The 235,927-nt window shown below is 33.5% G+C and overlaps 4 protein-coding genes across 14 annotated transcripts; 2 read left to right on the top strand and 2 right to left on the bottom strand.

The window, feature by feature from the left end:
• Positions 1-17,726: 17,726 nt before the first annotated feature.
• Positions 17,727-22,982, bottom strand: LOC143239012 (ER membrane protein complex subunit 6-like). Of its 5 annotated transcripts, none has more exons than XM_076479732.1 (2): positions 22,853-22,982; positions 17,727-18,347 (listed from the first exon to the last, which is right to left on the bottom strand). In XM_076479732.1, exons 1-2 carry the CDS (start codon positions 22,935-22,937, stop codon positions 17,986-17,988), a joined length of 447 nt encoding a protein of 148 aa, XP_076335847.1. In that variant the 5' UTR covers positions 22,938-22,982; the 3' UTR covers positions 17,727-17,985. The 5 variants fall into 5 exon arrangements, with proteins under 5 accessions (XP_076335847.1, XP_076335848.1, XP_076335849.1 ...); XM_076479733.1 differs by lacking the exon at positions 22,853-22,982 and adding an exon at positions 22,620-22,831; XM_076479734.1 differs by lacking the exon at positions 22,853-22,982 and adding an exon at positions 22,566-22,583.
• Positions 22,983-24,971: 1,989 nt separating this feature from the next.
• wuho (tRNA (guanine-N(7)-)-methyltransferase non-catalytic subunit wuho) lies at positions 24,972-48,075 on the bottom strand. Of its 5 annotated transcripts, XM_076479727.1 has the most exons (10): positions 47,808-48,071; positions 38,511-38,612; positions 36,687-36,848; positions 33,403-33,559; positions 32,014-32,126; positions 30,494-30,554; positions 29,276-29,523; positions 27,792-27,981; positions 26,306-26,387; positions 24,972-25,214 (listed from the first exon to the last, which is right to left on the bottom strand). In XM_076479727.1, exons 1-10 carry the CDS (start codon positions 47,888-47,890, stop codon positions 25,069-25,071), a joined length of 1,344 nt encoding a protein of 447 aa, XP_076335842.1. In that variant the 5' UTR covers positions 47,891-48,071; the 3' UTR covers positions 24,972-25,068. The 5 variants fall into 5 exon arrangements, with proteins under 5 accessions (XP_076335842.1, XP_076335845.1, XP_076335843.1 ...); XM_076479730.1 differs by lacking the exon at positions 36,687-36,848 and having other exon boundaries at positions 47,808-48,075; XM_076479728.1 differs by lacking the exon at positions 38,511-38,612 and having other exon boundaries at positions 47,808-48,073.
• A 1,232-nt stretch (positions 48,076-49,307) lies between these two features.
• Rtc1 (RNA terminal phosphate cyclase 1) lies at positions 49,308-67,138 on the top strand. 2 transcript variants are annotated; one of them, XM_076476334.1, is made up of 7 exons: positions 49,308-49,681; positions 53,470-53,541; positions 57,564-57,739; positions 60,637-60,962; positions 62,646-62,805; positions 64,593-64,696; positions 66,914-67,138. In XM_076476334.1, exons 1-7 carry the CDS (start codon positions 49,543-49,545, stop codon positions 67,074-67,076), a joined length of 1,140 nt encoding a protein of 379 aa, XP_076332449.1. In that variant the 5' UTR covers positions 49,308-49,542; the 3' UTR covers positions 67,077-67,138. The 2 variants fall into 2 exon arrangements, with proteins under 2 accessions (XP_076332449.1, XP_076332448.1); XM_076476333.1 differs by having other exon boundaries at positions 49,311-49,681; positions 66,890-67,138.
• A 16,760-nt stretch (positions 67,139-83,898) lies between these two features.
• Positions 83,899-233,820, top strand: LOC143238610 (gamma-aminobutyric acid type B receptor subunit 2-like). 2 transcript variants are annotated; one of them, XR_013020667.1, is made up of 20 exons: positions 83,899-84,617; positions 179,962-180,102; positions 191,580-191,747; positions 194,594-194,695; positions 200,490-200,555; positions 202,503-202,694; positions 203,845-204,078; positions 205,427-205,487; positions 208,739-208,822; positions 212,404-212,557; positions 213,336-213,468; positions 215,597-215,704; positions 216,438-216,560; positions 218,524-218,634; positions 218,940-219,164; positions 225,746-225,904; positions 226,745-226,883; positions 230,003-230,093; positions 231,581-231,953; positions 232,845-233,820. XR_013020667.1 is itself a non-coding variant. In XM_076478981.1 (19 exons), the coding sequence occupies exons 1-19, from the start codon at positions 84,438-84,440 to the stop codon at positions 231,660-231,662; spliced, it is 2,553 nt and encodes an 850-aa protein (XP_076335096.1). In that variant the 5' UTR covers positions 83,899-84,437; the 3' UTR covers positions 231,663-231,954. The 2 variants fall into 2 exon arrangements, 1 of the variants encoding a protein (XP_076335096.1); XM_076478981.1 differs by lacking the exon at positions 232,845-233,820 and having other exon boundaries at positions 231,581-231,954.
• The last annotated feature ends 2,107 nt before the right edge of the window (positions 233,821-235,927 follow it).

Genomic DNA, 235,927 nt, shown 5'->3' with positions numbered 1-235,927 from the left:
GCCAACTCTTGGGTTACTCTTTTACTAACGAATAGTGGGATTGACCGCACATTATAAAGTCCACACGGCTGAAAGGGCGAGCATGTTTGGTGCGACGGAGATTCGAACCCGCGACCCTCATATTACGAGTCGAACACTTTAATTCACCTGGCCATGCCGGGCCGTAAAGATTGGTCTCATGAATGATAAATGCTGGCGACTGTTACCCTTCTTTTCTGAACAATTTTAATTTAGTTGTAATTGTCTAGTTTACCAAGCTATTAGTCGCGTAAAGCGTCATCCAAGTTGAAAATACCAGATATAGTGAATCATTTATAAATCATATGTGTTTTATATACATTTTATAGTTCTTTAACTGTACAATAAAGACACAAACAACCTCTTTTTAGTGAAGAAATACTTCAATGATTTCAAAATTTTTAAACACGAATACTTTATATCTTAAAAATATTCGAATCATCGAGTTTTCTTTCATTACCAGTTTTCGTAAGAGATAATGGCAATAAAAGCTATGTTTACAGATTCGCCATTAAATAAAGACACGAATAAACAATTTCTGAGAATGCTTATTTTAAATATTGTGCCTAAATGTTCCACTATGTTAAAATGTGTTTATATTTCATCTTCATTAGGGAATACGCTTACTAAAACAAAACAAAATGGCCGTAGCTTGTACAACTTATACGTTTCTTAAGACATTCGTTAAGTATCTAATTTTAGGACATTGAAATATTTGTCATAGAATGGAGAAAATATCTTCAGTTACAAATCTGTTTTTTATGTGCATTATATTTGGTTGTATTAAAGCAAAGCCACATTGTATTATTTGTTATGTCCACCGCTGGAATCGAGTCCCAGATTTTATCGTTGAAAGTCTGTACTGTTCTACAAAGGACCATTTGCATTATCAAATGTACATAGTGATATTGTAATGTCTAGATTTCCGTGTTCAATTTGAATTGCTTGTTTTCACATAGAAGACTTATAAATAAATACAAAATCTTCCAGTGGCTGGCATTAAAAATCGGGTTTCAATATGTATCGCACAAAGAGCTTGTTGTATAGCTTTGGGTTTAATTATAAAATAATAATTTAGTTATAATGGACTCACTTTTTACCGTTACGCATGTGCAAAACGGTCATGGACACAATTATTTGTTTTCCCTTTAGTACCTCCCCAGTAACACAACCGTATGTCAGCAGATTCCCACCATTAGAAACCGGGTTTCCATACCCGTGGTAAGCAGAGCACAGACTGCCCAGCGTGTAGCTTTGTACTTAAATCCAAAACAATCAAAAATCGATCTTTTTAGTACAAAATGCTCTCTACGTTGTACCTATCTAAAGATCGAGCCTGAAAAGTTAACGTTATAAGACATTTAGCTTTCCGCTAAACCTACACGTGCAGAAGATTTCTTTATGCCATTTGTTTGTGCTAAAGTGTTTGTTGAGTAGTTTGGAGATATAAGAACTATTTTGAAGACAGACACTTTTCTTAAATATTTAACTACTCCCTGATGACGAGAAAACCCACTTGTAGAGAAAATTACATATTTAAAAACGGGTGGTATGGATGGAGAAAGCACTATGTAGAGGGGCGAACAACGTTTCGACCTTCTTCGGTCATCGTCAGGTTCACAAAGGAAAAAAGGGTTACTGACCGATAGCTGATCACATGTTTGAAGGCGGTTTGTAATTGAGTGCAGGAATGTAGAGGGCGTGATTAGATGTTCGATACATTTATTAATATAGGTATAAAGGTGTTCCTTTATATTGATTTATTTTGGGATCGAGTTATTGTATAAGTAAGGCTTCTTTAATTTTGCGTTTGTTTATGTTTGTTTCTTTATTTAGTATTTGAGTGTTTTCTCTGGTTATGTTGTGTATATTTGATTTGTAGTGTTCGAAAACGTGTGAAGATGATTTTTTTGTTCATTGAATCTGGTTTTAATTTTTCTACTTTCTTCTCCAATATAGAAGTCGTGGCAGTTATCACATTGTATTTTATAAATAATGTTGGTGTGGTGTTTGTCAGTGTAGTTTTTACGTAGTATAAACCTTAGTTTTGTGCCTGGTTTTTGAATAAATTTGGCATTAACTGCAATGTCATATTTTGTTACTAGGTTTTGCCAAATGTTGGTTATTTGTCTGCTGATGTTGGGAATATATGGTATGCAGCAGTATATGGTTTCGTGATTTTTTAAATCGTGGGATATATTTACTTTTGTTAGTTGATTTTGCTTTTTGTCTAGGTGTGTGCGTATAATGTTTTCTACGGTGTGTGAAGGAAACTTATTGATGTTGATGAAGTATTGTTTTATTTTGTCTAATTTGTCGTTAATTGTATCTGGTGAGCATAGTTTTGTGGCTGTGTTTATTTGGTTTCTTAGTATATTGAGTTTTTGTTTTGTTTCATGTGCTGAGTCCCAAGGAATGTATGGTCCATTATGGGTAATTTTTCTGTGGATTCCTGTTTTAAATTGTGTATCGGTTCTTGTAATTTTGAGATTAAGAAAGGATATTTGATTGCTTTCTTTCTGTTCACATGTGAAGTTAATGTTGGAATGTATAGAGTTAATGTGATTTCAAAAAATTAAGTGTGTGTTCTGTTGATGTGAATCCTGCAATCGTGTCGTCTTCATATCTGTACTATTATAGTAGTGGATGTAATGTTATGCTAATTGCTTGTGTTTCAACTTGTGTCATAAAAATGTTGGATAGAACTGGTGGTACTGGATTGCCCATGCTTAGGCCATTTGTTTGTATAAAGTTGTTTGCTCATCTACATAGTGTTTCTCTACCCATACCAGCCGTTTTTACATATATTATTTAACTACTCATCTAAAAACACCAGTGCTAGTGTGATGTTACCGTAATTATAAGTCAAATTTAGAAGACATGTAGGTATTGTATAATCAATAAAAATGTTAATAATTATATTGTTTCGGGTGTGAACTAGTAGTTAGTGTGTCCGGAGTGTAAAACCGAGAGTTTCTAGTATACGAAAACACGCTTCGATCAGAGTAGCTGGAGATTTGAGTGACTAACAGTAATTCCTTTAGTCTGTCGCTTCTAACAGCTTTTGTGTAGCTTTGCGTGAATATCCGAAACGAGAATATGTATACCCACACCGTATAATAATAATCTGTGGTACCGACTCAATTCGTTATATTTAAGAGGTCGGTGTTTGTGAATAGTTGATAGTTAAAACATTTGATGGAAATTTATTGAGCGACAGTTTTATAAATGTTGATTTTTTTATTTTTGTAGTGTTTTAAAGCTCGTAAATTACAATCAGATTATAAACTTGGATAATAATTTACTTCATGAATAGTTCATTGTATTAAACTAAAATGATTTTCTCTCTTATAAATATATATATTTATGTGTTACATATTCGTAGAGTTTGTTCGCCCGCATTTTACCTAATGCTAAAAATTTGGTGTTGTAATTAACAGTAAAAACAAACAAACTACATATCTTAATTACACAGTGCCAAGTGTAACAGTAACTATATAATTTGATTAAGTAAAATTGTATGTGCAATTTATATATTACATAGTTCATGATTACTCACAAAAATTACGTACTGACCAATCAGTTTACAGACATAAGTACTGTTTGAAAACTTACAATTTAATTGAAAATATATACATGATTTATAGGTCTGTCAAATATCAAGCATTCGGCCTTGGTCTCACGCTCTCTGTGACATGCACAGGTGGGTGGGTTAAGCGGGTTTAATCATCTACCTTCCCGTCCTTATATCCCAAAAGTGTCCTATTTTCAAAATCATAAAAACTGTAAACAACTATGAAAAGATGTACCTGATTTTACATCTAGCTTACTACGACTTTATTTTATTCAAATTAAATGAAACATTACGACTTGTAAAATTTTACACACACACACATATATATATATATACACACAATTGTAATTATGCGAATTATTCGTATAACTGTTATGAATTAGTAAGCAAGTTTAGTTTTAGATTATAAAAGTGGTTATAAGACAAAATTAGAAAATGAAATAGGATTCGTTAGCTTGTTATGGATTCCTGCCCTATGTGTATTACCATACTCTCTTCTAACCTCCTCTCTTTTCCACAAAAAAATGCTTGCCTTACAGTGCTTGAACAGTGTCCCTTTTTGTTAAAGAGCCCCTGTCCTTTTACTAACCTTTATACATTACTGCAGCTAGTAGCATATCGTATAAATTTTTATGATGGGTCAGAATTGTACACTCGAGTCCTTGAAAAGTCTCCGTTCCCAACGTTGTGTGAAAAAAAAACCAAACAACACTATCATTTAACATAATCTTACTTCTTCAGAATTTATAAACGTGGGAAATCTGGCAAGTTTTTTTTCCTATAGCGAAGCCTCATCGGGCTACCTGCTGTTTCCATTGAGGGAAATCGAACACCCGATTTGAGCGTTATAAATCCGAAAATTTTCCACTTTTCCACCGGAGGACAGATGACGTCATATATTGTTTATGAGAATTTACCTATGAGGTTTGTTAATTTTACAGTAAATATTTCATTTATGTACGTTTATATTTCAGTTTTCCTTTTCTGCTCAGAAAGATATATTATCTATTTATATAACGCTTTCGAACAGACCATAACTTAAATAATAAATCATTTTTTCAATTTAACCATATTTCAAACTCGTTTAATTTGCATATTTATTTTAAAATGGTCTCTTCTGACTTCAGTGTCATTTTTATTTTTATGATAATTTCTAAAACTATTTACTTTTATATTTACGGTAAAACTAGTAGTCTTTCCTAATATTAACTTGATGATCAAAAGGATGACAGCCAGTTAGTTGCAACTTCTCACCTATCATTCACGCTAAGGAATTTACTGTTACTCCAGTAACGTACATACAACTTAAAGTGAGTGGAAGTGGGCTCTCCAACTCCGAAATGTAGAGCTGTAGATTTGATACGACGACTTACATTGATATGAAATCCTTAGGTTACATAATGACCCATATGACACAGAAAACAGTCATTCCACGTGTCAGCTTCACTAAACATGGTGTATTGTTCCTAGCTTCAGGGTTGATATAGGAATGAAAGAGTCCATCACGGTTGTTCACTTCTTGATGATACAACCCATTAGCATTCCAGGCCTTCTGTTTAGAATGTCAAAGTGGATTACAAATGAAAGTTCCACCTTTTTTAAAACCACCATTTAACTCTACCATTAAATAGCTTTTATAAAAGTGATAATAATTACAATTCATTTGTTTAATCTGATTAACGACATAATAACCATTCTTCATGAAGATTGTTGATATTTATATATCGCACTTAGACTATTACTATGTCTGTCGTAACCCAGCTGCCATGATAAACCCTGGTATTGGGCCAAAGGTCATGTTAACATTAGATATTACAGATGTAGTGTAGTTTAGATATATCACTCGTAGATTATTAGAATTAACACAGTTTAATTTTCTCCCGCTGGCACTTTAATCATCTGACAACAACAAAAAATACTCAGATAACAAGAAACAAGGAGATAATAGGTCAGTGTTATTTTCCACCGTTAGCCCATTGCTGGCTGGTAACGTTGGCCCATTGTATTTTACTCAGTGTTCATATGTTAGCTCCACTGTTGGTTTGACACTAGACCATTATCATATCAAGTCGCCTGACTTATTGTAGGCCCAGCGTTGGTTTCACAAAGAGTCAAACACTCAAAACAAAATGAAATACTATTTCATCAAATATGGAAAAAATTACACATACAATTAAAAATGTCATTTATGTTATTCCACTGCTGATCCAAATAAGTTTCTTATCCTTTTTGGAATCGTTAAAATCATTAACAGAAATTAAGCGTTTTTCTGGTATATATGGTTGTTCGGGAAGCACTTTTCAACGTACATCTACCTGGCTTTTCTATAATTTGAAAGTTAAAACTAAAAGCATAAAGTTATCATGGATATATATTTTCATTTCATACGTTAAATTCACTGTAATTCCCATTCTACAAACAATATAATGCCATGAATATTCATTACCATAGCTTACATACCATAGAGTATCTAATGTATGAGGCACACTGCTGGCCAAAATCTTAAGGCCAATGAACATGAAGAAAAAATACGCATTTTGCGTTGTTAGACTCACACATTTATTTGAGTAGAGCTTCGAAAGATGACAATAAGAAAAGAGAAAATAAAAATAAAAAACGTTTTTAGCATTTAGTAGGGAAAACGTGAACACTATGAATTTAGTCTAAATTCTCGCTGGTCAAAAGTTTAAAACCATACCAAAAAGAAGTCCTAAACAGGGTAGGAAATGCCCAACAAGAGGTCTCAGTAGTGAGTTGCACGGCCGTCATTGCGAATAACTTCAAACATTCGCTTTGGCATGGTCAATGTAAGTGTTTGCAGAAGGCTGGCTGGAATGTTATTCCAAGTGGTGAAGATAGCTTCACGAAGATCATGCACTGTTTGGAATTGACATCCATTTCTATAGAATTCCCTTGCCATCCACCCCCAAACATTTTCAATGGGGTTCAGTTCGGGCGAACACGCTGGATGGTCAAAAAGAATCACGTTATTCTCCATGAAAAAGTCCTTTGTCCTGAAGGCATTACGAATTGCAGCGTTATCCTGTTAAAAGATCCAATCATTTCCACACAAGCGAGGACCTTCAGTCAATAAGGATGCTCTCTCCAACATGCCAATGTAGCCAGCTGCTGTTTGACGCCCCTGAATAACCTGAAGTTCCATTGTTCCATGGAAGGAGAAAGCACCCCAGATCATGATGGAACCTCCTCCACTGTGTCGTGTAAAAAATGTCTCTGGTGGGATATCTTTATCGTGCCAGTAACGTTGAAAGCTATTTGTACCATCCAGGTTAAATTTTTTCTCATAAGAGAACAAAACCTTTGCCCACTTTTCTACGTCCCATGTTTGGTGCTTCTCAGCGAAGTTTAACCGAGCTGTTTCGTGGTGTGGAAGGAGGCGTGTCCTTTGAAGACGTTTTACAGTTTTTAAAGCCTTTTTCTCGTAGATGTCGTCTTATTGTTTTTGAGCTGCATTCTGCGTCCGTAAGGGCCTTAATCTGGTTCGACGATCGGCTGGTGTCTTGCCGGACAACCCGTCGAATTCTCCTGCTCAATGCCGTCGAAAGTTTATTGAGCCGACTACTTGAAATTCTCGTTCCGTATCTCTCAGGATCGTTTAAGAACTTTGCAACAGCAGTTTTACTACGCCCAATCTCGTCAGTGATAGCACGTTGAGAGAGGCCTTGCTTTTGCAGCTCGACAAGTCTGCCACGTTCAAACTATGTCAACTTTTTAGCCTTTGCCATGTTTTTACCCAATGTAGCACAGAAAATGTCAATGGGAGATGTTGACAACGCTAATGCTTGAACACGAATGACTAAATTTCGTTACGTGTTTACCGATTAACACTTCGTTTCAGTATGGTCTTAAACTTTTGACCAGCTAGTGTTTAGGCTAATTTCATTGTGTTACATTTTCCCTATTAAATGCTAAAAAGATTTTATTTTCATTTTCCCTTTTCTTATTTTCATCTTTCAAGGCTTTACTCAAATAAGTGGTTGAGTCTAACAACGCAAAATGCATTTTTTTCTTTACGTTCATTGGCCTTAAGATTTTGGCCAGCATTGTATCTCACTGCTTTCCTGATGATCTAACCAACAATTATCATGGCTTATATATTAGTAAGTATATAGTGTATGAGGTATTTCACTTCGGTCCTGTTGATGTAACCATCAGTTGTGAAGAAGGAAACTGAAGTTTAAAAAAGCACAACGATCAAGTTGAAATTAATACTATTTCAGAGATACATCATTCTAATAAATTTATTTGTGCACGTCTGTTAAGATTAATAAACTACATCAAGTACATGTTTAACGTCCTGTCACATATATTGGCTGTTGACTCTTCAGCCTTCATATTAATGGACAAAACGTAGTAAAAGTTATCATATATCAGCCACTTATACTATATATAGAGTCGTGACCATACATCATATCGTATTGTAATTGTATCGTTAAATTATATAAAGATAGACTTACTTTACCGTAAATATACAGTCTATTTTGATAAAATAGCTATGAAAATATCGATTTGTATCCATGCAGATAACCTTTAAGTAAATATCAGACAGATGTAGTCTTGTTTCGTGAATCTTATCATGACGAAAGTTTATCGTCCTATTCCTACTCATATCATAGCAAATAGAGGAACATGTATTGTATAACTTCATACAACGGTATCAATAATTTCATTTAATTTATAGTAAATTACTAACTAGCCAACCCGAATGAGCAGCCTCCCGAGAGAGAAGAAGGTCTTAGCAAAAGAATCTTCCCAGGATATGACCAGAAAACTTCAAATGTTTGTATAGTTGTAGTCTTGTAGAAAAGTAGATCAAAGGTATGAAATTTACATGTGAAGCCCTCAAGACTGAAGAGAAAAATAGACGATTGTCAAAACAGAAAACGAAAAATTCCCCAAAGAAGAATGGTGTGGCCCACGTATTTCCTGCAATGCGAGTCCACAGGTGGACTAAAGCTGTGAAGTGGTTTAAAAAATTATTCATCACTGGAAGGAAAGGGCAGAACTGGTCCAAGTTGTCCATAAACAAAGCCGACTTAGCAAAAAACCATGAGACCTGGGTCAAAGATGAAAAAAGTGGTATAGAAGTAAACATTGGATGTACAACAGCAGAAACATTTATCACATGTCGAATAACTCCAGTCATCGCTGAAAGAAAATATGACAGCTCCTATAAAAGAGAGTCTTGACCTTGGGAGGTTTCAAAATCGTGAATATGAGAAAGTTAATTCAACAAGCTTAACGAAATAGTAAAAAGTAGTAACATTATGATGATTCCTTCATTGGATTCTGTTTGTTTGCTTTTCGGAATTTAGCGCAAAGCTACACTAGGGCTATCTGCGCTAGCCATTCCTAATTTAGCAGTATAAGACTAGAGGGAAGGCAGCTAGTCATCACCACCCACCGCCAACTCTTTTACCAACGAATAGTGGGATTGACCGTACCATTATAACATCCCTAGGGCTGAAAGGGTGAGCATGTTTGGTGCGACTGGGATTCAAACCCGCAAACCTCAGATTACGAATCGAACGCCTTAAACCACCTGGCCATGCCGGGCCTTACATTGGATTCTATTTTATATCAGTAGGCTTTAGTCATTTTTACATTGACAGGGTGAGATTAACAGATTTCATCAAACATTTTACTTAATGGTGATGAGAAATTTTCATGTCAAAGAAACTGAATCACAAGCACGTTTTTAAAAACTCACAGAATGATTAAAAGAAGAAATCAAAATAAAAATTCGCATCTGATTTCAATATTTATCTTTCTTCCTCAAACAATAAGGATGTTAAAGTTGAATAATAAAAGCACAGAAACCCCACAATTATTTCTGAAAATAAGAAGAAAACAAGGATTAGGACCATCCAAGACCTTTTGGACAGTGACGCAAAGTATTAGCTATCAGTTCTGTGTAGAGGCGCGTACATTCTACAGCTTTAAATTGATTATTGGATATGTATTAAATTATTATTTTGATTAATCAATTTTATTCCTGGGTATTTTTTAAATAATTATTTTGGTTGGTCACTTTCTTTCCAAAATCATTTCTTCTTGTCAAGACGGAAATTTGCATTTTGAGACCTGCACATTTATGTAAGACTCACTACTTCACAGTTTTACCTAATGTGGTTGTAATAAACCTTTAAACATACGAACTTGAGTGAACAGAAGAAGGTTTTTGAGACTTGATGTTATAGAATAAAATGTTTAACTTTCATTTATTTACTTTAACCTGTTACTAGATAATTATCATTATCTAGTTCATTATCACAGGAAAAAAAAATATTCATAAGCACCGTGATAGCGGGGGCATTTAGCTACAAAATATATATTTTGTTGGCATAGACCCAAAAATAAATTAAACACTACGTATATGTTGTATGGTACTCATCTAACAGCCATAGTATTATCGCAAACAAGTTTCCGTGAATTAACGTAATATCCTATGTACTGTGTAGTGTGGTCATATGATTTGAATAATAGCGAGGTTGGTGAAAAACCACTTCAAAAGGTACATACAGTCATGGATATTTATATTAGATAAATTGGTTTGAGATATTTGTGTTCATTCGTCAGTGTTGTGTTGTACTCACCCTGTGAACAACATCTATATGATCCCCTTAACAAGACAAGTGACATTAGAAGTCATTTATAAAATTAACCACTTTGCATTGGTTTAAATTTGTTTTGAATTTCACGCAAAGCCACTTGAGGGCTATCTGGGTTAACCGTCCCTAATTTAGTAGTATAAGACTAGAGGAAAGGCAACTAGACATCACCACCCACCGCCAACTGTTGGGTTACTTTTACCAACGAATAGTGGGATTGACTGTCACATTATAACGCCCCCACGGCTGAAAGGGCGAGCATGTTTGGTACGACAGGGATTCGAACTTGTAACCCTCAGATTATGAGTGGAGCGCCTAACCACCTGGTCATACAGGGCTTCTATGAAATTTGATGGCCAGAATTTCTCATATATAAGCAAATGTCATTGTTTGTGAAGCTATATTTATTATATTTTTAACTGTTCAGAAATAATATCCAGTTTCACCTACGTAACCATTTTCACAGCTTTACTTGTTATCTTCAGGTGTTATTCTATTCCAAGCTGTATTCGGATATTTGTCAACATGAATGGTGGTGCAAATTATAATTGTCTTTTCACTTTGATAAGTTAATTTTATATTCATCGTAGAGCTGACAAGTTATGAGTTAATTTTATGTGTATTGACTCTTTCATTTAGACCTAATTTGTCAACTTGATAATTTATGATATGGCAAATTCGGTACATCTGATAATTGAAATAACTAAAGTTTGCAGGTACTAGATAAAGTAGGTACGATTTTCCCTGTTGTTTTGACCTCCATCTTTCAAATCCCTGACATTTGTTGGCTTGCGGCCATCCCGTAATTTTTCGGAAAGGGTCGGTCACCTGTTTTAAACATTCACATCACAATACAGTCGTGTGATGTCTAGCCGATAATGGACTCTAAAATGACGTCACATACTGAAAGCTGAAGTTCAGTTTGTACTGTCGTGACGTAAGAAAACGTGTACATGCCATGAATCACGACAAGAATTATACTTTCTCTGGACTATAACACAGCGTAATATCTAAACTTGAACGCAAGAAATTAAAATATTTGTTTCTCTTAATTTTGGTTTTATTTACTCTTGAAACAATTATTTCGGGGACCCTTGTACTTCTTGTAACTGTTCAGTTTTGTGTAAGCAAAGATACTATAAACTGCTTCTTCATTGTTTCGATTACGAAGCAGTTGACAAATTTTATGCAACATTAGATCTATTTTTAAATGACATAATTTGATATTATAAAGTTAAATCAGTGGTGCATAAACCTTTTGAGTCAGGGGCCACAAAAAAGTGAAGATTAAAATCGTCCCACAGTTGTTTCACACAAGACGGACATCACATTTAAGAACACACAAATAACGATTACATCAAAGAGTTTGCACATTATTCTAAGAAATGTTATGATATGTCAACCGTCACAAAGTCTGTGCGATGGATGGTCTGCATGCCATCTACGAGTTTAGAAATGTTCGGTTTGATGTTTGACGTTGAAAGACGCAACTGTTTCCAGATGATCATCAGTCAGCTGATTGCGAGTGTTGTTTTTGTTCAGTTTCATATGCGAGAAAGCCTGTTCGCAGCAGTACATGCTGCCAAACATGCTGGTGTGGACAAGTGCATTCTCTTTCAGATTAGTAAATTTATCAGGTAACGTTTTGTAGAAGTCAAGCAAACTGCTTTCTCGGTAAATAGCACGCAATTCATCAGATGCCTGGATATTAGTAAGTTCGAGCTGATATTTTGTTGACAAGTCATCCACTGACACACTGAACGGATAAGCAAAAAGTTTCATGAACAATCTGCATTGGTCAAAGTCATGAAACCGTGAGTTGAAGGATTGAATCAAGGTATCTAGCTTTCCAACATAAACCTGTGTCAATGTTCTGATTCTTCTGTAGCTGTGATTGACAAGTGGGAAAGTGCACGAAGTTCCCTGATGCTGCTTGCCGCCGGAACAACTGCAACTTTGTCCTGAAAGTTGAGATGTGATTTGCAAGCTGATTTTTGCCTTGAAACTTCAAATTCAGATCATTCAAGTGTTGTGTCATGTCAACCAGAAAGGTTAAATCAGCTTGTCATGCTGGATCAGTCATGGAAATCACTTCTGTGTCTTTGTTCTTGCTTCTGAGGAATTCTATCACCTCATCAATCAACTCCCAGAATATTCTCTCGACTCAGTCAGCGTACTTCACAGTGATATATAAGGTCACCATAGTCTGAATCAATTTCTTCAAGAAGACTTTGAAACTGACGGTGATTGAGTCCTCGTGATTTGATGAAATTAACGGTTTTCGTCACTAATGCCATCAGTGCCTGAAAATCAAGTTCATTACTGCACAGGTTCTGTTGGTCAATAATACAGTGCAACTTCACCAACTGTCTGTTCTGCTTTCCTCGATGCTTCATCAACAGTGCTACCAGCTCGCTACTTTCTCCGGTCATGGCTGGTGCTCCATCAGTTGTCACACTTATCAGTTTAAGAAATCCAATGAAACACTACTACACAGTCGTACTGTCTCCTCGAATAGAGCAGACCCAGTTGTCTGACCCTTCTTGGAACCCATGCCGATTACTTCTTCAGTGATATCAAATGATGACGACACACAACAAAAACTAGTAGCTGTGCTGTTAAACTGATGTCAGTCGACTCGTCTGCTGCCAAAGAAAAGTAGACAAAGTTGGCTGCTTTATTTGTAAGCTGCTTTGTCACGTCTGCTGAGAGGTGTGAAATTCTTCGTTGAACTGTCATACAATTTAAAGCCACCGTCTGTAGCTTGCGAACTGCTGGTGATTCAGTGACCGCTGCAGAAATTCAATTCGAGCTGTTCGTTCATCACTGACAACGTTGTGGAAATCTTTATGCTTCGACTCATAATGACGCTTTATATTCAATACCTTCACCGCTGCTACTGTCAAATGACACAGCAGACAAATCACGTTCTTCTGTTGTTGAACAAAACAGTATTGCGCAGTCCAATCATCATGAAACTGCCGGTTTTCGTCGTCAACTTTTCTTTTACGATTGGCTGCCATTTTTGTTATGAAATAATATCAAAATAGGTCTCGTAAGTAAATCTCAAAGAATAATTGGAACGCGTGAGATTTCGTAATTAGGGAAATATTACGTCACTGCGCCAATGACTAAATGCCTATACATTAACGAGATTTGCTTATTAATTCTTTTTATTGCTCGACACAAATATGGAACCATCCAGTGTCTAATCTAATGCATATTCTTCTATAGCGCTAAATCTTCGCGCAGACGCGAACTCTCTATATTTGACTTTCCCGTCGGGGGCCGGATTAGGTCCGCAGGCCGGACTTTGTGCACCACTGAGCTAAATACTTCTATTTAAGAAAGCATTAAGACGACCAGATAGGCCAGGTGGTTGAGGCACTCTACTCGTAATCCGAGGGTCGCGGGTTCAAATCTCCGTCACACCAAACATGCTCTCCCTTTCAGCCGTGGGGGCGTTATAATGTTACGATCAATCCCACTATTCGTTGGTAAAACTGTTGCCCAAGAGTTGGAGGTGGATGGTGATGACTAGCTGTTTTCCCCCTAGTCTTATACTGCTAAATTAGGGGCAGCTAGCGCAAATAGTCCTCGTGTAGCTTTGCGAGAAAAATCAAAACCAAATCAAACGACTGGGTGACCGTATATGTTGAATTAATTTTGGTTGTCATTGCAAAAAATTGTCTTCAAATCTTCAACGATAACAGGGATAGAGGCGAGAAAAAAAATGTGTGCGTGTGTCAAGAAGGTACTTTCTTTTGTATGTGCTCTAGATACACTGTAGACTCCCTATTTTTTGTTACCCACTTATTTTCATTCCAGAGGAACAGAATGGTAAATCTGTTTGTAATGTCTTGTCATTATAAAGGATTTTTCTTTGGCTTTCCTTTCAAACTACTTCTACATAAAGCTATATACAAGTTATTATTACCATTAAGCCTATTTCAACACGAGTCTTTTTAGGCCGTTTGTTTTACAAATCATTATATCATGCTTTGTCTGTCCAAGTGATTGGCTTGTTTAACTGAACATAAGGTAACAGTTGACAGCCCACTTGCAAGAGTTTACACTTGGTATTAGAAATATACAATTTTAGGCACAGTAATCCCCCCTCCAATAACAAAATTGGGTCAGGCATGACTTGGTGGTTAATATCTCTGTCTGTGGGTCAAAATATCCAGGGTTGAAGACAGCAATATGTAATCCTGCTTAATGTTTCATTCAGCTGTAGGTGCATTATAAAAGTAACAGTCAATTCCCTTGTGGACATTGGGACTGCTGGCAAGTTGCCTTTTCTCTGGTCAGTAACTTACAACTCTGTACATTTATACCTAAACCTTATGATTATCTGAAATTACCATCTAGCTCACATATGGATAAGGTGGCATGTTGTTTGAAAGTTCTACCTCTTGAGAAAAATTCCATTTTATATGAAACAAAGAAAAATTTAACAATAATTTAAAACTCATATAGTATACTTTGCCACATCTATACATGCAATAATTTATTTGTAATTATATAAAATAACAGGTAATGCTTGTTTTCCATCAAGTAACTCATTGTTATTATTCCTAGATTGCTTACTTACTTTAAACTACTTAGAAAATAGCCTCATTTGTGGTGTACTTTGACTTACCAGAACTTAAAGAGATGGAGTGGATAAAAAATACAACATACATTGTACAGGTTTTCCCTCTTTATATCGACAAACATGACAGAATCCAAAGATTGTGTTTTAACATTTGTTACATGTAATAAAGTGTACAATTAATTACGAACAAAACTGAGATAACACTTAATTTTACGTTTGGGAAAAATCCCATAACAAATGAGAATACAATAGATGAGAGTTTCCCAAGTTCTTCACTAAAACTTTTAGGATTGTGGTATATGAACATACCACAGGATTTTATTTTCTTGAAGTACTGTAATATTTTTATTCTAAATTCATTTTTTGTACTGAATCTGTGCAGATATATAACAACCTGTAGCTGTTCTTGAAAGCAGGTAGTAACTGTTACTGCTTGCAAGGATATCAATATCATTGTTCTTAAATGATTATTACAGTCAGAGGTGATCAGACCATGGAACCCTCTTATTTCACTCCCTCTGTCTTGAAGCTGTAACTGTTAAAGCCTAGCTTAAATGAAAGTGACCAAGCTAATAACAGTATTGTTTAATGTAAAACTGCAAATACATATACAGAAATATTATCAACTGACTCATAATTTTAAATACATTTAAAGAAAGGAACTCCATTGTCTACTGGGGGAACCCCTAACAATTTTTCACAGAACCATGAGATGTTCCAGTGAACATAATGTGAAAAACACAAGTTTAGGTGATATTTAGAGGTTACAGCCTCACCTGTGTTGTATTGAGAATGACCATTATGGATAAATTAAGTTTGTTGTAAACTAAGGAATATTTCATTTAAATAGTTTGGTACATGGTTTTAGCTTGAATGGTTGGGAGAGAAGAGCCAGTCCTATGGAAGTAAACAAGTACAAACCACATTTATGTTTCATTCCAATAATAAACGATTGTTTAATACTCCATCTCAGTCTCTATTTCATTTTATATCATACCAAGCAGTAAGATGTGCAAGTATTACTATGTAATGAATACCTTGATCAAATCCTCCTTCTTGTGGGAGACATACCTGGTGTACCTCTGAATTTAATTGGATTTCTTTTCCAACCTTATCTCTCTACAGATACCTTAGAGTATGTCAACATAATCTCTCATGTACTTATTTATTTTTCTTAGTATGTCAGATCTTGAGGAAAATTTGATTTTGACTGAAACAGTATCTCTTCATTTTTCAGCTGGGACCTTTTCTTAATTAAGAAGTTTAATATAGAATACCAGTGTTAATTACCAATGAAACTAATAAGCCTGAAACTAGCTAAGGATAAAGATGGTTAAAAATTAACATTACTGATGCTGTGTTAAATAGTCATAGGAAATGTGTGTTTATTTTCTGTTTCTAATACTCACATAGAACACATACATGACCATAGAAGAATCAGAAGTCTGATTGAATTGCACCAAATACAGACTGTTACAGTAACATAAATTCTAGGGACTAAATTTAGGCTTAATGTTTGTTAAGCATTAAAAGATAAATCTAAACTATTGACATATTTAATAGTTTAAAAAAACATTTATTTTTAATATTACCATATATTTGAGTTCAGAAAATATCTGCTATAAGTTACCATAAATATATTAAAAAAAATCTAAATTACATGACATGACAGAAATATTAGTTGCCAATGTTTCAAAGAAGCATCTATTTTATTTGATCTGTGTATATCAGAAGTGTCTACTGTACTTTACTGTTTATTCAGTACAGTGAATATCAGGATTTGACAATCACCCTTATAACACATTCAGTGTGGAGTGGTTTTACAGATGGGTACCAGTCTTGAGATTCAAATTCTCTGTATACTAAACACTTGTCCCTGAACTTGTTTTTCTATAATGTCACTGCACACATCACAATTTAATTAGCATTGTCAGCATTATTATTACAAGCAGAAACTGCTATCCTATGGGTGGCTGTTTGTGCTAGTAATTACTAACTGTAGTATTAAACTGTATTGTTTTATATGTTAAAAGTGTTAAGTAATTACTTGTTTGTTTTTTTAATTTCGCACAAAGCTACTCGAGGGCTATCTGTGCTAGCTGTCCTTAATTTAGCAGCCTAAGACTAGAGGGAAGGCAGCTAGTCATCACCACCCATCCCCAACTCTTGGGCTACTCTTTTACCAATGAATAGTGGGATTGACCGTCATATTATAACGCCCCCACGGCTGAAAGGGCGAGCATGTTTGGCGCAAAGGGGATGCAAACCCACGACCCTCAGATTATGAGTCGCACGCCTTAACACGCTTGGCCATGTCGTGCCGAGTAATTACTAACTGTAGTATTAAACTGTATTGTTTTACTGTAGTATTAAACTGTATTGTTTTATATGTTGAAAGTGGTAAGTAATTCCTAACTGTAGTATTAAACTGTAATGTTTTATATGTTAAAAGTGGTAAGTAATTACTAACTGTAGTATTAAACTGTAATGTTTTATATGTTAAAAGTGGTACCACTTACTGGTAAATAGGTTTTAAAGAACTCCAATTTTTCAGTACTATGTTTAAAAAATTACATCAATAAAGACATAATTAAATCATGTATAGTCCAAGTGAAAGTTGTGTTCATCTTGAGACTAGAATAAATAATTTGATTTAAAATTGTGTTCTCTGATAAAATGGTTGTTTCAAACTGTCTGAATCTTGAATAACAAAAGGATGAAAGTATCAAGAATTTTTGTCTCTGTTAACATTCAACAGAAGGTACAGGAGTTTTCATTACATACATAGACAATGACATGCATGTCATGTCCATTATAGTATGATAAACATATTTGGTAATGAAAACAAACACCACAAAGTCACAGAATGAAGCACATGTAAAAATAATAACACAGTTTCCAGATATTAAATTACAACCATTTATTAACACGAAATTCTAAACCACCACAGGTACTTCCTTTGTATCTTCTTTCATTATCCACAATAACTATTACAAGATTATCAGACATTTCTTTGGTAATAACTCAAGTAATAACAACAATGCAATCTTACAACACTGCTTCCATTAAAGTCGAGCAAATGTACACGTACACAAATGATGGGCGTTTCTTTGCTTTGGGAAAACTAAAGCAAATATAGATATACTTTACAGGCTCTTTACCTTTCAGTACACATGAACCATTCCATATAAAAACGTCCAGAACAACACGTAAGTAAACAGGCCTCCAAAGAGTCCACTCGTCAGTAATGTAGTTCGATTTCTGAAGTACTTCTTCCAATCAGAACCCATTTTCATAATCAACATCACCCACAAAGCAAGTGCCATCATGAAGTAAAATGCAAATCCATATACAGCTGTCAGTCCAAGAAGTCCAGCAGTACTACCAGACAGAGCTGACATAGAAATACGACAATACTCTACAATTGCAGCGTTTTGCCGAACAGCTCCCTCACTGTAAGCAACTACTTCTCCACACTTTTCTTTCTTAGCCTTGGACTTCACACTTGTGGGTGAAATCATGATCACTTGAAAATAATATACAGGCATATATATATATATATACACACACACATAAAAGACACGTGGAGACTATACATCATGCTAATTTTAATATGTAGTCATTTTCAAAAATACACCACCACACTTTTATATTAAATTTAGATCACATCATGGATTAACTTGGGCATTTTTAAGGTACTGGTTTCTGTTTATTCTTAATACCAGCAAATTTTTAATATAATATTTTCAGTTGTTATACTAGTATCCTTGCAATAATTTAAGTACAATTACTGGTAACATCTTTCTATATATTAATTGGTGTTTATAGTACAATTACTGGTAATGTCTTTCTAGATATTAACTTATGTTTACAGTACAATTACTGGTAACATCTTTCTATATATTAATTGGTGTTTATAGTACAATTACTGGTAACATCTTTCTAGATATTAATTGGTGTTTACAGTCCAATTACTGGTAATGTCTTTCTAGATATTAAGTGGTGTTTACAGTACAATTACTGGTAACATCTTTCTAGATATTAATTGGTGTCTATAGTACAATTACTGGTAATTTCTTTCCAGATACTAACTGGTGTTTACAGTACAATTACTGGTAACTTCTTTCTAGATATTAACTGGTTTTTATCCTATATTTAGCTGCTATCTTCAGAAAAGCTCTAAAAAGACTGTTTTTACAGGGGAAGGTATATGATTTACTTTTTTAGGTTACTCTTTATCATTAGTGTTTACACAAACTAACACATTTTATTTCTTCCCACAAAGAGTACAATACTGATACTTGAATATTTGGATTTTAATTCATATAAACTGTATACACAATATATAATGAACCCTTAAAATAATAATTCATATTTGTTTTTGCATGTTTCTAACCATTCTTTCTGGTCAACAAATTCTGTATGGACATTATTATTTTTGTATATCAGGTGTTTTAAAATTCAGTATCTTAAGCAGTAGATTTAGCACTTTTAAAAATTGCAATAATCTTTTTGAAACCTAAGAACATTGACTGATTGTGTTGCAACTGTTCTAAAACTACAAAAATGCTCTATATGCTACCAAAATCTTGGGCTTAAGTTAGGAGAAATAACATCCCTATAAATATCATATATGTAAATCAAACTGAAACAGATCATAAATGTGTTACGACTTTACATTGTACTTTCAAAACATTTCTCTTTCCCATTTAGATACTTTTTACCTAAAGATGTGTGTACCAACAAAACATTTATGAAAATTATTCACACCAACAGTTTACTTTTATTATGAAAATTTAATACACTTTGTATGAGAATGTGGTGCATAATTACAGCTTGGATGTTTCTTTCCTAGATAAGAAGTCCCTGTATGGTCATGCTATGCAAATTACATTTGATTTATAGACCAGTGTTAAATATAGTAATTATTCTGTCAGAGTTTTATCTAAATGGATCAAATGCTCGGTTGTCCTCTTTTCCCAACTCTTCCTACAAAAGAACCAAATACCTGAATATAGTTCATTGTTTCTGCCTACACAATAATATCTGTTAACAGGCTATCAAAGGTTCTCTCTCAGAGGTGAGAGGTTTTATTTCATGATTGATGTGGGGCTTTTTCACATCAAAAATGTTAATTTACAGAAATAAAACACATTTGCAAGAAATCTAGAAAGAAGCTTTCCTATGCCCTATAAGAAAAACCCATACTGCTTACATTAGTTACTGAATGTGACATTTTTCATTATTGAATCAATTTGATGTAATTAAGACAAACACTACAAGGATAGTGAGTTACATAATGTTCAACAAATTTGTGTTGTTGAAAACCAAAATTCAATAAAATGCATCATCTACAAAAATCCTTAACTTAATAACAGTATTATAATAAAATCATTTGATATTTATTGTTCAGTATATTGAACGAAGAAACTAGATCACAAGTTATGACTCATGTAAGTACTACAACTCTCTTTTATACTTGAAAGATAAATGTAAACTCATAAATTACAATCTTCACTATCTAATGTGATAAATAATTTTTGACAATTTTCTCTTTTGAATTACAACATATGTACGTATTAATGTATTGATGTGTTATGCACTATGATATAACTTATAATTACACTCATAGTAACCATTAGTGGAAAATAACAAATTTATAATTCAGCATAGAATTTTGGTAGCAGTTGTTCTTAATACTGAAATACACAAAAAAAGCACTAAAATATATGAAATGATGCTGTTATCTAGTTGAAACCACTTGGAAGAGGTGGTCAAGCAAGACTACTTTATAAATACATATCAACTAAGTCTTGGTGCCACACAGGTATTGTTTTGGTAAACACAGTTTTGTTACTTAATTAGTGTATATATTTCCCAAACGTTATATTAAAAAAAGTTACTTTTGTTATTTAATCAATGCAAACATTTTGACTAATATCAAAATGTTAACTTTAATCCAGTCTTTTAACCCTGATAAATATATGCATTAAAGATTCGTCATCATATATAAAAATATCAGTAATGTATAATTAGAGTACAAATAACAACTGTATAATACAATTGTATACATGTTCACCAAATACAGAATTCATGTTGTAAATGCATAGTAAATGTTACACTAAAAACATGTAAAATAATATAGTTAACACAGAAGAGAAAATGTTATTCTATTAGGCACAAAATGTGTGTGTATAACTGCATAATACAGTGGTTTATGTGAGAGGCCCCAATACATGTTCAGATAAACACTGGTATCTTACCAGTGATATAGGTTAGGTTTAAGGCCTACTAAATAGTGGATAAAATAAAGGAATTACCAACTTATATTTATATATATTATACATTTTTACTGGATAAACATTGATTTCTCATATCAGAAAGTGTAATAAAAATGTATTTTATTGAAACTTCATTCTTTTCTGTGTCTCTGTTCATTCCATCTTTATTTTTATTCTTTGTCTGAGTTTCTTGCCAGTTTTCTGTAAGGTGATGTAAAGAATTTTGAATCATTCCTAATTGGTTTTTAGTAGTTTTTGAAATACTTTCTTTCTTTTCTCTTGAGTTCTATTTATCCAAATTTATAATAGACATTAGTGGTTTATATTCCTCTGTTAATATAAACTGTCTTCTATTACTTATCACCCTTTTAGTATCCTCTATACTGTGATTAAATGTATATATTACAATTTTATTTCCAATCTAACCAAAGGTAAAACTTAAAAACCACATTAATCCTTGTACTGTGCCTGTACACATTCAGAAAAAAATCTGATCATGTCCGATATCTTTGTTTCCATAGCACATTTTTAAGATGTAGTTGCTGCCTTGCAACTGTTACATACCCAGAATTAGACATCGCTTTCAATTTTATTTAGTTTAATGAGAGAAACAGTAGTTAAAATAATTTAAGTAGCTTGGAGAATTCTTCTCACACCACCTTTGAATTAGCTCTGTTTACTATGTTTAGAAGTTCAGGCGAAAATAAATCTGAATAAATGATGTTAGCAATGCAAGTCGATCTGTAACTTCTCGATTTCAGAGATAGGAGGGATGGTTCAAAATCAAAGTACCTATATTAAACCAAATCAGTATCATAATCATACTATACTGTTTGGTTTGACACAGATCCTGTACAATTCACACTAATGTATCATATTTTCTTAAAATCTTGCTCTTCCATAATATATTAAAAAATATTTTTAGGTAACGTATTTTGATAAAATTTGGGCAATATTTCAGTATTCAGATGGACTCGTAATTTGAGGGTCGCGGGTTCGAATTCCCGTCGCAACAAACATGCCCGCCCTTTCAGCCGTGGAGGCATTATAAAGTTTGATCAATCCTACTATTCGTTTGTAAAAAAGTAGCCCAAGAGTTAACAGTGGGTGGTGATGACTAGCTGCCTTCCCTTACTCTTACACTGTTAAATTAGGGATGGATTAGAGCAGATAACCTTCGTGTAGCTTTGCGCGAATTTCAAAATACAAATTTGCCGTGTAATGTAAAACTTGTGTCGTTAGGACTAATCAATATGCAATGAAAAGTAGGGCTACTAGAATTACTGTTAGAATTATGTCTACCTCTGTTATTCATTTTATAATTTATTGTAAAAATAATCACAACTCACCAGCAAATAAATAGTTATTTACACTTAGTTTACTACACTATTCAGTTAAGCATAGGTCTAGTAGTATTTAATAACATTCGCGAACCAAATGTTTCTTAACATTTCGATACATACTTCTATCTCAAACTCTTAACCTCATTTTACAAATGAACGATTTCGCTGACTTACTAGTACAAAATTTCGTAACAATTATTAATATTAATATTAGCATGCTTTGACTGAATATAAAGTGTCAGCAAATTTCACGCATATTTAAAATGTACAACAATATGAGCGTCGGATAGCGAATTATACTTTTATTGTTATGGGTTTGTTTCAGTTAATTTATTAACATTATTCCTTATATCATTAAGTTCAACTGCGAAGTTTTAGTTACACCTTACTTTAAGACACAAGCTCACCTTCTACGGTAAGTTGGAGCACGTTGATTTTGTGTATATTTGTAATATGAAACTGACACAAGCTTTCCCTAGCGGTGGCGCACATAATTTAATGTTTGGAGAAATGGTTTAATTTTGATTTTTTTTTTCATATTCTTTTCTATAACTCCTTTATTTATTTAAATTAATAACATTTGGTATTTATGTTGGGTTGTTTATTAACGTTTATATCAAGTCCTAACCAGGAGCTGGTTTATTGAACTTTTTTCGTGTGCAAGACGTAAAAACTTGTATTCTAGTTATTTGAATTTTTCCCATGGTTTTTCTTTTGTTCCATTTCAATAAACTGGCCTTAACCACCTGGCCATTTCAGGCCTACTTGGGTATGATAAAAACGTTTTTGTTTATAATAGCACGAAAGTTCTTTTGGTGAAAAAAATAACATTTTTCGGACGGAACTTTAAAATAATATAATCTGTTGTAGGAATATAGATGTTATTTTACTTCAAAATTGTAAGATCTGATATAACTGAAGCAAAAATGTGTTTTAATACAGTATTAGTAAGGAACAGTAAAATATAAATTTTTTTAATTGAATGATATGCTGAAGATCTCAATGTGTCAACAAAATGAAAAGTTATTTCTTCAGAATTTATTCTTATTAGTTCACTATTTTACCAGGATAGCTTCATCATGAACTATCGATAACCTAAAAATTAATTTTAATTTAGTGATAGTTACTGATGAAGCTGTAAGAACGAAATAGAAACCAGTACCAAAACACATTTTGGAAATATAAGTCGATATTGTATTTAAAGTAATAAAAATGTCTGGTAATAAACTTCAAATAGCGTTAAACAAAGGTAAGCACTGTACTTTCTTTGCTTCAATAAACAAGTTAATTACTCTTTTACCCCAGTCTCTTGGCTTTACAATCATCTTTAACTGAGTAATGATTTATTGCTAAACTTTCAAGATTTCACCTTATGTTTTTGGTTGTTACCTGCTAAAGCATCTTGAAGTCTACTTCAGTGTAAAATCTTGAAGATAAAATATCGCTGGAGTTACTAACAGCCAGCATCAGTCTTAACAACAAAGAACTATAGCAACAGGGTGTTTGAAGTCATACAAAACAGAAATATCATAACATTACTACATAAAGTAGGAATGTACTCATTATTTTAAGATATTTCACTTTGAGAGAGTAAATTTACTAATGCTTTTCAAATTTTCATTTTAACTCATAAGAGCAAAACTCCAAGGAGCTGTTAATTAAAGTATCGATGCATTTTATCTAAGTCTATATTTTAAACCGCTAGTGAGAGACTCCAAACAGTCATAGTTTTGCTTGTTTCTAAGGTGGACTCTGACTGTAGTTGTTTTGAAATAAGACTTGTGTTACATGTATGTCAGCCATTTTCATGCTGTTTGGTTTTATCTTTGTAAATTTTAATAAGATCTGTTCCTTCAACAAAGAGCTATCTCTTTAAGTTTGTGCCATCCTGATGGTCTTCCTGTAACAGGAAATTTAGTATGTTGGAATGTGACTTATATTTTATATGGTTAATTGTTATTTTCTGTGTTTAATATAAACTGATGGACTGCATGTCTGGACATGAATATCAGATATATAATAATGATATTCAAGTTTTTTTTATTATATAACAGGTTTTTGTTTCAGTTTTTTTGTATACAGCTATCTTTAAGTTTAAACTGATAGACAACAGGGAAGGCAGCCATTCAACAGCATCCACTGCCAACTCATTTGATCAAATAGTGGGACTTGACCACCAGTTACAGTACACTCATGACCCTACAGTTTGGAGCACGTTTTCGTGTTAACAGGCTACGAACCATGAACCTTTTAGGTGACTAATTTCAAGATATCAGAATCTCATCTTCCTAACAAGAGTTAATAATAAAGGCAGTTTCTCTTTTAAAAAGTGAGAATATTAAACTTCCAGCCTTTTTTTTTTAATATATAAAATTCATGTTCTGCCTGTAATAAAAACCATCATTGCTTTGTTTCTTTTTTCTTCTCCTTTGATAGAAATGAGACAAAATTAATTTCTGTGTTATGCTAAGACTCATTTCATTAAGCCTAATGAAACACAGTAAAATATTTATGTATACTACTGTTTGAGATGCAGCTATAGGTTTTTTAATTCTTTACTTTTCAATTATAATTTCAAAAAATATCCTTGTACATATATACATGGTCATACAGAAACAGAAAATTATTTAGTTTTGATGATTTTACATTCTGTGTCTTCCCGGTCTCCTTTCTGTAACAATCTATACTCTTTTTTTCTTTTGTATTCCTCCATATTATCATACCACTGTTTGTATAAGAATTGGTAGTTGGTTTTGGCAGAATCAGCAGCTGAAAAGAAAACAATAACATTTACTTTTATGATACTTTGTTTTATGAAAAAATGTAAATTTCACACTAGCCAACTGAATAAACATAAATACTTTGTTATATTTCACTTTCCTTAACTAATATATTATTGTTTTTGCTATAACTGTAAGTAAAGTACACAAACACTTTAAACTGTTAAATTTCAAATGCCAAACTGATGTTTACATAACCATGTAGTGATGTTAACCAATCAAGAGAATTTGAACGTTCACAAGCCAACTAATTCTAAACAACAACAAAACTTTTAACACTGTCTGATATAAGTGATCAATAAGCTACACTACTTATGTTTTTTTATGAACAATCTTATTACCTCTCACTAGTTTATCATAACATAAATGCAAGACTTTGACAACTAATGGGAGCTAAAAGTGTGTTGTGAAATTCATAAATGATATCAGAGTTTAATCCTGAACTGGAATTTTTGGTATCTATTTTGGTACAAGAGTAATTTCTTGCTAGATATGAAAGTAAAACACTAATACATAATGTTATGGTTTAATTATGACTTGCACTAATGTAACATTCAAATAGAGGAATAAAGTTTCCATAGTTTTCAAAACCTGCCACCTGAAAGTTCATTCAAATAATTACGCAGTTAGAATAATTAAATGCCTAGATAATAATACATAAGCCTGAAACACAGTTAAAGAATCAACTTTTCTTTACATATTCATCCTGTAACAACTGAAGACCATCTACCACAACTTAGTATGAAAGAGATACTATTACTCTCAGTACCAGAGATACATTAATGTAGCAAAGGTCAAGAAAGAATTATACCATACTATTCATCCACTTCAACAGTATATTTAAGACTGCCATGCAGAGAAAAATAATGTTTTATCACCAATACCCAAGGTACGTGTTATCATCACTGTCAACAGGATACTTCAGTACAGAGAAAGTCGATAACAAAAATATTACAAGTATTTAACACTGCATGTGAATATTGGTAACAATACTTACACTGTCATTACAGAATGATATACTGGTTAATACTGATACAAATCAAAGGATGATATACAAGTGTAAAAGAGTGAAGTTTTCACCTTTGAAAAATTCCCACTGGTTGTTCATTATCTCCATGACTTGGAAATACTGATGTTGTAATTCCTTTGTTACTTCCTGAATCTACATGGAGAAATAAGACTGCTTATACTGTTGTTTTTGTTCCTTTTATTCTTCAACTATACACTGTGGACCATAAACGAGTTCATAACAGGACCGAGATGTTATAAAAACTTGGACCTACATTCAATAAATAACCATTCATAATAATATTTAACAGAGAAACCTAACAAAATATTATCCCCATCCAAGTCAAAGTGTATGCCATAACTTTTTACAGTTTTATTTAAAATTTAATCAGTTTTATTATCAATGTATGTGTGTAAACTTGGTATCAAAATGTAGTTTATAATTTATATTTTAGTATTATACAAGTTTGATGTATTAGTTTTCAAAGGCAGTATTTAAATAAATTCTCAATTTTCAATTCTCTGGGTCACATAATGTGTTCAAGCACAAAATTCTCCTTTACACATTTTTTCTTTTTATGCATTCTAGGATGTCTGTAGAAAGCTACAGATGTTGGAAAACCTGAATATTAAATTTTCATTTCCTGTATTCTCAATATGTTGAGATATCAATAAATTTATCAAATCTACCAGTGAAACTCTTCCCATCTTATATTTATACTGAAAAGGCATATAAATTTTTATTTGGATATATAACTTAGTGAAATTAAGATGGGCTTAGCTTTACGTTTCTTTGAACGCTAATAATGTTTAGAGCTCTTGACAGCTGGCTAACTATTTACTACTTGTAACAAAAGGAAAATGATTCAAAGTACAGGAAATAAAACAATAAACAGAGAAGGAAGGGATAACAGCTGAAGGTAAGAAAACAGACTACCTTACACAATGATCCATGAACAGAAAAATAAATATATTTTTCATATCACTATATGTTGATTATTTTACCACAGTTAGTTAGGATGGAGAAAATAGCAAATAAAATACAGTTTTACTAAAATAAAATATTTTGATATTTACTTTGGAGGTTCTAGACATTATGCAATGGGAGAAAAAATGCATTCTATCTTGTCTTGTAACTATATACTTGAAAACATTACCAAAGAAAAAAATCCTATAGATTTGTTTCATGTGAATCCTGTAAAGCAGTGGTTTCCAACCTCTTTTATGCTAGGCACCCCTAAAAATTTTAATATGTTCTCGCACCCCTCATAGTAATTATTTATTTAAGAATAAAGGTGAAGGTGGCCAAAACAAATGTTATCTCGCACTCCCTGGAACGCTATCTCGCACCCCAGGTTGGGAACCACTGCTGTAAACTTTTAAACTAAGTACTAGGTTATTATATTTTTCATGTTGTAGCAAATGACTTGTATAAATATTGTTCAGTCCACTCTGGACTGAGTGGACCTCAGATGGACTAGATAAAGAAAGTTGTGTTAACAACTACAATAGTCTAAAACTAATGTCTTAATAGAAGTATAATTAATTTTAAACTAACCTGTTTGCTTTTGCTCTCAAAAACCCTAACAGTCTGTCCTTCTTCTGGAACAAGAAGCCAGAGATACTTGTTATCATCAATGCAACAATCCCATGGCTCAGCTGTACAAGTAATTATTTGGGTAAACTGACATGTTACAGATTCAGGTAAACCTTCTACAATTACTTGACATACAGCAACACCTGGTATTCTGCATATTAAGAAAACAAAGTAAAGAAACTCAACTACTGGATATATCTTGTTAACAATAAAGAGCATTTTGATAACACCAAATTATGAAATAATCACAAAATATAAAACCAAACTATAAGAAAAATAATTAAAATTCCTACTCCAGATTAAAAGAAGTAAATACATTAATTTTCATATCTTATATAAAAATATATGAAGACTACTAGACGTTTAGAAAAATGTGTTTCAGAATTTTTATTCAAAGAACAGAGGGCTACCTGCTCAATGCTATTATTATTTCAAACTGAAGGACTAGAGGGAAGGTAGCTAGACAGTGCTATCTATCACTAATCCTTGGACTACTCTTACCTGACCAAACAACAGAATTTGACCACCACTCTTACAGCTCATCCATATTTCTTAAGTTTCAGCAGCAACAGGCCACATACTATGTCCACTCAAACTTACAGTATTAGCATGCTAACGACCAGGTCAAACTCTTTTGTTTTCTAGATAAAAACTTTTAGGATACGAAGCACTATGGTATACTTACTAAGGTTTCCCATTAATATTTTACCATACAAATCAAAATCTTGGACATAGTAATGAAACACAAAACTCATAGGTTATCTTGGCATAGGCAAGTTAGTATATGATCTTCATGTGATAGTTTTACACAACCCTACTTCATGATTTAAAAAAAAAAAAAGTACCTGCAAATGTACATTTTCAGATACAATGGAGTACTACGAGACTGAGAAAGAACAAATTTGATCTTTTGAAGAAGACAATGCATACAATTTTCCTTTTTTTTAAAGCCAATTATACTTTATGGTTTCTGCAATAATTCACAAGGATGAATTATTTACAACACAGGAATTCTTCATGGTTTTCTCTCATTGCATCTGAAGAAATCATATATTATCTATAAAATTCAAATACTAGTAGATGTACCCATGTAATGTATGGCAAGAGGTTTAAGAAATTGAATAAATCATTTATATGATTCATTAATTGAAGTTCTATGACATATAATAACTATGTAGAATCAATGATTGAACCTGGTTTTCATTGTGGGTCTCTACACTTTATCATGTAAAACAATATTAGAAGTTCTCAAGTATATAACACCCATGTTGAATCAATGGCAAGATCTGGTTTCCTTCATGGGACTGCCAACACTGTAATATATACCAGAGTTCAACCAGTCAGCTTGGTTCAATTCAATTGAGATGAAACATTATAAGCTACCAATTCACATTGAAAGTTGCTCATCAAAAACTAGACACAGAAACAGAACCCACTGTACTTACCCATCAAGTAAAGCAATGATCTGGTCTCCACTGGAATGATTTAAACATTGTATTGAACGAATGATAGGATCTGGTTTTTCTCCCGAATCTCTCTGCAGATGTTTCACTGTTCCTTCATGAGAATTCTTGTCATCATAGTCCACAGACTGTTGATGATCAGACAACAACAGATGAGAAATATTGTCTGCATAGTTTAACTGAAAAACTTCTTCTCCATCGATGTACCTCCACAATCTCAATGTTTTATCCTGAAAAATGAAACTCAGAGTTGTAGATTATACACAGTAGTTACACATTACGTTACATAAGATAATGTATGTTCTCATGTTTACACAGATGCACAGTGTAGGAAGTTATTTTAACAATAAAACTAAAATGTCACTATCGATATTGAAAATAAACTTGATATGATAATAAAAAACAAATTAATAGTAACAACAATAAAATATTCTCTGATCAGGATTCACAGTTTCTAAATAAATATGCTATTTAAAAGTACCAAAACAAACTTTCAAAGCTAAGCAATACAGCACATGCACTGCTGTGCGAATTAATTTTTGTATTACATATAATTCATTTCTGGACCAAAATCCAATCAAAGTCCAGAGATTTTTCTGTACTTAAATCACTTTTCATTTTTAACTGCACTATATATTCCAACTTATATTTGATTTCATAAGTAAACTTTTCAGGTTATAAACATGCAAATTTTGTTGTTACTCTCAACCTAAGATTTTTTTTTTCAACATTTGGCTAACAGACTGGACTTCCCACAACAAGTTCAAAATAATTTACCAGGACATTTGACACTTTTGCATCACCTATCATGTCTATACCATCATCAAATCTTGTCCACATTTTTAAAAGTTTATTTAATTTACCATATTTTAATTTAGTTAGCTGTTCATGGAATTATTAACTGTTTTTAAACCAGATAATACATTTGATAAAGTCACAGTTATCCATGATCATCTGCAGGTTTAATATTAATTTTGAAAATTAACATTTTTGCAGGAATCCTGGATTAATCTTTAAGTTTATTTGCCAATGAAAATGGATGATATGTTTGAAAATAATAAATACACCATTTATTAAAATATATGAAATGTTCTTTTATGAAATGAAAACATAATGTCCGACATCTATAGAGAAACACAGTGCATGTAGGCCCTAAAAACCATTTTAAAAGGAAAAGTGATGCACCAAAATCATACATACTCCAGATGCTGAAACAAGGAACTCTGGATGGCTAGGCAAAATAGCAAGAGATGTGACAAACCTGAAAAAGACAATGGAAGATGATTTTGAAGAGTCTAAACAAAAGTAGAAAAACGCACCAAGCAATATATTTAAAAAGTGCACAAAGAGTGATCAGTGGTATACATGTATATGCTTTTTTGCTGTTTTGTTTATAGGTAAACACTCTTCCAGTGCAAGGTTTAGTTTTTAATTTACACAGAAACAGAAACAATTTTGTACATTGAAAGAAGTATTCAGTAAAATAATTATTCATTTCAAAATGTTTAACTAATATTCACTATTCATATTCTTAAAGTTACAAAATTGTTGATTTTATCGCATTACAAAATACTTAATATAATACTTTTCAAAGCTAAAACAAATACTGTACAAGGCAAATAAGCCTTTTTCAGTGCTCTGTAAAAATAAAGCAGAATGAAACAACCTGAACATAATTGTGATTCAGGAAAGCTTATAAAATATTCTTTCTTTTGGTTAACCACAGATGGCTGATTTATATACTTAATGCTTGTTATAGTTTCCTCTGCCACTAGGCCCAGCAGTGACAAAATAATATTTTAACTTTGTTGTTGTTCTTTCTACTGATGCTGATGTGTTCTACTAGTTTAAGAAACTGTTCAACTTAATACTGATCCTACATTACACAATTATACTCAGTACATTACTAGGTGTTAGATCAACTTAATACTCTTCGTACATTACATGATTATACTCAGTACATTACTAGGTGTTAGACCAACTTAATAGTCATCCTACATTACATGATTATACTCAGTACATTACTAGGTGTTAGATCAACTTAATACTCATTCTACATTACATGATTATACTCAGTACATTATTAGGTGTTAGATCAACTTAATACTCATTGTACATTACATGATTATACTCAGTACATTACTAGGTGTTAGACCAACTTAATAGTCATCCTACATTACATGATTATACTCAGTACATTTCTAGGTGTTAGATCAACTTAATACTCATTGTACATTACATGATTATACTCAGTACATTACTAGGTGTTAGACCAACTTAATAGTCATCCTACATTACATGATTATACTCAGTACATTACTAGGTGTTAGATCAACTTAATACTCATTGTACATTACATGATTATACTCAGTACATTACTAGGTGTTAGACCAACTTAATAGACATCCTACATTACATGATTATACTCAGTACATTACTAGGTGTTAGACCAACTTAATAGTCATCCTACATTACATGATTATACTCAGTACATTACTAGGTGTTAGACCAACTTAATAGTCATCCTACATTACATGATTATACTCAGTACATTACTAGGTGTTAGATCAATTTAATACTCATCTTACATTACATGATTATACTCAGTATATTATTAGGTGTCAGATCAACTTAATACTCATCCTACACAACATGATTATACACAGTACATTATTAGGTGTTAGATCAATTTAAAGAACATACAAATAAGGTCTACTTACTCTGTGTGTCCAAGACAATATGTATGAATGTTGTACGCATTTGGATAAGATGTTACTCTGATTTTTTCATCCCTATCACAAGTTATAATAAACCTTCCATCTGGTGTGATAACCTAAAAATTGAAGACTGTTAAAATGCAAAAAGGAAAAACAATGATATAATTATCTGTGACAATTACAGAATTTACAGATTTCAAAGGCAATAGTATTGATCCATTGTGAGTACTTTTGAATGGACTTAGTCTTAAGTAGAGACATTTTGGTATTCCTTTGTTTTTGGCCTCCATGAGTTAAAGGAGGCCTGTGATTGGACAGTGTTTATGGATGTTAAAAAGAATGAATAGCTCAATCTAATTGGATGACAAGTGCAATTTTGTTACAGAGCTATTTAGGTTTGATGATCAGAGGTGCCTAGAGAGTGTTAATGTCTGAGCCAAGACCTCAGTTTGTATCTTCGAAACAATAATTCTGAGTTTCATCTTGGCTCATAAAAATCTTTAGACACATGTAATCAACAGACCTACATAGCTCTTCCATAAGAATATAGTTATTGTCCAACCAGATAAAGCCATTCAGTCCTTTTCACAGCCATAAACACTGTCCAATCATATTACCAGATGAAGATAAATGCAAAAGTGCCTAAAAACTGCCAGGTCTTGTCCTTCCAAGACAAACATTCCATGTAGAATTACAAATTGCAGATCAAATTTTAATGTTAACATATTACTTTGTGATACTGAAGCCACACAAAAGGATGATTTTCTTGTATTATTAAGCAGTGTTTACCCAAATGTGTACATAAGAATTGTAATACTTACCGAAAGCTTGCCAAGTTTCTTAAAGACACATTTAATAATTTATAAGTTAATGGTCAGCTGGTAGTTTTAAGGATGATGAGAGTGAAAGAGCCTCTATCAGTAAAGTTTATTAACATACAAGGAAATGTTAGAGAGCAGTTGAATGTTTGAGCAATGATATTATTTAGAGTAAGTATTCAATTTTTAAAACCCAACAAAATTTAAGTAGATAAAAAGAAAAACATTTAAAATACTATTCTCAAAAATGGATTAAAAGTTTGCTCTAATGTTTCATTCTTTTAAGAAAGAAGTAAATAATTTTCTTTGTCTTCTAAATACCTTCTTCTATACAAGAACTATCTGGAACAATTCATCTTTTACTGGATGAAAAAGTCTTTCCTGAGGATAGTTAGATAGACAAAAGGTTTTAGATGAAAAAATATTAACTTAACACTTTACGTGCATTTCTTCAAAAAGCCAAAAAAAGTTTTCTTTCATCACATCCAAATTAAAACAAGAAATCAAACTGACAAACTATGATTATATATTTTGGCATGTATTTCTAAAACTGTCCCATGTAGGGTTTACTTACCATATCCAGTAATATAGAAAGATGACCCAGCACCAAGACAGCTTCTTGTAGAGTGTTACTAACAGAGAACTTGTAAACATCACCAGTTCTATCAGCTACAAGGATATCAACACCTTGTGGAGAAAACAAAAGGTGGGCAGCTTTCCTCACCAAATATCTTTTGAGTATATGGAAAAAATAAGACTATTTACCAGTAATATATCAAGTGGATTTTTCTATACTGTACTGTGGTTATCTTTTGTTGCATTTATGTTTATATTAAGGCATTTCTCTACGTACTAAATTGTAAACACTCTTGTAATATTAACAGCTTCATGATGTAGCATCTAGTAAATTAATGTTTGAAATATTTCTTTTTGTAATTAGAAAACTTTAAAATGTTCAGTATAATTAATTATCTATATGGATATCAAGTTAGTTTACACCTGTTATACCTGATGTAGCATTTTCAAAACTTACTAACTCTGTCTACTTATCAATTTACAAACAAAACTCTAAACATAATTTCAAAGGTTTTTTAGTACTTGATTATAAACACAAAAAATAATTTTGTAAAGCATTTCTGATCTTCTCAAAAGCAAATCTTTGAATCAACAAATGTTTATAGACAAGAAAATATGTAACAAGTGAAGGCTACATTTAAACATACACATGCAAAAAGAAAAAAAAAAACAACTTAAAATTGTGACAACCACAAACCTTTAAACATATGAATACATGTGTGTGTAGAAGACAATATATTCCTTTTATCTTTTCAAACCATATGAATGTAATGTGAAATTCCAATACTCCCTCTCCCCCTACTGAATTGTCAAAAAGTAGGAACTTGCACCAAGAGGTCAAAACTAATGACAATAAGATGAAAACACCATTATTTTGACATGCACAGTAAATTATCTATTTGTATAAAGCTAACAGGAAAAAACATATGTGCTAAAAAACTATGTTTCAAAGGAACACACTCTACCATTTTCACATACTTTTTGCATATATTTTTCTGCTGTTGGCTTTAAGCAAATAAATTATAATGTATGTCAAAACTTTGAAGCCATCATCTTATTTCTACTGAAATGCCACCTAAGAGCTGTTTGTCTGAGATACTGAATGTCAGAAATAATAAGAAACAACCCAAAATTCAAGTATTAAAATTTGAGGACTGGTATGAATGTTTTAGTAACATTCAGATATTAACCCTTAAATTAATAACTTCCATTTATACTGGCAGCATCCACATAAAGTACTTTTATGTTTTTGCCTAATACAATTACAGAGCTGACCAAACTAAATGGGTTAAATAATTAATTTTACACGTAGATTTCTGAGAATTAATTTATGAAATTAATTCAATACTGAAGGTACTTCTGTTTAAGTTTAGGTTTTATTATTAAGACCTACAAGCAATAAATGTGAATGAAGAAATAAATAGTTTAAAAAGCTGATGGAACCTCATTAATAATTCTAGAGTTAACCCTTTTGTTGTGGATCACTGGTCAAAGGTCATGTTATTGCATTTGTTGACCTGCATTCAAAGTTTTATTGAACTACATACTTTATGAATTGATGTCAATAAGTTTGGAATCAAATTGTAGATTATAATTCAAACTTTCATGTTATATACAAGTTAACTTCTTAATTTAAAAGTGGATATTAAAAGAACACACCTAAATATAGATTTTAGTGACACACTTGGTATGTTAAATGTAGTTTTGTATAAATTAGGAACTTGAATTGGCAATATTATTAAGCTACAATATAAAATAAGAATCTTGTATCTTTTTATTTTGCTAAGATATGGCTTATGTGCTTAATCAAACACAATGGCTCCATTTACCTCTTTCCATTTTCAAAACGGTCCTTTATGTACACTTACTTCAATATATTACACAAATAACCAATTGACAGCTTAAAATATTCCCAAAGTGCTTTTCTCAGCCATTTTAATCTTAGAAAAGGCTACCACATTCTTTCGGTTCATGATTTCAAGAAGGTAGGTTATATCTTTAGTCTGCTCAAAGTTTCATATTTTTTAAAATCTAAATACATCTTAGTTACTAAGCTTAATACATTATAGTGGAATTCTATTCTATCAGTGTAGTTATTTACAATTTTTTTTGTTATTGAACTGTTTATATGAAACCAAAAAAAATTTGTTTGATATCCTTCATGTGCAAAATTTTAAAAGGGTTAGCAACTTATGTCTAACAGCAACCAAGTACAAAGGTTGTAAGGATAAGAGATAATTGTTTGTTAACTTCTTGATTTATTGTCCTATATTTTAAGAAAACCAAGTGTAACAAGTTATTTCTGAATAGTAATAATCTATACACATATGTAATGTATAATAATTGAATGTGACTATATATTACAAAAAAGTACACAGGAAAGACTAAAGATCAATTTTATATTACTGAACATGTGACCTGAGTGCACATGTACCATGTTAATGCAAGTTATGTAATGTTACCTTGGCATGACAAGAAGGTCAATATAATAAAATAATAATTATATGTAAATGTATAGTGTTCTGAGACTTAAGCTACTTAAGAGTAAATATTTTTATTTTTGTGTCATAATATGTAGTCATTCTAGCATGGAAAATGCATAATTCTTTTAATGCTGGTTGCAAAGTTAGTCATGTGAGAGACCCCACATAGTTAATAGTATAGAAAATAATACATAATAGAAAGTCTTACTGAAAACAAGCATTTTAAATGTATTTAGCAGGTTCTAGAGATTATGAAATTAATATTTGAGAGTTTTGGGATGAAGGATAGTTTGTTTTTTTAATAATAACATGAAATCACTTTGCACTCAGACCAGTGATAAAAATACTATTTCCAAGAAATCTTTAGTAAAAAATGTTAATTAAAATATTTGATTTTTTGCATACAAAATACTTGTAATCTTTACTAAAAGTTTAACAAATTTTGTGAAGATACACAGGCTGTATCAAAAGTTATAATGCAAATACTTAATGTATGCAAATGTGTAGATAAACTTGTGTATATACCTAGCCAGTAGCAAAGGAATTAATTAATACAATTATTCTTGAACGTTGTGAAAATGGAGGAAAAAAGGGTTAATTGCATTCATTATTTCTCTACTAAAACATAATAGTATAGCATTTACATGCAAGATGATGATGTTAGGCTTGCAAAGCAGGGAAGATTATAATAACCTCCAGTGTAATGCATCTGCAATTTTCTTCTAAAGATCTACAATATTTGTCTAATTTGATTTCTAGTTTTTAGTTACAAAATAAACATGAATTCTAAGTAGTCTACCTTGTGTTAAATAAGTTCCATTTCTGGTCTTCTACTCCTATTTGCCATACTATAAGTTGTTTATTGTCATCTGCAACAGCAAAGTATTTCCCACATGGTGAAAATGTTCCACATAAAATCTTTGTTTCACATTTTGATTTCTTCTGCTTCTCTGTAAAAGTCCTGTGATAAATATTTCTCAGTAATATTTACACATTCTAAGTAATTGTCTTTAGATTCAGACCAAAATATTTTTTCTACTTAGTTACTTGTATATATATGAAACAAAAAAATAGGTCTGTTTGTCTGTTATCTAACTACTACTAGGTTGCTGGGTCCAAACTCAGCCAAGTCTTGTGGGATGATAGCTTGGAACAAGGGCCATGTTAATGAGTGGTTCACAAACCCTCTTCTCCCATTACTGAGTATTTATTATCCGTGATGCAAGGTAACATTTGCTATGTTTATAACAGCACCACTCCTTACACTAAAAACAAAAAACTATTAAATTTTCTCTAAAACAACACACACAGTGTGGTGAGAGGGCACACAAATGCCTTGTATATCTCAAAACTGCACGATCATTCTCAATGAAGAAATGTAATGAAATAAAATGGCTTCCATCACTAATCTAATATGACAAATTCCACTGAAGTTTCTGCTCTAACAGCTATCATATGACTGATGTGAAGAGCCATTTCTTGGGTTATACCCACTTCCTATTTTGATCTGTGATCTTTCAACTCTGGTCCCTGATACACTTTTTTCACCAATGACTGTTGACTAATTAATCATGTGAAACACTGTGGAAGGCCATTCAGAGCTGGGTGTTGAAAGCAGGTAAAAGAATTCACTCCAACTGTCACTACCTCTTCCTACAAAGTTACTCTGACCATTGCACATTGTAAACATAGAGTTCTTAAAGCTTATACTAAATGTTTAGCAAGGTTATTATGAATACTCTAATAATACATTATAAATAAACTGAGTAAAAGTTTGGATTCTTGTGTTATTTACCACATCATCTACCACATATTTTTTTCAGATCAAAACCTGGACAAAGGATGGATACTTCAAGTTGTTTAAAATAAATGACTTTCATTTATTCAATGACACAAATGTATAATAAGCCTACATAATGCAGTTATTTGGGCTAAATAATAGTTTAATATATCTGAAAAAATAACTAATACCTAAAATTATGAAACAAATCATGTTTAATTCCAGTTAAGTTGAAAGTAAAGGGTCTGTTGTTTAATGAGGACCATACCTGGACATTCTGGTTTTTACCAGTATCTTAACAATAACAGAGTTTATATTCAGGAAGATATGTCCTGGTATGTATAATACCATGTTTAGTGTGGAGATGATAAAAAAAAGATATGTACAAAATAGGATAAATTGATAAGTGTTAAATCACGATTTAGGTCTGTACAATGTGTTTACATCTTCGCAACAAATTCTTGATGCACTGTACAACAAATTAATCATTTTAGGAATATTTATTAGGAATGGAAATATAAGTGCTTTCAGTTGTTTACAAGGTCAAGTATTTTATCACAAAATAAGTCCAATCTTTCAGAACCTCTTAGAAAAACTGGAATATTGGAACATGTAGCAGAGAGTAGAAAGAAAAGTTTCATATCACTAACACTGTTCCTGCTTTAACTCTAATAAACTCAAACAGTAATTTACCTCAGAGTCTGAAAATTTTTACCAAAAATAATAAAGGATTGGTTTTGTATTTGTACTTGAGTTCAAAGTAGAAAATTTACAGTTAAATTCTCACTTTCTAAACCAAATAAATACACAATGAATAATGAAACAAAACAACTGACAACTTACTCTTTCTTCTCAGAACCTTCACAATCTTGTGTTTTTAAATCAGTTCTTGAGGAGGACTTAATAGGTTTTGGACAATCCACAAAATAAGTTTCTGGGATTTTGCTATAAATTTAAGAAGAGTTATAGTTTTTCTATACTGAATATGTATTTATAATAAGTACTTAACCCCTCTTACAAGATTAGCTATTCCCATTCAGTGCTGCCCTCTATATGAAAACTTGTTTTTTACATGTCACAAGCCTTGTGCTTCCCCTCGTTAGAATCATCATATTCGAACATGTACATCATGCAAATTGTTATGTGTCATCCATCAGCCAATAATGGAATAACATTCTCATGCAATGAATGTGACTCCCTTCACACTCCTTTACCAAAACATCACTTTAGGTACAGGACAATTATAACTTCTGATACAGTACTTACCCCTTCTCTTAAGATTAACTAGAATCCCATATTGAAAAAGAGTGCCAGTGTGAGTGAATAACAGAAGCACCCAAACAATCATCTGAAGGATACACCTGCCCATGAGAGAAAGAAATCCAGAGTACAGAGGAAGGGAACTGCCCCCTTTCTGAGCCAAGTATACTTTTTGTCTATATGTACAATCAGTAAAGCACAAGGGGAAAACATCATAAGGCACAGAGTTGGTAGGGTGTTTTGGTCCATGCTTGGCAAGTCAGTTACATCCAAAATCTCTACTGGGTACCCACATCCATGCAATGGTAGGAAGGGGATCATACTGTTTTCACCTCCAACCCATCGGTTAGAGATTAAAACCTAATCTGATTACTGCATGCTACACAAGGATGAACACCCTACATCAACTCAGGAATAGCCATCCTGAATCGAAAGAATGGATTCAGCTTGTGCAAGTACTTGCATTGATTCATTCACTCGAACCAAACACCTCAATGCAAGGAACCAATGTCAGCGTCATAGTAGGATGAGGGTTACAGCTGGTCTGGAATGACCAACAGGAAGCCATGTCAATTATTTCTGTGACAAATCAACTCTATGATACTGTAAATGGTACAAGGAGGCCATATCATCTAGTAAGGTGGCAAACCAACTCCTATGATTGTGTAAATAGCTTCAAAATGTCACTGTCCATTAGTGAGGGGACAGATCAACTCCTGTGGTGGCCACATCACATTTACACCAGTAGAACACCACTGCCCTATTCTCAACTGAATGGCTATAACTAATCTTTTTATGAAACCTTTTCAAGAAGGTGCCTCCATGGCCAACTGCTCCATGCAATCTATTGGGAGTACGATCTGAAAAGGATATGTTTATGAGCAGTTACTGCAAGGTAGATATGTTTCCAGCAATCTTGTGAAATGCCTCATCTCTACAGTAAGCATGCAGAGCCATGAATGACAGAGCACAAGTCTACATGGCTTATAGTGAAGACTTGAAATTAAGGAAAACCTGTTCAGGCATCACTTATCACAAAGTGCAGCTTGTGTGATAAAAGGGAAGAAAAAAAAAGGCTCCTTAAAAAGAGGAAAATGAACAAAAATAAAACTTACCACTTAAAGTTGCATCAAAGTCTTTTATACGGCCACAGGTCGAAGATGAAACCCTGATGCAGACAAAGTGCAATGCAAAGAAGATAGTGGGAAACAAACATACTGAACATGATCGATAGATCATCATGGAGAATCTCCTCCAACAGACAACAAAGACAAGAATGAGGGAAAATGTGAGAAGACAGAGTCAATGGGAGGGTACATGGAATATGGTCTGGGATGAAGAAGGTAGAACAGCTGAAATCATTCTTGATGACCTTGATGGCTCTTTGTTAACCTAAAGATGTCCTAGGAAGGTCGAAACATTGTTCTCTGCTTATCAATAAAATTGTTGTTAATACTCATGCCAACTGTTCTAAGCTGAAATCACTCACAGCTTGATATTATCAGGGACAAGAGCAAATACAATGAACTAATAAAAGGAGAAAGATACAAGACCCTGAAATATATAAAGAATAAAATCATTCAAGTCAAAACTTAATAATGGCAAAAAAACTCTCAGGATATCTGTGGAGATCCTCTGAAGGCTGATGTAAGGAAGAAAGATACCAGAGAATAGTATGTGTAAGACTAATAGTTGATTTGACATCTGCCACCCAGAGGTAAAAACCAAACAACTGCTAATCAAAAACAATATAACCAGCCTGATGGTAAGAAATAGGTGAAAGGCATGAAACAACACAAAGCTGAGATAGAAATTCCAAGAAGTTCAAATTAGACTTAGAAGAATCTCTGGGTTGAGAATGGAATGATTAGCAAACTCTAGAGACAAAAAAAGACAAAGTCCTCATCAACAGCAAATGCTCAGTAGTTTCATTTGAAGCCATGGCAAAGTCTGTGGAAAAAGCTGGACCATGTAAGTAGTAAGATGAACATAAAAATGGACTGCACCAAAAAGTTTCACAAAACTCAAGTGCAGGAATAAAGATGCAAATTAACTGATAAATATGAAAAAAAAAGAACCTGATTGAACAACTCAAATGAAGTTTAAAATGAACCATTTCATGAAGAGAAGTTGAACATGCAGCAATAATTAAATAAAAGCCCACTTAAACTAGAAAACTGACAAACAAGAAGTGAAGGTTCAGTAGAGAAGTGTAAATGATGACGAGAAACCCACTTGAAGTAAAAATGTATATCAAGACAGCTGGTATGCCTATTAAAACTTTTATTAAAGTAGAGAACAATGTTTTAAATGATGGAGGTTGAAACACCCATACCAGTCATCTTGAGATACAAGTGTAGGAGTCACACATTGGGATATCTAATTCCAAAATGGGATGCAAGGCATGTGGCATGTGTAAAGAAAGAGTTTGCATATATAGGGCAGCACTGAACAACAATAGCCAATCTTGTGAGAAAAGGTAAGTACCATATTAAAAAATACTTTAAGTTTTACTTACATTCAAGTAGAAGATAAAACAATTACTTTATTACCAGAAATACTACACCATCTAGTGCACTAATTTGTATGGACAACCAAAGTACATGTAAATAAAATGTAAGCACAAAGAACATTCAATTTATTTCGATTTTATGTATTGCTTGTCCTACTGCATCTATAAAAGATACGATTAGAAGTAATAACAATAAATTCTAATATAATTTACAGCCATATACCATTTGATATATTACTGAATTCTAAACTTTCATTAAATTATGTTAATAGAGTCAGGAATCTGTGCCGAGACCACTGAATTCTGAGATAACATTAACTGATGGTGGTTTAGCACAGTCAGAGATTTGTGCTAGGCCCACTGAATTCTGAAATTAACATTAAACAGTTTTGGTTTAACATAGTCAGGAATCTGTGATGGGACCACTGAAATTTGAAATTACATTATGTTGATTTAAGCACAGTCAGAAATATGGATAAACATGCAGATTCTTGGAGTAGTTGTTAATACACTGAACCCTTTTGCTTGAGGATAAATAAGAGAAAAATTTAGGGTAACCTGTGCAACTAGAAGGATAAAATAGCAAATTAGTAGTAGAAATCAAAGAAACAAGAGGTAATGGCAAATATACAGAGGGGGTTCATGGGACACTACATACAAACTTTGGACTGGAGAAGTACAAAAGGCCCCAGTGCAAAGCTGAAGCCCCTGATGGCAGATAAGATCCAGCATGTTTAGTGCTGAGGTTCTGGCAGAACCATAGACCCATAGTCAAGTTTGGATTGGATAAGGGCATGATAAATTTTAAGCACGGAGTATCGATCCACTCCCCAAGAGGTGGAAGAGAGAACATGGGGGATGTTCATTGCTCTTATGCATTTGACACGAAGTTACTTGATATGGGAAATAAAGTTTAATTTACGGTCAAATATAAGACCTAAGAACTTTGCCTCAGCAACAAGAGTAAGTACATCATTATCAAAACAAAGTTCTGGATCTGGATGAATACCCCTTTGGTCGCAGAAATGTTCACAAACAGTTTTAGAGAAAAAAGTTGAAACCTATTTACTATGGTCCACTTAAGTATATGATTGATTGATTGCAGTTTGTAGCTGTCATTCAATAAACTTCATGTTTGGTGATTAACATGAGATGTAAAAGTCATCAACGAAAAAAACCATTTGCAAATGTAAGGGATAGCTGTTCACTGATGGCATTAATCTTTATAATGATAAGTGTGACACTCAGAACACAGCCCTAAAGGACTCCAAGTTCCTATGGGAGAAAACGGGAAAGTGTTGAGCCCACACAGACCTGGAATTGGCAGTTCACTAAAAAAAATGGTTAATAAAAAGTGGCAAATTACCACGCAAACCATATGAGTGAAGGTCTAGCAAGATTTATTTCCATGTTGTATCATAATCTTTCTCTAAATAAAAAAAAAAGAAACAAGATGTTGTCACTTCAAAAAGGCTTCTCTAACTGATGTTTCAAGGCAAATTAATGGTCTATCGTGGAGTGTTGTCTTTGGAACCCGTGCTGAGTAGGTGAGAGAAGGTTGTTTGATTCAAGGGCCCAAACAAGACAAGCATTAATCATCCTCTTTAAGGTCTTACTGAGAAAACTTGTCAAAGCAATAGAATGGTAATTCAAAGGAATCTTTGGATCCTTCCCAGGTTTAAGAATAGGGAGTACAATAGCTTGGCACCAAGCATTAGGAAAGACATTCTCCTACCATATCCAGTTAAAGACAGCCAGGAGAATAGTAAGAGAGGCAAGAGAAAGGTGGCATAGTATCTCATAATGTATATAATCAGGTCCAACTGATGTATTGCCAGACCAATGAAATGCAAGTTTGAGTTCCACCAGTGTAAGAGGGCAATTGTAGTAATAGGGATGATCAGTCAAAAAGGAAAGAGGCAGATGTTCAATTAGTGTTTTAATAGCTAAGAAGGAAGGGGATGAGTTTGAAGAGCTAGACACATGAAACATTCACCAAAAATACTGGCAATGCTCTGAGCATCAGCAACTTCATGGACATTGAATATTAAGATAGAGGGAGGGGCAAAAGTATACTGTCAACTCACCTTCTGGATCTTGTCCCATATGACTTTTGAATTAGTGTTTGAAAAAATGCTGGAGTTATATTTAATCCAAGATTCCTTCTGGCTTTGACGTCTGACTCGCTGAGCCTGTGCAAAGGCTTGCTGAAATGCAATGCAGTTTGCAAGCATGGGATATCTACAAAATTTATCCCAAGCACGTTTCTGAACTTTTTTGTTATAGAACAAGTAGAATGTCACCAAGGGCAAGGATGCCATGGGAAAGATGTCGAGGTTTTGGATATGCACTGAGCAGCTGCTTGGACAATACAGTTAGTTACTGCTGCTACACATTCATCTATTGATCATTTACATAAGATGGCAGGATCAAGATCTGAGAGAGCAGTGAAAGAGAGCCAGTTGGCCTGGCCCAACTTCCACTGAGGCACACAAGTCAGGTGGCACTGACCACAGTCAATCTCTCTTAATATGATAGGAAAATGATCACTACCCCGTGGATTGATGTCAATCTCCCAAGAAAAGCAAGTTAAAAGTGAAGGGGAACAAATAAAGAGATCTATGGCAGTAAATGACTGACTGGGTGCATGAAAATATGCATAAAGCCAGTATTGAAGAAAGACAGGTTGTGATTCAGGAGCATATGCTCTATAGCACAACCCCTCACATCAATACCAGAACCACCTCAGAGGGGATTATGCCTATTAAAATCCCCCAAAATTAAAAAAGGGGTTGGCAGTTGCTCAATGAGGGAATCAAGGTCTGAGGGATGATAATTTTTTCCAGGGGTATGGTGCACAGAGCAAACAGTGATGGTATGACCCAAAGAAATACTGGTGGCTACAGCTTCCAAGGACATATTCAAATATAAGGATCAGGTGGGCACATATTGATCAACCAGCAGTGCTACTCCCCAACGTCCTTGTCCTACATGACCTGCCATTTCAGCATAAGCAGTATTGTCGAATTGTGACTGTATTAGTAGGTTTTAAAAATGTTTCCTGTAAAGAGAGGATGATAAAAAGTCAATCAAATCCTTGATGTCATTCACATTTGATTGAAAACCTTGACAATTCCATTGGATTAGCATGGCCATTTTTATTTATTTTGGAGGAGAATATGACATCAAGACCTTATGCTTGTGACAGCACTTTTTTTCTTTATTGGATGTGGGTCAGTCACTCTCTAGTGATCCTGCTCTGGATCGAGTAAGCAGGTCAGAGTTTGTAGACATATGTTCCAATGATTGAGGATGTGAACGAATGGGTTGTTTGATTTTTGGGGTGTCAAGAGAGGAAGACCCCATGAAAACACCTGGGCTTGAACAAGGTGAAGTTAGGCAATGACTGGAAGATGTGGTAGAGACAGAGATAGAAGTTGATAATGATTTGTTAACTTTGTTGATTTTGGAGGGTACTAGATTAAGATGTGCTGTTAAGGATTCTGTAGGAAACATTGAAAGGTCTGTCTGGACTCTTACTGTAGTAGTAGAATGGATTACAGCAGCAAAAGTCCAGGATGGAATTGGAAATAGTAATTTCCAAGCCTCTGAATAATTAATATTATGAAGTGTCTTGAGATGTTGTACTTCTTTCTCTTCCACCCATTTAGGGCAGGAAGTAAAATAGGAAGGATGTGGACCATTACAGTTAACACAATGCAGTTCTAGTTGGCATTCAAAAGCATCATGGTCTTTACCAGCATAACGGGCACATGTTAAGGAACCACAGCAAGATGTTTTCGAGTGACCAAATCGTTGAAAATGAAAACATCTAACAGGGTTAGGAATACAAGGCCATACCTCACAATTCAGATATCCTGCCTTGACTGTGGTAGGAGGACGTGATGTTGTAAATGTTAATATTAGAACATTTGTTAGCTCCATAATCCCATCTCTATGAGTGAAAAGAAACAAGAGATCAAATGGATGGTTAATGTAACAGCTGCTCGGAAACAGGATGTGTTGGGTTTATAAGAGTGCAGAGAAGTAAAAACCATTAGGGTTATAGAATAATATCAACCAACATGGATAAACTAGTAACTTATAGGTTTGAACTTTTTACTTCTTGTGTTGACAAAAGGAAATGAGGTTTACTCTCTTATTAAGTACACTTGTAATGTTGATTTCAGAGAACAGTAAAAAAGGAACTAGGACTGGAATTTGTTTGCCAGGTGCTAAGGAATGGAACATTATAATGAGTGATGACAGTTTAGATACTGGTACCAAGATGCATTCTATTTATTATTATAAATCAGAACAACTACTTAAATGGTACAGAAAGCTTCTTCAGAAGTGAAGACATGGCCCTTTTTAGAAACTTCTTCATGGGAAAGGTGAGACTGAAGCACTTAACTGGATCCAATGCATGAAATATTAGAGCTGCAGGTGGGCTGGTTAGATCTACAGGATTGATTTCAAGGTAAGAGTTAAATCGTATGCTAGAAATAAGTTATACTTGAGCAGGTTAGGTAGAAGGATATTTAGGGAACTTCTAAATGCATTTATTAAAGTAGCATAACTGTATTTTATGGTTCACCAATTTTTTTATATACTGATGATGGTGCAGTGTTAATTTCAGTATATTCTGGCATCTCATTAAGCAATGCAGTTGATTTATGACCATTAACAGGACTTTCTTAGCTGTGTAAGCTCTGGCATTTGCAAGATAAAAAAAAAGTATTTCAAAGAAAAACACAAATGTAGGTATTTACTTATTACAAAAATGGCTATCAAAACAAAACTTGGATGGAATGCTACAGCAACTGATTTATGATTTGTCACTTTGGTTATTAAAATGTACAAGTCAGTAATGTAAAAATGATACACAATACCACTCACTCTACAAGGTCAATGTCACTGACATACTGTCAATTTGAAGATAAATCATTCTTAAACTCCTAAAACAATATAAAACAGTAACTATGTTCATTATTTATTCATAAGATACAGCTCACTGAAAATGCACAGTCTTTAGAAATCAATCAAAGCAAAAAGTAATGGCATCATAGATGAATATTATGTTTTAATAGCACCTTTATTGCACACTACTATTACATGTACACTACCATTAAAATGAAATTTCAAGCTCATTCAAAGTCAGTATAAATACAGGAGCTGAAAGACTGTAAAAAACCTCATATTAGAAAAACACTAATTTGAACATCATATCTTTAATCATTTCATATTGGACCTAGTTACAAATTGGTTGGAGATATTGTCTAATGGTTTATTTAGAAACTAATTTCAAAATTACTTTGAGAAATAAAAATAAAAGATCACAGATCCACATTAAAATGGATTACAAAAGAAACAAAACTACATGCATCATTATTTACTGGCTATATAATGACAAGACAAACTGTAATAAACTTTCTGTTATGCCTAAGAGTTCCTTAGTTGTTTCTCCAGCTCATGGCAATTCATCATGAGTTTTTTTTTTTTTTTTTTTTTTACACACACACACTGTTCACAGTCCTCTTTGTAATGATCTTTGGCTTGCTTTGAAAAAAAAAAAAAAAAAAAGTCATTCAAAATGTGTATTTGTTAGCTATGTCCAATGATACCAAAAAGGCTCAGAGCTTTTGTTCCACAACAGACTGATAGCAATTAAAATCATTTTCTTGCATTAAAAGTGACTACATTATAATTTTCGATGATGAAATGTCATACAAGCTGGGAAAAACACACTGATTCTCCAAGAGCATGGGTGAGTGCTGTTCAAACAAATATGCAATTATCTGATTTTTGCAATTAAAAGTTGTAAATATATTCACGTGTAGATAAAAAACAACAACAAATACAATATTTCTCAATTGACTTATGCAGGCAGTTTTTTACTTTTTCATGAAAGTTCTGTTATGCAAAGATCAAACTAATGCCCATAAGATGACCAGAAACACAATTTTTTTTTCTTTACAAATACAATTGTGTAATAATAAACACCCTAACTCAGGAACAGATATGCTATAGTAATTGGAATTTTCATGTGTCCAATACAGATGGATAAGCGACTATTTGGAATCCTACTCATGTTAATGTCCTATAAATAAAAAAAATATATATCGCCTATTGTAGACGATTCATATCCATACTAATCATCCTCATAATGAATTATGTATGATTACCATGAATTAATGTGGAACAAGGTTAACCGACCACAATTTTAAAAACATAATAAAAAAAAATCTAACACTCAGTACCAAATATATGTTTAGAACGATTCATTATGGTTTATTACCAAAATTCAAGAACTATGTGCAAAATACAGAATAAGGAAATATATATATATAGACTGTAAATGTAATTACCTGTTACTGTCTATCCTGTAAATACATAACCTACTCTCACACATAAACACCACATGTTCGTATTTCGAAATAACGAACGCCATCTTATTAAAACAGAAAAACTGCTGACTTTTAGTTTATGAGTATCACTAAAGGGCTACTTTTCAAATTGTAACAGCTTCTTATATATTTTCCTGAAATAATGGAATTATGATACACCTTATTAAAATTTCATTTAACTCTTAGTCAAATATAGATTAATAACAAATGTAGTAAATAATAGTGAATGAAAGTTATGAATATGCACTTATTACAAAGAGAGACTTATAATAATAGGTGACAGAGAGATAACTTCGTAATGATTTCTTAAATTTTTTTTTTGCAATATTTCCAACTAATATTTTAAAATATATTTAAACATCAATTAAAATAACAAATAAATATGCGTTACTTGGTTTTGAACAAGACATATCGATTTTGTATTTCTAATATCAAAATTATGTACATACATTTTTTGTTCTTATTATTTTTCGATTGAAAATTTATCAAAAATATGTTATTAACGACATTTATATGGCTATTCTGTTATTACTGAAAGAAACAAAGAATGTTGGCAATCGTATCACATAAGCTCTCGATTTCTTTCCGTCTCCTGTTCATTCAGTGTTCAATCCATGCGATGAAAATAGGGGCCAGTAGCTATGCGTGTTTCTTTCCGCTAAAAGAAAAGTACGTTTTTTACTTCGCTTTTTTCATTACATTATGAGTTACCTCCGATAATACAGCGGTATGTCTCCGGATTTACAACGCTAAAATCAGGGGTTCGATTCCCCTTGGTGGGCTCAGAAGATACCCCGATGTGACTTTGCTATAAGAAAACACACACACACACACATTCTGAGTTAGCCAACTAATTCACTAAATAATGCTACTGGCGATGCATATATATCATTAACGTAGAATTTTAAGGGTGTCATAATGTGTCTTGTTATTAATGTGTAAGTTATAACGCATAAACCTTTTATTTCAGAACTGAAAAGTTTATTCTCATACATCACATGCCTCCCACTGGCACGGCGGTATGTCTTCAAACCTATAACGCTAGAAACTGGAATTTGAAACTTGTGGTGGGTACAGCACACACATCTCTTTGCGTAGCTTTGCGCTTAGTTACAATCAAATCAAAACTCATATATCACGAGGTTAAAATGAATGTTCTTGCATTTAACAAAAAAAAAAAAAGGTTTCCGAACGCTACTTTTATTATTATTTTTGTTTGTAGTTTGTGTTTACCTACAATTAAATCAAAACTCATACATCACGAGGTTAAAAATGGATGTTATTACATTTTACAAAACAAAAAGAGTTTCCGAACACACCTTTTATTATTATTTTTGTTTTAATATTTAATAAGTTACACCATAATGGAATATTTATCAAATTTTGTATGACAAACGTATTTCAAATTTCCAAAGTATGTGACAGTAGCATGACAAACACCAAACAGAAACTATACGAAATTACCAAGAAAAAAAGTATTGTTTAGCATGGACAATTAAGTTTATCTTTTGCTGAAAGTAAGAAACTGTATTAGCTTTTAACATATGAACGTATTCTAAACTAGATATTCAAATTACAATAAACTGAATTTAAATCTAACAATTCAAATTTCCTTGAATTAAGTATAATACACTAATACAAATCCATTGGATTTCACGTTTTCATCAGGATAATTTCTGGTATTCGTAGAATCAAAATGGCTACTTCCAGTAAAAATGTAATGACTTATTCTGGTTCAAATTTTATGCGACAGCGTCTTATACTTGCTACCCTTACTGGTAAGCCTGTTAAGATAAAAAACATAAGAGCCAAAGAAGAGGTTCCAGGTGTTAAAGGTAAGAAAGTTAATTGAACTTGGAATGTAATGAATTGGCAAAATAACAGTATGACTATAAGTTATACCAGAAAGTAACCATACAAATCACGATGTACAACTTTAAATGTTCAAGTTTAAACTTCAGTTTTTTTTACTAGTCTTTAAAACTTTACGTAGTTTTATTTCCAAGGATTCAGGGGAAATATATAATATTTAATCATATTTTTAGGCGATGAAACTACTTTAAAATATTTAAAGATTATACAATTTATCCGGAGCTGAGTATAGACTATGGGGTATAATACTAATAGTAATTATATAAGTGATGCGTTGAACACAAGAAACTATAGCACAGTTTCCAAGCATTGTTTAGTTGCTGTATATCTAGCTCCTTTAGTGGTGGTTTTGAGTGCATATATACTATCTGTTGTGAGTTAAATATTCATTAATAATAACATCTGATCTAGATAAACTACCTACACAGCACTATAACTTAGATATATAGTTTCATTATTTCTTCAGTAACACTTCAGTTTTGAAAATCTACAAACAGTTCTCAGTAATTTAATAGTCTAAGTCAGTTGACCCTGGAATCTTGGTCTGACAATAGAACTAATTAATCATTAAGGGTGTTTGAAGAATAAGTAATCATTGTTCATCCCACTTGTGGATAAGAGGTGATGTAGTTTCATTTGTGGTGGTTTGCAATAGGGGCAAATTATAGATAAATTTAATGAGATAAAAGCTAATGAAGGAGCTAATATTAATAAATGGCTGATACTAGACATGAGGTTCTTTGGAGCAGCAGGGATTTATAAAAAGAGTTTTATGGGGAAGGGGGTATAGGAGTACCCTGAGAAAACCCTGGAATATTTGGTGGCCTTGTATTTGTAGAATTCTTAAAATCCAGCATGATGTCAGAGTTGTGATTTTGCTTGGAAACAAAATCACTTCTTTACAAAGAGGCAAACAATAGGGAAGCAAGAACAATTACACGTATGCAATTTATGTAGGCCTATTGTATACATTTGTTACTGGTGAACCTGTTGTTTACGTAGGTCTATTGTATATATGTGTTACTGAAAATCCCGCTATTTATGTTGGTCTATCGTATACATGTGTTACTGATGAACTTGTTATTTATGTTGGTCTATCATGTACATATGTTAACAATGAATCTGCTTTTTATGTAGGTCTATCATATACATGTGTTACCAATGAACTTGCTTTTTGTGTAAGTCTGTCATATACATGTGTTATATCTGAACCTGCTGCTTATATATAGGTCTATTGTATATGTGTTACTGATAAACCTGCTGTTTATGTAGGTCTCTCGTATATATGTGTTACTGACAAACCTGCTGTTTATGTAGGTCTGCTGTATATATGTTACCAATGAACCTGCTGTTTATGTAGGTCTATCATATATGTGTGTTACTGATGAACCTGCTTTTTATGCAGGTCTGTCATATACATGTGTTACCAATGAACCTGCTGTTTATGTAGGTCTATCATATATGTGTGTTACCAATGAACCTGCTGTTTATGTAGGTGTATCATATACATGTGTTACCGATGAACCTGCTTTTTATGTAGGTATGTTGTATATGTGTTACTGACGAACCTGCTGTTAATGTAGTTCTACTGTGTACATGTGTTACTGATGAACCTGCTGTTTATATAGGCCTACCGCATACATATGTTATGTCTGAACCTACTGTTTATATAGGTCTGCTGTATGCACACTACTGTTTATATAGGACTGCTGTATACACACTACTGTTTATATAGGACTGGTGTATATGTGTTACTGTTTATACAAGTTTACTGTATATGCATTACTGTTTATATAGGTCTGTTGTATGCATGTTACTGTTTATATAGGTCTACTGTATGCACGTTACTGTTTATATGGGTTTGCTGTACACATGTTACTGTTTATATAGGTCTATTGTATGCATGCTACTGTTTATATAGGACTGCTGTATACACATTACTGTTTATACAGGTCTACTGTATACACATGCTGCTGCTGAAGTTGTTTATATAGGTCTACTGTATATACATGTTGCTGCTGAAGTTGTTTATACAGGTCTACTGTATACATGTTGCTGCTGAAGTTGTTTATACAGGTCCACTGTGTACACATTACTGTTTATGTAGGTCTGCTATATATACGTTACTATTTTTATAGGTCTGCTGAAGGCACGTTACTGTTTATATAGGTCTGCTGTATATACATGCTGCTGCTGAAGTTGTTTATATAGGTCTACTGTATATACACATTACTGCTGAAGTTGCTTATATAGGTCTACTATATATGTGTTACTGTTTACATAGGTCTACTGTATACACACGTTACTGCTGAAGTTGTTTATATAGGTCTGCTGTATACATGTGTTACTGTTTACATAGGTCTGTTGTATACACTTGTTACTGCTTATATAGGTCTGCTGTATACATGTGTTACTGCTGCCTTAAAAGTCTTCAGTAATTGTCCATACATTATTGTTTGGTAGTGAAATTAGCAGTTGCAATATCTTAACAATATAAGAAGTTGTTGACCAAGGCATTAGCAAGATATTGAATAAAGTTACAGTTAACTGAGCTGTTGATTTGTGGATCTACAGCCAACAGGATATACCAATGTGAAGAACTTGGATGTGTAAAATTACCTTGTGCTAGAAATAAAATTGGAAGACAACATTCACATGAAGTAAAATGAGCTGAACCTGTATAGTTATAGTCAGACTATAGAAGTATTATCAACTTGTTGGTGCAGTTGAATGCACAACAACTCTTCACCATATTTGCAGGTTTGTAACAACAAAAGTTCATCACAAACATGAATAGTCATTATGAATACAAGTCTAGACAGTAGGTAACTGTACAGAGTAGATGAAATTTATCCTTCATTACACTGTTTATTTGCTTCCGTTTCGGTTACTGTGTGGACATTGCATTCTGAGAAGGTAAAGTTCCCAGATATCTGACGCCAAGAATGGATACTTGGTCAATACACCTGCTTCAGATAAATAGGGAAAAATATAATGCCAAACATTTACATTATTTGGCAGATCTTTGTTGTTTTTTTTTCAGTTGTTATTATAAAAAGAGGTACTCTAACAATTAAAGGTTTTTTATTGTATTTCACCAAATCCAGCCTTGTGTCAAGAAACAACAACAACATTAGTTACAAATTATATTTCTAATGTTGTAGTTGTTCAAAATAATCATTCACAAGTTTTTTACCATAAATATTGGTTCCTTTTATATGTGTGTGATATATTTTAATGGTCATTATTTCTTCTTTTAAATTAAGGATTTTCTCTCTTTAAATATTGAATGACTTGTTTTGGATAGCCAGCTTGCAAGTATTTTGTTCTAGATTAGATTTCAGAGCTGATTTTAAAACTAAAATGCATGATTTTAATGTTGACAACAACTAAGTAATGAATGAATGAAGAAATTGTGTATTTTTCACTTTTTAAACTTCTAGATTATGTGTACTCTATTTGCATATAAAAATACTTAACACTTAAGATTTTAATAGTGCTAACCTGGGAATGAACATTTTTTCAAGATTGAAGAATTAAATTTTCAACAACATTTTCTATGTGGATATACTATTGTTCTAAAGATGATCATACTTTGAAATGTTTGTGTTTTTTATGCCTCTTTGTTTTCCAGATAAGTGATCACAGATGTTTTTGAATTGTTTTTCCAGACAAGTGACCACAGATGTGTTTTTGAATGTATATCTTTAACTCCTGATTTGAATATTATCTTACTTTTTTCTCAATGCAGAATATGAAGCAAGTTTGATCCGTCTTGTGGATAAACTTACAAACGGGTCCTTAATTGAAGTAAATGAAACAGGTGAAAACTTGATTTTATGTTTGTAATGAAATATGTTGGTCAGTTAGTTGTACATTTTAACAACCTGTCTTATACATGATGAGTTTGCAGTGTTTCACCACAACTCAAATGTAATACACAGTTTCCAAAAGTTTAGTGTTAGCTGTAAAAACAATAATAAATCTTTCTTGTACATCTGTAGAATTTATTTATGAAAATACTTTTTACTGTAAAATATTCTTTATATTTGTTTGTATAAACTTATTCTTAAAATTATTTGGTACATTTATAACTTTTATTATCTCATTTACTCCATATCTAAAATATATTACGAAGATAGAAATGTTTTACTTTTACAATATGAATAACTTAAAATCTCCAATATTGTGTGTTGTAGTGTAATTTATTCTTGATAATAAGAGAAAGGCTGTGAGAAATTGGCACAATTCTGATTGGGAAATTGTGAGTAGTGAAGTGAGGTGCTTGTTGGTCCATTCTGTTGTTATTTTTGTCACTAATGTGAATAAGCAGTAACAACTAAGGCTGATTATTTAAAGAATTCCCCCTTAATGCACAAGGACATTCTTGTTGAGTGGAAAATTATTTCCAACTTTAATTTAAAGTTACCCTCAGGGTATGAAAGAAGTATTAGTGTTTTGGAGACTTAGTGAAAAGGACTTGGGTGAGATTGTTAATAAAAGTCTCAACTCTTGGCAGGATATTTGAACATAAGTGGTATACACAAGTGGATTGGTGTTATAGGATCTGTTTACTGAAATTTTGGGTTCAGAAGTAGGGAGATTATCAGTACATCATTACTGTGCTTGTCATATCCCAGTTGGTCTGATGAACTTTGGTTAGTGTAGTGTAGCTGACTCATTATTAAGTATTCTTATTTACTTTCATGCATAAATACATAGAATTGCACAAAACTTTAGTAAAGATACCTCCTCACTTGAAGTATGGAGTTCAGTTTTTTTCTCATTATTTAAAAGACTTTAACAGTGTTTACTAGGAAAATGTTAGTCAAACTACCAATTTTTTTTTAACCTATCAAGAGAAAAACAGAATTTTGAACTGTTCTCTGGAATGTAGAAGAACTAAAGGTGGCAACTGGTTGATTAGCAGTTGAGGTTTATTAGGTAATATCTTGACAGTTCTGGTTGAGGTTTGTTGTTAGGTGATCCATGTGACAGTTCTAGTTCTGGTTGAGGCTTGTCATTAGGTAATCCATGTGACAGTTCTGGTTGAGGCTTGTTGTTAGGTAATATCATGTGACATTTATGGTTGAGGTTTGTTAGGTGATATCATGTGACATTTATGGTTGAGGTTTGTAGTTAGGTGATATTAAGTAGCAGTTCTGGTTGAGGCTTTTGTTGGGTGATATCAAGTAACAGTTGTGGTTGAGGCTTGTTATTAGGTAATCTCTGTGACAGTTCTTGTTGAGGTTTGTTATAAGGTAATCCATGTGACAGTTTTGGCTGAGGCCTGTTATTAGATAATATCATGTGACAGTTCAAGTTGAAGTTTGTTATTAGGTAATCCATGTGACAGTTCTGGTTGAGGTTTGTTAGGTAATATTGTGACATTTCTGGGTGAGGGCAGTTGTTTGGTGACATGTGACAGTTCTGTTTCAGGCTTGTTGTTAGGTAATCCATGTGACAGTTCTGGTTGAGGCTTGTTGTTAGGTAATTCATGTGACAGTTCTTGCTGAGGCTTGTTGTTAGGTAATTCATGTGACAGTTCTTGCTGAGGTTTGTTGTTAGGTAATCATGTGACAGTTCTGGTTGAGGCTTTTATTAGGTAATCTATGTGACAGTTCAAGGTTTGTTATTAGGTATCATGTGACAGTTCTGGGTAAGGCTTGTTGTTGGGTGATATCATGTGACAGTTCTGCTTCAGGCTTGTTATTAGGTGATATCACGTGACAGTTTTGGATAAGGGTTGTTATTAGGTGATATCATGTGAGAGTTCTGGTTGGGTAAGGTTTGTTATTGGGTAATATCATGTGAAAGTTCTGTGTAAGGCCTGTTATTAGATAATATCGTGACAGTTCAGCATAAGGTTTGTTATTAGGTAATATCATGTGACAGTTCTGCTTCAGGCTTGTTATTAGGTAATCCATGTGACAGTTCTGCTTGAGGCTTGTTATTAGGTAATATTATGTGACAGTTCTGCTTGAGGCTTGTTATTAGGTAATATCATGTGACAGTTCTGCTTCAGGCTTATTATTAGGTAATCCCTGTGACAGTTCTTGTTGAGGCTTGTTATTAGGTAATCCCTGTACATCCTTATTGACAGTTCTTAGTAATCCCTGACAGTGCTTGTTGAGTCTTATTATTAGGTAATCCCTGTGACAGTTCTTGTTGAGGCTTGTTATTAGGTAATCCCTGTGACAGTTCTTGTTGAGGTTTGTTATTAAGTAATCCATATGACAGTTCTTGTTGAGGTTTGTTATTAAGTAATCCATGTGACAGTTCTTGTTGAGGTTTGTTATTAGGTAATCCATGTGACAGTTGGGGCTGAAGCTTGTTGTTAGGTAATGTCATGTGACATTTTTGGTTGAGGCTTGTTAGGTGATATGGGGTAGTTCTGGTCAATGTTTGTTATTGGGTAATATTATGTGACAGTTCTGGATAAGGCTTGTTATAAGGAAATTATGTTTGCATGATATTGATGCTTGACAAACTTGAACTTGCATATGTTTGGAGTTCGCACAAGATTGGTTTATAGAAATGTGTCTTTTTTGCATTTTGTTTTGTCCATTAGAACAGACTTACAGTTGTGAAAATTGTTATATCTGAAAGGTTACCTTAAAACTTGCAACTGTAAATAAAAAGTAGAATATTTGTTCATCTTGTATTTCTTTTCAGTGATTATGTAGTTATCATGCATCTCTATTGCTTAGTACAGAGTAACATATCTAAAAGTAGTGTATGGTAAAATATACATTGAGTTTGCTTTAGATCTAAAGATATTTCTAACTGTAAACTGTAATAGATAGTGTTTGATGAAAATTTAGAAGTTTAAAACAAGTTGGGGTTTATCAGAGTGGAAAGTTAGTTGTCTTCAGTGAATTATACATAATAGAAATATAGTTAGTAAAGTGGCTTATGTTATTTTACTTTCTTTATAAACATGGTCATTATTTTATTGAGTTAATTTTTTCTGTAGTCAATTGTAAGTGTTTTATTTTTTTTAAAATAAGTGTGAAATTTCTGTGTCATAATGACAACTCTCAACACTATACTTTATGTAGTGGGTTTAATGTTAGGCATCTGTTGATGTATTGGAACAACTAGTGTGACTTTTTGTGTTATAATTTTGTTTATTGTTAATAAAAATATTGATGAGCCATATAACAGCTGTTTGTGTTTTGATTGATTGGTGAAGATTGCAACATTGATGACCTGTGATTTTCCTGTGACTACTATTCTAGATTGAAAATAATTAGTGTGTTCATTTTCTACGTATGGAATAGAGGCCATAGTTTTATTATTTTAGTTTATTGTGTTAAAATCTTCAAATTAATATTCTACACTTTCTTTGTTTTATTAAAAAATAACATCTTGAATAATTTTAATAATTTGTTGATAAAAATCAGTGAATTTTTAGAGGTGTAACATAGTTTATGTATCAATTTAGTCATAACCTAAATCATTTAAGCTGGTCAAACTTTATGTAATATGATTGGTCAATACTATTAAGTAGTTTTCAATCATTGAATTTTCATTATAAATTTAGTGTAATGTAATTTAGCTTATTGTAAATTACAATGTGAGAATAACTAGTATTTAACTATCAAACTATAAATACTACTTTTTAACTATGTACAAATTATGAAATCAACTTGTGGATTTGTAATTTGTGCTCATTCAAACAAAAGTTTAAACTCATGCTGAAAATAAATAATTGGTTTGAAATTGTTTCATTTATTGACAGTAAAAAATCTTTGGTAATATTTTGTAGTGTTTTTATCAATACAATAAATGTATATGTAGATATATACATGATCAGTAATGTGTTTTATTTTATTTGCTTAGGAACCAGCCTCTACTATGAGCCAGGTTTGTTGTATGGAGGTAAAATAGAACATGACTGTTCTATGCAACGGTCTCTTGGTTACTACCTTGAGGCTGTTGTCTGTCTTGCCCCGTTTTGTAAGAAACCTCTCGACTTAACTTTACATGGTGTTACAAATGACCAGATGGACCCATCAGTGAGTATTTTGATCTATAAGATAGTTTTACAATAAACACTGTTAAAGGAAGGTAATAAAAATTATCAGAGAAAGTATAATTGATAAATGTGATGGTAGATGTCACTTAGGGCTGAGGAGTCAGTTAGGCATACTTTGGTCTGTGTGGAGTTTTTTTCTCAGGCATGTGATGTCCTTCCATATTCACATTCTTATTTGGTCCCCTTCCCTTAATATTTGGGTACATTATGACCAATTTGCTCATGGCTGGGTTTTGGATGTAGAGTAGAACCAATTAATACACATCTTCACACATGTTTATGGTTGTCTAACTTCCTCCCTTGATTATAATCTTTTGATGTTGTGGATTTCAACAGAAGTAAGGTAATTGTTCTAGTTCTGTCATCCCTCTTTTATCTTATTTCTGAGGATGTTATTGGTTTTTGGATGATTCTGGTTGGTTTTACTGTTGGGAGAGCTGATTTATATTACATAGATGTCCTTTCGATAATAGATGTTATGATTGATAGATCAAAGATAACACATGTCAGTGTGGTTATAGATCCTCATACCTGTCTCCTTAACTTGAGGCGCAGATGATATGACTCATCCTACTTCCACATGAATGTTAGTTTTCAGCAGCATAGGTTTTGGATGTAGTAGACATATCGAGCATGGTCAGGTGCATTCTAGCCAGTTTAAAACCTAGGGGCAAATCCATTGATTAACTCATTTTGGCTTTGTGGGATTAAGTTGCATATATATTTACATGGTTATGATCATTATCCTGCTTCATTTCTCTTCCACTTGGACTTGATTCTCACTTTTTACACATTCATGGACTACTTATTTCACAGATGGACCAAGTGTATACCTGATCAGAAGTGGTGCAGTTTCCCCTCATTTGGATCTGGCTCTCCTGTTTCCAGGAGTGGTCTTCGAACACTTTTGGGGGTACTTCTGTCATTCCGTTGTACCAGTCCTTTCACCTAATCAGTGTGGGATTCTAGCCAATATAGTGAGAAGAGAGAAGTACTGTATTGGAAGTTATAATGTTTCTATACTGAAAATGTTTTCCTGGTAGGTACTCCCCTGTTATCACACTTCTCACCTTTCCTGGTAGGTACTCCCCTGTTATCACACTTCTCACCTTTCCTCCACACTTTCCTCTTGTGCTTACATCTGTCATATTTTGAAGTGACAGTTCGATAGAGGCATATGGAGGTAGCAACATGAATCATGTGAGTATGTGATGTTCCTATTGGGGGAGAAGGGATGTATCAGGATTTGCGTGAGAGACATCTTGAAATCATTTTATTCCAATTGGGGGCAGATGCAGAAGACTTGTGGCATTCATAAAGAAAAAAGTTTGCATATAAAGAGCAGTGTTGAATGAGAATATTTAACCTTGTGAGTAGAAGGAGTTGAAATACATTTTATGTATAGAAATATTATAACTTCCCATACCTAATTTTTTAAACTGTATAATGCATGTGATCAGTGAAAAATAGACCTCAAAATAAACAGTGAAAGATAAAGGAAATACACTTGTAAGTGTAATAACCTTACAGAGAAACAATTAGTTCATGCATTTCTTAAAATATAAAAGCTGACTAAAAAGTTGTAGGAAATTGCATTATTCAATGAGTAAAAAGCAGTTACCTGATGATGACAGAACATGGTATCAAAGAGTTGTACATTTATTTTTATGTTGCAATTACCTTATCTCATTATAATGTACATTTATGTTACAATTACCTTATGTCATTATAATGTACATTTGTTTTTATGTTGCAATTACCTTATGTCGTTATAATGTACATTTGTTTTTGTTGTAATTACCTTATGTTGTACAATTACCTTATGTCGTTATAATGTACATTTGTTTTTATGTTGCAATTACCTTATGTCGTTATAATGTACATTTGTTTTTATGTTGCAATTACCTTATGTTGTTATAATGTACATTTGTTTTTATGTTGCAATTACCTTATGTTATTATAATGCACATTTGTTTTTATATTAAAATTATTTGATGATAACAAAACCACATCAAAATGTTGTACATTTATTATAACATTAAACTTGTAATAAAGTTTTCTTCATTACCTATTCAAGCCATCTTCAACTTTAAATAAATGTGCATGTATGGAAAGAGAATCATTGAGTGTGTAATGACACATCAGAGAAAAGAAGCATGCTTGATGAGTAACACCAACTTTTTAAGTTATTCATATTTCTATGATCAACTTTTAGATTGTTAGAAATTTTTGTAGTTGTTTTATTTCATTTAGATTTATCTTAGTTCCAAATTTTCTGCTAGGCCTAATCTTCAGATAGAAGAGTGGTTGTAGTGAGTTCATTTTCCAGAAAATGTTTGAGGAGAAAAGTGTATCTTTAATATAGATGTAGTTAGTAATTATGGATGAACTATAAAAGTAACGAGGAATGTATTATTGTGTCAGTTATCTTTAGGTCTTGTTTATTTAACCCTAAACTACTGAATTGTTTTTAAATTACTTTCCATTGGTTGATTTATGTATTGCATCATATTGAGTAATATTATAATACAAAACCCAAAACAATTGATTGAAGACATTTGTTTCCTTAGAAAAACAAATAGGGGACTTAGTAATAATTAATGGTATAAATTAATTCTATTTTTATAAAACATTCTCAAACAGTTTAGAAAAATGTGTTTAAGCAACTAATGGGTTCAATATGGATTCTACTGGTAATTCTAAATTTACAATTGTGTTTAAACATGTGATGGGTTTCATATGGTTTGCAATGGTAATTTTAGGTTAAAAATGTTTTGCCACTAAGCCTAATAAACTAAAGTGAGAGTTATGATGAATTTCTGTGAAAATGACAATCCAAACAGTAAATGACATATTTTCTATTGCCTATGAAAATAGGTTGACATAATAAGAAATACAACCATACCTGTGATGAAACATTTGCTTGGGACTGATGAGGGTCTGGAGTTAAAAATAATGAGTCGTGGAATGCCTCCTGGTGGAAGGGGAGAAGTTCACTTCAAATGTCCAGTGAGACAGAAGTTGAGACCAGTTCAGTTGCTAGATACTGGAAAGATTAAACGGATTCGGGGAGTAGCCTACACTGTAAGAGTTTCTCCAAGCATTTCCAATAGATTAGTGGAAGCAGCAAAAGGTGTACTACTTCAGTTCCTTCCAGATGTGTATATTTACACAGATCAGTACAAGGGAAAGCAAGCTGGCAAGTATGTATTTATTTTGTTGATGGAGAACATAAAAATTATGAGTAATTGATTAAAAATCATCAACTTTGCATCATCAGGTGACTTTAGTCAAATGTGGTGCTACTTTTAACAGATATCAGAATCAATAGATATTCAGTGTTTTGTATGATACTTGTTAATGATAAAATAACAGTGGCAACAAAGCATGTGCTTATACAATGTTAGAGGTAGGAAATTAAACAACAAATATGTTATGTTTAAAAATGTGAAGTTTGAAAAGCAGGAGGTTTAAAGAAACTTTTGAGTTAACTTAGATTCTTATCAAGTCATTGTTTGTTTTCTTCCAGATAATAATTTAAAACTCATTTCTTCAGTTGTGCAGGAAGAGGCTACTTCAGTTTTGGTTTTTACATCTTTCTAGAAATGGAATTCTTATGTTATTTGGCCCACTATAGCCAGGTGGTTAGGTCACTCAACTCATAATTTGAGGGTTGCGAGTTCAATTCCCCATCAAATCAAACATACTTCCCCTTTTAGCCTTGAGGGTGTTAGAATGTGATGGTCAATCTCACTATTTGTTGGTAAAAGAGTAGCCCAAGAGTTGGCAGTGAGTGGTGATGACTAGCTGTCTTCCTTTTAGTCTCACACTGCTAACTTGGAATGACAAGTGTGGATAGCCCTTGTGTAGCTTTGTGCAAAATTCAGAAACAAACTTACGCCATTTTATGAAAGTCTAATCAAAACATAGATTTTATGAAATTAGTGTAATAATGTTATTATTGTTTTATTAATTTTAAAATATAATTTTTGCATGTACATTGTATAAACTTGATATTTGTAACTTTCCAGTTTGTTGTAATTATCTCAAACACACTAAGTTAAACACTTACAATTACAAACTAGGTTTGATACAGTCAAATCAGTTAGGTTAGAAAGAAGTTGTTGGAGTAATTCAAATGATACAATGCCCTCCACAGAGCCCCTATCTGAACACAGTTAAGCATATCTGAGATTTTATATATCAAAAACTTGATAAATCATAGGTTATTTTTAAAGAAACTTTACTGGAGTGTTTGAGAGACATTTGGAGTAAAATCCCAAATGACGTGTTGATTAAATTTGTTATAACAATACTTGAAAGACTGACTGAAGTTATTAAGACAAAGGGAGACATATACACACAAATACTAACTGTTAGCTGAACTTAAGCACTTCCACTGAGTTTCTGTTGTACTAAATATGAAGATTAACAAACTTTTAATGTTTCACCTGTGATTTTAATATCCATTGTTCTTTGAAAGTAGCTTGAAATCTAATTTTTGACTTTGTTTTAACACTTCTGAAGTGGATTACATAGTTCCAATCTATACTAGATAGTTCCAACCTACATCAGATACTTGTGAGTGAGTTTAGACAGTTCCAAGCTACATTACATACTTGTGAACTAAGCTAGACAGTTCTAAGCAATGTTAGATACTTGAGAACTGGGTAAGATAGTTCCAGTCTGTATTAGATACTTTTGAACTGGGTTAGATAGTTGCAAACTACATTATATACTTCTAAACTGGATTAGATAGTTCTAGTCTACATTAGATACTTCTGAACTGGGTTAGATAGTTTCAGTCTATGTTAGATACTCCTGAACTGGATTAGATACTTTGTTTCCTGATATCTTTAAACAATAATTTTTATGTTAATTTTAAGATCCCCAGGATTTGGTTTAAGCCTTGTAGCTGAAACAACGAAAGGTGCCTTTCTGGCAGCAGAGTCATCATCAAATCCACCTGGTTCAGGTAAAGGTCCTAGTATACCAGAAGATGTTGGGAAAGAAGCAGCCATGCTCCTTTTGGAGGAAGTGTACAGGGTAAGTTAACTGAGAAACCCTGGAACTTGGAAACAAAATTTTTATGCATTTTCAATATTAAATTAGTTTTCAAAAACTAATTTAAACATTGGTACTTAGAATCTTGACTAACATACATAATCTGGCCAAAGGATTTCTACAAATTTCATTATGTATATATAAGATGTGAAAAGTCCCGTGTTCCTAAAAACCACAATATTCATATAAAAATGTTTCTGATGGGTGTGAACAATATTGTGATGATCATACCATACCAAATAAAATACCGAGCTGCATCCTCTGAATGTAAGTCAGGTTTTTTTACTTCCGTTATTTACTTGTGGTCTAAAATTGTTGCTAATGCAGGGTTTCTTTAACTAATATTTTATGTTAATTTTTAACCCACTTGGCAAACTACTGTAATAGATAGAAATATCACGTAGACAACCATGCTGTTATAATAATAAAAAATACATTATAATTAATTCTTAATGTAGGCTTGATCATATATGAGGCAAGTCCAACTTATTCTTGTTTTAATAAATTTACAAGAAAAATATATTAGGTTTAAGTTTATTTAATAAGGTTGTACTGAGTCATTAACTTTGTTTGTATTGTATTTTTTGAAACTTTCAGTTGAGTGTGTGATGAAGTGTATGGGATATGGAGTAACCTCCATCCTCCTTTTTGTGCACATAAAGAAATAATCAAATTATTCCTATTTGTGAAATTTTCAAGAATGTGGTATAAAACTTAATAAATAATGGTTAACTTATTTTGAATGTTATTTGTATTTATTAAACCAGAAATTTGTGTTGTAGTTTGTAACATGTTTTCTCAGCGTTATTACAAGAAAAACACTAATATTCCAGGATACTTTCTAAGTGCCAAATGTTACTAAAACCACACTGGGCTGTAAGATTTCAAAGGCTATCTGATGGGTTTTAATAAGACATTTGTTTCCAGCCAGTGTAAAGGAGAGTGCACTCTAAATATAGATCAAGACCTTGTGTTTTCACACTTTGAATTTATGTGTATGCATTTAAACACACACACTTGCAGATTTATATATATATATATTCAAAAAGCCAGGTATTTATATTGGAATTATTTACAACCAGTCACAATCAACTTACATGCTATAATTGTTTCTTTTCTATCCAGACCTGGGTCAAGACTTTAGTATCCTGTTATTGTTACTTGTCTTATCCAGGCCTAACTTGCATTAATATTCTAAGTTAAGAGATGTACACTTATTTTGTTTTAAACTAAAACTAATGCACTATCTTTGACATACTTTATTAACTCTAAAGTTACTGATATAGTCTAAATTCCTTTGTTTTTTAAACTTTTTAATGTATCAAATTACTTTGTGTTCATGAGTTTGTTAGTTATAGGGCCATCAACACCAATACCATACAAGTCACACAGAAAAACATAAAACACAAAATTTTGGCAGTTAACCCTTACTGCTGGAGTTTATTGCATGTTTTAGATTAAAGATAAAAGTTATTTCAGTCATTTTTAATTGGTTAACTCTTTTTATTGAGTATTCTAACAAGTAAAAGCATAACTTTCTAAGTTTGGTGTATTGTGTAGGCTTCACTGGTAATGAATGTTCTAAACACAAGTCAGTACTTTGAGAATTAAACTCATTTGGTGAAAGCATTTTGACTTATGACTTCAGTACTACTTGTGTAGGAGATTATGTAATCTATACTATTAGAAATTACATTTACTTTGTAATTATTGTTTTAAAGTAAAAGAAACCTACCTTTTACCAGCTTGCTTATTTTTTATTTCTGTAGGGAGGTTACGTAGATTCAAACAACCAAAGTTTGGCTTGCCTGTTTATGGCTCTTGGACAGACAGATGTGTCAAAACTCCTCACAGGCCCTCTGTCGCCATACACGTAAGTTATGTAGTAAGTGTTTTTACATAAATATGTATGTCTATAAAATTCTGGTTTGTATAAGTAAATCACATCTTTAACTTATATAATTTTTACTTTGTTAAAACATTCTAAACTTCTTATATAAAGAATAAAGGTGTGTTTGATGGCTAGCTTAACTTCAATGTTTGGATTTTGTCTGGCAGACTTGATATCCCAGATATTACTACAGATGGTATCCATTATGATTTTAAGGTGATGACTAGGACTGAGAGTGGATTCTTTATACTTATTTTACGTTAAGTTTATTATTATTTTTTAGTGTTGATTTTAATTATCTAGTAATAATTATTGTAATTAATAGTATTAAGCTATTTATTTCACACACATTAATACAATAATGGAAATAATTATGGAAACATGCAAGTGATACACATACAGGTGTCACAAACAATAAGCAGTGACAACTAGATGGTGGATTCATTAATGGTATGAAACCATGTCATAGAAAATACAAGAGAAGAGACATTAAGCTGTACAATGTTTTGTATGTAAGCTCTTTGTTTGACTTAGCTTATACATATTGTTTTCATATTGTCACATGGTTTATCAGTGTTATGGTTGTGGAATATTACTAATAATTCAGCTGAGTGCAAGGACTTTCATGCAAGTCAAGCCATGGCTGTGAGGGTTACATCAAAATGTACCTCTGGAATCATGGTTCCTTTAAGGTGAATCTGTCTTATGAAATGTGTTATTCTGGGGTGACGTGTACAATCAAGGTGTCATCAGAGTTTTGCATGTTGCCAAAAACTGTTGGTTGAAGTGTAGTTTCAAACTTGTAATTATCTCCCACCATGCTACACTGTAGTTGTTAGCTTAGTCCGTTCCATGTCAGTTGCTCTCCAAACTGAGAATTTGTGGATTTCAGTGTTGTTTGGCAGGAATGCTGACCATAATATTTCACCAATACCAAGTTTCATATCTCTTGTTCAAATGGCTTTTATGTAAAGTTTCACATCTCTAGATCAAATGGCTATTGTGTAACAGGTCATTAGATATCTGATGTGAAATGGCTTCCAGCTGCAAACAGAAACATCTTTATTTAACATCACAGTAAAAAGTCAGTTATTGTTGGAAAGCTTTCTTTGTGCTCTAGTTAAATATTTTATTCTTTTAGCATTCAGAATTTTGGCTCATGACTTTGAATTGTTGGCCTTCAGTCTCACTCAGACTGTCAATACCAACATGGATGACTGAAGTTCCCACCAAAACTCAGCCTAAAAGAGATTACTAAAGTGATTGATCTTAGTTGGCCTAATCTTGTATGTTAACTATGACTTTGTTTTCATCTTTACTACCCAAAAAAACTGTCATTTTTGTTGCAGAACAATTTAAACTTAGTTTTATCTTTTACAAACTTTGCGTATTCCATTGTTTATGATCAATAGCCTATTTTAAATGTATGAGTTTTCTTTTCATTATTTAGCAGAAATATTCAAGCAGCTCTATGTCAAAAGAAAGCACTTTGTGCTAATGTGTATTGTACTGTCTTTGAGATGACATTTCGGACCTGTATTTAAATGAAAATCATTAGCAGTGTCTGTCCTTGATCCTAGTCTGTCTTATAAAGAAACTTTGTGATGTACGTAAAATCACTTTTGGAGAGCATTGGTTTTCAGTTATTAACCCTGTAAGTTTCACATACCTTCTTTTGGGTCTTGCATACAAATCCTACTGAAATATTGAGACTTACTGTGATGTTTGCATGGAGGATCCTCTGCTAGTCCAAATATTTGATTTTTGCAGGGTAGATTTACACACTTACTGCAACTGTGGCTTCCTGTACTCTTACAGATTTTAAACTGATGTATCACTCTCTGATTTCTTAGATGACAACCAACAACAGTATGTTACAGACTTTATGCTGATGTATCACTTTCTGATTTGTTAGGTGACAACCAACAACAGTGTGTTAGACTTTATGCTAATGTGTCACTTTCTGATTTGTTAGGTGACAACCAACAACAGTATGTTAGACTTTATGCTGATGTGTCATTCCATGATTTGTAAGGTGACAACCAACAATAGTATAGACTTTAAGCTGATGTGTCACTCTTTGATTTGTTAGGTGAATGTTTTAATAACTTTCTCCAATGCTGCATGTGTGGATATTTATAAGTAGAAAATTGTAAATAATTATTTCTGATACAGAAGTCTGCGATTGTTCACTTTTAGCATGAGTTTTTTACGACACATGAAAGACTTCCTCCAAGTAATGTTCAAGTTAGAGGTACAGAAAACCAATGAGGAAGAGAACAATCTACAGCTTGGCACAGACAAGGTTCTTTTAACTTGTGTTGGTATTGGCTTCACTAACCTGAGCAAGAAGGTTAGCTAAGTTTGAAGCATTATCTTGTAAGATAAACAAAAATGACAAATTAAAGATTTTTAAAGAATAAACTGTGTTTGATTATTTGTATTAGGCATTAAACTTTCTAAACAGAAATAAAAAAAAGATTTAATATTTAACACACTGAGAAATTGAAAAATGTGATTATGTAAGTCACAGTGGTGCTGTTGTTAAATAAGTTAAATACAGTGGTGCTGTTGTTAAATAAGTTAAATACAGTGGTGCTACTGTTGAATAAGTTAATACAGTGGTGCTGCTGTTAAATAAGTTAAATACAGTGGTGCTACTGTTGAATAAGTTAAATACAGTGGTGCTACTGTTGAATAAGTTGTTTGTTTCAATGTGAATACTGTTATTTGATCTGTTATTGTTTATAGGATGTGTTTATAAAATCAGTCAGTAATGAATCTGTAGTTTGTTTTTTCTCAGATGTTTATAGCAGTCTTTCAAGAAGTAATGCCCCTCTAACAACATTTCTCAGGTTACTTTTTATAAATAAAAACTTTCAATATCTGCTGTAACAGGGTTATTAATATTAGAGGGAGACAGAATTGTTTCATAAACTTATATATACATGTATGTGCTGGTTCCGGAACATTGTTACATTTATTATACACTGTTAAAGGTACAAACTTGCCACTGTTTCATTAAATGCACTTCTGTTTAAAATATTATACTCTGCACATCTGTTCCTTGGCAACTATTTTTTAAGGATGGGTAGTTGGGATATTATGTAAACAGTGAACCTACAAAGGCAATAATTTTATAATTACTAAAATGTAATTTTATAAAGAAATCAGTGTGGTTATTTACAGGATGCTCCATCAACCAGTCATAACACTTCATAATTTAGAACTAAGTTCCAGACGAGTGGCAAATTATTGTCAACAGACAGGATGTTTGTTTTTCACTAATGCTAAAAAAGAATAAGATAGGAAAGATATGAGGAAGTGAAGATACTCTATTAACAGACAAGAGATAGTGCTTTAGTTCATGTTAGTACAGTATAAGATAGGAAGAATAACAGGAAGTGAAGATACTCTATTAACAGATAAGAGATAGTGCTTTAGTTCATGTTAGTACAGTATAAGATAGGAAGGATAACAGGAAGTGAAGATACTCTATTAACAGATAAGAGATAGTGCTTTAGTTCATGTTAGTACAGTATAAGATAGGAAGGATAACAGGAAGTGAAGATACTCTGTTAACAGACAAGAGATAGTGCTTTAGTTCATGTTAGTACGGTATAAGATAGGAAGAATAACAGGAAGTGAAGATACTCTATTAACAGATAAGAGATAGTGCTGTAATTCATGTTAGTACAGTATAAGATAGGAAGGATAACAGGAAGTGAAGATACTCTGTTAACAGACAAGAGATACTGCTTTAGTTCATGTTAGTAGAGTTAGTCTTGTTAACAGACAAGAGATAGTGCTTTAGTTGATTTTAATACAGAGTAAAATAGGAAGGGTATCGGGAAGGGAAAATATTTTGTCAATGGACAAAAACAATGCTTGTAGGATGTGCTCATATTTTGCTGTTAAATTGAAATGTGTTTCAGAAAAACTATGTCACTTGTGCGTATATCATTAGTGATTGTTTACATTGTCGAAAGTTTTACTGTGATTGTATGTTTGTGTTATGGTAAACAAATTATGTTTGTTTTAGCACAAAGATACATAATAGGCTGTTTGAGTTCTATCCAAGAGGAGAAATTCTATCCTGGATTTTAGCTTTGTGAGGCCTTAACTTCCTGCTGAACCACTGTGGAAGTGTTTAATTTAGTGACAAAAGTATTATCTAGTGGGAATTCTGTGCTGAAAATTTCTTGAATAATTTGAAACAATTTAACAGTTAAATGAGAAAAATTTGAGTTCTGTGAATAATGGTACAGAACTTTTCATTAGTAATACAGTTTTAAAAATAAATTCATGCTGTGATCCTAGAACAAATTATCTGAATATAACTGGTTAAACAATGAAACATTCTTTATTAAACAGTGGTACATTCTATAATACCGTTTATTTAACTGTGTAACATAACACTGTGGACTTTATTGAATGCCCTTTAGTGGAGCAGCAGTATGTCTCCTAATTTAAGACACTAGAAACCAGGTTTCAATACTCATGTAGCTTTGTGCTTAGCTACAAACAAGCAAACTTTATTAAACAGTAGTACATTCTACAGTACTGTTTATTAAACAGTGAAACGTGCTGCAATATTCGTTGATTATCTCAAAGGATTGTCTGTATGTTACAGAAAGTGATATTTCTTCAACGAAGATATATAATCTTTCTGTGATTTCCATGGTGGGGTATCAGTTTTAGTGTTTTATGTCTGTGATTTTACCTGATAATAAGATAAGATAAAGTGTAAATCTATTCTAAGTTGAGTCAGAGGCTTCAAACTGTGCTCTGTAGCTTCCTGGAGCTCTCTAGTAATTAATACATCAAATTTATGTGAGTGAGGTTTTTATCAACGTGTTTTATAAAATCGAAGTATAGAAATGAGAGATGTGGAACTGTGTCTCCATTTGAAAGTGTTAAACATTGACCCAGAAATTCGCAAGAATATTTCAGCAAATTAGTGCCATCTTTCACATTTAAGTTGGCCGTAAGGTTTATCTTAATTTTTCATGTTTAAATCTCTCTTAATTGTTATTTTCCTAAACTTGAATCATGTTGTAAAGGTAGTGGATTACGCACATATTACACCAGTTACACGCGATAAAAAATACTTTTAACAGCAGATGGTACGCCAATACGGTAAAGAAGTTAAAGAGGTTTCGTCGATTGGCAAAGTTTGGGAAACCCTGAGTTAGGCTGTTGCCTTCGGAGAAATAATAATACACCATAACCTGAACGCAACATGAGCCTTCGGAATGGAAACAGAAACAAAAACTGATGCTCGAATTTTATTTGTGCTTTGAGGATTATAAGTTTGTAAGAAGAAGAAAAATCTTGAAATCAAAACATAAAAAGCAAGATGAATGAAGTGATATTGATTTAAAATCGGAACTATAAGTTAGGCCTAACTTAGGGATTTAGTTCACTGTCAGAGATGTGCAAATTTTCAAAATATAAAATTGTCGTGTTTTTACAAAGACAAATCAATCTTATTTAATCCAGGGACATTTTTTTACTCATATCGAAAGTCTGAACTATGATAAATGAAACTGTATGGGGTAATATAAATGTGGGGTTAAGAGAAATGGTTCAGTATGAAGCTGACGCCACGAACATCCGAGTTTGATTTCTCTTAGGCCTATTTGTAAATAAATATTTATCAGTTTTTTGTTATTGCGTTATATTGCGAAATTTCTATCAGTATACCACGAAATACGGCTGGGTTGGTTATTTTATAGGTATGTCTTATCCCATATTCAAAATTACTGGTGATTAAATAATATTCCTTTACGTTTGTTTAGATATAAAGTTGTGGAATAAGCTATTTGCTCTTTTTTTACTCGACTTTTTGCCTCCCGCTAGTACAGTGGTAAGTCTACGGATTTACAACACTAAAATCAGGCGTTCGATTCCCCTCGGTAGGCACAGTAGATAGCCCGATGTGACTTTGTTATAAAAAAACACACACACACTCGACTTTTAGTTTTGTAAGTTGACTTACTGAGGGTCATTCCTTTCAGAGTCTGAAATGTATGGTTTGAGTTCTATTCTTCGCATATTTAAAATCATGTGAGCTTTAAAATGAGTAATATTTCAAACTGTAAGGTATAAACATACTTGAATTTGGACCAAGCAAGAGCTAATCATTAGTGCATCAGATTTTGGTTCTAGTCGAAGACGTACCAACAATCTTCGCACTCTTAGCTTCGGATGTGGTATAAGAATGACAGTCAGTCTTGCTACTTAAGTTACAGCTGTCTTAGGCATCGGATACTGCCGACCAGTTGCCTTCTCTCTGTAATTCGTACTTCAAAATTAGAAGTTACAAAGCCCGAGTCTTCAGGGTCACTAACTCAACCGTTTAGATTATTGCATAATTAAAGAGTCGTTCAGTGAATGAACAAACAAATATTCTAATTATCTCCGAGCTTAAGTTAGATATTCAGAGGGTATGTAGTCACGTGATGAAAGCAGAATTAGTTTCATCGTGCGCCATTTTGGAAGTAAATCTTCCGCAACCCTAACCTTACATTTTGTAGAAAAAATTTATGAGACTATTAGGCAGTGAGACTTGGTACCTTAGCTATAAAGTGTGATAGAAACGTATTGCTAAATGGGAGTAAGACTTGGTACTTAGTTATAAAGTGTGTACTTAGGCTGTTTATAGCTTCATGTTCTTCTGGTACAAAAATGTGACTAAATGTAAAGAGGAAAATTAGTTCTGTTTTCGTTATTATTATATACTTTGGAAATATAAACGTTAGAGAGAAATGAGAGTCAAACTGAAGTAGTTTTCGAAACGGTACTAGTTATTTAGCAGATTGATACGTAGGTTTACAAACAAAAAGCTATTTATCTAATCTGGGCCGTAATTAAGGTTTTACATCAAACAACCTCCTTGTGAACTTGTTAGCTAACCAGGGACGCATAGGAACAGTTTTTTCTCTTTACCCACGCACATGAAATTAAGGATTTAACTCTATTAGTAGGTGGGAGGTGTAACACCTCTCGTGGCAGGTATGATAATTATGCGAATAATTGCCTTTCTGTCATATAAGTTACCAAGAGTTTAAGGCTTATACTAGTCTTAGGTGGGTGGAACCCTAAGTAGCTAAAAGGCCGTTAAAGCATTCAAGAAGTACTGTGTATTTTGAAGAGAAGGAGAAATTGCCTTGATTGTGTTAGAGTTCGAAGTGGCAGTAACAACATTGGCAATACAAACAAATCTTTTTGACAACGTTTAAAGAACAAGAAAGATGATTCTGTTTAAATGATGGACAATTTTCGTGTTCTCTGAGGAACCAGCAGTAAGTTTACCTACTTTCAACACTAAAATACGTGGTTCGATTGACATTACGTAGCTGGTTCTTTTACATAATGCAATATCTTATTTTTGCTTAAACGTTCAAATGATTTAAATAGCAACTTTGGACAAAAACTTTATAAACGTCTTAACATATTAATATTGGAACTCAACTAACTTGATTGCTTATAATTTAAGCCTTTTGTGACACAAACACCGTTACTCATTTTATTCTTGGCGTCAAATATAATTTGTTTTTACTACGTTTTCTATGATTTATAGCAACTGAACTTTTCAGTTCATTTTCAGATAACACCAAACACTAGCGGTGTTCATACGTGTCTGTTTCTTCAGTGTATTCCTCTTCTTTACAAAATTTAGGACAAGTAGATAATTAACGCTGATCGTCTTCGAGACGATATAATTTTAATATTTTATCATCTGCTGTTTCAAAGTTTTAAAATCACTTCAAACAACCATTCTCTCTATGTTACATTACCTGCAGTCATTCATTATTATGTGGCCCATTTTAACTTAATATATATCTTAACGGTCTCACCGGTTTTTAGCTGAAAGTTCGAACATCTAATAAGTTTTTTATTATCGTAAATGTTATAAAGAAATAGTGTGTATTTTCTGGTGTGGTAGTTTTTCCAGTGCAAAACTACACAATGAACTGACTGCAGAAATCATACCCCGGATATTTAACACCGTAAATTAGTAAACTTACCAGTGGACATCTTTAGGTGTACTGATTTTTATGACTGATAACAGCTACCTAAGAGATAACAGAGATAACACCTAGCCCCCGAAAGATTTCTTTGACCACCTGGCCTGATCGTTTGATACAATGTACAAAGGTTGAACAACATCAGTGCAGATTCAAAATGCTTTTTTTTTTTTTTTTTTAAGAAGACAATTAAAAACTAATCCCTGTAAATAGAAGGAGGCACTGAGTTATTTGGAGGTGTACGGGACTGATTTTAGAGTGTACTTTGTCTTCCTCCTTGTCGAATAAATGGTAAGCTTGGAATCTCATAATGTTAAATTTGGGACTCCAATTTGTACTAGAATTACCACTGAGTCTCTGATGAGAAAAGATGGAATCCAGTTTGCACTAGAATTACCTCTCAGCCACTGGTGAGAAAGGGTGGAATCCAGTTTGAAACATTTGTAAGAAATATATTTCTTACCGATTTGCAGCCTCACCGTTGAATTAATTTTAATTCTCTATGTTATTAGTAAATTAGTGTTTTTATTTTTAACAAAATTGTTACTTCTACTGATGTTCAATTACTATTCTCAGGTAATTGAATCCACGTTAAAAATAATCTAGTTTACTATATTAACATTATGATTGGTTATTTCCCAATTATAACAGTCCATTTCAATCAGTGAATATTCCTTCTCATCTTTTGTTTGTGGGTTTGTTGTTAAGCGCATAACTAAAGAATGAAGAACTATGTTCTGTACACCATTGATTTCTAAACCTAACTTTTAGTGTTATATCCTCAGAATATCAGAGTGGGGGCTTATTTCTATTTATCGTGTTGTTGTACATATTATATATATTTTGGCGCAGATGTGCTACAAAGATACGTTACATAATGCCATAACACTGACCCGTTGAATCAAAGACTGGGCTTCATATTTAATATTAGTATTTTCAACACAATTTATCCTGAATCACTCAGAAGATTAAATACGTAATATCAGTATTACGTATTTTCTAGTCCTCTATAAATATAGGATAGTTATGGAGAGTAGAGGACAACTAAATATAACCGTACATATAACACAGCAGCAAGCGTTAATATGGGTTGGAGGCTACTATGTTTATTTTCCGTAAGAATAATTTTTCAAATGGGTTTTCACACACGTGTGTTGATTAGTTGAAGAGTGTGTTTGTGTTTTGGAATTTCGCACAAAGCTACTCGAGGGCTATCTGTGCTAGCCGTCCCTAATTTAGCAGTGTAAGACTAGATGGAAGGTAGCTAATCATCACCACCCACCGCCAACTCTTGGGCTACTCTTTTACCAACGAATAGTGGGATTGACCGTCACATTATACGCCCCCACGGCTGGGAGGGCGAGCATGTTTAGCGCGACGCGGGCGCGAACCCGCGATCCTCGGATTACGAGTCGCACGCCTTACGCGCTTGGCCATGCCAGACCATTAGTTGAAGAATAGTTTGTTCTAGGACAAAGCTACGTAATGGGTTATTTGTGCTCTGCCCATCGTGGGTAATCGAACCTCAAATTTCAGCGTTGTGAACCCATAAACTTATGCTTGACCTAATAGGGACCAGTTGAAACATATATTCTCAGCACTGTTACCAAAATACGATAACACATCGGTGAGAGACATTCCAATTATCATTAAAAACATGTAATAGTTACAGAGGACCTTCAAATTACTGTCATCTTACTAACAGGTAAACAAAGAACGATTTATAAGCATAAGTAAAACAAAATATTGATGGTGGACCATACTAAATTTTCGGTAGAACATTGCAGAATTTCATGTCATTATCAAAGTATGATAAACGTAGTGGAAAGGGAATGTTTTTTTGTTTTTTTTAAAAAGAAGGTGTTGAAAATACTTTATAATACCATCAGTAGATGGCAGCAGTTACTTGGTAGGAAATACCACTTTACCCTGTTAATTTACAGTAATACTCCTAATACAATTAGATAGATTGATCTTTACTCTTGAACTCAAACGTCCTACATCAATGAAAAAGGAAAACTTTTGTTTATATAAAAGAAGAAAAACCACTTATAAAGACCATGTAGTAACGTTGAGTGCCGACGATAGGCGTTAGCGGCATCTGTATTGTTTTAGTTTTTCGTCTGCAATCAAAGAAAAAGATCGGTGAGTACTATTATTAGTTATGATTAATAGATGGCGTTCAAAGTGAACGCTAAACAAAAGTAATTTTCACTTTTGTTTCACAAACATAAAAATAATATTTATTTCTTTTTTAATTGTAAAGATGAAAATATGGAAAATATAGAACAATGAAGGATTTGACAAAATGAAATATTACAAACACATAACATATTATCAGATATTAAAAACAAAATAAAAAGTGAAAAGTGAACTGCAGGGTTCGATTTCTGCAGTAGCCATGTCAAAATATTCTCGAACGAGTGTTGCTCGGTAAGACGTGAGAAGAAAAGCTTTGATATAAGATAGTAAACTGGCACGTCTACCACGTGTTAACACGATTTTTGCTGCAGGACGAAAGGCGTGTGGCCGAAACGTCGCTCAAAATATTGAAAAGGTTTGTAATAGACGTGTCAATTTATTCTTTTCTCTAAACTTTGTCCATAACACGAACAGTTAATTGTGCACCATTATAAAGCAAACAAACAATATAAATCGTATTGCGTAAGTTTGAACGGTCGATTTTGCTTTATGTATTACAATGCGCATCATCTTTACGAAGTTACTTTTTACACGAGGTTTCGAAACGCAGACTTCAAATCACCCTAGATAAATAACACAAGTCCTTTTTTTTTTTTTTTTACTGTCGTGATTACTTTGCATGAATGTACACTATGCCTTAAGACAGCGTATCAAAGTGTGTGGGGAAACAAAAATTATCTCTTGGGCCACAAGCGATTAGGGTGAGAGTAAAAGGGAAAAAACCCGCAAAATTATGTGCCTTAATACATTTTCTCTTACTGAAAGTAGTAAGTAATTACCACAACACTTATTAACGTGTGTTATATTTTTGCCATTTAAATCGATTTCTCTTTCATTCTAAGAAAACAAAAGGGTGCATAATAAACCATATTTATTAAAGAGAGTTGGGTTGTGGATTGTTGTTTTGAATTAAGCACAAAGCTAGTCAAAGAGCTATTTGTGCTCTGCCCACCACGGGTATCGAAACCAGGTTTTAGCGTTGTAAGACCGCAGACATACTGCTGAGCCACTAGGGGGCAGGGTTGTGGATGACAAAAGTATGGGAAACGCTGCTCTCTGGGTGAATGTATCGGACTGGATCCCAGATTCATGTTGTTTTAATACCAAATACGCTTCGTTCTTTCAGTTGTAGATGCCAGTACAACACAATATTCCGTTAATTGTAGCCATTTTTGATAAAGTTATTGTCAGCTGATTGCTTTTCTTTTGGGTCGTTCGCACTTCAAAACGAAGGATAGAAATTTTTGAACCGTAATGGTGTTTAACATTACGGAGTTTAATATTGTAGTGTTTAACATTGTGGCGTTTAATTTTGTAGTGTTTAACATTGTGGTGTTTAATATTGTGGGTTTAATATTGTAATGCTCGATATGCTTTAATATTGTAGATATTGTCTATTATTGAAGTTTAATATTGTGGTGTTTAGATTGTTTAATATTGTGGTGTTTATTAGGGTTTGTGAAGTGTTTTAATATGGTGTTTAATATTGTGAAGTTTAATATTGTGGTGTTTAATATTGTGGTGTTTAATATTGTAGTGTTTAATAATGTAGGGTTTAATATTATAGTGTTTAACATTTTGGTGTTTAATATTGTAGAGTTTAACATTATGGTGTTTATTTTTGTGAAGTTTAACATTGTGGTGTTTAATATTGTAGTGTTTAACATTGTGGCGTTTAATTTTGTAGTATTTAACGTTGTGATGTTTAATATTGTAGTGTTTAAGATTGTGGTGTTTAATATTGTAGGGTTTAATATTGTAATGTTTGATATTGTAAAGTTTAATGTTGTAGTGGTTAACATTGTGGTGTCTATTATTGTGAAGTGAATATTGTGGTGTTTATTATTGGGATTTTGAACCCTGTATGTAGAAGATAGCGTTCAGGCGAACAAATAACATTTTTTTATTGTCAGAGATTTATGATCTTCGTAGTTTATATAAAGTTTTACTTTTTAATTCTTTGCATTTAATTTCAGATAAATTACGTAACAACGAAAATCTCACTTTCAACAACGCATGCCCAGATCGGTCGATCAATATCGTTTGAGGTCAAGCTGACTGTTTCGATATATGGTGTTGTATTCTAAGGAAACCAGTTTATGGTTTTCTTAACACACTTTATTTGTTCAGTTTTTCTATCTGTTTCTTTGCAATACAAACAAAGGAACAAGAGAAACAAAACCTTTTTTGTTGTTGAACTGAATCTGGGATGAGGGAATCGTAAGGATCAAACCTTACATATGATAGTTACGAGATGTTGAAAGTTATCAAACTAATTCAGCATCCAAATATAATGATTAGTAAGAGATTTATATATCAAAATCAAAAGGAATTTCATAAAAACCTAATAATAAATTAAACTAATAAAACGAAACAATATTTCAAACTATTATGTATAATGATTCCAGTGTCATCTTATACGTTTATTTCAAGGTTATACGATGGGGTATCTGGGTTGTGATCATCACGTGTATCGAAATCCTGCTTTTGGCGTCATAAGCTTTCAGGTTTACTCATCCAATAGATTGGCCCGGCATGGTCAGGTAGGTTAAGACGTTCGACTCGTAATCAGAGGATCGCGGGTTTGAATCCCCGTCGCCCCAAACATGCTCACTCGTTTAGCCGTGCAGACGTTATAATGTGACGGTCAGTCCCACTATTCGTTGGTAAAAGAATAGCTCAAGAGTTGGCGATGGGTGGCGATGACTAGCTGCCTTCCCTCTAGTCTTACACTGCTAAATTAGGAATGGCTAGCGTAGATAGCCCTCCTGTAGCTTTGCACGAAATTAAAAAAAACAAACAAACATCCAATTGACAGATTCTATAAAACATTAGAAATAACATATAATATTCATGTTACGAGTAAGTTTATGGACTTACAATGTTAAAATTGTTGCTCGTTTCTCCTAGTAAACACAACAGCCCCTCCAGTGTGGCTTTGCTGTACCACAAAGTATGAAAAACTGTATTTTTACCTTATCCTTTCCATGACTTACGAATTGTGTCTTGTGAAGAACTTTTAATAATCAATTTACGAAATACCTGTACAATGTATTACTGAAAATAACGACTTCTTAACTGTATCTTTAGTTTATTTGGTATTTAAAATTAATCAAATAATTTTATGAGAGCCGTTGATTAGCTAAAATCTACCGAAAGTTTAAATGTACATTGAACAAAATAGAAACATGTTACAATGCTTCTTTTGGTTACTCTTTATACTGTGTTTTCTTTTAATATATCAGAATGCACGAGAACTTTCTTTTTGTTTCTCTGTTCATAAGCGCATGGAATGGGCTATTTGTACTGTACCCATTACAAATATTGTGACCCAGGTTTAGCTTTATAAATCAACACATTTACTGCTAAAGTAGAGGAGTGTTGGAGGATGGGGGCATTACAAAATATATTTTATATGTAAGTATGAACACAGATATATTTAAGAGTAAATGAAAACAAGTAACTGTTTCTGTACTTAATTTTCAATCAATCTTACGGTGTGACGAAACGAAAGTTTGCAAGTTAAAAATAAAACCTACTCTGTCTTTAACTAGACGATTGACATCAGTCCGTCAATCATCAATTACACTTCTGTTGTAGAGAATATTTGGATGATTAATTGTTACTTTATTGTGCTAACGTAGTTCAATAGATTGATATTGTTACTGTTCTAACGTAGTTCAATAGATTGACATTGTTACTGTTCTAACGTAGTTCAATAGATTGACATTTTTACTGTTTTAACGTAGTTCAATAGATTGACATTGTTACTGTTCTAACGTAGTTCAATGGATTGACATTGTTACTGTTCTAACGTAGTTCAATAGATTGATACTGTTACTGTTCTAACGTAGTTCAATAGATTGATATTGTTACTTTACTGTTCTAACGTAGTTCATTATATTGACATTGCTACTGTTTTAACGTAGTTCAATAGATTGACATTGTTACTGTTCTAACCTAGTTCAATAAATTGACATTGCTACTGTTCTAACGTAGTTCAATAGATTGACATTTTTACTGTTTTAACGTAGTTCATTATATTGACATTGCTACTTTTTTAACTTAGTTCAATAGATTGACATTGTTACTGTTCTAACGTAGTTCAATGGATTGACATTGTTACTGTTCTAACGTAGTTCAATAGATTGACACTGTTACTGTTCTAACGTAGTTCAATAGATTGATATTGTTACTGTTCTAACGTAGTTCAATAGATTGACAATGTTACTGTTCTAACGTAGTTCAATGGATAGACATTGTTACTGTTCTAACGTAGTTCAATAGATTGATATTGTTACTTTACTGTTCTAACGTAGTTCAATAGATTGACAATGTTACTGTTCTAACGTAGTTCAATAGATTGACAATGTTACTGTTCTAACGTAGTTCAATAGATAGACAATAATCAGTGATGACGAGAAAACCCACTTGTATAGAAAAATGTAGAAGGTCGAAACGTAGTTCGATCCTCTACATAAAAGATTTTCTCAACCCAAACCAGCTGTTTTTACAGATAGAAAATGTTAGGGTTCTAACGTAGTTCAAATGGTTGACAATGCTACTGTTTTAACATAGTTCAATAGATTGACATTGCTACTTGTTTTAACGTAGTTCAATAGACTGACATTGCTACTGTTCTAACGTAGTTCAAGTTGTTGACATTTTTACTGTTCTAACGTAGTTCAAGTGGTTGACAATGTTGCCGTTCTAACGTAGTTCAATAGTTCTCAGCCTACCACTGTAAGTCTTTAGATGTTCTGCTGTGGCACTGGTAGGGTAGGGAACATTTGAGATAAACATGCCAGTTGCTAACCATAAAAGAACTGCTGTACCAACCATTTTGCTACAGTCCCGATTACTGTGGTATATTTGTAATTTAAATGTGTCTTTATGTTTATAACTGTATAGATAGTATTTAATGAAACTTTCATATTTCTGTCATTTTAAAATATCTTTTTATCGCCAAATTTAACGCTCTATAAAGAAAGAAACCTTGATAAAATCCAGTTACTGATGAAGAACGAGTTTAAATTATAAATATTAAGTTATCTTGCGGTGATATTTGTTTCTCACAGTATTGTCTTTCCAAGTTCTTATAATGAGATAAAACTTTAAGTGACAATGTTGAGAGACTACCAACAAACTAAAACTGATGGAAATCAGTCATTACTGCTAGCACTTAAACAGAAAGGGACTTTACCTGTTATAAACCTTATCACGTGCTATTGTGTTTCGAGCATTTATAGAGTAGTTATACGTAATACGATTTTCATTTGCAGAAATACAATGGGAGAAGTATTTTTGTTGTAATCATAAAAATGTGTTATCTATTTATTTGTCATTTAGGTTGTACTTTAAATTTTTTGGGTAGACTTTAATGCTGATTACATAGATATTTTAAACAATATAGAAAGAAAATAAGACATAACTTGCATTAAATTTAGATCTAAATATTTTCTTAATAGTAAGTTAATAATGGATAGAAAGAGAATGGTTTATAGCTGTGTGAGACTAGATCAACATAAATCGATGTCTTTCAGTTGACAACATCTACTTTCAAAAGTTGTCTAGACCTAGTGACACTGAAGGTTTAATAACACTAAAATCTTGGGTTACGTACCTGTATTGGACACAGTACAGATGTCCCATTGTGTAGCTTTGTACTTAACTCCAAACAATCAGTAGGTTGTTGTTGTTTTGAATTAAGTACAAAGCTACACATACCGCTTAGCCTTTGGGGGGGGGGCAAACAGTAGGACTTTTTGTACAGTTAATGCCTACATCCACGTGATGCAGTAGGCATATTTCTACACCCACTGATCACTGACTACAACGACTTAAAGTTGTAGACAGTTTGATAGACTAACTAAGAATCCTTATCAGTGAGGAATAGTTTGTACTCTTTGATCCAGCGTTGATCCTGTGAACCACAGTTCCTTGGTTGACACCTCAGGTTCAGGGTTTATTTTCACTTACAGGAATGTTTTAAGAGAATATTTGTAGTTTATGACAGAATTATTAAGGCCCTTGTTCTTAATTTTAATTTTAAACTACTGACCAGAGGGAAAGTAGCATATTATTAACATGTTATTAAAATCTTAAGACCACCAACCACGGAAAAGAATTGATTGCCATTTTTATAATGCCCTAAAGCGACTGTTTTTAGTTAATCAAAACAAGGAATAGGTTTCAATTTTGTTTTCATTGCCAAGCTACACAAGGGTTACCTGCTCTGTGCTCATCATGGTATCGAAACCCCGTTTTTTAGCGTTATAAGCTTTTAGACTTATGGCTAAACCGTCAGGGAAAGAAAACGGGTTTTCAGAGGGACAAGTTTAAAAGACAGTTCATAATTTAAGTTCGAAAAATTTTATGTTTGACTATCTGGACAAAGTGATTTTTTTTTTGCTTTCATCGAACTTCAATTAATCACTTTTGACGCCTACGTGGAAAGTAAAATGTTTTATTTTTATTTTGTTATAAATAAGAGTAGATTAGCACCGTATTGGAAACAGATGTTTTCCTAACTGCTCACAAAGTGGTGCAGGGTAACATTGACGGATTATAACGCCAAATTTGGAGTTTTCCATGCTTTCCACGTCTCCGTGGTTACAGTGCAGACTACCAATTGTAGAATCGTGCGCCTAAAAACAGAGCAGACAAATTTTTTATGACGCTATTTAAATTTTACTTATAGCAATGAAATTATTGGCTAGCTAATAATAAACAACAACATGGTGTTAATGTTTACAGTGTATGTAACACAAGATAAAGGTATATGGTTATTTTGGTGAGATAATGTTATTGTTCCATTTAACTCAATGAAATTAGTGGCTAGCTAATAATAAACAAGAACGTGGTGTTAATTTTTACAGTGTATGTAACACAAGATAAAGGTATATGGTTATTTTGGTGAGATAATGTTATTGTTCCATTTAACTCAATGAAATTAGTGGCTAGCTAATAATAAACAACAACGTAGTGTTAACGTTTCCAGTGTATATAACAGAAGATAAAGGTATATGGTTATTTTGGTGAGATAATGTTATTGTTTCATTGGACTCAATGAAACGATTGGCTTGTGCATAAAGGTTAGGAGGGCTCTAGTAGTTAGCGTGACATCTGAGACTGGAGTATCTAAAGTTCGAGCCAAGATTTGTCTTTGAGAAATTTTTGCTCTTTCATTTTGCTCTTTCAACTGCAGGAGACGCTGTGACAGATAATCCCATTATTGGGAATCGTAAAGTCCAATTTATTGATTGCTGTGACTATATATTAGTAATCGGTGACTATGTATTTGCTAGATGAAAGTAACGTTAACATATAAGATATCATTAGTATCACTAAACGATAGGCTAGAGGATTTGCTATCCATCAAGGTATTATTATAGGAAATCTTTAATAGTGATTCATTCTTGTTCTAAGTTATAGAATTACGGCTCCATTTGTGTTACCATTTTTTCAGAGTACAGTCTGGTGAAAAATATGTCAGTAATTAGATGTACGGTTAAGTAACAATAACATATAATAACTTTTACCAAAACAGTTGCTTAACATCTTCAATAAAATTATGATTGATAATAATAATTAGTATTAATTATAAATAACAGACAAATCACTAAAAGCTTCATAAATTAAATATCCTCACTACTGGCGGTGTTGTCGGCCGTAAACCTAAGAACAGCTGACTTGGTAGAGGGTTAGGATTAAATATATAAAATATATACTATGTTAATTGAAGCAATATTGCACGTTACAGAAACTCCTATAAACTTACATCTGATTTAGTGGTGAGTTCTGGCTAGTTGTCGTAAGAATAAAAGCAAAGCTTATGTGATCTCTCGTGCTACTGGACAAACTCTAATTCAATAGTGTATTTAATGTAATCTTGCTAAAGTGAGTCTGTCCAGCAGCTAGAGTTGAAAGAGAGCTTATGAAGAAAACAAACCGAAGATGACCAGTTCTAAGAAAAGGAAGGATAATTTAAGATAAGTTGGAATATAATCTGAAGAAAGTTTTAAATCTATAATATTCGATATAAATACTTGCTCTGTTAAGACTATATAACGTTAGAATAAATGGAATATGTAAGACTGGATAAGAAAGTTGTTTATATCGTATAGCGACTGTGTTAACTACGTGACATGTTATTGACCCAACAAAACTTCTGGTGGATTTGATTACAATTCGAAGTGTGAAAGTGTTTAGATCTGTGATGTAGTAAATAAACTCATAATGAAGAAAACTATTTATATTCTGTATTGACTATGTTCATTATGTGACTTACGTTGGCTCACACTGAAGTAGACAACTGATCTTATGTTAGTTGGTTTGTGGTTAACCACAAAGCAATAGAAACGACTGACTTTATGTTAGTTGGTTTGTAGTTAATGACAAAGCTACCAAACGACTGACCCTGTGTTAATTGGTTTGTGGTTAAGCACAAAGCTACGTAAACCAGTGATTTATACAGATATCCAACTAACTTTATACCACTTCAAGCACGTGATTTATACAGATACCCAACTAACTTTATATCACTTCAAGCACGTGATTTATACAGATATCCAACTAACTTTATATCACTCAATGTTATGATTTATACAGATATCTAACAAACTTTATATCACTTAATCTTATGATTTACACAGATATCTAACTAACTTTATATCACTCAATCTTATCATTTAAATAGATATCCAACTAACTTTATATCACTCAGTCTTATGATTTAAATAGATATACAACTAACTTTATATCACTCAATCTTATGATTTAAACAGATATACAACTAACTTTATATCACTCAATCTTATGATTTACACAGATATACAACTAACTTTATATCATTTCAAGCATGTGATTTATAAAGATATTCAGTCCTCATTTTTTTTCTGTGTACTGATTAAGTCATATCTTTACCCATCAAATATATGTCATGCTGTTTGATGGCAACTTGAACCTATTAACGATCGTCTAGACCGCCGCGACCTCTAGGAACTTAACTTACAAAGCCGCCTGACGAAACCCAGTTTGGTGGTGACTGTTGTTTCCTGTGGTTATGGAACAGTCAAAGAAGAGACGTTAAGGGAGGAATATGAAACTGAACGAAGTTAAATAGTGGAGCAGTACTTACGAACAGATAAGAAAAGAGTGGAATCTTACGTAAAGATAGAACCGGAGAGAACAATTCCACAGAACTGCTTGCGGGGCTGAACTCGATGTGCAGTCGTTAACATTTTGAAATTGTACACTGCTCGACAATAAGGCTTCGAATATGGACGAAAAACTGGGAAGTGAGTGGGGGTAAAATCACAAAAAGATGGCTTAAAATTGACATGGACTTCTTTTAAATCAAGCGGGCTAGAAGTGAACGTTACCAGGTTACCAGCGTCTTCAGGTACCATGTTAGTTAACGTTTTACTTGACGAGAAGAGCAACCGTTACGTTCTATGTGTTAAACTTTGGCTGACACTCCTCGTATTATGTGTTGCCAAACGAACAGAACTACAAATTGGAGGTTTTTTCCAGTTTCCGCTAACCTGACTGAAGGCGCAGTTGGAAGGGGCGTGATTCCAGCAGTTAGAATAGCCCTGAAACATGTTAACGAACGCTCTTTTATTCTCCCAGGCTACAATCTTACGATACAATGGAACGATACGCAGGTGAGGGTTTTTCAAAATTTGTTTCTTATCAAATCAGTTATTTTGTGTGATAAAAAGTTACTGCTTGAAGTCTCTGTTAGAAAGAGAATTTCTGGTGTTGAAACTCATATCGTCCCGAAGAAGGCATCTAATTACATGTCCTGAAGGTTTTATTAAACTTGGATGTATTTTAATGAATGTACTAAAATATGTCACTACATAACAAGATTTTCAATCACAAAATATAATTTTGTTTTTGTTAATTTCACGCTGGGTTATAAAAATGTTGCTACGAACTGAAGGGGCCGTGTATAGCCGGCTAGCGTTCCACTGTCGCGAAAACTCGCTTCGTACTTTGGAACTGTAGATGCGTTATATTTATGGTGAAAACGACGGTTGAATACCACCATTTGATAAGCTAAAGGTAGTCTAAGAGTTGGCGGTGGGTGGTGTTGACTAGATGCTTTCCATCTAATCTATTATTTCAGTAACAGGGAAGGTTCTGCGCAAACAATTCTTGTGTAGCTCTTTGAGAAATTCTTAAAAACAACAGACTGATGTGAAATTCTTAACGTCTGGAGTAGATAACACGATAGTGTAGTTTAAAATAGAACGAGTAGCTTCTGAAATTCGCCTATTTATGTTCACTAAATTTGGTTTTCTCTATAATAGTTGCAGTTTTTGAAGTCGTAAAACAGGGGTTAATCTAACCTTTCCAAAGTAAGAATGTGTTTGGTTATTTACATCCACTAAATTTCATTTTTGTATATTAAGTGTAATTTTTAAAGTGTTAGAAATGAAACTTGCAGATTACACAAAACAAAACAAACACATAATGCCATCAAACTTATTGTAAAGCGAATCCTTTAAACAAAATACCAGCAGATCTAAAGACTCCAATAGAAACGCTTTTGTATCACTAATGAACCCTAACGGCTGATATAAGAAAATGTACTGGTTAAAACGTCCTACAAAAATCTTTAAGCAGTTGAGCAGGATAACGTAGGTAAAAGGAAAATATAGAGCTAAATAAAGAACTAAGGAAATATACGAAGGACTAAGCAAGCTTCCATGCACTGATTCTTCAGAGAAAGTGTTCCTCTAGCTATCAGGGGAAATAATTTAGAGTACATATATATGTTAATCATTCAGACATCTTATTCAATCAGAGCAGTCTCAGAGCCCTAAAAAAACAACAACGTACATGTACGTTATAGGTTATCATTTAGAGTGCAGACCACTTTAAAAAAAAAGAAAATCTCTAATCACTCGGAGTGAGAAAAATGAAACAAGCATAAAAAATACAGTTCTAGTTCCCTTAAGCAACGATGACCAGTGGTTAACTTGAAAAAACAGATTTCATTTGGACGCTTAATAATATACGAAAAGTAACAACGACGAACCAGACGCATGCTATCAGTACGTAGTCTTACCTTCTGTTAAGACAACACATTTATTATACTAATAAGAGCAAAAATGTGTAATTACTTCTCAGTAGAAATTATAATTTTGTTTCTTTACGATTAGAGGATCGTCTTTAAAATTTTAGTGTATTTTTATAATAAATTTTTAAAATATTTATTCCGGAAAGTGGTTCAAATATCATTTTTAGATTATTATTTTTTCTTCCTTTACGTTTCCAAAGATCTTTTGTTATGAGATTCGGTTTTAAATAAGAAAAAAAAAGTGTTTGTACTTGATCAATAAGAATGCAAAGTACACATTGAGGTTTATGGTTTTCTAAGTATAAGACATACGATGCGTGCCATCCAGTGTAATAGGCGTATGTCTGCGGACTTACAACGCTAAAAATCGGGTTTCGATACAAGAACATACAAAACGCAAGACGACTTTTATGTGTATAGTATGTTTCGTACAACTCTGGACAAACAGTGCTGTCATTAGGTAACAACACTTTCTCAGAACACTAAACAGAGAGCACAGTCACCCTTAAGGGTACTTTTGTCTCCCTTGCCGAAAAACGTACGAAAAACAATAACTGTAATAAGAATGTTTGTGCAAGAATCTATCTCGTATAGCTTTGAAATCTCAGCAACACTATTCATCAAGACAACTTCCCGTTTCATATATATATATGAACAAAAAACAATGTTATCATACATCTGAACTGACAACAATGTTATCATACATCTGAACTGACAACAATGTTATCATACACCTGAACAAACAATAATGTTATCATATACTTGAACAAACAACAATGTTATCATACACCTGAACAAACAATAATGTTATCATATACTTGAACAAACAACAATGTTATCATACATCTGAAAACATAACAATGTTTTCATACATCTGAGCAGATAACAATGCTTTTATACGTCTGAACAGATAACAATGCTATCATACACCTGAGCGCATAACAATGTAATCATACCAAGAACATACAACAATGTTATCATACATCTGAACAGACTCGAATGTGATAAAACATCTGAAGAGACAACAATGTTATCATAAATCTACATAGATAACAATGCTATCATACATTTGAACAGATAAAAATGTTATCATAATCTAAACAAAACACAATGTCAACATACACCTGAACAGATAACAATGCTATCAAAATGTGAACAAAGAACAATGTTGTCATATATCTGAACAGACAACAATGTTATAATATATCTGAACACGTAACAACGTTTTCATACATCTGAAGAGACTATAATGTTATAATACATCTGAAAACATAACAAGGTCATCTTACAACTGAACAGACAATAATGCTCTCATACACCTGAACAGATCACAGTGCTATGATACATCTGAACAGACAAAAATGTAATCATGCACCTGAAGAGACAAGAATATTATCATACACCTGAACACATAACAATATTGTCATACAACTGAACAGACAAGAATGTTATAATACATCTGAAAAGACAACAATGTTATCTTACGTCTGAACAGACAACATGTTATCATATATTTGAACAACCATCAATGTTATCATACATCTCAACACAAGACGATGCTATGATACACCTGAAGGGTTTGTTTGTTTGTTTGTTTAGAATTAAGCACAAAGCTACTCAATGGGCTATCTGTGCTCTGCCCACCACGGGTATCGAAACCTGGTTTTTAGTGTGTAAGTCCACAGACATACCACTGTGCCACTGGGGGGCACCTGAAGAGACAACAATATTATCATACAACTGAACATTTATAAGATTACTATCATACATCTGAAGAAATAAGAAAGTTATGATACATCTGAACACATAACAATGTTATCATACATTTGAACAGACAAAATGCTATCATACATCTGAACAAACAACGTCATCATATATCTGATCAGACAAAATGCTATCATAAATCTGAACAAACAACAATGTTATCATACACATGAACAGAGAACAATGTTATCATACAGTTGAACAAACAACAATGTTATCATACATCTGAACAGATATAAATATTATCTGGCGATATGAATTTCTACCATTACTATTTGTCCCTTATACTTTTGTATAAATAAGAGTAATAAATTACAATTAGGCTTTGTGGTTTTAGTTTTTTCATAAAAGTAGAGGGCACCGAGAAATGTCGTTGATGTCTCTTACGTGATACCCAGTTATTACAGTCAATTAACATTATTTTATATGTAGCTCCATTTTGTGTCTAATGGGCCAGGAGTAACATGTTAGAGAATGGAACCTATACATACTCTAGAAAGAGTACCTTACTTTACAGAAACTAGCTCTTAAGACAACAATCTTTTACGCTAGAATTGTTTGACAATACAGAATCGAATGAAGTATTCACTGTACATTTATGTGATACAGAATGAAGTATTCACTATATATTTATGTGATACCGAATGAAGTATTCACTATATATTTATGTGATACCGAATGAAGTATTCACTATATATTTATGTGATACCGAATGAAGTATTCACTGTATATTTTCTGAGTTTCACATTTCTTTCTCTGTAAGTCTTCCTAGGAAATTGTAGGCGAATGTCGATAGTAACAATGTTCTTAAGTTAAATTATAATTAAATATCTTTCAGTGTATTTTTCAAATTCAATGTATACTTTAACAATATACTTTTACATGTGGTGTAAGGATGGCAGTGTGAAAAAGTACATGAACAAGGAAAGAATGGATAAACAAAACCATAAAATAATCTCCATATAAATAGTCACTGAGCCAGTCCTACAAGATTTTACTATTCACTTTAAATATCTTTTTTAAGTCTAAATCCACACATATGAAAGAAGTTTAACATTTAGTTGTGAATAAAAGTTATCCTTGTAAACAACTGTCTCTCATGTGGTTATTTAACACTTAGTTGTGGATAAAAGTTATCCTTGTAAACAACTGTCTCTCATGTGGTTATTTAACCTTTAGTTGTAAACAACTGTCTCTCATGTCGTTATTTAACAATAAAGTTATCCTTGTAAACAACTGTCTCTCATGTGGTTATTTAACACTTAGTTGGGGATAAAAGTTATTCTTGTAAACAACTGTCTCTCATGTCGTTATTTAACCTTTAGTTGGAGATAAAAGTTATCCTTGTAAACAACTGTCTCTCATGTGGTTATTTAACACTTAGTTGGAGATAAAAGTTATCCTTGTAAACAACTGTCTCTTATGTGGTTATTTAGCAAGTAGTTGTGGATAACAGTTATCCTTGTAAACTACTGTCTCTCATGTGGTTATTTAAAAGTTGTTTATTTATTTTTGCGTTTTTTATTGATTTCTTACATGTTTTTGCATTTTTTGTCATTTCTACATAATATGTAATGTTTTAGTTTTTATTAGTTATTTTCCATCTTTTTTAAAACAATTTCCTTCATATGGGTAGATAAGTGACATATGATTTATATTTACAATTTAATTGTGATACATATTGTTAATATCATACCAATTTTGTTAGTTTCTTTATTACACTTGTAGAATGACTTCAGGTATTGATATTATCATATAATACAATAGATTATTAAGCAATATTCTTGGGACTGAATGTTGAAGAAACTTGAGTGAGGAAAGAACATATGAAAAAACTGTATAGCTGTATTATTTCTGCATTCATATTTGCATTCTTTTAGGCGCTACCTTTCATGTATCCTTTCATATTTACAAAATGTTTTTTATCACTTTTGTTTGAGACATTTTCTTCCCTTACTGAAAGTTAATGTATTTGATGAAAGTTTTTATAAAAATCTGATATTATGTGTATTGATTTTTTTAACGCCTTTATTTTACACATAAAATAGGGGTTGGCTCCCTAAAGTCATGGATTGTATAGTGTACAAAGCATTGAGGTTTTTGCATGTTCATTTATTATTGGCTGGTAATTCCTGTTTCACCCTATAGTTGAGCTTTTTGTAGAAAGAATAAAGATTTGTAAAAAAACTAGCTTCAAGAGAAATTATAACATCGTCTACACTAGTGTTAAGTTGTTATTTTGTTTCTTAGCTTACATTAAGCACTAACGCAGTCTGTTCACAGTTACCCTTAAAATGTTTCTCAGTCTATCTAACGATATTACGAAAACTTCACACATTTTTTTTTTTTTGGCAAGTGCGGAAAATGAAGAAAGATAGATAATTACTTTGGTTCTTTAGCCAGTTTTCCATTTTAGAAACACTTTTCAACGATACTGGGAATCTCACAATTAGGTGTTGAAATAAGGCTGCAACTCAACTTTAACGATTATTTATAAGCACCATAGAGTAATAGATTGAATACGACAGCCATTTTTTTTTCTCGGCCCATCCCTACATACTAAGCATTACTGTACTTATTGATAAAAGAATTAGCTCTTTGATGAGCTCTCGGGTGGCTTTAATATTTTTATACTTCCTGTTTATGTGTTACGTTAACTGTCTTTTATTTTATCATCACAAAAGCACTAAACAGTTTTGAGTAAACGAGAAAGAAATACTTCACTCATATATGCACCTGGAACTGAAATAGGCTTAAATCAGTTTTTACGAGATACCACTGGAGCTTCCGGCGTCTTGATAAGTTCGTTGTTCCATTAATTATGAGGGATAAAAGAGAACACTCAATGAATCTGTTCTTCTCTGAAAAATAAACGCTTGTATTAGTTGCACTTAAAGATCTTCTGGTTTAAAGTCACAGACTCAATAATCTGGTCATAAGATGCATGCGTTCTTTTTAACCTGATGACGGTGTATGGAATATAACATAACAATGGACGGTCAGATGTAATGTAATAAAATATTTACAAAAGTGTGAAGAGTAAGTGTTAACACTGAAGTGAAACATCCTAGAATTAATACGACTTTTGAAGTGAATTAAGGTGCTACACTCACTTGTCTGGGGTGTTCTTGAGGTGTTATCCAAATATGTAATTTATAATGATATGGAGAAAATAAGAAAGATCCATATGTTCTTTACTGGTGAAACTTTTGTTCCAAGTCTAACATTAAATAAATTTAAAATACCACTATTACCACCAAAGGTAGACGGAAATTATGATTTCTCTCTCGCGTGTGTTTCTCGGAAATATTTCTGAAAAATGGCTAAAAGGATTTGAAAGAAAGCTGGGACGCATTTGGACTATGACCCCACTTAGAAGTGACTAAGAGAGTCTATGTCACAACAAGATATAAAAAACAACAACATCTCTACCTGTTAACATGAGGACCGATTTTTTTAAAATGTTTGCTCAATAACTTAAAAGAAGAAAATCTGATTTTGATGAACCTTGGTGGACATACGTAGAATAATATTTTTGTTGCCCTGACAGAAATGGTCTGTGTCCGTTCACAGTGACAGACATACTGACACATTTTTCATATTTTTTTTGAGAGCGGAATGAGATCAGCGCTGCGTAGCGGAGGTAGTAGTAGATCTCTACTAAAGTGCCCTCTAGTTTTTATTATTATTTAACTTTTAAATTAAAAGTTCATATCGTCCTTAATAACCCGTGTTTGGACATCACTTTAGTAATACGTGTTTAGATCTGACTTTAGTAACCTGTGTTTAAAGCTGACTTTAACTGCTTTGAACAATTGTTGTTTGTGAAATCGAAATACGTGTTATTAAAGTCAGATTTAAACACAGGTTATTTCAATCGGGTCTAAACATAGGTTATTTCAGTCAGATCTAAACACAAGTTATTAGAGTCAGATTTAAACACGGGTTATTCCAGTCAACATCTAAAACAGGCTATTTCAGTCAACATCTAAACAAGTTATTTCAGTCAACATCTAAACACAAGTTATTCCAGTCAACATCTAAACACAAGTTATTTCATTCAACCTCTAAGCGCAGGTTATTTCAGTCTAACATGTAAACACAGGTTATTCCAGTCAGGTCTAAACACAAGTTATTCCAGTCTAACATCTAAACACAGGTTATTTCCGTCAACATCTAAACACAAGTTATTCCAGTCTAACATCTAAACACAGGTTATTTCCGTCAACATCTAAACACAAGTTATTCCAGTCTAACATCTAAACACAAGCTATTCCAGTCAGATCTAAACACATGTTATTTCAGTCAAAATAAACTTCTCAGTAAAGTTTTTGAGGTTTATTCTTTTATATTATATATTCTGTTTTATATTCTATTCTTTAATCTATTTTATATTCTTAGTCTAAAACAAAAAATATATATTAATGATAAATGAAACGCCTTGGTTAAGTTTTTATTAAAATAATTAAAAGCCTATACTATATATATGTTACATAATGATTGATAACTAAAATATTTGATATTTCGGTGATGGAATTAAAAATGTAGCAACTTGTATTGTAGACCTCTATTGGCTGATTTATCAGTCCAGCTTGTAAACCCCAGGCGACCCTTTGTTACCAGATCTGATGGAGCTCACATCAATATTTGGCGAACTCTAAGCTAATCTTCCAACTCAACAGCTAGTTTAGTCAGTTAGGCTTATTAACTTAGACACGTCACACTGACTCATTCTGCGACTTCTGTCCACACGAAGGCACCGAAACACTGATCCTTTGAGAGAGAGAGAGAAAACATCTTTCACTAAGCCATGCAATGCAGTGAATTAACCCTACGCTAGTGTTGAAGGAAGAAGGGTGGGTTAAGACTTCCGCTAAACCCACGTATTGCATTAAAGTTTCCTCTTTCGATGTTCATGTAGATATATTCAACTTCTTTGTTATGTACGTATTCAGCTGTATGCAAATATTTAGTACAAACTAATGCTCTTTCAAAATGAAAATGAATGACATGTTTATCTTTTAAGTTTCCACATTTATTCATTGCACTTGCTAAACAAATCGCAGTTTTATAGGTAGAAAAACTCGGGTTATACAGCAGGGTGCCAAAGTGAAAATTAGATTTTAGGAAAAGAACAATGGACGTGAAATCACAGGTGAAACATCAAAAGTTTATTAATCTTCACATTTAGTACAACAGAAACTCAGTGGAAGTTTATTAATCTTCACATTTAGTACAACAGAAACTCAGTGGAAGTTTATTAATCTTCACATTTAGTACAACAGAAACTCAGTGGAAGCGCTTGAGTTCAGAAAACGGTTAATATTTCGTGTGTGTGTCCCCATTTTGTTTTGATAACTGTAGACAATATTTCACTTATTATTGTAACATATTTAGTCAAAGTGTCCTTTGGGATGTTACCTCAAATGTCTCTACTACACTCCTATCAAGTTTCATTTGAAGTAATGTTTAATTTGTTAAGTGTTTGATCTATCAAAATCCAGAACTGCTCAATTGTATTGAAATCGAGACTCGGGGAGGGGCAGTTTTTCATTTGAATGGATCCAATAGCTTCTTTCTTAGCTAAGAAACTTCTGCATAGGTTTGGATGAATGTTTGTGGTTATTACATTTTTGGAAGTAGAATTCTTTACCAATAATACATAAACAACTGGATATACAATGGTACTTGTTCATTATTTCACCTATTTTTCAAATATCTCTTGTCGCCTCAGCAAAAATACACCCCCCAATCCGCCACACTGCCTCAACCACACTTCACAGTAGGTGCTATGCATTGAATTGGGGATCTATCACCCTTTTTCCGTCGGACATACGACCTAGGCTTTGAGTCAAATATTTCAAACTTGGATCCACCCGCTCAACTGTAGTTTTCCTACGTTTTAGCAAGCTTAAGTCTCTTGACAATAGTTGGAGGTCAAAGTAAAGGTTTTACAACTGCTAAATGACCAGATATTCCATTTTCCTTTAGTCATCTCGATACTGTAGATCTGGACACTTTTCTGTCAGTTAGTACATGGTCGTTTAACATCCTTAACATCAGTATCAGTTAGTTTAGATGTTCTGTCTCTTTCTATCCATGGCATGACAACAAACTTGTTATACAATGTTAAACGCTGTTTTTGTCAAAGTTTATTTGTGGAGTGCTACTAAATTGATTTATTTTAACATATCTCGGTACTATATGTTAGCTCCTTTATATATATATATATAGTTAAAACACTGCATGGGATACCATGACAGTTATTTCGGATCCTAAATTTAATCAGTATGTTCATTCAAGCAGAACCCTCATGACATGTTCTTGTTAAAAATACATGCGAATTCTAAATAATGATAAATATTCTCACCCTGGCTCATTCAGTTATCAACAGGGATCAGTGATGCATTACCATAGTGTTGAAGTTTACATTATGTAATGGTCTGGAAGAATTAGTACCATTAAATAGAAAGAATGTCAAAATACTCTCCTGTCCTAACACTTTTGGACAGTACTGTATATAATCGTTAGGTGTATGATGAACATTTGCTGAAATTATCGTTCATTCAATAACTACATAGATTCTGTCTGTGTTGTTGTTTTTAGCTTATATCTTTGTTAGAATGACCATCATAGGACTAACAGTTTCACAGTATGCGTATAGGTAGCGTGTCAGACAGAACTTTGATTGTCGTAGTCTAGCGTGTTCTACAATGATAAATACTAGTAAGAGAGGTTTTAAAGACCACTAATCTCAATGGACAACAAGATGAACATTAATAACAAAGCAACACTAATGTAAATTAGTTGTTTGTTTTAGAGCAAAGCCACGTTAAACCATCTGATTTGTCCACGGCGGGAAATAGAACCCCGGATCTTTGCGTTGTAAGTCCATAAACTTACTACTGTCTCATCGGAGGACACAATCATTTGTGAATTTTAAACAAAAATAGCATGCATATGAGAAACAAACTTTTGTTAGTTTTAATGACAAATAATATTGGCAAGAGCTAGATACCAAAATCCATACTTCGATCAGCTGAGGTTTGTTGTTAAGCGCAAGGCTACACAATGGGCTATGTGTACTCTGCCCAACACGGGTATCAAAACACATGGTAAGCAAACAAACTGTTCGCTGAATCAATGGGGAGGGATAATTAGTTAAGAAAGAGTTTTAGTCTATCGTGTCGGTTAAAAGGAATAATATCTAATATATATGTGTGTGTGTGTTTTCTTATAGCAAAACCGCATCGGTCTGTCTGCTGAGTTCACCGAACGGATCCACTATATATCCAGGGACATAAATATACCTAAACAATCATTGGGTTAAAGTTTAAGTTAAAAAGTGTTCTCTATCGAGAATTTTAAGTAATATATCTTAGCCACATTATACAGTTTTAGAAGTCACTTCAATTTTCTGTGGATATCAAGCTGTTTAAACATACTTTGGTACTGTGCCTAAAATGTCCTACCATCATTTAGTATCATCAAATAAACTGGTTGTGTTTAGGAAGTTGAAAACAGCAACTCGACTTGGTGAGAAAAGTTTAAAACTAGCTATGAGTTTCGAAACGCCTTTTCTTGGGAAAATCACCACGATAATTTGCAAGTCATTTTTTATTAGGTTATAATAATCTGGCACTAGGAAACTGGAATTACGAAACTTTTGTTAGTAAGTTAAAGTTCAAGGACATTTTGACACACATATTTAGATACATTTTAAAATGAACTTAAAATATAAAACTGACATATATATCATGCATTTAATTAGCATAACCGCCATCAGAGGCCGCTAACATGGTATTAAAATTTAATTGATCAAAATTTTATTACCTCATAACATGAGTGGTCTGATACTTCATGAGAAGTATGAATAAAGTTAGTGTTTTAAAATATAAAACCGACACGAGTTGTGATTGGTTCGGAAGGAGTATATATATATATATTACACCGACATAAGCCAATGGGATAACTTGGATCTAGTAACACTGCACAACAAAGTTTTTGCTTCTTGAACACTGTTGGATATTCCTTAAAGATTTTTGGCTGCTGATCACGAAAATCACATCCAAATTTGCTCATCACGTACCGTTTCATCGAAATCTTCAGTTTTGTCATGTTTTTTCTCATATTTGTGTCCAAAAATTTTCGTTTCTGTAAGAGACCTATGAACAATGTTTTGTGCAGTCTGGATATGTCTACGCATAAAATCAAGCCAGGTTGGAAGCTGTTCTGTGGAAGTATGCAGCCCGGGCAAGTCTGGGCAGGCTGGAGCCAGCTTGACAGTCTAAGCAGGCTATAAAAGTGGCTTGCATACACAGCTGATGCTCGTTGGATTAATATAGACCTTATAATGTGTACGTATTGTTTCAGAATATAGCATTACCTCAACAGCACTGTAACAAGTAAGTTAAATGTTATAGACGTTTTACAGGACGATTGGTGTCGGTCAATATGTCTCGTTAGTGTCGTAACAGCCGCGATACATTCTGCTATATTTGTGGCGAGTATACGCTTGTTCATCAGAGACGCTCAATGACTGATCTTGTGAAGAAAGCATGTAATTTGTACTTCGTCTGTAAAATTGGTACTCAAGACCAGGAATGGGCGCCTCACATTTGTTGTGCGACGTGTGCTGTCTGTCTGAGAGCTTGGTTCAGAGGCACTCGAAAGACAATGCCATTTGCTGTCCAGATGATATGGCGAGAACAGAAAGACCATGTGACAGACTGTTACTTCTGTTTGACTAATGTGTCTGGTTTCTCTGTCAAAAACAAGAAGTCAATTGAATACCCTAACCTTCCAATTCCGAAATCACCAGAGGAATGGACCTTAGACGAACCAGATGAAGAAACTGCAACGCAGGGAACTGGCAGTGATATTGATCCGGATTTTGAACCGTACTCTCAGGTGATCCACATCTCATAACACAGTCAGAATTAAACGATCTGCTCAGAGATTTGGGTCTGTGAAAAGCAAAAGCCGAATTGATAGGTTTGAGACTGGTGTTAGCTCTCACCAGGTACGAAAATTTCTGTTTTCCGAAGCCGCCAAGATGATATAACGAAATTCTTTGCACAAGTTGACAGTCTCTGTTTCTGCGTTGACATCGAAGGAGTGTTCTCTGCTTTGGGTTGTAACCATGACCCGCAAGTGTGGCGTCTCTTTATTGATTCATCAATGTTAAGCCTCAAAGCTGTTCTGTTACACAATCACAACGTTCACCCTTCAATACCTGTTGGCTATGCAGCACACATGAAAGAAACCTACGAGAACATGGAAATGTTACTGAAACACATCCAGTACAGCAAGTACAACTGGAATATCTGTGGAGATCTGAAAGTCGTTGCTATGTTACTGGGACAGCAGCTCGGTTATACAAAGTACTGTTGTTTCAGCTGTGAATGGGACAGTCGTGCCAAAGAGTCACATTATTCTAGACAGAGCTGGCCACTCCGTAAAAAGCTAGTTCCAGGACAGAAAAACGTGGCGCATGAACCGCTTGTCGACTCGGCAAACATTTTTTTTTGCCTCTTCTTCATATAAAATTGGGACTTATAAAGAATTTCGTGAAAGCAATGAACAAAGAAGGCGAAGGTTTTCGTTATTTAAGATAGATGTTCCCAAGAATAACTGAGGCCAAGATCAAAGAGGGCATTTTTGTTGGCCCTCAGATCAGACATGTTATGAGTGACAAGCGGTTCGAAGATCTGTTAGTTGGGCTGGAAAAGATTGCCTAGAAAGCCTTCAAAGACGTTGTTGACAATTTTCTTGGCAATTACAGAGCCCCACATTACATTCAGCTGGTAGACAAACTTCTCAAAGCATACAAAACAATGAAGTGCAACATGTCACTCAAGATTTATTTCCTCCACTCACACTTGGACTTTTCCCCGTAAATCTCGGTGCTGTCAGTGACGAACACGGTGAAAGGTTTCACCAGGACATTGCTACAAAAGAAAAACGATATCAGGGCAACTGGAATCCGTTAATGCTTGCTGACTACTGTTGGACACTGCAACGTGATGCACCAGACATTGAATACAAACGAAAATCAGGAGCAAAACACTTTTAATTATGTTGAACTTAATAGCGTATTAGAAAAATAAACGCAATTAAATACGTTATTGCCAATAAACAGTTAACTGTCTCTTTCTGAGAGTTCCTACGTGATGAATCAAAACCAAAACTACATTTGTGTATACCCACCAGGTACCTGTCACAATCAGCAAAAACTTTTCAAAAAAATTGTTGTGCAGTGTAATTAAACGTTGATAACATTCTAATTTAAAAGTGCAAACAAAAACGTATTCTTTATCACAAGTTACTATTGCGATTCTCCCGTCTGACCAAACACTCGGATTAAACCATTCATCTTAAAACTATCATTCAACAGTGCGGAGCACGTTTCTGTGGCCATGGACCCTCTAATTCATAGTTCAGGAGCGCTAGTCACTGGGTTACGCACGACACAGTTCTTTTAAAGAGAGCAATATGTCTAATATTCATCATATTCCAATCTGTTACTCCATTGGAAAATGTTAACAGGAGATTATAAACAGTAAACAGAAAAGTAGCTACACCTAGAGATGTGTTTTGTAAAACATGCGACTTAAACTGCTATTGATTGTTTTTGCTCACAGTACGTGAAAGTAACATATAGGGGAGTAGAAAATCACCAAATAATAAGGGAATATTGTGTAGCGCGAGAAAATGAGCTTATCCAATAAGAAATTTTCTCCCCCCACGTGCTTCACTCCTTTTAATCCGGCAAGACAATGTGGTTAGTATGAATAACGACATTTTATATTGTTTGCAGGAGAGAAACGGTGAATTTATTCATCTTTTCTATCATACTGATAGTCCTATGTGATTGCTAAGTTACGTATATAGTTTGCTGTTAGCTTCAACGATAACGTTTACAAAATAAATCGGAATTAGTAATCTGAGGCGTTCTGTGGAACCCATCTAGTACAGTTATCAGAGAAATGACTTTATTGTAATCTCGTTAATACTTTACAACCATTAAGAATCGTCTTCTAATATGATCTATGCTTTAAATTTTATATGCTTTTACCTGACAATTAGATTTATGTTTTAGTTACTTATTGTACATGTTCAGTGTGTGTGTGTGTTTTCATATAGCAAAGCCACATCGAGCTATCTGCTGAGTCCACCGGGGGGAATCGAACCCCTGATTTTAACATGTAAATCCGTAGACATATCGCTGTACTGGTGAGGAACGTACATATTCAGAATCTGCATTCGGCTCGCGAAACGTTTGTAGATTCACGATTGAGTCTCCAGGGATCGCGAGATTTCGGGTGGAAAACCCTGGTTGTATCTTAATAGAACTTAGATATAAGATATAATTTCCATCCGTTGTTGGAGGCCCGGCATGGTAAGGTGGTAAGGGTGCTCGACTCCTAATCTGAGGGTCTAGGGTTCGAATCTTAGTTACACCAAACATATTTCCCTTTTCAGCTGTAGAGGTGTTATAATGTTACAATTAATCCAACTATTCGCTGGTAAAAGAACAGCCCAAGACTAGCTGTCTTCTTTCTACTCTATCACTGCTAAAGTAGGTATGGCTAGCGCAGATAGCCGTTGTGTAGCTACAAAAACAAACAACCAAACCGTTGCAGGGTAATATTGTTAGAAGGTTTGTGAACCCTTTAATATATAGAAACTTCCATTTTAAATTCGGATAGTAGCTGCCTTCTATAACATACTTTAGTACCATCTGTAATGTACTTTAACTGCCGTCGATAACATACTTTAGTTGCTGTCTATAACGTACTTTAATTACCATCTGTAACATAATTTAGTGCCATCTGTAACGTACTTTAGTTACCATCTGAACATACTTTAGTACCGTCTTTAACGTACTTTAGTTACCATTTGCAACATATTTTGGTTAACATCTGTAATGTACTTTAGTTATCTGCAACATACTTTAGTTACCATCTGCAACATACTTTATCACCCTGTGTAATATACCTTAGTACCATCTGTAACGTACTTTAGCTGCCTTAGATAACGTACTTTAGTTACCATCTGTAACACACTTTAGTGAAATCTATAACGTACTTAAATTACCATCTGTAACGTACTTTGTTACCATATGTCACATACTTTAGTTATCATCTGCAACATACTTTATACCTTGTGTAACATACCTTAGTACCATTTGTAATGTACTTTAGTTACCATCTGTAACATAGTTTAGCTGCCGTCTATAACGTATTTTAGTTACCATCTGTAACATACTTTAATTACCATCTGTTACATACTTTAGTACCATCTGCAACGTACTTTAGTTACCATCTGTCACATACTTTAGTTACCGTCTATAACGTACTTTAGTTAATATTTGTAACAAACTTTAGTACCATCTGTTACGTACTTTAGTTATCATCTGTAACATATTTTAGTTACCATCTGCAACATATTTTATCACCCTGTGTAATATACATTAGTATCGTCTGTAAAGTACTTTAGTTGCCATGTGCAACATACTTTAGCTGCCTTCGATAACGTACATTAAATACCATCTGTTACACACTTTAGTGCCATCTATAACGTACTTTGTTACAATATGTCACATACTTTAGTTACCATCTGCAACATACTTTATCACCTTGTGTAACATACCTTAGTACCATATGTAACGTACTTTAGTTACCATCTGTAACATACTTTAGTGCCATGTATAACGTATTTTAGTTACCATCTGTAACGTACTTTATCACCCTGTGTAACATACTTTAATATTATCTGTAATGTACTTTAATTACCATCTGTTACATACTTTAGTCCCATTTTTAACGTACTTTAGTTACCATCTGTAGCACACTTTAGCTGCCGTTTATAACTTAATTTAGTTACCGTCTGTAACATACTTGAGTATCATCTGTAACATACTTTAGTGATCATAAGTCATGTGAGTTTGTATATAGAAAGTTTCCTGTGTGTAACCAAAGTAAACGTATCAGAGAGTGGTAGAAATGTACAGAGGACGCATAAGTCAGGACAAAGTGAACAAAATAGAACCGTTTATATAAACGGAACACATGACAGCATTTTGTATGTAAGTATGTTATCTGAACCATATTTATCTGTGCTGCCAAGTTTCCACTGCTAAAGCTAACCCGTATTAATAGTACAAAACATCGTTAGAGAAAATATGAAAGTGAAGGAAATAAGTGGTAAATTTACACTAGTATTCCGTGTGCAAACCTTTTATTTTATACAATGTATTAGCCTTTGTTTTCACATCACCGTACAGCTTATTAAAGCATTTATGTAATATTAGCCCTTGTTTTGAAGCTACCGTACAGCTTATTAATGTATTTAAGTATTATTAGCCCCTTTTTTCATGCTACCGTACGGCTTACTAATAAATTTATGTGTTATTAGCCATTGTTTTTAGTGAAGTTATTTGGTTGGTTTTTGATTTTATATAAGCTCATAAAGCAATGAGTTATAATGTTTCAGTATCGTTTAATCATATATGTCAAATGCTCGAGATCACCATTCTCCTGAAGAAATGACATGATTAATCAGTTTTTACACGTTAAGGTGTGGAAGGTGTTAATTTTTACACGTCAGCAGTAAGGTGTAGGAAGTGTTAGTTTTTACGTCAGCAGTAAAGTGTGAAAAGTGTTGGTTTTTACGTCAGTAGTAAGGTGTGGAAAGTGTCAGTTTTTACACTTCATTAAGGTGTGGAAAGTGTTGTAGATAAACAAATATGTTGGTTGAGATAGTTTCAAATTTTCACTGACACCACACTATACTTTATTTGCTGTAGAACAAACTGTTCAACATTTCTGTTTGTGGTTCAGCTGAACCTTTAACAAAGGTTTATGACCAGCTACATTACCACTTGTACTACTGTAACTTTTGTTATTTTTCTTGAGTTAATATTTATTCATATCTATTATTAACAGTACACATTTAACTTACCCACTTCAGAGCCCTCGAGAAATATGGAGCCTTTTACTTAGATTTTTCACGGAGCATCCTCAAGCTTTTCATTTCTGCAGGCATGTCATGGACCGAAGTGATATTACCACAACTACTAATGATTAATTAAAGTATGATTGTTTGTATTTTTATAGGCTTTATACAAGATTGGCAGTTTCCTATTGGTCTGATGACAACCAACTGTATATTATAAATTATCAGCACGTGACTACACTCTGATATATTCCATTTTGCACTGTATTCGTATATTCTTTTTCTTACCATTTCCATAATTATTTACAGTACTGCGCGTTCTAAAAACAACCCATAACCATTAAGTGGACGAAACACCGTTCTTTCAGACAAATGTGAAAAGCATACGAACAGAAATTAAGGTTGCTGTTTGGAAGGCTAGTTTGACACTCGGACTATTATTCAAAGGAAATTCAGCTAAAAAAATGAATGAATGACATCATTATGAGCACAAACTAAGAACAAAACATTCACTAAATACATAATAAATAATTTCATTAAAACTGTCGGTCGTAACAGAACGACTAGAAATCCTTTACTCCCTGTAAGCGTATTTTGGAAAGAAACAACAACAACAAAATAATAAAAATCACTTCGAATCATACACTTCACTTAACTTTAATTGGTGAATAAATCTACAAGTCCATCTTATTGTGCTTTCCCCTTACAGCAAGGTAAACTACACTATCAAATGTTTTATTAAAGCAGATTGCGTGCCTCCCCCAGTGAAAGACAGGAATGAAACCGTGTAAGAACCAACCTCTCAATGATATCTGAAAGTTAAGATGTGTCCAAAAATGCCAGTTACTTCCATATATTTTTGTTACGTTGTCAGTTGAAATAAGAGTCTAAAAATGACGAGGATTTTAAAATTAAAAATGAAATAGTTCGAACTCAGATAAAGCTATAAAGATCTTCGATGGCAGGCATATATTTTACGTAAAGCTTTCGGTGGAGCAGCACTGTTGTCTGTAAGTTCGATACGTTTGTCATTACTGCAGTAGAAGAAATTGACGATAAGGCCTTAATGTTCATTCTTTTTTCTATTAAAAGTGGAACAGCGTTTTATAGACGTCGTCTCATTGAGGTTTAAATTGGTGAAACGCACGACTAAGTTTTATGTTAAATGAGAAAAGATTACACAGTTGTTCTTTATCTTTTATTCTTTACTGTTATGAAACACAATGGATAATGTGTGCTCTGCCCTTCACGGGTATCGAAACCCAGCTTCTACCGTTGTAAGTCTGCAGACATACCGCTGTACTACTGGGAAATCCTTTATTTTGATCTACCGTCTCTAGGTAAGACAACCAGTCAGCGGTATCGTATTACTTACCATCCACGTTAAGGGATTCACTGTCACTCTTACAACGCACCTATAGTTTAAAGTGTGTGTGTGAGGATGGTTCATTTTATTGAATGGATTTAAAATGTAGAGTTTCATTACAAGTCAATCCGAGAATGGAAACAGCTTTAAAAGAAAGAAAGACAGAAATTTATTTAAAATGAGGAAAAATAGTGAAGAAAATAAATTTAAACTTTGTGAGAAAAGAAACTAAATAATCACTAGCTTTAGTCACCTTTCTTTCTCATGGAATCACTAGCTTTAGTCACCTTTCTTTCTCATGGAATCACTAACTTTAGTCACCTTTCTTTCTCATGGAATCACTAACTTTAGTCACCTTTCTTTCCCATGGAATCACTAACCTTAGTCACCTTTCATTCCCATGGAATCACTAACTTTAGTCACCTTTCTTTCTCATACTTCATGAGAGCATGCACGATTTTGTCTCTTTTGTTATATTTTTAAGAGCATAATTATATCAGGTCATCTCTTAAGTAATGCCCAATTTTAGGTTTAGCAAAAGAGAAAAGATTCAAAACGCTTTTAATGCTATTTAGTCAATAATGTATGTTCCATTATTATTAACTACTTCCTGCCAACGATTCAAAAGCTTGTGAATGCCACTTCTATAAAATTCTTGGAGTTTGGAGTAAAAGAATGTAGAGAGGGTAGTTTTGATATCTTCATATGTTCCAATCTCTTTTCCATCAAGATATTTCTGCAAACTTCAAAATAGATGATAATCAGATGAGACAAGGTCTGGAGAATAAGGAGGATAAAGTTTTTCCCAGTCTAGCTCTTCCATCTTTGCAGATATGATCCTTGCTGTATGGTACCGTATATTATCCTGATGTAACACAACACCTCTACGTTTGATCGAAGCAGGCCTCTTTTCTTTCAGTGCAACATTCAAGCTCTCTAACTGTTGACAATAGAAGTCTGATGTAATTGTTACATTGAGTGGCAACATCGTAAAGTTGAGCACACCAACAATATCCCACCAAACACTTAACAAGACTTTCCTAGGGTATAGGTCCATTTTGGTCTGTGCCTTAACCAGTTTAACTGCACTGAGCCATTGTCTGCAGCACTTAACATTTTTATAAAATATCAATTTTTCATCTCCAGTCACTAACCTGTCCAAAAAAGGTGAGTTACGTTCCCGAGAGTACAGAGAAGTGCAAATGTCCACTCTTGCTCTAAGGTTGGTTTCTGTAAAATCATGGGAGACCCATCTTCCAAGTTTTGACACCTTTCCAAGCTGTTGCAGATGGCTGTAAACTGTTGAATGGGTTGAGTTAAGCTTCTGTGCTAGTTCTTTAACTGTTGCAGCACAATTTTCATCAAGTGCAGCGAGCAGCAAGTCATCATTAAACTCAACAGGACGACCTGAAAGTGGCGCATCACTTAAGCTGTATTCACCTGATCTGAACTTCTGAAACCACCTTCGACATTTTCTTTCGTTGAGAGACTCTACACCATAAACACCTTGAATGTTTTGTGTAGTTTCTGCTGCACTATTGCCTTTTTTAAACTCATAAAGCATTATGTACCTAATGTGCTCCTTAGTTTCATTTATTTGTCTGAACTTTTTGTACTCGTCCTGTTACATATTTTAGTCATTAAAGCCTTCTACAAAGACAGAAATGATGATGCACTTTGTGTATTAAATTTTTGAACATTACTTATGGGATGACCTGATACAAGGATAATTAAATACGTAATTGTACATCTCAACATTACATCTTATAGCAAACAGAATAATCAAACGTAAGGTATTGATCTCTGAACCTGAGTACTTCCTAAAGTTAGATCTTCTTAAGTTATTCAAGCTGGAAGGATCTCCATCTTCCGGAAGATGCACCTTCCTACTTTATTCCAGATGAAAGAACGTCCACCTTCCGGAAGATGGATCTTCCTACTTTATTCCATATGGAAGGATGTCCATCTACAGGAAGATGGACCTTCCTGAGTTATCCAGCTTGAAGAATGTCCACCTTCTGGAAGATGGACCTTATTAAGTTATTTCAGCTGGAAGAATGTTCACCTTCCAGAAGATGGATATTCCTACTTTATTCTAGATGGAAGGATGTCCTCCTTTCTGAAGATGAACTTTTCTAAATTATCCCAACTGGAAGGATGTCCATCTTCCGGAAGATAGACCTTCCTATTTTATTCCAGACGAAAAGATGTCCACTTTCTGGAAGATGGACCTTCCTACTTTAGATGGGTCAATTTTATGTAAGATGAACTTCCTAAGTTATCTCAGATGGAAGATGTCCTTTTTCTGAAAGACGGACCTTCCTTAAATTATCCCAGAGTAAGTAATATCCACTCCTAGGAATGACCAGTGTTTTTCTTAACCTTGCTCAGTTTTCTTGTTACGTTTGTCATATAGTTAATTTCAGTGAGTTTCATTAGAATGATATGAATAATTATTCAAAATGTGTTCAAGTAGAAGCTTGATATTATTCAACGAAAAGAAATGATCAAACACATATATACATTGTCAGGCGTTTAATTTTACTTCCCAGTGCTGTTTTAATAATTTGCATAACTACAGCTTTAAACAAACAAAACGTTAACAAATACGAAATTCACGTACCTCGGAAAATGTAAATAAAGATTATACTATCATTTCGTTAAACTCTTATAGTATTTAGCGAGTTTCTATTTAAAGCATTTCAGCGCTACCTGGTGTGATATATTTACCTGAAAACTCACACTTAGAGTTATATTTCCGACAGAGTACGTAAGATAGATGATTGCACTGTATTATTAATTTTTATAAAATTAATTTTGCTTCGGATACTTGCTCAAAGCTACCAAGAGGCTGTCTGAGATACTTTTAAACTGGTAGACTAGAGTGTAGGCTCAAACATAATCTACTATGAGATACTTTTAAACTGGTAGACTAAAGTGTAAGCTCCAACATAATCTACTATGAACTTTTCGACTATTGAATAGCGATATCTAATTGTTATTCATGTGATTCACCCATACCTCTAAAGTGAATTTTTGATCGTGGGACATGAAGGAGGGCTGTCGGATTCACGGTCTGGCACACTAATCGCTAGGCCACACCAGGCCTCTTTTAATTTCAGTGTTTAAAAAACACACTTTCGATTTAAGCTTACCTCAGCATCTAATCTTTAGTTAAACATACACTGGTCTTTCACAGATGGAGAAAGAACACGTAAGCTAAACCAATAGATAATTTAAGCTTGATAAAGTTCTTATACGGTTACATCAAGTTACGGGTGAAAAGAAAATGCCTTTTTTAAAAATTCTCTATAATCAAATTTTAATATAAACCGTCTAAACATGCACTTCTTGTTAAATTACAAAAAAAACTTAAAAACCGCAGTATCGCTGTGTTAAGCAAGTCGTTATCAAGTTTATAAGTGGTGTAACTTCGTAAATATAAGTCGTACTATCTTGATGCAGCCACACCTAATAGCTTCAAAATTCTGCTGTCTCATCGTAGTTTCACCTCTTTTGGATTGTAAGAGATAAACAATTTATTCTGAGCGTAACGAGAACGTTTCTGAAGGAGCTTGGCACACTGCTCTTATCTGGAGAAAGAAAACTAGTAGGAGCCGACTTTCTAAGTTATTTTAACTCTATAAATGAACTGTTTGTGATTTAAAAATCTAATTCCTCCAACAGGTGACTCAGCTGTAAACAAAAATTCAAATTTAATCCCTGCAGTTGAAAGCAACTATAGTTCACGGATAGGTGTAAACAATTAATGATTTGAAAACCTTGTTTTGCTGTTAGTGGCCATTTTCTTTCTATGATTGTTTTGATTGGAAGATTCAGACTTCCCAGACCTCTCTCTATGTATAAGGTACTGATATTTGATCTCTATGTTATAATCATATCTATGTAACATCATTTTTCTGTCATGTTGTTTCAACGTAACTTAGAGAATGTTTGAAAACTTTAGTGGATTTCAACTGCCTGCTGAATGAAAAAGAGACGACGTTTCAACCTCTACACAAAGGTCTTATTCAGCTGAACCGTTTCACATAGAAATTGTTCTGTTATGTTTAACTGCTACAAACTAATCAGATGGTGCTCCGTGTAGAACTATTTAGCTGTTACAAACTTCATCAATAACATCAACTGACAAACTAGAGGTAATACAACTACTCAAAAGTACTCACCAATAACTTCAACTGGTAGACTACAGGCAAAACAGCTAGTCAACAGTACTCACCAACAACTTCAACTGATAGACTAGGGTTAAAACAGCTAGTCAACAGTACTCATCAATAACTTTAACTGACAAACTAAAGGTAAAACAACTAGTCAACAGTACTCACCAATAATCTCAATTGATGGATTAAAGAGAAAACAGCTAGTCAACAGTACTCACCAATAATCTCAATTGATGGATTAAAGAGAAAACAGCTAGTCAACAGTACTCACCAATAACTTTAACTGACAAACTAAAGGTAAAACAGCTAGTCAACAGTACCCACCAATAACTTCAACTGATAGACTAAAGATAAAACAGCTAGTCAACAGTACCCACCAATAACTTCAACTGATAGACTAAAGATAAAACAGCTAGTCAACAGTACCCACCAATAACTTCAACTGATAGACTAAAGATAAAACAGCTAGTCAACAGTACCCACCAATAACTTCAACTGATAGACTAAAGATAAAACAGCTAGTCAACAGTACCCACCAATAACTTCAACTGATAGACTAAAGATAAAACAGCTAGTCAACAGTACCCACCAATAACTTCAACTGATAGACTAAAGATAAAACAGCTAGTCAACAGTACCCACCAATAACTTCAACTGATAGACTAAAGATAAAACAGCTAGTCAACAGTACCCACCAATAACTTCAACTGATAGACTAAAGATAAAACAGCTAGTCAACAGTACCCACCAATAACTTCAACTGATAGACTAAAGATAAAACAGCTAGTCAACAGTACCCACCAATAACTTCAACTGATAGACTAAAGATAAAACAGCTAGCTAAAAGCAGTCACCATTTCGACCGTCACTCGTACGGTGCAGTTACTAATTTTGCGTAAACATCACACCTAGCACAACATTTGGTGTCACCGTCTTTAAACCAATAGGTCCAAAGAATTTTGAAATACTGACCAGAGGGAAAGCAGCGTTATATTAATTGCCTTCCACGTTATGGAAGTAACTGTCTGATTTATAACGTAAATGTAGTTTTAAATTCAGAAAATATTTTGTGATGCCATATGGATTCGAAACCGGTTCACCACCTGCGAAATCCAGAGGTCTGGCAAAGACTAACCTAAGACCACTGACTGTCTCAACTTTACCTAACCACGTGCATCATTTGATTTACACGGCTTCATTGGATAGATAAAACTAATTTGTAATATAAACAGAGTTACTTTTTAACATTCGTGGATTACAGACCAGTCGTATCGCATGCAGAAACGTGAAGGCCCTGAACAATTTGTATTTATCATCTGGTTCTTGTTTGATGACACAAGATCGATCGGTCTAGTGTTGTGAATTGCTTACCCTTGTTACAAACCACTCTATACGGCAAAATGGTCATTTTAAACAAATCATTTATAGGAGCTATTTTTGTTTTGTTTTAAGAAAATGAACATTTCTGATAAACCAGAGAAAAAGTATACCGAGTAATGCATATTTTAAAGTTCTCTGGTGTTACAGCAGTAAGTTTTGGGACATACAAACATAAAATCAGCGGTAGACACAGTAGATAACTCCATGTGCACATGCTATAAAAAACACAACCCGCCAACACTATACGGATGTAAAATCGATTTTAGATTCCTCGCAATGGACGGACCAATATAGCTTAAATACAAAAAGAAAAAGTGTTTTACCCAGCTCCACCTGATGATGATTAACTGTCTTACTTCTTGTATTGCGTAATGATTTAATAATTATTTGTCTAGGTGAGATCTTTCCAAGGTTTTATCAGTAAACTTTTTATTTAATAATTTAGTTTTGGTTCTCAAGGCCTTAACAAACTTATTAAAAACATATTTGAGTCTGAGTCAGGCGTCAGAGATTTAAGGTATTCTGATGCCAGTCAGATAAGGTCACAGGAAATTATGAACTTCTAAACTGATGAGTAGGTGAACAAAGTGACAGCATCCACGTGATCGTGAATGTCATACATAAACTGAAACTCTGACGACAAATGGGTCAGTCATGGCTCTGTGGTTTGCGTGCTCGGACTTTGAATCCGACAATTGATCGTTTTTAGCTCCTCGCTATAAAAAACCAGTGTACACGATACATTGGAACTGACTATTTGGTCAGGTAAGTGTAGTCGAATAGTTGGCGGAGAATGTTGTTCACTAGAGACGGTTAAGCGCAAATAGCTCTTGTGTAGCTCTATGTGAGATTCTGAATCAACTAAATTTATGAAAAAAAGTTACCATGTTTAATGAAAACTATAATTGTAACCAATAGCAACATTAAGTCTACCTTTACCTGCAGAACATAGTTCAGATTATGTTTTCTAGAAGTATAACAATTCGTATCTGATGCCATACATATATAATTGTCATGCTAGATGTGATTAGCGTGTTTTAAGTCCAAAGTTCGAGTCTCAGCTGTGGAAAGTGTATAATCTGTAATAATCAAATCTACTATTCGTCAGAACGTAAAGAAATTAACTTGAAAACAAACAAACAAAATAAAAAGCGGTCTTGTTACCAGAAAATAAACAAATAAACAAAATAAAAAGCGGTCTTGTTACCAGAAAATAAACAAATAAACAAAATAAAAAGTGGTCTTGTTACCAGAAAATAAACAAATAAACAAAATAAAAAGCGGTCTTGTTACCAAAAAATAAACAAATAAACAAAATAAAAAGTGGTCTTGTTACCAGAAAATAAACTAGTCCTTTGTCGTTCAAGCCAAGAAAAAGATACAAAATGTACAAACAAAGAGAATGACGCAGGACTTTGGTGCAAAGAATGTAACAAAGATAGCCGTTGTCATTAGTGCTGAATCAGTCCTGAAATTGAAGATTGTGTTATTTATATCATAATCAACAGTTTTATGAACCCCTGAATACAGGACTATCTAGTGTAGGACCGAACTGCATAAGATAGTTGTACGTATGCAAGCGTGTGGGTGCTATACATATGTAGCACTACATTATGAAATTGTGAATAAGGCATTAAAATCCAGCTATATGGGTTTGATCATTTGATCAAAGATTAGATTTGTAGAAGGGATCAGGTACAACATATGTAGCTGTATTGAAGGAATCAGATGTCGATTCCTTGTTTCTCCTGAGACCAGTGTTTATTACCGAAGAGATGTGACGAGCATTTTATCTTCAGTTACTTTTAAAACTCAATAACAACTTGTCTACAAATTTAGTCATTTCTCAACAATATACATGTTTCGGTTTGAAAGTGACTAACTCATTGATTGACACTGGAAACACAAATGTCAACGTATTTTATTTTTTATGTTTTACTCTCACTGCATATTATGACAAACAAACAAACAGTAAAGACGAATGTATAATGTAATCCTACTCCATAAGGGGGTATACATACCCCGTTAGATGAAGCGACATTTGTTTAACTAAGTTCTGTTTAAACTATAAGGTGTTCATCATAAATAACTACAATGACTTTCTAGTGGTAATTGATATATTCCTTACATTATGGTTTTATTTAATCCTGTTACTATGGAAACTTTTTTTATATTAATAAAAGAGTCGCTATTAGGTTAAACTAACAACCTTGTCATTCAGTGTTTTTATTATGGGTAATTATTTAAATTTTAACCTTCTGAAGTTACTTTTTACGTTTTATTTTCTAAAGTTTTTGACATATTAATTTGTTTGTTTATTTTAGTTAGGCATAACTAAAAGCAATGTGGTATCTGTGTTGTGCCCTTTACAGGTAAAGAAACCCGACTTCTAGCGTTATAATTCTCTGTTTCATTGGAGTGCATTTGACATTTGAGAATCTGGTTATCACTGGTCTTTTACTCCCTGTGATCTTATCTCTACATCAGCACATTGTTGCTGTACAGAGAAAACATTTCTACAGGAACTAAACTTTTTTTGACGATTAACCACAAACTATTACGCAACTTACTTATTTACCAGTGACCTTGGAACAAATTAGTCGTAGAAAGAAAGACAGAAAGTGGATCTGTTAACATTACCTTTTCTTCTATAAACATTATGTGTGATATGAGACATAAAAGTTTTTGTATAATAATTTTATAATAACATCTCTTAATGTAAGAAAGATGTGTAATAGAGAGTAAACGAAGTATGTAAGTAGGTAAACACGCTGTATCTTAGTAGATAAGAAGTAAGGAAGATGTGTAATAGAGAGTAAACGAAGTGTGTAAGTAGGTAAACACAATATATCTTAGTAGATAAGAAGTAAGGAAGATGTGTAATAGAGAGTAAACGAAGTGTGTAAGTAGGTAAACACAATATATCTTAGTAGATAAGAAGTAAGGAAGATGTGTAATAGAGAGTAAACGAAGTGTGTAAGTAGGTAAACACAATATATCTTGGTAGATAAGAAGTAAGGAAGATGTGTAATCGAGAGTAAACGAAGCGTGTAAGTAGGTAAATACGATGTATAATTGTAAAATTGCCTTTTCTTAAATACAGGGAAAAATTCTTAACCTGTTTTTAGTTTATTTAAATGTTATACTTTGTTAATATATTATAAAACACATTTCCTAGCTAAATAATGTAGTTACGTTCAATTTCTGTTGTTTAAAAATTCCTTCACGATGTCTCAATTCTGTTTTCTGAGTCAAACTGAAAAGCTATTCCAAGATTATATTTTAATGGACAGTAAAGTCGTCGGACCAATTTGACCAGTTACGTTTTAATGATCACTGGAGTGAAAAAAATTGTATGAATTTTAGGCTGAACGTGCATTGTGATTAACGAGTACCAGAAAATAACAGATTCCAGTGACCTGCGTCATGTACAGAGTGTCCACTGTACGTTGTCACAACTATAAAGAGTTGTCACTGCACGTTGTTATAATTATGAACAGTGGTCACTGTACGTTGTTATAATTATAAGAAGTTGTAACTGTACGTTATTATAATTATAAGTAGTTTTCACTATAAGTTGTTACAATTATAGAGAGTTGTCACTGTAAGTTGTTATAATTATAAATAGTTGTTACTGTAGGTCGTTATGATTATAAAGAGTTGTCACTGTAGGTTGTTATAATTACAAAGAGTTGTCACTGTACTTTGTTGCAATTATAAAGAGTTGTCACTGTAAGTTGTTATAATTATAAGTTGTGTTCACTGTCAGTTGTTACAATTATATAAAGTTGTTACTGTAGGTTGTTACAATTATAAAAAGTTGTCGCTGTAGGTTGTTATAATTGCAAAGAGTTGTCACTGTAAGTTGTTACAATTATAAAGAGTTGTTACTGGAAGTTGTTATAGTTATAAAGAGTTGTAAATGTAGGTTTTTTATAATTATAAAGAGTTGTTACTGTAGGTTGTTACATGATCTCATTACATCAAATGTTCTACCTAATTCATTTATTAACTTACTTGCTTTTATTAAAAAAACAAAAAAATGAAGTTAACTTCCAGTGGTAGAGCGGTATTTATGCGGACTTATAATATTAGAAACCGTGTTTCGATACCCGTGATGGGCAGAATACAGGCAGTCTATTCTGTAGCTTTGGGTTTAATTACAAACAAATTTAAAAGTACTGAAGGATTACGGAAATGTTTTAGTAAAACATCAGTTATTCCAAGTAATCAATATAGAAGGCGATAGTTAAATATAATATTTTAGGGAAAAATTTCTAATAAATTAAGTTTCTAAAAGATCTCGTTCATTAGCAAAATCTTTAACTATTTAGAAGTAATGTTTAATTTCTGAAATTCCAGGGATATCATTTTTCGCAGAAAAATATAATTCTTTAGAGGTATTGTTAAGTAAAAAGTTTCATAAGTTCCTTGGACAACTTATATAACGAAAAAATAACACTTTGCTTAGAAAAATTTTAACGAAAAAAAAGTTTTGAAGTTTTTATAGAATTAGATCCAAATGTAAAAAAAACAACAGTAAAACTAGTGTATAAAGTTTTCATCATTATAGTTGTGACCTGTGCTTCATACAAATAAAATCCATAGTGCGATAAACCTAAAGGCTTATAACGATACCCGTTGGATACAGCACAGGTAGCTAGCTCATTGTGCAGCTTTGTGCTTAACAGGAAAAACATTCTTTTTGTGAAACTTGAGAATATCCTCAAATCGTTACTGTTGTTAAGTTTCAAGTACGAGTAGAACGGTTAGCTGAACCTATAGTAACCCACGTTTAACTATTCAGCGAAAAGATTCCTTTTGATTGTTTTGACTCGTTATGTCTACTTAGACAGACGACAATACTGTTTGAGAAATTCTTTAGACATTTCTATTATTTGTTTTTACAAATAAATACACCATAACGTATGCATTTCAAGTTACTGAATTTTAGTGTCATTCTTCTTGTGACGAAACTTGTTGTCATTGAATTAAAAATGGCGGCAAGAGAGAAAACAAGTAATCTAGTATTGTACAAAGCTTAAGTTAAACTGGGGGGTATAGAAGTGGTAGAAATAAAACTCAAAAATCGAGATTCGTTTCTGTAGACGTGAACACGAATGTTGTTTCAGCTTACTAGTCGTACAGTACAGATGTAATTACATGAGTTGATTTTCTCTCTGTAGTTAAAGTGATAGGCTGCGTATCGAAAGGTTCAAGGCTCGAGACGTAATACCGCTTCATTCTTTCGACTGTGAGCGAGTTATAGTAGTAATAGTCAGTTATAAGAACAGAACCCTTGCTGCTCTGTTCAGTAACTTCAAAATTAGGAAAGATCACTGTGTAACCTTAGCGATGTCTAGTTGAATATCAGTTCATTCAGTTTACAGACCATTTGGTGTTACTGGAACCTAGTTTACTCTTCTCGAGCAATGCCATTTCAAACAAGTCTGTAAACAAGGGTTTTTACCATAGATAAAACCTGTTGCTTTAGCAACAACATCATTAACCAACATTCATTATAATTTTGTCGTTGTTGTTCAATTCGTTTCCCTTCCCGAAAGGTCAGTAGGAAATTTCCGAATTTGCAACACTAAAATTCGGAGTTCGATTTTCCGTGGTGTAAACTGTGCAGGCACTTAACTGAGAAGTTGTACCCGTGTTTAGATATTCTCTAAACCCATTGTTAACTTTTCATGAATTCCTTTGTACTATTTTTAAAGGAATAATATAAGGATATTTATTGATTCGTTTTGTACATTATCAGACTTATTCAGCAGTTGCGATATACGCAGAATAAAGAATAGAGTTCATCAATTTAAAATAAAAAGTTCCGTTCAACAAACCCAAGTCTACGTCATTGTTCGTTTCTTGATAGAGTCAAGCATCTTTTCAAGAAGATACCACATTAATTGTGAGCGCTCGAATTCCAACACGCAACACAGTTGTTTTTAATGCTAGTTAATGGACTGTTTGTCGAACCCGACCGCTTGTAGCTTGACCACCAGGATGTATTGTGTGCACTACATTCAACTGACCGTTTTTGTTTCTTAGATTGATTGCTTTTACAAGTGGAACCTGCTTGCCTGACGTAATAATTCATTTTTTCTAAGTCAAACTCACACGCTGACACAACATTTGTGTATTAATTTATTCAGTTCTGTCTACGAGTGAGCCAAGGATGCATCATGAAATCATTTATCTTTAGATCGTAATTCTGTATAGTGAAAAAAAAAAGATCACTTGTATAATATTTTTATTATAATTTTAATTAATAAAAGTAATGTACCAGTATTTAATTAATAAAAGTAATATACCAGTATTTTTAGCTATAATAAATAACGGTGGTATAAAATGGTGTATTACGTTTTATTGATTCAATAGCAGTGTTGTTTATTTGTTAGCACGGGGAAATATATAATTCCAGGTTGCTTATGCTACCTAGGACTACATACAATTAGCTCGAGATTTCGAATTAACAAGTAGGGAACGAATAAGTTTCATAGTGATATTGTGAGTTTCTTCAGCCATCAAGCCTAATGTGTGACAAATTAATTATATATGCTGGTTAGGGCGATCAACTCGCAATTACCGGATCGTGGGATCGTAGCCCTTCGCTGATCATGCTAATATCTTTCAGCCATGGGAGCGTTATAATTATACGATCAATCCACCTATTCGTTGGCGAAGAGTAACCCAAGAGATAGCGGCGGGTGGTTTTGGTTCACTGTCTTCCTTCTAAGGTTTAAACTAGGAATTATTAAGTTAAGTGACTTGCGATTAGAAAAGGTTAGACTTGGGCTTAGGAGATGATATGCTAAATAATGTGCAAGTGAAAAGGTTTAAGCCTAAGATAGGTTTCATTCAGGTTTGTCTGGGTAACACAGGACACCGTCTGTAATGGGCATGCTTTAAATCAGTAAACTTTGTCTTTAACTATTTAAGTTCCCAGTAAAATGAAAGATAAATAAAGTAAAATGTTTTTTCTTTCTCTTTCTACTTCACAAACAACAGTTACGCATGCTGCTTTGCGTTCACAAACACTTGTTATTTCGAATACCATTTCGTAATAATTTAACCCCTTTCCGAGGCTCTAGCGTAAGTCAGCGGGCGTTTAACACTCAAAATCTGGTTTGGATATCCGCAGTGAGCAACTCGTAAAACTTTCATAAACTTTTATGCATAAAATATTATACTAGGATTGTTTTTTCTTCTTAGACGAATAATAAGATAAATAAAAAATTGGAAATTTCGAAAACCTGGTTTTTTGGGACCCTAAAAAGTAAAATAAGACTGGGATTACATAACTTCAAACTCCCTTTTCTGACTCCATGACGTAACTTACAATTACATTTGGTGGAATCAAAATAGGGATTTATTTCCCTGTAAGCCTAACATGGATGTTTTGTGCATTTTTACCTGAGCACAGTCTTAGCAGTCAGTACTAAATATTTAAAAGTGTTGTTTTAATTGAATTTTTGTTGTTAATTGGAGTTTTGTGTAATTCCTAGCGATACCTATTATGAACCACCACAGTGGTTCATGTGTTTTCAAAGCTATAAAGCAAGGTGAACAGAAGGTATTTACTTCAGTGAACACATAAATAAATAGGGAAATACGAATATTAACATTTAAATGGAAGAAGAGCAAACATTCATTAATAAAGTTGAAAGACATTCACTTAAATGAAAGAAAAACATCAAATATCAACTTTCTGAATTTTATCCAAGTTTTGCGTTCCTTTAAAACAAACAAACAGACTTTAATAGTTTACCTTGTGCCAGAAATCATTATCGGAAAGAAAATAGAACTGTATAAATTTTTTTACGAAAATGATACTACGAATGTTCAGATATTCTTGTAGGATTGGCAGATTATTTAATTTTAGCATATAAAATAATACCGAACCCATGAGCATATGGCTCACATTTACAGAACCACTATAATAAAAATTTAAATCTTTGTTTGATGTATTGTCTTTGTTTGATTGGAATTTTTGTTTCTTTACGAATATTTGCAAGTACAAACAAGAGACCCTTTCGTAACTCAGACTAGATGAATGATAGCTAGTCAACAACACTTACCGCCAACTCTTGGGCTACTCTAATTGAATAGTTGATTTGACTATCACTCTTGTAACGCAGCCATGACCCACACGAGGTTATGAACCTAGAATAAGTAACATCACACATCCGTACGAATGTTATTCTTCTAGTAAAACTTTATTAATTTGTGGCTAGATTCTGTCACATCAGTATTAAAGTTAACTGTCCATATAAGAAGACTTATGATTTATTACATCGTATATCAAATCATACTTCAATACACGTGTTCCATTGGGGAAACGTACAGAAAGGCATCACCTTTATGGAAGTATTGGTAAAGAATAGATCTGGGAATAAAGATGGCGAATGGACTACACAGTTGTGAAAAAATCTAAATAAGTAATAATTAACCTGTATAAACATTGAGGACAAGTTCGTGGTCATATCGTTACTACTATCATATAGACCAAGAAGCTTCTGCCTATATTTTAGTCCTTCATGAATATCTTGGCTGTTTTTTCTAATTTAATGATAAAACGAAAAAATATAGAATATTTGGAATTTTTATTTAATGTTTTAATGTACAAAACTGGGTGTCCTGTCTCCTGGTAGCACACCTCAGAATTATCTGCACCTTGTAGAACATAAAACCCTTAATCACGCATCTTGTATCTATATGATTTAATTCTATATTTATATAATAATTGGGATTCCCTCTAGCAGCAGTACACTTTACAACTATACGCATCTAATGACACATTGTGTAATACAAAACCCCTAGCAACATATGTTATAACTATTTGATTTAATGTTGTATTAGCATACAAAACTGGGATGATGCATATGTGTGATCTGGAACGATTTAAAGTCTATATTTAATCTAGTTAGAGCCATCTGTGTTCTCTGTTTATAAGTGTTAACTACTGTGTTGTAAACATGGCAAAAAGAAGGATGCGTAAAGCGATTTATCAAAAGTAACGAACAAGTTAAAAATATTGATATAGAAAATTATAAAATGATGAAGAAATCTCTTCAGACTTCCACATAGAAGGGGAAGAATAACACATTAAAACTTGGATATAAAACACACAAGTTAAGTATAATGATGTTACTGGTTCTTCTCTTATTTTCAGGTTAAATTAAATAGATTTACAACATAACTAAAACAACAACTTTTTATGTGGATTATAAGCTTTCAAAATGTTCTAAGATTTCTTACTCTAGAATACTGAAAACTGTGTTGTTATGGCAACTTATCGTGAACTTTATTTATCATGCAGAACAACTGGCAAACCATTTATATTAAAATATATGAGAGTATTAACACGTTTTTGTAGTCTATTTTATTTCGTCTGGCATGCTCTGTCTTATAATCTTGACAGTACTATCGCAGCGTAGTTTCCATTGCAAAATGTTTAGTTTAGGACTGTCATGTTGAAACACACTCCACCATCCTCGCTACTTTTCATAATTCATCCAGTATACAAATATAGCGGTTCTCTAGCGCACGTTAGAAGTAGTCTGGTAGAAGAGAAATCCTAGATGCTGCGTCCGACGGCTTTTCCAGTATGTTTTCATATGCAATTGCATGAATACTTGTTTAATTGTCATCCGCGGATACAGCGGCAAGTCTACGGATTTACAACGCTAAAATCAGGGTTTCGATTCCTCTCGGTGAACTCAGCAGATAGCCCGATGTGGCTTTGCTATAACAAAACACACACACACTTATTTAATATATAGACTGCATGAAATATGCAACAGTTGAACTGATATGTCGTAGAAATAACTTGTGTATACATGGCTTGTTTACTTTCTACAGACAGAGATTCTTGTTTATTATTTTGCGCACTGTTGTGCTGGATAAAAGGACGACTTTTACCACCGGACATTATGTCGTGGATTCTTATTTGTTACATTATGCTTACCACGACTAGAATATGACTTGTTGCAAGTCTATTTCTAGAAAGATCTTAGTGCAACTAGATGATCCATATTCTTATGTTTTCAAAGTCATTAAGTACAAATTCTAAACCCCAATTTGAACACATTTTTATGATCTGAGTTTTTGAATATTCTTAAAATCAATCAGTGTCATTAAAACGTGTTGGGTAGTTTTAAAGAAATAGAATTGAAAAAATGAGAAAACAACAACAACAAAGGTTTTGTCGCTACCAACTGTTCGAAACGTTTGCAATTAGTCTGAACGCTTGTGAAACAAATTGAAAACCGGGAATATTTCGACCAGCTTTTCGCTCTTTCCTCTTTCCTTTCTTTCAGTTACGCACATTATTCTTCCTTCCAGATATGTACTCTTTCCTTTCTTCTAGTTATGCAGTCTTTTCTTTCTTCCAGTTATGCACACTTTCCTTTCTTCCAGTTATCTATTCTTTTTGTCAATATATAGTTTTCGTCAGTGTTTTACGTATTACTTCAAAATGTCTTTTTACAATAAATAAAGATTGAAACTAAAAACGTAGATTTTGATATCTGTTTTTTTCTTCCTTATTCCTAAGTTTCAGCTCGCCAATGAAGTTTTATTGTGTGCCAAGTTTGGCACTCGTGCTACCTATTTGCAATCGTGGAACTAGAGGGAAGGCAGCCAATCAATACCACACATCACCAACTATTAGGCTACTCTTTTCCAACGAATAGTGGGATTGACCGTAACGTCATTATAACGTCTTTACGACTGAAAGGGCAGATATGTTCGGTGACTGGTTTCGATCTTGTCATCTGCAGATTTAGGGTTAAGCTTCCTAAGCCCCAGGCCAGATGGATTTCGTTATAAGGTACGGTGTCCGGGTATTAGGTCTTACAAAATTAGCTCAAGAATTGGCGGCAGGTGCTGTTGGCTAGATGCCTTTCCTCTAGTCTATCACTTCAAAGGTATGGACGAATTCGCATCGGGCAGGTTGTCTTTGTGCAAGTTAACCACAACAGATAAATTTTGCCTGTTACAAAACCAGTCTTAAAAAGAACAGAAGTTACTGGCGTTGTTAGAGCTGTTCCTGAGTTGTGTGCATTATTTTTGACAGTTGCTTCGTGTAGTGTTAACTAGTGCGTAACACGTGCCTTTTTATCTAATGGTAAAAAAAAAAAGTGTAGTCTTTATCAAGGTTTTTGTTGTCTCGCATACCACTACCAGTAGAATGGTTTATAGTGTATTGGACTGAATAGCGTGGAGGCTGCTTGAGCAGTAGGTCGCGTTAGAATTTTTTATCTTTCATGTGAAGGGAAAGCTCGATAATGTTTATTTCTGTATATTACCGACAGAGGGACTCGTTGAGGTTTTCTTGTACGATAGGGAAAGCTAATGATTTTTTTTTTAGATGTGTAATAATTATAAAAATAAGGTTTTTATTTTTCAAAGACGCCCATTTTCCGTCACACGACGACTGCGACTTTAGTGGGTCACGGAGCTACTTTATTTAACAAACGATAGAGGAGGCTGTTTGTTTTGATAAATTGGCAAATCGCCAAAGGCAAATAAATTCAAATATATTGGATGTGTGCTTGTGGAATTTTCAGCTTATCGTTCAAGAGTGATTCGATCGAAACAGTTTCAACAGGAAACAAATAACAACACAATAATTTAGCACATGGGTTGATCAGTGCTTTTTGTATTAATATAAATGTATTCGATTCACTAGTTTTTAAAGAATAACTAATTTTTTTTATAACTATAGCATCATTGTAACGAATTGTCACTTACAGTTTTTATTCTGTTGTGATCTAGTCAACATCGATGGGTGCAGAGACATTTCGTTAAAAAACACCCACAATACTGTTTCATGCCCATAACCGTCTCTTGGAGACGGGAGGTTCGAATTTGTGAAGCCCTGAAGTTTAACATGTAGGGGTCTTCTAAGGGCCCCAGTGTCTCTGAAACGCCAGCTGACTTCAGTTGTTTCCTTCTTTCCATTGAATCATTTAATGTCATATAGTGAACAACAAAAAGAATTAAGATCAGAATTATTCATACTGACACTGTCCTCAGAATGATCTTTTCGGAATTAAAGCTACATTATAGGCTATGTGTGTTTTACCCATCAAGGGTGAGTCCGCAGACATACTGCTGTGCCACTAAGGGGCACATTCTATAAAAATACTTCTACAATAGTCCACAATATAAATTATGAATTACATAAATTAATGTACATTTTCTTACCAAGGATGAACAGTATGGGAATATAATATAATAATATTATGACATGAAACATTAAACTTGTCTGTATCTTGAGTGATGTGTTTGTGCATCATAATAAAATGAGTTACAGATCATCGGATTAAATCAAAATGTTTATTTGTCCACTACTACGTTTATTATCAACTGATACAACTTGTAGATAGACAATGAAGATTCTATTAATGGTAGAGATGACGCCAGTGGCGCAGCGGTACCATAAAGTCTTATAATGCTAAAAACCGGGCTCGATACCTTTGTTAGCCACAAAACCAAACACTACTTGGAGTAGGCATAGTATCAGTCCTGACCTTATCTTGGTATTAGCCATTACTTATGCAAAATGAAACTTTTATCAGTTATTATCGGTCACGTGTATGAATCTGGTAAAACGTCAATATATAATGTGTATATTTTTATATATGTATGTTTTTAGATATTTGATATTATACAAGATGTTATAACTTGATGTAAGCTTGAGATCTGATAACAGTTATACATAGTTCTATTAAAGGATCCGGACCTATTCTCAAACTAACTGGTCAGTGCAGAACTTAAGACTTAAAAGTAGGCCTAGAAAATTAGGGCACCATGAAGCAGACTGAGCCCAAGTTTAAAACTAAAGTATGGGTTACAGTTGTCCTACTAGTTTGTTAGTTTGTCTTTCTTTTTATAAGATACACCATCCCAACAAGTTTAAAACTAAAGTATGAGTTATAGTTGTCCTACCAGTTTGTTGGTTTGCCCTTCTTGTAAGATATACCACCCATACAGGTTTAAAACTAAAATGTGGGTTATAGTTGTTCTACTAGTTTGTCAGTTTGTATTTCTTTTTATAAGATATATCATCCCTACAAGTTTAAAACTGAATAACACAATAAGGCTTCTATCTTAGTAACTGATGCTAGACTATGTAATAATATTTCGAAACAGTTGAAGAACAGGTCGAAATATCGTAATAGAGAATAAACATCGCCGAAAAGAAATAATCTGATTATATTATTTGTCTATTAGAAAAGTAGTTCAATGTCTTCTATTGGCTGATCTTTGTTGTGCATTTTTTTTTAAATAATCATTTCAATAAAGGGGGCGGTGGCTCGACAGGCCTCTCCTGGTGAAACACATGTGAACGGAAATATTTAGACAAAATTTAAATAAATTAAATGTCAGTGATAGATAGGCAGAATATTAAAATATTGAATGTCACTTATAGATAGGTAAGATATTAGAATATTGAATGTCACTTATTGATAGGTAGGATATCTAAAATATTAAATGTCGCTTATAGATAGGTAGGATATCAAAAATATTATTTGTAAGGTATAGCTCGGTGTCCCACCTGGTACAGGGGTAAATCTACGGATTTACAATACTAAAATGAGGGGCTCGATTCCCTTCAGTGGATTTAACAGATATCCTAATGTGGCTTTTCTATAAGCAAACAAACACACAGATAGATAGGATATCACTTATCGATATTCAAACTAGAACTTTAAACCGTTGTTTAATAAAAAGATTAAAAAAAATAACACAAATCTTTAAAGACTCCGAAACACCTATTTTTTTAAAATCCGATATTTTAGGGTTTTTTAATTAAAGCTTATTCACTGGTCGTAATTTAACGTTATGCTTTCATTATTATTATTTCTGGTGTTTAGACACTTTTGAGTGTGACCGGATAAAAAATTCTACTATTTATGATTCACGACCCATCGTCACAAAAACGCACTTCCGCGCCCTTAAGTCGATAGTGTATCATAAGAGAGAAGGCTAAGACCCACCATAAGACCACACAAGAGTAGCTCAAGAGTTGGCGGAAGGCTCTGATTTATATAGCCGTCTAGTAGCTTCATGAGAAATTCTGAAATAAATGAGGTCTTTGTGTGTGTGAGTGACGTCATCTGTCGACTTGTGAATTAAGTTTACCGCACCCAGTAGGGCGTGAGGGCTCAACATCCATTATTGTAACTACAAGATGCGCTTAAACTGGTCATTAGATTAAATAGAAGAAATTGAAATGACATTTCGATATGAGCGATAATTTGCTAACTACTCGTCTATTAAGTTATAGTCTAAAAAAATGTGCTGTGGAATGTACATTATCTCATTAATGTGCAAGGGCTAGTTATTAAACACCATTACTAGATTGTTAAAAGTGGCGAACAAGTTTAAATAAATATTCCAAGTAATGAAGATAAAAAACTGTGCAAAGATATACATAGAAATAAAGTCCAAAATAAACAAACTTATAATAAATTTAAATTAAAGAGAGTTTGGTTTGTTTTGAGTTTAGTGCAAAGCTACACGAGAGCTATCTGCGCTAGCGGTGAAAGACTAGAGGGAAGGCAGCTAGTCACCACCATCCATCGCCGACTCTTGAACTACTTTTTACTAATGAATAGTAGCATTTATCGTCACATTATAGCGCCCCCGCGGTTGAACGGACGAGCATATTTGGTGGAACAAGGACTATAATCCGTGAACCTCAGATTACGAGCTGAGCGCCCTAACCACCTGGCGATGCTGGACCAACTAAAAAAGGAATTGGCTTAAGGCAAAGCGTCACATAAAAAACAATAACAGCCCTTATAGCAACAAAATAAATAAAAGATAAAAGCAGAAAAAATACAACCTGAGAAACAGCCGTGTCTGAAAATCATGATGGAAAATAACTTTCCGTGGTTTATGGTATATTCCTTTGTTTAACAACTTTGGGTGGTTTTAAATTTTCTTTTCTTATGCGTTTTTTTTTTGTCACGTTTGAGATGCTTGTGGGAAGTTACCCAGATTCACTTAGTCCGGTCCAGGATCACACATAACAAACAAAAACCGTGCCAAAAGTGTATGATCCATATTACAACGAAGTTTTTGTGTAAGTAAATTAAACGATAAACAGTTTGTTCATTTCAGTATTATCGATAAAACAACTCAAATGTTGTTTATGTATATTTAAACTGATAGACTAAATAGAGGACAGCAGCTACTGCTGACTTGTGGAACACTCTTTTCTATTAATATGATCTTCATTCTTATGTGATGTACTAAACCTAAGTAGGGAGAGTATTTTTATGGCCACGGTATGCGAATCATATGAAGGATAAACACTAAACTTGCTTCATTCAAATTGTAAAAAACGTGTCTGTTTTCTTGCTGTGTTGTATTTCTTTTTACTCACTTAGTAAATTATTTAGCACAGGAATTGAACAGCAAATTTTAGCGTTATAAGCTTAACAATTGATAACAATAAGCCCGTTGAGTTAGGCAGTTTTCCTTTCGCTCTATCACAGAAACACTCTTGTTTTTAACGTATATCGCCTTAGATTAGTCTAAAACCAATTATGATAGTTACTAGACTGAATGAGAAAAGAGATTCAGTGTTCGATATAGCTGCAGTTGTTATATGTACACGTCTCTGATATACTCCGTCCACTATCCTGTGTACACGTCTCTGATGTACTCTGTCCACTGTCCTGACATATCTGTCCATGGATTATTCCCTCTATAGTTTATTATTGTTTTTCTTTCATTTAGTTTCTTTAATATCTTCTGTTTAGAACTTACTGTTTGAAGCATATTATACTTTTGAAAACTAAGTATGTTCACACCACTGGCATTGTTCCAGAACACATTTTATCATTTTTATTGTGATATACTTCCATCTCGTGAGAATGAAAGAATTTATTAATTAAAAATCGATTGTGATCTTTTTTTATTTTTTCTGTAAAACTAGACCAAACTTTGAAATCTTAATATTTTTTTATGCATATGCATGAGCGCTTTATGTACACGCAGTCATGTATTTAAACTTAATTTAATAATTAAGGGCCATTTATGATACGTTATTCGATATCTCAGCTGTAAAACTGAGGGTTAATAACGTTAGATTTAGGATTCGATCCCTGCAGTGAACGTAACTTAGCTAGACCATTGTGTTACTCTTTACATATAAATTCTGGTTATTGCGTTTTGAGCATCTTTTTTCAAGAACGTATTCAACCTGCTGTTTGTTTTCAAACATTACTTATAACCAAAGTTATAGAACAAAAAGAAATGTGTAATAAATAACAAATTTGATATTAAACTTTCCTTTGGAATATTTTTTATTTATTGAATACGATTATATATGATGAATCCATCGGATATCAACACTTATATGACTGTTTGTATTCGTTGAAATAACATTTCTCAGCCTTTGGAATGGGTTTCCATTAGACGTGGTAGATGGAGTTAATTGGACTGGGTTCATCAGATGTGGTAGATGCAGTTAATTAGAATGGGTTTCTGTCAGATGTGGTAGATGCAGTTAATTGGAATGGGTTTCCATTAGTCGTGGTAGATGTAGTTAATTTGACTGGGTTCATCAGATGTGGTAGATGCAGTTAATTAGAATGGGTTTCTGTCAGATGTGGTAGATGCTGTTAATTGGAATGGGTTTCCATTAGTCGTGGTCGATGTAGTTAATTGGCCTGGGTTTCCATCAGATGTTGTAGATGCAGTTAATTGGAATGGGTTTCTGTCAGATGTGGTAGATGCAGTTAATTGGAATGGATTTCCATCATACGTGGTAGATGTAGTTAATTGGACTGGGTTTCTATCAGACGTGGTAGATGCAGTTAATTTAAGGGAAACTTGAAAAATATTTGAATGATAACGGATGATTCTGAGTTTTTAAAACTTGATTTAGTGTGGATGGCGACCAATAGTTTTTTATTACCCTTAGGTTTCAAGTTATGGCAGAGAAAGTTGTACTTTTTTATTTTTCATATGAATAATTTAATATGTAGTTAGTTAGTAGAGAGACTTCGACATGATGAAACTCCATCTTTAACATGCATACTTTAGTTGAAGTAGTCATTGTATTAAGTTATCTGGTTATGATACCTTTTCAGTTACTTACGGGACAAGTAAACTGACACGAATGTGGCGACACCTATTATTATTCATAAAAGAATAAAACAAACATTATTTTATTACCTTATCATGCTTGGATGGATTCTTCCATACTTTTTTCTTGACCCATAAATGGGTCGCGGCAATAATGAAACAAAAAATTAGGCAATTTTTGCAGATAACTTCGAAGAAATGAAATAATAAGAAAAAAAGTAAAGTTGGGTCTTTTTAAAAGTTGCCATTCATATGATGATAAAATTCTACTCAAACACATATACATATGCTTGTTTAGAATTTTCGGACAAAGCTGCACAATGGTCTTAACTAGTTTGGAACTTTTGAGATAAAAAAAAGGCAGACAGTACACAGCACCTACCACCAACTCTTGAATTATGCTGCTCTTGGCTGATGGAGTTTGTCAATCCCTTTTACAACAGACCCACGAAGCGCGTTTTTACAGCAACGAGACTCAAATTCTCGGCTTTACAGTTCGAGCATCTGGCGGATTACATGTTATTATTTGTCTAATCATTACCTAACCAAACGTGAATACATTATGGACGGTATCAACACCTTGGTAACTAAAATAAACACTCATAAACAAATTCAAAACTAGAACTAGCCATAAGTAGTGATAGTTAGTTGCTATGGTTTTGGTTGCCAGCATCGTGGTGACTATATATCAAATTATTAGTCCTACAACTGTATCTTAGTTAAAGATGTCATTACTTTTAGGAAATAGATAAATGACATTTCCGCTTCCTTAAGCATATACTACAGATTATTTCATTAAACAACTGCTGAGTTTGTTACAAACATAAGAAAGAAAAACAGACACAAACAAACAATACATATTGTAAGTTATTGGGGACACATAAGTAGATAATACATACTTTTGTGCAAGCAAGCGGCTTTATTCGCTATAGTAAGGGATCTCTCAAACGAATTTCTCAGTTGGATGGTGTAACAAAATAAGCTGTAAATGTTGTTTCGCGAGCTGGATTTTCAGTTGAAACATTTTGCAAGAAAAACATCGATATATTTATTGGGTATGTTTCTAGTATAACTGAGGAGTACGAATATAATACAGCTGTGTTAGATAGAAGTGCAAGAAACATAAAGAAAAAAATGGCTTCTAGTTTCGACGAAAGCAAACACTATGGTAATAAGTGATGTAAGCTTCACATATATAAAAGCTTTCGAGTATATTCTGACAAGTTGTTGTTTTTACTTTGAAAGGCGTAAAGGAAAGAAAAGTAATCTATACCTATCAACTTGAAAATCTCATCCTAGATTTTGTTTCATTTTTATTATAGGATTAATAAAAGAGATCACCTTAACTGAAAACATATTCAAACCAGTGAATTATCAACAATTATTATAAGTGAACGACTAGAGCACAAGGTTGATTAATGAACATGGTACTGGTTAGTAACCCATTGTAACACATGTTTATTAATGAACATTGTACTTGTTAGATACCCATTGTAAAACACGTTGATTAATGAATATGGTACTGGTTAATTACCCATTGTAACACAGGTTGATTAATGAATATGGTACTGGTTAATTACCCATTGTAACACAGGTTGATTAATGTATATGGTCCTGGTTAGTTACCCAATGTAACATAGGTTGATATGGTGAAGGGTATTAAATGAGCCTAGTTCTATAGCTACTAAGTGATTGTTGTTCTATAGGTACGAGCTTGGTGAACATTCTCGCTAGTGTGTGATCGGACAGACATGTACGAGTTGTCATTCTGGTCTGTATTAACTATTTTGATCATTTGTTCGTCAAAATATACATGCACATGTTTTATATAAAAGGGTGTGTTTTTGCTACATTCTTTTCGAAATAGATCAACTCTTTGTTCAGACAATTTCTCTGTACTTGGTATAGACATATTTTGCTACGTGCCAGAGGTTAATGGACGTCAAATTGTTTTACTGTCCAGAAATAATACGATGTAAACGGACGTTCTCAGAAGAGGGATACCCCCAATGTACTGTATCCAGAATTCTGAAGCATCATCAAATTAGAGAAAGCGTTGTTCCAGGAAATATTAATTGTAGTCGCAGAAAAATAACTGCCCTAGATGACTGTGTTTGGATTAGGTCGAAAGAAGTCTTGTAACACCGTATGTCATAAATGGCATGAAATTCATTTCAGGTTATCCAGAGGAACGGTGAACAGAACACTGACCAAAGAAGGTTATTTTGTAAAAAGGGTTATCTGCAAACCGATATTAGCCATAATTCATCGTGTTACTTTGGCAAGAAACATGCCAACTTACAGTTAGGACATTGAATACACGTTGTCTTTTCAGATGAATCCTGTTTCAGGCTTTTTAAAGCTGTTGGAAGATTCTTATTCTTTGTTTGCCTGAAGTACAGATGAGGGAAGACCGTCTTTCCCCCATGGAACACTCGGAAGTGGTGCAGTACATGTTTGGGAAGTTATTCATTTTGGTGGAAAACTGCTCTTTATATTTTGCAGAAAAACATCAATGATATCTCCTACAGGCATCACGTGGCGACGATATTTCTTCTATATGCTAGGGCAAGATTTGGCAATAAGTTTGTGTCGTAGGATGAGAAAGCCACTGTCTACAATGAGCGTATTGTACAGGATTGTTTTGACTAGCAGGACATTATGAAACTGTCATGGCTTAAACGTCCTCTAGATTGTAATCCTATTGAGAACTGTTGGGTAAAGTTGCTAGCCACGACTTTAAATCAGCATCCTTAGCCAAGCTGTAGTGCCTTCTAGTGACAAGTTGGTTGGGATAAAATCACAGTGAATTACATCAATAACCTTATCAATAGGATGCCAGGTCGTCTTTTGGAGGGTATAAGAGTACAAGGAGGACCAACCAAATACTAAATGTTTAATATGAACTGATATAAAGTTACAGACACTACTTATCATAATTTGATATTTTGTTTTGTCATTATATATGTTTTAGTAAGGTTTTGTTATAATAGGTGAAATGCTTAATTACATGCCTTTTTACAGGTGTGTGATAAAGTTGTTTGCTTTTGTAATAAATCGTTCAAGATGTCTATAAATCTTGTCTCACTATATAAATTATATTTTTAGATGTTTCATATAACACGCATTTTTCAGTTTTGACAGTGCTAAGTCTATTTACATTCAACCTTAATAATAATTAACTTAGTTCTTACAAAATATGCAAACATTTTAGCCAAAAATGTAGTAACTTAATGTGCTACTGCTTAATTTTCTAACAACTTACACTGAGGTAAACATGCGCGTGTTTTCCGATTCTATAAAATAGAAGTGATTCTAAATAACAATTAGAATTTCTTACACAACAATTACAAACCAATCAATATTGTAATGAAACTGGGTTCCACACATCAAGTTGAAACAAATATTCAACATCTGCCAAATATGTGTGTTAAATTACACATTTCACACACTGCTTAAAGTTTATAAAATAACCTAAAGTACATTTTAATGGTTGATTATAAAAAAACATAAGTTAATTACTAGAACGACTCGTTTTAACCTTCAAATCAATGACTTAACCTAGTAACGCTCTAAAGTTAATATTGGATCACTTTCAGCTTTTACAAGTGTAACTTACAAACGATACAAACCATGTTATTTCCCTCTTAAAACAAGATAAAAGAAAACGAAAATTTCAACTGATTTCCAAATGTACTGTTGTTGTTGTTTTTTAACCTAACTCCTTCTTTGGGGAATTAGATGCGAAAGATGATAACGTCTACTTGTGTTGTGAGTGATGGTCTGTTTTGTTCTGGAAACAGTTCCACATTCTGGAAATGACGTTTTGAGAGAGTTGGAGTCAATTCAGAAAAATGTACTTTAATTGGTTCAGGTTCTGTGACTTCCCATAAAAAATCCAAACGTTTTCTTTTAAGTCTAGTTATGATGTTTAAACAACTTGAGACATTTTAAATTCCGTGTTATTTCATAAAGACACTGTTGAGTGGAAAATATCTCAAACTTCTGTAATGAATTACAGTACAATTTGAATAAGAGAGGGGAAGTAATTATTATTTACTTTGGTATATTACACATTATAATTACTATTTACTTTGGTATAGCACACGTCATAATTGTTATTTACTTTGCTCTATTATACATCATAATTATTATTTACTTTGGTCTATCACACGTCATAATTATTATTTACTTTGCTATATTACACATCATAATTATTATTTACTTTGGTATATCACACGTCATAATTATTATTTACTTTGGTATATCACACGTCATAATTATTATTTACTTTGGTATAGTTAGTTAGTTATCACCATTAGATTCCATCTAGGAACATAGGGCCACAATTTCTTGCGGATTCTTCAACAAGTATTTAAATGAGCAGATTGTTAGCCCACTGCACCGAGCCGTCCCTAATTTAGCAGTGTAAGACTAGAGGGAAGGCAGCTAGTCATCATCACCCACCGCCAACTCTTGGGCTACTCTTGTACCAACGAATAGTGGGATTGACCGTCACGTTATAACGCTCATCGGCTGGGAGGCCGAGCATGTTTGGCGCGACGCAGGCACGAACCCGCGACCCTCGGATTACGAGTCGCACGCCTTACGCGCTTGGCCATGCCAGGCCACACTTTGGTATAGTACACGTCATAATTATTATTTACTTTGCTATATTACACATCATAATTATTATTTACTTTGCTATATTACACATCATAATTATTATTTACTTTGGTATATCACACGTCATAATTATTATTTACTTTGCTATATTACACATCATAATTATTATTTACTTTGGTATATCACACGTTATAATTATTATTTACTTTGCTATATTACACATCATAATTATTATTTAGTTTGGTATAGGGCCTGGCATGGCCAAGCGTATTAAGACGTGCGACTCGTAATCTGAGGGTCGCGGGTTCGCATCCCTGTCGCGCAAACATGCTCGCGCTTACATCCGTGGGGACGTTATAATGTGATGGTCAATCCCACTATTCGTTGGTAAAAGAGTAGCCCGAGAGTTGGCGGTAGGTGGTGATGACTAGCTGCCTTCCCTCTAGTCTTACACTGCTAAATTAGGGACGGCTAGCATAGCTAGCCCTCGAGTAGCTTTGTGCGAAATTCAAAAACAAACAAACAATACTTTGGTATATTAGACATCATAATTATTATTTAATTTGTTATATTACACATCATAATTATTATTAATTTGTGTATTACACATCATAATCATTATTTACTTTGCAAATTTAAACTTCACTAAAGTTGTTTTGGTTTTAATAATAGAGTTTTTCACAATTCAGCTACGCAGACTTCGAAAATAATATTTTTTTCTGTTGCGTAAGGATTTTTTACAAATCGTCATGAAAAACTCGTATTTAGATCAAATTGTTATTTCGTTTACCACAATGAACATTTGTTATTATGATTTTTGTTAACAAAAGTACAAACAAACCGAAGAAAATGGAAGAACATTGATGTCGAACAAATATGGGTCCTCATTCACCCTGACTTTGTTTTGTGAAGTCTACGTCTTTTAATCTCGAAACTACGTGTAGCAGTCTTTCTTTTATGTGTTGTCTCTGGAGCGTATCGCCTGGAACATATCGTTCCAATAACCAGCAGTAATCAGTCATCATCCTGAAATTCCACTTTACCTGGTGTTTCCTCTATTTCCCTGATGTCTTGAGGAAACTTTCCCCTGTTCTTTGCTGACTGCACCGACATTTTTAGGGAAATGATCAGCATGTGAGTGAAACAAATTAATTTTCAAGCTGATATTACAATCCAACTTTTAGAATTTATCTAACGACAATTGTCGTTTCCTAAAAAAATTCAATAACATATTTAAAGACAATCCACGCTTGTTCTTCAACTTTCCTCATTGACCTTTCAAACTGTTCATCTGAAGTCAATTTCCAAATATGAGGCCCAACATAAATATCTTCTTTAAGTTTCACTTCTGAAAGAGCTGTAAAACTACATATGACATTTTGTGAAAAATCTGTGCCTGATGGAAAAAATGGATACCATTCTTAGATTCAACGTACAGGAATTACTGTCTTTTTGTCTTTAGTTATCCCTACATCGATTGTTCCCTAGTTTTTCTAGTCTAATCAAGTTTATTATAAAGCGATCTTCTTGGATCTTACGTATATCATTCATGTCAGTTTGATAAACGGTACATAACTGTTAATTAACAAACTTACAATATCTAGGCTAATTAAAGTGTTGTCTTTTGTAACCAATGATTTGATCCTTGGAAACTTAAGTTTCGCAGGTTATAAATTTGTTTTGATAGAGATGGTATATGGAATCGTATAAGAGTATTGTGGCGACACCAACAATAAACATTCAATGAAATAGGTTTTCCAGGATTCCCCATGCGATAGCGAAAGAAACTTTTTTTTTTTCTTCTAATTTTAGACGTTTAATGAGTTTACATCTAATTCTAAGGCTTGGTAATTGGAAAGTGAAACGACACTAAAACATGTCCTGGGCTTAACACGTCGACCATTTCCCGATATCTAAACGCTCACTTATAAATGGAGAGATGATGGTTGCATGTAGTGTTAATTTTGAGGTTTAAAAACGTTTGTGTTACAAACTGATGACAGACAATGTTTCGAAAACATCGAAGCTGACATAAAGCTCTTCGGAATTCGATTTTCGATCAAGCTTTTTTTTTTCTCTTTTATGATTCAGTTTCTTCAAAGCTGTTTTCTTATTATTATGTATAAAGAGGGTTATCTGTGCTATGCCCAACACGGTTATCAAAACCCGTTTATAGCAGTATAAGTCAGCAGATATACCACCGTGCCACTGATGGGCTAGTTTAAAGAAATCTACATTTGTTGAGAAACTTTGTTGTGAATATTCTCGCTGGTAACTAAAGATTTTGCTTGTTTGTAATTAAGCAAAAACTACTCAATGGGCTATCTGTACTGTGCCCATCACGGGTATCGAATAGTTAATACACCTTCCAATGTGATAAAAAATGACTTGGCAAACTGACTAGTCTTAAAGTCTAGCTATAATAATCCATGTAGTGTAGTTTTGTTTGGTGCTGTAATAATCCATATAATGTAGTTTTGTTTGGTGCTGTAATAATCCATATAGTGTAGATTTCTTTGGTGCTACAATAATCCATGTAGTTCAGTTTTTTTGGTGGTATAATAATCCATATAGTGTAGTTTTATTTGGTACAATAATAATCCATATAGTGTAGTTTCATTTGGTGCAATAAAATCCATATAGTGTAGTTTTATTTGGTGCAATAAAAATCCATATAGTTCAGTTTTATTTGACGCAGTAATGGTTCACGTAGTTCAGTTTTACTGAGGCAATAATAATCCATCCAGTTTAGTAAAACACTTACAGTTGGTTTAGTTTAACTTTCCTTAAAACTATTGTAAAGATTTAATAGGCTTAAAGGTTTGATTAGAATCTTGTTAAGTGAAGATGTTGTTCTCCACAGTTCTTTTACTCTTTGATAAGTAGTTATAAATTAGAGATGTGTAAGTCCGAATCCTGTAGTCTTTAACCTGTCTGTTAGTGAAACCACCTGTAACAGTGTTCATCTGTATGTCCTTTTAACAGCTATAACTCCGCTCTAAAGAGTAATTTTTAAAGGGTATCTAATAATCTTGGTGGTGGGTGCAGCAGCATATATAACAGCCAATAAAAATTGAACAAAATAAAGTAACTGACCGTTTTTATAGTTGTATTCCATTATGGAAGAAAGTTTTATCACGAGAAATAAAGGTTCGAACTTCATTAAAAGGGTGTGGAATGAAGGAAGTAGGTTATAGGTGGTGGTAACTATTCTGATAATGTTTGGCAAAGTTAGTTCGCAGAGAAAAAGTGCAAAACCAGTTCTGATTCTATCGAAAGGACCACTCAACAGAACTGACCAAACGTTTGTAGGTATAATGAAGCACTGACCTGGTCATGTACAGCTTTATTTCGTTCAGTGTCTTACAGTATTCCATTCAACCGTGGCAGTGCATAGCTCGAGGCTAGAGTGCTGGGAATCGATGAATTCATGGTTCGAGACTCCAAAGATTCTTCCCTCACTATGGGGTTGTGGTTATCTATAACAGTGAATTTCGTACACTTTCGTACATTCTGTACTCGAGAACGATTCAACAGATGCTACACTTAGAATCTATTCGAGTAAAGTCAAACAACCAGTTTACTTAGAACAAACATTGAGTAAAAGCAATAATTGTACGTCATTGTGAAGTTAATATTGTAGTAAATGAGGGACCAGTTACATGCTATCAAAAAGTGAAAACAGAAATAGGGTCCGTTCTCTTCATGTTAACACATAAGTTTGTTACAGAATTCTGCGAAAACCTATGCTTAATTTCGAACTCGTAGACTAAAGAGAAAATCAGTTATTCAACAGCACCCACCGTCAACTTTTAGACCATTCTTGTCTAATTGAATAGTGGGATACGTCAGCCACTCTTAAAATGCATCCGTGGCTCCGTAGTTCGAACACACTTTTGCAGCAATGTATTGCGAGTAATGAATTTCTGAAATCACAGTTTGTCCATGTAAAGCGGTAGGTCTCACCAGACCGCCCCAACCTTAAAATCTTCATATAGGAAAAAATACTACGACAGTAAATTTATTTTCAACCAAATCGGTTCTTAAACTTCAAACTTTTTTTTTTCTAAATCCAAGAACGTTTGAAGGAGGTACATCCTATTCAAATGTTTTTAAAATGTGCTGTCAGAATATACCAATCGCGAGGCCACGTTCGACCCCTGAGATAAAAGTCGTGCTTCTACTTTTATATTAAATTTAAAAGCTTTCAGTCAGATCAAACATCCATCCTCAAATGTTTCAAATACACGTCGTTATTCAAGCGACGTCTGAATATCGCGCAAAGCTGCTCTAGGGCTAGCCGTCTCTAATTTAGCAGTGTGAGACTAGAGGAAAGGCAGCTGGTCATTACCACCCACCGCCAACTCTTGGTCTACTCTTTTGCGAAGAAATAGTGGGATTGACCTTAACGTTATAACGTCACCACGGCTGAAGGGGCGAGCATGTTTGGTGTGAAGGGGATTCGAACCCGCGACCCTCGGATTACGAGTCGAGCGCCTTAACCACCTGGCCATCCCGGGCCCTGATGGAGGGACATTTGGTAATGCTATATTAATTATAATAATTTATATTTCAAAGTTATTTTTTGAGGAAGGCTTGGGTTTGGTTGTGCCCCACTCGTTAGCCTGCCTAAATTGTAAATCCATGGATTTATAGTTTTCGTCTCTTTATCGCAAAAACGACCTGTGCACTTGTGGGACCGTGAACGATGTATAAGAACCACGATCGAATACCATCTTTGGACCAGACAAGAATAGCTCCAGAGTAAACAGTCAGTGCTGTTGACTACCTTCCTTCTAGTGTATGAATTAAATGTTAGGGACAGATATACGTATATAATTTCTGACTTACATTGCCTTGCATGAAAAACCAGAAACAAAAGAACGAACTGATGTATTCTTTATAAGAGGGCGTTTTGTAGAAATTGAAACTACTCCTCAAGTGTTTATTTACGACCAAACGTGAAAGGAGTTTTTTGTCAAATTAATATTGTCTCTAAAACACCCAGAAGTTTGAGTTTAAATTGTTTGAAATTAAATATTAAACAATAGGAAACAAATGTTGAAAGTTTCTTTAATTAAAAAAAATAACAGTTTTGTTTGTGAACAGGTTTGTTTTGTTTTCAGTTTCGCGTAAAAGTTACATGAGGGCTATCTGCGCTAGCCGTCCTTAATTTAGCAGTGTAAAACTAGAGGGAAGGCAGATAGTCATTACCGCCAACCGCCAACTCTTGGGATACTGTTTTACCAACAAATAAGAAGCTTGTAATAAGTTAGGCTACAGCAAAGCCTAAACGTATTATTGTTTGTTTTCGGTAGGGTTCACAAATTGTGTAACTTTGTAGTTATTTTTTATACAGAGAACCCCTTATATAAAGAACTGACAAAAGAAAAAGCGTGAAAAAGTTAACTTTTTCTGTAAAATACCATTGGGTCAAATTATTATATTGATGGTATATTTGTGTAGGTGACTACTATGTAATTATGGGCCTTGTAACCAACAAAACCAGGTGCATAAATAGCTTAGAAAAAACTATGGAATAGGGACCTCGTTAAGTGATTCTAGGAATAAAAACCAAAAGTCCATTAAACATATTCGTTCTAGTTAGGTTTTGAAATATTGACTTCTGACTATTAAAATAAAACCTTCCAGTCGAAAACGTTGTTAAGTGTGACGTCGCTGTGAAATAATTCTCAAACCTGCGTTTTCAAACATATGGAACTTGCTGTTTTGTAAAATTCCTACAGTGTTGTGTAGACAGACCAAAAATGTAAGGTAGTAGACATCAGATCGAAATTTTGTGATTCTATTTCTTTATAAAGTACATATTCTTAGTAGGTTTGTTGTTCTAACAATTTGAAACAGTAATATTATATTGCGCGAATAGCTCGAAATGGAAAGCCCGCTCTGCTGAACTCTATGTTTTATACTTGAAATAGTAAAACTATGATCAGTTTTATACAGTAAATAATTCTATTAGTAATATATGAGTTAATTTTGATAATAAAAATTACATATTCTACAATGTTACCAGGATAATGTGTGTGAAACAGAAATAAATAAGATATCATTATTATATTATTTTGTTTGTTTGTAATTAAGCTCAAAGCTACATCATTGGTATGGAAATCAGGAGATTTTAGAATTGTAAGTCCGAAGACATTCCGCTGTGCCACTGATGGGAGGGGCAATATTACGTCATTATGAATTACTGTTCTTTCGTTTTGCTTCCACAAGCGCCCTAACCCGCTAGCCCTCCTTTAATAATACGCAATGTGAAACTTACAACTGTTTTTCAAGTATGTGTTATTTTTAATAGCTTTGTTTGTTGATGAACCCGAAGGAATACAATGAACCATCTCTGGCCACCGCAGGTATCAAAACCAGAATTGTAGCGTTCTACGTCTCAGAATTACTGCCGAGGCACTGGATTATTGAACGAGAAAATGTGCCACACAATACTTATTAAATATTTTTTAACCACTAGACGTTTAAAAGAGCTACATATTATGATTAAGTGAAAATCTGACAAACTGTTGAATTTGTCTGCTACAAAAATACGTAGTAAACGTCACTAAAATTCTGCATTCGATCCTCACTGTGGATACAAAACAGATGACCTATTGTGTAGCTATGCGTTAAACAAAAGAAATAATATCCGACATTTCGAGTTGAGTGGTTTCCCAGAGTCATTACATTATGTATATCCTATAAAGTGTATCTAAGTTCTTCAAGGTGAACCACTTATGTAGGTAAACAGTTTTGTACATAACTTACAAACTAGAAACTGTAAGTGAAAAATGACTTTTAATAATTCTCCCATCTTCTTTAAAAACGATTATGATATTAAAAGTTATGTTTGTAATGCAGGTTTTTGTGTGCTAGAGAGAGTATTGGGTCGTAATGAAGACAATAAAAGTCGAAAATATCAGTAAAATAGTCTTAGAAAGTTCTAAGATTTGATATCCTATTTTCCAAAAAATTCGACAATAGTTTATAAATATGAGTTTCAGTGAAGCATCAATAGGACTATTGAAGTACATAAGTTTGATAATAAAAATATTTTTAGCCGGTATAAAGAATCAATATGTGTGTTTTCGTTGAAGTCGTAAATGTAAGTTTATTCTTTATGTTAGTGTAGTGCAGTTAGCGTCATGTGTAAGGTATAAGTTACCATAGTGTTTAAGCTTGTGTAAACGTTAAAGGAATAAATTAAGTAATTTATTATCATCATGCGAGTGGTTTAAAAAAACACCTAGACAAAAGAACACTGCTGCAATAATAACAAGGAATTATAATGAGCCAATAATATGTTGTAGAAAGACGCCCGCCCGACTCAAATGCTAGTGTTTCTAAGTGGCTGGCTATAAGTAATAAGTTTGAGGATTTATGACGGTAGAACTAGAGGTTCGATCGCAGTACCTTTGTGCTACAATAAAACAAAAGTGTAGCAGCGATCTTTAACAAACTGGGTGACCCAACAGTTTAGAAATGTCTCCTATCCATATTTTCTAGTATTTCTTAGCACCCTTTTGCACGAAAGAATAGATCATTAATTTCCCGGTCACTACTTGCAGATTTGGGACTGTTGGAAGTGCACTTTGCAGGGGTGACAGTTTATGACCTTCCACTGCATATTTTCAACCTTTCTCACACCGGTTTTAATATCCACTTTGACGCTTAACGGTTGAGAGTTTTATCTAAAGTGAAGAAAAGAAACTACAAGCTGTGTGATACCACTTCACTTCTTTATATACGTATTGCACACACACAGAAAAAAAAACAAACGATTCCCACTGGTTTGTTAAAAGCATTCTCCCATAAAAGTTCATAACGTCATTGCATGGCGGAATTTATCTAAATACTCTGGACTTGTTAAAAGGTAAGAAGTCACAGATTTCACTCCAGTTCTCGTAAAAGCCTAAAAATAAAATAGTGAAAAATAAACGTATGTGAGAAGAAAACACCTTAAATTGTTCACCATTACTGCCCGTGGCTGTACAGACAATATACGACTTTTTTTTTTAATAAAATAAAGTGGACACTACAGATAATTATTTTACGGTTTTTCAATCCAGGGTTTAAAAGACGAAGTTTTGCAAGTAAAGTTTCAGTTTAGATTTGTCTGAAGAGACAAACTGTACTTGTCCAATATGGTTGCTGTATGTGGTATCTAGGGCCCATGGTATAATCCTTATTCTGTGAGTTTCGCTTGGGGCGATTAAAAAGGTCAACACCGAAATTCAAAGTTCCAGCTAGTGAATATGTTAAGATTATTTCACTATTTCTAATTAACAGTATTTTTGTTAATTAACAATAATTTCTTTAAGATTATTTTGCTATTTCTAAATAACAGTACTTTGGGTTAAATACTGACTTCAAATTTGAGTTTCAGTATGAAAAGTCGGACAAAGTAAATTGCGTATGAATGTGAATTATTAAATTAGGTAGATAACTTAGCGTAAGAAACAGTTTTTTGTGCCCATTAACTCAAGTTAAATGTATTCGTAGAGAGACTGCGCAAAGGTTTGTTTGTTTTGTTTTTTGAATTTCGCTTAAATTTACACGAGGGCTATCTGCACTAGCCGTCCCTAATTTAGCAGTGTGAGACTAGAGGGAAGGCAGCTAGTTATCACCACCCATCGTCAACTCTTGCGCTACACTTTTACCAACGAATAGTGGGATTGACCGTAACCTTATAACACTCCGACGGCTGAAAGGGCGAGCATGTTTGGTGTGATGAGAATTCGAACCCGTGACCCTCGGATTACGAGTCGAGTGCCTTAACCAGTTGGCCATGCAGAAATGAAAAAAAATCTATACTTATTACGATGTATTTCTAAGAACTCATGAGGGTACATCCGACATATCCAGTGCTGACGACGCATTTCGTCTAATACCGAATCTCATCAGGCCGATTGGTATATTATAAATATAGCATTGGTCTTGGCGCTATTTGTATCATCAATGTGAACTAAATTAATGGAAATGTAGTAATTATTAATTTTAAGTTATTTAGAAATCAGAATTAGAATAAGTATTAATAACACAATCTCAGTTACTTATATATTTTAAACACCATTTATTTACAGTTATTATTTTAAATTAATTAATTTCACCATTGTTCACAGGAACTTGCGAATTAGTAAGCTAGTTTTATGGTTCCATGAGCGAATAGAGCAACTTTAGCGCCAACGAGAGAAAACTGTACTAGCGATTCTAAGAAGTCATGAGTGGAAGTGAAGTATCAGGTTATCCCTTAAGTAACGTCCGATTTTAGGTTCAGAAAAAGAGAACGAATTTCAAACGCTTTTAATGTTATTTAATCAGTAATATATGTTCCATTATTATTAATTACTTTCTGCCAACGATTCGCAAGCTCCTGAATGTCACTTCTATAAAAATAATTGGGATTTGAAGGAAAAGAATGTAGAGTGGGTAGTTTTGATATCTTCATGTGTCCCAAGCTCCTTTCCATCAAGATATTTCTGCAAACTTCGGAATAGATGATAATCAGATGAGACAAGGTCTGGAGAATAAGGAGGATAAAGTTTTTCCCAGTCTAGCTCTTCCATCTTTGCAGATATGATCCTTGCTGTATGGTACTGTACATTATCCTGGTGTAACACAACACCTTTACGATTGATCAGAGCAGGCCTCTTTTCTTTCAGTGCAACATTCAAGCACTCTAATTATTAACAACAGAAGTCTGATGTCATCATTACATTGAGTGGCAGCAACTCAAAAGTGGATCATACCAACAATATTCCACCAAACACTTAACAAGACTTTCCTAGGGTATAGGTCCATTTTGGTCTTGCCTTAGCCAGTTTAACTGCACTGAGCCATTGTCTGCAGCACTTAACATTGTTATAAAATATCAATTTTTCATCTCCAGTCACTAACCTGTCCAAAAAAAGGTGAGTTACGTTCCCGAGAGTACAGAGAAGTGCAAATGTCCACTCTTGCTCTAAGGTTGGCTTCTGTAAAATCATGGGAGACCCATCTTCCAAGTTTTGACACCTTTCCAAGCTATTGCAGATGGCTGTAAACTGTTGAATGGGTTGAGTTAAGCTTCTGTGCTAGTTCTTCAACTGTTGCAGCACAATTTTCATCAAGTGCAGCCAGCAACAAGTCATCATTAAACTCAACAGGACGACCTGAACGTGGCGCATCACTTAAGCTGTAGTCACCTGATTTGAGCATCTGAAACCATCTTCGACATTTTCTTTCGTTTAGAAACTCTACACCATAAACACCTTGAATGTTTTGTGTAGTTTATGCTGCACTATTGTCTTTTAAAACTCATAAAGCATCACATGTTTAATGTGCTCCTCAGCCGCATCCATCTTCATAAGGGTTTATTTGATTAATGATGTGAAAAAGTGGTGTTGGGTTAGTTTTTTTTATTTGTCTGAACATTTTTATACTCGTCTTACTACATATTTTAGTTATTAAAGCCTTCTACAAAGACAGAAATGATGATGCGCTTTCTGTATTAAATTTTCGGACATTACTTATAAGATGACCTGATAGAAGGTGTAATATATAAACCAGGGTGTATCTTCCTTTATCCAGACGAGATAACTTGGGGTTTTACTAAATCAGAGTGTAAAATAATATATGTTTAGATTCAGACCAAATTTATGCAGAAACGTAGCTAGACTACCAGGATATACAGTAATATAAATTGTAATAAATACATGTTATTTACTTGGAGGAAAAAATATTACTATATTTCATTTAAATGGCTTGTAGAATGACTGAACGTTTGGTAGCTGATCCAACAAACATTCTTGAGTATGGAAGCTGTAGAAACGTCTTAATGAAAAATTACTGAATTATGTGTTTATATGAAGCAACTAAATCGCTGTTATCATAGTGACATAGGTGCAAACACACGTTTGTTTTAATGAAACATCCAGATTTTGAAAAATGTTCTTCTGAATTGAGAGTTCCTTCAATATGAAAGAGGAAAGAGGCAAGTCTACCTAATCCAGCCACGGTTCAGTAGTTAAAGTTCAAAATTAGGAACGGCTATACCTAATTTCTAGGGGTCTATGAACTAGCCTGTAACCTTCAAAATTGGGAATGTCTACACCTAAACTCTAGGGGCCTACGAACTAGCCGTATAACCCTCAAAATTAGGAATTGTTATATCTAAACTCTAGAGGTCTATGAACTAGCCATATAACCCTCGAAATTAGTAATTGCTATATCTAAATTCTAAGGCTCTATGAACTAGTCGTATAACCCTAAAAATTGGTAATTGCTATACCTAAACTCTAAAGGTCTTTGAACTAGCCGTATAACCCTCAAAATTAGGAATGTCTACACCTATACGATAACACTCAAACGATCTGGTTTAAGATGCTACACACTGACAGTCAACTGACTTGGTTAACATACTGTATATGCCCATTAACACAATGGTAACATTAACCTTTCAATACTGGTGTTTTCAATCATCACGTTGAACTCCATTATTAAGAGGCTCAAATTTCTGTTCACGAGTTCCATAATAAGCACCGTTTACACAACACAACGATGTTCAGCCCAATCCATATTTCTACATAACCGTACTAATTTTAAGAGTAAGGTGTGACTTTAACAATTTGGAAAGAGCAAGAAAACTTTGTTAATAAAATGTCAGTTTACTTCTAACGTTTCGTGTATCAGTTTCGATAGATCATTGTTCTGTTTCATGTGACATAAAAAACATGTACTTTTTCATATTTTTAGGGTAGACGCATTTAAGTCAAGAAACTTTTATGAGTCATGAAACAGTTTTACAATTCCATCTTAATTAAAAGGTAGAATAAAATACAAATTTCAAACTTAATGAAATATTTGAGGGTCAGAGTTTTATAAATGAGTCGTGGTTAGTTGAAAAGTAAATTTTCTTTAAACATGTTTGGCCAGCGGTATGTATACGGATCTACAATGGTAAAACCATAAGTTAGATTCTTGTGATGGACAGAAATCAGATTATCTATTGTGTAGTTCTTTTTTTACAAGAACCAAGTTAACAAAATATCCCATTTTCGTTTTCAGTTTTTTTTAATCGAAAAAAGTTTTTATTCTGCTTTGGTGCTCGAGTATCTAATGTCACTTGAAAACTTAGATTCTATTACCTTGAAATTCAATCGAATAGAAGTAAAAAAGTCGTTTTCCATTGTGACATAAAGGAACATTATAATACTACGGCCATTTTTACATATACCCTCGGATATAAAGAAAAATTATATCAGGAAATACTGATCGATTCAGATCTCTGATTTTTCGTAACGAATTCGAAATGGCGGAAACTCCAATACCACAACGATGGATTCAGATAATTCAAATTTAAATTTCACGAGATCTTTCTTTTGGAGAGATCTATAAGTGTGTCACATGTAAAGTATAGAAAGAATAATATTAAAGGAAAATGAACAAAAGTAGCTAGATTTACCATTCTTCGATTCTTTTCAGCTCTGTATTCTCAAGGCAGCTGATATGGGTAATAAAACTTTAATTAGAATAAAGTACAGAACAACTGTTAATAATGTTTTTTGTTAACCTGAAGATGACCCAAGAAAGTCGCAACGTTATTTTGTGCTGTATTTTAATTAAAATGTTAATACCCATATCAGCCGTCTTGAGAATACGGATTTAGTTTCTCTAAGTCTCCGCCAGGGATAGAGTAAAACAACTGACGTTGAGAAATCACTCGGATGGATCTTCTAGATGTCTTTACATGAGAGGATAAAGCAGTTGCTAAGGCAACGAAAACATCACAATCTTTACATACTGTTAATATTTAACAACTTTCACTGAAAATTTAATTTTTTCTCTCTTCTCAACCATTCTTCGTTTGGCTACAATGAAAGGATCACGGTGGCTAAATGTATAAATAAATAATGTTAATAATCATACAGTTTTTTACATGAATTCTCTATGAAAGCAACATTCCTTAACAATATAGAAAAAAAAAGACACTAAAAATTTCGTGTGCTGCTGGTTTGTTTCACGGGAAGGTGACAACAAAGTGATGTCATTTTTGTAACATCAGATGCTTTTATAGAATATAAACTTTTTACGTTTCTATTAACGTTTTACGCAGACTTTAAGAAATAAGTAACAATTTTCGTTTTAAGCTTAAGTTAAACGATGTATTTGTAGCTTTGGTGTGGTTGCCGAACTTATCCTTTTGCTGGGTCACTGAAAACATGCGAAATTTTTTGAACTCTTTATATGTCGGTGACACTTGGTGAATCGGACGATAGATTGGGTTTCGCGTTTTGTTTTTCTCATTTTGTTAAGGATATGGTGACTCCACGTGTTTTACTGCTTTTTCAGTAGTAAATATATCATTTCACCCACTGTCCGTATTCATAAACATGATGACGTACTTCAATAACCAATAAGAAAACGGGAGTAGAAAAATAAGTAATACATCTGTGCTCGACAGTACGATGTTCATTTATTATATGAGTCATGAAGGAAACTAGGACATATTGAAGCTATGTGACGAGACTCACTGTATTGTACTTCATGAAGTTTTATTAAAAAAACGTGTTTATTAAAACTATGGACATGTCAAACTTGAACGCTAATATACATGAGCTGTGATTTAAACGGTCAGGTCAGAGATTTCACAACTCATCTCTAATTTATAAAAAATGATCAGAAGTGGGGATCGCCTGGATCACATCGGAACTGCTGCCACAGATGTAGATTCTCCACAGGAGTGGGAGGGGACCTAAAAAAGAAAAAAATATTTACTTTTTGGTCCGTTTGTTTTAGAAAATTTTATGCATGGTAAAGGATAATTTCTGACCAGAAATAGACTGGCTAAAGAGATCATCAGGAGATTTCTCGATGGTACCACATTCCATGAGCTTTATTCTTTAGGTACCACTCAATATTCTAAGTTCGTAAAACGAGATGATCGAATATTATCGATTTAATACGGTCACTAGAAACTCCATTCACCTTAGGCCGAAAACCGTAAAATACCAGTCAATTCACCCCCAACTGACTAATTGAACCATTACTATTCGATTAGCTGTTACAATATTTCTACATTATACGAATTTATATGTAATATCTCTCTGTTTGACTACTCTATATATCCATATTTATCTTTCTGCTGGAAGTTTGCCGTATTCACTCTCCCAGTGGATCAGCTGTAAGTTTACCGACTTACAACATTAAAATACGGAGTTTGATTCCCCACGGAAAAGAGAATACAGATAGTTCACTAGGCATCTTTGCTCTAAAACAACAAACCAACGTTTGTCTACCTAGCTAAGCTTATGTTTCATACTCTTTGTCTGTCTATCCGTTTATTTAGTTCTGTATTTAAACCAATTATTATTCTAAGCTTATGTGTTTTCGTCATGGTTTCTTCGATAGGTTTGTTGGACGCCAGTGAATTAAATAAAAGACTAGTATCATATGAAAGAAAAAATTACAGTCATACTTAGAATGACACCATACTTAGAAATCCTCGAATGACACGCATGACTGAGCACATTGAATAGAAGGACAAATTTTAAAGTTGCAGCAGACTGTCAGTGCCTAAAGATGGCCCTCGTTCTACGCGCTTAACTGAAGAACGGAGGTCATTAAAATATTTTCTTTCCAATTTAAATGAAGCAAAAATATTGTTAAAATAACCAAAGTATGATTAAGGCGGGATCTTTTATCTTATTTAACACGACATTTAGATTTCGTGCCCATTTTAATTTGTCGGTAATATTAAATTATGACAAACGTGAAGAGGTAGAAAAGAAATTGGTAAAGCTACATTAAAGTGAAGGAAAGAGCTTTTAATTTCATCGTCCTCTTGGTTGAACAGATAAAATTCTCATTTTCTAAAAGGACCCGGCTTGGCCAAGCGTGTTATCGTTCGACTCGTGATCCGAAGGTCGCAGGTGCGAATCCCAGTCGCACCAAACATGCCCGCCCTTTCAGCCGTGGGGGCGTTATAACTATTCGTTGGTAAAAGAGTTGGCGATGGGTGGTGATGACTAGCTGCCTTCTCTCTAATCTTACACTGCTAAATTAGGGACGGCTAGCACAGATAGCCCTTGTGTAGCTTTGCTCGAATTAAAAAAAACAAACAAACATTTTCTAGAAACAGTAGCGAACGATTTTTGTGTCTCTTGTTAATCGTCAGACCACCAAGTTGTTAATTATCTATTTGCTACCGGTATAGCCCTTGTATGTCATCATACTGTGTTTAGTAGTTATAAGGCTCCATGTAGAGAACTAATAAAGATTGGATAAAATTATTCATTCTTTTTACAAAGCAACTAGCAAATGAAATATTTATTTCGTTTTTATTTAAATGCCTGTATGTAATTCATATGTTGTTAGTAATTATTCTACCAACTAATTTATGGACCCACAAATAATTCTATGCATAAATAATTAGAAAAATATGTATTTAATAAACATATGTGGTGGACTCCAGTTGTAACGTCAGGGTTAAGTATGAATGAGTATGAGTCTTATATTATTGTAGGGAAGTTTAGAAGTCAGCATATTGTGTACAACTAATGATAATTGTAATAACCAATAAAAGCAGGGCTTGGGACAGGACCACGTGCATGGTCAAAAGATTGTTATCGTGTCTGTTTCTACTCAAAAACACTTTAAAATGATGGCAAGTATGAAGTTTGTTTCCATAATAAATCTTTAAACATCTAATTTAGATTAAAGATTCGGGAAACTGAAGAAGTAGGTGTGGCTACCATCTTACTGGTAGGTGTTGCTATGTTCTTACTTACGAGTGTTAGTTTCTTATTGGCAGGTGTTGCTAGGTTCTTACTGACGGATGTTGTTAGATTCTTACTTGCAGGTGTTGTTACGTTCTTACTGGCAGGTGTTGTTAGGTTACTAGACGTGACTGTAATACCAAAAAGGTATTTAACTATGAGTTATCGAAATTGATTTTTCAACAGCAGTCTAAATATTCACTGTAATTTAGCACTGCTATAAGATATTTAGAAAAGTTATCTTATGTCGCATTGTGGAATACTGATTTCGTAGTTTCAAATATTTTTTGTAAGGTAATATTCCTAAAAATTTCTCTGGTGACTCAGCGGTAAGCTTGAGATGTATAACGCTAAATGTCAGGGTTCAATCCCTATGGGAAGAACAACACAGATAAAGATCTACATTTACATATATGACGACATCTTGTGTATTGTTGAGAACAAGTTATTTTAGTGAATGAATTTTTCAGGAACAGCCCAAATAACCTTCTGTAGTTTAGTACTGACGTAAGAAACATTAGAATCACCATTTTGTGTTATAAACTGGTACCTATAATACTGACATTTTAATGGCAGTTCAAATACTACATATGGTTTAATACTGCTACAAAAGATAATATTTTATAAGCTCCACCATGTGTCTTAATACGTCAAATTGTGTTTCATAGTTTATATAAACTGAGATTTTCAACGATAGTTTATTCTAATAAAACGTACACACAGTAAATACAAACAAAGTTATGATAGTTTATTCTAATAAAACGTACACACAGTAAATACAAACAAAGTTATGCCATCAGTACAATTATTTCAGATAAACGTTATCGTCTCTTGAAGTGTTAAAGGTTTGTTCAAAACGTGTGATTTTTATTTGTTCCCAGTAGGAGTTTAGTTGAATACAAACACCATAATCCATCATTTAACAAAGAGCGCCCTCTGGAAAATATTGTTGCCTTTTCCTTTTTTTTAACTCCTTTTAACTGAATACTTTCTTATCGATATTTCATTACAGAGTAGACTTCCAAACGCCCCACTTTGAAAGACCTCGTGCTTCGGTACATTACGTACCTAGTGGGCGTATTATTTCAAATTACCCATGAACATTCTGGACAAGATCGAAGAACGTTGGTTTCGTGGGCTACTTGTCAGCTTATCTTATAATAGCAACTACAAAACTTAATAGAGTTTTGGAAAAAAAATCCTTTGAAATAGTGTAGCCTGTTTGAAAATAACAAGTGTATTTGATTTCGTACAGTTTATAATGATTGTAGAAAGAAAAACAGTTCAGAACTTCAAATAAAATAAAAGCCAATATTTTACTAAGTTCGTAATATTCCCTTGAGAGCAACAACGAAACTAAACATTCGTATCTTAAGTTATAACATGAACAGGAATCTAAACTACCAGACATGTTGCTTTCTTTTTCCTACGTTTATGGGAAAAGTCCTCGATTCAAAAAATACTTTAATGACGTCATTAGATTTTAGTGTAATGTCTAGAAGACTACAGTGTGAGGTTCTGGCTAATTTTAAGCTGTATTAATTACAGTCAGCTAGGATTAGCGGCCATTTTGTTGCATTTTTATGTTACGATAAACCAGTGCTGACCTTCAACAAAAATAATCTGACATTGTGTTAATTTCTAAAAGTTATGGAATTTCCTTACCAAAGAAAAAAAAAAATTTATTATTCAGAAATATAATGAAGTTAAAAATTGTAAGCGTAAATTGAATTTATATATTTAATTCTATACATGGAGTTGAGTACGTCATAATAAAATGGTTTTCAATATGCAAATTAGTAAAGTCATGTGGTGGTACATAAAAATCTAGCACTTTCAGAAAGAGCGTAGAATAGCCCGTGTGGGAAGGATATATAACAGCCATTTCAGATGCAAAATGTTAAAGCACTTGGATCTTAAATGTGTATTCATATCTGACATTTAGAATTTCAAAGACAGGGATTACTTGGCAATAAAAGGAAAGTGAATAAACCCTGGGCCATGGACCACCCAGATAGAGACTTGCAACAAGTCGTACCTCAACAGGGGTAAGCGTGTTATTTAAAGCTGTGAACGTATCCCAGAAAACAAAATGAGAAATGCTACGTAACTCATGTATTCTTAAGTACTTTTAAGACATACCAGCTAAATCATCGCAAACCTAACCAGTTAGAGAACGAAATTGTTATCTATGCTATTCCAAACGAAGATAAAGACGTAACTCCTGTGGATTTCTGGGTATTCAGGTCGTTTAAACAGGCCCTAGGAAAGTCTGTTTCTTTAGAATTACGCACGAAGCTACACAATGGGTTATCTGTGCTCTGCCCACCACGGGTATCGAAACCCGGTTTTTAGCAGTGTAACTCTGCAGACATACCGCTGTGCCACTGGGGGAAACGCTGGAAAAGTAGCAGAGAGGAATAGTATGCTACAAACATTACATACTTTTCCTTTCCAATGGAAAATATGTTGCAGAACTATTTCCGACATGCAAGGTTACAGGTAGAAGACTACAGATTCTGCGTAATGTGTAGAAAGCTACAGATCCTTGTAATGTGTAGAAGACTACGGTGAGAGATTCTGGGTAATGTGTAGAAGACTACGGTGTGAGATTCTGGGTGTTGTGTAAAAGACTACAGTGTGAGATTCTGTAAAATGTGTAGAAGACTACGGTGAAAGATTCTGCGTAATGTGTAGAAAGCTACAGATTCTGTGTAATGTGTAGAAGACTACAGTGTGAGATTCTGTGAATTGTAAGAAGACTACAGTGTGAGATTCTGTGAATTGTGAGAAGACTACGGTGTGAGATTCTGGGTAATGTGTAGAAGACTACGGTGTGATATTCTGTGCAATGTGTAGAAGACTACAGATTCTGTGTCGTGTCTAGAAGACTACAGATTCTGTATAATGTGTAGAAGACTACGGTGTGAGATTCTGTGTAATGTGTAGAAGACTACGGTGAGAGATTCTGGGCAATATGTAGAAAACTTCTGATTTTGTGAAATGTGTAAAAGTCAACAGATTCTGTGTAATGTGTAGTAGACTACGGTTTGAGATTCTGTGTAATGTGTAGAAAACTATAGCTTCTGGGTAATGTGTAGAAAACTATAGCTTCTGGGTAATGTGTAGAAAACTATAGCTTCTGGGTAATGTGTAGTAGACTACAGATTCTGTGTAATGTGTAGAAGACTACGGTGTGAGATTCTGTGTAATGAATTTACAATAACATTCCAAGTATTATCCACAATTTAATAAGAAATTTTAGGAAACACCATTTTTTGCTGTAATTGTGAAAATTTACTTCTTGATTTTTACACCAAAATTTCAATGACAGTTCCGAAAACCCTGATTTTTAACCGTGATTTACGTCATTGATGAATTATGCATATTTCTTCATAAACACATGAAAGTTTATCCATCGATCATTTTCCTTACGAATTATTTCTAATGAGTAATCGATAAGAATAGAAAGGGTTTCTGAACAAAATATTTGGATTCATATTAAATTATTTACATTTTTCCTTTTTAGAAAGGAACTTGGTGAATGCGTACACAAACATTTACTGGTTTGTATTGAGAAAGCAAATATTTTTATATGTTACAACTACAGCACGTTTGTTGACATCATTTTAATATTTGCGTCTACTTGAAACAATTTATTGTACATTAAAGAAGTAATTTTGTCTCTTAAAGGTTTGAGAGACATAAAAATCTGAAAAAATGATCTATTATTCACATTCAAAACAGGCCTGAGAAAAACATATATTATTACTAAAACAGATGTTAAGTAAACAACAGGGAACTTTAAAAATCAATGAAAACTGAGAAATCCGAGAAACTTACATTGGAAGAAAACAAACTGGTTGGAAAAGGTCAATACATTAAAAATCAATCAAATATGAGAAATAACTAAATAATAAAAATTAATGTTAAGAGAAAATTTCGGGGAAACTCAAACACCTTTGAAAAATTTAGTGAAAATCAGGAAATGTTAGAAAAAAAAACAACTGAAGTTAGGCTTACAAACTGTCAAGGAAAGTCAGGAAATGAAATAAATCAATGAAAACCTGCTAAGGTCAAGGCAAAATGTTTAGTGTCAGGTGGTTTAGACAGACATTTTAACCCTGATCGTTCTGTGAAATAACTGATTCTTGTAATTGTACTTTTTGTTTTCACCACTTTTTTTTTAAATGAAAGTTTTTATGAGAACAAACTCAAGGAAAATGAATCATTGGATTTGGTGTGAAGCATGAAAAGCTGGCCAGTTATATGTTTTAATGAAAGTCTGAACCAGTTAAATGGGGAACGAATGAATACTCAGAACCGAGCAAACACGCAACATTTCATTGGCACTCCCGAAACGATAAATCTATTATCAAAATGTTTATTATAAAAAATATTGTTTTTGAAATCAGGTTTTAAAAAAAGCAAGTTTATAAATATATGTATATACATTTTTACCTCTTGTTATAAAAATGACGTCTGAAATGCCGACACATTGTTGAAATTGTTTCATCAGAGGGCGCTATGAGGATGTAAGTTTTGTAAGAATATGTCCATTTTTCTGTTGTAATATCTAAAATAATATTAAGACAGAATTCCTTACCATCGTACGAGCACATGAAAATTGATCATATTGAAACTGAAAGCTAGTTTAGACTATTAAAAAAAAAGACTTGAGCAAAAACTTTGAAACATTACGTGTTTCTCATGTTTTTCTTAATGTATCTTAAACTCATTTACATAAGATAATAATATATAAACTTTGAGTTGTTACTTTTCCCTCACTGCTGAAGGGGAAAACGTTTTTATTATATTTCTCCTGTGGTGGGCTCTCTTGGTAATGAAGGAAGGTATGTTGTCGTTTTCCAGTTGTTTTTGTTCCTATAGAATTATGTAAAAAAGCAACAAACAGAAACTCCACGACAAGCTGAGCCCATTCTAATTAGCGATAGGCTGCTAAAATTCTGTTTAAGGTTTGATTACAACATTTAGGTCTTGTAACATTCTGACAAGCGATCATATATCTCGATTGCAAAACAACGACAGCGATTTGGAAATGTTCTCTTATCGTTTATCCATTTATCACGGCCGTGGTTTCCAATAATCGACTCTTCAAACTACAGGTGATAAGGATCTGTGTCAAAAATCACACATTAGATAGTGTAAGACATTGCTAAATTTGAAGAGACATATCGTTCTTTGTAAATTGATTCTTAGCAAAGAAATAAAGAAGCTCTCTGTACATAGTATTTATGAAGTACTTCAGTTCTAACCTAAATTAATTTAGGTGTGTGAATAATATTAAGGCATTGCGCCTAATTTGTTATTAAATATTATTTAGCACGTGAAGTGTTTAATAAGAAATTATGTTTCCCAAATATATAATTACATACGCATCACCATTATAACAGACCTACTTGTATTTCTTCGGTATGTTGACCTACGCTGTGCTTATGAGCTTATAATAGGCGAAACTACAGTCTACATCAGACTTTACAGCAGATCAAAAAAGTATCAGACCTCTACATTACAGATTATACATACAATTCTGATTTTGGTGAAAAGAAAAAACTCTCTAATATAAACTTTCGAACCATTAAAATAATGTTTAATAAATAACTAATCAAACTCTTCAGTTGTTAAAATGATGTTTAGTAAAGAAATAATAAAACATTTGAGTAATTAAAATCACGTTACAGTCAAACTCTTGAGCTATTAAACTAATGTTGAACAAGGATATATTGTGGTTGGTTTTGTTTCCCTTTATCATCCACACTGTTTTTATTATTCAACTTATTATTACCTGCCATTTGGTTCAACTTATGTTGATGGTAATAATATAGAAGAGGAATTGTGAATTTTCAGCAAATTGACAGTGAGGTTATGTTGATTGAAGGAACTGATGAAATGCTCAGAGTTTACGATGTTTAGTGTCTACTAGAAATACAAAAAATGTAACAAAAGACGTTTATGAAAGGGGAAATTATTAGAACCATCAGAGATTAAAAGTGCACCACGTTAGATAAAGTGTAATTTAGAACTGTTAATTTATATAATGTTATTACACTTAAATACAAATTAAAATCTGATTCAAAACTATTAATTTCTATAATTTTACAAAAATACGACAAAAGAATGAAACTGCTTATCATATGAACAAGTAAACACAATATTATATTACTATGTTATGTTTAAACTAAAAAAAGTTTTGCTTTACTCTACAATTACCACTAAGTGTCCATCACATGAGCTACACGTATAAATTTAAATACACACACCATTCATATATTTCTAAAGTAAGAACGATAAAAAAATCTTACGGTTTGCAACTTTTCAACTTATTATTCAGATGAAAAATTACAGGAGGTTATAGACTGTTTTTGTGTTTGTATTTGTTAAGGGAATATAAAAAGTGAGGTTTGGTACCAAACTAATTATTCTAGAATATTTTTATTCAATACAGATTGTCCCCCTGTGAGTCTGGAGGCTTACAGCATTAAGAATAAGATATTATTACCAATGGTGGGCAGAGCACATCTCAAGTGTTACAAGAGGCTATAGTCTCACTTTCTGTAACAAGGGATTATAATCTGACTTTCTGTAAAAAGGGGTTATAGTCTGACTTTTTGTAACAAGGGGTTATAGTCTGACTCTCTGTAGAAAGGCGTTATAGTCTGACTCTGAAATAAGAGGCTATAGTTTGACTCTCTTGATTTGATTTTAAGATCTGTGATGATTTAGAAAGCTACTACTTTTAGCCTAGGACTAACTTTGTTTTTGTAAACTGAATAAATGATGGATTATTTCACCTAGAGTAGCCAAAAGATGGCAGCGGGTACTGCTGACTAGTTTCCTTCCCTGTAGTCTATCACTTCAAATCACGAACAGTTAGCAAAGATATCCCTCGTGTAGCTTAAGTTTATTAGAAATGTAACAAAAACCCAGACAAAATATTTCACCCATGTCTGTTCTAACATTTAAAATGTTTGATTAAGTGCAAAAATACACAATAAGCTATTTTCGTTTACTCTCAACAGGGATCTGATATCAAATGTTTCAGTGTTAAATGAATTCAGATAAGGTAATTAAGGTACTATTTAGAGTATATTTTGGTGTTGTCATGTAGAGTTCACTTACAGAGCGTTTCATTCAAAGTGAAGCGTTTAGGTTTTGTTTTCTACACCTAGCCTGAAACACTTCTTTATAGCAATAGACTTTGCACTATTGTTTGTAGTATTGATTGAAATATATGAAACACGTGCGTTCATATTAGATATTACGAACAGCAGAAATCTGGAGGTTTGAGCCGTATAATAATTCCAGATATATCGATAAGATAGACTGTTTTCCAAACGAGATTTAGGTGAGCAACAGTTCGAAAACATTTTTTAAATGCATCTCTCTATCTTTGTTTCCATATATCACTCTAAACATTTGCGTGTTTGTCTGTTTATTTAATATTAAACAAAATACTTGTTTAAAATAAATTTTTATTATTACATAAAACTGAATCTCAATAAGTCAGTAAAAATTAAATTAATGAAATGTCAATTGGCCAAGAATAATTCATTAGCTTACTCACAAGCTCTCAGTTACTGTTCAGGCACTTGTGATGAGTATTGCTGTAGAAGTTCAAACACTATTGAAACTTGAGTTTATTGTGTGGTTTGAAAATTGAGTAGCTAGGACACATCGACGTTTCCATTGCAGTTTTTATTTTTCCGTTTCACAACAGTACATAGTATGTACTCAAGGTCTATCTAAGTTATATTTAACTGCTATTATAAATTTATTCTATCTTTTAAAAACTGGGATAATAAATATTTTTAGTAACTGAAATGCAACATGTAATCCCTATTATCTGAAAACAGTTCACCTCTTTCTTTTTCTCAGGAAATTCCGGATACGCCATTGTAGTAGTGAGTGGTCTGTGAAACGGCCGTTTCGCCTTTATACACCATTGCAATAGGGGTCTGCTACTTGGCCTTTTCGCAGACGTTGGAAAGCTCCACGAGGGGTATCTGCGCTAGCCGTCCCTAATTTAGCAGTGTAAGACTAGCGGGAAGGCAGCTGGTCATCACCACCTATTGCCAACTCTTGGGCTACACTTTTACCAACGAATAGTGGGAGTGACCGTCACATTATAACGCCCCCACGGCTGAAAGGGCGAGCATGTTTGATGCGACAGGGATTCGAACCCGCGACCCTCAGATTACTAATCGAGTGTCTTAACCCACCTGGCCATGCCGGGTCTGCACAAAGAAAGAAAATTACAGTTACAATTACTATAATTCTACGAATAAATTTTATTATAGAATCACCCAAATTGAATTTCTTAGTTATAATCAACAATTTAAAATAATGTATTTATGTAGCTGAAATTACATATCTTTCTGTCCATAATCTGTAGACTTGTGATTTTAAAACTAAAACTAATTTACCCCAACAAACTAATGAACTGAAATTTTAAACAATGCCTACCCGTGACACAGCGATATGTGTACAGATTTACAACGCTAAAAACCGAGTTTCGATACCCGTGATGGGCAGAGCACGGATATCCCATGGTGCAACTTTGTTCTTAAAATTCAAAGAATTTAAAGTATCTTAAGCTGAAGCAGTTTATAAAACTCAATGTTTCCAATCTTGATCTCCATTAATTCCTATTTAGTGAATATATTTTTTTATTTCTTAGCTATTTACATTCTATTTTAAGTTTAGACATCTTAAATTTAACTTTCAAAAGAGTCCAAAACGGAGCCAAATAAATGTCACATTTTTTGTGCCAGAAATTTGGAATTTCTTCAAAATTCAATTTGAAACTTTTAAGATGTTCTGTGTTTCTTTAGTAAAATACTAATTTTTCTTTTTTAAAACTCTCTGTTGTTTCTTTCATATTTTAAAAAATTCTCTGATATGAATAGCTCCAGGGTGTTTCCACGGTTATGAACTTATATCTGAATCCAGTCAGAGGTATACAGAAATTGTTAAAGAACTTTTGGATTGTGTAAAGAGGGCTCTTAAAGAAACATGTAAACATGAGACCATAACCCACCTTTAAGCAAACATTCTTGCGTGCGTAATAACTGAACAGTGCCTATTGATCACACCCTTCGGAACGTAGCGAATGCATTGATTAAACTATAGCTCGTGTGTACGGGCCTTTGACAATTTTTTCTTACAACCTGATTTGGACTACAGTTGATGGAAAGACTGAGTTTGCTTAGGATAAGTCGATTAGACTTTTGGGGAGCACAAGATCAAAGCCCAACTTAATAGGAATTTTGAAAATAGACCAGTTTTCTAAAATTTTAGGATAAAAGTGGAACAGAATGTAGGGACACAAGATTTTTTTACACGCAAACTTTTTGTATCCTAAAGGGATATAGATTAAAATTCTATTCTATTTTTTTATTCTTTGTATACCAAAACTGTTTAAATTTCGTGTGTGTATATAAATGTATTAAAACCGCTATTCGTTGTTTTGGCGAGTATAAGTTTTATAAGCCATAGCATGGTCTGATGCTTAGGGCGCTCGACTCACAGTAAGCGGGTCATGAGTTCGAATCTCCGTCGTCAGTCTATCAGCTGTGAGAGCGTTATAAAGTGATGGTCAATCCTACTATTAGTTAGTAAAAACGTAGCTCAAGAGTTGGTGTTGACGGTGGGTAGTGTTGACTAGCTGCCTTTTCTGATCTTTAAATACTAAATTAAGGACAGCTCTCTGGTGTGGAGATGATCGCCACCAGGTGGAGCTGCCAGAAATTCACTACTGACTGATCAGCATTTAAGGTTCCCCCAACGGTCGTGGGTTTAACTAAGAAACAAAAGCAAATTAATTCACTGTATTGATGTTTGTGGAAAAACGAACTTAAGAGAATTGTTCACGTGTTTCTTCTTGAATCCAAGTAATTTGTTTGTTATGTAAAATCAGAGAAAATTAGGATTATAATTTCAACAGGAATAGAAAACTAATCAATTATCTGTTCATGTTTGGATACAGATGAAATGTTACAGTATTTTCTGAAACAACTGTTCTTAGATACAGGAACACACAAAACCCTTTTCATACCAAGTACATCATGTGTGTTGATATGGATAAATGTTTGTTTGGTTGGTTTCGGAATTCAATTCGTTTTACTTTTTCCCGTTAATATTTCTATAATGTCCTTCATATAATATTTGCTCGAAGCAAATTTAATAAGTTATCCCGAAACACATGATTTGTCGATTGTACGAAGCCTTCACCTAAAACTTCCTCACAGAAACTGTTCTAAGTGACTGTTGTACAGAGAAAATCTTTTTGTTTCTATTGCTTCATTCTTTATATGTATACATAACATAGCAGGAATCTCAAAACTTATATAAGTAAGGGTTTCATCTGCTGTGGCTAAGAGTGACAGGTAACTTGATATATCACAAGGCTTAACACCTGGAATAATTATTAACCAATTAACTCTAGTAAACTTTCTTCACTGATATTTAAATTAATATTTCATTCTAATCAGCATCCGTGTTGCAGTGGCGTCACTGGCGGCTGCCTTTTCAAAGCTCTCAAATGGCAGTTTTTGTGAGATATTTCTAATCGGGCTAGACTGAAACATATACGTAAATAACGCCCCATCGCCTGAATTAGGGGCCACGTGTGAGATCAGCCTTCTTTGTCCCTTGAGTCTTTTATAAAACAGCATTGCTGCTCTTTCTTAAATGATTTAATCAATGGAAAAGATATACGATGTAATTTTCTGGGCAAAGGTGCTAGACATTTTGATAGTGAATGGGTTATCTGTGCTGTGCCCACCGAGGGTATCGAAAGCTTATCTTTTAGTCTTTCCGCTGAGCCAATGGAAGGGAGAAGGCAGGCATTAGACATTTTATCAGATAAATTAAATGTTGATATCTTGTGTAGTTTTCTGTATTCCATCTTGAAGGCCACAATCCAGTGATCTTAACAACGACAAAACAAACGAGAATTGGTCGTTTCACGTATTGTTACAAATAATTTAAAATATCGCAATGCTCACAATTCAGTTAAGAATATTAAATTGCATTACCTTGTTTTAAGACTACTGAAACATAAAGGAAGTGTATATAACATGATTGTTGCTGTTAGATATTCAGTCGTATCCACGTTATGTAAAACATCCAACTCGTAGTAAGACGTGAAAACGTCGAATTCACTAAAATGTTCTATTGATTATTGTACTAACGTTTATTTTGCTCTGATGTAGAACACTTCTGTGGTTTTCATGATTTCACGATTTTCAGGAAAGACATTTATATATCTAAAAACTGTGTACAAGTTAGCCGTTTTAAAAATTGACAAATAAGACACCATATTTCATATGACGTAGAATCGTTTGGAAAACTTATAGTTAAAACTGATAGATTAGAAGTCCCTTAAGTGACATTGGGAATGTGAAATATTTTGAGCCCCTTAAGCGACATTAGAAACCTGTGAAATATGTTGTTGTTAGTTTTCTGAGAAATTGGTAGTAGAAACATCTGGTTCCTTTAGCCAGAACGACCATTGGTTAACTGCTCATGGCTGAAGACACTCTTTGGTTTGGTTACGATTAATTTTGAACAAAATGAACCATAAGATTTACCATCCTTTAATGTTGTTGTTGTTGTTTTAAAGGTTTGTGAAGCACTTTCAAGTTTCGGATAAAATGTATCAACACGAGAAACAACCAGGTTGCGAACAGCAACATTTGAAAGTTTATTAGCATTATGTTCTGGGAAATTCAGCGTCTCGCGGCACGTGTTGTGATCATTACATGTAGTAACGGTGGGTTCTTCGTGGGATAGCTCTGACTATGAGTGTGATCCAGGTGACAGTTTTGGTAGCGGATAGAGTTTGATGTGTTTACATATATTTTTGTACAAGTCAGTGTGCAGAAAGACATTTTTAATGATACAGTGACGCCACGAAAACTTATTTCAATGAGAAAATATTAAGCGTGAATTTTACAGAAAAAATGTTTAAGGGATTGGACGTCGATAGTCGAAATGAAAAATGCCATCAATGTATAATTTCCCTTTTAAAAAAAACTTTTTTATTTGATGTTGTTTTAAATCTCACTATAGAAAATGTTTGCTAAGTTAGAAACTATTTTAGTAACCTTAGAAATACCATCGATTTGAATGTACTGTTTATTCACTATTATTCATCTTTAGAACAAGAGTGGCTAAGCCAGTTACTTTAGTTGGATCACATTTGTTTTGAGTGGTTCTCTGTGGGTACAGAAATAAACTGTAGTGAAAAGAAGGTGTAAGGAGGCAATGGACATTAACATTGTTGACGGAATATCTTTTAAATCAAAGAGAAGAGAACATGGAACATCTTTTATGTAACAATCAAAGTAAACGAGCTATTGTTGAGATGAATTTTAAGCGATTTAGTTAAAATAATTAGAATATTTAAGTTTGTCATTAATTTTATTTGTAAACTTGTTAGTAAATATTTGTGAATTTTGTGTTGTTGTATTATTGGTAAGCTTTATTTAATATCAAGTATAAACGTTGTCTCATCTTTGACAAAATGTTTTATAATAATGCTACTGTAAGTTGTCAGATCTTAAAAACGATTCGTTGTTTAGGGCTAAATTTAATATGAATATTCAACAGATGTGTCATGTCTTTCCAAACGGCTTCAATGTAGGATTTTTGTTCTGTATTGGTGAAAAATTCAGACAAAAGTTTATTAATAACATTTTATCTCTCTCATCACAACAGACATTTTGTCACGAAATAATTTACGAGGTCATCATTTTCGAGACAATTCTTGTAGGTCAGAAATAAATTCGACTTTGTTTGTTACCTCTTTACAGAGATCCATCGTCAGAGGGAGCTGCTAGAAAGATTAACAAAGTTGGAACGTTCTCAGCTCACTAGGAACTTCCTATGAAAGTATGCTTCAACGTACCTATATTGCTAACCCTAATTTCACGTTGCAAAAGGACAGGCTCCACCTAATCTATTTTATTTCCTGTACACATAGAACCCCAGAAAATATCGTGGGTTGTTTTCTTCTTATTACGTTACATTCAGAGGACAGTAGCTAAGTCTCACACGAATGGAGAAATCTTTGGAGCTGCACCTGAAATGAGAAATGTGAGATATATGAGTTGTTTCTTGTGGGAAGTTAGAGCAGTAAATACGGGTTATATGGTGTAAACGACTCATATATGTCTACATGGTAGTTTTGTTCTGGGACTTGGCTGTAAGATTAAACTAATATAAAAAATAACCGTTCATCTTAGCAACTAATAAACTTAGACATCTGTTTACATGACGTGAAACGTAATTATAAGACTAATTTTACTGGTGCTGAAATATAAAAAGAATCAGATTTATCTTGTACAAAAACAATCTAATAATCGAATATGATTTTTTGTATCAGCCTGAATTGATTGATGTTGTCGTGCTACTGTTTTCACTAAACTTCACAGGCCATAAACAATTTAATTTACACCCAACGAAGGTGGAACATATTGGTTTGTGGAATAAAGACCTTCGCTCTCGGAACTTCAATAATTAATGTTTAGTAAAAGAAAAATGTGAAACTTTCCACCTTTAGAATTCTCATGTGACTAAGATTAGACTTTACCTAATTTTTATTTTACTTTCAAGATATGAAATAGTATTATTGGAAGAATTCAGTTTCTTGCTTACTGTCGTTTGTGCGTTAGAAGCTCACCATGTACAATTAAGTACAATTACTAAACAGGACTTTCTAAACAATAGCTGATAAACTGTCGTGCATTGTTCATACTCAAACTTTTGTGCTTGTCTTGTTCATCAACGAAAATACAACTCTAAAATTCCAGGTTCGAGTGGTGGACACAAAAGATAGCGAAATGTGGCTTTCATCGAAAACAAGCCATATGAATTATTTGGATCACAATGTAAGTTTGACACGATACTGGTTGAAACTCTCGTGTATTTAATTTTCAACTGAAATTAATGAATTCAAAGACATTGTTGATAAACATGAGTAAATCTGATTGGGCTTTGAAATGTTTCTATTTTGGTGTCAGCTTGAGCCAAGCTGTCTTGTTATGGTAACCTGTTGGGCTTATCACTGCTTGCTTAATTAAAATGTTAGAATTTTTAAACATTACAGTTCTACGTATAATATCATATCACTATAATCACTTCTTCTGTTAGAAAAGTAATTAGATAAGTTAAGGAGAACATTTTCAGCTAATATCATCTTACACTAGTTAGTTTTACTTTTATGTCAGAAAGGTAATTAGATAAACTAATGAAGACAAGAGTTTCAGTTAATATAATCTTACACTAATTAGTTTTAATTTTTAGTTCAAAAGGTGATTGAATAAACCAATGAAAACATAATTTTCAGCTAATCTCATCTTACACTAGTTAGTTTTATGCTAGAAAGGTAATTAGATAAACTAATGAGGACAAACTTTTATTTCAGCTATTATTGTTTCAGTAGTCAGTCGTACTTATCATGTTAGAAAGGTAATTAGATAAACTAACGAGGACAACAGTTTCAGCTAATATTGTCTTACACGAATTAGTTTTTATGTTAAAAAGGAAATTACATAAACAAATGAAGACAAGGTTTTCAGCTAATATCATCTTCACCAGTCAGTTCCTATGTTAGAAAGATAATTAAATAAACTAATGAGGACGACAGTTTCAGCTAATATTGTCTTACACGAATTAGTTTTTATGTTAAAAGGAAATTACATAAACAAATGAAGACAAGGTTTTCAGTTAATATCATCTTTTACTGGCCAGTTCATATGTTAGAAACGTAATTAGATAAACTAACGAGGACAAGAGTTTCAGCTGATATTGTGTTTCACTAGTCACTTCTTATGTTAGAAAGGTAATTAGATAAACTAAAGAAAATAATGTTTTTAGCTAATATCATCTTTTACTAGTGAGTTCATATGCAAGAAAGGTAATTAGATAAACTAATGAGGATGACAGTTTCAGCTAATATTGTCTTTCACTAGTTAGTTCCTCTGGTATAAAGATCGTCGGAAAAGTAAAAGAAGACGATACTAAAAAAATTAAATGTGAAAGTCAACCCATCGTTTGTTTAGCCACTTGTCACTAGTTACTTGCCCCTTGTTAATGATGAGGACTGGAATTATTCGAAATAAGTATAACTCAATGATGAGTGGTGTATGAAATCATAGTCTGGAATTGATATACTGATTTAAAGAGCCTGAATAATTCATAGAAATAAATCAGTATCGAGTTGTTAAGATTTAATTATACGTATTGTGTGAGTAAGACAACACATACTAAAGAACTGGATACTTTCCTTGTGTATCATCACTAGCCTGTTTTCCTGTTTGACAGGTCACTGAATAAAATCGGCCAAATATAAATATTTCCAAAACAACTAGTCAGTTACTATTGTACCAAAATAAAGATAGCTCGTGATTTACATGCTCTCTAGTGACTCAGCAGTAGATCCGTATACTTGTAACGATTAAAACTGGAGAGCAACCTGTGGAGAGAACAGCACAACCTGCACATTTTGTAGTTTTGCTTAAAAAGAGACGTCTTACCTCGTTATGACTGGTTATTTAAAGTGAGAAATAATCGAATGTTATTTTGAATCAGACGCATTTATTGATTTTGTTTGGTTAACTTTGTAAGGTAAAAAAAACAAAACTCAAGTATAGTAGGCTTCGGAAATCTGTCAGACTTAGTGTCGTCTGTAACAAGAAAGACAAATTACGTCTTCTATCGAACACAGCTACGATCTTCTGATTTTCTATGGCAGCTCCAAAGATTTGTATAAGACTATGACGTCAAATAACCGTAAATAATAGCTTTACGACTGGTAACTCAACTAACCAATACGCATTATACACCAAATAGGGTGAACTCAATGTATTGAAGTGACTGGGTGTCTGACATTAGATTATGTCACGAAGTTCCAGGAAGTATTCCTTGAAAACGGGAATTAAGTCACAGTGATATTACAATAGAAAGTTTAGTACTAAGCCTGTTAATTTTAGAATTCATTTTAAACGTCACTTACAAACTAGAGCCTGTGACCATTTAGAAGTATCTAACAGAATCAACCTTCCATTATTTAAACCCAGTCACTCATCTACCCGTACACAGGTCACAATAGTTTATTTAACGATTCTTCTGTTATTACCACTGGATCTTCAGACTTTGAACTCTACATTAAATAAAGTCTACTTATAGCTAAAGACTGTCAAACCTTTAATGATTCACTAAACTCTTTAGACCTACAGTTGTTCTAAGTTTTCACACACAACTCAGCTATTGTGTAATATATACTGTTTTATCCATGCTTTATTCACTTTCCTTAATAACTAAACAAACTAACGATTATCTTATTATAATCTTAGTAATAATCGTCTGATGATAGGATAAGTTATTCTGAAACGTTCAACACCTTTATACCTATACTAATTAATAGCCTAACATCCACCTGTAACGCTCTCTACAATCCAGTACCCGTTTATACTCTCGTCCCTAAGACACGTGTCCGTCAACGGTCACATTCAAACACTCTCTCTTTCTTAACCTGAAGATAACCTAGGAAGGTCGAAACGTTGTTCTCGCCTTTTCAGTAAGTGTTAATACCACTACCAGCCTCTTACAATGATATTTTAATAGATATTGTGTGTGCTTTTACTGTTGAATCCCCTCTATAGTTCAGTGGTAAGTCTGTAGGCTGATCACACTAAAATTCTAATTTTCATACCCATGCACAGATAGTTTATTATGTAGTTTTGCGATAAATGCCTTACTAAATGTTGTTTCACGCTTGGACAGCGACAAGTCTTCGGATTTTCAAGAGATAAGATCAGGGTTTTGACTTCCCTCGGTGAACACAGCAGATAGACCGATGTGGCTTTGTTATAAAAAAACTAAAACAGACACTTTACTAAATGTTATTAACACATTTCAAAGGCAAGGCTTAATCTACTTTCTAGGGTCGTATTCGAGAAAGGATTTGAAATCCAAACTTTTGTCATCTTGTTGATATAGGGAAGATGAAGAAGCGAGAAAGGTTTCCTACTGGTTGATAGAGACCATTGAACAACCTGGTCACTCAGTTTTTGTACTTGTCGTACGTGGTTTGGGTGGAATCTGTTGGCCTAACCTTCTCTTTCTGTTCTTATTGTTTGAATTAAGTTAATGTCCCCCTCACCCGAGGCCCTTCTATTCCCTTGGGGTACTCATAATAATTAACAACAGTGGCTCCACATATGCTTTTGTTCCACAAGCTCTGTGAGGCCTAGTTGCGGAACATTACTGAAACCATTAGGCCTAAAATTTATGACAAACTCGCACTGACCGCAACACGAAGTAGAATAGTGCTATTTCAATTTACTCAAAAACTTTAAGAAGCAAGCAAGAAAAGGTTTTATTAGAATTTGAACTAAAAACAAAACAAAACACACATTTGAACTTAATATGAGGATAACAAGGGGTTCTAAAGGTCTTCAAAAGTCACGACAGTACAGAAATAATATTGATCAAAATATATATTATTTGAGTGTTTTTTGGGTTATCTCTACCATATTCAACACGGGTATTTAAACCCAAGATTTGGTGTTGCAAGCATGGACCCATTGAGAGAGGGGGCTAAGTTAGATACAGTTCAGCAACTTCACTGTATAACTAACACATGTTGACTATGTACTTAACATATTTGTACAAAGTGTTATAAGCCTATCTTTGTTTGATTACTTTTGGTTTCATTATGATATATGTTTTTGAAGCTAACGTTTAGACGGTACATTTGATGATGAACAGTCCATTTGCAGAATTTATTTCGAACACTGTGTATTAGGGTAACATAAGTTACAAGAACTTATCTTCTAGATATTTAGGTTTCAATTTCCGTTGATAATTAGCAACTGATAAGATTGTTTCACTATTCATAACAACTACGTTTCTTTTGTTGTTATATCACAAAGATACTCAAAGGGCTATCTGTGCTGAGTACACCATAGGTATTAAAAGCCAGCTTTAAACTTATAAATCAACTTATCACGAAACAAGCTGAAGAAAGGAGAAGTCCATAATAACAGAGGAAAGTATATTTTCATAAATCTTAACATAATTTATTTTGTTAGTCTGGTGCAGAAAAAAAATTGAATGTGTTTCATTAATATACAACAAATCTAAATAATATTATGATTGTAACTACGTAAGTGTTGTGTATTTCTTCTGTACGCTTCAACGTTAGATCCAAACTTACCATGCTTCTACCATGCTAGAGTACAATAACGACCTGACCTATTAATCATTTGTCTTTGATATAATTATGGTGTGACAGACCATATTAAAGTTTTGTTCTTAACCTCACTGTTTGAACCTCACACCAGATTAAAATTTTGTTATTAAACTCACTGTTTGAACCTTACACTAGATTATAGTTTTGTTGTTAACCTCACTGTCTGGACTTCCCACCAGATTGAAGTTTTGTTGTTAACCTCAATGTTTGAGCTTCCCAACATATTAAAGTTTTGTTTTTAACCTCATTACTTTAGTCACACACCAGATTATAGTTTTGTTGTTAACCTCACTGTTTTAGCCTCACACCAGATTGAAATTTTGTTGTTAACCTCACTGTTTGAACCAGATTAAAGTTTTATTGTTACTGACGTAAGCTACGTATCGATTTATTTATTAGTATAACAAAGTTTTATGTCTAAGGTAGAAGCGTGTCGCGCCATCTATATAAAAGTCGTTTGTATTGACTCAACTATATTTCAGTGCAGTTAAGAACCGTTGTAAAGCTATTTTAAAACTGTCTTGATTCTTTCCTTTAATCTGGGGACTTAATGCGATTTCGTTTAAATAAGCCAACGTTAATTAATGCTGTGATTTTAACGACAGTTGTGTGTGTGTGTTTTCTTATAGCAAAGCCACATCGGGCTACCTGCTATATTTGTTGTTTTTATATAGGAAATGGAGGATTTACCCGCTTACAGAGCATGATGGGAAGTAAATACTTGTCAGTTTAGGAAGTAGAAATGATTAATTTATCGTCGCTTTTCTTTCATGTAATAATCTCATTGAGACTAATGCTTCTTCCCCTAACTCACCCCCACCTGAGCGGTACATAAATTTGCTGAAAATAGGTTATATGTAAATCAATGCACCGCTTATGTATTATGGCATTTAAAATATGTAACATGGGCTGGATGCATAGGGCTAAGTGGTTAGCGTGCCCGATCTGCGGATAATCTGATTCACGAGCCATCGCTACAAAACCACGCCCTGTTTTTTGGGCTTTACGTGCATTCCACAATTCTATCATCAGTAAAAAAAGTAGATTAAAAATTGGCGGTGAGTGTTGTTGACTACCTACTATCCCTTTCTGATAGTTCCAAATTAGAAACGGTTGTGTAGCTTTACTCGAAATCACATAACATAATTAAATTTTCGTTTAGTAGAAGTTACAGTGCCGGGCTGCGTTTCGAAGGCCTGATCACATGACAGTAAATCTTACCAGTTAGTGAGTTTAGCTACACTGACGATTGGTGGTGTTTACTATTTGCTTATATATCACATACGGTGCCGTCATGTTGAATATATCGATTGATGGACACCTAATGATTCACTCAACTTGTTGGAAACATTCGTTAAATCAGTTAAGAACTAAGTGCTCAAAGGCTATTAACATAATTGCGAACATTTGTTTAGTTTCATTTATCACTCAAAGACATTTGGAATATTTTGTTGTTGTAATCGCAAACAACTCAACAAGAAACACAATATTTCTCCAGCTTCATCCATCATCAAGGACTTTCAAATAGGCTATAATTATTCTTAATTGCTTTACTTGTATATATTATGATTTAAACTAATAAAACAACAATATTTGTTCAAAACAGGATAAAATCTACACTAAAACATTATAGTTCATGTTGTTGCTACATCACGTTGTACAGTTTACATCCTTTCCAAACCTTATAGGTTTTGTTATTTTATTTTAGAACAAACCTAAATAAGAATTAAAGAACCTATCAAGAGATACGAATTATTGTATATTTACTTAGGTTCAATTCCCTGTTAAAAGTAAAAGTCATGTCAGAGTCTTAACCCCTGGTATGTTCCGATCGGAAATATAAATGGTCGCGAGATATTTTCGATACGTTGAGATATTCAAAATCTCAAGTTTAGAAAGTGCAGAATGAACAGCAGAAGTAATCACATAAATAAAACTCACTACCAGAAGACCTGTTAAGCCTTGAAAATGTGTGCATATAATTAATTTGCAATACGATTTTTCTAATCTTTTAAATTAATCTTCAACGTTATTTTCAACCATTGAAAAAGCAGAACAAAAATGATGCATCGTAAATTGGGAATTAATAATTCTGAACTTATTTCAAAGACTGTGAATAAACTTGACTTCTATGTTAGAAGTTGTTATAGTATTATCTTAAGAAAGTGAAACAATGTAACAACCACAACTTAGACTGGACTCAAAAGTAGCGAGTATGTGCAACCATGTCAGGAACCATGTGCATATGTCAGGAACCACATGTCTATTTATTCTATCAACGTATGTCTATTTGTTTCTCTTAACATATGTCTATTTGTTCTATCAACATATATGTATGTTTGTTCTCTCAACATATATCTATTTGTTCTCTCAACATATGTCTATTTGTTTCTCTCAACATGTATCTATTTGTTTCTCTCAACACATGTCTGTAAATTTCTTTCAATGTATGTCTGTTTGTTTCTCTAAACGTGTGTCTGTTTGTTCCTTCCAACATATATCTGTTTATTTTTTCCAACATATATCTCTTTGTTTGTCTCAACATATGTCTATCTGTTTCTTCCAACATATATCTCCTTGTTTGTCTCAACATATGTATGGTTGATTTTCTCTCCAGATATGCTGCTAATTCATAGTCATAACAATTATTCACGTCTAATAATGCGAACTGACACGCTTGGAAAAGTGCTTTCCTTTGTTTTAACATCATCTTGAATCAATCATGTTACGTCTAAGTTTCTTGTTAATTAGTTTTGTTAATAGATAAAATAAATAAAGGAAATCGTAATTTATCAGCGACATAATGCCTAGTACTTGTTTCCAGAAGTGTATGATTTATCAAGATATATATCTACCTTTATGTGCTTGTACTGAACCCATATGGGAAGATGTTTACTGTTATAGTAGGCTAACTTAGTGAGCAAAACTTTCTAAAAACTGGATACTTCCTGTTGTGTGTATGATAAGGGTTTAAAACATAAGCCTTCTGTGACTATTTAATATACGATCATGAGATATTAACGAGACTGTTTGTTAAGAAAGAAGATAAAATCATGAAAAACTGTAACCCTAAATTATGAAAACAACAACATATAAACCAGTATGTAGAGGTCTCAGTATAAACGTGGTGTACAGGGAAGACTTATGAGTTGTTACAGTTATAGAGAATAAATTCTGTCTCTATTGTAACACAACGATAGCTATGATAGTCTTGTGATGGATTTATTGTCTTGATATGTTTACATGTTCCACGGTATTTCCTGAACGCCAAATCTAAAAATAATATTCATTTTTCTCCATCACATATAGATTTGTCACAAAACGCCATATGTACTTTTACATAAGTGAATTATTTTCACTCTCAAACTTGGCCATATTTTGTTATGTTTAGAATGTTGACAACAATTGGCTAGAGATTTCTCAAGACCAATCGAGACGTGACACTTGTACTGATTGTTCTACAACCAAAACACAATAATAAATAATGTTGAATTTGATAAAGAAAATAATAACATGATATAAGTAAGTTTTTTCATTCTTCTCGATTTGTAAAAAAGCATCAAGTGAAAAAAAACGAATAGTATTTTCTAAATGTACTGAATTATGGAACATCCATTACACTGTGTAACACAAAGTATGTACACAACTGAATTATGGAACATCCATAACACTATGTAACACAAAGATATATACACAACTGAATTATGGAACATCCATTACACTATGTAACACAAAGTATGTACACAACTGAATTATGGAACATCCATTACACTATGTAACACAAAGATGTACACAACTGAATTATGGAACATCCATAATACTATGTAACACAAATTTTGTTCCTGGATAGTATGTGTTATTTCTTAATTGCTTATGTTATGAAAGTACAGAAAATGGTCATTATTCCCTTTAAACTTTGCTTTTGTGACCTGGATAATGAAATTTAGAAATCAACCTATTTTCTATGTAAAAACGGGCAAATTTGCGCATTTTCATTTACAAAAGGTCTGAATAAAACAAGATATGAATCAAGATTTACATGTATTTATACTGAAGTTATACAAAAATGTTTAAAAGTGAGTAGTTTTTCGAGATTTGCGACTGTAATATAAATCACTTTCACTTATCAGCCCCCAAATATAGTTTACCATCATGTTTTCGTTATACGCTCCCAGGTCACAAAAGCAGAGTTTGAAGAGAAAAATAGGTCTTTTCTGTTTACTTTAGGCATAAGCAAATGGGAAATAACACTTTCTGCCCAGGAACAAGAAAAACTATAAATTTTGTTATATAGTGTTATTAAAATCAAAACAACACTATTGAAGTTTAAAGTCGCTGGTCTGGATAATATTTTACACATGTGAAATCAAACATAATATTTAAAATGGCACGTGTGTCGTATGATTATTGGTATTTATATCCGTATTATAAAGATAATTTAAAATTAAATCAGACGTGTAATTTTATTATAATTTGAGGCAGAAGTATCACTTAGTGTTATCAGTGTGAGACGCAAATCACGAGTCAATAATATTTAATTTTAATAATAGACTGAAATCATGGATTAAATTAGAAAAAAGAAAATGATGAATTAAAGTTGTTAACGGAACGAACAAACATCCTTTAAGAATATCAATGATTACGTTATGTGATGTTTATACATATATTATGATTATAACATTACATGTATTGTTGAGTAAATATTCTAGTTGTTCAACAGAAGTGTCTGAAACTACCAATCTAACACTTTATAATTATCAGTTTTATACCAATGTTTATGGTTATTTTCATATATCATTCTTTTGAAAGTATGTGAGTGTGTAATATTGTTGACAGCTATGATGTATATGTAGATATAACGGTTATGTATATATATATATATATAGCATAATATATTTTATTTTATTATAAAACTTTTTGTTTTGTGTTATACTTGTAAAAACTGGTTTGGTTATTTCAGTGCAAAAATATACATATTTTCTGTCTTGTCAGGTAAAATCGAGCGTATTCCTTAAAGGTTTTAATTTTCTTCTGGCACTGCGAACACAGAAATTAACTTAGAGCATCTTTAGTTGCATGTAATTAATTAGAGACGATATATCTGACTGATTGTTCTACACTGTTTCTTAGGTTGGTTGAATTACTTGATCACTGTGGAGACTAAATGCATCGTGGCACATCATCTTGTTCTGAATACTGTAAGCTGTGTTTCGGCTTGTAAATGGCTACCAAGTAAAACTGTTTACTTTCTCTTAAACAAGTCAGCTCATTTGAATTAATTGATTTTCCTCTCTTATTTCAGTAATTGCGCTATTTTTAAGTGACGCTTACCTTTTTGTTGTTCCACGTGTTCGTTGTTTCTGCTTTGGTGGATGTTCGCCCTTTTCTCTCAATACAATAATGAAGGTTTATACAAGTAGAAGTGCCCGGTGGTAAGTGGAAACTTTATTCGAACACACTGTTTCCTCAGAGACTAAATTCTCCAGTCTTTATGTCTCATAAAGTTGTTCGATTGCTACTAAAATTCCTTTAACAGAAAGGCGAATTTTAGATTCATCCAACTACAAACATGAGATGTATCAGAGAGTCATCGTTAAACCTTACCGTCCAACTGGTGTACGAAACACACGACTCTTCCTTAATTTGTGTAATTATACAATGTTAAACATTTGTACGATAATCTCACGGAGAGGAAATGATAATTGTAATAATAACCCTAACAATAAAGTCGATAAATTGTGTCGACAATCCTACCAATAAAGTTGATAAATTCTACTGATAATCCTACCAATTAAGTTGATAAGTTTTACTGATAATCCTACCAATTAAGTTGATAAATTCTACTGATAATCCTACCAATTAAGTTGATAAGTTTTACTGATAATCCTACCAATAAACTTGATGAGTTTTACTGATAATTCTACCAATAAAGTTGATAAGTTTAACTGAAAATTCTACCAATAAAGTTGATAAATTGTGATAATTAAAGAGAGAAAGTATAGGTCAGATATCTAACATTCGGGTAATACAAAATATTTAGTATGAACTTACATGTTCTATACTTTATATGAACATCATATAGAGTACGTTATATTAAAACGATTTTAGGAGCATCACATCGTGAGACTGTCACCTTCAAAGTGCACCACTACTCTCTGCATGCATTCAACTTTCTGGTTACGCAAAATATTTTTGCATAGCGCCAGTTTCAATTCTTGTTTGCAAATGAATCTATAAACGCTGCTCTAAACGACTAGACTAACATGCATTCTGAAGAATAGCATTAATATCTGCTTAAGGTTGAACGGTATGTATTTTAATCAACTTTTGTACACGTGAGTTGTACCACTTTTCCAGACAGCTATATTTCTTGATAATTTCATGTAATATTGCCCATGTATGTGGAAGTGCTCTTACCACTTACATTATATTTGTGGGTTCTCAACTGTTATCAGATGTTGCTTCTTACTTACTATGGTTGGGTACGAGTTGTTTCACATCTTTTTCTGGACGGTTCTCTTCCGCAAGTTCATCCTTACTGCTCTGTTTTTCATTGATATTAATTTCAAGAGATGTTCCTGTGTTGGAAATACATTTTTGTGATCTAAATGTAATAATATTTTCGGTTGGAAAGAGTTGTTTCATACCTTTCCCAAAATTGATCAATTTGCAATGGCATTAGACTACCCACAAATGTTAAAATGTAGTTCTGATACATTCTGTTTCACAGCGACTCAATATCAGCCGTCTTTCACATCTAGTTAGTAAATAGTATATTGAAACGCGTCTTAGGATAACGTACCCAAGTTACGTTATCATTTATTTCAAAAGCACAAACAAACAATTTTAAAGTGTGATAAAACTTTGATTAACAAAACACGAATGAACTAGCTTTGACAACAGTTGTTGCTACCACCAGAACGATGATTTAACACTGACGTATTAGCAGACTCACCTGAATCGCTTGCTAAAGCAATACATATTAGTTAGACTCAGTGGTGTAACCATTACAATCAGCTGAGGCTAAAAACGTACACGTTAGTTACAGTCAGTCGTGTAACCATTTACAACAGCTGAGGCTAAAAACGTACACATTAGTTACACTCAGTAGTTTAACCATTACCATCAGCTGGGGATAAAAATCCACATATTAGTTACAGTCTGTAATGTAACCATTATATAAATTTAGTGTTTAACTTGGAGACTTTCAAGTATTTCGTGTGAGATTCTCGTGACCAGAGCAGTTAATCATACTACAGTTGTTAATAATTGCAGAATTATATATTGTTACAGAACATAAAGTGATGAGAAAGACCGAGTGGACTTTCCCCTTGCACTATTTATTTATCGAATTAGTTGTGGACTGATGAAACTGTTTGTTACAGAGTCCCTAACAAAATACGAGTCACGTGAGAATAGCGAAATAAAAATACTATCAGTATTGGAATTAATGCCACTAAACACCGCCAGGGTTTCCTTTGAATTTCATACAGAAAGTATGTGGCTTCAGCCAATATTCCAGATAAGGTATTTTGTTTCAAAATCTTTGGTTTACGATCGAAAATATCGTAAACAGTGAGGATACCCAAATGATAAGATAATAAATCTTTATAAGTGAGATGGTATGAAAAGATTATTTAATGAGTGTACATACTTATTATCAGTTTTATTTTTAGTTTTAGTTTAAGTAGGTTATTTCCCCAGTCGAAAATTAATATTAATTAACAAGAAATTTAAATTACAAATTATTCAATACGACACATTATCTGGATCCCACCTCTACCAAATAGTAGAAATACAAATCGATAATTTGAAATTCAAATTATATCTGCGCTAGTTTCCAATTTTCTCTCTAATTAATTAAAACTCTTGGTTTCTGAAAAGACCTGAACGTGTGGAAAGTATTTGCTGGAAAATTTTGCACAACATTCAAGCAGTAACTCCGGAAGTTAGGTAGGAAATGATAAATGACATTTGATTTATGTGCACGAAATAGAACGAATCAGCAGTTTGCTAGCGTTAAACTTGTATCCGTATTACTATAAATTAATAATATAATTAGGCATTACTAGAAAAAAACAATATGATTACCCATTCTTTGATGAATTGTTTTGGCAGAGTATTCATGATGAAATTTTGTAGAATGGACGGCAAATGCCTATTGTGGTGACACAAGTGTAGAGGACGACGTTTCTAAAGTCTTCCGCCTTTCGTCTTCCATTCTACAAAGTTTCATCATGATTACCCATTACTAGAAATTAACAATATAATTAGGCATTTCTAAAAATTAACAATATAATTACCTACGACTAAAATTAACAATATAATTAGGCATTACTAAAAATTAACAATAAAATTACCTACGACTAAAATTAACAGTATAATTACATTTAACTAGAAAGTAAGAATATAATTATGTTTTACCAGAAAACAGCAATATAATATACATTACTAGAAATGCACAATATAATTACCCATTACTAAAATGAGCGGTATAATTACATTTTACTACAAATTAACTTATAATATGAATGACTAGAAATTAACAACATAATTACATTTTACTATTAAATGAACAATATAATTACATTTTACTATTAAATGAACAACATGTAATTACATTTTATTATTAAATGAACAATATAATTACATTTTACTATTAAATGAACAACATAATTACATTTTACTATCAAATGAACAATATAATTACATTTTACTATTAAATTTACAATATAATTACATTTTTCTATTAACTTAACAACATAATTACATTTTACTATTAAATGAACAACATAATTACATTTTACTATTAAATGAACAATATAATTACATTTTACTATTAAATTAACAATATAATTACTTATTACTAAAATGAACAATATCATAACGCATTACTAGAAGGGCTTACAAACATAAATATCGTGCGTTATTGAAACTACTCAAGACAACGTATCTTTTAAGAATATAATTTACACACATGAATCAAACTTGTCTGACAAACTTTATATTACACAACCGTTCTTTGGTTGTGCTTTCTCTGGAATGTGACATTATCAACTATCTGATGTTTTTAACAAACGAGCTTTATGATTTCAAACTAAACCTGGGCTTACGTAGTAAAAACAACGACAACAAAACTAACAAAAATGTTTTCATTCTCTTCGATTAATTATATATCACATAAATTTGCCAATCGTACGGGTCATTCACAACATTAACATTGAATACTGATATACTGACCATGTAAAGAAAGCTAAAAATGTTTTATAATATTTGTATGGAATCTAAAAAGAAAGGGACAAGGAAACATTCTAAGGTAATTCAACACCCGAAAACCAATCTTAGTATCAATCTAACTTGCTGTTTTACTTTCCTAGACACACGAGAACCAATCTAACTTGCTGTTTTACTTACCTAGACACTCGAAAACCAATCTTAGTATCAATCTAACTTGCTGTTTTACTTACACGAGAACCAATCTTAGTATCAATCTAACTTGCTGTTTTACTTACCTAGACACTCGAGAACCAATCTAATTTGCTGTTTTACTTACCTAGACACTCGAAAACCAATCTTAGTATTAATCTAACTTGCTGTTTTACTTACCTAGACACTCGAAAACCAATCTTAGTATTAATCTAACTTGCTGTTTTACTTACCTAGACACTCGAAAACCAATCTTAGTATCAATCTAACTTGCTGTTTTACTTACCTAGACACTCGAGAACCAATCTAATTTGCTGTTTTACTTACCTAGACACTCGAAAACCAATCTTAGTATTAATCTAACTTGCTGTTTTACTTACCTAGACATACGACAACCAATCTTAGTATCAATTTAACTTGTTTTATTTACCTAGACATACGACAACCAATCTTAGTATCAATCTAACTTGCTGTTTTACTTACCTAGACTCGAGAACCAATCTAATTTGCTGTTTTACTTACCTAGACACTCGAAAACCAATCTTAGTATTAATCTAACTTGCTGTTTTACTTACCTAGACACACGAGAACTAATCTAACTTGCTGTTTTACTTACCTAGACATACGACAACCAATCCTAGTATCAATTTAACTTGTTTTATTTACCTAGACATACGACAACCAATCTTAGTATCAATCCAACTAGCTGTTTGACTCGTCTTGAATTGTTCATTTCCGTAACCACGTCTTTCATGCGACTATAACTAGTTGTTTAACCCATATCTATTTCGTGAATGTGATTTGAATATTTAATATTCTATTTGTGCGACGAACTAAGTAGTTGTAATGTAACTACGTTTTTTATGTTTTTTTATAATGTTGTAACGTCTGCGTTAGTCTTCCCTAATTTTTAAAGTGACAGACGAGACGGAAGGCAGCTAGTCAATACCGCCCACCGCTAACTTTTGGGCTCTTCTTTAGCAACGAAAAATGGAATTGACCGTCAAATTATACCGCCTCACGACTGAAAAGGTGAGCGCGTTCCGTGATGCGGTTTGATCTTGCGATTCGTAGATTGCTAGTCCAGCGCCCCGACCACCAGGCCAATATTAGCTCAGAATGAAACCAAACAAGGAACAATGTTTTAAACTCTTTCTTTGAACCGGTGGTTTAATCGATATATGTGCAATAATTTTCATTTTGATTCATATTTAGTTTGTAGTTAAACGTTGCTCACATCACGTCCTTTTGTGGTTAAGGTACTTGACTGTTAATTTGCAGGTTGTGGGTTAGTATCCTGCCATGAACATGCTCATCGTGAGGGGGAGAGGAGAGCTATAAAGTTATTGTCAATTCCACTAATCACCAAGTAATACCAAGTCTCTTTATGTAGGGTTACATGCAAACAGCCGTCCTTAATTTTCACCTGATAGACAAGAGGTAGGCAGCTAATCAACAGTACTCACCGCCAACATTTGGGCTACTCTTGTTCGGTCAAACGGTGGGAATTTGACACTAGCTTTAAGTAAAGTGAGATTCACAGTTAGGGCACGCTGAAAACTAAACCATGACTGGCTTCTGAAAAGTAATAAAATCATAACAAACCAGTCATTTAATTTGAAATATCAGAGCTTTCTGAGAAGAATTATGGCGATTTTTATCGCACTGAGATGATTGCTTTTACTAATTGCGTACAATTACTTATTTATATTCATATATCATAGGTCTTCATCCCGAAACACACACCAAAATGAATAATAAATAAGATGTAGCTGTTTTATAAGGTAATTAATTATGACTTAAAGAGAACATTTTAAAAGAGTTTTGTTCAAATAGAAGTTTCACCCTCAAGAAGGAAGGTCCACCTTTTGAAAGAGCGCGAATTATTATTTAGTTCAAATAGAAGGAAATCTTCAGGAAGAAACAGGGTTTTATTTCTTGTCGGCCAACAAAATCACTTTGAAACAAAGTGACTTAAGTTCCAACAATATCACTTTAAAACCAAGTGACTCACGTCTAAACGACATCACTTTACAATAAACTGACTTCCATATAAATCTTATTATTTTACAATTAGTTGATTTATATATAAACAACATTACTATACAACCAGCTGACTTATGTCTCAACTATATTCAATTTACAAACAGTTGACTTATGTCTTAACAATATTCGATTTAAAACCAACGGACTTATGTACGATAATATTTTATAACAAAATGACATAGTCCAAACAATGTCACTTTACAACCAACTGACTTTCGTCAATCGACTGGTTACAGCAATATTCAATTTACAGAAAATCACCTTATCATTCTTATCATTATCGATCTACAACCAAAATTAATTTTTGATCAGTCGACTTACGTCTCAACAATATTCAATTTACAACCAACCAAACAACGTCCCAATAATATTAACTTACCTGCTGTTATCAGCTTATAGTATTCAGTTGTAGACAGTATACCAGTTGATTGTTACCCTGGTGTTATCAACTTATAGCAGGGGCGTAGCCAAGGGGGGTTGGGGTTAACCCTCCATGAACCCAAACTTTTCAGACAAGTTCAGCTGCCACCTGTGAAGTTTCAATCCGTGATTGCATGGCAAATAATTTCACACACAACAAATGGTCAAATGCAAATTTCTGACTGAACACTCTTTTAATACAGCAAGTTTTGTCAGAACTAGATAAATACAATCGAATATCTGTGAAAGGCTCAAACGCCTGTTCGTTCTTGTCAGGACATCTACAACACAGTTTGGTTCAACTTTAAAAATCACGGTGAATGTATAATGAGGCCAGGCAATTCAATCGATCTTCGGTGGTGGTATTTCTCAAATACGTTTTGAGTCTTCTGAGAGTTGAAAACGAACGCTCCACTGAGATCGTTGACACAGGCAGCGTGGCAAATACTTTCAACAGTCTAGAAATGACTGAAAACATTTCTACACTGCACATTGCATATGCATTTATGACAGTTTTAGTCTATTATTCGCAAGTGATTTGTACCAAACCCTAAGTTCACCTACTGCAGCTAGTGAAGTGCTGTCAATGTCAGCCTTGTATATATTGACCAACTCTTTAATTTGGTCACATTGTTGTGCTGTAGGTTCTGACCGTTCTGTGGTAGATCCTGATGGTAGTAGACACATGAAGTTTGTAAGGAGAGTTTTGTGACTGAACAGACGGTCACATATTTGTGAAAGAAAGTGATCAAAAAATGGTACAAATTCAACAATACGAAAGTACTCCTCAGGGCTAGTGGTTTGTGGGTTAGCACGGTACATTTGTCTTTTAGCCTGCCTTGGAATTATGATGTCAATTTGAAGCTCACTACACAGAGTTTGAGCCTCACAGAAAATGTTGTTAAATTCATTCACAGTAATATTTCTGAGTGAACGGATTAAATCTTCCACTATTTCTGCGTGATGCATCGCAGCACATAAATAAATGTCATGTTGATGCAGTAAGTTGCACAGAGGTAAACTAAAGGAAAACAATTTAGCAATGGTAAGTAGAGTGATGATGAATTCTGGCTGTGTTATAGAACACAACAATTGATTGGCTTGCGCGGCAGAACCTGATATGGTCTCAAGGGCATCTGCAACTGCATGGATTAATTCTAGAAAGACAATGACTGAGTCATGCCTCTCAACCCACCGGGTAAGGCAGAGACCTTTCAAACTTTTTTTTTTCGATTCAGGTGCTTTATTTTCCACTGAAAGAGCCAAAACGTGCTTTCGTTTGGGTGTATTGAGAAAGTTTTCAATGCTATAAATTACTCCCATGCAATTTCGCACAGGAACTTCTTTACAAGCATCAGAAATTATCAAGTTTAGGGAATGGGCACTGCAGTGTACATAGAGTGCAAGTGGGAATTTATCAGTTATGTGTCTCTGGACACCATTGAATTTCCCACTCATAGAGGCAGCACCGTCGTACCCTTGTCCTCGCAGGTAAGCCATGTCAATACCATATTTTGTGAGATAGGTTATGATGACATCAGCCAAGTTTCTGCCTGTCACATCATAAACAGGTATAAATTGCAAAAAATCTTCTCTCATTGCAACAGAGTTGTCATTGGCATGCAAATATCTAACACACAACGAAAACTGTTCAATGCCTGAAATATCTGTTGTTTCATCAGCTAATATTAAGAAACACTTTGCAGTATTAACCGTGTTGACCAAAGCATCAAGAACATGAGTATTACAGGTATTGATAATTTCATTTTGAATTTGAGGACTCAGATACGTAGCATTCCTCTTTGTACTCTTAAGGCTTGCTGAAAGCTTGACATCACCCTTTGCCTGTAGCGCAAAATTGCCCGAAAATTCCCATCATTATTGATGGGTTCCTCATCAGTTTCACCAACAAACATTGGACCAGAATCATATTTTCCCTTCAATGCTGAACCCTGTCTCCCACACAGCAATACAGTATCAATAATAGGCATTAAATATTGCCGGTTCTGTCCAATTTCTTGCTTGTAAGTTGCATCAAGCTGCAAGTGCACAGATGAACTTGTGTTTACGACAATAGAAAATTGTTAGCTTTTTCTTTGCTGTCTTGGTGGTACTGTTTCAATTCATGTGCCTTGAAGTCTTCAACAGCCTTCTTCCAGTTTGTGTATGGAAATTTCACTAGTTGTCCCAATTTCTGGCTTCCAACACCAGCACCATCAAGAACAAAAAGACAGCAGTACCTGCAGAAAGCACCCTTTGCATGTATCCATTTCCACTGTGAAAGCCAACGTTGGTGAAAACGCAGCTTTCTTGGACCACACTGGGGGAAAACATAATCACTCCCTGGCTTACAGGCATTCTCAAGGAGGCATTTTTTTGGTTTCAGCGTTTATCTAAATGAGACAGAAAGACATAGTTCTAATTAAGTTATTTTGCACATAGGAAAGTTTGTTATGAGAGTACAATAACCTCAAAGAGAAAGACTTAGAGCTGTACTTCACAGATCAGGCCTAACATCCTGTGGCTGTAAGCCTACAATCACTAGCAACAATGAATATTCAGTCTAAACCTCATCAGAGTGCTTGCATGACTTTTAATACAAAATCAATATAATGAGTAGTCGACTTACTTGTTTACCAATGCTGATATCATCAGAAATGTAATTTCCAATGTCCGAGACTGGACCTGAGGTGGTAGTGGCAGCACTGGTAGAAGGTCACGGTGATGACTCTGACAATTCAGTTGACAATTCTGATTCAACCTGATTGGCTGCAGCAGATTGATCAGGTTCAGCCTCATGAATGGGTTTAAAGAACCCATGTAGTGTCTTTTGCTTTTTCAGGCTTGACATAGTGAATTATTGTTTATCGCAACTTCTGTTTGTCAACGTCACATTCACTATAGATGGCGCCAATGGTACTAGGTTAGTGCCATGGTGCTGGCAGCCTGCCACGGTGCCACCCACTGTTTGTTTGTGAAGTTAATTCTTGAAATCCAGGGAATCTGAACATACACTGTCCATGATATTTGAATACAGATTATAGACACTATACATATATTTTGCACCCTCCTGAGTGACTCTATATTTTATATATTGATGACAGGAGTGTAGGCCTACTTTACTGGGCCTGATAACTTTAAATTATAAATTATATATATAGGCCTATATATTTACGTATGATTAAAAAAATAAGACTAACACCTCAGTGTGCCATTCTGAAATTTGCCAAAAAGGTGGTCTCAGAATGCATAATTCAAGCTTTTCTTTTATGTTTTTATTTAAAAAATTTAACGGAGGGCATGCCCCGGATCCCTCTGCATGGCTTCGCGCCTGCGGCGCTTGTATCAAGCACTCAAACTATCTCCCCCAATGGCCATTTGTGGCTACGTCCCTGACTTATAGTATTTAGTTGTAGACAGCACCCAAGTTGGTTGTTACCCTGGTGTTATCAACTTATAGTATTTAGTTGTAGACAATATCTCGGTTGATTGTTACCCTGGTGTTATCAACTTATAGTATTTAGTTGTAGACAGTATCCCAGTTGATTGTTACTCTGGTGTTATTAATATTCTGTCTGGTTCTTCCTTCCCAGTGTGATCCGGCCGTTGGAATAAAGAACTTTTTTGATATGCTATCCAGAAAATCTCATAAGATCCTTGTTCTGTTTGGTGCTGCCTGTACCACGGTCACCGATCCAATCGCCAAGGCAGCTCAGTTCTTCGAGTTAGTACAGGTAAGTGAAAATAACCTATAATGTTTTGTTATAAATAAGATGATTAAAAAAAGTAAAATCAAACAAACAATATATGAAAACGTAATTATATTCTAAAGGTTTGTGAAACTACATATTCCTGGGGAAGCTAACTTGTTCATTGAATGTCTGTTTACTTTAATACATGTATATAAACGTATTTGTTAAAACTATTCTGTGTATGTAGGTTGAATTACATTTTTCCGACTATACCTTTACACACCTAATGGAAACATCATGGTTGCTTGGTAACTTACTCTTAACAACGTTTATCTTTGCATTGTGTCGTTGCGTGATAATCGGTAACTAATCCGTAATCGTTGTTGTAGCTCGTAAAATAAAACTGATCGGGTGATATACCTTTCTCACGTTTCAGTGTAGTTCAACATATGACCACAAAGTGGTTCGTGAGATGTACCAACTCTGTAATAATATGCGGGCATCAGTATATAATATTTTATTTGATACTTGTTTTTGTACGTACAAAGAGCTCAGTACATGTATTTATTTCTATTATTTTTTAACTCTTCAAATTATACGTAATTTGTTTTTTATTGTAAGGCTTATTTAACAATTAGCGGACGAAACATCTTAAGGTGCTTTTGGGATTACGGATGAAAATATCGCTGAAAACGATAGTTCCGATCTGACAAATCACTTTAAGTTTTTTTGTTTTATGACTTTGCATATTTTTACTTTGATCGGTAATTAATGTAGCCACACACATTATTGATTTATTTTATAGTTCTAATCCATGAGAATACATGTGTTCCCCGTAGTTTCAATATAAATAAATCGATAGGAACTCAACGTAATATAAATATTTAAAAAGTAGACAATATTCCTCACATGTAGCAGATATCGAAAATCCTGGCAAATGTTAAATATAGAATAGTGATAATAACAGTTAACTGTAGTGAAGTGTAGTGGTAACAACAGTTAAGTGTAGTGTAGTGGTAACAACGGTTAAGTGTAGTGTAGTCGTAACAAGGGTTAATTGTACTATAGTGATAACAAGGGTTAAGTGTAATGTATTGGTAACAACGGTTAAGTGTAGTATAGTGGTAACAACAGATAAGTGGAGAATAGCAGTAACAACAATTAAGTGTACTGTAGTGGAAACAATGGTTAAGTGTAGTGTAGTGGTAACAACAGTTCAGTGTAGAATAGTGGTAACAATAGTTAAGTGTAGTGTAGTGATAACAACAATGGTTAGGTGTAGTTTTGTGGTAACAACGGTTATGGCTAGCGTAGTGGTAACAACAGTTAAGTGTAGAATGGTGGTAACAACGGTTAAGTGTAGTGTAGTGGTAACAAGGGTTAATTGTACTATAGTGGTAACAAGGGTTAATTGCACTATAGTGGTAACAAGGTTTAAGTGTAGTGTATTGGTAACAACAGTTAAGTGTAGTATGGTGGTAACAACAGATAAGTGTAGAATAATGGTAACAACAGTTAAGTGTAGTGTAGTAATAACAACAGTTAAGTGTAGAATAGTGATAACAACGGTTAAGTGTAGTATAGTGGTAACAACAGATAAGTGTAGAATAGTAGTACAACAATTAGTGTAGTGTAGTGGAAACAATGGTTAAGTGTAGTGTAGTGGTAACAACAGTTCAATGTAGAATAGCGGTAACAACAGTTAAGTGTAGAATAGTGGTAACAACGGTTAATTGTAGTGTAGTGGTAACAAGGGTTAATTGTCCTATAGTGGTAACAAGGGTTAAGTATAGTGTATTGGTAACAACGGCTAAGTGTAGTATGGTGGTAACAACAGATAAGTGTAGAATAATGGTAACAACAGTTAAGTGTAGTGTAGTAATAACAACAGTTAAGTGTAGAATAGTGATAACAACGGTTAAGTGTAGTATAGTGGTAACAACAGATAAGTGTAGAATAGTAGTACAACAACAGATGTGTAGTGTAGTGTAGTGGAAACAATGGTTAAGTGTAGTGTAGTGGTAACAACAGTTCAATGTAGAATAGCGGTAACAACAGTTAAGTGTAGAATAGTGGTAACAACGGTTAATTGTAGTGTAGTGGTAACAAGGGTTAATTGTCCTATAGTAGTAACAAGGGTTAAGTATAGTGTAGTGATACCAACAATGGATAGGTGTAGTATTGTGGTAACAACGGTTATGGGTAGCGTAGTGATATCAACAGTTAAGTGTAGTACAGTGGTTAAGTGTAGTGTAGTGTTAACAACAGTTAAATGTAGTGTAATGGTAACAACACTTAAGTATAGAATAGTGGTAACAACAGTAAAGTGTAGAATAGTGTAACAACAGTTAAGTGTAGTGTCGTGGTAACAACAGTTATGTGTAGCGTAGTTGTAACAACAATTAAGTGTAGTGTAGTGATAACAACAGTTTAGTATAGTGTAGTGGTAACAACGGTTATCTGCAGGGTTGATACCATAATTGTTTGAATACGTATAACATAGGATAAACCTAATGATTGCGTGACAGTTATGTGGTGATTTATTAGTTAATGAACCTAACAAGTGTCCTCTTACCTGCTTCAACTGTAGGTAAGTATGTAGTTAAATATATATAGATTATGATAAACGATGAAACTAGTGAATTAGAAGGACCCATTAAGACCAGCTTCTGCGTGCCATCGGGTATTTGATCAATATTCACACGTTATTTCTTAGTAGATTAGGTATAAGACCTAATCAACCAACATAAAATGATCTTTTTAACACGAGCGTATATTTTCGGAGGCAATAATTTTGTAGATAATAACTTGGACAAGTCGGTAGAACTCTGTAGGAGAACAAATGCTGCTACCAACTTCTGAAACTACAAGTCTTAAAACTTATCTAATATTTATTGAAACTGGACCAATTATAAAAAACAAACTTTGATTAAAACTATTTTTACTAACTTGGAGCTCCCGGTTCTTGAAAACTAGTACAGTTACCGGTGGGCAGTTTAGATTCCATAAAATCACAAACAGTTCAAACCCCTATCTAGAATATAAATATATATATATATAAAAGTACTGGAAATTTCTGACTCAGTAACTGGGTGTTAATAACGACCATATACATGTAAATATCTAGTAGTAGGCAAACAACCGAAAGTCAGTGATTTTATCCAAACATCAAGTTATCCACTTTACCTCCATGTCTTCCACATTCGGTGAACCTTTGTTTGTTTGTTTTGAATTTCGCGCAAAGCTACACGAGGGCTATCTGCGCTAGTCGTCCCTAATTTAGCAGTGTAATACTAGAGAGAAGGCAGCTAGTTATCACCACCCACCGCCAACTCTTGGGCTACTTTTTTACCAACGAATAGTGGTATTGACCGTCACTTTATAACGCCCCCACGGCTGAAAGGGCGAGCATGTTTGATGCGATAGGGATTCGAACCCGCGACCCTCGGATGACGAGTCGAACGCCTTAATACGTTTGACCATGCCGGGTATATCGGTGAACTTATACCACGCATGATGAAGATAACGTTGATTGTTGTTGTTTTGAATTAGGCACAAAGCTACACAATAGGCTATCTGTGCTCTGCCCACCACGGGCATCAAAACCCGGATTTTAGCGTTGTAACTCCGCAGACATACCGCTGAGCCACTGAGGGGGAGCTCTATATTAGTGATGCTGTTAGTTGAAAGCATTCTATTTTTTGTAATGTAAGTAGGGTTAACATATAACTGTAGCTAGTTATCATGGCTGCAACATTCATTATGTTTTTTTGGCGCCACTCAAATTTGAAATCGACCTACATAAGTATGTGAATCCCTGCTTTCGTCCTTTGTTAAATTATTCAATAACGATATTTTCGTGAAGGCTTTTATACTTCAGCCACATTTTGTTTTTACAATATATTTCCCAGTCGTTTCATCTTCGTAATTGAAAATCCTTCATAAACAGTTTTATCTGGAATACCGCAGGATTCTAATTCTCAAACAGTTTTATTCAGTATAACCCAGAATTCTATTTCATAAACAGTTGTATCCGTTTTACCCCAGAATTCTTATTCTTAAACAATTTTATCCGGTATACCCCATGATTCTAATTCTTAAACAGTTTTATCCTTTTTACCCCAGAATTCTAATTCTTAAACAGTTTTATCCTTTATATCCCAGGATTTTACTTCATAAACAGGTTTATTCGTTATACCTCAGAATCCTAATTAATAAACAGTTTTATCCGTTATACCCCAGGATCCTAATTAATAAACAGTTTTATCCGTTATACCCCAGGATCCTAATTAATAAACAGTTTTATCCGTTACACCCCAGGATCCTAATTAATAAACAATTTTATCTGGTATACCCCAGGATTCTAATTCTTAAACGGTTTTATCCGTTTTACCCCAGAATTCTAATTCTTAAACAGTTTTATCTGTTATACCCCAAGATTCTAGTTAATAAACAGTTTTATTTGTCATACCCCAAGACTCTAGTTAATAAACAGTTTTATACCTCATAGTTTTAACGCAGATCATTTAATTTTGTTTTAGTTTAAAACTCTATAATCTAATCATTACTTTAAACAACTGTACAGCATTGGTTATGAATTTATGTAGAATTTTTTTTTCAGTATAGGTAATGGGTGTTTAGAGAGTGTGGTATGTCAATTTATAAATGTTTTACTGAAGTTTGTTTAAACACTGGAGGAATATCTGCGCTAGCAGGGATAAAGGGAGGCAAATAGTTAACACATCCATCGCCAACTTTTGAGTTACTTTTTATCAATGAACAGTGAGATTGACCGTCACATTGTAACAATCCAACATCTGAAAAGGGAAAGTACGTTCGGTAAAATTGATTCCAATCCGCGACAACCGCAAAGTTAACGCTCTATCCAAAATGCTGAGCCAGGTCCACGATTGTTGGATAGCGTAATTATATTTTGCTATAGATACATCTCGTAATCCTAGATGTGTTATTTTGGAACTAGGGAAGTTTGTTTGTGTACAGTAGAATATACAAATTTAGTACATTGTATTACAATAATTTTGGAGTCTTAATACGTTATAGTTGTTTAGGTCAATGTCATGCTCTGTCTGACGATAGTAACTATTTGAGCCCTGCAGTAGAGTTTTCTTAAGGCTGTCATTTCCGAAGCACACCATTTCTCCTTGCTACTTTCCGTAATCCATCTTGTGTACAATTACAACTGTTTTACAACGTCTTCTACTATAACTATATTCACGAATAAATATATATAGGAGCTGTGTTTGGCGACTTGACTGATATGATCTCTTACAGAAGTGTATAAACACCTGTTTTATTCTCTAGTTGCTAGAGGTATGCAACATTTGGACGGGAGGTATGAGTGAGAGCCTCACTCTGTTGAATCAGTACCTCGTTTTCAGACAGAAATCCATTTTGATTATGTTGCCTGGGTCACGTCGACAGGTTTTATCATTAACATATATATATGAGTAAGTATATGATTTGAATGTGTGAATCTTCTTTGAAAGTAGCTGCTAAATACCTTTTTCAAAAGCGATAATATTTGGTGGCATCGTACAACTCATAAAATGTCAAGAAACTTTAGAATATGGTTCTACCACATTCCATTCACCGCGACCTTATATTTGCTGCGTTTGACACGTGACTTGTGTACTTAACCCTCCTCTACAACGAATTAACAGTAGTATTAAGATGTCATGAAACGGGTATCTTAAACTTGAATGTGTTTTCTGTTTGTTTGTTTTTTTAATTTTGCGCAAAGCTACTCGAAGGCTATCTGCGCTAGCCGTCCATAATTTTGCAGTGTAAGACTAGAGGGAAGACAGCTAGTCATCACCACCCACCGCCAACTTTTGGGCTACTCTTTTACCAACGAATAGTGGAATTAACCGTCTCATTAGAACGCCCCCACGGCTGAAAGGGCGAGCATGTTTCGTACGACCGGAATTCGAACCTGCGACTCTCAGATTACGAGTCGAACGCCTTAACCCATTGGGGCTATTCCAATCAAATACTGGAACTGACTGCAACACTGTAATGCCCCAATAGATGAAAGAGCGAGCATGCTCAGTGCTAGGAGTTGAATCCGCAAGCAGCAAAGTGCGAGTCTGTTTCCCTAACCACCAGGCCAGGCCAGAGTAAAATAGTTTAGTTTTGTTTCTTTTAGTACAAAGCGAAATAATAAACAATTGTATATTTATATTCATTGGAATCGAACTCCGGTTTTATCGTTGCAAGTCCGCTGATCTACAGAATGTATTTAAAAAAAACAGTAAGTTTACTTTAAAGGATCAGGCGTGGCTAACGTGCTCGAACCTTAAGACTTGGCGGCGAGTACTATTGACATAGAATGATTTCAATAATGTATTATATAACAAGAATTACTGCATGGCTGACTTAAAGTGTGTACTAATTAATAGGATTTATCTCTTTAGTTCTATGTTATTACTAAGGCAGCGGTAATCCATTCTGTCATTCTTTGTGGAACAGTGAACTTATATAAATCTAGAAATATTGTACAGCAGGTCTGGGAAGAGGTGACGTAAGTTGCTGCTAGCAAGGGACCATCAATCAGCAGTGTCCTGCTCCATGCCTCCAAACTATTTGCTAGCTTTATTTGAGGTCTTCGTGTTATTAGCTTTTGTTGTCTGACGCGTATGTCGTTAATCAGAGAGGAAACAGAATATTCTGTGCTATACAATAATACCATCTTTTCTAATTTTGGTATCAGAAGTTTTATTTGTCAAGTAGGAAATAGGATTTTGGAAGATTCTGTTTTCTACCTCTGACTTAACACCATCTGACGAGTATACGGACATTATTAAATAAAGGTAACTGTTTATCTTATCTAGAACATATATAGAATAAAAGTTTTTTGTGTTGTTGACGAGCTACCTGTCACTGATGGTAAAATGATAAAGTTGTTCTAATCCGAGATTCAACTCTTCTCAGTTGGCAGAATGGAGGCAAACCCATTGTGTAATTTTGGTCGAAGAAAACGAGAATTAGCTGACCTCCCTCTAGCCACTAAGTCTGTAACTTCAAACTTACGAACAGCAAGAGCAGACAGTCCTCGGGAAGTTTTGCGCAAAATCTAGTACGACAAATGTTTAATATAAACTTGACCACTGGATATGTTATACAAAAGGTGTAGGAAGTTTGACCATCATACATCTGAGTAAAGATATACAGTGGTCAAGTTTATATTAAACATTTGTCTTACTGGAGAACGTATACAAGAATCGTTGCTAATTTGAACAGTAAAGAACACGATTTGATTAACTGATACCGTAATGTAGTGAATTTTAGTGTTATTATGGAATTTATATATTTACATAAACATACGCGACTTCTTTCTATAGACTCTATTACTAAAATAAAAGAATGAAAATCTGATCCATTTTTAAACAAAACAGGTGTAATAAATTAAGATTAGTAACTTTATAGGTACTTGTTTCTCATCGATTGAACGATAAGCTTGAAAGCTAAAAATGCATAATTTAAGGTTCAATCTCGTCTGTGGCCGTTACACTAAAACAACCAAGGATTGAGGTAGATCTACTTCTTTTAGTAAATAGTTAATTCGGTCCTTTCAAATCGGCGTGTGAACAAATATCCGGGGTTTGATCTCTCGCGGTAGATAACGTACAGATAGCATATTGTATAGCTTTGAAGTAAGAAGACAAACGCAGAAATCACGCCTCCGTTTTTTAAAAACTGTTTACACACGAAGTTGCTTGGGTACTAACAATGTTTTTGGTTACAGGAACAACAGGAATGTGTCACGTAGAAACATGTAAACTACAAATTACCTTCAACATTGAGGTGAACACTATAAATAAATTTTTTCACTCAATATATCTAATGTATAGCATGAGTTACCACTTTAACTTATACCATTTCTATAGCTCTGTCTTACTTTCATTCTTTCTCTCTTGTTTGTCCTTTGTCCAACTTTGTTGTTTGTTAAGATGTGACAGCTGGAATGAGAAGCTATCTATAAAAAACGATTTAAAACTGCAGCCGTATTTAATAAGACATATTAAAAACAGTTGTCTTTCTCATAGTTAAGTCGTTCTCTGTTCAGCGGATCCGTAGAAAGACTACGGGTTCTCCTAATACAAGACTGTGGAGATTTCGTCTAAGTTCATCGCATCCATGCATTCAAATTACCCATAATGATAGTACATCAGTCAGATATTACGTGTTACCGGGTGAATCATTGCGAAATAATAAATGATTCTTCCGTACAAAAAAATAAAATAAAATCTTCGATTTCTTGAGCGTGAAACCTTGTTAAACGATGTTTTTTCAATGCTGTAACTATTCAACTACAAGCTGGTTTCCTACATCATCCAAATCTACCGTCGAGTACTTGAAACTGTGAAGGTAGGAAGATTAAAAGAGAAAAAAATACTTATAGATAAATAAATAATCAATACAAATGTAACTAGATCAAAACGCAGATAGATAAATAATCAATACAAATATAACTTGATCAATATACAGATAGATAAATAATCAATACAAATAAATATAACTTGATCAATACACAGATAGGCAAATAATCAATACAAATAAATATAACTTGATCAATACACAGATAGGCAAATAATCAATACAAATATAACTAGGTCAAAACGCAGATAGATAAATAATCAATACAAATATAACTTGATCAATACACAGATAGATAAATAATCAATACAAATATAACTTGATCAATACACAGATAGATAAATAATCAATACAAATAAATATAACTTGATCAATACACAGATAGATAAATAATCAATACAAATATAACTAGATCAAAACGCAGATAGATAAATAATCAATACAAATATAACTTGATCAATATACAGATAGATAAATAATCAATACAAATAAATATAACTTGATCAATACACAGATAGATAAATAATCAATACAAATAAATATAACTTGATCAATACACAGATAGATAAATAATCAATCAAATAAAGTAGATCAATATACGGAAAAATAATCAACACAAATATAACTTGGTCAGTACACAGTTAATATAATTTTACTTATATACAGATAGCTTTCTCATCATACAGTTTGTACAATCGTTAGAAATAATGACCACACTCACATATACGTATAAAGTTAAAATGGTGAACACAGAGAAAGTTCTGATCAACATTGTTAAGAATTAAATGGTAATATCTGAACGTGGCCTCGTGTTCGTGCCAGTATGTGGTGAATTCCATATTCTCGTAGTTCTGAAATAACGTTGTCTCCATTTCGTGTTGAACTTTTATATAATAATTGGTTAGAAAATAAATAAAGAACATTTTCTGCGATGTTTAGTAAAGAGTTTCATTTTAATGTAGGTGTAACTCATTCGTCAAAAGTGAATTTACTTTGAAATAATTTTTTTATTTAATTTTTTACTAACATTTTTGTAGCACTAAAGGTAGTTTCCGTGGAACAGCTGACCAATACGACTGAATTTTTTATAGAATTGTACGGACTTTGCTAACAACAATTCACGTAATACTGTAAATTTTTGCTACAGTAACATAGAATGGGATGCTCGAGTGCATCTAATGTAAATATACTCCTAACATAAGCAGTATTTCAACACTATTTATGATATATGAACCTATTTTGAAGTATTTAAGAACCAAACTCCAGTGAAATATAAACCTTTAAAGTTGAATTTTATTATTAACGTAATATTTCTAATTAAAAGAGAACCTCTATTTATTGACGCTTCTCTATTCTAAATCAAGTAAGATAAGTTCCAATACTGAAAGAAAAAACGTAAATAAATTAATTATAGTTAATATGAAATTTTCGAATGATTTTTGTATAATTCTCAATACAAGTTTAAAAGCTGGAAGATATCGAACGAACAATGCAGCAACTTCTTCCCATGTATTGTTACGTGGGTGCCCATGACAACCGACGTTCGTTGTTTGACAAGTCGGCTATGGCAAGTTGAAGATACTGCTATCCGGTTAATATGGCTGCGTAGAGAGGAGACGCGGGTGATCGTCAAGGCACGAAAAGATTGAATCAAAATTAGGTTGATTTTTATTGAACAATTATATATATATAATTCGACGAGAGTTTAACAATGAAGCCTAGAAAAAGAAGCATTATTTAAATGTTGATTTAATGTTATGTTACGTTTACATTCATCTGTGTTACAACATAAAGAGGCTATGTTAGGTTTACATTCATCTGTGTTACAACATAAAGAGGCTATGTTAGGTTTACATTCATCTGTGTTACAACATAAAGAGGCTATGTTAGGTTTACATTCATCTGTGTTACAACATAAAGAGGCTATCTTAGGGTTACATTTATCTGTGTTACAACATAAAGAGGCTATGTTAGAAATACATTTATCTGTGTTACAAAATAAAAAGGCTATTTGAGGTTTACGTTCATCTGTTCTACAACATAAAGAGGCTATGTTAGGTTTACAGTCATCTGTGTTACAACATAAAGAAGCTATGTTAGGTTTACATGTGAGGTCTACATTCGTCTGTGTTACAACACAAAGAGACTATGTTAGGTTTACATTCATATGTGCTATAACATACAATATTTTGTATTTGCTGTTGACAGACTGTCCCTTTAGTCACGTAGTGATACACTAAATATTCTGTATTTTCGTATTATATTAACGTTATATGCAAAAGAAATGTTATGTATTAGACGACATAATATTATTCTCTTAACAATATCTACGTTATGCATCAATATTAAAGTTTCACCAAATTAGTTTTGCTATATTTAAGTAACCTCATCCAAAACGTTTGTAAAAAAAAGAAATCAAGAACATATTTGTATGGTAAGTCTTATGTTCCCACTTCAGGCCTGGTTGTTTTAAAACAAATAATTAGCCAGGAACAACAAAGATATTCCTTTAACTGGCTGGCTTTCATTTGTCCGACATGAATAAAACATCCATCTGGCATTTTTTACTTTATGTTTCCAGTAGTTGTTCATGAGTTATTATATTCGCTAAGAAGACAGGACTGTGTGAGACCGTGGTATACATATATCAAGAAGTTAGATGACCAGTGATATGAATTTAGACTATGTGACTCTTCTTCCTATATGTGTGATAAGGAACAAAAAATCAGTGGGAGGGGTGGTGGTCACGGGCGTTGCCACATGACAGGAATTCTTCTTTCTCGTAACTAATATCTCATATTTTTTATCTTTCTCTAAAGTGTGTCGTATAGTGTGGTTCCTAAAAATGAATCTCTTGAACAATTATTGAAATTTCACTTACAATTCATAGATATTGAGATCCGACCCAGGTGTAGTTCGCTACATTTAATTCTATATAAAAATATTTACCAACGAGAAATTTGTATATAATTTAGGTAAAGTATTTTTCTTGACGTACAAAAAATATTTGTACCAGGTTTTGGTAGACGTTGCTGTTTTACATTTATGATTTCATTGTTTTTTCAGTTCAATAATAAAAAACAACAACACAGTTGATAATACTTACATCTGTTTGTATACAGTTAACCTATGCTGACATTCATCCGATGTATACAATGGAAAACTACCCGAACTTTTTCCGAGTAGTGCCGAGCGAAACTGCGTTCAACCCAGCTAGAGTCGCCTTGTTGCAGCATTTCAACTGGACACGAGTTGGTACTCTTTACCAGAATTCTCCACGCTATGCTCTGGTAAGCCACGTCACGTGTTTATCCTCCTTGTTTTATACAGTTACAGTTTATGACGTCAAAATATACTGTTCTAACGTCTTTCCACTTACACCACTTTTCGTCATCCCGAAACTACGTTGTCGGCATAACTGCCAACATTAAATATCTGTTGTTTATGAAATATATATCACGAAAAGAAAGAAAATAGAAGAAAAATGTTGTATTTAACATACTTTATCAGCGAGAGGAGTTAAACTGTATGTAACATATGTTTTATATGAAGTGTATGGACACAGCCGTTTGTTCAAATAAAACAGTTTGTTGGAACGGTTGTTTACTCTAACATCATTCAACAATGTATTATTATATACATAATGCATGGCTTAATTAAACACCAAACAGTATTATGTCAAATACTACTACATTATATATCAAATACTGTTGTATTATATATCCAATACGATTATTTAAATGTAAAATATTGTTATATTATGTATTCAGTACTGTTATTTAACTATCAAATATTGTTACATTAGATGTCAAAAACTGTTATTTAAGTATCAAGTTCTGTTCTATCAAACACTATTACACTATACATCCAATACAGTTACTTAATTATCATATATTTTTATATTAAATACTGTTATATTATATATCCAATACTGTTATTTAAATATCAAATAATAATTCATCAAATACTGTTACATTATATATCCATTACTGATATTTAAATATCAAATATTGTTATGACAACTACTGTTACATTATATATTCAATACTGTTATTTAAATATAAACACTGTTACATTATATATAGTAATGTTATTTAAATATCAAATACTGTTTTACTAAATACTTTTAGATAATAATAGATCAACACTGTTATTGAATTATAAAATATTGTTACATTATATATTCAATACTGTTACTTAAATATAAATACTGTTGTATCAAATACTATTATATTATGTATCCATTACTGTTATTTTAAAATCAATTATTGTGAGATCATTTCCTGTTGTATTATATATCCAGTTCTGTTATTTAAATATCAAATATTGTTACATGAAATACTATTACATTATATATAAAATATTGTTGTATAAAACACTATTACATTATATATCCAATACTATTATTTAAATATCAAATATTCTTATTTTATATATCCAATACTGTTATTTAAATATGAAGTAATGTGTTATTATATATCCAGTAATGTTATTTAAATATAAAATATTGTTATATTAAAAACTGTTACATTATATATCCAATACTGTTACATAAATATGAAATATTGTTGTATCAAACACTGTTACATGACATGTTCAATACTGATTTAAATATTAAATATTGTCATGTCAAATACTGTTGCATTATATTTCAAGATTGTTATTCAAATATCAAATATTGTAAATATCAATTACTGTTACATTATATATCCACTACTGTTCTTTAAATGTCAAATTTTGTTATATCAAATACTGTTATACTATATATCCAAAATTGTGACTTAAGTATTAAATACTGTTATGTCAAATACTTTTATATTATATATGGAATACTGTTATTTAAATATAACTTAAATATTAAATATTATTATATCAAATACTGTTACATCATATTATGATATACTCCACCTGGTCCAGGTAAATACATATTATGAGATACTCTATATAGTCTAGTTAGTTACATATCATTATATACTCTATCTAGTTCAGGTAACTACATATTATGATATATTGTACATATAATCTAGGTAACTACATATTATGATATACTCCACCTAGTCCAGATAATTACATGTCATGATATACTCTATATATAGTCTAGATAACTATATATTATGATATGCTGTACATAGTGCAGGTAACTGCATATCATGGTATACTGTACATAGTCGAAGTAGCTACATTTCATTATATACTCCGTATGTAGTTCAGGTAACAACATATTATGATATACAGTATATAGTCTAGGTAACTACATATTACGATATACTGTACGTAGTCCAGGTAATTACATATCATGATATACTCTATATATATTCAAGGTAACTACGTGTTATGATGTACTGTATATAGTCCAGTTAACTACATATCATGATACACTGTACATAGTCCAGGTAACTACATATCATGATATTCTCTACCAAGTCCAAGTGACTAGATATTATGATACTGCACCTAGTCCAGGTAACTACATGTTATGATAGATTGTATATAGTCCAGGTAACTATATATTATGATATACTGTACATAGTCCAGGTAAATATATATTACGATGTATTCTATATATAGTCTAAGTAACTACACATTATGATATACTGTACATAGTCCAGGTAACTAAATATCACAATGTACTTCACCTCGTTTAGATAACAACATATGACATACTCCACCTAGTCCAAATAACTACATATCATAATATACTCTATGTATAGTCTAGGTAACTACACATTTTGATAAACTGTACATAGTCCACGAAATTACATATAATATATTCCATCTAGTCGTGGTAACTACATATGACATACTCCACCTAGTCCAGGTAACTACATATCATAATATACTCTATATATAGTCTAGGTAGCTACATATTTTGATGAACTGTACATAGTCCAGATAACTACATATTATGATACACTCCACCTGGCCAAGGTAAGTACATATCATGTGTTTATTAGTGTAATTTCTCTCCGTGTAATAAGTTTATAAGTTGTCAAAAACACCTGAGCGAATTATGTTCATATACGGATTGATGGATGAACAACTAGACAGATGTTCTTGAAATACTTAGCAACAAATAGTTTATTCTTTCAAATCAACATATATATTTATTACTGTATTTCTCTTTCATTCCACCCAGCCTCACAGTAAACTGCTGACAGATCTCGAGACAGCCAAAATCGAGATAGCTTCACAGCACGGGTTCGTAGATGAATCAAAGTCGGCCGTACACAAGTTAAAAGTTAGTGTCATCATGTGAAAAGCATCGTTAAGTATACAGAAATTAAATCCAATTGGTGATCCATTTAAAAAAAACTGATTAAATAACATTATGTAGTTAACATTTCGTTTTATAGATCAAGTGTTTGTTGTTATAATTCTTCTTGCTATCGAAATAATATTTTATGATTTGTATTATTTTCCTCTTAAAATTATGTGTAAAATTATAAAACTAGTAAAAGAAAATTTCATTTTCTCCTATGTTTTGGGGACAAAGGACGAACGTGACTTTCCATTTCTCTTTTTCCCCTGTATTCATCAATTGTGTGTTGTTATCTGTTATCTGTCTTGTTTTATTGATAATATTGTAACAACACTTGTTCAATTTGTTTATTAACTCTCAACATTTGATTAACTAACTAATTGTCATTTTAGAACTCTAACGTTGTTAGTGTTTCTTTGAAGATCATGAAGTTAATATTAGTTAAAACTTCCGTCGGCTCACTGGTAAGTCCAGAGGCTCACTGATAAGTCGGGATGCTCATTGGTAAGTCCGGAGGTTCACTAGTAAGTCAGGAGGTTTATTTGTACGTGCAGAGGCTCACTGGTAAGTCCAGAGACTCATTGGTAAGTCTGGAGGCTTAATGGTAGGTCCAGAGGCTAATTTGTAAGTCCGGAAGCTAATTGATAAGTCCACAGGTCAAATGTTAAGTTCGGAGGCTCATAACGCTAGCAACCAAGTTTCGATACCAGTGGTGGGTAAAGCATTGTGTAGGTTTGAGTTTAACAACAAACAAATAAAATATTCCGTTCAGTTTTGTTATTTTATATTCAATGTCATCCTTAACATTATAAAATAATAGGTGTCGCTATAGTGGAAGACAAGAACCCCCACTTGTATCATATATAGATAGTGTAGACAGGTAGACACTTAAATGAACCCCTATAATGCATTGGAACTAAATGTTTAGTTTAAAAAATTGATTCACTGTAAACAAACTAAAACTTAAGATAAGTTAGATAACTGAAGGTAAATAGTCGAAACGATAGGAGTTAAGGTTTAAAACAAATAGCGGCAGACTAAGAAAACTAGTTATTAAATCACTTAGTTTCATATTTCATGCTCTGATGTCCACCAATGAGACAGCGGTAAGTTTACGGATGTTGAACACTAAAATCAGAGATTCGATTATTCACAGTTTATAGAGTTTACATGTTCCACTGTATGCAATTTTATGCTATAGTAAACGTCTTTTCTTGTAATTTCTATCTTTTCTAGGCTTTCAGTTCAGGTACATAGGCCTGAAGTGTAAAATATTAAAACGTTTACGTTAACATTTATCAAAACAAACATGTTGTTTACGATGGTTATTGGTTTCAAATACAAAATCAAAACAGGGGGGCGTAGTTTAGCACTTGGACTGTATTTCTACAAGAGAGATAGTTAAGCACTCGTACTGTATTTCTAGAAATGAAGATAGTTTAGCATTTGGACAGTATTTCTCCAACACAGATAGTTTAGCACTTGGACTGTATTTCCACAACACAGATAGTTTAGCGCTTAGACTGTATTTCTACAAAGGAAAATAGTTTAGCAATTAGACTGTATTTCTACAAAGGAAAATAGTTTAGCAATTAGACTGTATTTCTACGACAGAAATAGTTAAGCACTTGCACTGTATTTCTACAAAGGAAGATAGTTTAGCACTTGGGCTGTATTTCTACAACAGAGATACTTCAGCACTGGAACTGCATTTCTACGCCAGAAATAGTTTAGCACTAGGACTGTATTTCTACAACAGAGATAGTTTACCACTTGGATTGTATTTCTACAACAGAGATAGTTAAGCACTCAGACTGTATTTCTACAACAGAGATACTTTAGCATTGGAACTGTATTTCTACAACAGATAGTTTAGTACTTGGACTGTATTTCTAAGACAGAAATAGTTTAGCACTTGGATTGTATTTCTACAAAGGAAGATAGTTTACCACTTGGACTGTATTTCTACAACAGAGATAGTTAAGTACTCGGATTGTATTTCTACAAATGAATATAGTTTAGCATTTGGATAGTATTTCTCCAACACAGATAGTTTAGCACTTGGACTGTATTTCTACAACACAGATAGTTTAGCACTTGAACTGTATTTCTACAGTTTTATCAGTTCTATAAATTCAGTGTTACCGTTTATGAGACCTGTTGTCGTTTACCTCGCTATCCGAACTAGTGGTCATTGGTCGAGGTCCGGTGATTAGCGTGCCCAGTTGCAGTTAGAGGCTACAAATTTCGAGTCGTGATTCTGTTCCACACTTTCAGTTGTGAACATGTTATAAGAGAAAGTTAATAGTGTGTAACGTTCGGCAAAACTCGCGGCTACTGACCTTTCTTTAGTGAGTTGGACAAAATTAGTGACTGTGTTCTTCCTTAGGGGTCAGCAATAGTTTAATGGAGTACAACGCTTAAATTTAGTATTCGATTTCCCCCAGTGGATAGAGTGCAAATATCATATTGTGTGGCTTCCTGCTAAAACAAAAAACCAGACTGTATTGTCAGGTATGTATATAATCTATTTTCAATTGTATCTTCGAGTTTTCATGGATTTATTTATCGACAAGACTTTCCACTTGCGACGATCTAGTCATCAAGTTTACTTGTTTCTTTTAGTGGTCCATTAAAGCAAGAACTAGTCTCAAGGTCTCTAATTTTAAACTGATAAACTAAGGGGAAGGTATTTAATCAATGGTCCCTACCGCCAACTCTTGGGCTACCTTTTAAACTATAGTAGTGGAATTTAACATTAAACCTTATAGTAAACCAGCTACTCCAAACTTCGGAATGCGTTTGTTGTGCTAACGTTTCTTGAGTCATGAACATCGAATTCACAGTCCGGACAAACTAACCAACGGGCTAGGCCCCAGCATGGCCCAGAAGGTTAAGGCTTTCGGCTCGTAATCTGTCGGTCGCGGGTTCGAATCCCCGTCGCACCAAACATGCTCGCCCTTTCAGCCGTGGTAGCGTTATAATGTGACGGTCAATACCACTATTCGTTGGTAAAAAAGTAGCTCAAGAGTTGGTGGTGGGTAGTGATGACTAGCTGCCTTCCCTCTTGTCTTACACTGCTATATTAAAGATGGCTTTTCGCGAAATTCAAAGAAACAAACCAATGGGTTTCCCCAGGCTACATCAGCTTTGGATCAGTAAATCACAAAAAACAAATTTTTAATCAAAAATGGCGAAATTAAATTGATTCCACACGCTACAGTGTCCAGCGTGAATTATATAATAGGTTACGCCACAGTGTCCAGCGTGAATTATATAAGTTACATCACAGTGTCCAGCGTGAATTATATAATAATTTACAAGAAAGAAAGTACAAAACTACACTGGTAAATTTCCCGAAAAAATGATTCAATTTGCGAAAAAGTAAAAACGTCGTTCAGAGCAAATTTTGAATGATGTTTAATTCAGCTGTCGTATGAATACATTTCGAGTTATACAAACCTTTATATAAGAGTCACTTAGTACACAGAAGTTAGAGGACGTGATACGGTCGTCAAAATAGATATTTAATTAACTCAAATATTTATTGTTGTCAGTAACATTTTTCTAATTACCTTTTCATAATTTGAACTCTTTACTATGAACTCTGGTCTCTTACTATGGGAAAGGTTTACACGAAACGAAAAAACAACAAAAACGCTAAAAGCAGCAGAGGGCGTTAATAATTAAATATATTATAATAAAATACTTTCTGTTTTAAATACGCTGCTGGCCAAAATTTTAAGACCAATAAACAAAAAGAAAAAATATGCATTTTGCGTTGTTAGACTCAACCACATATTTGAGTAGAGCTTCTAAAGATGAAAATAAGAAAAGGGAAAATAAAAATAAAAACATTTTAGCATTTAATAGGGAAAATGTGAACACTATGAAATTAGTCTAAATACTAGCTGGTCAGACGATACCAAAACGAAGTCCTATACAGGGTAGGAAATGCCCAACAAGAGGTCTCAGTAGTGAGTTGCACGGCCGTCATTGCGAATAACTGCAAACATTCGCTTTGGCATGGTCGATATAAGCGTTTGTAGAAGTCTGGCTGGAATTTTATTCCAAGTGGTGAAGATGGCTTCACGAAGATCAAGCAGTGAGATGTCAGCGGGAGATGTTGACAACGCTAATGCTTGAACACAAATGAATGAATTTCGTTACGTGTTTACTGATTAACGCTTCGTTTGAGTATGGTCGTAAACTTTAGACCAGCTAGTATTTAGGCTAATTTCATAGTGTTCATATTTTCCCTATTAAATGCTAGAAAAGTTTTTTATTTTTATTTCCCTTTTTTTATTTTCATCTTTCGAAGCTCTACTCAAATAAGTAGTTGAGTCTAACAACGCAAACTGCATATTTTTCCTTTATGTTTATTGGCCTTAAGATTTTGGCCAGCAGTGTATGTATTAATATTTCATATTTGACAGAATATGAAATAGGTTGAGAACTTAACTTTGGCCTTCTTGTATTCTTTCATATCTGTTTTCAGAATAATTAATTGATAAGCGGCAAGTTCATGGACTTTAAACGTTGAAATTCAGGGTTCAATTCTCAGCGGTGAACTGAGCGTATATAGCCCATTGCTTAGGTTAGCACTATAAATAACAACAAATCAATGTGGTAGAAACGTTAACAACCAATCAATGTGTTTCTGTTTTACTAGCAAAATCACGTATGCACTTAGAGTAATAACATGGGATTAAAAACGGTAGCGACACCTTCAGTTAATGCAAAACAGAAATTGACATAATAGAAAATAGACATTTTGTGATCCATTTTGTAACTATATTAAATTTCGTATGGCACGCGATGCACTTGAAAGTAGAACGTTCCAGGCATAGCATGTGTGGTGTACGCAGCTGTAACCCATACGTTTTAACGTTCTTTGATTTAATGCTCTTCTAAAGATATCGTATTCGAAAAATGTATACATCCGCCAAAAAAAAAACACCCAATAAAAATATAACTCCATTTAACTCTCAGACTTCTTCTGAATATATCATCTGAATGAAAATTAAATACACAGTTTGAAAACTGTTTGAAACTTTAATTTTGGAATATTCTTCAAGAAAAACGTTTGTGAAATATTGATAGAAACGTATATGATAATGTTTTATAGTCTATCACAACAGTATTTAATTATAGTCTCTCTCTAGAAATATCACACATAAGCTGGAAACTACAATACTTTCAAAACCCGGGAATTGTAGTGTTGTGTGTGGAAATTTTATAAATAACCTAAATAAATAAATAATATTTAGAATAACGTTTGATTTTAGTTCTTGTATAATTGCTCCTCGGGAAGAAGGGCAGTAGAAAGTTTACGGTCTTACAAAGCTAGAATCCAGGGTTCAATTCTCCGCAGTTGAAGCATCGGCTAACCTAATGTGACTTTGTTTTAAAAGAAACAATCTGAAAAGATAATATCTTAAGAAACTTTTATAATAGACTTCGGTCGACATATCTAATAAACTATGCACAGTGTAGTTTGTAATGAAAATTAAATTGTCTTTCCATATTCTGGATATTTTGTAGCAGAAAGTTGACTAAATTATTTTGTATTATTCTGAGTAAAAACAAAAACGAAGAGAAGGTATGTTCGTACAATCTAGAATAATATGTCGCTAAAATCTGACTCTATACTTCTAATACTGACTCTACACTTCTAATACTGACTCTATACTTCTAATACTGACTCTATACTTCTAATACTGACTCTATACTTCTAATACTTCTATCTAATAAATGGTTTGGATTTTTACAGGAGAAAGATGTAAGAATCATCTTGGGGAACTTTGACCAAACCTGGGCTGAGCAGATATTCTGTGAGGTTTGTCAGATAACTGTGTATAATTAAGACCTATCCTAAAATATTCTGTGAGGTTTGTCAGATAACTGTGTATAATTAAGACCTATCCTAAAATATTCTGTGAGGTTTGTCAGATAACTCTGTGTAGTTGAGACCTATCCTGAGATATTCTGTGACGTTTTCAGTTAATAGTGTATAGTTAAAACTTATCCTACGATATTCTGTGAGGTGTGTCACTTAACTGTGTATAGTTAAGACCTATCCTAGGATGTTAAATCTACTTCACAGCACATAATACCTGTCAAAACTGACAAAGTGACTCTTTTTGTAAGAGAGACTTGCAAAACCTTGGTATTAGGAGGAGTAATGAAACTAAACAGGTGGCGCTAATGGTACTATAACTGTCTATAAGAAGAGGAAGAGAATCACATGTAAAACCTTAGCGTACAAACACTGCTGTTTGAGATGTGGTTCTGAGAGACGACAGATCCATTCTTCAAAAACCTTTTCCTATGAACACCCATCTTTATCTACTGATATGACTGTTTGTTTATATCTAGGAATGACTGTTTATTTACGCCTAACAACATTGACTATTTGTGTATATCTAACAAAGTTGACTGTTTATACCTGACAACACTGTTTGTTTATACCTAACAACATTGACTGTTCTTTATACTAAACAAGAGTACTTGTTAATAACTAACAACATTGACTGTTTGTTTATACCTAACAACACTGACTGTTTGTTTGTACCTAACAACACTGACTGTTTGTTTATACCTAACAAAACTGACTGTTTATTTTATCTAACAAGACTGACTGTTTGTTTATACCTAACAAGATTGACTGTTTATACCTAACAACACTGACTGTTTATACCTAACAACACTGATTGTTTATTTGTATATACCTAACAACGCTAGATGTTCGTTTATACCTAACAACACTGACTGTTTGTTTCTATCCTGCAAGACTGACAGTTTGTGTGTACCTAACAAGACTGACTTTTTATTTATACCTAACAAGACTGACTTTTTATTTATACCTAACAAGACTGACTTTTTATTTATACCTAACAAGACTGATATCTGTTTATACCTAATACCACTGACTGTTTGTTTATACTAAACAAAACTGACTATTTCTTAATAGTTAACAAAACTGGCTGTTTGTTTGTACCTAATAACACTAACTGTTTGTTTATACTAAACAAAACTGACTATTTCTTAATAGTTAACAAAACTGGCTGTTTGTTTGTACCTAATAACACTAACTGTTTGTTTATACTAAACAAAACTGACTATTTCTTAATAGCTAACAAAACTGGCTGTTTGTTTGTACCTAATAACACTAACTGTTTGTTTACACTAAACAAGACTGACTGTTTATTAACAGCTAAGAACACTAACTGTTTGTTTATACTAAACAAGACTGACTATTTGTTAATAGCTAACAAAACTGGCTGTTTGTTTGTATCTAACAACACTAACTGTTTGTTTATACTAAACAAGACTGACTATTTGTTAATAGCTAACAAAACTGGCTGTTTGTTTGTATCTAACAAGTCCGAGTTCCAGTAACATATTATAAAATATTTCAAAAGGCTCCTGGACCTCTCATTATGGTTTCACCACTTGTTTCTCCTTCCCCATGAAAGTGGCACCTCTCTTTACATAGTTCCCTATATAACAGGAATTGAATTCAAAGAATATGAAAAGTATTAGTTGTAAAGGTAACTAAATATTCCTACAGCTAGGTCTAACACATTAGAGCAACTTTTTCTTATTTTAAACTTTGTTATAGCAAAAGAAATGTGATGGTTGAAATTTTCTTAATCTGTTAGCGTTAGATAACATTTTCAAAGTATTTTTCTAATCCAAGAACCGCTTCTGGCAAAACTGGACTGACAGAAGAAATTCAATATAATATTTTATTTATGCACTCGCTAATGTATGAACATTTTAGGCTTACCGTGTGGGACTCTACGGTAGAAAGTACCAGTGGATCATAGTAGGCGTTTATGATGATAACTGGTGGATGAATGCTGGTAAACACACAACGTGTGACCAGAATCAGTTAGTTGAAGCACTGGAAGGTTATATTGCTACTGATGTTCTGCCGCTAAGCACTGACAATCGGATCACTGTCTCTGGTCTGGTAAGTCTACCCGCATATCTGTCAGTATTATCTTCCTATGTATTAGCGACATAATTATTTTCTCAGTCCTGATATGTATTAGTTTTACACAGTATAATATCTTGCAATGTGTCACCATTAAAGACATTTCCTTAGATACCCTAGAGGGCTTTATGGCCAACAGTCCACATTCTGGTTATTAATTAATAATTGCTATCTGTATTTTATCAAAGAAAGTCTCAATTAGCGTATTGCTGTCTCAGATTTGGAAAGTTCATTTCGTGGCGACAGTTTTCTGTTAATTATAACAGGTTAATTAACCCTAATGCAGTTGGAAGTTCCATTATAATGTTTATTTCCTATCAATAAGTATGAACTTCATGAATACCTTTGGTAAGCCCTCAAAGACGATTGTGAATACTTTCATTTAGGCGTGAATTCCAGGATCATTGTGTTTAGCATTTCTTACAGAGGGATCCCTGGTTGTAAATAATTAGTCACTACAAATAGACACACGATTAAAATGCAAAAGTTGAGAAATATTCCCAGTAGAGAGCTGAAAAATTATGCGTATCATTTAAGCAAGTTCAGGCGATGAACTGTTTGGTTCAAGTCCAGTAATGGGTTTGCATCATTTTGCCAATGATGACCGACTACAATAGGATTATTGTTTCACACTTTGTAAGTATTCTTACTAGAGGGCCTCGTGACTACCGCTATTGCTTAAAAAAAAAGGGTAATTTTTGTTTGTCCTCAAATTAGGTTAGTATTCCTCCAAAAGAAGTGTGTGGTTGAAATTATTTTGAGAAGGTTATTTTCACATTTGGAAAATATTCTCACTAGATGTCATATGATATATCACTTACATGAAAGATAAGATAAATGTCAGTGTCAGCTATGGTAATTATTCCTAGAAGGGGAGGGGATTCATGGTTATGAATATTCTGTCTCACAGTATAAAACGTGATGGTCATTCTTGAGGAATGTAAGAACACCAGTGTCCTTTCAGCAAGTATTAACGACTTCAAGTTTTATCTCTAGTAATGTAAGCATCAGCGAATAAAGTGATCGGATGAAGAAAACACATGTCCTGAAAAATGTAAACTTTTCCTTTAAGATTATTGTTGCTCAACTTTACTGTTCCTAAAATAGTGATTAATTCTTAACTAAGACACCTGCCGAATACGAGGCCGAGTATAACAAAGCCAGAAAGGGACAGTACAGTCGATTTCACGGCTACGCCTATGACGGCATTTGGGCGATAGCACTGGCCATTCAGAAGGTCCGACAGAATCTCGAGTCCAAAGAAAGTTCCAGAAGTTTTGAAATGTTCGAATATAAAGATCCTATGTGGGTTCAATTGTTTCGAGAAGCCTTTAACAGGACAGCGTTTATCGGAGTTACGGTAAGTACAACAGACAAACAGACAGACAAATTTCACTTGTTTCTTGGATTTTGCGCAAAATTACCTGACCATTAGTTAAGTTAATTTTGAAGTGTTAGACTAAATGGAAGGGAAGCTAGTCAACGCTCACCACAGCCACTTCTTAGATTACCTGATAACGCTTAAAAGTGGGATTTGATCGTAACCGATTCCAAAGTACGGAGCGTGAAATATTTATTTATTTTATTTTATAGTCATGAAACGTGAATCATAGAACTGCAACCTACACAGTCGGTTACACTAACTACTGGATAGTTACATAAATTATCTGTAGACTATGGGTACATAGATAGATATATTAATAGATAAACGAATATTAAAAGATAAATGGAAAATTAAAACTTAACTGCTAAAATACAAAATTCATTATTTCATAATTATTTCTCTTACAAAATAAAAAAGTATTTTCTTTCACTATCCTAAATAGGTTAAAGTGACCTGTGCATTGGCAATGAGTGGTGTTGACCAGTTGCAGTTCTTCTAGTCTATAACTTCAAAATTAGGGGCGGATAACGAAGGTAGCTCTATAGTAATTGTGTCATAAATGTTTAAAAACCTGACAAACCAACAGTTTTATTATGTGTCTCAGCTATAATGTATTATGATGTATTTTATACAATAATTATTTTTCGGTACAGGGTGATGCAAACGTCAGTAACCACCGTGATTTGACCTGATCACTCTTAATATTTCAGTATAACATTCCAACCAAATACGTATTCAAACAAAAAAGTAAAAGACAGTTGATGGCTTTAAAAATCACATTGAGGGCAGGATTTACAAATACAATGATTGTGTACGAATTTTGCGTCACCCTGTACACAAACAAACAAGTAGCATAAAGACGCGTAAGGAGAAATGTATATTTTCTTAGAACAAACACACACAAACGTATTATCAGCTGTTTTAACAAACTGTTAAAATTTAGGGATCGTTCACAAATATCGATGCTGTCGTGATCTTCCAAAACGTGGCAAGAACTTGTTTACGATTTTTACAGAATATTGACAGAAAGATGTCACTGTAATTAGTAACTTGAACAACACATAGCTTGTTCAATGTATGGGAGTTAAACATTTCGTTCCTGTTTTAAATCTTTTGTTTCTATTGAATAACGTTTCCATTTTCTGTTTATCCTTTTAGAGAGAAATGAGTTGTAAAAAAAGTACGTCCAGTGAAAATAGCGAGAATTGTGAACGACCCCCTTTTGAATTTCAACAATAATTTGGTAGTTGAAGAAAATTCCTTTGATGTATACAGTTTGGTAAAGGACGTCCCAACGTAATTCCCATAAAACTTTTCATTTCAGGGACCCATTAGTTTCATTAGGAATGAACGGCGTGGACTTGTTCTACTAAAACAGTTTCAAAGTAAGTCGTTAGCCTATTTACTCGTGTAGGAAATGTTTACATTCTTTCAACAACAGGTCTGAAGTTGAATATCTGTCCTTATTTGTAGGAAACACACTGAAATATATATATATATTGTAATATATTTCTGCTTATTAATTTAGACGTTAGAAAATAAAAAGTTTAGTGTCTGCCAATTTTGGAGTCCCGTGTATCTGTGCGCAGCTTGAAATAAGCTTCAAAAATTGTAAAAAAATATATCACCTTTATTATAGTGATGTACGGGCTAATGTTTCTTTAAACGTCCATGATTAAATTATACTGAACATGGTTTAAAAACAAGTGGGTTCGGTTCTTCCTTTATCCATATCTTGCAGTATATTCTGTTTACTATAATAGGTCCCACCCTGGTACAGCGGTAATCCTACGGATTTACTATGCTACAATCAGGGGTCCGATTCCCCTCCGTGGAGTCAACAGATAGCCCGATGTGGGTTTCGTATAAGAAAACACACACATGCTACAATTTTTTTTTTTTTCTCTATCAGAACAAATTACACAATTTCACTGAGTGTAAAGATTCCGGACAAATAAACAACAACAAAAGTTTCTAATTACGAGAACTTCAATAAATCATTTTGTTTTTCTACCGAGAAGAGTAATCAACTGATCCCGTTTCATTTGTACAACTAAAGTTTTCATCAAGACATATAAGAAATTTTCAATTAATTTTGAAAATGTTCTTAGGAAGGAGTCTGAAACTTAGAACGATTCCATTGTTGGTCAGGCTAGTAGTTAATGTATCAGAAGGTTCGAGGCTCGAGACGTGATATTACTCAACGTGCTCCGCAATTGTAACTGTAAGCGCATGATAACAATAACAGTCAATTCTCTCATCCGACTTAAAAATTTGAAAGTAATTCAAAATTGGGATTAGCTATACTTGAATCTCATGAGTCACTGATCTGGTCGTTTAACCAACGTGCGCATAAAACGAAGTTCAGATTGAAAATTCAAAATCTGTTTCGTGTGGACAAAGGTTTATATAACATATACCGGGCTTTGATATTTATTCTGACTGTTTTGGGTTAGTCAGTTTCTTTCAAAACTACCTTGGTGTAGGAGAAATTAACTTTAAAAAAATTAATAATTAACTTAATTTAAAATGTTTCAGTTAGAATCAACACTATCTTAATATGAACTGTTTTAGTAACAAACCACACTATCTTAAATGCAACTGTTTTAGTAATAGTCCAACTATCTTAATATGAACTGTTTTGGTAACAGCCTACACTATCTTAATATGAACTGTTTTGGTAACAGTCCACACTATCTTAATATGAACTGTTTTAGTAACAACCCACACTACCTTAATATAAATTGTATCAGTAACAACCCACACTACCTTAATATAAATTGTATCAGTAACAGTCCAGACTATCTTAATTTAAAATGTTTTATTAACAATCCAAACTATCTTAATTTGAAATGTTTTAGTGTTAGTTCTCACTATATTAATTTGAAATGTTTTAGTAACACTTTACACTAAATTAATTTGAATGTTTTAGTGTAAGTCCACACTATCTTAATTTGAAATGTTTGTCTCAGTGCACACTATATTAATTTGAACTGTTCTAGTGACAACCCACACTATATTAAATTAAACTGTTTTAGTAACAAGCCACATTATATTAATTTAAACTATTTTAATAAAAACCCTCACTATATTAATTTGAGCTGTTATAGTAACAATCCACATAACAGTGTTTAATAACAGTCCACATTATTTTAATTTCAACATTATTGTACCAACGATAATTTTACACCTAATAATTTAATTTGTAATTTGAATGTTTATAAAACAATACAAAAGTGTGAAAATAAACTTCAAAGCTCATTAACTGACATGCTTAATTCGTTTAATTTGGTTTAACGTCAGGTACTTTCTATGACATGATCATCAAAAATTAGTTGCTATACACCTTCCTTTCATTATAAAATGTACTTAACTGACAAGTCAACACATACACATCGATGACGCTTTCTGGGAAAAAATATTTTGTTCTACTTTCAGGTGGTACAGCGATCTGCGTAAGGACTTTCAACGCTAAAATCTGTAGTTCGATTCCCCGAAGTGTTAGCAGCACGTAGTCCATTGGTCTTTACTCTCAACCGAATAAACAAGCCCTTAGATGAAACTAAAATGTTGTTTTTACTTCTAATACCTGGGAGGGCTTGGCTATGAAGTTAACACCTAATAGTGAATGAGAGAATCTATGGTTCGCGAGTCTTTGGCGAATAACTTTGAAGTCGTAGTTGCTCTGTAAGAGGTTAGGTCAGACCACAGTGTTTGGGCAGAAAGAAGTTGCCCAGATGTTGGTGGTTTGTGGATATATGCAAACTTGTGAAACAAACAAACACAAAGCCCAAAAGAACTCGGATGTTTTTCATTTTCACTCATTAATCGTATTCTGCAGGAACTTGATGTAGAAACAGTTCTTGTTCGAGAAATGTCATGATATAAATGACGTGTACAGCATTCCAACCGAGTTGACGAGAGCTGGTAATGAAAGAAGGCGCTATATCAACCACACTATATAGATATCTTGGTTGTACATTCTACTTTAATTTCATTCATATGTTTTTCATAATCGTAATACAAACTATTTGATCGAATTTGAGTGAAAATAGAATGATACATATTTGTTTTGAGCAGTTTTTTTTAGATTTCGCTGAACTACAACTTTAAAAACATTATTTAATTTCCTGTTGTTTAATCAAAGCTGTTCCAAACTAGGATCCTAAATCACTACTTCCTCAGGTTTACCGAGTTTAATAAATACTGAATTAATGTTATTCTTACAATCATGATGAGAGTGTTTAACTGTTTGACAACAAGTTCATAATAGTACTTTTTGAAACTAATTTCTTAGATTTTTTTCTTACAGATTTCTTGGTGAAAGAAGAATAAATATTTACACAAAACAATACATTAGGAATCAAAGCGTGTTTTATTTTTGTTTTACACGTTCTGTGTTTATTTCATAGCTTGCCAATAAGGCTTAGTTGTATTGGTTCACGAGTTGGTCATTCAATAGGTTTCAGTTGTGTAAAATGTTGTTTAAAATACTGGTCAGTCAAAATATTCCGGTTTTTTAAATATTATTTGTAGAACCGTGTTATAATGCTTAAACGTGGTTTCCTATAGCTTACAATCTATTACAAAGTTTTGAGTACATGTTTTTACTTCTTGTTTTTTTCATGTATACAAGGAGGAAGTGAGGTGAAAATTGGTGAGTTTGATTCTATTGAAGACAAACTGGACCTAAGTAAGGGAACATCAATCACATGGAGAGGTAAGATCTGTCTGTCTATCTATATAAGCTGCAGTCATCCCTCGTTGGATGTAGTTTTCAGTCACATCAGTCCAGTACTTCCTATTCTTTTTATACCGTGTCCATCTGATTTCTGCTTCCGCTAATATACCATCCTTCCATCTTATCTTTTTCCTATCCTAGTCTTTCCATTCCACTGTTCTTTATGTCCACTTATTATCGGAACACCTTGCTATATGCCCAATCCATTTTTATTTAATTCTTAGAATGAACCTTACAACATCTATTATATTTGTCATATGTCTTACTCTGTCATTTTTCCATCCGTCTTGTAATATTATATGAAGTATTTTTTCCATATTTCTTTGTGTGGTTTTATCTTTTTCCTTATTCCTTTTCTTAGCGCCCAGGTTTGACCACCATATGTTAAGCTTGGTAGCATACATTGATCCATGATCTGTTTCTTCAAACTAATGGAGATATCTTGATCCTGTATAATTTATTTGTACTTTCCAAAACATCGCCATGTTGCCTTTGTTCTTACCATAATTTCTTTCCGTGTTACGGTTCTCATTTTGGAGGTTTGTTCCAAGGTTTGTAACACTTTCTCTATTTCTTCATTCTTAATTTTAATGGTATCTGTGTCATGATAGTTGTTTATATATTTGGTTTTTAATGGTGTCTGTATCATGATAGTTGTTTATATATTTGGTTTTTAATGGTATCTGTGTCATGATAGTTGTTTATATATTTGGTTTTTAATGGTATCTGTATCATGATAGTTGTTTATATATTTGGTTTTTAATGGTATCTGTGTCATGATAATTGTTTATATATTTGGTTTTTAATGGTATCTGTGTCATGAGAGTTGTTTATATATTTGGTTTTTCCCTCTTGTATTTTTAATTCTTTCTTATTACTGCCATTCAAACAGTTTAACATGGCTTCCATCTTTTTTGTTAAATTTCTAAAGAGAGCTACGTCTTCTACAAACCTCAGATCTGTTAATGTCTCATCATCTATTTTTATATCTTCATTCTCTAACTAAGTTTGTCTGAATACTTCTTGCAAAGTTTCAGAGGTATTGGATCACCCTGTCTCACTCCTCTCTCTATCTTTGTCACTGATAGTATTTCTTTAACAGGATATGTTTTTGTTGTTTTCTCTGAATATGTCTCTTAAGATTTCGATTTACGTTACACTGAACCCTCTTGTAGTTAAGTGTTTAATATTGCACTGTGTTCTACAAAGTCAAATGGTTCGTTATAATATATAAATCCCACATATAAATGAAGTTGTTTTCATTTGATTTTCTTGTATTTGGTTTAGTTACATGTAAACGATCTGTTGTTGAGAAATCTGTCCTAAAGCTTGCTTGTTCTCTTTATTGGCGTTCGTCCAAAATAGTTCATAAAAGTGAAATAAGAGGCTCATGGGACACTAATTATTTATATCTTGTGTGTCTCCCTTCTTATATAGAAAAATGCTCTTGGCCTATTTAGTATCTTTTTTAACACTAATGTTTTGTTAAATAATTTATAAAACTTAATGTTTTAGTTCCAACTGCTTTCAAAACATCACTGGTGATCATGTCGTTTACTGGAACCGTCTTACACTTCATCTACGTTAATGCATCCTCCATTCTGATATAACCATTTTAGGCACTTCTGTTTGATCTGCTTTGTTGTTCTCAAAATTCATTTCTTTTCCTGTTTAAACTTTTATGGTAGCTGTTTCTCAGACTGACCTGATGCAAAACTACTAAATCATACTTATAAATTAGCAAACGATTATTGTCATAAAACTAAATTCGCGCAATATGACAGAAATACAAAAGTTATTTCAATTTTAGAACATTTCAAAGAAACAATGATACCGTGGGTTTAAACATCTACTGATTTCACTACTCGTTAAGCTGTTCTCATGACTACGGTTTCACCTGTGTTTTAAAGATAATTAATGAGACAGTATATACCAAACGCTTTTTGAATGCTATCACCACAGTTGTGTTTTTAAGATTATCCCCAATGTTGGTTGCTATCACAAAAGTTACCTTCCAAAATTACACTCTATGTTGGTTCTTGTTACCACGGTTATATATTTAAATAATATTAATTAATAATAATTATAACCTATGTTGATTGTTGTTAGCACAGATATCTTTCTAAGATTATACCCTATGCTGGTTGTTATTACCAGAGTTATCTTTCTAAAATTATAACCTAGGTTGGTTGTTGTTACCACAGTTATCTTTCTAAAATTATAACCTAGGTTGGTTGTTGTTACCACAGTTATCTTTCTAAAATTATAACCTATCTTGGTTGTTGTTATCACAGTTATCTTTCTATAATTATACCATATGTTAGTTGTTGTCACCACAGCTATATTTCTAAAATTATACCATATGTTAGTTGTTGTCACCACAGTTATCTTTCTAAATTATACCATATGTTAGTTGTTGTCACCAGTCATCTTCGTAAAATTATACCATATGTTAGATGTTGTCACCACAGCTATATTTCTAAATTATTAAATGAATTATAATACATACTTATTATATACTGACTTTATATGTTTTTCAATGACGTTGCATCTTTTAAAAAAACTGTTAATTTCCATTCAAGTATAAAAAGTTGAAACTATATAAAGTCAGTATATAATAAATGCGTATTATATTTCATTTTTTTCAGAATATTTGAAGTTATGATTTAAAAACGAAAGACGGCGAAGAGTCATCATCTAATGGATTTATATTAATAAATCTGATGAGTTTAAGATTAATGGAATGAACTTAACTCATTTAGTTCAACAAAATTTTTTAAGATTTTATAGTTTTATTTTAAAGTTATCTGAAAACGTTAATTTAAAACAAGAATAGTTTTTCTCTTAAGAAAACGTTAACAATTTTCATTTATAAAAAACCTTAATCAGGTGCACTGAATTTATTTATCATTTCACACATTTAAATAATACTTCTAGAAAACTTGAGCCAACCTGTGGGCAGGCTGTATTAGTTGTCCAATCCTCTATTAATTCTTATGAGGGAACTTTTAAAGAGCTGTGGACATTGTTTTCAATCATATCTATAACGGTATTCATGACCAGTTTGTATCAGTACTGAAAATTGTCTCAGTGACTTCAATAATAATGTCGCCGTTATTATGTTTCTACAACATACCGTCTTCCATTATTGACTATAAGGTATGGCATTACTGGGTTCAGTAATAGCGTTGTTACCAAGGGGCATCACTCCCTCATAGTAGACAACAGAGTGTGTCATTGTTGGGCTCATTAATAGCGTTGTTACCAATGGGCATCACTCCCTCATAGTAGACAACAGAGTATGTCATTGTTGGGTTCAGTAATAACGTTGTTACCAAGGAGCATCACTCCCTCATAGTAGACAACAGAGTATGTCATTGTTGGGTTCAGTAATAACGTTGTTACCAAGGAGCATCACTCCCTCATAGTAGACAACAGAGTATGTCATTGTTGGGTTCAGTAATAACTTTGTTACCAAGGGGCATCACTCCATCACGGTAAACAATAAAGTATTTCATTGCTAGCTTCAGTAATATTATTTCCTTGTTATTTTGCATTAGGTGATACAGACCCTCCTATGGATAGGACTTTGATTGTGATCGAAAGGACAAGAATAAGCGTCACAGTCTATTCACTTTTGGCTACCTTCTCGATCCTGGGGATCTTGCTAGCCAGCGTATTTCTAATAGTTAATATCCGCTATCGAAACCACAGGTATGTGAATTTTATAAATGGTTAATTAATATATTCATTTCACGACAATATTCCCTCACTGTTTATATATTGTATTTTCTCACTGTTTATATGTAAAAAACAAGACAAAAACGCTCGTGTCGCTACCACGATGGCCAAACACAAATTACATAAAAATGAAGAATTTTATCTTAGTGAATATTAGATAGGAATAGAAAGATAAAGTTCCATAATCTGGTGATCCGATTGAGGTTTAACAACTTGGACTCAAAAATCCTCGCCATATGGCGGTACAATACTCAGTAAGGAAATTACTAAACTCAAAATTAAGTTGATGAATACTTTATGTATTATTAGCTCTATAGATGGGCTACAGTGTAATTTAGGTAAAACATTAAGTTTAATCTCTCCCTTCTTGACATTAAACACGCACTTTGTAAAACTTGGCCTGAACTAAATATTAGGCCTAGTCTACTCTTGTCACCAAGTTAAATCATTTTATATGCCTGAATGATGGAAAAGAAGGAAGAAGCCTATGTCTCTTGTATCAGTGAACCGTATAGTTTACGTATAACGTGTTTGATTGTTTTCTTCACAATTAACCTATTTATGGATATTTAAAATACATCTTACATAAATTTTACAACTTTATTATTCTATATTATTCAGTTTACATCCTTGTTAACTTATTATTATCTTTTCCTATAACAACTAATTAATCAAATTCAATAACTGTGATACAGGAATATCAAGATGCCAATGTTAAACCGGTAAACTAAGTCCAGTAACTCTGTTTTAGGAACATCAAGATGTCAAGTCCATATCTGAACAACCTCATTATCATCGGCTGCATGTTGACTTATACCAGTGTCATCTTACTGGGTATGGACAGTGGACTCACCAGCGAGAAGAATTTCCCCTATATATGTGCTGTATGTAAGATTATTGTTTTACTTTACAACTATCTGTAGTAAAGATAAAACGTCCTACCAGTTATTGTCCAGTGTTTGATTCTCTTAAATGTGAAGCTTACAAGAAAAAACATACGAGAAGGAAAGCCAAAAAAAGTACAAAGGCTTTAATTTGTCGAGTTCCAGTGAAAACAGAATAGCGAGAAGTACAGTAAGAAACTTCTGCCATTTACATTTAAATTCAACTTAGCTAAGACTAAATTCGTATAAACCACTGAGGAAGTGTGGGCTATCAGAAAACTTTAGAGGTGTTTCGCGGCTTCGAATCTCGACTGGACTCACTGTTTATCCTACAGAACTTTGTGATACCCTTAAAAATAAGTGTACCTCTATAAAAACACCTTGATTCAAATTTTTCAAAACGGAATTCAGAATAAACAGATTATATGCTTTAGAAGTTACTGTTATATGTAAACTGAGACTGGCTCTAATCTGGGTTCGAATTTTTTCCTGTTTCTGATTGTTAATACATTTAGCAGAAAGTTATTTTGTTAATTGAATTTATAATTATTGTGAACCTCACGCATGCCCACTGTGAAGCCATGCAATTAATTAAATTAACCACCTAGTAAAGCACTGTATCTATCGCGGGAATCTAGTCTGGAACTCTATCATTACAAGCCTTCAAAATTGCGGATGAGTTAAAGGGAATAACATACAAAAACGTTTTTGTTAGTTTCATTTTTGGGGATAAAAGAGACTTTTTCGGTCTCATTCTAAACTTTCCTATAAAGTTTATAACACGTTTCCAATGGCCGACCGTATGCTGCAAGGTGTATAATGGATTGGCTTTCATTCAAACATTTTAATTAAAGTATGAGAAGAGGTTTTTAATTACATTATTTTTAAGTAATATTTGAGTTTCTAATTTTTTAAGGCATGAATGTTTTTCAGATAAACTTGGAAAAAATATATACAGGGTATCCGGAAACGACTATTACAAAACTAAAGTTGAATAGCTTAGTTATTTGAGATAACAACAAAAAATGAATATAAATACCAGCAGTAAGTTTGTACGTTTTGTGTTGTCATAGTAATCTTAGGTTTGTTCTTCATTTGACAAACTAACTGTTACTAGAAAATCGTAACAACACATACTACAAGAGTTATTTGTTCCATAACTCTAGAAACTCCTGATTACACTGCACAACAATTTTTTTGAAAAGTTTTGCTTCCTGAAAAGTTTTTGCTGATTGTGACAGGTACCTGGTGGGTATGAACAAATATAGTTTTGGTTTTGTTTCATCACGTAGGAACTCTGAGAAATAGACAGTTAACTGTTTACCGGCAATAACGCATTTAATTGCGTTTATGTTTCTAACACGCTCTTAAGTTCAACATAATTAAAAGTGTTTTGCTCCTGATTTTCGTTTGTATTAAATGCCCGGTACATCACGTTGCAGTGTCCAACAGTAGTCAGCAAGCATTAACGGATTTCAGTTGCCCTGATATCGTTTTTCCATTGTAGCATGTCCTGGTGAAACTGAAGATTTCAATAAAACGGTACGTGATGGGCAAATTTGGATGTGTGTTTCGTGATAAGTAGCCAAAAATCTATAAGGAACACCCAACAGTGTTCAAGAAGCAAAAACTTTGTTGTGCAGTGTTTCTTACAAAGAGCTGTCTTCCAATAGGATGGAGCGCCAACCACTTTGCTCGAATTGTCAAAGTAATTTTAAACCGAACTTTCCCAGAGTATTGGATTGGTAGGTTTAATCACTTTAAAATTTCATCTCTGGTGATGTTTGAAAACAAAAGTCTACCATATAACAAATCAAAATACCTTGAAGAAGAGGTATAACTGATTCGTTATGCTGTCTTATTAATCTATACTGCTGTGTTGGAAAATAGTTTCTCAAAATACAGAATTAGATTAATTGTAGCGAATGTTAGAAGTCCAGTAATTATTAAAACTGAAATTTGAAGTCCACCACTTACACTTATATTCAATTTTTATGGTTACTTCAAATAACAATAAAGTAATTTTTTTTTAGATTTTATAAAGTTATTTTTTGAGATCATGTATATGTGCGTGTGTGTGTGTAATATTCGTTTTTTAAATAAGTATAAAACATATTCTGTTTTCTAGGCACGAGCTTGGGTGCTGATGTCGGGTTTCACTCTAGCCTTTGGTTCCATGTTTAGTAAGACCTGGAGAGTCCATGCCATTTTTACTGACATCAAGTTAAACAAGAAAGTAGGTGTTAGCTACTGTTCCAACAAAATTTGTTAGCCATTTTTATCTTCTTTTCCTTTACTGAGTCTTATATGTTACATAGAACATAAAGAACCAAGATATCTAGTCAGCAACTGACGTAATAGAAACGATTCACCAATTATTAAAATATAGAGGTCGCTTTATTTCTTGTGATATAGTGAAATCTGTAACATTATAGCACTTTACTGTAATAATAATAACACACTACAATGTGTTATATAACAATTGTAACACACACTACACTACCTTACTGTAACAACTGTAACACACACTACATTACCTCACTGTAATAGTTGTAATACACACACATTACACTATTCTACCATAACAGTTGAAACACACACTGCAGTATTTTAACAATTGTAAAACCCACTACAGTACTTTACTGTAATAGTTGTAATACACACACTACACTATCTTACTGTAACAATTGTTAGATACACATACCACACTATTTTACCGTAACATTTGGAACACACTACACTATCTTACTGTAATAGATATACCACAGTGTGACAGTTCCAACATACATACCACACTATTTTACTGTAACACACACACAACAGTAATTTGTGTGTAACACCCTACAAAACACTCAGATATGGACTGACGTGTTAGGAAGTGATGTACTTCCCTTTCATTAGATTACTAGACGTTGATTATAGAGATTTGTTACTTATCTTTGTTAATATCCCCAGCTCTTTCTCCACAGGCAATCAAGGATTACAAACTCTTCATGGTCGTTGGTGTTTTGATGATCATTGACGTCGCCATCTTAACCACCTGGCAGATTTTTGATCCATTTTACCGAAGAACCAGTCTCGGCCCTCCAATGGTAAGAACAACAGGACGTTAATTCTTACAGAGTTTTTCGTAAAAGCCGTTTTTATAAACTAAAGAAAACAAAAACCCGACGCCACAGAAATTTAAAAAAAGATCTAACACTATAGTTCGAAAATTGTTAGCGAAACAAAAATGTTCAGATGGGGTATAATGTTTCGTTGTGGTTTACATAACAGGTGTAAAAAAATATTAATGTTAATACATTCTTATTTTAATTTTAATGGTCATGTATGGTGGTATCGAAGTACCAACTGGTTAAACTGGCTATTTTATTATTAACATACGTCTAGTGATGTGTCATGCATTATGATGCTTGAAGTAACAACTGGCTAAATTGGTTAGCTTATTATGAACAGACACGTTTTTCATACATCACAATACTGCAAGTAGCAAGTGTTTAAATTGACTAGTTTATTATGAACAGATATGTTTTTCATACATCACAATACTGCAAGTAGCAAGTGTTTAAATTGACTAGTTTATTATGAACAGACACGTTTTTCATACATCACAATACTGCAAGTAGCAAGTGTTTAAATTGACTAGTTTATTATGAACAGACACGTTTTTCATACATCACAATACTGCAAGTAGCAAGTGTTTAAATTGACTAGTTTATTATGAACAGACATTCAGGTGTTTGTTTTCTTACTTATTTAAATATTTGATCCAAGCAGTTATTTTCAAGAGAATGATTCTCCTCTTGTTATATTTTCATGCACTGAATATAAAAACGTACACTGAAAAACACTTCAAAAAAGAATAGCCTTAATATAATACACATAAAGAGAGTTTAAAACATAACAAACTTACAGTATATTAGATCATTAGTCAAATACTATACCATAATTAATCGTTTTATTTTTATTTTAAATATTATAAGGACACATTCTGTTAACCAATAAATATAGAGGTCAAAGACCTCTCGTGACTATTTTTTTAATAAACTAGAAACAACAATAAGAACCAACAGAAGACAGAAACCAGCTGTAAATACCGATATATATCGACAGTTAGAAGTGTCATTACAAGCTGTTTAGATGAATGATAGCCGTCGTGTTCATCTCGTTTCTATTCTCTGTCTGGATCCATTACTTGTTCAGTCAACGTGTGCTTCCTTCTATGTCAAACACAGTTCACTCTTCTAAACTGTACTTTGTACCAACGGTCTTCTGTGTACCAGTAAGTAGAATGATAAAGAAATGGTTAAAGCTGGTCTTCTACCAAATAAAATTACAACTGCTTCCTGATGGAAGTTCTTTTTGGTCAGTGGCCAAACTTCTACTTCATGGGTCTTTTTATCCTTAAAATAATATGCATTTAGTGTGAGAAAGTGCTTTTACTGGAGTTTTTTTTCCTTTTATAAAGACAGTCTAAGTATATCATTACATACAGAGATTTCGTTTATGTTTTATAAACTTATATATACATGCCGCGACTGTTGAAGCTCTGTAACTAAACAAAGTTTATATCACGACTGTTGTAATACTATAACTAAACAAAGTTTATTCCACGACTGTTGTAATATTGTAACTACACAAAGTTTATTCCACGACTGTTGTAGCACTGTAATTACACAAAGTTGACAGCAGGACTAGAAACTTATACGGAAGTAACCAATGTTGAATCAACTACAAACAACAATATAATTAAACGTTAGCACAAAATGGGTGAAGGTGGTTTACAACACGGTTAACACGTAGTGTGTTCGACGATACAATTGTACGCTTTCACAAAGTATATGAAATATCCTCCCATAAGTAAAGAAATATCGATGTCAGGAATTGTTTTCATGAATAGTTTTTCATACCTCACTAAACGTTGTTAGAAATGTCTGCTGTGGGGTACAGTCTCACTATTAGATTGGTTAGAACCACATCTTATGATCACATTAATAATTTTAGAAAATTGAAAAGTTCATCAGAATTGAAATGATTTTCTCTTTCATTCATTAGCCGTCACCCAAGAAGAAAGATGTGGTTATTATCCCAGAAATGGAGTTCTGTCAAAGTGAAAAAATGACCATTTTTCTGGGATCAATTTATGCCTACAAAGGTCTTTTGATGGTATGTGATTTTAAGTGGGTTATGCCCATAAAAAACCAAATTTGAAAGAACTGGTGTCTTCTGTTAGGTAAAATAACTTGAACGTTTTTTATTAAATAAAGTTAATTAAAGCACACAGTCTCTTTAGGTTTTGTTTTTTACTTTTCAATTAGTGTCTACAGTGCTTCAATTACAATTTTACTTTCAATCAAATTCAAAGGAAAACAGTAGAAACTACCGCTTTCGAAAACGTGTATTTATATATTTACAGGAATGTCTTGCTGGAATGCTAATTTCTAGCAGTGTTTGTTGACTTTGTTTTTCAGGCGTTTGGCTGTTTTCTAGCCTGGGAAACACGACATGTCAGTATTCCTGCGTTAAACGACTCCAAATATGTCGGGATGAGCGTATATAATGTGGTCATCATGTGTGTTGTCGGTGCTGCCATCTCGTTTGTCTTAAGGGACCAACAAGATGCAGCATTTATTATAATATCTGTCTTCATCATCTTTTGTTCCACTACAACGTTGTGCCTCGTATTTGTACCCAAGGTAAGTGCCTTCAGAGACTAGATGACTGTCTGCACGTTTTACACTAATTTCTTAAGGTACTGTTTGGACTTTTTTGGGTATCGGGAGTGGCTACTATAATTAACGTGCCCAGACTGTGAATCTGGGGTTCTATAGTTTGCTACCTATTGTTGCAAAATCGAAATTTTGGGGTCGTAGGTGCTTTAAAAGAGTTACAGTGAAATCTCAGTATCAGACAGACTAAAAGAGCCCAAAGGTTACTGGTGAGTTTGTCAGAAGCTCGAAAGTTAGCGGAGAAGGCTATTGACTCTTTCTCTTCCTTTTATATACGAGTTCAAAATTATTGGCTCTGTGCTATATTGTGAAAAAAACATATAGAGCTTTAATTACCTGTTTATAAAATTCGTGATGTCCAACGGTTTAATAAATCATCTGTTTGATTTTACAGATATAATCATTTTGTGTCAAAATCACTGTATTTTTGTAAGTACTCTCATGATAAATATTCTGTGTAATTCAAATCTTGTTATTAGAATAGCACCAGGAAATAACGTGATTTTACTGTAAGTACTAAACTAGAAACATTGTACGTGTCTCACGTCTAAAGGTAAAATGACACCACTTTGTTTTAGTCACAACAGTAGGACTAACTCCCAATGACCAATGTTATTCCAGGAACGATGTAAACTCACGCCTTAAATTAGGTTTCTGCCGCCAGTTGCTTTAGCACCAACACTTAGCAAGCAGGTAGATGTTTTTGAAACTTCGAAAAGTTAAAATAACTCCTTCTAAGCCCAATAAAAAAAAGTTAGAATTGATTGGTTTATTACCAGTACTCTTTACATATGCGTAGTGGGGACTTTATATCAATCATCAGAGCGCTCTGCATGGAAAGAAAATGTTTCATAAAGATTTTAACGTGGCCCCTGTGTGGCATGTTTTACAATAGGTGTGTGTTGTCTTATAGCAAATCCACATCGGCCTATCTGTTGTATCCACCGAAGGGAATCGAAACCCTGATTTTAGCGTTGTAAATTCAAAGAATTATCGCTGTTCCAGTGGGAGACGTTTTACAATAAGAAACACTGCATATCCAGTTTATTACTTTCGTACAAATTGAAAAGCAGTAGTTGAGAAACTGCGCCACCTGTAGAACTGACAAAAAGTTATTGCGTACGTTTTCAATAACTCGACGGAAACTTACACTTCTAACAACTTAACGAAGCCTCCTCGCTTTATATCCAATCACGTTTGTTTGATTCTAGATTCTTTTTTACAAGTGACAAAAGGCAGGGAGTTAATCAGCATCACTCACCCCCAAATCTTGGACTACTCTTTATCAACGAATAGAGGGACTAATAGTCACATTATAACGTACATACTCTGTGGTTGGATTCGAACCCATAATCGTTAGATTGCAAGTCGACTACTCTAACCACCAGGCCATTTAACGAGACAAACATGGTGGGAAAAATTACAGAGTTTTGACAAATAAATCGTATTACCGCATCTTTTCGTTACACTTGGAATGTAAAAATATTAACTGATTTTTATTAGCAGTGGCTTAAAAATTCCTAGTTATTTCTGTTATGTTATTACAACGGACAAAAAATATAAATCTATATATTGTATTTGTGTAATCACTGAACCGTAATTGCAACATTCATAGTATTGAATAAAGTAATGTCAACTATTTTAAAAAAAGAAAATGATTCGGTTGCACTTCAAACCGCTGCATCCTACATAGTCTATTTGTTATGTTACTCAGAACTCAACCTGCGGGCCACAGGTTTGAATCTCATAATCGAAAATGTTCCCCTTTCAGCCGAGAGGGCATGATAAAGTGAGGGTCTATCCACTCTTGATGACAAGAAACTCACTTGAAATAAAAATGTACCTCAGAACGACTGGTATGGGTATTAACACTTTTATTGATAAGCAGAGAACAACGTTTCGATCTTCCTAGGTCATATTTAGGTTAAGAAAGAATTGTTGCAACTGACCATTGCCGGACACATGTACAGGAACGGAGTATAAACGGGTACGGGATTGTAAGGGGCGTTGCGGTTGGATGTTAGGTTATTAATTGGTATAGTTATAAAGGTGTTCCTTTATATTGGTTTAATTCTGGTTTTAGTTGCTGTATAAGTAGGGCTTCTTTTATTTTGTGTTTGTTTATATTTGTTTCTCTACTTAGTATATGGGAGTTTTCTACGGTTATGTTGTGTTTATTTGATTTGTCAAAAACGTGTGAAGGTGTTTTTCTTTTTGTTATTTGAATCTAGTTTCCATTTTTCTGTTTGTTTCTCCAATATAGAAGTCATGGCAGTTGTTGCATTATATCTTATAAATTATGTTGGTGTTGTATTTGTCGGTGTAGTTTTTATATAGCATTGACTTTAGTTTTGTACCTGGTTTCTGAATAAATTTGGTGTTTACTGGTTTGTTTGATTGTGTGTTTGTTTGTTTTTTGAATTTCACACAAAGCTACTCGTGGGCTATCTGTGCTAGCCGTCCTTAATTTAGCAGTGTAAGACTAGAGAGAAGGCAGCTAGTCATCACCACCCACCGCCAACTCTTGGGATACTCTTTCACCAACGGATAGTGGGATTGATCGTCACATTATAACGCCCCCACGGCTGAAAGGGCGAGCATGTTTGGTGCGACCTGGATTCGAACCCGCGACCCTCGAGTCGAACGCCTTAACACACTTGGCCATGCCAGCCCTATGGTTACTGGAATGTTGTGTTTTAAGTTTTTTTTCAAATGTTGGTTTGTTTTTTCGCTGATGTCTGGAACATAGGGTATGCACCAATGTAAGGCTTTGTAGTCTGCTGCATCTTGAGATTTATTGTTCTTTGTTTTTTGTTTATCTAGGTGTGTGCGTATAATTTTTTCAACGGTTTTTTGAGAAAATTTGTTGATGTTGATGAAGTGTTGTTTTATTTTGTTGATTTCATCGTTAATACTATCGGATGATCATAGTTTTGTGGTTGTGTTTATTTAGTTTCTTAATATGTTGATTTTTTGTTTTGTTTCATGTGCTGAGTACCAGGGAATGTGTAATAAAGTGTGGGTGACGTTTCTGTGGATTTCTGTTTTGAATTATGTATTGGTTCTTGTGATCTTGAGGTTAACAAATGCTATTTGGTTAGTTTTTCCTAGTCACATGTGAACTTTAATGTTAGGGTGTATCGTGTTAACGTGATTGAGAAAACTAAGTGTATATTCTGTAGATGTGAATCCAGCAATTGTATCATCATTATACCTGTACCACTATAGTGGTGGGTGTAAGGCTGAATTGATCGCTTGAGATTCAATCTGTATCTTAAAAATGTTGACTAGAACTGGCGACACGAGATTCCCCATACTTAGACCATTTATTTGTAGGTAGTTTTGGTCATTGAACATAAAGTTACTTTTGGTTATAGTGAATTCTATAAGGTTTGCTAATTGGTTACTGGGGATGTGTATCAATAGATTGGGGTGTTGGATATAAAGTTCTAAAGCTGTCTTGTAGGATTCAGTGGTTGAGACGTCTATGAAGAGGGAGATTACATCAAACTGGCCAATAAGGGTTTTTGATTTAATTGAATAAGAATATATTTAAAGTTGAAAGAGTCTTTGAAAAAGGAGCCGGCTAATGTTATATGTTTACAAAATGCCCACACTATACATTTTCCGAGGTTGCAGTTAAATGATTCGTAGGTCGACATTATAGGTCGTAGTGGACAATCAGGTCTGTGAGGTTTGTTGGCTGCCGTATAGTCGTGGAGTACGTGAGTACGTCTTTCGTAGGTAAGAATAAATATTTTCTGAGATTGTGTTGGTTTTTTTCATTTGTAGTAGCATTTTGTTTAACTGGTTTTCACGTGTTTTTGTTGGATTTGTGTCTAGTAGTTTAAATTCATTTGTATTTGATAAGATATTCATTTCTTTGAATGTATTCATTTGTGTTCATTATAACTACAGTATTGCCTTTATCTGCTTTTAGAATTTTGACGTTGTTGTCTTGTTTTAAGTTTTTTATAGAATTAATATATTTTTGAGTGAGGTTATTTTTTAGATTTCTGTGAAATTATGTCGCTAGTTTTGTGTGAAAATTCTTTGAAAAGGTTGTTTAAGGTACTGTTTTGAGGTGATTCGAGGAAATAGATGTTTACAGTTCTACCTGGAAAGATAGGTTGTTGGTTGTCGGTGGAATTGTTGTCTTCTTCTTTCTGGTGGTTGTTTTATTGATGTTTTCGGTTTGTGTAGCATTTCTTAACCTCAAGATCATTAGAGCTGATACACAATTTAAAACAGAAATCCACAAAAAAATCACCCATATCGGATTATACATTCCCTGGAACTCAGCACATTAGACAAAATAAAAACTCAACATATTAAGAAACCAAATATACACAACCACAAATTATACACACACACCTCGCCCATCAACAAACAAACAACAATAAATCTCAAGATACAACAGACTACAAAGCCTTACACTGGTGCATACCCTATGTTCCAGATATCAGCGACAAAACAACCAACATTTGGAAAAAACTTAAAACATAACTTTTCAGTAAACACCAAATTTATTCAGAAACCAGGTACAAAACTAAAGTCAATACTATGTAAAAACTACACCGACAAACACAAAACCAACATAATTTATAAGATGTAATGCAACAACTGCCATGACTTCTATATTGGAGAAACAAGTAGAAAAATGGAAATTAGATTCAAAGAACACGAAAAACACCTTTACACGTTTTTGGCAAATCAAATAAACACAACATAACCGTAGAAAACTCCCATATACTAAGTAGAGAAACAAATATAAACAAACGCAAAATCAAAGAAGCTCTACTTATACAGCAACTAAAACCAGAATTAAACCAATATAAAGGAACACCTTTATAACTATACCAATTAATAACCTAACATCCAACCGCAACTCCCCTTACAATCCCGTACCCGTTTATACTCCGTCCCTAATACATGTGTCCGGCAATGGTCAGTTGCAAAAATTCTCTCTCTCTTAACCTGAATATGACCTAGGAAGGTCGAAACGTTGTTCTCTGCTTATCAATAAAAGTGTTAATACCCATACCAGTCTATCCCACTATTCAATTAGAATAGCCCAAGCGTTGACAATGTGTTGTATTAACTAACTGCTTTCCCTATAGTCTGTCATTTAAAATTAGACAGCCAGCACCCAAAATTCTGGAGTAGCTTTGCACGAAATTCAATAAACAAACGCTAAAATTTTGGGTTCGATTCCCCTCCACTGACAAATCTTAAATAACCAATTGTGTAGTTTCACGCTAGAACAACGACAACGTTATTTCAAGCGTTATATGAAATACGATGTATATATGCACATAGTTTTTACGCAAAGTAATCACATAAGAAATAAAGTTTTAACAGCTCATTCTTTTGTTAACATGAGGACTAGTTAGTTAGTACTGTAATGTATTTACCGTTGTACATTTATTTTAGTACCTACGCTTGTTTCATTATAGTTTTCTCTTTGCTTGTGACGTACATTATTGACTATGTATTGCGCTAGTCCCATTTGTTCTCGAAATTTGTAAAACGATCTTGAATGTAAAAAGCAACAGCACTTGTTTGACGAGAATGTTGTTGAAAATTATAGAATCTTGCGTGATTGGTATATAAAAACCGACGCGCTAAGGGACAAACAAGATATAGTACTTGAACAGCTACAGCGAGTATATAAGCCTAGGAAGCTATAATTGTGATTAACAGCTATAAATCGGTAAACTACAGAACTGGACCAGGAACGTTTATAGATTTCGAACATTACAAACTATTCAATATTAGTGAATTACTTCGGACGTTAGTATTTCTACAAAGACATTAAATACTCCCATCGGTAAGAACTGAAACTGTAGCAGTGTGAGGCCAATCAAGCCTAGCTGGATTATGTAAAATGTAACATCATTAACTGAGAATTAATTTAATGAACGACTTGGCTCGTCAATAAAATATTCAATTCTAGACCGGATATAAAACTCAGTATTGTTTGTAAGCTTGTAAACTCTTGTATATAAACCATCATTTGTAATAACTATTAGTAATAATGTTATTATAAATTATATTGTTCTTATGTTTGTACATTAAAATATATTTGTGTATAAAAAGGAGATGGTATCAATCTTGTTGTTAAATAACATAACTTTGATACATATTAACATTTGTTATTAACTTCTAAATTTGAATTTCCGGTTATTTGAAATAGTAATATGTTAACATGCGTAGCATAATAAATCGAAGACTTGTCCGGAATAACGAACGTATAATAAGTAACAGGATACTGGACAAGTAATTTGAGGATCATCGGTTCAAATCCTATCACCAAACATGCTCGCCCTAATAGCCGTGGAGGCGTTATATGTGACGGTCAGTCCCACAAATGCCTTTGTTCTTGTCTAACAAAGATAGATACTCTATCTCCATTTGCACTGGAAGCAAAGAAACAGCTAAACTTTATTCTACTAGTTACGTTGGTATACAATTATACTATATAGATATTGAACGTGTGATGGTGTTATAGCTTAAAATTTAATCATTTTTGTTTTTCACAACCTCAGCTTGTAGACTTACGACGTAACACTGATGCTGGAGATAAAAGAGCCCGAGCCACGATGAAGCCCTTCAAGGATTCAAGCAGGAATCTGGAGGAAAAAATACATAATAAAGTTAAAGCTCTTGAAGGTCAAGTGTACAGACAGAAACAGATACTGAACGAGGTACTTGAAGTTACCATCATTCACTTTCAACAGAATAGCCACTCTCAGGGAATTCCGCGAAATAATTAACTCTAGATTTCAGAGTCTGGCTTCAAATTATTCAAAATATTTTTCACGCAATTTTATTAAGCTAGAAGTCGCTTGAGTTACTTCTGGCTCATTAGTAAATACAGTGGATGACGTATGTATGTCTATATCTAACGGTTTGTTGATTAACTACCTGTACCTCCCCAAAATATCACGGGGCCGAATAACATCATGGAACGCGCCCCTTCATCTAATGAGATACCATAAGTGACGGTCAATCCCACTTTTTGTTAGTAAAGAGTAGCCTAAAAATGGTGTTTGATGTTATTGAATAGCTGCTATCCCTTTTACTTATAAATTGGAATGGCTAGAGTAGATAGTCCTCGAGCAACTTTGTGCGACATTCGATAAAGAAATAAACTAACTTGCGTCCGTTAAAATTCAGTGTTATAAATGAGATGACCACTTTAGTGACAGCGCAGTAACTTAGATTATCTGTACAAGTTAGACTTCCTTATCATCTGTTTAAGAGTTTTACTTTAAATAGAGAATATGTTACAGCTTAAATGAGGTACATATGGTTTTACATGCAGTTATTCGTGTGGAGGTTGTATTTTTTTTATTTGTTGAAGTAAAAGTGCTTTAATAAGTGTTAAAGATATATGATTGGTAAAAATTGTTAAGTTGATTTACCACATCAATATTTCTAGTGATTTAACAAGTCAGCATCCTCAATATAAGCATTACTAAACTGTTTGATGATTTATCTATTAGCCTAACTGATTAGCCTTTATTGATTTGTTCGTCTTCCAGAAATCTATTGAATTGCATGGTTTAATGCTTCAACTCAAAGAAATTAAAGAACCATTGATTATCAAGAAACACCCTATAACTTCAATTCCTGAAAACTCTTCTTCTTCGGCTGAGAGCACGTGTGAAACGTTATTACAAGGTCGGTAAAACCTCGTAGAATGTTTCTGTAGCTTTGATATTAAAACTAAAAGAGCTTTCCCTAGTGGCGTTAAATTTGACGTACATTTTTATTTTGAATTTTTGGAATAACAACTGGAAACCTTTTTAAAAAAAGGGATCATAGTAGCCTCTCTTAAAACATATTATTTATGCTCATAAACACTTGTCGATTTTGAACTTCACTTGATAAATAACGGGTATTAGCATGGTAAATTTAAGGGTTTTGAAAGCTAACTTTTAGGTTCGATACTTTCCGTGAGCACAGTACAGTGAGCATATCAAGAAACACCCTATAACTTCAATTCCTGAAAACTCTTCTTCTTCGGCTGAGAGCACGTGTGAAACGTTATTACAAGGTCGGTAAAACCTCGTAGAATGTTTCTGTAGCTTTGATATTAAAACTAAAAGAGCTTTCCCTAGTGGCGTTAAATTTGACGTACATTTTTATTTTGAATTTTTGGAATAACAACTGGAAACCTTTTAAAAAAAAGGGATCATAGTGGCCTCTCTTAAAACATATTATTTATGCTCATAAACACTTGTCGATTTTGAACTTCACTTGATAAATAACGGGTATTAGCATGGTAAATTTAAGGGTTTTGAAAGCTAATTTTTAGGTTCGATACTTTCCGTGAGCACAGTACAGTGAGCATATTACGAACTTAAATAAAAACATATAGTTATAATGGGGCAGCGCTAATTATTATCTTGTCAATCGAGTACAAAATGTTTATGAGGTCGGTCAATTCGATCTACTTCGTAGCAAGAGATGATCTATGCATAGTTGCATCATCCTTGTATTCTTGTTTGCAGTTTTTTTGTCATTGCTATTCTTATATTCACAAAATGTTTTATTACTTGTTTTGTGACTTTTTTCTTTACTGAAAGTTAGAGTATTCTATAAATTTGTGTAATAAAAGTTACTATTGTATGTATTGGTTTTTTCTTACTCCTTCACTTCATTCATGATATAGGAATTAACAACGATTGAATAGTGTACCATGCATTGAGTATTCTACGAGTCAAATCATCTAATATTCATCTATTACTGGCTGCTAATTTTTTGTACATTTAAAGGAACATCAGAGTTCTATATAAAAAAACTTACTTCAAGGGATAATAGTAAATTCGTTTACACAAGAATTATGATTTAAAAAGTACCACTAGTTACTACGACTAAGCAATGACATCGTGCACTGACCATAAGCATATAAAGTGGATTTGTCTCGACTGAAATTAGAAGTAAGGTGAACAGTGTGGCGGTTTGGTCAATTTCTGGTTTGGTATCTTATTTTTAGCGACGATTTATTTCTTGATTTAGAGCTTTTTGGTAGTAGAGAAACAAATGAAAGTAAACGGAAATCGTTTTTTTTAAAAGTTAAACTATCTGTCACTATCAACTGTTTAGCATTCATGTATTCAGTGTAAGTACCTCAACCATCCCTATATACAAATTCTACCGACTCTATGATAGTGTCGGCAAGTTTGACTTAACGAAAATTATAGGAAGTGACAAACGTAGGCCCATTTTACAAATGCACGAGAACTTACTAAGCCAGACTTCCCTTGCCATCCACCCCCCAAACATTTTCAATGGGGTTCAGTTCGGGCGAACACGCTGGATGGTCCAAAAGAATTACGTTATTCTCCATGAAATAGTCCTTTGTCCTGCGGACATTGTGGATTGCAGCGTTGTCCTGCTGAAAGATCCAGTCATTTCCACTCAAGCGAGGACCTTCAATCAACAAGGGTGCTCTCTCCAATATGCCAATGTAGCCAGCTGCTGTTTGACGCCCCTGTAAAACCTGAATCTCCATTGTTCCATGAGCGAAAGCACCCAGATCATGATGGAACCTCCTCCACTGTGTCGTGTAGAAAATGTCTCCGGCAGGATATCCTTATCGTGCCAGTAACGTTGGAAACCATATGAACCATCCAGGTTGAATTTTTTCTCATCAGAGAACAAAACTTTCATCCACTTTTCTACGTCCCATGTGTGATGCTTCTCAGCAAAGTTTAACTGAGCTGTTTTGTGGTGTGAAAGGAGGCGGCCTTTGAAGACGTTTACGGTTTTTAAAGCCTTTTTCTCGTAGATGCCGTCTTATTGTTCCTTAGCTGCATTCTGCGTCCGTAAGGGCCTTAATCTGGTTTGACGATCGGCTGGTGTTTTGCCGGACAATCCGTCGAATCCTTCTGCTCAACGCCGGCAAAATTTTCTTGGGCCGACCACGTTAAATTCTCATTCGGTATCCCTCAGGGTCTTTTAAGAAATTTGCAACAGCAGTTTTACTACGCCCAATCTCACTAGCGATAGCACGTTGAGAGAGACCTTGCTTTTGCAGCTCGACAATGCTGCCCCGTTCAAAGTCTCTCAACTTTTTAGCCTTTGCCATGTTTTTACCCAGTGTAACACAGAAGATGTCAGTGGGAGATGTTAACAACGCTAATGTTTGAACACAAATATTAACGAAAAATATTTATTATTTCATAAATCATACAAATTTCGGACGTGACTCATGGACCCTTCTGGAGTACTCTCTGATAATTTTGATTAAAATGGTATTTTTCACGTGTAATGAATGTGGTATGTTGTTTGAATGCAAAGTTAGGCCTATTGTAAATAAACTAGGATGTTGTTTTGTGGTAATCAGAAAACTCGCATGATGAATGCGTTATGTTTATTATACAGTATAGTTAGGCCTATTGTAACGAAGCTAGTACGTTGTTTTTGGTGATCAGAGAACTCGTGTAATGAATGTTGTGTGTTGTTTGAATTGTATAGTTAGGCCTAGTGTAAAGAAACTAGGATGTTGTTTTGTAATGATCAGACATCTCGTGTAATGAATGCGAATGCTGTTTGAATTATAAAGTTAGGCCTATTTAAACAAAGTTGGTGTTATGTTTGTATTTAATTAAGCGATTTATACCAACTGTTCTTGAAATGATATGTTTTACTGCATTGTGGTGATTATAAAGCTTACATAACTAGTAACATTGTGGTCAGATGTGATATAACTAAAATATTATGAGTAAATTGTGTAAATTCATTATAAGACCTTAAGGAACTTTTATGCACCTGTTCGTGTTTTTGTATTTCAGTGGTCAGACCTTGCTTGATTAAAGAAGATGATTCTTGTAGTCCAACATTCCAGTATATCAAGGAGGACGTGTCGCAGCATTCTTTATTATGGTAACATAAAACTAGTTAAAACATTTCAAAATTTTAACCTGCATTCTAACTGGCGATGAAACTTAGAAATGTTATAATCTTGAATTTGTTTATTATTACGCAAAAACCTTTAACCTGAAAAGTCAGAAAATTCAGATAAAGAGGTAAAAGAAGTCAGAATAATTGCTCCCCCTTTTTGTCTCCCGGTAGGGACAGCAGTGAGTCTTCGGATTTACAATGCTATGATCAGGGATTCGATACCCTTTGGTGGACACAATAGGTAACCCACTGTGGCCTTGCTACAAGAAACGACACATCTTAAAATATATCAGAATCTGCATCCGTACACAAGCCATGCTACTTTGTTTTACCAGTTATTGGCTCATTTAGTATAATCCTTACCAACCACTCTGTTCTTTTATCTGGTTGTAATTACCTAATTCATTATATTTGATGATAAATTAGATCAAATATTCTTTCATCAATAACAAAGCAACAATTTATTTTCTGACATTAAGTTACGATGTTCTTCTTTGAAGACCAGTTTTGTAACACCGTAGTAGAAGTTCATAAATGTTGCAAAGTTTCATCACATATTATAAACAATTTCCAAACTAAAGCAATTGATTTAAAAATGAGGAAAACTTCAAATACCGGTGTGTCGTACATATATAGCTGGGAGGAGGGAAATCAAAAGTAATGTGATCACCATAGGTTAAATGTATTACAAATTATTTTCCATTTTTCTTTTTTGTAAATTACTACCTCTTTTTCTCACCTTGTAGAAACTCTTTTGTTACGCTTAGGCCTAATGTCTGAGCCTAACTACTCGCAAAATAGATATAAAGTTACAAGACAATCACGAAAGGGGTTACACAATATTGTCTTTTTAATACAATGGGGATTTCTATAGAGTTGTTAGATTTCATAATTGTATGCGCATACCATACTCGTTATATATACATAATTAAATATAACCCTTACGAATACACTCGTGAAATAATAAAAAGAGTTAATTAATTGATTTGACTTGTTTTTAGAACTTCGTAACTGTCAATTTAACCATTTTCACTCCTGTAGAATTCCGTTATACAGATTTATAATTTATGGCAACTATAGATGTCAGACTAGAACACTATGAAACAGATTACAGTAGCCTTTGGGGTCATCTTGCAGATGAAGAAGAGACTGGTGGATAAGCACTAATATTTGTAATGTAGAAACATGTCTCTCTATTGTAATTGATAGAACTACCAGTTGAAGATTTAACAAATAAAACGTTACACCACCTGGGTACTGTTCTTCAAATGTTGTTGTTTTTGCACTTCTTGCAACACCAGTCATTCTCCAAAGTTTATAGTTAATTATGTACTTCCTGTAACACCAACCATTCTTCAACTTTTATAGTTATTTCTGTACTTCCTGTAACACCAACCATTCTCTGACTTTTATAGTTATTTGTGTACTTCTTGTAACATCAACCATTCTCTAATTTTTGTGAATTTCAGTAATTCCCAAGGACAAATTACGGCATCTACAGAGGAAACAAAACAAAGATACTGTAATCTCCAAAATAAAGACAAAAAATAACGTTTAAAGAAAACGACGTAACTACTACAGTAACGGAAATGCATCCCTTATCTGCAACACGAAACGTTAGCCAAACAATTAAACACATGGATTCTGACTCTGAATGCAGCAGTGAATCAACCAGCTCCCCGAAATATCCGTCATCTATAGAACAAGACGTCCCAGTAGAGTCTGACGACACTTCGTACGCTCGAGCTATCAGAAACTTCCACCATAGGGCAATAGTGAATGGGCTGTCGTCGTCGTGTGATGAAGACTTAGAGCAACTGAATTTAGCGTCGTTCCGAAAAGGTGTGTGTCGTAAATTACAGGTATAATTGAAATAAAAACAACAACATTCAAACCAAATACAAAGTAAACTATAGTGCTATAACAAAGTGTTGAATTTTGTCTTGACTATAAAACATCCTGTACAAGGCTATCTGAGCAGCGTGAAACTGTTCTTTTTGACGTATCAGTAAAACTTAGTGTATTTTAGTCATCATCCATATCTGATTAAATGTAATGTATTTTAGTCATCATCCATATCTGATTAAATGTAATGTATTTTAATCATCATCTATATCTGAAGCTAATTCCATGTATCAACTGAATATTCAGTAGCATTCGTAAAGGTTTCTCTTTTACTGTAATACATATATGATTGTAGCAGTACTGGTTCTGTAAGATACAAGTTCTCTTTCACAATAATTATAATATTTAATTAATGATTGTAGCAGCAGTGCTTCTATATGGCAGAGGTTTCTCTTTTACTGTAATATCTAGTTATTGATTGTAGCAGTAGTGGTTCTCTATGGTATAGGTTTCTCTTTTATTGTAATATCTATCTATTGATTGTAGCAGTAGTGGTTCTATATGGTACAGGTTTCTCTTTTACTATAATACCTATCTGTTGGTTGTAGCAGTAGTGATTCTCTATGGTACAGGTTTCTCTTATTGTAATATCTACCTATTGATTGTAGAAGTAACATCACACGTTTCCTTCTTTAGGAAGTTGTCAGTGGTATATCTTAGGATAGTGACTTTATGACCTTTAATATAACTGTGATTTTTCATGGTTCTCACTAATGATTTTATAGAATCACCAGTTATGTTAATACATCAACATGTATAAGATTATTCATGTTGGTCACATGTACACTGTCTACTCGTAAAGTGATACTTTTGTCTTTGTTTTCCTAGGAAGAAAATCTTCAAGCCTAAATAAAACAAATAACAGGCAAAAAGCAAAAAGCCTTGGGACACTACGCACTCTAGCGGCGACAAATGTAGAAAATCCACGTGTGTCTGTTATTCACATTCATCAAACGGATGGTGGTATAATGCCTCCACTGTTCCCCTGTAACAGTCATGTAATAAATGAATACCAACCTTCAAGTATATGTTCCTCACCGGACCCTACAGTATGCTCACCTTATTCGTCGGTAAAATGTGATATTTTAGAATACTTATGATAAAACTTGGAAAGCAAAGTTTTCAACGAAGGACAGAAATGTCTAGCACATCACAGTGATTACATTATTATAGGTTTTTAATCAAACCTTCTATAGAAAGTTCGTTTTAGTGGGGCAGGGGTAGGCTTCAGGGCTTATTACACTAACATTTGTGGTTCGATCGTCGTTCTGGACAACACTCGGAATGTATGGTTGCCGATATAACAAAACGGATTATAAAAAAATACCATTAGCAGCGTCCTCTATCGGTATGTCACCGTGTTCTAGTCCTTGTTATTAATTATGTGTGTTTGCACGCTCTAAGTGCATGGTTTTACTTTAGACCGTCATATGGTTTATATAAGATCAAATAATTATAATCTATCAAACTAATCTACTAGAATAAACAAATCAACAGAATTACAATTGCTTTGTGGAAAGCAAAAATTAATAAACTTTGATAATTAACAATGCGAAGTACCCAGGACAATTTTTCAAGTTTGGACTTAACGACGAAACAAAACGAAACTCGCTGTGTCACGTCGCAGCAAAGTCTTTCAAAGTACGAAACGTTGTCTTCTTTCTTTATGTTTGAAAAACGGGATTTTTGGTATGATTTTAATTACACCTGTTTTGTAATACCTTTGACCACAAATTTAATAAGTAACATTATTTGTCATTTAGTGTATTTTTAAGGTGGCAAGCAAAGAATATTTAAAAAAAAATAAGGCTGATTGAAATCGTATAATAAACTGTGTTTGTAAATTATTTGGTGTTGGTTTTCGTCGATTTCATAAACACGCGCCCTGCATAGCCAGGTGGGTTAAAGCACTCCGCTCGTAATCTGAGGGTCGCAAGTTCGAATCCCCATCGCACCAAACATGCTCGCCCTTTCAGCCGTGGAGACGTTATAATGTTACGGCCAATCCCACTATTCATTGGTAAAAAGTAGCCCAACAGTTGGCGGTGGGTGGTGATGACTAGCTTCCTTCCCTCTAGTCTTACACTGCTAAATTAGGGACGGCTAGAACAGATAGCCCTCGAGTAGCTTTGCGCGAAATTAAAAAAACAAACATAAACATGCAACAGAAATATAAGTATTTTATGAATTGTGAAGTCAAATACCTGATCGACATTATTCCGTTTGTTTAATTTTGGCACTTTAATAAGATCTTACACTTTTAAATAACGAAATTTTAGTCTCTCATCTGTTTGTAGCTATTTTTATTTTTTCGCATTATTTTTATCGCACTTGTTTTCACTTATATAAAAATAGCGCTCTCTCAAGCTTTTTTTATGTGTACTTGTACCATATTGTATACAGTCATATGAAAAAGTTAGGACATCCTATGAAAGCCTGTGTATTTTTGTAACATTTTTGGATACATAGATATTTAATCTCAATTTCAACAATACTGAGAGATTATAGGAATATAACTAAACAATTGAAACTGAAGAAAAGACTAATGTAATTCTACAAAAATGCATATTCTAACTGAAGAAAAAAGTTAGGACACCCAACCCCCTAATAGATAGTGTTACTCCCTTTGGCTGAAAAAACTGCGGTGAGACGCTTCTTGTAGCCATCTACCAGTCTCTGACATCGGTCTGAAGAAAGTTTTCCCCACTCCTCAATGCAGAATTCTTTCAGCTGTGAGATGTTTGAGGAGTTTCTTGCATTACAGCCCGTTTCAAGTCACCTCACAGCGTCTCAATGGGATTAAGATCTGGGCTTTGACTCGGCCATTTCAGGACTCTCCATTTCTTAGTTTTCAACCAGACCTTGGTGGATTTACCAATGGATCATTGTCATGTTGCAGGGTCCAGTTCCGCTTTAGAGTTAATTTTCGTACAGATGGTCTCATATGATCCTCAAGCACCCTCTGATACACAGTAGAATTCATGGTGGATTCTATGATTGTGAGCTGTCCAGGTCCTGCTGCAGCAAAGCAGCCCCAAACCATGACACTTCCATCTCCATGCTTCACAGCTGGTATGAGGTTCTTTTCCTGGAATACTGTATTTGGTTTACGCCAAACATGTCTCTGTTCTGGTGTCCAAGTAATTCAATTTTGGATTCATCTGTCCAAAGAACATTATTCCAGAAGTCCTGGTCTTTGTCTACATTCTCTCTGGCAAACTTCAGTCTGGCCTCGATGTTTCTCTTAAAGAGCAAAAGGTTTCCTCCTTGCACACCTCCCATGCAAGTTAAACTTGTGCAGTCTCTTTCTGATTGTAGAGGCATGCACTTTTACATCAACAGTAGCCAGAGGCTGCTGTAGGTCCCGTGATGACATGTTAGGGTGTTTGGAGACCTCTTTTAGCATCTTGTGGTCTGCTCTCGGGGTGAACTTGCTTGGACAACCAGACCTGGGCATGTTGGCAGTTGTTTTGAAAGCCTTCCACTTGTTGACTATTTTCCGGACAGTGGAATAGCTGATTTCAAAATATTTTGGGATCTTTTTAAATCCCTTACCAGACTCATAAGCTGCTACAATTTTTTTTCTGAAGGCCTCAGACAGCTCTTTGGTGCTCATTCTCACTTCAACAGTCAGGAGCACACCAAACTAAATGTCTGAGGTTTAAATAAGGCAAGCCTCATTCAAAATGCTGAGTAACGATCTTCTGATCACGTGCACCTGGTGTGATACACCTATGTGTGAGTTAAGCCATTTTAAGTGGGAATAAATGTGAGGGTGTCCTAACTTGTTTAGTTATATTCCTATAATCTCTCAGTATTATTAAAATTGAGATTAAGTATCTATATATCCAAAATTATTACAAAAATACACAGGCTTTCATAGGGTGTCCTAACTTTTCCACATAACTGTA

This window comes from Tachypleus tridentatus, chromosome 13 (assembly GCF_004210375.1).
Source record: "Tachypleus tridentatus isolate NWPU-2018 chromosome 13, ASM421037v1, whole genome shotgun sequence".
In the NCBI taxonomy this organism is placed as follows: Eukaryota; Metazoa; Arthropoda; class Merostomata; order Xiphosura; family Limulidae; genus Tachypleus; species Tachypleus tridentatus.
This window is presented reverse-complemented; position numbering and strand designations above follow the sequence as displayed.

Coding starts and splice junctions, on each gene's coding strand:
- LOC143239012 (XM_076479732.1), bottom strand. CDS start 22,937: ATGTGCGCCACCGCTAGGGAAAGCTTGTGTCAGTTTCATATTACAAAT. Junction 18,348..22,852: donor GCTCCAACTTACCGTAGAAG/GTGAGCTTGTGT, acceptor ATTATTTTCAAG/TGATCATGATTTCACCCACA.
- LOC143238610 (XM_076478981.1), top strand. CDS start 84,438: ATGTGTTGCCAAACGAACAGAACTACAAATTGGAGGTTTTTTCCAGTT. Junction 202,695..203,844: donor GGATCACTGTCTCTGGTCTG/GTAAGTCTACCC, acceptor TTCTTAACTAAG/ACACCTGCCGAATACGAGGC. Junction 230,094..231,580: donor TCGCAGCATTCTTTATTATG/GTAACATAAAAC, acceptor TGTGAATTTCAG/TAATTCCCAAGGACAAATTA.
- Rtc1 (XM_076476333.1), top strand. CDS start 49,543: ATGGCTACTTCCAGTAAAAATGTAATGACTTATTCTGGTTCAAATTTT. Junction 57,740..60,636: donor ATGACCAGATGGACCCATCA/GTGAGTATTTTG, acceptor CTATGAAAATAG/GTTGACATAATAAGAAATAC. Junction 64,697..66,889: donor GGCCCTCTGTCGCCATACAC/GTAAGTTATGTA, acceptor TTTCTGATACAG/AAGTCTGCGATTGTTCACTT.
- wuho (XM_076479727.1), bottom strand. CDS start 47,890: ATGGCGTTCGTTATTTCGAAATACGAACATGTGGTGTTTATGTGTGAG. Junction 30,555..32,013: donor TATTGTCTTGGACACACAGA/GTAAGTAGACCT, acceptor TGTCTTTTTCAG/GTTTGTCACATCTCTTGCTA. Junction 27,982..29,275: donor ATCATTGCTTTACTTGATGG/GTAAGTACAGTG, acceptor CTTAATATGCAG/AATACCAGGTGTTGCTGTAT.